The sequence below is a fragment of the Molothrus aeneus genome, chromosome 4, assembly GCF_037042795.1.
Source record: "Molothrus aeneus isolate 106 chromosome 4, BPBGC_Maene_1.0, whole genome shotgun sequence".
In the NCBI taxonomy this organism is placed as follows: domain Eukaryota; kingdom Metazoa; phylum Chordata; class Aves; order Passeriformes; family Icteridae; genus Molothrus; species Molothrus aeneus.
In genome coordinates, this window is record NC_089649.1 from 21,745,728 (window position 1) to 22,034,085 (window position 288,358).

General features: G+C 40.0%; 1 protein-coding gene across 5 annotated transcripts; it reads left to right on the plus strand.

The window, feature by feature from the left end:
* The first annotated feature begins 6,274 nt into the window (after window positions 1-6,274).
* On the plus strand, window positions 6,275-133,290 carry PDLIM5 (PDZ and LIM domain 5). 5 transcript variants are annotated; one of them, XM_066548059.1, is made up of 14 exons: window positions 6,275-6,365; window positions 9,220-9,355; window positions 49,079-49,230; window positions 76,988-77,030; window positions 78,288-78,655; window positions 83,260-83,277; window positions 83,565-83,737; window positions 85,177-85,213; window positions 104,750-104,913; window positions 116,598-116,772; window positions 123,708-123,888; window positions 124,897-125,017; window positions 129,125-129,240; window positions 129,872-133,290. In XM_066548059.1, exons 2-14 carry the CDS (start codon window positions 9,260-9,262, stop codon window positions 129,959-129,961), a joined length of 1,734 nt encoding a protein of 577 aa, XP_066404156.1. In that variant the 5' UTR covers window positions 6,275-6,365; window positions 9,220-9,259; the 3' UTR covers window positions 129,962-133,290. The 5 variants fall into 5 exon arrangements, with proteins under 5 accessions (XP_066404156.1, XP_066404158.1, XP_066404157.1 ...); XM_066548061.1 differs by having other exon boundaries at window positions 78,570-78,655; XM_066548060.1 differs by lacking the exon at window positions 83,260-83,277.
* Window positions 133,291-288,358: the final 155,068 nt, after the last annotated feature.

The window sequence follows — 288,358 nt, forward strand, 5'->3', positions numbered from 1 at the left end:
CTCACAGTAAACTGGGCACAAAGACTGCAAGTTTGCTAATGACATCTGTGGATGACAGAAGTTGGGAGGCCCTATCAGGAGGGAGGAAGATCTGAAAAATCTTATGGGAAGAACAACAATGTAATGGAATTGAATTCAGAAGCATGGATAAGAAAAGCTCACATATGGCTACAATTTAACAGTAAACTGAAAATAGGAGAAAAATAGGAAAAAAATAATCAACTGGGCAATTCTCCAGCACCTTTGGAGCACCATTACGGTTTTCTTTGGAGAAGGAAATGTCATTCTGGGACATGTCAATCAAAATGTTTCCAGTGGAAACACTAAATCCATGGCAGAAGATGACATCAGTAAGGTGTCCTTAGCACACTCATACGATTTTGATGTCTCATGCTCATGGAAAATACAAATCCGAACAGGTGTAAGGAAAGGCTACTGAGATCACCAGGAGTGCCACAGTCTTTCCTTACAAATGGAGGCCGAGGCGACCTCGGCTTGTTCAGCCCAGGAAAAATGAAGGTTGACAGGGGATATGGTTTCCCTCTAAAAATACCCAGGAGTCAAACAGCAGTGAGGGAGAACTATTTAAACCCATATGTGACTAAACTTAGTCTGGAAATAAGATGCAGGTTGCTGGCCATTAGAACAAACAGAGGAAAGAACAGCCTTCTGATGGGAACAGCTGGGACCAGAAAAGCACAAGCACTTCTGAGATGTAAATTCATTTGGGAAGAAATGCTGTAGCATTTCAGGAGGAAAAGGCTCAGGCTTGATGGCTCCTGGATCCACCCAGGGAGGGCACAATTGTTTCTGACAGTGAGAGGTGCTTCTGTGGTCCCTTCTGCCCCTCTTGCTCATCTTGATTTATTTTAACAAAAAATATCAGCACAATGCGGGTTTCAGTCTTCTGGGGCTGACACCCAGATCTATGTGGCAGCCAACCTTGCAAAGTCAACAAGGAACTGGTGTTTTCACAAATAAATCATCGCAAAACAATTCACACATAAATATGACACTGGTGGGTATAAATTTGGTTTAAATTCTTAAGATGTATAAATACAAGCTTCTCTGGTGGCTGTTTCTTTTTTTTTTTCCTGCTGTTCTCCTCTGTCAGTAAAGTTTACCTGTATTTTATTTACTGTGGGAATAGCTATTAGTTGATATAATATTTTATGTGGGCAGCAGTTAAAATAAGATCTCCTGAACATGTTCTCTGATCTTACTGCCCTCATGCCTGTTTTGTAGTTCTCTGGGGAAAAAAAACCCAAACAACTCTAGAGGTGGTTACAGAGGCCTAGAGAGGTTTCTCTGTATGCACAGATTTTTGTATGGCTTTACCTAAGCAGTTATAAAATCCAGGGCAAAGTTGATTTTTCCCCCCCTTAGTTTTCTTCCAAACACTTGTAAATGTATTGTTAGACCTGCTGATACAGTGGGGTGTCACTGCTTTGGCCTATGTTCATTTTTGTACCAGTTCAGTTGTGTGAGCTGGCTGAAGGGCTTGGACTTGAGGATGATGTGGGGGAGCCCCAAACCTGGGCATCTGCTGGGTGCTCAGGCTGAGCAGCAGAACAGACCCTATAAAAAGCCTGTGCTTTTGTGAGTGAGTGGTGCTGCTAGGAATAAAGCAGGGGAGCTGCCTGCTCCCCTGCTGTGCCCCCTATCCAAACCCCTGTGCCTGGCTGCTCCCGCCCTGCCAGGCTCTTCCTGCTGCAGCTTGCACCCGCTGCCTCCCTCACCAAGGCAATCCATCACACACAAGTCTAAGGGCAAAGCTGCAGCTCCTCTCTGGGGCCATTAATTAATATAAATAACTGCAAGGATCACTCTGAGAGTTTGGCTGTTTACCTGCCAAACCCTGCTTAATTGGTATTCGTGGTGGATCTCAAACATAGCTCAAAGCCATCACTCAACAAGCCCTTCCTGCACAGCTGATGGACTGTAATTAAACCACACCAAGTCACAGGTTTCTGCATTAACCATTCCTTGCCATTAAGGAAAAGGAAATCAGGGCAGGCAGCTTGCTTCAAGGTAAGAACAGGGATTATTGAAGGTATTACTCTCATAATTCTGTCAAAAATGGTGACGATGAAATCTGACTTTTTTCCCCTCCTTTTTTTCTTCCCATGTATTGCTCCATTTGAAGTAGAAAGGGCTGTGTCAGACTGGGGTAGAGTAATCCAGAAGTTAGTTGTTAGTAGCGGTGAAGGAATTTGGAAGAACTGGTTTCAATTCTTTGACAGTTGATTCCTTGCATGTATAAATGTTTATTGCCTCTGGTCACCATCTGTAAAATGAGGCAGGGCTGTGAGGATGAAGCTGTTCAGGCTGTGACGTTTTGAGAAGCTTCAGTTTGATTTCAGTCCCTAAAGTGGGCCATGTTTAATGTGATAAGAAGATAACCTTAAGCTTCTGAAAAGGTTAATTGTGTTTCCTGGAATGAAGAGGTTTAGTTGCTGTTTCATTGGTTTGGACACACAAAGTAGAAATGTTTAACCTGTGGCATGGGCTGTGGCATCCACATAGGTGGTCCTTCTTTTACCTGAGGAGGAGGGAACAAAACAGATATTCCTTGCTTAGAGCTAGGACTGACCAGGCTCCAATGTGTCTCCTCAGTCACTACAAAGGAGTCCAGTAATAACATACATTTCCTCTGTTTATCCAATTTACCAAGATTCTAGAGACACTGTAAATAAGAAAGTATTTTATTAGTAAATATTAATTTCTCTTTACAAAGAAAAGCATCAATAAATAAAAACTAAAGAAGGCTTGATTAGCTAAAATAAAAAAAAAATCAGGGTATAAAAAATACTAATAAATCCATTTACAACATTAAGAGCTTCAATGGCTAGAGTGGGAACACCAACACGGTTAACTTTTCAATCTGATGAAAACTGCAGGTTTAAAAGCTGTCCTGATCACCGAGATGGGGAACAAACTGCTGCCAGAGAGGACACAGCTCCAGCAGAAGTAACACAAGAAAACATGCTCTGTGAGAAAATGAGCTGATGATAAGTGGTGAAGATGGTCAGCACAGCTGTGGGGAGAACAGGGCTCTAAGAGGTGAAAAAAAAGGTGACAAGTAAGAGAAAACTTGACCATGGGGTTTATTTTGGCTGACAAAAATGTCCCAAGGTGAATTGGGTGGGTGTAGCTGCCCAGCTGGCTGGATGCTGAACCTCCTGCCAGCCACTCTGCCCAGCCACATGGCTCCTCCCATGCAAAGAAGTCTTTGAGCTAACTGGGCTTATTGTGGTAGACAGGATGTATGAGAGAGGATGCAATTCAGCACAGGCTATCTTTCCAAAACAGGACAGGAAAAACAGAACAAAACAAACAACAAAACCACAAAACACCAAACAAACAGAAAAACAAAAGTTCTTCTGTGATACCAGTTCTAGGTGGTTTGGGCTTCACTGTGACCAACGTGTAACAGCTTGCCCTGTCAAAAGTTGACTGCAGCCCCTGCTTCTCAGAAACACATAGAAATTATCTAATTTATTGTAGTTTTTGGCCGCAGAGCTATCTTGGAACTGGAAATAAGCTGTTATGTTCTAGATGATATTCACATTAACCTCATTAGAGAGAGGATTACTTTGTGCTGAACAGCAGTTATACACTGAATGTAAATATTTACACTAGCTTTACCTTTGGAAGGAAAGCAAAAGTGAAAGTAGCAGTGCAGTAAAAGCACAGCTTGTAGTTCAATATTTTAGCACACAGAAAGGTAATGTTACATTAAGTGGTGTTTAATTAAAAATAATTAGACTGTGCATTCTTAATCTGTTCAGAATTTATGGGCTACTTTTCCCATTTACAAGTACCTTTCTCTACTTCACCACCGCAGGTGATATTCTCTGTCAGTTTTGTAGTGCCCATTACCAGGCACCTAAGGCATTTCATTAGCATTTAAAGGAGACTTAAGTGCCTGAGTAATTCTGACATAGGCTGTATCTTCCTGGCTAGCTGACTACTGCATTTAATTAATTTCCAGACTCTTTCCTTCCTTGTTCTGAGGGGAAAATGCAAGCTCTGTCTAAAATCCCGTAGTGGTAGGAAGAACAGGCAGGCCACAGTTCTAGCTGCTGCTGAGGTTTCTTGCTCGGCTTACTATCTCTAATTTTGCTATTCATCTTAATGAAAAGCTTTCTCTCAAAGAGGAGAATATTTGAAAAGCGACCAAGAATGGAGCGATCTCGAGCTAATGAGTTGCCTCTATTTCTGTGCCCTGTGTCTGGAGGCAAAGGAAAACAGATTCATTTGTTACAAACCGATCACGCCACAGAAAAGTGATGACGGACCTAAAGATGAGACTGCCAGCTTTGCTCTGGGAGTGGCACTGGCCTTGCTGCGATGGGTGGGTGTGGAGCAGATTGCAGGCAGGCTTGCCGGGGCTGGAACCTGCCGCAACACCAAGCAGCAAAAGTCCCTCTGCACGTCCTTCTTCGGTAGTGAATAATTAACGTAATACTGTCTTGGGATGCTGTATGTGCAAGCTGCTTCTCCAACAGGAAAAGCTGAAGGCTTTGGGAGAACTGAAGTGGAAGAGGATGTTTTTCACTAACGTGGCAAAGTGCAAAATCAATCAGGACCACAGGCTGTGTGCCATGGTGAGCTGAGAGCAGATTGCTACCCAAGCAGGCAGCACAGGGATATGCTGACACTGGAGATACAATGTGAGTCACACCGGGGCATGGGATCCTGGAGCTTTTTCTACTCTAATAAATAAAACAGCTTGAGAGTGACCTAGAGCCCTTGTGACACAATGAAAAATCCCTCTGTTGGGTAACTTTTACCTCCATGAATTAAAATCATGTGAGAGTCTGTTTGCGTAACAGAGATTTTTAGTTTTGCCCGATTGGAGAGACTTAATAGGAAAAGAGCAGACTAAGGAAGGAAGATTTCTGAAAGAGTGGTTTGGCTACAGTAGTGGGAGATTTAGATGCTTTCCTTTTGAGATGCTGTTTGAGTAGCATTTAAAGACACACAGATCAGTGTTAAAACACTGTTAAAATCCCCTTGTTAAGGTTCACTGAGCCAGGGCTCAGAGGATGAGACAGGCCCTGGGTTCATGCACATCCAGGCACTTAGGGCACAGGTCTTCTAACCCAGCATCAGCATCAGCATCAGCTCCAGCCTGAGGGCTCCTGTACTCCTCTTGGGGTAGCCTGTGAGGGCAATGGGCACAGCAGGACCAAAATCAGGCTCAGGGCTGTGCAAGTGACAGTAAAAGCAAGGGACAATGCGCTGGGGTCAGAGGGGTGAGGCAGGGCTGTCCATTATGAGGACTGAGTGTTGTGTTGGACTGTGATAAATAAGAATTTAAAGCTTTCTTCCGCACTCCTTCTCCACAGTAAATGCATGTTTGAGGAGGGTACTGAAATCCTTTCAATCGAGCTGATAATGGTACTGTCAACTAGATGCACAATTCTTTCACAGCCATTTTTACTTGTAATGACTTCTTGTCGTGTGAAGTTTGGCAGGAACCTCAAGGCTCACCAAGGTGAGGTGTGTAGCTGAACGTGACTCTGAAGCGCCACTGCTGTTTCATCTTCGCCCCATTCCCAAGGCAGCGGCCGTGACTGGCGCTGGCAGGCCCAGCACTGCTGTCCCAGCCTGCCTGCCCCGCTCCACAGATTCCCAGCTGCATTCCCAGCTGGACAGTCCTCGTGTTAAAGAATTAGTCCTGTAACAACCCGATCAAGCATCACCTTAGAACCTGGTTCATTTAATGGACCCACTCCTACAGCGAGGCTGTGCTAGAGACCTTAATTTCTGGCGGATCCCGTCCAGTTTCGGAGCTGATCTTATGCATGGCTACTCTATACCTGTTTGTTCTTGTGCCAGCCTTCTGTCAGCTGCAACAGTTCTTCTGCCTCGCCGCCGTTCCCCCACTTTGATGTCCTCAGGGGGCGAGTACATCCCTGTCATTCCTCACATTAAATCAGCCAAACTCCCTCTTTCCGTAGGCTCTCCTGCTCCGCTTCAGGCTGAGCGGCTTCCCCCCATCCCTGTCCGGCTCCGCACCCCTTCCCTCAGGACGGGCACACGGGGCGCGGCCCCTTGCGCCTCGCAGGTGCGCCCGCTGCTGCGTGTGCGTAAATCACAGCGGGGCGAAAAGGAGCACTCCCCTGTTAAAAAACAACCCAAACAACGCGGCTAACCTGGGCACCACGCGGGCTTTCCGCCCCCTGCCCCGCTCCGCAGCCCCGTCCGCGGCGGCCAGGCAGGGCTGGGCCGGGCCGGGCCGGGCCAGGGGAGGAGCGGCGGCAGACGGAAGTGAAAACAAGAGCAGGGGGACGGAGCTGCCGCCTCGCAGACGCGCTGCGGTGTCCTCGTCTCTCCGCGCTGTGCCGCACCGCCGGGTGAGTGCCGGGGCGGCAGAAAGCGAATGGAAAATAACCAGGGGGGAAAATCAGGCAAAAAGTCAGCCGGCTGGGCGGGTTTGTAAAGCTCCTCTGTGCTTATTTTCGTTTCATTTAACTTCTGTAAGCAAGGCGCGCAGCTTGCCGTGGTGGCGGGGTGCCGGGGTGCGGCGGGGGCGCGGCCCGGCCCCGGGGCAGCGCCTCGGGCAGCCCGGGCTGCGGGACACCTGCGGGGCTCCTCGCCCTCAGCCGAGCGCTGCCGTGCCCGAAGGGCTGCTCGGGCACAGGGCTCCGGTGTGCCCCGCTCCCCGGTGTGCCCCGCGCTTTGGGGCACCCGCGGGGCTGCACGCCGGAGCGGCTGGGCTGTGCGAGCGCCTGGAGCCGAGACCGAGCGCTCCTGGGGGGAATTCTGGTCCCAGCCTGCGCTGCCGTGGGGCTCCTCGTCCCGGGGAGGTGGGCAGAGGGGTGTGTTGGGGTGTTCGGGAGCTTGTGCCGTCCCTCCGGCACGGCCGCCCCGGGGCAGGAGGGCCCCGCTGGTGCTGCGGGACCGGCGGCTCCGAGCCCGGGCCGGCGTTCGGCCGGGGATTTGAAATTCCCCCTTCCAGACGCACCGAGCGTCTGATCGTCCAAAGGAAAGTTGCACAGTTTCACCCTTAGCTGGTTTGTTTGCGCAGTGCTCCGCACGTAAAGCGAAGTTGGTGGTTCGCGGTGTTTCCCTCTGGCTGTTGCCCTGGGACATTTTAAGTAATTTGTTAAATAAAACTTGGAGCGGGTCTTCTTTGTTTGCCGTTCCTTCCTAGTGTATCTGTCGGGCTAGAGATGCAGATATACCAGAATTAAGGGGGTGAGAAAGGAAAGATGAGTGATGCTGAGTGTGATGCGTGGTATTTCAGAGCGCAGTTTCTTCCCTCCTATTTCCAGTTGCTACAAATGAAAAAGGATGGTATCAATTCCTAACAGAATTATTTTTTTTCCCTGGGTCTGTAGCTGTAACGAGTTGATGCTCAGTTAAAAAAAAAAAAAAAGCTACACAGGTGCTGTAGTTTCAATTGCCAGGTAAAGCCTGCTCACCTGGGTGAAACAACTGCACTGTATGCTGGTCAGTCGATGTGTCTTGGTTTTCTGCAGCCTCATAATTTAGAGGGACCTTCACTGCAGCGGTTTTCATTTAGCGGGAGTGAACAGAATGTGTATTTTTATGCTGAAAGAAATCTGTGACTAATTCAGATCCTCTTTTTAAAGGAATTCTGTGTGCGGGGCAATTAACTTAGTTCTCGCTTTAGTGGTGAGCAAGCCTCCTAAGAGTCCTAGCTCGAACTTGGCGGGTACTTTTTCTTCCTCTTTAGCCTCAGGAGAGCTCAATCTTGTGTGCTTCCCCTTCTGTTCACTGGTGCTTGTCGAGGTTTTTAAGGGTGGGTTGAGTAAGCGCCTGGGGTCGGAGCTGCCCCTTTGCTGGATGCCAGCAGGCAGTGGTGGATTGGGAATGGCCCGGTTACCCCGGCACCTCTGGTACAAGCTCCAAATTCTGCTTCCTAATATATATCTATATATCTCTCTATATATCCATATAATATATATATATATATATAATCTCTATGTATAGATATATATGTATCTTGTGCTGCCTAATGCCAGTAGCCCTGCTCTGGTTACCTGAGTAACCAGAGTAACTTTTGTCGGTGTGAATAAAAAAAGTCTGGGTGGATCTCTGCTGCTTTAGGAGGTCAACCCAAAAAAACGTGCGTTGTGGATGACTCTTGGGGAGTGACATCCTTGCATCGATGGGGGCTGTGCGATAGCCCTGCTCTCATGCTCCTTGTGGGTGGGCTGCATTTGGAAAAATCCACCGCCTCTGAGAAACTAACGTGGCCCCCGGCAATGTACGAACAGCTAAACCCGGGCTTTTCAGAGTTTGGTGGGGTTTGCAGCCGCCTGCTGCTGCTTGGCTGAAGGTCCACCTTAAATGTCCCTATATGAGTATGGAATCTGGCTGTGCCCCGGTGTAGTCTTACACCAGCCTGCCCTGGTGTGCTCCTGCCGGGCTTCAACTATACAAAAATAGACGGCATCCACTACCTAAGATGTCATTGTAACATTACTTATCTGAGGTGGAGCTGAAACCCTTATCTTTGACGCTGAACAGCGCTTAAATATCTCAGTTGCCTTTTAAAGGTAATTTGTTAGCCACGCTTGTGGAGAGGGAGATGCTTGGGTTTTGCTTCCTCAGCATTAAATCGTGACTGTGGATATTTTGCTGTAGTTCTCGGCTTTCATTTGTGGGTTGGTTTTAATACCTGTCTTGTCTGTGATGTTGTTTTGCCACTATGAAGCTATGCTATAAAAATAAAAAAGTTGCAGGGACTTTTTCCTCTGACGAACTGCAAAGTTGTGATGCTTTTGGCATTGTTGTGTTTAGAAATAAGCTTTGAGCTGATGACAGGGCAGCATATGATACTAATTTTGTTAGAAATGAATGTGCTAGTAGTGCTAATGTCTTCCATACTTCGATTTAAGGGATGCTGTCAATTCATGCTTGTCTCAATATTGACTTTTTTTTAAGCTGAGTTTTAATGCTGGATGGTTTTACCAGCCCTGCTCCACACAGTGTTTTGTTAGTGAAAAGTAGTTGTCAAACATTTTGGCAGCGGCAGTTCTCAAAGTTTTGTTTCCTCCTAAGCTATGGAGGGAAACAACATATGGGGAATAAAAGCACAGGTCATGACAGACCTGGTGTGGGGTTTTTGGCTGTTTTGCGGGGAGGGGAATACAGCCAAAGAAAGAAGTTTTTCAAAATCGCAGACAGTGCCTTTTGGTTTTATCATCTTTAATTTAAATCTCTAATCCTCTTCTGCAGGCATCAGTTCTTTGGATTTGGTCGGTGAATACCAAACATCATGAGCAACTACAGCGTGTCTTTGGTCGGGCCAGCTCCCTGGGGTTTCAGGCTTCAAGGGGGCAAGGATTTCAATGTGCCTCTGTCTATCTCTCGAGTAAGTGCATTTGCTTCTTTTCCTGCATGTGGGTATCTGTTATGCTGTGGCCAACCCACAACCTTCAGACAAAGCCATTAATTATAGACACTGGGGCTCAACTTGCCCTGTGGCACGGAGGGCTGTTGGGGGTCGGGGAGTGAGGGATAGAAAGGGGAAAATAAATCTTTATTGTTTAAAGGCTCCAAGAAAAAAAGCTTAGGAAGGACTTGTTCATTTGAAATGGTTGTTTTATCTGCATTTGTTTATTCAAATAACAAAAGAAATTACCCTCGAATTCCCTTCGCTGTTCCCATCCAGAAAATAGGGATGCAGGGGTTGAAGGCTGACAGGAAACAAGCAATTTACTTTGCTGGGCTGAGCCTGTGCATTTCAAATGGGAAGCAGTGGGGGGAAAATCACCCGTGTTACACTTGTTTATTCAGCAGCTCTTAGCTGCTCGAGGATCTTGTGGTGCCTGTTATTGCAAATACTACCATTTGTAATAAAAAAAGTGCTTAAATGACAGTAGTTGTAAATAGCAGTTCATCAATATGTGCCTGAGTGAACGTGCCAGTTTCTCATGAGTGTTTTATAGAGTATGTGCTCTGAACTGGTATTCAAAGGATTTGAGGAACTAAATCAAAACAAATATGATCTTTGTACCCAGCACTGTCTAACTAGTTTCCTACTTTAAAACTGTGTTTTCAGCAAGGCTTGTCTTTCATTGTGGGCTAAGTTTCAAAGCCTTTTACAGATGGCTGAAGCACTTTGCACATAAAATATAGGGACAAAGTTTGCAGTATTCAATTTCTAGGATCACTGGAAATCTCTGGGTGAAGGGACTTGCTTTTGATGGCTCTGTACCCTGACACCTTTAAATCTGATTAGCCAGGTGGAATCATTTATATACAAATGGCCCCTCCTCTGTCATCAGCTCTCCTCTCCCTTCTGCATTTTCGTGGAGTTTAGTGACAAAGATGAATTATTTTTTACACCTGTTGGGATGGCAGAATTGATACTGCCCTGGGAGATGGAGCGGGTTTCTATTTGGGTTTATGCATCATGGTGATATTTTTAGCTAATCTTAACTAGTGTTTCAAACCCTTCCAGTTCGTTTAGTCTTGGCTTATCTTATCCACTGGTGGATTATGCTGGTGAAATTAAAGTACAGTTTGGCTCTGAAAAATTCTTTTTATATGGCTTAAATAGACTGGAGAGCTATAGAAATGCCTGGGTACTGATTAGGACAGTTAATATCTGAGACAATAAGGGGTTGAAAGGCAGTTTATTCTTGGATTGCAGGGACTTTAAAGCTGAACTGTAATTCAGTTTCTTGTTCAGTAGCTGGTTACTTGTACACTAATGAGAAATTTGAAGTGGAGATGTGGATGGAACTCTGATTTGGTGGTACAAGGGCTTTCATGACAAGGGTTTACATAGGCACAGGAGCTTGCCTGCGCGTGGTCCCGTGTGTGATACTGACTAGCACTTAAGCACTATAGGCAGTCAGCCATGTGAAACTACCAGCTTTGGGAAAGGGTAATACTTTTTTTGTACAGGCCTTTGTTATCCTGGAGATCTAGAGTGCAGTCCTGCCTGCCTGTAAGCAGGCTTCCCATCTAAAAGAGGAAACATATGTTGGAATTAGCCTAGACTACAACTTTATTGCAGGAATCAAATTCGCTGTCGCACGGAGTAGCCTGGAGGAATTGGCCTCAAGAGCTACCTATAAAAGCCTCAGTTATGGGATTCCCTAATGACAAATGTCAGTGCCCACAAGAGCAGAACATAATGAAAGACAGGGTCTGGTGTGGTTTTGGAGCTTTAATTTGTTCATGGGCGGGGAAGCACAATCTCCACTTCACCTCAGCACCGCTCCTGCACTGTGTCTTCCTACTTGCAGTTAAAAGTATGCAAGTATTAGACTGCCTGGTGCGTTTTTTTTATTCCCCCCCCCTCCCCCCCCTCCTTTGGATCAAAAAAAAGGCTTAGTTCTGGTATGCCAATCCAGCTTTGGCCCAATGGTTTTTACTGGAAGAATTCAACACCCATGTTCCTGGTATGCTAGAACACTGTGTTCAATTCACGCCCCCCAAGCTGTTCTTTTTCTGAAGCAGCATAAATTCCTTCCTGTATCTGAAGGCTGCTAATTAAATTATTTCATCAAAACAGTAATGAGACAGCATAATTATGTTCCTTGGCAAGGAGGACTCTTTGGTTTGGTTTTGTTTTTCATTTGTCCTCTAGATGCTGAAGCTGAATGCTGGGCTGCTGAGGGCTAATTTCCTGCTTTAGTTTAAACTCCTTCAAATTAGGTTTAAATAAAGTGTAGTTCACGAAACACAGAGAATACACTGGTTTCTAAAGATGTTTATCTGAAAAGTTAATCTCTTCACTAATGATTTGAACAAATTAAGATCTCACAGTTCCTCAAAGAAAGTTTTTAGTAAGTCAGTTGAGTTTGAACCGGATACAGTTTAAATGGGCGTATTCCTTGTTGCCTCTGAAGGGTAAAATGAGCCTGTTTTGTGTCCTTCAGTTGAAATTCTTATGGTCAGCTAAGATTAACATTAGTTCAGGGGTAATGTTTGACTTTCCATAAATTAGTATATTGCAGACTAGTCAGAACTTCTTAACCAATAGCAACAGTTATTGCGGGGTAATGTCAGTCACTTTATATAGCTGAGTGCTGTAAAGTTGCTATGTTTAATTATACAGCTGTACACATTTCATGGGAAGCAATAAACATGATGCCGGGGTTGCTGTGATGTGATGGTTATTACATGTAGCAGTCTGTAATAAGTAAGTATACACTGTATATGCACACAGTTATGTGTGCATACATTACATGTATACATGGCCATATAACGCAAATGCATGTGCCCCTTTGTTTCATGAACTTGTATCTGGCTGGACTACACCAGGGTGGCTTTTCCCAGTCCTCCTCCCTGCCTGGTGAAGGCACTTGTCTGAGCCCTGCAGAGTGCCACTGCACAGGTCAGGAATTTAACACCGGGAAGCTGCTGCAGGGTGGTGGGAGTGTGATGGGCGGTGTGGTTCCCATGAAGCAAGGGCCCCTGGGAAGGAATTTGCTCTGAAAGTAAAAAGGGATAAAGGGAGGGTTGAGGTTTATTAACAGCCAAGTGTTAAAGTGGCTCAGGCTGCCACATGTCAGTGTACTGTGGGACTTCCAGGCAGTGAATTCTGAGGTGGCATTTGCGTAATGAGAGATTGCAAACTGTGAGTAGCTGGCCTGCAGTGATGAATACAGAAATTACTAGAGCCCAGGTGTGCAAACTTAGATTATTCTGGGTTGCTGTTCTTACTGTTTCCTCATGGTGGTTTATGTTAATTAAAGAAGCAACTGATGTCCTTATTCCTTCAAGACGTATACTATGATGTAAAAACAAAAAAAAAGAAGGGAAAGCTAGAGGAGATGAGAAGAAGATTTGTTTGCGCAGCAGTTTATTCTCATTCAATACAAGGAACAAATGTAGTTTTGGAAATAAAGTACTCCAATATATTACTAGGTAGGATTCATGAAGTGGCTCTCAGGCATGCTAAATTCTATATTAACAGAATTTGGGGTTAATCATATCTACAACATTTATTTTTTTGAAGTGCAACACAGTAGCTTTTAAAACTATCTATGCTTCTTTCAATTTTGAAGTAATATTATATTTGCTTTACTTTTTGGCGAGTTGATTAGTTCCCCATGCTTCTTTAACAAAGCCAGAATAATCTCAGTAAGCATGACTAACAGTCAAAATTGCTGTCCTCTGCAGGCTGAAATAAATGTTGTTTGGTATTGGTGATGTATTCATTATTTTGGGATGACCTGTGAGAGATTTGGATACTTGTTCCAAATGTGTGCTTGACATGTTAGTAGCTTATCAAAATTTTTGTGATGTAGTCTCTAAAAAGTAGTTCTCTCTGTTTTATGGCAATATTCATGACTAGAAACAAGGAAATACTCAAGCAAAGCTATAGTTGGAAGATTAGATAGTCTATAGGCAAAATATACCCTCCCACCTAATGCAAATACATCAGATGTTTTCCTATATTTAAGTTACTTTCTTGTTAAATCCTGGTGACAAGTTGAGCTATTGTCTTTCAGAAGATGTTTTGCTGTTTGTTTTTCTCTTGCTGTAGGAATTAAATGGAATACAGTTGTGTTGAAATGCTTGACCTGACTGATAGCTCTGTTTTTCTACTGCAGCTTCTTTCAGTGTGTTTCCCCACAGCTTCTTTCTGCTTCACTGATCACTTTTCTTCTTCAAAATACCCAAAACAAACAAACACCACTCCTACCTCAGAAATAACCACTTGGGTTTGCAGTTTTCTCAGTTTTCATTATTTCAGCTGTTTCAAGGATGTTTTTGTGTTGAAGTTGCAAGCTTATAGTTGACAAAATACTCATGACAAGAAGTCTGTTGGCAAAAAATACACTCAAGGAGTAGGTGGGAGAGCAGTTCACCTTGGGATGAAGTAGGGAATGTGCAAGTACAGCACGTCAGCTGCTCAATATTCATCCCACATGAGCATCCTGACGTTCTTTATGCTGATATTGGGAGGTCATTAATATGTATGAAAATAGTGAGAAGACAATAAAAGGAAAATAATGTTTTGAGTGGACCTGGAGCATGTTAACTTTGGCTGACTAGAGTCTGGCTGAGCCTCTTGCCCTTGTGTTTGTGTGAATTATTTTATTGAGCTGTGTGTGTCATTTCCAGTAAAATCAAGTTTAGTGTAAGTATGAAATAAGTTATTTTAATGGAGGGCTGGGGAAATAGTCTTTCAAGCAGGTATGTGAATAGGAGAGAAACATTAGAACTGCTGGCCTGGCCAGTGATAATTGTGTCAGTAACTTTACGCTTCATCCTGAAAGCTGCTGAGAGCTCCTAACTAAACCCTAGCTGGCAGCTGCTGGCATTGGTATGCTGGGTTGATTTGTTACTGAGTTGTGATGGTTTGCACAAAATGCAGCTGAAGATGCATTCCACTGCTGCAGCTGAGGTGGATTGGGAGCTGGCCGAATGGCAGAGCTCAGGGCTGTGATCAATGGCACAGAGTCTAATTAGAGGCCTGCAGCCAGTGGTGTTCCCCAAGAATCAATCCTGGGTCCAGTCCTGTTCAACTTATTCATCAGTGACCTGGATGAAGGGATGGAGTGTCCCCTCAGCAAGCTTGCTGATGGTAGAAAACTGGGAAGAGTGGCTGACACAGCAGTAGGCTGTGCTGCCATTCAGAGAGATCTGGTCAGGCTGGAGTGTTGGGCAGAGAGGAACATAATGAAGTTCAACAGAGCACTAATACAGGGTCCTGCACCTGGGGAAGAACAACCCTGTGCACCAGGGTTGCACCAGATCTGCTGGAGAGCAGCTCTGCCAAGAAGGACCTGGAGGACAGCAAACTCCATGAGCCAGCAGTGTGTCTTGGTGGCCAAGAAGACCAGCAGTGTCCTGGGGTGTGTTAGGAAGAGCAATGTGATTGTGCTCCTGTACTGATACCTGGGTGAGGCTGCATCTGGAGTGCTGTGCCCAGTTCTGGGCTCCTCAGTACAAGAAAGACAAGTGAATGTTGGGGGGGCCCAACCAAGGGCTGTGAAGATGAGTAGGGGACTGGAGCATCACTTTTTAAGGGAAGTTCAAGAGAGTTAAACCTGGAGAAGACGTAGCCTGTGCCCAGGACAAAGGACAACAGACACAAACTGAAGCACAGGAAGCTCCATCTCAATATGAGGAAAAACTTTTTTATTTCAAGTGTAACAGAGCACTGGAACAGGCTGATGAGACAGGCTGTGGAGTCTCCTTCTCTGGAAATACTCAATACCCACCTGGACAGAATCCTGTGCTAGCTGTCACAAGTTAGCCTGCTTTAGCAGCAGGGTTGAACCAGATGCTCTTCAGACATCCCTTCTAATCCCAACCTTTCTATAATTCTGTAACTTCCTGGCACAGGTCAGAGATGCTGTCAGACGTCACAGCCTGTACCCGCTGATGCTGCTCCTGGGACAGCAAATGCTGTATTTTACAGGAGCTATCAGTACTTACTATGAATTGAATGGGATTTGCCAAGATACCAAGCAAGAAGTGTTATTCTGTTCAGTTTAATGTTGTTTACAAGATGTGGTTTACTGAAAAATATACTGACAGTGACAAATGAGCTACCAGTGCCAAAGTCTACATCCTCTGTGCACCAAGTCCTGAAGGAGCAGAGGCTTTCCTGTGGATAATTACAAAGTTCCCAGCTGCACAAGTGGTTTAATATGAGCAAGTGTTGAGAAAGTCCTGAGAGTGCCGGCTAGTGCTTCAGAGTTAGTGTAGTTGCAAGCAACTGTCTTTAGAGAGCTCCTCAGTTTAACCTAAAGATGGAAAGAAAGATCCATTGGTATGGATGTAATTTCCTGACTGCCTCTTGTCTAACTGTGGTTTAACATCTTTGTGCTGAAAATTGGCAAAAGGGCTGTTTCCTCTGACAATTTGTTTTCCTTCCCTTGTCTATTCTGTTGTGTGGTTTAAAGAATGACAGACCAGCACTGGTGTGTGGGCTTGGGAAGAAGGGAGGGCATGGGGGAGAAGAGGCGTAAGAAAAGTGTCTGCATCTTGTTCTGTTCGTGACCTTATTGGTTAGACAGCCTCTTCAGACTGAGTAGGAAGAAAATTTTTAAAAAACCAGTTCCTCTGCTGATGTCATTCCACCAAAGGTGAAGCTGGCTGTACTGGGAGAAAAAGGAACTAAAGAGTTTGTAGCTGAGGGATGTCTGATGTTATGTGTGAGCACATTCTTTTTACATTAAAAAATGCTGGTTCTTCTTTTTTCCCTTATAAGTGATGGTTTAGTTACAGTATGAGGAATACAAGCTAAATATTTCATGATGGAAAAACTAAAGTATTTTTTGCAGTATCTACTTCTCAAAGACAGATGTAGTGAAAAAATAAACTCTGATTAGATGTTCAGAGCAGATGCAAAATTGGCAGTCCTTCCAGAGGCCAAAAGACAGGAGCATTTATTGAATAGTAACTGCAAAATATTAGGCATGTTTTCTTTGCAAGTTTCTCGCCCTCGAGGCCTGACAGCTTCTGTTGACTTCCCCACCATTTGGAGATGCTATTTTTAGTGTAACTGTTTTTCTCATTATTCATTGGCCGATGGCTATCAAAAGGCATTGTGAGAAGAGACATGGTGTTGAAGGGTTTGTTTGTTTGGCTTTGGTATGGAGCCAGGAGATAACATTGTTGGCTTTTTTTCTTTTTAATTATTATTTGTTTTGACTTTTTAAGAAAAGATTTCATATGTTACCAATATAAGGGAAAGTGTGAGAGAAAACTGTTTCTCATATGCCTAAGGCAGTGGAAATATGGGAAAGGTGATATTCTTCCTGCCAGTGGTCATAAAAAATGAACATTGAGGCTGAGGTTAGTTTGAACAAATATGAGGAATAGAATCATTGAATCATTAGGTTGGCAGTCCTATAAGATCGTCGAGTCCAACCACTAACTCAGCAGTGCCAAGTCCACCACTAAACCATGTCCTGAAGTGCCACATCTACACATCTTTTAAATGTCTCCAGGGATGGTGACTCAACCACTTTCTTGGGCAGCCTGCTCCAATGCTTAATAGTCCCTTTGGTGAAGAATTTTTTATATATCCTATGTAAACCTCCCTTGGGACAACTTGAGGCCGTTTCCTCTTGTCCTTCTTGTTTGTTGGGAGAAGCTGACTCTCACCTTACTACAGCGTCCTTTCAGGTAGCTGTAGAGAGCAATAAGGTCCCCCTGAGCTTCCTTTCCTCCAGGTTAAACACCCCTGGCTCCCCCCACTGCTCCCCATGAGACTTGTGCTCCAGACCCTTCATGAGCTCCCTTGCCCTTTTCCGGACACCCTTCGGCACCTCAGTGTCTTTCTTGTAATGAGGGGCCCAAAACTGGACATAGGATTCAAGGTGTGGCCCCACCAGTCATGAGTACAGGGGTACAATCCCTTCCTTGGTCCTGCTGGCCACGCTGTTTTTGACACAAGCCAGGATGCCATTGGCCTTCTTGGCACACACTGGCACACATTGGCTCTTGTTCAGCTGCTGTCACCCAGCACCTCCAGGTGCTTTTCCACCAGGCTATTTTCCAGCCGCTCTGCCTCAAGTCTGTCACACTTCATGGGGTTGTTGTGACCCAAGCAGAGGAACTTCTCCTTGTTGAACCTCATTCACACCTCAGCCCATTGTTCTGTTGAGTTAGTTTGCTTCTACATGTGGCTATTACAAGAGTAGAGACAGGAGGGATGGAAGCCACTGCTAAGGCCAATGTTCCGTGAGTTTGAATGACTCAAGTCTTCAGGGCAGTGACAGCAGTGAAAATATGACAGAAGTACCTCTTCAGGTTCCCTTGCTTTGTGAGGTCCTCAAGCTGAATTTGCAGAGGGAGGTACTATCTTTTCGTAGAAGAGCAGATAAGGGTTGCCTCCCTCTTCCCATTTATTTGCTTCTTTCATTGCTCACCTTTCAACGCTGCCAGTTACTCGGGTGATGTCCCACACACAGTGGCTTTACATCTTTTGTCACTTCAAGACACCAGTGCAGTTTTGTGTAGCTGCTTGGGTATGCTATCCTGAGTAGAGAGGTAGTATGGGGAAAAATGACATGCAGTAAGCTGATGATCTTATCATGATACACACCCTTAAAGCAGATTAATAAGCTGTGCACCAAAAACTGTACTTTACACCAAAACTACTAAATAAGTAGCCACAGAGCACAGAAACTTGCAGACCAGAAAATTTCAAGTGGAATAGTCCATAATATTTTACCACTATGGATTAGTATTGCAGTTTTTTTCTCATTTTGAGTTACTTTTTCATTTGAAACTTCAGCTTAAACAGTTAAGCTTAGTAGATGTAAGAGATAGTTGAAAGTATTTGAACGAATGAACTCTTGCAACTGCTGTCAGCTGTGCCTGTAGCAAAGCCCTAAAGTAAAATGTAATGCCGTGTGTGAAGTCCCATAGGCTAAAAAGTAGATCTTGCCAGGTCTCTAGTAGTCCTGTTGGAAAGGTCAAATGGTTTTCATGTTAACTGGATATGAAAGAAGTTTGACTTATCCTGGGCTATATTAAGGAATGATCTAACTCAGTATCTAGTTTTATCCCTGACAAGTAATAAAACAATGTGAAGTACTTGCCCTGGGAAGGCAACAGAAAATTTTATTTTGTGCTAATTGTTTCATAGTTCTTTTGAAGACCTGACTAGTGATTTAGATGCTAAGCCTGGATTAACGTAGAATGCATCAATTTCAGGAGGGTAAAATTCCCTGTTTATTTAGCTTTTGTATTTATGAATGTAACTGGACTATGTTTAGTTATTCTTGCACCGTAAATTTATTCAGACTGTGGAGAAAATGATCTCAAGTGTCTCTAAGTGTGATGCTGTATTGGTAGCAATGTCATTTGAGTTTTTTTAAAAGAAATTCTGTAGAGCCAAGGCAAAATGCTGTAAATATAAAAAATGCACACACAAAGGTGTATTTTTGTTATTAAAAAGATTGTATCACTTTGGTGGAAACTCTAGCTATAGAACATTTTGTTCAGAACCCTTGAAAAACAAAAGCAGCTTTGCTGTGCAAAAGCTCCCTCTGCCAAGCAGAGGAGCTCAATCTCAAAGTTTATAGTGCATCTGCTATTAAAGATTTTTCTATTTAATGTGCATCTTATACATGACAAGCCAGCTGTAGTTTTGAGTCCAGTGTTTTCTACTGGTTCTGGACTTTGCGTGACATTGTGGAAGACATGGGGTGACAGGTTCATGGGATTGTTTATCTACAATTTGCATGTGTATCTGAGCAATACCTTCTGTGCTGTTCTAATTTTCTTTACCTAATGCCTTTAAAAGGAAGGACAAAAACTAACAAAAAGTCAGGGGAGATTTACAAACCACAGAGCTTGTGGAAGTAGGGTTGGGCTTGCTTTTATTTGACCAATAGGGAAATGGAAGCCTTGTAAAGCTTTAAATATCAAAGACCTCTTGATAGATTCATAGAATCACAGAATGGGTCAGATTGGAAAGGACTACAGTGTGTCAGCTGTTCCAGCCTCCCTACTCAGGCAGTGTCATCCCAGAGCACATGGCACAGGATTGTGTCCAGATGGTTCTTGGATATCTCCAGTGAGGGACACGCTGCAACCTCTCTGGGCAACCTGTTCTGGTGCTTGGTCACCCGCACAGTAGAGAAGTTCTTCCTCACATTCATGTGGAACTTCTGTGCATCTGTTTCTGACATCGGTGAGGTCCCCTCTTGGTCATTTCTCCTTGAGGCTGAACAGGCCCAGCTCCCTCAGCCTTTCCTGGTTTGAGAGATGCTTCAGTCCCTTGATCATCTTTGTCACCCTCCACTGGACCTGCTCCATGTCTCTCTTGTCCTAAGGACACAGCACTCCAGATGTGCCTTATCAGGACTGAGTAGAGGGGCAGGATCACTCCCCTCGACCTGCTGTCCGTGCTCTTCCTAGCTCAGGATCCACTTGACCCAGGGCACCCTACTGGCTCATGGACAGCTTGGTGTCCACCACGACCCCCCCATCCTTCTCCACAGAACTGCTCTCCAGCAGATCAGCCTCCAGTCTGTGCTGGTGCATGAGGTTGTTCTTCCCCAGGTGCAGGACCCTTTGTTGAATTTCAGACAGTTCTTCTGTTGGCTTTCTGCAGCTGCTCCTCAAATCAGTGTTTTGAATCTAGACTGAATGAGAGTGTTCTTTGGGTAGTATGCTAGCAATTGTTTAGAAATGAAAAGGCAACTCCCAAAATATAGGTTCAGAATATATTTAGCCCTTGGGGGATGGTGCACTGGTTCTTTGTAGGGGACTGATTGTTGGAGTCATGACTTGATCAAGTGTAATGTAAATAATCATCAGGGGCCACAAACAGCCTTGCAGAGGAAGCAGTAATGGTTGGAGAGCCTTGCGTCCCACCTGGCTGCCTGAGCTCCTGTCTTCTTTAAATCTTCTTTTAATGCTGAGAGGTGTGAGGAAGGCCCCTCTCCCCAAATACTGGCGCTCTCAAAAGTGGGAATAAGCTTATGTAGTACCAAATATTCTTCTTGGATGTGAATTGGCCTGCACCCCTGTCAGTGCTACTCACTGCTGAAGAAGGTTGGCAGAAGAAAACCTGTGCTTGCATTTTTGTGATGGAGCTTAAAGACAAATCCATAGATGAAGTTCTTCCTCCATCAGTGCCCTAAGCAGTGGTAGTAGGTGGGACTGGTGCAGCAGAGGTTGTCTCAGCCCAACAGGCTTGGCCACAGGAGCTGGGTCTGCTGGCACAGTGGTGGCAGATACCTGGATACAGTACAGGCTAGAAGTGCTGAAGCCAGACTTGCTAGGACATGTCTGTCAGTGTACTAAGCTGTGAAAACTGCCACTGAATGCTTATTAAATAACCACTTCTGTCAGCTATGAATACATTCTCTTCTCCCCACTTTCCAGCTGTCATATTTTGGCAGCTGGCTAGAATCTAAAGTCACTGTAGCTGGGGCGTACATGAATCTCCTTTGAGAGCATAATTTGTAAATTAGTTTGGCATTGTGCAAATCGATTGTAATCCTGTAAATACTAATAACCCAGGCCTTGGCCCTGGAGAAACACTCAAGGAAAAGTGCAATTGTGGGCATATAAATTGTTACCGTAAGATGACTCTTGCATAAGGCTCAGCCTGTATCGATGTACATCACGGCTCAGCACCTTGCAGTTTTGGTTCTTCAAATTTGTTGCCAGGAAGAAAGAATCACAGACTTGCTTGGAGGAGACAGTTGACCTTTCCCAGACAACTTTATACTTTGTCTCGAAGATGCATGAGCCAGTGATTGTTAGCCTAAGAGAATTGACTAGCAGAGATGTTTGTGTGGCATCCAGAGAACTCAAATAGAAACAGCCCTTTACCAGACAGCCAAATTCCATCAGTACATCAATTGCTTTAGTAGTGCTAACTCTTGCCCTGAAAATGTAGAGATGCTCCATCCCCTTTTCTCTTTGCAGTATGCAATTATTGCCTAAGTTATAATTTTTAAACTAGAGATTACTACCCTCAGAGCATGTCCTTTTTTGGGTGGTTTTGTAAAACTTATGAACTGCTGGTTAAATAATTGAGCTTATGAACAAAATACAGATGAGTAGGTGTTTTTGACTGAAAGAACAAATTTTATGTAAATGTCTAGAAATGCAATTCACTTTCAATGTGAAAACCTAAAGAGAGTTTCCATGAGGTGTGCACTTAGAGCTTGGAGGCTTGAATTCTTGCACTCTCTCTCTGGATAAAAGTATCACCATCCCTCTTATGTCAGAGGGAATGTGAAACTCACTGGCCAGTGGAGTAGCTCTTCTGTGGGAGTATTTTCCTCCATTGACACATCTCCACTTCAGCTTTAAAATGTACAAACTGCTGTTCATTGAAACTTAAAATTACATTAATTAGTTTTGATGTCTGAGCTGATGAAAACTGCTGCTGTTGCAGTTGACAGCCCAGATCAGTTCATACGTCTGTTCTGGATGGTGTGGGATGAAATAACTGGAAATTACTCACAGGAAACTCTGGTTACAGCAGTCAAAGGAAGGATTTAGGGCAAACCAGTTGGTGTTGATGCTTCGTAACCTCCTACCACTGTGGAAGGCCAGACTGCTGGGGTGTTCTCCCACTGCTTCCTCCTTGCAAATGAATGTAAGGCATACTTTTGGCATTGGGATGGAGGCAGATGGGTGAAGTACAGGATTTTGGATGCCTTAGTCATTGACGTCAACTGGTTCCTGACCTCATCCACTGGATGGAGTGCCTCCAGTGCTTCTGCTAACTCTGAATGCCTGCTCTGTCACTCATTCACTCTGTACCTTTTTTTTTCCTTCTTAATTGCATGTCCTAATTTTCTCATTCCTGCTTTCTACATTCCATTTCAGAATTCCGTTTCTTTAGCAAGGAATGTATTCCCAGGGCACAAAATGAGGCTTTGTAGAGATTTTCCTGTCCTGCTTTGCCCTGATGATGATTACCTAATCAGCCTCTATCCTGCAGCAGGGACTCATTCCCTTGAGAGAAATTTCTGTATGACTTGGAAGGGGCCTGGATATGGGAGATAAGGCCTCACAAGAGGGAATTCCTCATGAAGAAAAATATTACCCAGAATGAGGGGATAGAGATGAGTGTAGTGGAATGTGTAACTGCTGTGCTTCTGGGAAAACATACACTTGAGAGGGGTGGCATGCAAATAGTTTAGACTTAAGCACAATGACATTTGAGTAATGTTAGTGTCAATTCTAGGAAACGATGGGTATTATGAATTAGGAAATAACCTCACTTCAGTATTTAAGATAGCTAACCACTCAAACTCAATCAGAGTTGGTTTTCTAGTGCCATTTTTTCAGTTTCTGATAAATAGGTTTGAGTTCTTTAGTTTGTTGTCTGTTTTATCAGAAAGAGGAAGGTAGTTTTGCAAGAACACAATTTGTACCGCCTTTAAGTTTTGTCTTTCCTTTTCTTAGCCTGAAGATTTGTGCCTTACTGCTGAAATAATTCTACCAGGAGTTTTTGCTCTTATGATTCAAGAGAAATGCTGATCAGAGTCCATTATTATCTGTGACGCTAACAGGGTTTAGGATTAAGAAAGCAAATGAAGGGATAGGAATAAAAGAAATAAGAATTAGGAACCAAAAAAATCACAAGCTAAAAAACGTACAAAACTAGTGAATATATAGTATGTTTGTCAGAGAGCTCCAAGTGACAAATGATAAAAGAGCCTTGGACTCTAAAGCAGGTGCTATAAGTAGCTATAGGAATAGTTTGTCTCTGTTTTGAATTGCATTAGTACTGCATTGCAAGTCTGTAACCATCCTTTTCCTTCCCATTTTTCCGAGCTGTGCCAGTCCTTGCAGAGTGTAGTTTGTCCTGTGCCCAGCGCTGGCTTTCTGTTATCAGAAAAGCAGGGCTGGATATAGGCAGCTTTTGCTTTATGGGTGTAATTACAGGAAATGCTTCAGCATCAAGAAACAAGCTGCTTTTTTATGAGCAACTGGGTGCCCCTGGATTCCTGAATAAATACTGTCAGCAGCGCGTGCATGCTTTGGGTTTCCAACCCAAAAAACACTGCAAGCTTCTAGGGAAAATTCTGTAGCTGGTGTTACATGTGAGGTGGAGAAGTGGGTCTACAGATTTATTGTGGCTTTTAGTTTCCTGACAGATTTTTGACCTTCCTGGGCATGACTCAACTGTGTATTCCAGTTTCTTACTGCCCAGCGTGTGGGGCTGTCTTTTGGAGCCTGCCACAAGATCGCTTCAGCGCTCCCAACATCATGGCAATGCTAGTGGCTTCATTCCCTCAGCTGCCTCAGGCCATTGTGATTCAGGAGAGCACAGGGGGTTTAGGTATCATTTGCCCACGAGACTGTTACAGTGTGATAGGGTTAAATGTCATAAAGAAGGTAGCAGCTTCATTGGCTTGATCTCTGTTAAAGAATGAACTCTACAAGCAAAGTGTTGGTTAAAAAGTATGCAGAAGATACCAGTTTGGCCATTCCCCCATCCCTTTTATTCATACTGGGAGGAAGAGTAAAAGTTGTTGTTGAAAGGCTTGAATAAAATGGAGCCAAAATCTGTGTGATCAGAGGGGCCTCACTGCAGCGCGCCAGATCTGAGTTAGTTTTGCCAGTTGTCCCATAAAGAGGAGGAAGCGCTTTGTGATATGCACCAGTAACCTCATCTGGATGTTAATCAGGACCACACATAGCTGTCTTCAACCTCTTGCTGTCTTCCTGCGTGTTGAAGAGATATTCCTAAAGCAGCCCTTCCAAAACTGCCGCAGTAAAGATTATATAGGAATACTTTTGCTGCTGCTGTTCTGGAGTGTCAAAGTGACTGAATTTTTGGGAGGGGAACATTGCAGGGGGTTGCTTTTAAGCTGCCAGTCCTTTGTATTGATGAGCTTGTATCAAAATCTGAATTCAGTTTAAATCATCAAAATAATCCTTTGGTCTTGCATTGCAGGTTTAAGAAAAGTAAGCTGGAAAACCCAGCAAAACCTCAGAGTGTATCTTGGCAATAAAACTGTGAGATTAAAAAGCACTACTTATTTCTAGGGCCTGACTCATGGTTTTTGAATGTGTGAGGGTGGCAGTGCTGGCTGGTCAAGTAGCATTATAAATATTTCAGGACTTTTGGGCACAGAGCTGTGCCAAATATTTTTCTCATGTTTGGTTTTCTTTCCTAATTCCCGAAACAAATTTTTGCAGATCTCTTATAATCTGGGTTGTGTGTGTAATTAAACAGACAACATGTTAAATCTCAAAACTTCTGGAAATGGTGCATCAAATTCAAGTATTTAAATCAATTACATAGTGACCAAAGTGTTGTTGACTGTCTACAAGCTGTTTTATTGGGACATGGTGTATGCAGTTTCATGTATATGTGGTACAGGAAAGTGAATTACAGAGCAGCTGGCTTGCTAGAGATCTTCAGAACTAAACAGTGCATGGCCTGTGTGGTAGAATTTTACCCTGTTAGGAAAGTAAATTGGGCAAATTGGCTGATTAATAATGGTGGCTCCAACTTCTGGTGTCAGCATATGCAAAGCAAAAGCCGTGGTAGTGTGTGGAATAATTGAATAAGTCTTCCTGCCTTCCAAGAAGCCCATGGTGCCCTGAAACTCGTTCAGCCAAGTCCTAAATGAATTATCCTCTGACAGATTGTGCTCTGGGGGAAGTATATTTCTATTAGTTTTTACAAGGCATTGCAAGTTGCAGCAGGCGCAGAATGTTAAAAGATAGAGAAGGCTTTCAGCGGATGTGTGTGGGAATTTCTTGCTCAGGACTTCATTAAACACTGGCATGTGGGATGCTGCAGGCAGAGAGGCAGCAGGTTCTCTACCATGCCACAGAGCCACTTCTGGCAGTGTGGGGAGGAGTGGGCAGAGCAAGCACTGGCCTCATGCATTTCTTGGTTGTGACTTGACAGAAACACTGAACAAGGGCCCTGCAAGCTTTAAAATGGTAACTGAGCTGGTAATTGCTTTTCTCCAAGTACTGAATGTGTAAATGTGAACAAGCTGTTTGATGCAGTACTGAAATAATGAGGTTTAGAGCCATGTGTGGGCAGCAGCCTGTGGAGGGTCTCTTCTGCTTGTGTTATTCTGGATGAAAAAGATGAATGAATGCATACACTTATTTCTGTTATTTGTCTGTCAGAAGCATATTGAGTCCAAACTTCCATGCTATGTGGATAGGCCCTTTAATGAAGAAAGTTTTGAGCTTCCTTTGCCTTTCAAGGATTCAGAGTCACAGAATGGGTCAGGTTGGAAGGGACCACAGTGGGTCATCTGGTCCAGCCTCCCTGCTCAAGCAGTTCTAGAGCACATGGCACAGGATTGCATCCTGTTCTTGACTATCTGCAGTGAGAGACTCCACACCCTCTCTGGGCAATCTCCAGTGTTCAATCCCCTGCACAATAAAAAAGCTCATACTCGTATTCAGGAGTTGGAACCTCCTGTGCATCAGTGTCTGCCTGTCGTTTCTTGTCCTATCAGTTGGCACCACTGGGAAAATTCCGGCTCCATCCTCTTAGCACTCTGCTTTTAGATGCTTAGATTGATGAGGTCCCCTCTCCTGGGCCAGATTCACTGGTTTCTTCTGGTTTAGAGGAGATGAGACTTTAGCTGGTGAAAATTCTGTATTACTCCACAAATCTTTGCTTCTTGTGTTTGCTGCTCTTCTAAGAAATATATGTTATGTGGAGGAAGTCCTTGTTAACAGGGGATGGAGCACGGCAGGCCAGATTGTGAGGAAGTGTTGGAATAAGTAAATAGTGGGTAATAGTAACTTGAATCTTTCTTGAATATATGTAGGAAATATACTGCTTTAATTATAAATTTTATAATTATAAATTATAAACTTTTCAAAAGCACTTCAACATTAAGATGCTGGAAGTAGGTATGGGAAAGGTCTAGATAATGTTGCATACATATCTGGGCTGGGCCCAGTCATTGTGAACTGTGGGGATTGTAATGTATGTAAACTCTCATGACTTCTCCTCTCACAGAGAAGAAAGAATGTTGCTTACAATATGTGCCTTATGTCTCCATATGCTATTGTTTAAAATGAGTAACTGAGAGCAGAACAATGAGAATGTAACAAATTTGTGAGTGAATTACTCTACACAGTTATTACAGGACATAATTTCAGTGCATTTACTTTGAAGCTGGATTTCAGTGCAAGACAGGGCTCTATATTGTAAGTTAGATTTTCCCTTAGATTTTTAACCAATACATTGTGGGAAAAAAATTAATTAATACAATCCCCTTAAGAGAAACTCCAGCCTTAATATCTTTTCCTTTCTTTATTTCCTTCACTCTTGGTATAGAGGAATATGACAGCTGGCATGATGCCTCCTTTTTGAATTTTGCCATTTAGCATTTCTGGCAGCTGGATATGTGTAGAAAGTTGTATAGGGACAAATCTGTTTTTCATACCTTTTGTAGTCTGTTTTTCATCAGATAGAAAAATGTTAATACCCCCTGAACTTTCCTCCTTTGGCTCACCCATACACTAATTTACTTGAGCATTTCCTGTATGCTGTCTCTGGGTATGGAGCTTGTGCTTTCCATCTCTGCTTCATTACAGATCTCCACCAGCAGACAATGGTGCCTCATTCCCAGGCTTCTTGGAGTACTTCCTAGGACAGTCCAGACTGCATACTGCAGCAAATTTGCAATGTGCAAACTTCTGGAAGGGAATTTATCCTAGTCTGAAGTGAAACTTGAAAAAAAGAGACTCACAGAATGGGCTGGGTTGGAAGGGACCTTAAAGATCATTTAGTTCCAATGGCTCTGCTGTGGGCAGTGGCACCTTTTGCTAGACCAGGCTGGTCAGAGCTGGAAGTATTCAACCTGGCCTTGAATATTTCCAAGGATGGGGCACCCCCAGCTTCTCTGGGCAACTTGTTTCAGTGTCTCACCATGGTGACAGTGAAGAATTTCTTCCTAGCATCTAATCTAAATATACCCTCTTCAATTTTAAATGCTTCACTTTGTGTGTATGTTGCAATACTGTTGATATTTCCTATATCCCTTAGCAGAGTTTCCTAAATTATCTGGTCAAAAGAAATCTCCCTACAAAGAATTACTGCTTAGAAAAGAAAAGCTTGGACAATCCTGTTTCTTCCACGTGGTGAAATGTATTTTGGTACAAGTAAATGAATATTTTCATAAGTGATGAATAAAACCTTAGTTTTCAAGAGATTTTTCCTTGCTTCTATTAGTGTGCTTTGGCAACTTAGAAACACATGAAGAATACAGCATAGAGCTGATTTGGCTGTTGTGTGAATATTTTACATTTCTTCAGGGTCCATGAGAAAGTTTGTGTTGTTTGTGGGCAAATTCCATTCAACTCTGCCCACTGTGCTTTAGTATATAAGCAGATGCTAAAATTTGGACATTTGAACATGTGGGTATTGGGATTGACATCATTGGTCTGGAGTGGTCACCTCCTGCCAGCACTCTGCTTAATGATCTTATCTTCTACAACTTTTCCTCTCCACTGTTTTTTTTCTTTTTTTTCCTTTATAGTGAAGCTGAAATAAGAAGGTGGTATTTTCCTTGCAAATATGCCTTGCTCTTCCACTTCACTGCTGGTCTTGAATGCTGATGAAACTGTAATTTGTTTCTCTTTTCCAGTTCTTTAAGACTTGTAGGTCTCCTGAGAACTCAAATATTTTTGCATTGGGGAAAAAAAAAAAATCTTAGATTATTTGAGCCAGGCTACAAAAAAAAAAAAAAACACCAAAATTTAAAAATGCAGGAATCAAACCACAAATAGTCACACCTTTTAGGGGAGGATAAGATGATATCTCTCAAAAAGCTCTTCCTCATCAGCAGTTATGGAGAAATTTACTTTGGTGCTCCCTAGAAAATATTTTGAGTTATTAATGAACTTTGAAACTTGATTTAATGTTATTTTCCATAGTCAAGAATGTCTCGAAGCTCTCGAAATGCCAACTTATCAATTCTTGCAAGGAATAAACAGACTCATGTTGACGTAAGTAGGCTTTCATGTTTATTAGTTTATACTGTAGACATAGAATGTGCATGTATATGTCTCTCTGCCTGGTTTGTTTTAGTGCTGCAGAATGGTGAGGAGGGATATGTTGCAACACTAAGTTTTTTGTTCAAAGTACAATCTGATCTGCTGCCAGCAGGCACTGGAGAGCTGTCATGCCAGGCCCAGCATTTTATTGATGCATACCAGCCCTGACACAGAGGTGGTAACAAATACCTGCCGGGGTCATGGCTTTAAACGTTTTTCAGCGCAGCCCTATTACCAAAATGTTCAGGATCAAGTATGGGTTTATGCATTATAGCTGAGTGTTGCAGTTCAGTTTGGGGTAGGTGCAGTGTCTGCAGGCACCCACCACAACTCTCGATCCAGGATTAGGAACTGGCTCCCATGAAAAGCAGGATCTGCCCTGGCGCCTCCTGGGGAAGGTGTGGCTTGGGCTGTGTCCTGTAGGGCAGCTTCATACCTGCAATAGTTTGCTATGGCCTGACCATTCTGCTACTTGGCAGCACTGCAAACAAAAAAAAAAAAAGTGATTGCTAAATTGTTCGTGAATTTGAAGTGAAAACCAACCTGATTTGTGTGTTTTCAAGCCCCTTCCCTCGTTGGGATCTCAAAGCAGAAGGGATGAATTTCGCTGTCAAGACAGACAAGTGGCAAAGGTCTCAAATTCTTTCCTCTTGTTTGTTGCATTTCACATACCTGCTGGAAGCGTTTGTCACCTGCCCTGGGAAGGAGCAGAGGTCTGAAATGTTTCAGTGCTTTGTTCTGTTTTTGCCTTGCCCTTTAGTGGGAAGTATGTGAGCAGGTAATGCCCCAGCTATGGCACAGGCTGTCCCCTGTCCCGCCTGACCTGTGTCCCAGGGCGTCACACCACGTGTGTGCTGCTGGGGCTGCTGCCCTGCCTGCCTCTGCTGACCTCTCTGCACTTTCTGCTATGGCTGCCTCAGCCCGGCCCTGGGAAACCACCCAGGCCCTTCCCTTTGTGCTCAGCAGACTTGAGGTGGATACTTCTGAATGCTTTTCTTATTTCTACATTAAAACGAGGCCTTTGTTCACACTTAAACAGTGAAGTTTGGAGCTGTAAATCAGATGAGGAGACCAGAGATCATAGCTAAGCTCAATTGCAAACTCAGCTTGTTTCTCTCTGTTCAGAGCAAGACCCTTTTCCAAGAACCTATGGCATTTTTTCACTACCTTTGGGATACTGCTGCACGTCTGGATTTGGCAGAAGCATTAACTGTCTCCTGTAATTCTTAAAACCCTAAAGCTGTGGCACTGCTGTGCTTCACCAGAGAACTGGACATGAAGCCAAAGGTTCATTATAAAGCATAGCAGTAACACAATCTATAGCAGAATATTAAAGTGACGTGCTGGCTGGATGTGCTGTGGTTTTAAATAACTTGCATTCATGTCCCCTGAGTGTCAGATGAAAGTTTAGACTCTTGCTGGGCAGCCCACACCATGCTTGGAGTACACTGTTCAACACGTAGGCTCTGGGGCACCAGTGTCTCTTTTGGAGACCTTTCTCTATCATTTGCTCTTCCATTTATTTTTTAATTGGACAGAGGCGGGTGGGTTTTAGTTTGGGCGGTTTTTGTTTTGTTTTGTTTTGTTTTTTTGGAGGGGGGGTTATATGTGTTTTGGATTGGGTTTTTTGTTGCCTTTTTATTTTTAAACCAAATTAAACTCACAGCTCTGAAGATGAAGCTCTCGCTTCCTAAGCCATATCTGTCTGGAGATAAATGGCTATGTGCCATTTAATTCCTGTTCCTTACCACCCTCCTGCCTTTAGTCACACTAAATTAGGATAAAGTGATTTTATTTTTACTTCCAGATGGTATATTTGGGGGAAACAGCATTTGACCAAGATTAGATTTTTGGGCAACTGTGCTCAAATGTGTTAATTAGACCCTATTTAAAATTTGCAACTACTATTTAGAAATATTTAATTATGCGGGACTAAACCATCTGTCATTCCATCAATGGATCCAAAAGATCATATTTTTTGGAAAAAGAAATTGAAATGTTTTTCATTAAGGGGCAGGGTTGGTGAGCCCTGAGACTAGTACTAGTTTCTTTATTTGGTGTATCCCAGAAACTTAGAGGAGCTCACCTGGAATTCCTTTGTAGTGATGTGTATTTATGTGGTTTACATCGTCACTAAAAATTCTTTTCCAGTCTTGGGGTGTTTCCTCTGGCATTACAAGTTGGTTTGAGAGCTCCTCAGCTCTGTTACTAGCAACCTTGAGTAGGAAGGTGCAGCCTGAAGCTCTGACGTAAATCTGTGTTGCTTCAATCCTGCTTTTCCCCTGACCCCATGTACCACCCCCAGCCTCTGTGCTACTGCCACTGCGCATCCATTCACAGAGTCTGCTAAGAGAGCACAGAAATAGACTTTGTTTTCATTTTAGGTGGGTAATACCATCAGCTTTTCAGTTAGAGATATGTGCTCTTTAAAATTTGTTTTTCAGGAAAACTACCTGTAACTGCAGGGCATTATGTTATTGAAGTGTCATGTTTAATGATATAAATTGGAAGTTAGAGCACATTCTTCCTTTGTTTTGGGGAGGTTTGTGTAATCCTGCCCCAGGGACATGAGAGTTTCCTTGCCTGTGCTGAGAAATTAACCATCACTTGTTGCTGACTTGGGTTAGCTTCAGTGATATAAATCTAAATCTATGCATGTCTGACTAGTAACGCGTCACAAATTATTTACTTCTGATGCTTTCATTTTCTGTATCTTTTGTGCACCTTTTTGTGCACAGGGCTCTGTGTTGCTGTCTCTCCTCCGGGCTGTAATGAGCACACTTTGATGTGTTTGAATGTGACAGATGATTTTGTTCTTAATCAGATTGTGCTTGATCACTGTTGTTCCAACCTTCCTCTTCTGCTGCTAAGTTGCTACTTCAGCTTTGTACTCCTTAGGATGATGAAAACCAGCCTGCTTGTGTCTTCTCTGCAAAAGGGGGAGGAATGACAGCTATTTTATGTTCAGTGAGCACTGTGGTTAGTGTTTAGGAAGTGCATGTGATGGTAATAGACAAGCAGGGAGGTCTGGTGTAACCTAAGGCAGGTTAATCACTCCACACATTGACATTTGAATACAAACTTTAAGCTGCACCAGGATTTTTTATGTCTGGTTGGTATTTCTTTTACTTTTTGTTTGTATTAATAGCTTGCACTAGCCTAGAAGAAGGAAGAAAGATAATGTTCTGCTTTAAGTTTTGCTTATGCTGAAAAGTTGTATTTTTTTTTCTCCTCCTCAGTTTAGTTGGAATGCAGAATAAATGTGCCTCTGGCCTGGTACACATCTTGTGCTGCTGTCATTTTTATTTGACTTTTGTATGCTTTCAATTCTCAAAGGTTTGAGTTTCCTCCTTCCAGTTAAGTGCAGTGGGTTGAAGGAATGAACTGATTTGCTTGGGCATCTGAAGGGCTTGGAATTTAATTTCTTCATCAGTTGATTTAGTCTCATCATGCTCTTCAGTACGAGTCTTGGCTACAAAATACAGTGCTGCCAGTGCTGGTCCTGCCATTGGCACATTTAGTTTGTTTAGTTAATGGGAGAAGCACTTCAGAAACCATGAAACAAACACTTGGTGAAATTCATGTTAGTAAGAAGCTCCCATAAATAGGAGACAGGTCTTCTGGGTGATAAAATATCCACAGACCATGGAAGTGGCTGGGCTCTTGGCTTCTGGGGATGAAGGGGGCCTGTCCTCTTGGGATGGATGCTGTCCTGGGGGTGCTGACCATATCTGGGAAGTAGCAGGATGAACACCTGGGACAGAGATCTTGGAGTCACCAGGTGACTGGTCCTAGTGGGAGATAGGAATTGTTTCTGTGGCTCTGACTCAAGGTGCAGTTGGCTGGTAACTCTCAGTCAGGCTAACAATTGTCCTTTAATAGCTGCACAAGTGATTCCTTGTGTTAGCAGTGATAGTGGAGCACACAGACAAGAGGGAGTGGGACTGACCCTGTTACTGCTGCTGCAGTCAATTAGCATCCCAGTAGGAGTGCCCAAGTGCCCATATCCATATCCATCATCCTGTGTTCAGGCATTCACTTGGAAACACTTGCGAGATTTTCCCCCTTCCCCTACCCACAAGTCCTGGTTTGGATGCTGCTGTTTCCCAGGCTTTGGGAACGTGTGTGACAATGTGCTGCACTCAGTGTGTGGCCCTGGAGGAGGTCATGGTGACTTCTCCTTTGTTGGTGGGAACCCTGAGCCTTTTGTATTGAGTGCACTTGTTAAAGCAGTCCCTGTCCCATGGTTATGGTGTGAGGTAGAAGGCTTTTGGGGAGGTCTTGCACTGAGGGAGGGTTAAAGTATGAGGTGAATTGGTTAGTATCAGATTTGTAAGGGGATGTTGTTACCCTTGCTGGTATCTGGCCCAAAGTTTGCATCAGCTGGAGTTCTCTGCAACAATCTGCAGTTTGGCACCACGATCTCATCAAGGGTGCCCAAGCTCACACCCTCTGTATTTCTGTAGTGACGTACTCCCTCAGATGGTTTCCTTGGAACAGATGGCAAGTTGCATGAATTTTTCTTGTGGTAAGGGAATGAATACTGTGTTTCAGCCATGAATGCTGTGTCAGTTTGTGCTCTTGAATAATACACATATTGTAAGGAGAAACTTCAGTGTCTCCATTTGACCTGTCAGGTCACAGATGTCCATATGTGGATGGAGAAGAAAACATACAAAGCCACACTAACCTGCTATTCCCCTATCCTCATTTATAAGTGGGCATATTTCTGAGAAGATGCTTTACTTCCAAGGTCTCCAACTTTATTCGTGTTTCTGCTTATGTTATGCTTATTGTTCCCTCTTGCTAGCATGGTTTGGCTTTTGGTTGTGCAAGATGCTCATCTCCTTCAATTCTCATGTTTGTGTGGCTGTTGAGTTGGTGACTTGTAGCAGAGTGTATGGAGATCAGAATATTATGGTGTGCAAAAAGCTATAACCTTCTCCAGTTAGTGCTCAAGAGGTTAAAGGACAATCTTACTGAAAGGCTGGAGGGAAGAGGAAAAAAGGCGTCTCCCACTATCTTGCAAGCCTTTCTTGTAGAGGATTTTTTTTCTCAATGTAACCAACTGCAAGACTCCTGCTGAAAGTAATACAAATTTAGCTTGCCTGTGATTGTTCCAGGTCAGCATGAATTGCTTCATGTGAGTGAAACAAAACTTTAAAGTGAGAATTTAATCATATTAAAATATTAAAATAATTTCAGTATCAAATTCAAGTAGGGATAGGTCTTACATTTTTGTAGCCATGTCGGTGCTAATTATTCAAAATTCTGATCACAGTGTACTCTTGTTTTTATTTAAGGTATGAAGATCCTTTATTCTCAGCATGCCTAAACATATTTTTGTGGCTATAATTGTGTTAAGTTGCTGCTTATGTCTAGCAGCTTAGAAGACAGGGAAAACACCCCTATGCTCCCTGGAAAATCAAACCTTTTTTTGGATTAGTGGTACAGGGTGTAACTGAACACTAGTGAGAAGCATGAAATGCTTCCAGACCATTCAGTGTCTGGAAGTCTGGAAGAGCCACTCAGGGACGTGTGCTGTAAATCCAGGACCTGCCTCTGGTAGGTTATGTAATTTTAGGATATCTGATGCCTTCTAATAGGTGGCCGGAGAGGAATGTCTGAAACTGTTAATTTCAAGGAAGACGTGATGGATGGCTGTTTGAAGAGCTCAGATCCTTCAGTGGCATTTTCATTGTTCCCTTGATAATTTCCTTTTAGGAAAGGGTTGAATCAAAAATGATGTGTTTATGAGGAGAAAGCTTTCCCTTAGATTGGTTTGTTAAATAGGCAGGAAATATGCACACAGTGCATTTTCGGATCAGGCTGATGTGAATCCTTGATGTCACCAGCTCATATGACATGAGAACATTGCTCACCAAAGGTCACTGGCTGCTCTCACTTTCTGCTTCCACGTGTGTTGTTATTACTGCCTTCCTCCTGCTGAAGCAGGACTGGAGGTGCTGTTGCTGTTTGGTGATTGATAAAGCCTGCCTTGAATCATGGTTGTGGGTGGAAAGCTGTTGGACCCTTCTGGTTCTGGTGGCCGGCCTGAGTCTGTGATGGCCTTACCATAACCCTTCTTATCCTGCCTGATGATGTCTGGGGAGGGAGAGAATGGGCAGGACTGTGCTATTTCTGCCTTTTTTTAAATAGTCCCATAAACTAAAGGTGGAGCCTCAGTGATTTTGGACACTGTCTGCATTCCCTGTCTCACCTCAGTATATGGCGGTGGTTTTGCTTGATTGGGTTCTTTTCCCCCCAGCCCAACTTTGCAGCTGAAAGTTGATTTATTTTGTCTTGAGGAGCTGTTTTGCAAACATTAATGCACTGCTGCTCAAGGTTTATGTCTCACTGAAATGAGTTATGTGCTGGTATGTGTTGAATTGTGTGTTTGAATGTTTGTCACAGCTGATGGATGCATCCTGCTGTGGGGAAAGGAGCAGGTTCTTGCTTTGCTTGGATATTCCCACATGCTGTTTTTAGTTGGTAGGTGAAGAGATATTCAATGCTTTAGAGAGGCATAACTTTTCTTGGATTTGGGCTGATGTGGAGAATCTCTTTTGAAGATAAACTTTCAGCAGTAAACATCCAATATTTATTCTGAATATCTTTTTGTTTTGAAATTGTCTTTCTTCTGCCAAAGAATAAGTTGTCACTCACACTACCAGCTTTCACCAGAGCCTTACTCATGAGTGGCCTACACAAACTTGAGGTACAGAAAGTTGAGTTACAATCAGGGTAGTAGGGGAAGACAAAAAAAACCAAATCATCATGGCTGCAACCAAAATATTGGTTAAAAAGAACATTATTTATAAGGGCCAGAAAGTTTTCTCTTATTTTGGTGTAGCTGATGTCGAATTCAAGAAAACAAGATGGAAAAAAAGGATATACTCATTGTTAATTTTTTATAAATCTCTTCCAAAGTCTTATTTCCAGCAATTCTTTAAGTAATGTTTACATTAAGAAATTGAAATCTAGTAGGAGTCTTCCTACAGTAAAAGTTATTGTTGCTGTTGAATAGTTGGTGAAAAAACCCCTGAAATTATGTGCCTGAGAAGTTTAATGGACTTGATATGTCCACTGTATGATCATATTTTTCAAAAGCCTTCTCCTTGTGAGTTGGTCAGCCTTTTGCTCTTTAGCTTTGAAGGCATTTAAGAGGCTGTATCTGGATCTCAGACGTTGAGAAGAGTTTAAATCACATGGAAACCTGTGGCTCCTGTGTGAAGGATCAATATTTTGTACAGTTGTCAGCAATAATAGTAACATAAAAATCCCCCCCAAACAAAGAAAAAAACCCACAAAAGAACCAACAAATCAAAAAATACACCCAAACCCACCAAACAAAAATAGCAGAAAAAAAAACTTGCAGGCTTTCCATACCATCTGTCTTGGATCAAGTTGGATGAATGAATGCATACTGTGTTTTTGTGTTTTGTTGTTTTACTTGGAATTGTTTCCAAGCTCTGCCTTTAACCACCAGTATATATAGTTTTCTTTTTTTTTTTCAGAATGCTAGAGCAGTCCTGATTTTAGTCCCAAAATTTAAGACTATAAATGATTTAAATGTTTGTTTCCTTAGATGTGACAATATTGATTGTAAACTCTGCTTTGGATAGGGAGGGTTTCTTTTTCTCTGTCTTAACTTTGAAATGTCCTCTGATTTTAGTTTGATAGTGTAGGGCTACATACATACAAATGGGGGGGGGGAGAGAAAAAAAGAAAGTGAAAATAAAAAGAAAGAAAGTACACCGGAGAGCTGTCATGGCTAACAGGCTTAAGCTTACAGGATTCCTGTGCAAGCCCAGACGTTGAATGGCCGGACACATTCCACTGCACCGTGTCAGGCTGAGAGCAAGGGGTAGATGTTGCAGGAAGTACATTTGAAGGGTTGAGTTTTCTTCATTGTATTTTCAGAGCTATTTGATAACCAGCTTTATTCATTGTTTAGCTGTATGTGTAATTTTCTGATCTCCAAATGTCCAAGGAAGAAAAAAACATGTTGTAGCCTAACTCAGGCTTTAGGTTACTATAATTAGAGTGCAACTCTCAGCAGCAAAACTCAGAAGATGGCTAAAATATAGCAGCAAGAAATTTTGTCAAAGTTCTCAGCTGCAACAAGTACAAAAGCTTTTTCCTCACTGGAGCTTTAGTAAAGAGGTTTTGCACAGGTTTGTTTAGTCTTGCATGTCTGTAATGCATTTGGCAATTGAATGGTAAGGAAAATTTACTTAACGTGAGGGTCTTAGTTTTGCAGTCAGAAAATTTGTCCTGAATAGCTCCTTGTTTGCTCTGGACAAGTGCTTTTTGTTGTACACTGCCTAAAAAAACACTGATAATTTTCAAGTGGTCTTCTCACACAGGTCTCTAGCATAGAGGACAAATGCATTTTTATTTATATAGAGGTGTGTGTAAGAATAAATATTTATACACAAGTATTTTCTTAAAGAATATATATGTATACCACGGTCTATAGTAACATATCCAGTGTTTTACACCCATAAAAATGTATACACAAACACCCACGTCTGGAACTGTATAAAAAAATCACATAAAAGTAATGTTTAAAGTCAAGCAAACTAAAACAGTGTATTGCATGTGTATATATGTATATACATGTAAAATGGAAAATTAAACTTAAAATTGTTATGTGTTCTCATGAGCCTTATTAGCTGATGATAAAGATTTGTGTGTCTTAGCTAAAAACAGCTGTATGAATTTATTAAATAATATGCAACTGCTTTAAAATGTGTTTCTTGTTTTCTGAGGGCTTTTTATTGGACTCTTTTTCTGCAATATTTCATACTTGGGGTTTTAGCCAGTATGTGACTGGCTTAAAACAAATGACTGCTATAATATTCCCTTGATGTATGAAAGGCAAGATACCCACAAGGATTTACTGATGTCTCCTATTTTTGTTTTATTTCGTTGTGCTAGAAGTTTGCATTTGACTAATCCTAAGGAGTTCTCTCTCTATTGCATGAATGCACATACATACACAACTGTGCTTTTGTGTGTTTATGCTGTCAGCATATTAGCCATGATTGGTTTATTTGTTACTCCACACACTTCAGAGCATGCTTATTTATCTAAACTGAGTTGTCATCTTTCACATGTTTAAGATTGCCTTTTTCTTCCTTGTTGCCAAAGGGAGGTGCCATAAGCCTTAGTGCCTTTATAATTAAAATGTGATGCCCCTGTTGATGTAGCATGGAGGAGTTTCTGAACTCTGATGCATTTTTTGTGTATTTCCTGCTTGGTGCTGAGCTCCATGCTCAACAGAGAGCTGGCACAAGTGCAGCTCAGTCTCCAGCCTCTTCAGCTAGTTCTGTGGGCGTGGTGGCTCTTTTTGCTGGGCTTGGGTTTCACCTTGAGATGGGCTTGTACAGTTTTTGCAGAGTGACACTTTGGGATGGCATTCAGGTGAGCTGTCCTCTCTGGACAGATGATTTGTGCCAATAACCAATTCTAGGAGTGTCTGAACTTGCCTCTGTTTTCTCCTTACTTTATATGGTGCAGCTTGACATTATCTCAGTTCTTTGAAGCAAGCAGATTGTTTTCTGCTTGTTTATGCATGCCTGGATTCTGGATAGGTGGAAAATGAAGCAATGGCTGGTGTATCATGAGGGACTCAATTTGTAGTAGCATTTTCTTGCCACTGGCTCCCTGCTTGATTCTCTGTGTTGCTTTCATGTGTAGAATTGCATCATTAGTTGTGTTTCCTTCTCATTGCTGCCATGTACAAGGCTCTTTGTCCTGGGAGAGGTACTGAAAAGAAAAAATAAATGTATCTTTAAATTACACAGTATAATATATTGTGCTATTTGTATTTCTAAATTGGATGTTCTGGCAAGCATGGGGTGATTGCATCACATTTAATGCAGAAAAGGTATATCCCATTAAGAGGAGCTAAATCATAGACCTTGAAAGCCTTATGAAAACAAGATGACACATATTTGGCTACTAAGATTAACAAGGAGATGGATGTTCAGTTAGTTCAACTAATTTTATCATCTGTAAAAGAATAAACATAACACTGTCTGGGAAGGGAGCACATAGACCATTTTATGCTCTGCAGACATTGTCATACGTAGGGCCTCTACAGGATGGGAATTAATTTCTTTGGAAGTAGCTGAGCTCAGTCCCTTTTGTTGCTTCACACTTAAGCTCCTTTAGAGAAGACTAACTCTGCTTTGCTTTGTGTTTGTTTGGGAGGCCCAGCAATAAAACTTAGTAAGCTTTCAAACAGTTTGCTCCAAATGAGAGAGGCTTGAAGCTTCTGTTCTGGTACAAATCAAGTGGCTGTTAAAAGTCCTAAGAAATCATGTGCTTTAGTTGTGGACTTAATTTGTGTTGGCTGTCCAAAAAAAACCCCAAACTCCCCAAAACTAACCACTACTAGAGGAGAGACATGCAAGTCCCAAAAGCTAAAGCAGCCACACAAAGTTTGTGTTGTATTTCTAGCTACATTTTCTTTCCATTTTCTCGTTCTGTCTCTGAAAAATTAAGTAGACAGTATTTTTTACCCACTGGCATATAGTTTCCCAGGGAGGAACCTGGATCAGTTCTGTAAACTCTCTGAGCAGAAGAATAATCATCAGAGAGAAGAGAGCCAGTTAAAATAAATAGGGCTCTTAAGGCATGCTGGCAGCATGAGAACACAACTGAGCTCCTTGAGAGAATGCTTAGTGAAAGCTAAGCATTCTCTCAAGGATGGTAGGGTCTTAAATATCTTCAGACATTCTGGCACATGACTGTAAATGGTTTTCCATCACTCAAGTGTTTCAAAAGTATTTTTTAAAAAGTTTTTTTGGAATTACCCATGTGCTTCCTGCAAATATGATTCTAGTCACAATGTCCGAATTATTTTTCCTTAGTCCTTTTAACAACTTGTTTTTTGTCATTGTGACATTATTTCTTTTCCAAATCAGAACATTAATTATGTCTTGTTAGTCAAGAAGTTATTGCCCATCCTATCTTGGTGGCAATCTTTTCATGTCTGATCTCTGAATGCTAGTGGCTTGGAAAAGCAAGACCAGATGCTTAGTCTTGTTACATACCAACATAGCTACACTTGAACAGAATAGTTTCTTTATCCCTCTTTGATGTGAGTGTGACTTTTCACTCATTTTAATAATCCTTTGAATTCCAGTTGGTGTTTCCCAGCACACAATTAATATACATTTTAACTTGTGTGTTAGTACCTGGATAAAATGTTTAAGCTGCGTGTCAAAGACAAGAATTGTCCCAGAATTGATTACTGTATGTAATTAGCTACTTCCTTTTCACACCAGCAAGGTCAAAAGCAGGGATTGTACTTTCTAATAATGGCTACTGGACTTGCAGTAATCACGAGATAGTGGCATTCTGTCAAAAATTAAATATCCTGTTCAATATACAAGGAACCTTTCCTGAAGTTTTTTCTGCTTCCTTACATCCTGCAGCAGTTGGATTGTTGTAAGGGAGGGAGGAGAGGTAGCAAAAGTTCTTGCTCACAGAAGAGCAGAGCTGCAAGGAATCCATGATCAGTCAAGCCATGACAAGTGAGAGGTGGCACCAGTTAATAATCCTGCTGGCACTGGCATGTAGAAACTGTTCCTGCTTATTGGCAACCTGTTCTGGGACAAGAGAGGGAAGCTGAGAGCTGCTACTGGCATTCAAGTTAATTTCTTTGGTGTTAAGTGATTGAAAAATAAAGGAGCACATATTCAAGAGCACATTTTCACCACTTTACACATGGTGTTAAGTGATTGAAAAACAAAAGAGTACATGGTGCAGTTACTCTGCTTCCTAAACCTAATGTATATTTTTAGATCCTTTTCTGCATCAACCCAATCGTGTGTAAGAGTGATCTAAGCTATGTGGTGCCTCTCCTGTTTTAAGTAGTCAGTGTCCTCTCATGCTCCACTGTAGATGCATAGCTCCACATTTAGTGCATGCATGGATAAATAGAATGAGTGGTTTGTGCATGCAACACATCATTTAAAGTGGCAAAACCAAATTATTTTGGTTTTATTTGGTGGTTTTTGGGTTTGTTTTTGTAGAAGACAGTAGATAAACATTAAAGGTTATAATACAGTAAGAGAAAAATTTTAAGGAAAAAAGAGAGGGTCGAAACCATTTATCTTTTTCCTAGAATATATGAACCCACAGGCAGGCTCAGCCATGTTTGCTTAGAGGGAAATCTCAAACTGTGTTAGTTTTTCTTTGACATAATTTCTGAATGTGGAACTATAGGTATACACAGCTCAATCATGTTAAAATATATGTTGTTGTCAGGGTTACTGCTGTCAGAACTGAGAATGAAATGAGAGAGATGGTTTTGTGGTTCTTTGCTGGCAAAATGAATGGATGCCTGTGGGCTCTCCCCATTTTCCCCTGGGCTGTAATGAGTGAAACGGCTGGTTTGGGTCTGCTTCAACCAAGTCGCTGCTGCATCACAGCAGTGGAGCTGTGTGTGGGGGGAAGGGGATGAAGCAGGCCTGAGGAATGTGGGAGGACAGGCCAGGAGGCAAGGGCAGCCCTCTCACCAGGACTGGGATGCAGCCTGCTGTTGGAGTCCACAGCCAGAACAAGAGCAATGGTTGATGCTTTGTCTTACACTTCTCTCCTTATGCGTTATCTTTAATGGTTATTTAATGGTTGTGCTGTGCATGCCTTGGGTTACAGCTTTATGAATCAGTCTGAAAACACCTTTAAAGTTACAGGGAGAAAAAGGAGGGAAATGAAAATATAGCAAGTGGGAGTACAGCCACATGGAGCGAGGTGAGGGCAGGGTTTCATGATGGTGATACATAGCAAAGTACTCTGGTAATCAGACAGGTTTTCTGACCTAAGCTAACTTTGATCCTTGCTTTGTTTGGGGAAAAGCTTTAGCTTATTTAGAGGACTGCCTCATAACCCCTTTTTATAGCTGCTTGTGTCACCGCTTTCCACAGCAAACCCTGCATTAGAGTTCTTATAACTCAGCTGTATAAATTTGATCTGGACTTTAAAACTGGCATGTGTGTTCTTGATTTGGAAGCGACTATCAAAGCTGGCTGGCTAATCTGTTGGCTATGTGAATAATATTGCTGTAGTAAAGGCTTGAGGAACACGATACAGCTCTCAGTTTCCATTGAGTGCAGAGGAAGCTTATTTGTCACAAAGAGCAGGTGCTCTCATGCTTTTTTTTTTTTCCCTCATGCAGAAGTTTTAAGCTGGACCTCAAGTGTCCCAGACATGCCAGGAGTGTGGAGTGTAGGTTTTTGCTCCCTTCCCATCAGGGAGGCAGGTGAGGAAGGGCTTTGGTGAGCCATCCCATTTAGGTATATCATGCTGGAGCACTGCGTTACCTTATTTGTGCTTGTGGTGGTCAGTGTTGGCCCTGAGTGTTCCATGCTCAGGCTCTGTGGATTGTGAGGTCCTGGGGGAGCAGGAGTCAGGTCAGATGTGCAATTTTTGTGATGGAGTTGGTGCTGCTGCAGAGCATTAATATGTGTCCCCCTTGTATTTTGGAGTGAGTGTCTGTCCCTCTCCTTCATTAATTCATCAAAGGGGCATTTCTAGCTTACTTTTAGCTCTACGTGTGTTTATGAGGTTGCTGTTAAAAATACTGGTTATCATTGCAAGGTGATACTTTGGTCAGGTGAAACAAAGCTAGGGATAAACAAAGTAGTGGCACATAATGAGTGTAAATATTAGCATGAAGTGTATTGTAGCAAGGAGATAAAGTCCTGTTGTTTGAAAAGGCAGGATGTTGCTTGATAAAAGAATTTGCCCCTTTGTTTATGATGTGATTCTGCAAAGTTATTCTGTAATGTTCTTTCTCTAAATGAGTATGTTGTGTTTTGGCTTTTTACTTATTTAAAATACTTTATTATAGGGAAAAATGTAGACTAAAAGAGAAGCTGGAGTGGTAATGACACAAAGATCATTGGTTGCTTTCTGCTTTGATTATTCATGACTTTAAACTGAATTGCTACAGCCAACTATGGATCAAATGCTCGAGAGGTAAAAATCAAGCTGGAGGGATATTAGCTAGCCCAGGGAGTTTTAAATCAGGATCAATGAGTTACATTCTCAGAGGAAGTTGCAGATGACATTGAAGGATGTTTGGGCAATGGGAGAACATTATTTACTGTCTGAGTACAAAACAGCTTCTTTGGAAAATCATTGTGATGTACCATCATACAACATGGTTGCAGCTAGCATAGATTCAAGGCAAGCAGTCTGTAAAACACAGGAGGCAGCCTCCATCTTTAGTCAGTGGACCTTTCTTTGTCTTATGAGTGACTGCAATTTAAGTAATTCATTTATTGCTGTGTAAAAGCAAAATAATGACAGCTCAAAGAAGAATTGCTTGTCAAGTTTTCTTCTTAGTCATGTGAGGGAGAAATAGGTGTTATGTGTTAAATAGAAATTAATTAGGTTGCAAATTACATTGTTTTAGAGATAGATGCACATATGTGTGCATACATTCAATTGGCCTGGAAAGACTCATTCAAAATATCTAATTGAAGCTTAAGAGTAAAGGTAAAAAATCTGTTGATTATTGCAAAACAAAATAGCATGCCGGCTAAAATTTAGCTCAATAAAACAGTTGTATTCCTGGGTATTTTGGGCTGTTTGCATTTCAAAACCTGAGTTGTAGTACTATGCTGAGATTACTTGTTGTATCCTTGATTTTGAAGTCCATCCTGGATCAAGAACTGTTTTACTTTTGTTCTGTCTCCATTTGGAATGTGATTTTGGACAATATTTCTGGTTTTGGAATTCTGCTGTTGAGAACCAAAAGAACAACAATATTTTCTTTTTTTTTTTTTCATATTTTTTTTTGCCAAACAAAAGAATCTACCATTAGATGGGTGCTTTCCCTTGTGTTTGTTAAAAAGCATCCTGTGCATCCCTGCATGGCACAGGCTGGTTTTTGGCTTTCATCCATGTAGCTGATGGCTGCGGCGGGGCAGAGGTTTCCTGCCGGGGGCTGCGGGAGTGAGTGGCCTCGGCAGGTGCCTGGTCATGAAATGTCTCTCCTGCTCGCCTCCCCTTCAGTCTCCAAATGAGTTTTCCAGAGTAGAGAGACGTGGAATTAAGTAGGAGGAAACATTCCTGGTTTGGCAATTTTGTAGCTTTCAAGTCTGTGGTGTAACATCAAGGAAAAAACGTTTGCTTTTTTGTAGCTCCAATTCATGATTGACTTTAAAACCTGCCTCATACTATAAATACAGAATTAAAACAGATCAAGGATTTGAAGAATATTTATGGTGCTTAGAGGTTAGTTGGATTATTGGATGGCCAGTTTTGTAATTTCATTACTATGCTCCTCTCCATATTTTACTGCTATACTCTTCTCCTGTTGCATTGTTTCCATATGGTGATACAGGCACATTTAATAAAGGTATGTTCCGGATCACCATTTTTTCCAGATAACTAACTCTGTACTTTATGGGTCACTGATGCAGGATAATGTTCCTAAGGTTAAATTTGCACTCCAAGAAAAAAATCACTTGTACAGGACCAAAAAAAAAAAACAAAAACAAAAAAAAACAAAAAAAAAAACCCCAAAAAAAGTTGTAAAAAAGAAGCAATGAGATAAATCTGTAGGTGATAATATAATATATGATCTTCAAATGTTATTTACATGTCTTCTATATTTGCTGAATACTTTTTAAATCTGGGTGGAAGAAAAGAAATTGAGTTTGTGACAGGAAATATGGGCCAAAAGGTAAAACATGGACCAGATTCTGGGTGGAGTTCAGAATGGAGTCAGCTAATCAGACTATCTATGCAGTTTTGGGTCAAATGTATACACAGTTTGGTATATGTCATCTTCATTATGTATTCCCATTTAGTGTTTGTGGTGGTAATGCATGGTTCAGCCTCTAAGAAATGTCATGGTTCAGCGTCTAAGAAATGTCAAAAGGGTGGCTCCCAGAGTCTGCAGTCTGAAAAAGATCCTTAATTATTTCAAATGTTCTAATTCCTCCTGCTGTGTTCATTGTAGAGGTTTTCTTTCTTTATATAGTTGTGATAATATTCCTCTTGCACTGGGGTTAAACTGCCCTTGTAGCTTCAGTCCCACTTCAGTGGGTGGTGCTTCAGAAGCCAGGGTTGCTGACTGATAGAATTCCTCTTGCTGTGCTCAGTGTAGATGCTTATTTTTATATATAGTTGTGTGCAGCAGTGGCTCTCAATTGTCAGCGTCCGGCTAGCTCCAGCACTGCCAGCAGCACGAGGGGGCACTTCTCCCGAGAGCTGGCTTCGGGATAGCGCCTAAGGCAGTGCCCAGCTTGCGGCTGTAGGCACACCTTGTGCAGGACGGAGTCTGGTAAAGGCTGCAACCAGCGGAAAGAAGACGGCGGACTCCAACTGTGGCTTAATCCAGGCTTTAATGAATCCAGAGGGACCGACAGGAGAAGACGGGGGGGGGGGGGGCGGGGGGGGCGGGGGGGGTGGTGACAACAGGTTTTAAGGGGTAGGGAGGTGCCAGGCATTGGGCCAATGGGGGTGCAGTGGGGAGTGGGGTCCAAGGGATTGACACGTGGGCAGCACCAACAGGAAACATTGTGGGGAGGGGCCCCGGTTCCTCAGCCAACCATCGAACTCCCCTGCTGGAACATTCTAGCAGTAAGGGTGGGGAGTGAGAGTGATTGGCGGGGCACTGGGGAGGGATCAGAAGAAAAAAATACAAGGGTTTCCAGGGAAACCAGGGCGGAGTTTAGGGGATACATTGTTGGCTGGGGTGGAGCCAGGAAGACAGACAGCTCCAAAGGCGGGAAGGGAGAACTGGGGCAGAACCATTTTCAGACAGAAGGGGATTGGAACAAACCAACCTAGTAACTTAACAAAACACACTGCAACAGTTGTGATAATATTCCTCTTGCACTGGCGTTAAAACTGCCCTTGTAGCTTCAGTCCCACTTCAAAATAGGTGCTTCAGAAGCCAGGATTGCTGACTGATATGTGATGGTCCTGCATGTGAGACAGCCCACTTGGCAGACTTTGGTCATCAGCAAAACAGTGTGGTGCTTTATTGTTTGGTGCTTACTTTTATAGGCAATTGAAACCTCCTGGGTCTAGACAGCCACTGTTCTAATCTTTAAGCCCCTTGGACTCTGAAACAGTGAAATGCCTGTACTTTAGGGGAGATGTTATTGGTTGAAACCTCTGTCAGTCAGCCCAGAGGCCGGTTTAGCGAACTGGGCTAGGTTCCTTATTTATTACTGGATTCATGCTCAGTAGAAATCAGCTTGTGCTGAAACAGCTGACCAGTACTTTCAGGGAATACTCACGCTCTGGCTGAGATTTCCTAGGAGTATCAACCTCACCTCTCCTGCTTAGTGACTCAGATCTCTTATTCAGAATCAGTAGGTGTTACTTAGAAGTCTTATCCACTCTGTCTTGATAAGGAGATTACTAGTCCAGCATCCCTCTGTGTGTGCAGTTCTTCACACTGTTGTCCACTAATTTCCTTCAATACATCTCTGAAAGCTCCACCTCTGAGGCATAACCAGTTCTCTCTCTGTGCAGCAGGACCCATGGACATCACACTTCTCAGGACCTATTTTTAAGAAATTTCATCCTGGGATTTTACTGAAATTATTTTATAGCAGTCTCCCACAGGCACTTGCAAAGAGTTTCATCCCCTTAGGCAACAGTTTAAGAATGACCTCTTGAAAGTCGGGTGATTGGTTGTGGGTTGTTGTGCGTTGGTCACTAGAATTAAACAGAAATGTTTGGCTTTTTTTTTTTTTAATTAAGAAATTTGTTTTCATTTACATGCTTGGGGATGGTAAGGCCACCCACTCTTCCATGAAAATAGTTATCCTGAAGCTGGCTTTTGAAGTCTTAGTCCTGAGCAGTGTGTAGGTTGCTTTTTAATTTTTCATCACAAATTACAACGTGTCAGCATTATGTGCATTTGCACACGTTCTGAGAAAGCTAAATTTTATTCACAAATCACAGCAATCCATTTGACCTTTAGCTTTTAGCACCCCTACGTTCCTTTCCCTTTTCCAGACCTTGCTGGCAAATGTCAGCGTGCTATAACATATCGGTTTATGGCAGGATCTGTTTATGGCAGGTCCCACCCCTCACCCAAAGGTTTGAGGAGCTTTCCTATAAATAGCTATATTGGTCATAGCTTTCTATATGCTTGTGAGCTTCCCTGATTGGCGTTTTATAGTAATCAGGCCTCTTAACTCACAGTTTGGGTATGAACGCCCAATTTTGGAGGACTTTTGGCTTTTTTGTTGAAGCCTTTTGTCAAAGGATTCACAATACAATTTGAAGTTCTTATGACTTTGGCAAGTCAAATAGTTTTTCTGAAATCAGGATGTCTCCTTTTTCCTTTGCCTCTTACTTTACTTCCTTGCTCTGCTATATTTTCCTTGTTAGGACCCTCTGGTTTCAACTCTGGCTAAAATAGCTATATTGATTCGTAATGCTGAGGGCCTGGGTGCTATTTTCTGAAGATATGACAAGTCTTACTGGATTGCAGGCCTTTTCTTTCACCAGGCTAACCAAATGGGAGAATTTTTCTCATTTTGTTGAAAATTTTCTCTGTTTGTTTTTTCTGCTCAAGATTGTACTGCAATCAGCAAGTATGGAATTGATGTTGAAATTCAGTGATTCACTGAATGAGAAATTTCTTGGGTTTAGTCTATATGTTGTCAAATGGTAATATTTTTGGAGTTTAGCATTTGCATATGTCTTACAATGTTACACAATATTTTTTCTCAGTTAAAGTATTTGTCTTCAGGTGCCATCCAATACATGTCACAGCTGTCATGTATTGCTAGTTCCTTGGATTTTAGGAAAGCCTTAACCATATCAGGTGTGCTGATGGGACACCTTCCACAGGTTTACCCTACACAAACACAGAGACTGAGTTCCTCATATTTCATGCATTATTATCTCTTTACCCACAGACAGTTTTCAAGACGTAACCTCACTTCTCCTGTTGAAGTGAATGATGTGTACACTGGTGGCTGCACTTTGTAAAGTAACAAGGAACCAAAACTTCTTGGTCCTACTGCATGAACTAAAACAGGGACAGTTAAAAAACAGAGGAGATGAAAACATTCCTTTGGGTCACTTTTGAAAAGTCATAGATTCATAGAATTGGCAAGGTTGGAAAAGACCTCTAAGGGTCACCAACTGTCCACCAAGGTAACAGCACCACCATGTTAACCACGAAACCATGTCCTCAGGTGCCTTATCCATGCATATTTTGAACACTTCTAGGGGTGGTGATTCTAATATTTTCCTGGGAAAGCCTCTTCCAGTCCTTGACAATGCTTTCCATGAAGAAATTTTCCCTAGTATCCAAATTAAACCTTCTATAGTATGACTTGAGTTTGCTCTCCTCCTGTAACTTGTTACCTGGGAGAAGAGATTGACCCTCACATCACTACACCCTCTTTTCAGGCAGTTGAGAGAGGGATGAGATCTCCCCTGAGCCTCCTTTTCTCCAGGCTGAGCACCACCAGCTCTCAAGTCATGTGCTAAAGTACCATTTTGGCTCAAGGTGAATTCTGCTTTTGGAAATGAAGATCAAGTAATTGTGCTTTTTGCAGCACTGCCCTAAAAACAGTGATTTCTACAGGGAACAGACTCATGCTTGCAGGCAGAGGACAGAGTTGGGAGGTTATGCATACACAGCACCAGCAGCTACAATATCTCTGCTGTAAGCACACTGCTTTTTCCAACTTCTCTGCTGTTGGAAACATAGAGGGAATTTACACCACCCAGGATGTTTTTTCAGCCTGCTATAAAATGATTAGAAGATTGAGGACCAGGGACATGAATCAGTGCATAGATCTTATTTCATGTTACTTTAATTTCTGTTTCTGTTCTTGGGAATGAAGGTAGTTGAAATTCAGTTGCATCAGACGAGAAGATTGATTTATTGTTCAACTGGGGCCAATAGTGTGAACTTTACAGAGGTTTCTGTTGCAATATTGTTTCCTTCAAGTGGACCAAAGCAGTTGAACTGAAATTTGGCAGTGACCTTGATCAAAGAGTTAGACTTGTCAAGAAACTTTTCTTATCATAATCTGAATATACTGCAGGTCACTGGGGCCTGTAAACCTACTGAGAGAAAGGCAAAACAATGTCCTGCAAGCAGTCTGTCTGTGATGAACTTTTGACTTGCTGGTAGTTGTAGCTGGGGAAAAGTCAGCTTCACTATTAACAGAGTCTTCCCTACTCATGACCGGTTTTTGATGAATAAATGAGTGTTGAAGAGATATTTAAGTGGAAAATTTAGATTGGAAAAAGCTGGTTTACAGCCTTTCTCTCTCCTCAAAATTTCATGTATGAAGAGAAAGGTGGCTGGAACTTGGAGTGCAGGAAACTGTGAATGCTTGTCCCTGCTTGTGTCTCTTTGTGAATGTCCATAGGTCCCAGCCAGTAAAGTAGAAGTGGAGTTTGATTTTGAAAAGCAGGCTATATGTGCAGTTATTTCCTGTCACTGAAGCCAAATAAGAATGAATACCTATAGGTATTACAGCAATTTTCACAGGACAAATGAGAAAAGATACCTTGTTTTTTCTCTTTGCATGAAACAGCACTGTGAATAAAATACTGTGATTTTGTGTTTAATATAAACATAAACCACCCAAATTTCTCATTTACCATTCTTGTGACATTTCAGCTTAATGACGGTGGCAAGGCAGCCCAAGCACATGTGGGGATCGGTGATGTGGTTCTCACCATTGATGGGATAAGCACGGATGGCATGACTCATCTAGAAGCACAAAACAAGATCAAGGCATGTACAGGCAATTTGAACATGACTCTGCAAAGGTAAGCTAGCTGCTTCTTTTTTTTAAAGAGAATTGATTATCATCCTAACAGCAGTTTGGAGGATAGAAATGTGTAAGTGGTTTGGCAAAGTCTATGGAGTTAAATGTCAGTGATTGAAAGATATGCTGCCATAGCCTGTAATCTGTCTTGATTTACAGCGTTTTAGAAAACATATTAGATGTTAATTATGTGGCTTGACAAAGATTTTTTCCAGCTTTATGTCACCTATTCTATTTCCTCTTCCTTTTGAGTTTCAGTTTTGTTTAATTAATCTATTTAAAAGCAGGTCTTATTAATGCTTTTTCCCCCTCCCCCAAGTGACTAGGAACATTTTTTTGCGTCAAGTGCTACATCACCATTCTTACTGGCTAACAGAAGGATGGATTTAAATAGTTTAACTTTGAGCTAAATGGATCAAAATACTTCTGCTCAGAGCCTGGGAGATGTTTCTACCATGTAATTTCCACCATGGTGATACCGCTGTGTCACTGAGTAGCAGCCTCCCTTTGCTAGTTTAAGTGCCTGCTGTAGAAGTTACAGCTTGGCCCAGTCTCATTACTAAATCATAGAGTTTATTGAATTCCTGCATATCTCTGGTATAGCCTGGGGCTCTGTTTTGTGAGTTGTTGCAGGAGGGGAGCAGGATGCTCACATATGGGTTATTGAACCTGAAGTAGAATGAGCAGCAGCACAGCAATAAATTCCTCCAGTTCTCAAAAGCCTCCCAGGGCTAAATGTTTTTTGGTAGAAGATTGCTATTTTGATTCAATGATGTGAGTGAACATATTGGAGGAGATTGGCCTGTGAATCCATCACATAGGGAAAAGCATCTCTTCTTGTTTTCAAAGAAAACAGCAGCGGTTGTAGGCCATGACTGCTGTTCAGGCCTGCCTTCAGCAGTGCAAAGTTCCTTGATGAGCGTTGGTTGAGGTCCATACCGTATCCCTTCACCAGTGACTGACTGCTTTTTGTGGCAAATTATCCTCCCCTTAATGAGAGGACTACGTCTTTCAGTGAGTTAATCAGTATTAACTGATTAAAAAGAGGTGACATGGTTGCAGATCTGACAAACATCCATCTCCAGGGTGACAGTGCTGGTTCCCAGCCCTAAGTGCCATGCATTTGAATGGTTGTGTGAGTACTTTCTTCTGTAAGAGGCTGCAGTTCAGCCCTGCTTGTTGTTTCTTGTTTTTCCCGTTGTCCTGTGCTTCAGTGCTTAGCTGCCCTGACTAAGGGATTCCCTTTGCTCAGTCTGAGGAAGGGAGTACCTTGTGGTGTGGTTCATGCCTGGGGCATCTCCCCGAGTGAAACTTGTAAAGGTGGCATTAAAAGTTTCTTGATGAAAGATGGGTATTATACCAGCTCATTAGAAGAACTACATGTTGTATCTAGTGTGTCATTTGCTTTTCTGACTCCCAGGGAGACGGGCAGGTCGCTCAGAAATGCACTTTCCAGGACCCACTGAGTCACAGGCAGGTGGGCTGGCCCACTTTCTCCTGTCACCATAACTGTATGGGCAGGGTTAATACTGGATATAGGAAAGGCATGGCAGGCGTGTCCCAGTCAGGTAATAACTTGTCTGAGGCTGCTTCTGGTTAGGTACGGAGATGAGTGGTTTTAAAATTAAATTAATCATGAGTTAGCCTGATCCCCTGCTGTTCTCAGCCTTCCCACTTAGTGTAGCATCTGACTCACCACTGTTGGCTACCTGACAGCTGAAGGCTAAGTCAGGATCAGACTAACAGTGATCAAAGGAATAGCCTTGGTCCTGGCATCTGGGGGTGTGACAGATGTGTCTTGTGGCTCTGCTGCTTTGCAGTCTCATGGTCTAAGCTGTTTTGAATTTTGCATGTATCCCAAGAAACCAAAAGTGTAGGCAGTGTTCTCCTGGTTCCTCTGCCTGTGAACATTTCCTTGCCCTGCTCTTTAACAGATCTGCTTTGGTTGTTTATTTGTTCTTTATAGCCTGGAAGAAGATGCTTCTTAGAGTCAGACTGACTCATGCTAACTGGAGATGATGGCTGCCCATGGGAAGGGAGCTTGAGAGTATAAGCAGGGTGGCAAGATAAGCCATTTTAATATTGAGTATAATTATATTCTTCTGTTCCTGCCTCTTCTCCCAAAATGAAACCGAAGGAAATAAAATATTTTAAGCTGTTACTTTTCACGTGCAAGATTAAGGAGATACTGTCAATGTGAAGCAAAGCTGGCCTTCAAAATATGGGCTGGTGACATAGACTAGGAAAATCTAAGAAATATTTTATTTTGCTATAACTGCTTTTTATTTATCTTTCATTTTTACTTCTGAGATTTTATCTACTTTCACACAGTCTGCTGATAGTTTGGACTACAATGCAAGGATGTTGAGGTTAGTTTTGAAAGAATCCATCAATTCTGAGATAATGCCTGGTTTGCTGCTGCTTTAAAAGAACACAATGGTTGGATGGTTAGTGGTGTTACTTTGAGCATGTACTCCAGCACCCCAGTTTGCACAGTGGTCAGGGCATGGTGACACTTCACCTTTTAAAAGCTACAAAGGAAACTTCTGTAGTCTATGGCAAAGGCAAGAGAGGAAATTCTTTATTATCAGATTCATTATTATAAATATTTTAACTTGATAGTTAACCTATTTAGGTTTTCGCTTGGCTTCCTCTCTTCTTCATGTGCAAAGTAGAAAAAATAAAATTAAGAGAAATTAAACAAGGGGCAAGAAGTAGCTTGTCTGGGAGTTTGGAAGGGATTGTTAAAGTACTGCCTTCAAAACCTTTACTTACAGATTTAAAGCAGTATATTTATGTAGGCAGATATACAAGTACTCCTTGTGGAAAACCAATTTAGATGTTTTGTAACTTGTAATTTAGTGTTGGCAAAATATTTGAAGGGCAAATAAAAGCTTCCCTTTGTTCCATGTAAGGCAGTATTGCAGCTAGGTTTTTTAAACATGGAATTGTTGTGTGCCCTGGAAAGGAACTGGAGGTGCAGCTGTTGATTAGAGGTTGCTCAAATACCAATGGACAAAATTGTGCTTTGCCAGCCCTGTGTGCAGTAGTAGGTGCTTAATATTTGCATGTGTTGGCAAGTACTTTCAGGTGTATGTCTTTAAAATCAATATGTTCTGTAAACAAGTCTCATTATTTAGTACAGAAGTTATATCTTTTTTTCACTTCTGAAAGGAAGTTTGAATGTAGGCATGTTATTTGCTCATTTTTCATATGATATTGTAGGCGCACAGTTTGTGGTGATTGGGGTGGGGCTGTGTCCAGCCTCATCCCCAGTGGGCTGCAGCTGTGAGCAGCAGGTGAGCAGCATTGACAGCAATGAGCCATGGAGTGCCCAGGGGCACTGACCCATCACCAAAGGGAGCAGAGGGCACACAGGTGCAATGCATGGACATGAGGGGTATAAAAGGCTGGGCTGAAGGACAAGAAGGGCAGATGCTTGCAGCCTTCTGAAGTGGCATGGTGTTACTGTGTACACGTTGTAGTGTTTTGATATTTTATGGTGATATTCTGTGTATCATGGCCATCTCAATTGAGGCATTATATGATTCAAAAATATGGAGTGTGGTTTTTTTTTATCTTCTTTTTATTTTGTAACTTGTGATTTTAGCTTCTTGATAGATCTCCCCGTTCAATTTTTGTTTCTATTCATCCCTTCTATTCTGAGATCTTGCTCTTTTGCACCCCAATATTTCATTTTCATGTAAAGCCATTCCAGTTTCCCATGAGGACAGATGGAAACCAGATGCTTGCTTTTGGGACATATTTTCAAGTTCAGTAACTTAGCATGGACTTTTATAAATAAATCTCTAAGTTGCTGAACAGCTAAAAGCCACCACCTATTTTTAAAATATTATTTTTGGGGACTGTTTCTCCAGAGATTTGCCTTAATGATTCTTTGGGAGTTAGCAGGATAAAGAGTTGTGGATTTCTACAGATGAATGAGATAATGATACCTGTGAAACTTCTGGGAAAAGTGTAAGCAGTGCAGGGATAAAAGTAAAAGAAAAAAGATGGAAAGTCTTGGGCTATAATGGTAGAGACCATATTTATCTCTATTTAGTAAAACAGATCTGCATGGGTATAGTTTGCTTTGTAAAGGAATTTCTTTCACTCTGTCTATGAATTTACTAATTAAGGACAAAAGGCATTGAGATTGCTTGGCTTGGAAATCGAAAGGAGGGTTCTCTGGCTTGTTTACTCCTCTGTTGCTATATTGCAGTCCTTCTTTGTTTGGGTGAGAAATTTTTTCTGGACAATGTTTAAACTCACTATCACTTAATTTCACTTACTGGATGCAGTAATTTGGCAGTGAGCAGATACTGTGGTTCTGATTCCAGCTCTTCAGTGGAGGAACACGGCTGCTACAAAGCAATAGATGAATTTCAGTGATGGCCATAGGCTTGGCGGGTTTTTTCTCCTAAACCTTTTTAAATCATGGGGTTGCCCAAGCATCAGAGGTGACACTGGGGCCTCCTGGGTATTCTTGATGTCCTATAGGCCTCATCTAAATTTAGATGAGCCATGGGGCTGAGTTCTGCAGTTGGTAAACTAAAAGCCATGACATTTGTTTTAGCTGCCTGCCTGAGTATGAATCTTTATAGTACTGTCCTCCCTTATTTTTTGGGTTTTTTTTCAGGAAGCATGAAGTCTAGGCTTTTAGCTTAAGGGCAGCTGAAATTCTCATCATTTAAGATGGGGTAAGCGAGAAAAAAATGTTATGGACCATTTGAATTCTAAGATCTTTTTTCAAGTTAACCAATTTGGAAAGGGTTTTCAGCAGTAAGACCAGCTTAGTATGCTTTTTTCTTACTGTTTTTTGCCTAATTTTTAGGCTTTACTTTAGATGATGCTTAAAACTCATGTTTCAGTTCTATGAGTCATAGGTTCCTTGGGTGGGTATTTTGTTTCCCTAAACCATATATGGATGAGCTTGAGGAAAACTATGATAAGAATGCATTCTGAACTCTTATATTTTTCTCCCAACTTTAGTCATCGTCATTTCCCTTACATAGGTATTTTGACTTTAGCTTGGTTCTGCAGTGATTTACTTTTTTAGAAAAATAGAAGCTTCATTGTCCTATGTCAGTTAAACAGAGACAATAATAGTTGGTTGAAAGACACCACAGCTTCCAGGTAATTTTTTCAAAATCTGAAAACTTGTTTTTTTTTGCTGTAATTCTTTTTGTAATATTAATTCTTTTGTAACTTGTTTCAGGAATGTCAGCACTAAATGCTGGATGATTAAGGAAATAATTTATTTTTAATTGAGAGAGTTGAGACACAGAAAACTTACAGAACTCAGTTGAGGCAGTATGGCTTGGCATATGTAAACAAACTATATTGGTAGTTCAAATGCTACTCAAAACTTTTGGCAACTTATTCCCCAAGGCTAGTTTGCTACTTTCAATCATGAATACTAGTTTTCAGTGATTATGCTTGAACATAACTAGATGAAAAACAGTGCCTCCCAAACAGACATTCCCTTCTCTTGTTTAGCCAGGTCACTAAGCTTTGAGGTGGCAGCTGTTCCAGGTAGCATGCTCAATGGAGCCTGGTGAGACTTCAAACAACCCTGGAGAACTTTTTGTGCTGTGCATTGGAATGCAGTCAGCTGAGTTGTCTTAAGTCCTCCTGTTTTTATCTTGCTCTGAAATTAAGTGATATTGGGTTAAAATGTTGTCCAAAGAATTCAAAGCTAATGAATGATGCTGGGGTTTTTTTTGATCCAAAAGTTGTTGTATAAATCTATGCACTTGTTGGAAGCAAGGTAGGAACCTTTTGCTCCTAACTTAGAAGCTGAGCAAGTTTAGCTAGCTAAGCCATGCCTTTGGAAAGCCTGCCCACACACTAAATAAATGGAAGGGTACAGCTCTTGCTTCCAGCTGAAATTCAGAGCTGTCTTGTATGTAGCACTTTGCTGCTGGTCAGGTAGCAATTAGATGAACCACAGAACATGCTGCAGCTAAGTGAATCCAACAAACTAAAGGCTTGCTTGCAAGTTCAAAGGAGAGTTGCTGGGATCAAAGTGGAAGGTTGCAGGATAAAAAACAAGAGTTCAGTGACTTGTACAGGGTGATACCTACCCATCTGCCAGGAAAATGGGTGGGACTGAGGATGAGTTAAGCAACAGTAATAGCAGCCTTTCTCACATTGTGCACTTTAGAGTTTTGCTGGCAATCTTTAGAGCTGCAGAAGATTTCTAAAGGCTGTGCAGTTTCTTGAGGTTGCTGCTGTAAGTAGCATAGGAACATAAATACAGTAGTAGATATAGATGGTGGACAATGGCAAGTGCTAAAGGCAGATTGCTATTTACTGAACATCAAAATATTTCCTTCAAATTTAAGTTTAAAGATGTTTTTTCACTTTTAATTTCAGGTATGTTCCCCTCTGGCCCCATATAGTTAATACCATCTCAGGAAATTGAAAATCAAGCAAAGGGAGGTTAAAGAAGAAACATTAACATGTTGGTGTTTTGGTTTTTTTGGTTTTCATTTTACTTTTAGTTTGTTTGCCCCCAGGGAAATGCAAAATATCACCTCTGAGCTGCAGCAATTGCAGCCATTTTACCATTATGTTTTTGAGGTTTTGCCTACATAATTATGTCATGGTGGGTTAAACCAAGGGCAGTCAGATTAGGGGGATATTTTAAAATGTCACCTTCTTTTGTGTGAAAACGAGGAGGCCATCATCAAGAAACTGTCTCTCACAACCGGAGAGCCTGTAAGTTCAATTTGGGATAAATTTTCAAATTCCTACCCTCACAGTACAAGTCCTTGATGGAATAAAGGTTGATAAGGTTGCCTGGGAGAGTAGCTCAGATGTTATAATCAGCAGAAGCTGATAAAAAGCTGGGGATGAGATAAATTGAGGCATCATTGTTTGAACAGTAGTAAGTGATTTTGGTGGAGGTTTGCCCCTGAGAGTCCTTTGTGAAAATAGAGGGAGGAAAGTTTTGGATCCTGGAAGTTCCCATCTGTTTGCAATGGATCAAGTGGTACCTCAAGTGCCTTAATTGGTCATCTTGCTTTTTTGCCTTATCCAGTGAGAAACATCTGTGCCATTGCTTTATACAAACTGTTGCGTAGCACAGATGTCTGACAAATTTCTTAAAAATACTACTTGTTTTCAGACAAGGAAGTAAAGTTGGGGTTGGTTTGTGGGTTTTTTGCTTGTTTTTGTGGGGTTTTTTGTGTTTGTTTGTTGTAGTAATTTTGCTGACCCTATAGATGTTTGTTTTAAAGCCTGAAACAATGCATATCTTTCAGATATGTTGGGATTAGCCTAAAAACAAATGCTGATCACATGTTGTTATTATATAGATTGCCTTCTTTCATTCCTATATTTAAGATGAATATGAAAATACTTGCCTTCCATTATAGTTCTGCTATAGGGATGAAACCACTCTGATGCATAATGGTGATTTTAGGAAACAAAGATTAAATTGTTAAAGCAAAAAAGTGCAGTGCAAAAAACATGGCTTTACACAAGCAGATCATTAGAAAGGTAATAGCTTTGGCTTGATGTTTAGATGTACAGTAGTTTAGAAGCCTATTTTCACTCTATTATAAATCTAAAATAAATCTGTATTCTGATTAGATCTGACACAATTGACTTTTGTCTGTGAAGACAGGAGCAGTGAAGTTTATTCACATATATTTTTCCTGAAGTGGCATAATTCAGTAGCAAGTATCTGGAAATGAAATAATCTTACTTGATTTTGGCATGTGTTAGATGGACAGTGTGCCTCAGCATGCAAGGTGAGGATGGGTTTGCAGTGCTTTGTCTACTGGATGAAAGATAGGACAATGATAAATGACTGCTTGTGATTTAGAGTAACTTGCTGAAATACCAATAGCTTTCTCCTGTCTTACAGAATTAAAAAAAAAAAAACCCAAGACTGAGTTGAGGAGTATTTCTATGGACAGCAGGGAATTGCTTAATGAACTCCACATTGTTCGGTTCCTATGCTCTTTGCTGCAAGCAAGAAGTAACATTTGCAAGCTGAAATTTAATACAGAAAACATCTCGGCTGAGTGAGGTTGTGACTAGTGTTACTATGAGTCTGACTGTTACTTAACAGCATTTTCCAGCTTGGAAACCCCTTTAACTTGGTGTTACTTTATATTCTGCATGTTGCAAAGCCTTCTCATTGCTGTTGAAGGGTGTAAGCAGAACATGAGATGTGTGCTCAAACATCCCCATATTAAAGAGACCTTTAGTAACATAGATGCTTCTAAGGAGTAGATTGAATGTATTTCCCAAACATTAAATATATGTATTTTAGGAAGGTAGGAACACAACTAAGGTAACTTTCAATGTGAAGATTGAAAAAAAACCTCTTGAAAACCACAGGAGTTAATTTTGCTGACTATCAATATCACTGTTATTTACAATAAAGATTCTGCTTAAGAGGTACAAGTGCCAACTTCCTACATGACAGGAAAGAAGTCTCCACTGACAGTGCAGTTTTAAGTCAACCTTTCTGTGGCAATTATATGCCAGGTGCTTTGGACTGTGCCACTGTTGTCAAGACTGTTGTGGCTGTGTAAGAACAATCCAGGCACTTTTTACTTGTCATTATCTCTTGATTTCTGGGGGTGGGGAGGAAGGGGCATTGGTTTGAGATTCAGTTTGGGTTTGTTTTAGAAAAGGGCAGACGTGGAGCTGTGGAATAGTTCAGATTTTGAAGACTGATAAGAAAGCAATGTTGTTTGCTCTTAGTGTGATTTCCTGGCTAAGTCCTGCTTTTTAGTTTTTCTGAGGAAAAGGTTCATAGCTGTGTTTCAGGAAGCTCTCTTGGTTACTGCTTTCCTCCCTTTTATAAATAATCCCCAGAGGGGAGTGTAGGTTTGTTTTTTTTCTTTAATGAGTTACAGAAAGCCATCAGAAAAGTGATATTCTTAGGTTTTTGTTACATTTTGTTTCATTTGAAGTGATTTTAATGAAGTAATATTCTCCAGGAGGCCTTTGATGCAATTCTGGTTTTCATTTCCTTATTTTCTAATCGACTTCCGTGGTATTCATGGTGACGGTCACCAAATCCCATAAACACTGCAGCGTAATGTAGAAAAACATATTCATATTTCTCTAGTAATGTTACCTGCTCTAGGTAGCAGCTGTTTACAGCTGTTTTAAAATGCTCTATTACTTGCAAAATGTCCTCCATTACTGATCTTACTATATCAGGTGGATTTTTATTTGTCAGAACTGATGGAGTGGTTAAGCATAGGTTTTAAATTTTTAGTTCCATTTCTGTTTTTGCAGCAGACTTGGCTGGCTTTTAATGTTTGATTTCCTAAAACTAAGACATTTCCTCTTAAGCAGATAACCTTTATTTGCCTTTCACATAGTCAGATCTGATCTTGATAGCCATCGAGGCTCTGAGAAGATACTAAGAAGATAAGGTATCATGATGATAAATCAGGGATGACTATTACCAGTCATTTTTGCTTAGTTCTTTGTGAAATAAAGTTTGTGTTCTTGTGGGAACACAAATTCCCCTCGAATATTCTCTTGTTGTTAAGAGCCCCATAGGCAAACGCTGCTTGCTGCAGTTCTTTTTAGGTTTTGTTAATGATGTGGATCTGCTACATTTGATGTAGATCCTTTCAACTGTTAAACAGTATTTTCGTTTTGGAGTGGACATAGGTTTCATTTCCCAAATTGAAGTTTCCTACAACAAAATAAAACTTGATGAAAGGTGTGCACCTGAGTGTTCCAATGAAACACTGTAGAGTTCCACAGCCCAGTAAAATAGACCCGAGTTTTTCATCTTCTAATGCTGCTGTTAGTTCAGTATTAGAAGTGAAATCTAGCTTTGCCTCCTGGTGATTGACTAACAAAGAGCTGTGTATAAATTGGTATGTGTTTTTTTTTTAATATCCCCACTGCTTCACATTTTCCGGCAGGGTGTGTTTGGCTTGACACTGAATAGGATGTGTTTCAGTGGATGTGTTCTGGACTGAACACTCAGCCTGAAAAATAACAAGAGAATTAAAACCAGTAGGGATTGCTTTGTCTGTGTATTGTATCAGTGAACCTGTTAGTCTGGTATCCAGACCCACTGTGGCTGCTTTCCGATGATTCAGCATGAGGGGGGAGTGAGAACTAAACCCTGCCTTGTAAACACCTGCATGGTGAGAACCTGGGTGCTTACACAAGACATGTGGCTTTGATTATCATAAACACTTGTAACTAATAATTAAACTGGGGTCTTATAGGCGTTGTTCCATGTATCTATCAACATAATTCTTGTCTCAGGCTAACAACATTGAGGTGTTTTTGCTGTATGTAGATGAAAAATATTCTCTCACACTGATTTTTTTTTTTGCCCCCCAAATGGAACTTTCCTCCAGCTTTGGTGCACAGTGTATCCCCACTTTTACGTAATTCACAGTGAGTTGTTCAGGCAGAAAGACAGACAGTTTTCTTTCCTTAATTCTGTGCACCCTCTCTACTTTTGGGAGCACGTGTGCCAGATCTGAACCTTTGTCATCTTTGTGGTTTGAGACAGGAAGTCTTTAGGATTCATCTGACACTTCAGTTTAGTCACAGCTGAATCCTTATTCCCACCAGGAAAAAAAAAAAAGCCCTTTGTCTTTTCAGTTGCTCATGTGCACATTCTTTCATTCATGGAGATGCAGCAATGTCTGGCCTTGAAAGGACTTGGGCTCCCTGCTGGGGCAGGGGCCCAGAGGACATGCTTTCCTCCTGACCTCATGGTGCTTCTGGTGGAGTCCTGTGCTGCAGCCTCTGCCCAAAAAGTGCTCAGAAAGTAGTTTCTCTTCCTTCTTGTGATGAGTAAGGACGTTTGAGAGACCCTATCTTAACTTCATAAAAATTACCAACTGCCCTTTCAACCTGATGCATTTGTTTGGTGTTTATGCTGCAATCCTCCTCTGTCTTGCACATGACCCAACACCACTGGCTGCTGCTGGAGATGTCAGGTCCTCCTCTCCCCAACCCCAAGGCAACTAATCAACACAAGGGAAGTGTTCCTGCCAGCTTCAAGGAGCTCTGAGAAGTGGGAGTTGGGATGTTAAGAGAAGCTGGGAAGCGATTGTCAGTAAGAATATTTTGTTTCAAAGAATTAGGAGTCTTTCAAGTAAGGACAGTGTTAGCAGAAGTGGCACATCTGCAGCACAGAGATGTTAGGGTTGAATCATAGTGCTGAATGAGATCTCTTCTCCAAGGATAAAAGATGACAAAAACTTGCCTTTGGTCCTAGTCCATGGGAATTTAACAACAAAAAAAGTAGCATTAAATGTATAGAGATGAAATAAAAAAAAAAAAGCTATTGAAATATCTGAAGAACATTTTAGGTAATAATTCCACATAAAAATCTGGGCAGTTTTCTTCACTTGTGTGAATTCTGAAAATGGAACTCGTAGATATAGCGAGGGACTTGTGACTGCTTGAACCAGAACTGAACCTGGATTGTTTGTTTTTACTTAGTGACATCTACTTATCTTATAAATGGAATAAATTATTCTTGTTCTTGCATATTTTCTCAGTTTAGGCTTAATTACACTTGATGCTAACAGTGTTTGATCCGTACTTTGTAAAAACACTGGTGCGTGTTAAGCTTTAGCTTTTTCCAGCATTCCTGTGGCTGTTTTAGCTGAGCAGAGTTTGTCTGTTAACATGAAATCTGCAAATCATTTCAATCTCTCTTATATTTAAATTTACAACAGATTTATATGCTTTCATATTTTGGAATCTTTGATATTCTTCTTAATGCCTTAAACTTCTGAGTTTATGATGCCTGAGTATTTTTTCCCACGGTTTTGGCAAGCCTCAATTTCCTCACATTTCAAACTCTTGCCAAGACACAATTTGAATATAACTTGGAAAACCCCAACAAAACAAACAACAAAAGCCCATGAAAATTTGATGCCATAATTATGTGGGTGTGGCTGAAGACAAAGTCTCTAAAATAAAATAAATGTGCAATGTGAGAGGTTATAAGTCATTCTCTGAGAGACACAAACTTTATAGAGAATCTATGTCAGCAGCTAAGACTGGTTTGAAGCTGATGTTTCATGTTGCTTTCTGTTTGGAATAAACTCTTCACCAAATAGTTAAATGGGTTTTCTGAGTGGCAATTGTTTTGGGTGATTGCTTCTTTGGCCCAGTCTGTTGTTTCTGGTCAACCTGTGAATGACTGCTGCTCTGTTAGAGAGACCATCTTGGCAAAAGGGATTGGATTATAAAAGTAATGTGAGTTTCATTATAGGGGGGAAGGACTTTTAACACTTAATGTCTTTTGTAGGTAAAATGGCTAAACCTGGTCAGTCAGTCTTATTGACTGGATACTATACTGTCAATAAGATAGACCAACTTTATCCTAAACTGCTACGCAAAAAATGGAATGTAGTATGCATTCTTAAAATGTATTACAGAGTGTAGGAAGCCAAAGTTTTAATGAGGACAGTGACTTCAGAGGTAACTAATGCTGCTTGATTCCTAACAGATTATTTTTCCTTTACATACAAAATTCCTCCACATGAGCAGACTATAAGTCTCAGTGACACAGGAGTCACTAAAATGCACGTACTGGGCTAAATATAATGTATAACAGGTTTTGCAAGTACTAAAATGTGTAATATTTTCCATTCAAGGCCTCTCAAGTACTGAAATTTTTAAGTGTGCCTGCTGTCAATACTGATCTTGGAGACGATTGACTGAAAGAGTTGCCAGTTATCTCCTTTCCAAGTCTTGGCAGGAAGGTGATGACTGGACAAGTCAGTCATTTTCCACAAAATCTTCTTAACTCATAAGTGACTGCTCCGTTTACTTGAGATTAAGTGAACACTGGACTAATATTTGTGTGTTGCATCTCTTGGAGCTGCCTATAAAGAGAGCAGTTTTGAATAACTTAATTACATAGAGAGTATGGTTATGGGATTTTTGTATCTTTTGCAGTTGGCTGAAGGTAGCTGGAGAAGAAAGCTCCTAGTGCAATTTCAGCAAGTTGGAGCAAGGGCAGATGGAAGTTTCCCTTGTGGTAGGGCTGCTAGACTCAGGTGGCACAGTACTGTGAAGAGGGGCTTACATGGAACTTGGGGCAAATTCAAGTTTCAGCACAACTCAGATAAACAACACTGTGGTTTAAAAACAACAACAATAAAGAAAAAAATCAATATGAAATCTCAGTTACCATATAGAGGGTATTTTGGCAGGAAATGAAACTAGGGAGAAAAGAATTAGATGTTTCATATAAGTGGCACTTTTAGCCACTTTCATGAAAAGATGTTAGGGTTCGGTTTTATTTAGGATCCAGATAATTTCAGTATATCTTATGTCAATTAATAAAATCTGTGAGTCACTTTCTTTCTTTTAGTCAGAAAGAAATGATCCTTACTTACATTAGCCACTAAGATTAGCCACTTTTGCAATACACTATGTAGTTGTTGCTTACAAAACCTATGGTATCCAACACATTGAGGTGAGTGGAAGTAGAATCAATTCCATGTTATTGTTGATAATTTAAAAGCTGGTGAGTGGTGTTGGGGGGAAGGTCAGGGAAGTCATGAACTGGTTGAATCTGGTAGATTTATCTTGGTAGGAAGGATGGATTCATAATTTAGATGTCTGTTTCTTTTTTATACTAGAAAGGACAAATGTATTTTGGGATAATGTATGGTTATAAAGTTTTGAATTCCTCTTGATGTGGAGGAAAAAAGGGTTCTTTATTTAATGGGAAAGACACAATCTGCTATAAAAGATAATGGAGCTTGAGGCATTTATCAGCCTTCCTGGAGAAACATAATACCTTGCAGGGCTGGACCTGAACTGCTTCTGCTATCAACAAGTAATTAGCAGACAGAGCACATTGTTGATCAAGAACTGACTAAAGGACACTCTGAAACTATTCCTTCTGGTTGCTTTTTCTTTCTTTGCAGAAGAGAGATGAAAAAGATTGTAAATCGTTTGCGGGTTTTTGTGAGGATGTTATTTTTATTTTTATTTAAATTTAATATTTATTTTTATTTTAAAATTGCACCTTTTATTTTGATCAGTATGGTTTTCTTGGCTGAGGAAGAAGGAGGAGTTTTTTTGCCTCCCATACATTAGCCTTAGAGAATGACCCTTTGTTAATAATAGCTGCACACTGTGGGTGAGGCCAAAAGGAAGTATGAGGGCAAGCAAACTTTAGATATTTACTCTTGACTATCCTTTTCATTGTATAATTCTCCCCAGTGATTTTATTCATGAAAATGTGAAGAATTCATCCGATTCTTCTCATGATGCACCATGTTCCTGCTGTTTGGTTTTGTATTTTTTTAAACTCCATGGAAAACTTGTCTCATGATTAGTCACTGAATTAAATTACCTCTTGACATTTTCAGCATTTGTTTTCCTGCCTGTCAGTCTGAGTGGGGTTTGCTTGTTTGTGGTGCTTTTGTTTGTTTCTTTTAAGTGCTCTTCCTAAAGAGGGGTCTGTCAGACTTAGCTGCTACATGTGTAGGTAAGTAAAAAAGGAAGTAGGAGATACAGAGCATGTCATTAATGGTGTAATGCTATTCCCTGCCTTAGATCACTGTAGATTGCTCATGGTCAGGCAGAGAGGCAAAAGGAAAAACTGGCAAAAATGGGCAGGACCCAGGTGATCAGATTTCTGTGATGGTAGATATGGAAGTCTTTCAGTGTGGGATTAGAGAGTTCTTGTAGTCAGTCATTTCAAACGCTGTGCTTCTTGGACTGGTTGAGCCTGTAGGAAAGTTTTGGGTAGGTGAGGACCAGCCCTGGTGAGAGCTCTCCAAAAATCAGGCTTTGTGCATATGGCTGCTGGAGTGAAGATGATTATGGAACATCACCTATGGAGACCAGAGGGTGGCTGGCACTATTTTCTTGGTTTCCAAACCATGGTAGCCCAAACCTTGTGTAAACACACAATATTTTTCAGGACTGTGTAGAAATGTTTCCTCATTTTTGCAAAAGACTGCAGAAATTTTAAGTCTTTCACGAGTCAGTGACTTATTTTCCTCCTTGTTTGTGGATGTTTCCTCTTGAAGATAGCAATTGGGCCAAGAAAAATTGTATTGGTCATTGGTCTGCTTAACGTAAATGTGTTATTAAGAGATGTCTGAACAGTTGAGCTTTTCATCTTTGTCCAAAGAGATCACTCAAGAAGTGCATGCCTAAAAATTTATGCCTTTCCATGCCTAAAGATTCTTGTAGGAAGCAGCTGAGACCCATGACTTTATTTGCCATGAAAAGATGCCTTCAGGTAGTAGAATGTGAAGTTGCACTTTTCCCCATGGCTTGCTAAGACAATATCTTTTAGTAAAGCAGCATCCATATAAAAATAATTTGGATGATCACAACAGCCTCCAACTGTTTGTAACCAATATTTTCTGCAGTCAGTGAGCCACTGCTTTCAAAGCTCTTATATTTCAGGTAAATAATTAAAATGTTCTCCCCATAACTGTTGGATTTTTTTGGTTTTTTTTTTTGTGATCATTGAAACAGTGTGTAAGTTCTTCCATGTGACTGGTGGGCATTTGCCATTCACGCTCTCAAGTAAAACCGCTCTACCCATTTCTGGTTTAACCTGTGTAACCCATACAAATACCTTTCTGAAAGTTCAGGGGCTCATTAGCTAGCATGTAAATTGGGATGCCATTGACCTTGCATATTTCTTTAAAGCTGTGTCTCTAGTTATTTAGTGAAAGACTCAAAGAAACAATCTGAAGTTGGCCACAGTTTATCTTCACTTCTTAAAATAGCACAGATACCTCAGTGGCATGATCTTTGGTGACATTTTAATTCTATTGGCACACTTTGAAATCGCCAGCTGGGACATCACAGGCAGACATCAGTTTTGAAGCCTTTCAGATACCATCTAAATGCCAAGCTTTTGAGTAGTAAAATAAAGCATTTATATATAGATTAAACACACAGTAATCAGAATTGCAACACATGTCAGTAATTGTGAACAGCTGCATCAGAGCAATGCAGCTGTTAAAACTCCTTCATGCCCCAGATTACATGTATTTGGTCCAAATTACTCATGGGTATAAATGCGTGCTTTTGGGGTGGGATACAGAGAGTCATTTGGGATGCTTTCATTTGCTGAAATCAGTCCCTGATTATATTTTATTAAGAGAGTGCATGATATAAGGAGGCTCACAGACATGTCTGAAAATAAGCTAACACAGATTTTGCAGAGCAAACAAATGCCACTGTAAGTGTTGCATGGTGCTTGTGTGTCTAATATGCTGCAGTTCTGCTGCCTCTCTTCAGGCCTTAGCTGGATCTGCAAAACACACAGTGCTGCTACACAAGTACCTTATCATGGAATGTCTGGGCTTGGAAAGGATCTTAAAGATCTGGCTCCAAGCTCTGTAATGAATTTTCCTCATATCCAGTCTAAAACTAGTCTCTTTCAGTTTAAGGCCTTTACCTTTGTAGACAGTTCCTCACCATTTTTCTAGTAGGCTTCCTTCAGCTATTGAAAGGCTGCAGTAAGGCCACTCTGGAACCTTCTCTTCTCCAGGCTGAATAACCCAACTCTCTCAGCCTTTCCTCATAGGAGAGATGCTCCATCCCTCTGATTGTCTTGGTGACCCTCCTCTGGACCCAATCCCTGTCCATGTCTTTCCTGTGCTGGGACCCCAGAGCTGATGCAGCTCTGCCCTTGGGGTCTGAGCAGAGCAGAGGGGCAGAATCCCCTCCCTCCCCTGCTGCCCACACTGCTCTGGATGCAGCCCAGGACGTGTTTGGCTCTCTGGGCTGCAGGCATGTGTTGCCACCTCATGTCCAGCATAACATGGTAGCAAACCATTTGCAAAATGGAAACGAGAATGCCAGGAGTGCTCTCGCCTCTGCTTTCATCCCAGTATGCAGCTATAAAAACAATTTGTAGTAACAGCAAATGTTATTCTGTGCCTGTTGCTGAGACATGTTTTGTGCCAGTGAATGTTTGAGGACTGGAACATGAAGTTGACAAAATTCTTTCACTGTGATGGAAACCAGTCTTGTCATTGTTGTTGTCATCATGCTGCCTTGTGTCTTGTTTTTCCCTTGGCGTTTTTATTAGAGGAAGTTTTCAGCAGCTTCTGATTCAGCTGCAGAAAGTTATGTCCTACAAAGGAGACCAAGAGCAAAGCTGTCAAGGTCTCAAGCTAGGAAATACAGGAGAAGCCTGTATTGGTGTGGGGAGCTTTGCTTTGGAAGTCTGATGTGCTTTGCGTGCACTGTAATTTCCTAAGGAACGCAACAACACAGATCTGGTTTTGACTGTGCTAGTAATTTACAAAGACCCTGATTAAAAGCTTCCTGAGAATTGCATAACTGTACTGTCTGTAGTGCTTTGGGACACTGATCTTTTATTTTTTGTTTCTTCTCTATACTAGTTACGTAAGGATAAGTGTTTTTAGAAAGATCTCAGAAACTCAGTGAAACAATGATCCTCTGCAAACATTAGGCTGAGCTTTCTTGCTGATGCTTTTAGGGTCTTGTGCTAGGGTTAAGTCAAATGTCCATCAAATTCAACAGTCTAGTGAGACTGCCAGAAAGATAGTGAGCTTGAAGAAATTTGACCCAAGTCCAAAAGTATTCTGATCAAAAAGTTTTTAAAGTCCTGTTGGTTTACTTGCCAGAACCTGAAGTAGCCTTGGGATCTGGCAGTTGCTCGGCAGTAATGCGTCAGCAGTGGTGCTTCCTGCGCTCCTGGCCAAGTCCAGATAAATGGAAAAGCTTGCATTTTGGAAAGTTTAAACGTTTCTTAAAATATTACTCTCCTTATCTTCGAATTTGAATAGCATGTGAATATATTTGAGAGAGACACTTTTGTCCCCTTTTTCAGAAAGTGGGGTGGGGTGGATTGTATTTGGTGTTATCTGGACTGTGGGACATGCTTGATAGTGTTTATTTAAAATCTCCTGAAAATTGACAGGAACAACCTTAAGAATAGGAAAATTATTTTCACTATTTTTTCTACTCTGGGTTCCTAGTGGGTCAAAATATGATAAAGTATGGGTAGCTTACCTGACCTAAGGATGCCCAAGTTCATTTTATCTCAGGCAGCTGTGTAATCTGTGTCCTTTTTTCCTTCATAAACACTCATCTCATTATTTGGGTGCCATGAATAATGTTACTTGTCTCTATTTACACTTTTGTTTTCCCACTGCAGACTACGCCCCACACCTGTTGCTTTCCTTTGAAAAACACATCTCTCCAACATGCATGGTTTATGATGCTAACTTGCAGGCATTCTTTAATTATAAAAGGATACGTGGTGATCTGTCAAGGGACAGTTGTCTCTAAATGGATTAAAAGAAGCTTACATGGTTTATATATGGGCTATGCCCTTCATATGCTGAAAATAGTTCAAGTTAGCCTGAGCTGGCCACATAGTGTATTTAGTACCTATGCAGGTAACTGGTTATTTTCCTAAGCTCAGATAGTTAGTTTTGCACCTCTGTGTATGTGGGATGTAAAGAACAGGGAAAAAACCCTTAGAGAATTAAGTGAACTGACAAGTGTTGTTAGATAAACTGTTCCCAAGCTTCAGCGCGCAGGAAAGAATGAGACACTGATTAAATAAAACCTGTCCTCTGCCATGCAAGTTCTCAGCTGTTGAGAATCAAAATTTTAGTGTCCTGACTCATCAGCTCTTGCCACCTTCCTCTAGTAAACAGTAAAATGAGAATAAATTAATGATTGGCTGTTTGGAAAATAAATGTCTTCCTGAAAGATAGCGATAGGGTCATGAAAGCATAGCAGTATAAGGAAGATGGGGTGTTCGGTAATGCTGGGAAAAACAGACAGGTTTTCAGGTATAAAGTATTTTCTAGAGGTCTGAAAAACTGCTAAATACAAATTGGGTAACACCACTGTGAGTTAAACTAGATATGTATCTGTTGCACCACCTCATGTCAAAGTGAGTGGTAGCTGCAGAGTTGAGTGTCCAAGTACGAGCTGAATTTCACAGCTGCACTGTTTTAAGGGCTTTTTTCCACACAATTTTTTGAATAATTACTGCCTTTAATAAATTCCAGGATATTGTCAGTAGAAAGTCATGTCTGTGGCACAAAACCCTATGAGGTAATAAAAACACATACTGTGCCTGTCAAATATTACTCACTTCGGCTATGAGGCAAGATGAAAGTAATGTTTGCAGCATTGTGGCAGATCTCAACAGGCTTTGTGATGATCAGATGTTTTCCATCAGTGATTAGCTGCCCACAAAAGCAACTCTAATTCTTATGCTGTAAGTGTGCTGTGACTGTTACCCACTAAGTATTTTGAGCTGAGAAAATGAAAGGTATTTTTTTTCAAAAACTAGATGGTGGGAAAGGAAAACTTCATAGTTAGTGAGATCAGTTGGAGTCAGGTGGGCTTATTAATTTTTTTCTTCTTGCATGATTGTTGCAAACAGCCGAAGAATAACAGCACTTTGCTTTATGCACCTTCACTTAATAATTGGGTCCTTGGACAATTTATTGACTGCTGGAATGAGCTGTTAAAGGTCTCTGCTGCTTTCTTGCTTAGCTTTTGCAGAAAACAAAATAATTTCCAGCTGCAGCACATAGTGTGACAGCTCATCTTTGACTTCTCTCTCCCTTGAAGGCATGATGAGACGTGTTGGACAGGTTAACTTGAGGTCTTGATACACAGTTGAAAGGAAAGGAAAATACAAGAAAACTGCCAAACTGAAGTGTTAGATATCTAGAACTATAGTAGACAGCTATGTTGAGACATAAATAGCTTTTCTCAGCATGTTAGACCTGTAATACATGCTGCTAAGCCAATGACCTTAAATCTATAACCATATAAACAATACATGGAAATGATAAAGTGCAAGAAAAGCAAGTCTGTAGTGGAAAAGTTAACAGCTTCTGGCAAGTGCATGCTCATTAAATGGATACAGTAATAATTCTGGCATGTGGTTTTTAGTGCTTCAGCTGTGCTACCCACAGCCAGTGCTACCTGTGGTGGTTTTCCCTTTGGGAATGGCCTGTGGGAGCCCCCCAAACATCTGCTGCAATGAGGGCTAGCTCAGGTGTGTGCTGGTATTACATTAGGTCGTTGGTTGGAGACAGCAATGACAGGATTCTGAGGATCTTGTGGCAAACAACTGGGTTTATTGTTAGGCACTCCCTTTTATAGAGGGGTTCAGAATTCCTGCGCATGGATAACTGATTGGTTGGGGTCTCTGCACCCCCAGCTTGCTGGCCAATGCTATGCCTGCATTTAGGATTGAATGGGATTGGCTGGTGGTCCTCTCTTTGGGTACAAATCTATCTTAGCATTGCTCACCTGGGGACTTTGACGCTGTTGAGTCAGGGATGGATGAAATGACTCCATGGTTCAGAAGGTGAAAAAGAGATCCTTTATTAAGAGGTGGTGTCCTTTTATAACCAGGATGGCTAAGGTGAAATCTGATTGATCTCAAAGTAAAAACCTTTCACAGTATTGAACTATGAATAGCACCCTCTGAAGGTACATATCTATAAACAACATGAACAGAAAGAGAGATAATAATTGTTTTCATTCTTCTTCTCTAAGTTTCCTAGGCCTGAAGCCTGGGAGAATTCTCTTCGACTGAACTGAGAATCTCCACAGGACTTGTTTATTTATTTTCTATAATGAACTGGGCTTAGCCGAATTGGATTTCTGTTTACGACCAGATTTATATGTCCAGCTACAGACCAGCTGGCTGCAGAGTCCCTGTGGTGGGAAGGCCCCTGACAGCCTTTGTCACACTTTGCCAGTCAGGTCTTGTGCTTGTGCACCTTCAGGATGAGTATTCGTCCCTTGCTCTGGGGTGTTATGGGAGGGAAGAGAGGTGTCTGAGAGGCTGAGAGAGAAAGAAAATTGACTGGTTTGCTGGTGGGTCCCACTGAGAAGTCAGACGAAAGCTTAATGGTATTCCTGACCTTAATGGGAAATAACTGAACCCATAGCGTGTCCTATTAAAACAAGCATGAGTTTATCCTTTCAAAAATAGATTATCATTATCTTTCTTTCTGGGTGACTACTGCCATGTCCCTGGCTTTTCTGGAGCAGTTGTTTCCAACAGCCATGCAGTTGTGGTAGGCTCTCCACATGTCTGCATATTGTAGTTAGGATGATGCACAGCTTGAAACACCACAGATGGAAATTCAAAAGCTGAATTATTAGGTTGCTCATATTGTTCCTTGTATCACCTGAAGTCAGGAAGAAGCAGGAGGTGGTAAGACAGCTGGGATTTTGCCAGACTTTTAGAATCTGAGTGGGTGACACTGCTTCCCATGCTGCTGACCTAGTGAAGGACAGGGCTCTTTGCTGTTGCTGCCTGACACCTCAGAAAGAGTTTTCATCCCATTTGGATAATTACACTTCCACTGTCCTTCTCAGACTTCCTGGAAGTGATAAATGGGTGAGCTGCTTTGTAGAGGAGAGGTGTTCTTAGTTCCCAGAAGAAGTAAAATATAAACTAACAGCTCTCTAAATTGCCAGATTCTTCATTTGAGGAAAAAATGCTCATTCCCACACACGTACTTAAGGGAAAAAAATAAAAACCAAATAAGGACATGCTGGGGATTGGGGAGCTGTTTGTGGTGAAATTCCAGTTAAAATAGATATGACTACACTTTCGAGTTTATTTAAACAAAGGAGGTAATTTAAAAGGAGGTAATTTAAACATTAGTCACCATATTGTGAAAAGCACTGGCAAAAATAATTCAGTGCTTAGTTTTGAATTTTTAAAATTATTACTTAGATTTGATGACAGACTGAAGTCAATGTGAAGCTGAGCCCTCTTTTTAAGGGTTTTGGAGGACCGACTAGATCTGAATTTATTAAGACCGATGCTTTTCTTTAAGATGTCTGTTTTTAAAAGGTAGCTTGCTGTGTTAAAATTACTATCTAATAAGCACTAATAAAGAAAATCAAACGTGTAAATTATAGTTTATTAGAAAACCAGATTTAATTGTTTTATATTGTCACTTGCACTGAGCTGTTATGTCAATACTATTACTTAGCAAGACAGCTTTAGGAAGGCTTAAAGAAAAGAAAAATGTAGGTATAGCAAGGCATAACTGATAAAAATCATTTTGATTATTTAGACATACTGAGCTGCCACGTGTATCTAGGCTGCTTTATGACTTTTCTAAGACAACTGGCAGCAATCTGCTGTACAGGATTCTCAGGCATTGGCCATACTTGGTACTGGGGGTGCTTTACCTGTCCAGGCTTTAACTGGGGGAGTCATGGACAGCTGTGTACAGATGTGCTCTCCTAGTCAGGGCTAGCCATAAATGGGAACTCCAGATTGCTAAACTTTCTGCCTTCCTGGAAGCAAAAAACATGTTTTTAAAAACCTCTGACAGAAGGTAAGTGAGATAAATTCCGTGGTATTTTTTCCTTAGCTTTTTGTTTGGTTTTGGTTTTGCTGTAATAGAATAAAATATTATCTGCCTGCACTTAAATTCTCTTTACAAATGTATTGGTAGGGTTGCCACAGACCACAGGAATGAGACTATGAGGAGTAGTTGTCTTTGGGAGGTCTTAAAAACAACTAAGCCTTTGTGGGTAGGAATACCAGAGCAGAGGGCAGCCTTTTTCTTTCCTAAAATATCAGCACTGTTTATTTTAACACATAATGATGAAATCACAAACCTTATTTAAATTTAAGAGGAGAGACCTAAATTTGATTTGGCCAACTATCAAGCAGCCAGAAAAGCAAGAACATAACTTTTCTTTATTTTACCTGACCTAGTGCTTCATTGTGCCCTGGTGTGCTGGGGGAGGCACACTATGAGGATGTGAAGTATGCTATAGTGTAAACCAAATTAACACACGTTCTTTTAATTTATCCCCTTTTAAACTTAGGGAAAGTGTAGCATCTGTTGAGAGTGACTCTCAAACTAGCTCTGTTCTAGTGCCCAACCACCTCTGGGTGCTGCAGCACTGACATTTCCGTTGTTTGATTGTAATTAACACTATTTGTCATAATTTGGTACGTTCAACTAAATGTAAGCTAGCACAATAAACTAGAAGAAAGGGAATGACTGATGAAATAAAATGTTGACAGCCATCTCTTAGCAACCACAATGACCAGAGTACAGATTTGAAACCATTGCTGTTTCTTAAGGCAAAAAGCAAAGAAATCTCTTTTTTTTTGCAGTGACTGCAATAGATTACAATTTTCATTGAGTTCTACTTAATGATAATCTTGCTGCCTCTGCTTTTCCATGTGTTGGGCTCTGAACAGGTTTGCTATCTCAAAGCCACAGATGCTTGCCCTGGCAAGATTGCTGAAGTGCTGATGTACCAAGTGATGTTGCCTGGGGCAGTGTGTGCTTCTATAAAACTGTGAGAAACACAGTTGTATGTTTTTGTACTAATGTATGCAAGGAAACCATTTCTGGAGGGTGTGTAAGTTGCAACAAGAAGCAAGCTCAACAATTTTCCTGTTCTTCTATTGTTGTGAGCCAGAGCAAAATTGCTAAGAAATATTATGTCTGTGAGGGAGAAAGGGCTTGTGTTTAAGGAATAAAATAAATATATTTGGATTGTTCCTTTTTCTGTGCTTTAAATTATGTCTATGTTTGTTTTTATTCAGATAACCCCTAGTGAAAGTCATGGCTTGTTATATATGTTAAATGCTTTCTGCTTCTCATCTTTGTTCTACGAGTTGGCTAATTTACAGAAAGAAAATTTATTTAGCTTTCTCCCCTGTCAGTTGAAGTAAAATTAAGATAACCAACAGAACTGCAGACTACAGTGGCAAGACCATGAAAAATTCAGGTTTTCAGAAGAAAGATCTGACCAGTGGCTTTTCAAGGATGTAGCATCTGCTGCCAAAATTTGTCTCCTGATGATTCACCAGCTAGGAAGAAGGAGTTAGTTTTGAAAATTGGAAGGGCAGGATGTGAGACAGGAAGGGAATCCTTCCTCTTTTCCATCCTTCTGTTAGAAAGGTTCAGTTCAGAACAACAAAGTTCAGAGGAAGTTTTCCATCATTGACTTCATTTGGTGGACTTGGCAGTGTTAGGTTTATGGCTTGGTTCCATCTTAAAGACCTTTTTCAACCTGGATGATTCTATTACTCACTGAAGGTGCTGCACCTTCTTGTTGTATTTTTCACAAGAGTTTGAACAATCCTTCTGGTTGCAGAAATACCAAAACAGCAAACACAGCAGCTATATTAGTACCAGAGTTGTGTGTTCCCCTTGTTTATAGAAGGGCTCATATAAGCACAGTTACCTTCTTGTGACTTCCCCTTCATCTGCTTTTCAAGTTATGGGTACGTTATAGTCCCCTGACTAAGGGGGTTTAAATGGGTGGGGGATGATGGGGCTTTAAATGGCGTTCAGTAGAGACAGCTCTGACGTGTTCTTTGGATTCCAGGTTCAATGAAGATTTAGCGGTTTAGTGGCTGAGGGTTTGCTTCCATAATGTTGATTATTGAGATAACAGTGTTGCCATTGATGAGCGGTCTTTGGAGGTGGTGTATCAAATTGTACTCACTGCAGTAGCATGAAGAACTGTAGTTTTAGCTTTAATAGTGTGTTTTTCCACTTACTGGTAACTATAGAAGGATTCTGTCAAAATGCTTGTGTCTTTTTTTTTTTTTTAACTGGGTGAAATACTTGGAAAATGAATGCATAATAGGAGAATTTAAAGAATGAATAGTTTTTGCTGGGCCTACTGCTTACAGTCAAGAGTGGACTAATTCATTTTCCTAATAAGGCTGCTCTGGAAGTTGGAATGTTTTGAATTACATTAAATGTCATGAAAGTATTCATCAGAGAGGATTGTCTTGTGGTATGTTTATACAGCAAATTTAATCATGTTTGGTCAAAATGAGCTGTTTACACAAGCTAAATATAGCTGTTTTTTTTTCCTCTAATAAAAAAGAAATTACTGATGTAGAAGCTGTGCAAAAAATCGTACACTTTGATTTTCAGTAATAGTTTGTCAGTAAGCAATGACTGCAGCGTCTGTTTTTGTTGTTTATAATAATTCTTATGAAGTTTGATACAGCAATCATTTGCCAAGGTCTTTTGTGTGAGTTGTTTATAATAAGCCTAGATACTGAGCTCTTATGTCTTTGGTTTGTTTGTATGTTATTGAAAGTATTGCATAAACTAATATGCTGAACTGCTAGTTTTAAATCATTCAGAAAATACCATGCTTCAAGCCATCCTGCTTTCTAGTAAGTAGTAACAGGGCAAGTGTGTCATCTCACTCTGAAAACCTTTATCATCAGTTATTCATGCATTCAATGGGACCAAACCTGCATGAAATCCTAATATGTTTAATTGCTAGGTGGCAAGTGAAGTGCTAACAGCTAAGGAATACGCATGATTCTGCAGTTTAATTACTTTTTGGCTGTGCAGTTCAGTGGTATCTATGGAAATGTTATGGGAAATAGCCCTGAAGGAAGAATTTTCTTAAATGTGTGTGTTGGATGTGTTTTCCTTTTCAATTTAAGTGTGCATTTCCTTTTGTACTGTCTTGTCTAACCACCACACATTTTTCACATTATGATCTTGGTGGCTCAGTTTGCTGGGTGAGCATTTTCCTTTTACAATATGGGATAAATCACAGATTTTTTAGTCTGATTATGGGCTGAAGTCAACAAGGCCAAGTTAAACTCTTTTAAGTATGTCTGGGGCACACAATTGATGTCCTTGGTTCAAGTATGTTTGTGGGGAAAATGTTGTCTGTCTGTTTGAAAGGAACATCATGAACATTTTCGTTATCAAGATTTTTTCCCCCCACCCTTTTTTTTCTTTTTGTATGATATTTTTGAAGATGAATTTTGAAAAGTATGTCTTCCAGTCGTCTGGTAATAGTGGCATAAAATAATTTTTGCTCAGCGCTGTGTTGATGAGTATAGAGGCAGTGTAATCCATTGCAAGCTCAAATTTTGTTATTGTGTAAAAAACAAAGAAAAATAAATATGTTCCTTTTATGTGACTTAAACAAAAGTCCAGCTTTAGCGAAGGGAAGATTTTTTTCTCAAGTGTGAAATATGGTAGTTGGCTTGAATAGTCAGTATCTTCCTAATTCTTCCTGTTGGTCCAGCTTAATAGATACATAACACATTTCCAGTTACTGTATTAAAAATGAACAAGTGTACCTAAGGTAGAGACGGTCTTAAAAAAGACAGAAATGTTTCCATATGTATTGGCATTATTTTCTCCCTTCTTGTCGCTTTTGTTGCTGCAAATTGACAACTCTGCAATTTGGAGTGATTAATGATGCACCCCAGTGCTGTGGAAGGCCAAAGGTCAGGCTTTCATAGGCTGCACACTCTGTGGGAAAGGGGAGAAGGGACCTGTTCCCCAGAGCAGACAAAACCCTCTCTCTGTTGAGAATTGCTGTTGATGTGGACATAATGTGTGTCGGCAGCCGTGCACGAGTGAGGAAGGCCAAGTGCAGAACATCATCTTCTCATGCTATGCATTTTTTCCTTTATTTTTTCTTTCTTTTTAATTTTTTTCCTCCCTCCTGTCAGCATGGCACCTGGATTATATATATTTCCCTATTTGGAAGGTAGATACTGATTCTGCATCAGGATTCCTGTTCATGGGATCTGATGAGGCCTGAGGGCCAAATGACTTTGAGGGAAGGAATAAACATTGTGAACAAAATAGTTAAGGGGAAGAAAAAAGAGGACAAAATGGAAAATAAAAAAAGAGTTGTTAAAGGTAACAAGTGTGCCTAATTCAATTGTAGCTATCCATGCTTTTCTGGTAAAAACTGAAAAGCTGGTTTATATAGTAGAAGTGGTTTTAAAATTGTAGCCTCTGTAAGCTGATTTCCAGTTAAATTAACATTTTTCCCTCCCTAGCAAATTGTCTTTTGGAAATAAGAACCCAGCTGCAGTTTTCCAAACCTGTATTCAGAAGATGTGTCAAAAATCCAATTTTCTATGAGAACAGCATGAAAACACTCAAGTGTACCAGCAGCAATGTTTGCAAACAAAATATTAGTGTATCAGATTTTTTGCTGGGTTTTTAATATTTTTTTATTTTAGTGCATGTGTGTGTATTTTTGCATATAAGTAAGTATATGCAAATCTGAAAAAAAACCACCCAATTGAATGAGATGTTTTACCTGTAACATGTTGCCATTTCAATTTAGATATAACAAAATCTCTCAATTCTTTATCTACTTAATCCTTTTCATTGCCATACTTCCTTTCCTTCCCACCCCCCCAAAGTAGTCTCAATGTGCCCATTGTTTGGGAGAAATTTTTTTTGACATCTACTATAGAATTGTGGTGACAATAATCTTATTTTTTGAAAACCAGAGACTGTGTAAAAAGCTTTATATTATTTAACTTGCCAAGTTCTTTGGGAGGATTTGTGTTATTCTAAAAGGAAGTGCTCTGTTTTAGGCCTGTGTATGGGCTATGCACTATTTAAAATATAAATACTGATAGACTGATTATTGACGAGAGCTGTGGAATTACTTGACAGTTTCTTGTGAAAGAATGAAGAACAGAAAGCAGATTGGAGTTGAAGTCTGAAGTGATGATATAAAATTATGAGTTTATAAATCTAATAGTACTTAATGCTAGATGCTAGACTTCTAACATTGTATCTGAAATTAATTCAGTTCAGTTTTGCCTTTTTGTTGCATTAACAACAGTGTTGTAGATTTAACTTGAATACTTCTTGTTTCCTTTAGAGGAAACAAAATTAAATATTTTATGTATGTATGGGTGGATGTGGTGAGTAGAAGAGTGAAATGCTTAAGCATTAAAGAATTAGTTTTTTACGTTTATGTTTGTTTCTCTTTTCCAGAGTGACTTCTATACAAAAACCTGATCATTTTCATGTGACAAAGGTATGTTCATCATCAGAACCAAGAAATGTAGCATGTGGCACTAACTGTTACCCATCTGTCAAACCCTGTTGAGGATAAGCACTGGCATTCAGACTTTCAGTATAACATGTTTGTTTTCCATGTGTTACATTGAGAGTACTGAATCATTTGGATCTTTGATTATTTTTTTCCCCCTCCTGAAAAAGAATAGAGAGACCTGGAAATGATTATCAAAAAGAAAAAAAAAAGGTGAATAAATATTATTTTCCAATTCTTGGAACCTTTTTTTTTAAAGATTTTGCTAGTGTTTTCCCTCTGTACCTAAGAGAGAAACAAGCAGGTAGAATTTTTTCAGCACTGATTTTTAAAATTCTTTGTGGAAATTTGTTTATTTCAATGGACACTGAAATCTTTTCTGGTATTTGAGAGAAACCTATCCAAATACTACAATTTCAGAGAACAAGTCCCCTCACGTTCCTTAAAGCCCTGGACAATTACTTGTTCTTGAGTTCTTCTAATTTTTTATTCTATGCAACAGTTTCAAAACCCTCTTTCTGATAAAAATGCTGTTTGCAAGCTTGGAAATACCTATAAATAGCCTGTACTTGAAAAGCCTCTCCAGTGGACATAATTAATGTGTAGTATATTACTGTTCTGCTGACCATGACCTTTAAAGGCCCCGGTTTGGGGACAACAATGTTAAAACATAGTTCCCAGCACAAAACCCCAAGCAAACAAAAAAATCAGATTTCTTGAGTGTATTATCTGGCATGGGTGTGTGGAGACATTGGGGAGTATCAGTGTGCTCTCATTCTGCTCTTAAAGGTCTTAGCAGCAGATCAGTGTGTGAACACTTGCACATTCCATATTTGTGTATGGGGAATGTGCATATCTCAAATTGGGTTTGAGACATGGAGTGTGGATTTTTCTACAAAGCTCTGGTTTTTCCCACATGACTTACCCTCTGGGTTTTGCAACAGAGCGGTTTTTCAGTTTCTTGTGAGTTTGATTTGTGGAGTGTCTGTTTTGGATATGCCAAGAGGAGCTAGCGTTGTGGAATTCCATATTGATTGTGCATGTTGGGATCATTCCCTCTCCTGAGATGCACGGCTCAGGTTGTTTTCCCATACATTTGGCTGCACTCTTGGTAAAGCTTGCTTCTGTGCTTCACGCCAGGTGGGTCATCTGCCCCAAGAGCAGCTAAAAATCCCTGCTGAGGAATGTGCATGCGTTTGGCGTGGTTTTGTGTGTCTCTGTTTTGTTTTTCATCCCACATAGGCAGAACCTACCGAAGTAGTTAAGCCTGTGCCCATTGCCTCTGCTGTTGCACCCAAAGCCACTGCCACAGCCAGCGTGGCTTTCAATAAGACACCGAGGCCGTTTGGAGCTGTAACCTCCTCCAAGGTCACCTCCATCCCATCACCGTCCTCCGCCTTCACGCCGGCGCAGGCGTCGGCCGCGTGTGCCCCGCCCGGAGTGCATGCTAACGCCAAGCCTAACGCTGAGCCCTGGCCGCCTGCGCCGGCCGCTCCTAAACCTGCAGTTCCTGTCCCACGGCAGCACGGTGCCGACGGCGCCCAGGACGCAGCCGAGGGGCCGCGACGAGGAGGCAGAGAGAACCAGGGGGAGAGTAAACAGCAAAATGGGTAGGTGGGATTTCTTTTTTTGCTGTGAGGGTCTTTCCTCACAGGAAAAAAGCCGGGCTTGTTTGAGGGCCAAGGAAAACGCAGCTCAGAGGAGTTGTTTACTCCTCAGAAATTATTTTAGAAGTGATGCTTCAGAGGGCCCCAGCTAGACTTTTGGTGATGGTTTTTCTCACGAGTGACATGTCAGTTTATAGAGTGTCACGGCTAAATTGAACAAGGACCGTGGAATGCTTTACATGATGTGTTCTATCACCACGTTCTGGACCTTACAACAAGCCTGGTGTTAATTTCAATGTCCAATCTCACTGTGTATTTTGACACCCAATACAGTGACTGAAAGCAGCAGGCACTCAAAAATGCAGAGCAGTCTGTCAAGAAGGATCAGTGGGTTCTGTGATGGCTGGGAATGAGACACTCTGGAAGAACAACCGTGACCCTGGCAGAACCAGTAGAAAAAGGTCCCAGAAAGGAGGCAAAGAGACAGATATCTCACTAATTCTCTGCACAACACAGGAGAAGCTTTAAGATGTTTTCTAGGAAGCTGATGGGGTTAAGCGGGTTTTTTGCAGTGCTATAATATAAATACCTCAACTTTAAATTTGACCTTCACCCCAAACAAGCTATGCAGATTTAAAACATGAGTAATTTCCTTATTCAGGTAATTGTTTATGTGGAAGTGGGCATCAGAGACTGAACATTTAAGGGACTGTTAGAGACATAAAAGGCTTTATCTAGTGTAGCATCTGACTAGTAAACAATAGATTAGTAAACAAAATTGAGCCCACCAGCAGTCCTGGGAACTCAGACCTGCAGCAAGATTTTGCCTGGGGTTGCTTTGGACTCTCCCAGAAATTCCTGGGCAGAGTTTGGGAGCTGTAGCACCTCAGGGACTGGTTCCCAGTGCCTGCTGTGCTTGGGTGAGAGGAGGAGGCTGGGCATGAGCAGTCCCATGCCAGTTGGCCTCTGTGACCAGCAGCTGAATTAAGTAATAAAAAGGGCAGGATTGGAACTGTAGGTTTCTCTTCAGTTTTAAGAATGTGAAACCTGGGCTTAAAAGCTAAAAGCTGTGGTTACTATTTCCCATCCCACAAAAGAAAGGGGCTGGAAGAATAGGCCTTGTGCCTCTCTTCTCTGATATTCTCTCAGTATAGAAAGTATATGAAGAACCCTACAGAGAGGTAAAAATCCATGCTAACTAAAATACTGACTAAATTGCAGTTTCAGTTGAGTTTCTTATGGGGTAAAAAAAACCTACTTCTTTAGGTACTTACTCCCTTTATGTTGTAGTATGAATATTTTCCATGTGTGGACTCATAATGCAGCCCGTATGCATTTTATATTGCACTGTAGCCATGGTGAACTTCCAGCCCTTTCTTAAACAGATGATGGCAGGAATCCACTCTGCAAAAAGTGAGTTCAAATTGAGAGATCCCAAGGACTTGCTCACTGCTGGTGCAGTTGTTGAATAAACTTGGCAAACCCTCTCTTATCTTTCCAGGAATACTGTTTTAGCAAATAACTGTGTAAGGAGTATTCAAAAGCAGCAATTAGTACTGAAAAAGAGGAACAATAGCAACAAAATTAAGTCTCCTGGAAGGAAGTGCTGCAGGCACAGAGTAAGCACTTTACAATCAAGATGGGATGACTGGGTGAGCACTGCTATGTGCCCTACCTCACTTAGAGGATGAATAATACATCAAGGAGGATGAATAATCACAGTTGAGAGGTGAAGAAATCCCTGTCTCACTGTCAGCCTTGCAGATCTAGTTTAGAAAAGTTTGAAAACATTTCAGAATTGTAAAAACCTAATTTATTTTGCAGTCCTTCTTACAATATTGTGTTTGGGCTGGCTAAGTGTCCTGCAGTCCTAAAACAAAAACAAGTGGACAAACCCACTAAGGTGGTTATATTGGTCTGCTGCAACACTACTTAATTTTACCTATAAAAGTTAAGTTTCTGCAATGATGTCTGAATATCTCCCAATTGAAAATGGTATCAATGACATCTATAAACTATTGCAAACATTGAAGTTTGGAATAATTGATCAGTCTGAAATGAATTCCATTTTGTTTCTGTGGCTTGTTTGATTCATTTTCTCAAAACATGCAAAAAACTAACTTGTACGTTGTTCATAGATGGCACTGCTTAGCAAATGCAGTTCTCTAGACATGCACCTTGTTATACTCACAATTTCCTCCCTTCCTCTTGGCTTCCGTCAAAAAACATTCAGGATATAAACTATTTGACTTCAGAATGGGAAAGGAAGTTTAATTTCCCTTGTTTAGTTCTGCCTTAGAAAGCAAGAAATTTGCCTTCACTAGCCTATGTGCATTTGCACTTTTATCAAGACCTTTTTGCCTGCTCTTGCATGAAGATGTGCCTGCTGCTTAGAACAGGTAAGATGTGCACAGTCTTCACTCAGTTAAAGTTCAGCTGGGCTAAAATTTTCTCTTACAGGTTCTCTTGATGTTTGTAAGTTTGATTTATGTGATATAGGGCTTTACCAGAGCTTGGATTTGGAAACTCCTGTACTATTTTAAGAAGCAAAGAATTAATTAACACATCAAATACTTTTTTTTTTCCCTTGCAGATAGCAGCAGTGACAAAGTTAGTATCAACAGCACTGGACTTGAATTATGGTTATTTTCCTATTGGAATAACCAGCATGTATTCTGGTTTTGCAAAATTTCAGCTCTTACAGAGCTGCATATTTAAATTTTGCAAACAGCTTCAGCTTTTCTCAGTGTAATACATTATTTTATCTGCATTGGACATGAAGTGACTTTGCTTTCCACTGTGCTACATTTTGCAGCTCATTTTTATTCTACAAAACATTCATGTGGTGTTTGTGTGTACTGATAAATTCTTGGTGCAACTGTGGTTCATTGGTGTGTGTTGGTAATACAACTAGTAAATGGTGAAAAACAGTATAAAGATAAAATTGCTTTGAGAACTGTGGAATGAAGGGCTGGATTCTGAATTGATACAGGAAGAAACACCTAACATCCATATACCCTGATTTGTGCATATTAGGATGATAAATCATTGAGGTTTTATTGGCTTCTCTCTTCTCCCCTTGCCTCAAGGCTGAGTTAAGAGAGATCCTGTCTCACTGAGGTTTCCTTTGTCTCTGGCACCACCTTGTTGCCTCAGTGAGTCATTACTAGTAGACTCTTAAGCCTTAGGGGAGACCAGTAGGACAAGAGAGTCACCGCGATTTTTTTCTTTATACCACTTGGGTATATAACAAATGTGAAAGACTGCTTATTTCACTGGGGTAATTGCTAGAATGCAGTAAATTGCACATAAATTGCACATTAAGTTTTCATGTATTTCCACACCTTTAATTACTGCTTTAACTTTCACATTTCATTTTTGCTATTAACTGTTTAAGATGCTTTACTCCATTTTTCTCTGTTCTCCATCCTGAAATTGCCACTGCCTTTGTTCCTATACCTCTTTCTTTATTATCAACTTTGATATGTGATACATGCTCTTCACTAATATTGTGTGTCAATAAATTAAATCTTTTGATTTAATTTTGTACTGTACCTTTCATATTCTGTCAAGTATTAAATATTTTTTAAAGCTTAAGTTTTTACTAATGCATTCCATTTAATGGGCCTGATTCTTACTTGTTAACAGTTAACATCATTCCTCACTCATTTTCCACCTTTCTTCCCCAGAAATACTTTGAACCGTTAAAGTGCAGTGAGGAGGTAGTGTCAAAAATAAAAGCGACTTCTAAAGTTTTGTTGGGTTTTGATTTTTAGTACTTATTCGAAGTTTTATGTCTTAGGAGCTAGTTTTTCACAGTTTTCCTCCTGTAAATTGTGTAAAAATAAAGGTACACTTAGCGGGTCTTAGAGATTAATGCTTTGGAATAACAAATGTAGAACTTAGGAGTAATTTCTATAGTTGGAGTCTTCTGTTCCCTTTTCCCAAATTTCCCAAATTGACACATTATTTACATCACTTACTGGAATCAAAGCTTTTAGATCCTGTACCCTTGAAAGTCATGCTAGTGCAAGGATTGATAATAGTCTTGATAATAATTGATAATAATGATAAGTCTGTAGATTGCTGTAGGGAAAGTTTCCAGGTGGAACAATCACCCCACTGCTTTTCTTTCAATGAGCGTATCTCCTCATTATGCCTCAGAACCTGCCTATCTAGGCTTTCAGGTGGCCTGGTTCTGATCTAGCTTTGCCAAGTGCAAACCACTTGGGGTGTACTGGGTAGTCCTTACATGTGCACACATCTGTGCTGTGCCCCTTGGGAGCCAAAGGGAGAATTTGTCAAGGGGCACTTGATCTGACCTAGGTAGACTACCCTGCTTTACCAAAACAAATTTCCCTCTCATCCTTACAGGGAAATCACCATGGGTTTAATTAAAGTATGAGTTCTGTGCAGTGGTTTTAGTGGTAGAAGGAGAGTATGGCTATTACTTGGATTTTAGTGCCCTTTCTCACAAAACTAATTAGAATAAATTAGCTACATTTCTGTTTCATTTCAGCTTTCTGACTTTTTCTTCTTTTCTTTTTTCCTTTTCCTGTTCATGCTGGGAAAACTTTCTCTTGCTGTCTTACTCTGTCGCCTCCAAGGAAAAACCCGCCCAAACGGTAAAAGTCTAAACGTGTAGATGTCCTGATAATACTGTCTTTTACTGTTTCGAGTGTTCCATCAGTGAAACAAGGAAAAATATTTCATTGGCGTTAGAGTAATTATAAAAGGCATGTTTGGTTCAGAAAACTGCATCTGTGTTTAGCTGGGCCTCAACTGCTGCCCCTCTGCATGGCAGCGCAGAAGCTGCCTTTAAATGCTGTGAGAAGTCACCTGTGCCTTCGTGGCCAGAGCAAGGTGCTGTGTGCAGCCTTGGCACTCACTGCTGTGTCTGTCCCTGGCACAGCCCCCCACGGAAGCACATCGTGGACACCTACACGGAGTTCTACCACACGCCCACGCACAGCGACGCCAGCAAGAAGCGGCTGATCGAGGACACCGAGGACTGGCACCCCCGCACCGGCACCACCCAGTCCCGCTCCTTCCGCATCCTCGCCCAGATCACCGGCACGGATCACAGTGAGTGCCTCGGGGCGCGTGGAGCAACGGGCAATTCCCATGCACAGACTGCGGTTTTAAAGCTGGGGCTCAGGGGAGAGAGAGAAAGGGAAATATTGCTCTAAAATATTTCCCTCTAAATATTATTCTAAAATACATAATAAAGTAAAACCCTTCCATTACTAAATAGTTCAGGATATATACATTGCTGGACATTATTCCCGATTGAGCTGAGCTAAAACGTTCTAGATAAATCCTAAAATTTCCATTTTTACTCCCAAAGATATTGAAAGATTCATATTTGTTGTCGTCCCCCCCCCCCCCCCCCCCGTCACCAAAACAGCAACATTTCTGAGCAAATTTAATGCTTCAGAAAAATTAGGTGTTTTCTGGCATGTGGAAACTCTTTGTCAGTCATACAAAAGTATGTGATCTGTGATGATATAACCAATCAGAAACATAAATCCGTAGCTCCTCAGTTTATTCCTGGGTTATGTTTCCACTCTCTACTTATGCTATAGTGTGCTTATATATATTGGTGGAGTGGAACAGGTGATGTGGTGGAGGTCATTCCCAGCCATATAATTTTATGCTAAAACTTCAATTTCATGTTATGCTGTCAGCCATAAGTCTGGCTGAGATTTGTGATTTTGTGTGAAGGCCACCAGAGGTGCTGTCAGGGGCTTTGAGCACTCATTCTTCAGCTTTTCTGAGCTAGAGCTGCAATAATGTAGGCATTGAGGAAATTGGACCTCCTCTCCAGGGGGAGATTTGATTAAATCAGCTATTTCTAGAAGCTAGTGATAACATTTCCCAAAATGAGGTTTATTGTCCGTGTGTGATAAATATTGTGACTTGATTGGACTTGATTATTTTGTGGTCCTGTGTTCAGTTCCCTTCATCAGTCCTTGTAAGGACAGAGTATGGGACCTGAACATCAAATAACATGTTGTCCAGTAAAGATGAATTTATCATGTTGACAAATGCTGTAAGAAAATTACTGCAACTAGATTTGCCAGCCTTAAAATCAGGACTGGAAATTTTGCATTATCCCTTGTGCAGACCTCTAGAACCCTGGTGGGAAATATCCTGGCTGCAAACAGACGCTTGGATTATCATCTGATATAAACCCACTGGATGTTCATCCAAAAGAAATACCTCTTAACTTCCTTTCATCTTCACCTTCTCAAATCACTTTTCTCAATGCCAGCATGGGAGAGGGGCCAGGGAGAAGGGCAGAGACTAGCAGAGCCACTTTTCAGCAGTCCTACTAGCAAAGGGGCTCTTGAAGTTCATGGACATAAGTCCTGTCCATTGGGGTGGATTTAGACTCAAAGAATCCTAACGAGCCTTGTTGTAATTTGCTGCTGTAGTGAATGCATTGGCACAACAGAGAATGTCAGTGTTGTGGTACAGTGTCTTTAGTGTCCTAGAAAATAAAAATTTCTGTTTCATTTCAGTGAAAGAACCAGAAAATGAAGCTGGGAAGAAGACTAAGTGAGTCTACATTTTTATTACTTTAATACAGTGCATGTTTTAATTCTTAACTTGTAATGTTTGGTGCACTTGTGTGACATCTGGGTGTTTTTAAAATGTTCCTCCCCTTTTTGCCTTTTACTTCAGCATGTCAAAATCAAGATCTTTTTCTCCATAGACAAACCTTTTTAAAAGCTGTTGGTGCAGTCCAGTAGTAATGTTTGTGCAGGAGTTTGTGTAGAGATGTTCTGTAAACTTGAACCGGTTTGGTTGCCTGTACGAGGTCAGCTTGTGTTTTCCTTTTGCAAGTCTCATCAGGCATTTTTGATTTGTGAGTGTGGATCTGAGTGCAAGACATAGCTGGGAGGTATTGCTGTTCTGGCTGCAAGTGAGGGGTCAGCTGTCTTCTTGCTTTGGGATAAGTAGTGTTCAAAAGGAGCACCAACCTTTGGCTAAATCTAATGGTTCTTGAAGTCAGTGAGACTTTCTTTACTGACTTTGACTAACACTGGATCCAGCTTTTTGACAGAGAGGAAGACAATGCGATAGAAATAGTGCATGGAGTTTGCATGCTCACTTGTGAAACTGCTTAAGACAAACTTTCTTTCTTTCTTATTTTTCTTCTATCACTTCTTTCCACAGGGAAAAGGTTCCCATCCACGTCCTTAGCCCCAAATATACAAAATTACGTGACTGGCACCACGAAGTCTCAGCACGTGTTCTTAATGTCCAGTGATTTTACCCAAGTTGCAAAAGCAAAATAAAAACACTTCCTTCCTTTCTTCTTTTCCATCTGCTTTGCAAAAAAAAAAAAAGAAAAAAAAATGAAAAAAGAAAATGTGTTTCAGTAGCCTTTCTGCGAGAGAAATTCTAGCCTTTTCTATACTTTTCTAACACTTTCCTACTGATGTGTAAAAAATGAGATGAAATATTTTTGTGCTAATCATTAGTTGACAAAAAATACATATTTAAATCTTAACAACTTGGGTGGCTGAATCTCCCAGTGTGGGGGAGGAGATGGCTGTTTCAGTTCTTTTTTCTGACTGAAAGAAGTCATTTGCATTGCTGAGTTTGAGTTACTGTAGGCTGTTAGAAAGCAGAAAATTTTGATCAAATGAATAAGAAATTGTGTTACCATGATTCTGGGGCCGGGGGAAGAAGATGAAGAGGGGATTGTATGCACTTATTTCAAATAATCGTACTTACCAGGAAAACTATCTTGGATTTCATTAGATTTTCAGAAGGTCAGTTTTAGAGTGGTTGTAAATGTTTTACAAAGTACAGCAAGAAGACAGACTGCTTTTAAGCAAAGAAAAGAAAAATTTAAAAAATTATTTTCCAATGCTTTGAATTGAAGTGAAAGCTCAATATAAAGATTCTGCTGCTTAGGCTAGTAGTATGTTAATGTTTTGGAAAACTTAAACTATAATTGACCAGAATGTTGCTGTGTAAGAGCTTCAACATGTCTCCTAGCAGGGACAAGATTAGACAGTAGTATTTATTTATTTACAGAGTGAAGCTTATGGGCTTTCTTGTGTTTATGAAAGCTTCACAGCCCTGTGGTTCTCATGTAAAATAATGTATTATAGTAGCTACACATCCATTAATTTATGCATTTTGAAGCTTGGAGAGTATTTTAATAAAAGTTGCTTTTATCTTAGCTCTGTCTGTTTTTCTTTTGAGTCTCTTGGACTCCTTGAATATTCTTCTCTTGCATGGGGCTGACATTTCATAGCACCTTCACAGCCTATAGGGAGAAAAACAATTAAATCCCAGCTGCATAGTAGAAACAGTCTGAATTGTTTAAAACTATCACAGTATTTTATTTCCTGATAATCTTAAAAATGAGGTGTGTGTTTGTGTTGTTGAAATTGACACGAGATTTGCAGGAATCACTAAAATGATTGAACCTTAGGGGAGTAAGAATTATATGAAGTAAAGCTGGCTGTCGGCTTTTGCAGCGCTTGTTGAACCAGATAACATTTGAGACCTCAAACAAAGGTGATTGTGAAGCACATGTGAAAGCTCAGTTTCTCACATCTGCTCAGTGAGAACCATTGCAATTGGTTTGGGTTTCTGCAGCTGACCTACACACTCCTCTGATGCAATTGCTCCTGTGAACAGATGCTTCTGCAGAAGACTTGGCAGGGTTTTTTTTCTTTCCTTGCACAACGTCAGAATTTGAGAGGACCTTTGGAACCATTTTAAGTTTGATTTTCCTTTTCAGATGGTTTATGCTGCTATACAGTACAGCAGTAGCTTATAGTATTTGTCATTTTATCTTTAGGAAAAGACAAACAGAAAATGGAGACTTCAGGTAATAGATAAGTTATCTAGCACTAACAGTCACCAGTGTGGATGCCTAACACTGCACAGATTTGCCCTGGTAATGATAGCCTAAGGGATGTCACCTCTTGCACACTCTTTGGGTGAACTCATTAGAGATAGTAGGGGAAAACATTCACTTCAATAATTTCACAGAAGAGTGTTTGGATGAGAAGTGCCAATCAGTTTAATTTCCATGCCCCTCCATCACGTAACTTGGCAGTGAGTACTGTGTTACTAAACCCAAGTGTGTTACTGAGTGCACATACACCACAATATAATAATTTGATTATTGAGTACTGTGTATTAAACTGGGAATGTGAAGCAGTGTATTAAAATTGTTCTGCTGGGTTTATATAATTTCTTTATGAACAGAATGAAATGTGAGCATTTCAGAGACCATCAATGCAATGAAAACTGTGAAATGTTAGAAAGGTTATCACTTAGATTCTCTGTAAAGGTTTCTTTTTAAGGGCAAAATGGTTTGACCTTCAAGTGTTGAAGGAGATGTCCCTAGGTAATGAGAATATTTTCATGTTGTTATTAAACTTAGCATTATGTTTATCTATCTTACCAGGTCTCATCCTTTTGAAGGGCAAGTTCCTATAGTGAGAAAAAGAAGAATAAACATACTCTAAATAATCAAAATAATAAAAGCCTCTGTTTTGAGTAAAATTAAACATAGTCATAGAGTCTATCTTTCAAGGATATGAAAGTAGTTTGAGAGAGACAGCCAAATTATTAGTTTTCTATAAATTCATTGTAAAAACACCACTAGTTCCACAAGCAGTTTATAAATGCATGAAATTAATTTCATTTATTGCTTCAAAGATGTCATCTCTTCACCCAATATCCCCATTGCACAGATCTTACTGGCATTCAATTTGGACTTCAGTTACTGTTCTCAAAAATGGACCACTTTTTCATTTGCGTCTGACAAATGCCCTATCTCATGTCTGCTTCCCAGCATACATCTGATCTTTGCATGTTTTTTTTTATATAAATGAATAAGCTTAAAGTTTAGAGATGTCCTAGAAATATCAATGTGACAATGAAATGAAAACTTCTCTTTCATCAGCAATCTTCAGTAAAATATCCCAATTTAATAATATTCAGCTTTTCAGGCAGGCATTGTCCAAGATAGATCTTCTGTGTGGTTTTTACTATTGTTTATTTGTAAACTGTAACCCACTAGGGATTTTTGTTTGGATAAAATACATATTTCTCTGCAGCAGCTGGAAAGACAGGATATAGAAATAGAAAGCCCTCACTGAAATATGTAGATTGCAGCTTATAAACCAGTTACTTAAAACTTAGAAAGGCAGTGTCTAGCCTTTGTATAAAGTTTATGTGATGTAGATTATTTCTATTTCTGCAGTACCCTATTTCCAAGGTGTTTGTTTTAAATGTTCACTTTCAACCATCTCCTTTTGAGCAATCAGCTCTGGATTTGGTTTTATCCTTAAATTGTAGAGTCAATTCATTGTCCTGAGTGAAGATTTTCTGGATTTGTAGTTTAGTTGATCCACAGTGACTGGAAAATATTTGTCCTATTCTCGGTCAGTCTTGAAACAATCTGTCATAAAATCATGTATTTACTTTTCTCTCCCCCATGTCATAAATATATGTAAAGCCTACCTGCAGATCTACCTGATGGAGCAGGAACCCAGGATACCTGTATTAATTTGAATAAAAAATCCATAGCTACCCCGACTTTGGAGATGCTACCTGCACCAGAATTTCCATCCACACCTTTATCACCTTTGAGGTCTGCTCCCTGGTCATTTTTAAATCTGTTCAATAATTTTCAGCACTTAAGGGTCCCTATTCTAATAAGATAGTTAATTCTGCATACTAACATAAGAAAAAAAAGGCAGAAATGCCTGCCCCCGTGGCTAATTTAGTCTGCTCAAAACGTGTTGTTGTGATTGCTCTCTACCTTGTAGTTTACTTTTTTTGCGTGTTTTACAGTCTGGCAGATGCTTTTCTTCAAGTACTTCTTTAAGAGAACATTTTTTAGATTATTTTTTTCCTATAACTGAATCACAGAAAGGATATGAAAAATACTGAGAAATACATAGTGTAATGTTCACAAAACTAACCCCACCAAAAAGTTGTAGCAAAAAGCATACAAAGCTTTGGCGTGAATCCCACTATAGCACTTGTGTCACTATCAGAATTTTCTAAAGTTGTTTTCTATCACATAATATAATCCCAAATTAATGTGTTCCATCTTTGTAAATGTCCAATACTACTTGGCCTTCTGAGTTTTAAAGCAGAAAGGACACTCTCAGCCTTCACTGGGAGTGTGATACTCCTTAAGTGCGTTTTGCATCATTTTTAACCTCTCAATTGTATTTTACTATCAGTTTCATGGAATTTTTGGAGGTTTTTTAGGGTTTGGGTTATTCTTTTCTTCTCAGTTTACTAACATTTTCACGCACAGTGTTTCCTCTTCTGCATACTATTTTAATGTGGATTAAAAATCTCTTTCTCTGTGTGTCTTCACTTGGGTTTTTTTTACTGTGTATGGAGTGAAAACAATGCTAGATCAGAACCTGCAGCTGCTCTTTTGCCGATAGCAGATTCCTGCCCTGGCAGTGTCCCCTCTCCCAGACTTTCTGAACATATTGCTGCACCAGCTCCTGCGAGGTAAATCATTCACAGGGGTTTTGATTCAGTTTACAATCTATCCTCTTCTAGCCTGGGTTTGTCTGCCTTGGAGGAGAGAGGGTTGTTTGTCATTCACTTAAAATAAACTTCATTAAGCCGCTGTGACTAGGGATTTTCCTGGAAATGGTAGGAGGGAGAAGGAGAAAAATTAGATAAAAGCGAGGAAATTCATGAACCGTCTTGTGGATGCTAATTAAAACAAGATACAATATTTAGTGTGTGTATGTATGCTGTCAGTGGGTGTCCACCATATAACTTGGAGTAACTTTTTAGTGGTCTCAACAATTCAAAGTGAGTATGGATTTAGAAATATAAAAGTAATTTTCTGAAATGTGGGTTATTTAATTTATAACACAGTGTTGTGCTGTGATGCAGTCACAGAAGACTAGGAGATTATCTGGCAAATTTCCTGTCACTGGCCCTGGATAGTTTTACTGGCACTTACCTTGGCAAATTGCTGGAGGGCATTTGTGAGTACTAGACAGGAACAGTAATTTTAGGTAGAAGAGAGCATAGGTACTTTGGAGGATGATTGATTGTTACTGTTACTGAAGGTCAATAACATTTTCTCATGGTTTATCTTACATTGTGCAAGAGTTTTTGAGTTCCAGGTAGCATGCTCAAGCACAAAGTCATAACATGGAACAAAGCTGTTCCTGTAAAAATGAGAATCAAATGAACAGCGCCTGGTCCTGCCAGGCCTTAGGCAGACATTCGTGGAATACTAATACTAAGACTTGGAATTGACCAGTTTTAAACCTTTAAAGCAGTGCTCTCAACTAGTTGAGAGAAGAGGAAATCTGACATCAAAATACAAGTCTATTATGGTGTCTTTTGAGGACATTTTTGTTGTCTGGGAGAAGCAGGTATGTTCATGAGCTAACATGAGCTTAGGCAGGATGGGATGGAGGTTGATGGGCTGGTGGGTTCTTTCATGGTGACATTTGGCTTCAGCCAATACAGTAAAGAAGATTTGGTTGTGATGTTTTCAGCAGCAAATTCTCTTAGATCAACAAAGATGAAAAATACACACAGAAGATATATGACAATACTCCTGGTGATTTTATTTTTTAAGCAGAAAGCCTGGGATGAAAAAGATACTGAAGCAGTAGTTTTTTAGTAATTGATTTTCATGTCTACCAGTGAAATTTCAGTATGATTACGCCTACTTGCGCCATCCATGGATGTGGGCAAGGCCAGGTTGGATGAAGCTCTGAGCAAACTCTAGTGAAAGCTGTCCCTGCCCACAGCAGGAGGGTTGGAAGTAGCTGATCTTTAAGGTCCCTTCCAATCCAGACTATTTTATGATTCTGCTGAGCTGTAGATGCCTTGCAGATACCACTGCAGATACTGTGTTCTGAGTACCAAGGAGTCTTCTCTAAATCCTAGCTCTGCATCTGAATCCAGGCAGAAGAAATTTAAAACTAATCTTACTCAAGACCTATATCTCTAAATATCTCAAGACCTAAATCTCTATTTGGCAAAATTAACCTAGCAAGAGAGCAGCTTTAAGATGTGAAATCTGAAAAGCAGCTATGTTTTGACCATTGGTTCAGGATGAGAATCAAAGTATTTTTACAAATATGAAAGTAGATGGTAAGAATTTTCTGTTGAAGAAGGGCAGAAATTGGAGCAGCTTCTGCAGAGCTGTCGAGGGAGGGTTTAGCATTAGGTGTGGGAAGGAGAATCAATTATTTGATGCAGCTGTGTCCTCTGGATTCCCCCCTGAACTGAGAGGTCATCAGTGTAGTAGTTACAGTTGATATTTTTATGTTGTTACAGAGTAGATGCTGCTGCTTTTATAACGCTCTTTTGAGTGGGAAATACAGCAAATCTGGTCTTCAAATCCATTTGTTAGTAAAATTGCAGCTATTGCAAAGCTGCATGGAGCAATTCATGAGTGCCATGTCAGGCTTTTAGTAAAGCAAAATTGGGCCTCCAAGGGTGAGTAGACTTGCTCTTGCTACTGAAGCCTTGAATTTGTTGTCAAGGGCTGGCCTAGGTCCTTATTTTCCCAATGGGCTCCATCTTTTCTTGGCTGAAGCTCTGTAAATTGTATCAGCCGCTACTTAACCACCAAGAAGGAGAAAGCTTGCCGTGAAATGTATGGAGGATCTGGATTTGATTTCTAGATTAAAGTTAAGTGAGCTGCTTATAAGGTAGACTCCATAATGCTTTTTTATTGTCGTTTTAATTCTTTATTGGTCTTAAATAGTTGTATGCCTATATAACCAACTACTGTAAGTTATAGTGTATTATTATTATATTTCATATATACAATGGTCTCCTGTAAGTTTAACAGTAAAATACTTAAGAGCAATGACAGCCTTTCCAGAAAGTTGCAAAAAGTCATCTCAAGAAGTAATCCTGGCAGCATTAGACCATGTAAACCACACAATCTGGCACTTCCAGAGAAAGTGTATAACTAATATAAAACAGATGTGATGCCAGCAGGTCTTTAGATTGTATTTTATAGACATGCCTTTTACAGTCATGCAGACCTACTTTCGTATTTTCTTTTAATGGAATTATTCCTGATATAAAGACAATGACTTAGTAATAATAGGTATTAGTCCTGATATTTGTTGTCTACTTTTTCATAAGTGGACAGCCAGGAACATTCTCTGCAGAAATTCTAGTTTGGGAGAAGAGGAGGTCTCAGGCTGACTGTACTAAAACTGTCAGAGTTTTTATGGTTGTTTCGGTGTGATGACAAGCAAGAGGAAGCAAAATACAGGGGAGAAATATTGCTCTCTTGTGGTGAATGCTACTTGTCCTTCTGCTTTCTATTACTATATAGAACTTTGTTTGAGAACCTTTTGGAAGTCTTAGGCAAGTGTACACCTCATCTTCCCTTCAATTGTTCAGGTTTTAAATGCCAGCAGCCAAGTAGCCTCAGTGTCTGAAGTGTCATCTCCTGACACTAGGTAGTTTCTTGTATACTCATTGTGCTCTTCTTCAAGTTTGTTATCTTTTCATTAACTACCCAAATAGTTTGGGTTTGTGGTTAAACAAGTGCTCAAACTTTAGCTGTAAAAATGCCTCCAAAAATTGTTTTCATCATGGTGTGATTCCCAGGGCATGAGTATTTGGTTCCTACAGAAGGAGGTAAAAAAGCCCTCGTCTGCTACTCACTTATTCTTTTTACCAAAGATAAAAGAATACCAGCTAGAAAGAGTTGGCCATTGCTCTTTTGTACTTTTAATCAAATGAGAAATGTATTCTCTGTATATTGTCTCATTATAATTACTCATGAAATTAACATCAACTAGGAAGATAACCATGCCTGCTCCAGATGCAGCAAGCTCTTTGCCGGCAGATGAAGCACCTGCTGTCCCCAAGATGTGTGCTGTGGCCACACAGACCACCGAGTTCCCCCTGCCTGCTGACCCAGCCGGGGGGCTGCCTTCTCCAGCCCTTCATGTGGGAACGGCCCTTGGGCTGCCTCCTGCCCCTGCCAGGTACATCTGAGCCAGCTGTGGTAGAAAGGTGCAGTCAGAAACTGTAATTTTACACACATTGAATCACAGAGTGGTTTAGTTTGCAAGGGACCTTAAGGATCATTTAATTGAATGCTCCTGCCATGGGCAGGGACACATCCCACTCGATCAGATTGCTTGGGGCCCCATCCAACCTGGAGGTGGGGTTGGGGATTTCTGGGGTTGGAGCATCCACAGCTTTTCTGAGCAACGTTTTCTAGTGCCTCACCATCCTCATGTAAAGAATTCCCTCCTAATACCTAATCTAAGTCTCTCCTCTTTTGGTTTAAAGCCATACAGTTTCACCTGATTCTTTTTTTTGATGATGATGCTGTCCTGATGGAGCAGCTTAAAGGTTTCCTGACCCTCATAGTGCTGTGGCAATTTATGTAGTAATTAGAAATTCAAGTAGCTTTTAGGCAAAAGTTCTACAAATAATTTAAAAATTGAAGCAGCCTTTTGATGGAGGAGGAAAAGCAGTCATGGGTAGGAGATTCAGTTGGATTTTGTTGGCAGAAGTTGGTGACATGAGGAGAATACAGTCACCCTTTCTACAAAATGTGTGTTTTTAAATTGCCCAGTAGCCCAAAGTTTTTGGAGGAGAATATAGGCTTTAACTTGTGTAGTGATGGGACATTCAGAATATAAGTCTTTACCAATAGGGAGAGAAAGTGCTTCCCTCAGTAATTAACACACAGGATACCTGAAAAACATACCCGTTTTGTTTGCTTATGGGTAAGGATAGCTTTAGGAAAAAAAATTTATATTTACTCCTGAGCTTTAGTTAGTATTGCCAAAGGTGTAATAAGTGCTTGATTAATGACTTCTCTTCTCTTGCTGCTTTTGGGCAGGCATGAAGCATCTCTGCCTACTTGTGAAACAAATTCTTTCAATAAAATCTCAAGCTTTCAGTCTAAATCATCTGTAAGTCATACAAGGTAAATATTTTAAGGTATATCTACAGCAGGCTGCTAAATGTAAGCAAGGTATTCAGGCACTGGTTTTGCATTTAAATCTGGGAAATGGTATTTAGTTCTGTAGGCATTTAGAGTGTTCTGTCCATATTTGTAGTTATTTAAAAAAATACACAGCAATTCGGTGGATAATCTTGAAATTTTAAAATAAGAACCCAAGTTAGAGGTTAGAAATTGTTGGAGTTATTTTGGACCCAGTCTGGGTTTTTCGCCTTTTTTTTTTTCTGTTCAAATCCATTTCCACCTGTAAAATAAGTAGACAAAATGAAAAGGGTGGTATTGATAAGAAATTGGTATTTGGTAAGGGTGGACCTGTAAAATAAGTAGACAAAATGAAAAGGGTGGTATTGGTAAGGAATTGGAATTTGGTAAGGGCGGACCTGCAGAAGTTATATCACTAATTATTCCAGTTTTCTATGTTTACTGTTTATTATGAAAAAGAGGACAAGGTAAATGATCTTCATGGCTAATTCTGTCCACACCATTGAGACTTACAGGGATCCATGTGGAGAATTCTGGGCCTTGGTTCAGTGGGAGTGACCCAGGCATGCGAGACAGAGTCTATGATGAGGAATTTAAAGCCTGACAGATGCTAAATGCTTACTTGATGAGGGAATAGTTTTATTTGTGGGTGAAATCAAAATTGCTGTCCTCTGTATTAGTATTCAAGTCGCTCACACATTGCCTGATATCTCTGTGAGCTGGAAACTTCCATAACTCTCCAGTGGTTAATGTGGTCTGGTGTTGTACTGTATCTCTGTCAATCTTTCCTACTTTCTCTGTTTTCTCCTGCATTGACTCAAAGCTTCTGTGCTGCAAAAGTAATGCTGGAAGATCCTTTGGGAAATCTGCCGATCCTTGGACCCTCTCCTCCTCCAGCTCTTTCTCCTTTCGAGCAGAGATCAAAAATTAAGAGCATGGCTGCTGCTGCAGTGTCTGCTGCTATTGCTGTCCGGGCCAGGTAGACATCAACTTCAAAAGGAATGTTTTATAGGTTTGGTTTAAGGAGGTTCCAGTTCACACAAGAATAATTGGTCCCTGGCAGAGTTGTGAAATCAATCGGCTCTGTCACAACACTGGGCAAGTCATTAGACTATGCCCAAAGCTCCCATGCCCTATATATAGCTTAGCTGCTCTGAACCTTGGTGAGTAAATCCACCATTCTGTTCCTCATGATACCTGTTTTACAGTTCAGTTAGTAAATTAACTGTAAATAACATTTGTGTTACGTGAGTGACAAAGAATAATCTGTAACTTTGAGAAACTTTTTGATGCTTGAAAACAATAGCTTGCCGAGTTCCATCTAAATCTTTACTGCATTGCTTGTTATAAAGGCTTGCTTAGAGCAAACATTTTGACAAGTTTTTCGATCATCCATTCATAATGGTAAAATACTTTTTAATGGCCAATAATACCCATATTTTTGTATTTCTAAATTGCATGGATGTTCTAGAGTGCTAATAAATTATGTACATTAGAAAGCATACACAAAATCAGAAAACTAAAAAAGATGAAAACATTTTCTCATTTTTTTAAATTTTACTTTATTAATGGTAAAAATATATGAAGAACATGCTTCTCACACCTTAGTGGGTTTTTTTTTATGCCTCCCCTAAATTGTGCAACTTCCACGTTGTGGTCTGCCTGTTTGGACATAATTCCTGCATCAGTTTTCCTGGGTTCAGTTTCTCCAGATAGGCTTTTCATAAAGGCTTTTGGGCTGTCTGTGGTCCCAGCCATCCTGGACTTCGTGTGGTCACCTCATTTGTTTGTGGGGTCTTTTCACACATTTGCTAGACTCCACGAGCCTAGTGCCTACCGCTCGCTGCTGGATGCGCTGCTCATCACGCCTGTCGCAAAGCCTCCCCTGCCGGCCAGCGCGCCCTCCAGGAAGTCCACAAGTGCTCTGGAGTTGCCAAAGAGCAAGAGGTATTGTCCAGGTGTGGTGTGTGGTTGGCACTTAGGACTCACAGGGAGCTGGCTACTCCTTCAGAGCACATTTCTGTTGTCTGCATGCTTGTGCCTGTCGTGGTCTTTGACCTGAGGTTACCAGCTCCAAACCCGGCTGGTTTCATCTCTTTGCACACCTGGATTAATGTGTGCACTCTGGACCTGCTGATGGTGTTTGTGCAAGTCCACCATACTAAAGCAGATGTTTCCTTCCCTCACTGGCTTCAGGTGCCCTCTAATATGCATGGTGGTACTTATGTTGTGTCAGGAGCCTCTGAGGGAGGCAGTGTCACCCTACAGAGGCAGCCAGAGAAGAAACAAGAGATCCTGGCTTGAAACTTCTGTGTGGGTGAATTATTTGCCACAGCTCCTTGAGCAACTGAGCGTCATGTAAGGTTATTTTTCTAAGGCTCACTTTGAATGTATAAAATCAAATAACTGGCATGCAGGCCAGCAAATGACTGTTTTAAAAATTATTTGCCATCTAGGCTCTTTGTTCCAGTGCTGATTCTGTTCAGTGCACAGGACTGTTTGTTCTCCTTTCCTGACCACAGCAATGTTAATGCTTGCTTCAGCAGAAAGCTGCTTTTATGACTTCATCTGCACAGGCAGGAGTCTGCTTGGTTATTTTACAGGGCAATGTGTATTAAGTTGTGCTAAGGAAGAAATAATCTGGGGGTTTTCTTGTACCTGTTTATATTTTCACAAGAGTTAGACCCTTCTAGAGATAAGATCCAACTATAAGTAGAGCTGAGATCCACTTGATGTAGAAACTTGTGTTGAGTAACAAGTATTAGTTCTTTTTCTTCTGTTTCATGGCTTCCAAGGTGACCTCAGTCTCTAGAGAAGGTTAAAGTAGCCCTAACCTCAGGGAGGGGAAATAGTAGTTTATAAGACACAAACCCACTTTATTTGTATCAATATTTCTAACTTGTAGTATATCCACTTAAAAAAGATAAAAAGGGAACATTGGCAGAATTGTGGTGATATAATACAACTTAAAATACCAATTTTATTTTTGCCACTGAATGATTACTAGAAAACCTTTTATGTACACATTGTAGAGAAAACCTCTTGAGGAGTTCTGATACCTGTCTGAGCACTACAGGTGAAGCCCAGGCCATGCCATCAGCAAGACTTTATTCTTTAGCTGTGGTGTTTGTTTGGTAATACTTTAGTACAGTGAAAACAAATTCTCTGGCTTCTCTTTTCTTTTTTCCTTCACTCACTAATGTGCATTGTTTATGGCAAGTGAAGATAGGTTATTACATTAATGGAAACTTTCTCCTTCCTGAATCTGTAACTGGCTTTCTGTTTGTCCATTGTTTGCTCACTGTATGGGGAAAGCTCTCCTGGTGTTGAAGATTTATTTTTGGAGGTGCATTCAGTGTTGGGATTCCCAGAGTGTCTCCATTCAGTTGCTGTCCCGTACAAGTACATGGAGCTGTGTGTTGGAAAAGGCAGGAAACACTGGAGAACTGGTTTCCTTCTTCCACAGCTGAAGTCCAGTTTTGGAGGGGCTTAATCTGTTTTTCTCTGCCAACTGACAGAGCTGGAGAGAGATGTCCCAGGGAGCCAGAAGGTACAGTGGGAGTACAGAGACCATGTAAGCCTGCCCAAAAGACCAAATCAGTGTTGGATATATATCAAGATTGAGGTTGAATGGCTTGAAATAAGCATCCATGGATTTTTAGGGCATTTTAAAGGTAACCTTTAAACTTGTGAATCTCTTAAGCCATTGTAATAGCCAGGTTATCCTAGTTACTCAGGTTGCTGCTACAAGGCGCTGGCATAAGATGATAAAGGAAGAAGATGATTTTCAGGCTGTTAGGGACATCTCAAACAGGATATGACCTAAAATCTGGGACACGTGATATAGCAGTACATTTAGTCTCAGAACACTCTGCATTAAACTGCATTTTAAAAAGGATTTTTATAGAAACAGCCAATGTTGTCCTGAAGACAGCATAGAACAAATGAAGTAATGATTTCTGGTTTCCTTATTAACATCCTTAGTCCTGAGGTGCTGCATTGGTAAGGAAGGAGAGGTTACCAGTAGATGGAGCTGAAGAAATGAGGCTTTGTGCTGTCTTGTCCTGTTGAATAAAGGACCACAGCCTTTGCTGTATGGCTTGAGAAACATGTAAGAAAAGAAGATAAATGTAGTGTCAGCAACTACATATTGTTACTGAATTTCAGCAAAGATCAAGCAAAACTAGTCAATTATGTCAGAAAAAAAAATAGATTTGAGAGAAATGTACCCATTGAGTATGAAACTAGGTATTAAAATGTCTTTGCATTAAATCCATCTAGTGACATACTGTGGTATGTAAATGAATGTAATGCTGAAAAGTTGTTTTAAATGGCAGCTCACTTCATTCCACAATAAAATAGTTGATAAGAAAGGAAAGCTGAAATCTTACATCCCATAACTAAAGAGAAAAGTGTACAACAGAATGCAGTAGACTAACTGGTTCAAATAGAACTAGGTCTGTTTGGCTCAACCAAGAAAGCCAAGTAATAAACTGCTTTGGAGTTTTCTGGCTCTTTTATATCTTTCGTAACTTTAATGAAAAGTTGAGAAAGATAAAAAAAATTTTACCAAGGTAGCTTAGGCTCCTTTGCATTATCTCTGGGGACAAACTCAGGAAGGTTATAGCTATAACAAAAGCAGGGTGTTGATTGTCTTCTGCAGTAAGGTTCCTCCAGATATATTTCCCTCCAGATATATTTCACTTTATCCCTCTCACTTCACTGTCTCTGCTCCAAAAAGCTGGCTGTCTTAAACTACTCTGTACTGCATGTGCTGCCAGAGTGCTTGACCTTTTTCTGACTTACTAACTGGCCTGAAGTGGTGGTGAGCATCCACACATTTTCTTCCCCACCAGACTCCTCTGTAATGGGCTTTTTTTGGGGGTGTGTAACAGCTGTGCAGTCTTGCACTAAGCTAACTGTTTCATCCTAATGGCAAAAGGGACGGCCTTGAGTTTATGGGGCTTGCGTGTTTTCTAACAAACGACACATATGCAGCACAGGAAATGATGTATTTAATGTCTTGCATGACCAAGAATTGGAGCTCTGCCTTAAAATTAAATCTCAAGGCAGAAACCCTGGGAAATTTTGGGAAACACTAGCAAGAACTGGTGTTGACAGCCCTTTTGTTTTTGGCATGGCTTTTTGTTTATCTTCCTGATACTATGCTACATTCAATTCCTTTAAAAAATGGTAATCTCACCTTGTGAGATGAGCACTGGTGTTAACTCTGACAGAATACATACTCTGAAAGGTGCTTTGAGTTATTTCTGTGTATAGAGCACTGCTTACAGAGGGGTTACATACTCCCTCCCTGTAATTTGATACAGAAATACCTCCACCCAGAGGGTTTTCTCTGCTCTTTCTTTATTTTGTTTTTCTTCTCTCTAGCAAGATACTGGAGCACTGTTAGGTTAAGATGAAATATAAACACTAGGCTTGTCGTAGGGATAAGGTCAGCACTCAGTGCTTCTTGGCTTTTGTTTCTCTGTTGTTACACCAGAAAACCCTTACAAAAAGCCATCTGTATTTCCCTTGTTCATGGAGTTTTGTTGTCATTCTCATACCTGCCTTTTTCTGGTTTCCTATATATATCTTTTCAGCTATTGTGTATTTTGATACTGGACAAAATGTAGCACATGATTTGTATGACAAACAACTGAGACCTGAGATCCAGGTCACGGAATTCCTGGCTATCTGGAGAAAGGATTTACAAGCTGTCCCTTAGATACTACCTGACCTGTCCTGTCAGCAGATTTCCTCACACCACAGAGGACTTGTGCCTTACTCCCACAGTTGTTCTAGACAACAGAGCAAGTTAGTTTAACAAGACACTTAAACCATCATTTATAGCCACAGAACTATTGGTAAAATACCTGTGTACCAGACTGAGCTCTGGGCTCAACTACTTATTTTTACAGATGAATAGCCAATATCTTGGGCTTGCATGAGGAGAAGGTCCAGCCAAATCCCTTGAACCTGGTTGAGAAAGTCCAAGTGACTTGGTCCTTATTATCACCTTAGTGCTCTTAGAAGTTACATGACAGCAAGCTCAATCCTTTTCAGTTACTTAGTAGGTCCTCCTTTGGCTGATAACATCATCTGCATTATTAGCTTCTTTAAAGTTTGTGTGAAGAAATTCTGGACAGCATTGTATAAGAGTTGCCATGGAAGGATGGAGGGAGGTTTAGGCATCTCTAGTTCCAGACTATGTGTTTTTCTTCTCTCTTTTTGTTTGTTTGTTTTCTTGGTGTTCGATTGGTTGGTTGGCTTTTTGGGGTGTTTTTGGTTTATTGGGGTTTTGCTTGGTTTTGGTTTTGTTAGGTTGGTTTTTTGTGGGTTTTTTTTGTGGGTTTGGGGTTTTTGAGGGAGGAAGAAGCATCAAAACCTCTAAATACATTCAGAAGGATTTTTCCAGTGCAAATTTCTTAAAATGCCTCTGAAATGCATTCAGCCTGGTCTCTGAAAAACTAGTGCTTATCTCAAGTGTGACTTGGACCCACTTCCTCCCTCACAGGAAGAGAAATTACTACTTGCTTTTTCTAGGTTTTTTCCCCCAGTTTCCATGGTGCTTTTGTTGACCAGGAGACAGGATAAGTCTGAGGAGCCTTTTGTGAGCTCTCAGTTATAAAGTTTGCGCTGGCACTGGAGCCTTGTGTGTCCCCCTCAAACCTCCTGACTGGCTCCCCAGAAATTTGTTTGTTTCCATACACACACTTACTTTGATAAAATAAGGCTGCACTGTGTGGTAGGAGCTGTTCTCCATGGAATTTCAGGCGTGTCTGTTAAGTATAAGCTAGCATATGTGAAAAATAGAGAGGTGTCTTTGGCTTGCTTCTTTGCCAGACATTTTTCTTGGGCTGTTTTTGCAATCTGTTTCTCTTGCAACACACTTCCAGAATTATTTTGATTAATCTTCCCATAGCTTATTAATCTAACTTCTCATGGGTTTTCAGGACACAAGACCAAGTCTGACAGACTCATGTTTCACTATTCCTTAGTTCTTGCAGTGTTAAAACCCCTTGCCCAAAGGTTGACAGCAGGGCATTCACAGCTTGCAGGAAATGTTAGTTTGCAGGGATGAGCCTCGTGTTTGCATTAATTTTTAGCTTGGAAAACTTTGATTTTTGCTGTAAGTATTCATCAGGTGGAGAAGGAGGAGTTTAAGAGTTATGGAACATAGTTGAAATGTTAATGCTAGATGCAGAAGGTAGGTGTGTCATTACAAGTGTTCTGACATTGAAATGTTCTTGACCTGAAGCTGACCTGTGAGTGTCAGCTGGGAAGTCTGAGAAAGTGCTCACACAGAGCTTGGTAAATACATTAGGTTTATCATTCCTCCCTCAGCTTCCCAGTGGCAACACTGAAAAGCAGGTGGGAGCTCTCTTCCATAATGTATTTATTTTCTTAAATTTCAGTATATATTTTTTTTTTCTCTTCAAATCCTGTATTTTCTAGAAAGTGAGACTTGGGTCATCATTGTCCAGCCTCGCGAGTTGCAAAATACTGGTGGAGCTAATTGTGGGCATTGTACAGCACTTGTAGAAAATGTGTGCTTCTGGAAAGATCCATCACGGTATTTGTAAAGCTGGATAACAATAACTAGAGTTTGAGTGTTTCTCAGTATAGAAAAACATGAAGTTAAGTGTTGAGGAGTTAATTTTGCAGCATGAATTTCAAGTTCAGTTTAAAAGGTTGAACCTCTTATGAGAGAGACACTGCTGAGGGTGCAGTGCATCTTTGAAAGCGAGACAAAGATGGATCTGTCTTTCTGCAGAGAACACTGCATGTGCACTCACAGCTGACTGATTGGAGGCTGTAATTCCAGAGAAATGGTACATTGTTTTATTTAGCCAGCCATGGGTGGGCACTATCGCACAGTGGAGACTTGCCAAGCTGCAGTAGCAGCCTACCTGTTAAATTAACAGACTGAGGTGGTGGCTTGAGTTTATTCAATTTTTGCTTTGAAGAATCAGACATGCAATACAAAGGGTGTCCAAGACCTTTCAGAAGTTTTGCCCTGAGGCCAGTAACATCCTCTCTGTCGGAGTGATGGCTTCAAGCTTTTCCCTTAGGAAGCTTCTTGCTTGAGGCTCCTGGCATGTAAACTTCCAGAGGTGATAAAAAACCATCAGAGGTAGCTTATACCTGAGTTTATAATTGTCTTTTAGTTTGGGATCATTAGGGTTTCACCTTATTTCTAAATGAAACCCTGAGTGTCTCCAACATTCTGTTGCTTCAGGAACTGCCATGCCACGTCATTCAGAAGCCATAGAATTTGACCACAAAAATAGCAACAGTAGAGTTTCCAATCAGCATTGCAGTGAGCCTTGTGGGCGTCCCTCAGAGTATGCTTCCTTGCCATCTTCTTACTGGAGGGAACCTTTTCTGCTTGTCTGAAATCCATTTTTCCTTGTTGAGTAGCCTCTGCTTGTAAAAGATGGCTGCCGAGTCAGCAGAATTTCTTTATTTCTGACTGCTGATTTGTATTATTTATGACTTATATATTCCAGACAAAGGCAGTGAAGAGGTGCTAGACTTGAAAAGTCATTTGACAAGCAGTAATGAGCCTCTTGGATGGAGAAGGAGGAAACTTTCTTTTTTTAGCATCAACAGTGCTAACAAGGAATTCTTAAAGTTGCAGTGGGGCTCTGGCCTGGATTGGGTTCGATGGGTTACATGTCAAATATATTCAACAGTACAGAAGGATGTTTCTGTAACAATGAAATTGCAGACATGCACTTTTTTCATTGTGGAAGCCAATCCTAAACTACCTTGTCGTTTTCAACCACTGCTGCTACTTCACATCAGAGGGTACTTACCTATCTTTTTTCTTTCAGTCTGCATTAACACTTTTATGCCCTGTATCTCCACTTCCTCAAAATCTGCTTGTAATAAAGACTTGGAACATGAGTCTCAAAGGAGTATAACGTGCACCTTCAATGCCTCCATTTGAGCTACACAAATGTCTTTAAATATCTTTTCAGCAATTGAAGAAAATGGAATGGAAGGTCTCAGTTTGCGCTTCTCTGGGCTTGTGCACACTGCGTACAGCAAATCCACCAGTGCTGGTTACCAGAGCCTGCAGTTGCCATGACTGTTACTCATTAAACTGAGCTTTCAGATTTATTCTCCAAACCGGGAATGACTTTTTTTATCCCTTACCTGGAAGAAGATTCTAAACACATGAATTATTACCCTGCAAATCTAGAGATGACAAAAAAAAAAAAATCAAGGTTATGAACCTGTGTTTTGGCCTCATGGTGTGTTCAAGTTGTTGCATGTCATACAGGCAAGGTAATACTGTGCATGTGCAACACTTGTAAAGTAAAAATAGCTCATGGATTTTTACTTTACAAACTTGGCACAATCTGTAATTCTGGCAATGACCCTGGTGAAAATACACATGGTGCACATGTGCTGAAAATTTGTTTTTCTTCAATAGAAGAAAGAATACAAGGCTTCTAGTGTGTTATCAAGGGTTTCTAAATTGTGCAAAATATGTTTTTGGAATGGTATTTCACGTATGTATTTGGCTGTATTTCACAATGTTGTTAATTTCCTGGTTTTGACGTACATTTCTTTTGCAAATGACCTTCATTAGTAATTACTCCTCTATTTTGACTGTTTTAAAAAAAGTATTTATTTTCAACTGCCCAAAGGCAAGTGAGAAATGAAAAATTTTCTTGCTATCAGTGTAATTAGTGGCTACTTGCACTCCATGCGGATTGTGATTGAGTTCAGTTTTCATCATATGTGGTTTTAAAGAGCTAAAAGAGTTCTGCCAACCCTTAAAGTATAAAAGCAGCTGTAAAGTGCTCTAAAGAGGCAATATAAAATATCACGCATGTTGTTTAATGACTAAAGAAACTTACAACTCTTTTAAAATGAAAATTGTGAAGGGCTTTAGTTGACTCTATTGACTTTTGGTAGACCTTTCTCAAATGTCCAGTTCTTAGAAAGCAGCTTCAGGGTGTAAGTACCACAGCATTGTTGGTGATGACAGACTAGTGGGTGCTGCGTTACTGCCCTGGGGTGAGGGAATGTCACTCCACATCTCCATTTCACAAGTTCTCCTGTTCTAGCAAGAGGCATTTATTTACTCTTCCCTGATTTCTGAACAGTGATTCTCTGGAAGCTGCCCAGCCTGCCCCGGTGAGGAGCGTCCCTGCCTGCCAGGACAACGTGGATGTGAGACCTGCTCCTGCCAACTCCTCACCTGCCACAGTCCTCAAGCCAGTGGCACCCCTGGGTTCTGCCAAGGGCTGGCAGCCTCCAAGCCAAGCAGGTAACTTCCAGAGAGGCTTTTTCTTGTTCACCTAAAGGCCTTTGGGTGGCTCAGCAAAACAAAAATTCACCTTGGGCGTAAAAACAACAGGCTTCAAATGGCTGTTTGTGGGTTTTGAGAACAGGCCAGTTTGCTGGGAAAAGAGGAGAAAAACCAATTTAGCCATTTTAGTAAACTGGTAGCCCTTTGTAAGTAGCCTCATAGATGCAATTAGTTTCACAAACAAAATCAGTTGCCTCACACCCTTATTAAAGGTATTTATACCATATATGTATATATACACCCCACAGTTTAATCTTGCTGCTTCCCATGTCACTGTAGATTCAAGCATATCCCATGCTATTTCAGGTAGGAATATTGACATATGTTGATATTACCCATATACATGTTTTCCAAGTGATCTTTTCATAAGCCCTAATTAATTTAAAAAAGAGATAAAAAAGGCTGAAGCACTAGCGTGTTTATGTATTTGACATCTGTAGGTTTTATTTGAGCAGGGTGCCAGATTATTATGTAGGTTTGGGTTGCAGAGATTTGTGTAAAAGCTCTTACAAGGACAATTCACATAGCTGCTACCTTTGAATGAACTTTGGTGATTTCTAAAGCTTAGAATGTGTTATATCTGGAAAGCATTCTGTTTCCTTTATGAGCACTCCTATGTTATTAGATGATACAGATACATTTGTATGTGTAACTGTGTATTAGGTTTTCATAGTATTACATGCTATGGAGTAATTTTTTTTCATAGTATTACACTGGAGTAATTTTTTAAGCTGAATCAGTCTTTGGTGCTGAATTAAACTTGTGTAGTAATTTCAAAGGATCTGGGAAATCTGTATTATTAGTTAAGCTTTAGCTTCAGATTTTTCTTGCTAATATGAGATGAGTAGACCTGATTCTCTTTCTGACAGGATCAATTATGCTAAATAGCTCTGTTTGCTTGGCTTTGTTCTATGTAAGGGTTTTCCCTCTTTTGAAGTATATTCAGTCCCAAAACGGAACTATAGAAGCCCTGGCATGAAAATAAAGAAAAAAAATACGATGTTAATGCTTCATGTTTTATAATGGCTTTGGCACTTCTGATTGAATGCTGAGGTTGGTAACAAGTTGGTGTATTTTGGTTGGGCTGTGCAGTTCTGTAGGAAGCCTCAAGATGGCAATGCACTGTCATTGCTGTACTTTGCCTGGCAAATAGCGAGTCTGCTAATGAGGGCAAGGTAAAGACATCTTAAACTTTACATCAGTTTCATTCCAGCATTGTTTTACTTCTCGGAGTTAGCTAGCATTAGAAGGGAAAAAAACCCCTCAAAATGAACAGGAACAACAGAAGCCCCAACACTTTTTAAAGTTACCTTTTTGGTAGCATGTGTGCTTAAGCTTTTGTGGGCATGTCATAATGCTGCATTTTTCTAAGTGACTGGTTGTGTTTCACAATTGATAAAACTTTCTGTCTCACCAAGTGATGAATTATTTAACTTGCATAGAAACCACCCATGATTTTGGACTTTCTGTAGTTCCACACTTATTTTTAGTATGTTGGTAGGTGTTTCACTGCCAAATCCTATTAGCATATTCTAGTATTAATAGGAGTCAAATGTTCAAAATAGCCTTTTTTTTTTAAGATATTCACGAAGGAGAGAGTTTTAAAGAGATTACTTAAACTACACTTGATTCTGTAGTGCTCTGAAAATCTATGCCTATGCTCTTGCATAATGTGAAATTTATTTTTTTTTCCATCAGAGATACCGAGTAGGCAGGTGAGAGGGAAAGCCAGGCAGAGAATTTTTGATTGTTATGTTCCAGAACAGCTTAAAGAAAGCTTAGAAACTTCATACTGGTAGAGAAGCTGGTGGAAAGAAACAATCATGAGGATGTCAGCTTTGTGCTGTCTTGATGAAGGGTTCTGAGATGCACTAAGTTCCAAAGAAGCAAAGCTATTATCTCTCCCCAAAAGTATTGGGGGAGCCAGAAATAAAAGCCATAGGATAAAGAGGCATTGAAGACTCAGAGTTCCCTAAAACTGGGAAGTACAGAGAAGATAATCCAGCAGTGTGAACGGCAACTGCCCAGGAGTTAAGGAGGTGGGAGAGTATGATGTCCCAGGTGCCAGAGGAGTTTCAGTTAACATTTGCACCTTAGGAACACAGAGAATCACCCACTGCCATGGGAAACCAGTCTGTGCTTGTCCCCTGTAGGTGGAACAGCAGTCAGACAGGTAAAACTGTTCCAATAATTGAATGTTTTGCTAAAATTAGTCAGATGTTGAAGAAAAAGAAAGACTATAAGTGTTTCAGAGAATGCTTGGACTTCAGTTCTGCTGTTTCTTTGCAGTCTGTGAGCATAAAGTTTTCCTTAAAGTAAAATTTCCAGTGCTCCACAGGCCAAACAAAATTTGGCTTCATAGGCCATAAGGCTGACAAAATTCTAGACAAAAAAAGTCCTTTGATTTCATAGTTTGAAGTCTACCTTAGGAAATAATTAGAAGGAAGACACAATCTTATGTAAATGTATAGTGGTATGCTATTAATAGCAGAAATGTATTGGGAGCACAGTTTTGTAGCTCTGATACCACTCACCCTTCTAATGAATATTGTTTCTAACACCAAGTTGTTTCCAAAGCAAAATAGGCATGTCACAGGATTTTGTTTGTGCCTGGGGAAGCTGTAAGGTGCTGATTGATGGTGTGGTGTGAAGATTACCAGTGATTTTATTGTTGTGTGACTTCAGAGGTCTGTCATTTGGGTAGACAACATCTTTTCAATTATTAGTTGAAAGTTCTCTTTCTTGTATAGACCAGAGAATACATTTTTATTTTTTTTTACCCTCACTGTAGGGGTTTGAGGTGATTTGTTAATTGTTGTTGATTTTTCTTTTTTGAGATTGTGCAGAGATACCTGAAGGGTGCTGAAGGTGTCAGGGATTTTGTTGTGAGGTATGAGCTATTTCATGACCTGGCTACTTGATGGTTCAAAGTTGGATGGCTGGGTTAGTGAACCTGGAGATGCTTCAGGGATTGGGTTTCTCTCTACATAGGTCTCATGATCCGAGTGGATCTCACAATGATAGCACCTTTGGGCCTGAATTATCCTCATTGGCTGTGGGGGCCATTCATGGAGTACCCATGAACGCTGCTATGCTAGTTGTCCACTATGCTGGTCACAGAGGTTTTATTCCTCTTTGGAAGAAAATCCTAATATTATGGGATTCCTCAGTGGTTTGCTAGAGGAAAAGAGAGATGGCTGCCTCATGCTTTCTTTTAAGGCATGGGTAAGAAGCTCAATAATCTCCAGGTTTTTTTCTATTGCTGAAACAAGTAAAAACAGACTGTTACTGTGCGTTATATGTGCAGATTGGAGTTTATAATAGTTCTCACTTCATTTTTGTTGAGCTTCATTATGAAGCTCTACTCACCTGACAGAGGAAGAAGATTTTTACAAGATTATTTTAAATTGCAAGAATGAAATAACCCAGAGCATCCTGGCTATATTGCAGTCAGCTATTCTATATTTGATAACTATGACTCTACACTTACATAGCATGGCTCACCCCCAAGGAACCCCAAAGCCCTTTCTAGTCCTGGGCAAGGACACAGTGCATGCACAGGAATGGCTTTCACTCACCACTGCCACGCAGCCACCTCGTGGGTGACAGATGACAGCTGCTTGTCAGCGTGCCGTGACAGTCCACGGCAACTTGAAAGGAAGTAAATAGCACCGTGGCAAATTGAGGACAATCTCAGAAGGTGTAATTGCCTGGTAAGCACAGCTACACCAGCTGGAGTCAGTCCAGCAGACAAACTGTTTTCAGGGAGAGTGCAGCAGGATCTGTGATGGTCAGAAGCAGTTAGGACTTCCAGTGTTAATTTTCTCATATGAAATTGCCTTCTCTTACCTGACATCTTTCAAACCTGTTGCTGGGGGGGTGAGCTGCTGAGGCATGGGGACTGTAGGGGCTGTGTGCCAGGCACTGCACTGCCAGTCCCACACCCTGCCTTCCAGTACAGGAGCTGGGCAGGCAGCATCCCGCTTGCCTGCTGGGGTCCCATGGGATGGCAGGGGGCCTGTGGGGAGCTGTTACAGCTGGTGGCCAGAAAGGCTGGTTTGCTTCTTGGAAAGGAGAGTTTCATTGCAGTTGATGCCCTTTGTTCCTCCTGGGCTTTGCAGCTGAGTTAGAAGAATGGGTTGGGGCAAGGTTTGTGGTAGAAGCATTCAAAGCTGTTGTTTTAAGTGACCCTTTCCCAGTTTCCTTATTCCCAGGATCTCTCTCAGGCTGGTATCACTGGGATATATAATCCCCTCCCAGCAGAGCTGCTAGGGAATGTCAGCATATTTTGCAATATGCACAACTGTCAGTTGCCTAATCCTGAGCAAGCACATGTGTTAAGCACATGATCCCTTCAGCAGAGGGAACACACTTAGAAACTGGCTGCAAGCGCATAAAAGGGACTCCCCAGACAACTGTGTTTTAAAAATTCTGCTATTTCCTTGAGGTTGTTTTTGTGTACTTGGTAACCTTGAATTTACCTTCTCTGGAGTTATCCATAGGATAACTTTCTTGCTGCATTTTCTTTTTTATATCCCATTCCTGAAATAATGTGAAAATTTTAAAAGCAAAAGAAAATGCAGGCCTGTTCCTAGGCGTGACTTGACCTTGCGCTCTATTGGCAGTTTGAGTCTTTGTTTCCTTCCTTGCTACTTATTCTGCTACTTATTTATGTAGAGAAAATGGGATAAAAATTGTATGTGAAACTGTGGAGTTTGGCCATCAGGGCAAACAGTATGGAGCTGTGTAGAGGGCGGAAGGCTCTGAGATACATTGGGCTGTCACAAAATGCTTGTACTGCCAGTAAGTCCTTAAGGGATTAAGTACCATAAAGGGATGGACTGCAGCACTTTTCGTCCTTGTTACTTTTGTTTTTCTGTGTTTCATTTGTAATTGCAACAGCCCCTACATCAATTCTGTTGATCTTACAGGCTATACAGGCAGGGTAAGTTAAGTTGATAGCTTTGGGACTACTTCTGCATGGAAAAGCAACCAAACTATTGTGTCAGCATCATGGTGATCATAAAGTTCTGCAATTTTGTTTTTAGGACCCTCTCATAATAACTTGTTTCCTTTGTAGAACAGGAATTTAAAAGCAGGACTAATTATAGGAGCTCAAGGAGCTACTTGCCCATTGAGGGCCAAGGTCTGAATATGGGGAAGAAACTGGGTTAACACTGCTAGTTGTTAGGACAAATTCTTACATTGTTGGTATGGCTCCTGTTAAAAATAGTTCCCAAAACAGTTCCACCATTTTTCACCAAAAAAGATTGTTAAAGGTTGCTGCTCCATGATGTAGTCACCATTCATGAAAGCAGAAAGCCTTCTCCATTAAAGTATTATGATTGACAGGTCAAAATACAAAACCTTTCTGATCCTGGTTTATGGACTGTAATTAATTTTTCATCTAATCTAGATTATTATATCATCATGTGACAGCAAACCACAAGAGTTTGTTCTTACAAGTTAATTAATGTGAAGTCTCTTAGCCAAGCAAAACCCATTGTGAAACAAGAGTAATTTATAAATGTTAACCTTAACTTGATGGCAGTATGAAATTTTAACTCCTGTAGAGTTAGTGAAAAAATTAGTGTGTTTCTAAAACTTGAATGTTTATCTTTAAGAAGGGGCAGATCATAGTAATGATGCAGAAATGTACCACCTGCTTTTCAGAGACAGAATGGCCTGGTGTACCTGGTGTACAAGATCTGCTGAATAGAAACTCAGCTTTTCTGTTACAAACGTGACTTTAGACAATTTTCCTATGTTTTGGTTTTGCCAAATTCACGTGCTATTGCACCAAATTGGGCACTTAAATTAATTATTTGCAGTACTTGGACAGATGCATGTTTCTTTGTGTTCCTTTAAACAGAGATGCAGAGACTTTTTGGCTCTATGCTTATTTCACACACATCAAGTGGGAACATTCAATGATTTCCCAAATTCGATGTTCATTGTCTTTGATTTGTTAAAAAGTAACTTCTTGTCACAGACTGACTCGCCAGATCAGTTCCTCTCCATTAGCTATCTCCAGCTCAGAGCAGTGGTGTCCTGTTCAGATGCACAGGTGTAGGGCATCCAAGAATTATGCCTAATATTTGTTCAGCAAATGAAAAGCCCGTATTCCTCTGGTAAATGCATTCTTATTGGAATTCAGTGTTAAATATCAGCTTAATGAAACTGACAGATAATTTACAAGAGACTGGACAGACATGCGCTCTGCAGGCATAGCCAAGCTGTTGAGTTCAGAAGAGGAACTAAAAGCAAGGGGGGTAAAATCTTATCTGCAGAAAGCTACCAAATGGGTTTCTATACTGCCCCTGAAGAGAAACGCAACACTGTAGTACGGGACTTGGTTTTGTCTTTCTTCTTGAGTCGCTTTTTCGATAAAAGCGATGCCAGTTGTGCCAAATTTGTGACGGTATGTGATGTAACAAATCAGAAGGAGACAGGCTGAGCGAGCCAAAACCACCATACTCATTTTAATTAAGATGCTTTACAGCTAATTTACCCGGAGCCTTTCCAGTTGAAAGGCTGGTTACTAACACAGGAACTAGTCCCTCTAGTTGCAGGGGCTGTTGAAATGGGGCCAAGGTGACACCTGTTTTGATTTTCCACGGGTGCATACAGCTTTCACCCAGCATTTAAAGACATGATAATGGTTTAATTCATCCTGTCCTGCCTTTAATCAGCAAAAGGAGTTTAGCTCTGACTGTGTTTCCAAGACTTCATGAGAAACAAAAGAAACAACTACGGAATACAGGAGTTGAACTTTGTGTTTGTTGGGGGGAGTCTTTTTGAGGTTTTAGCTTTTTTCTCACCTTGTACTTGCCCCGTCGCATTCTGCACTGAACTTGTGTGATTTCATGCGGGCCTGGGAGTGGATGGGGTGTTGCATGCAGCCAGAGCAGTGAGCTGACAGCAGAGCTTTTCAGACACGTTGCTTCATCCGGCCATCTGTTTGGTTTTGAGGGAAGAAACAGGAAGATTTCTTACACTACAGATATATTACGAAAAGTCAGAAAATTGGACATATGAAGCTTTATATTTTCCATTTATAATACAGTAGTTTGATTGCAGTGTATAAATCACTGAGTTGGAGCACTTTAAAATGAAGTTCTGGCACTCCCACTGCTTCAAGTAGCATTGTTATTTATAGATATTACATGAAGGCTGATGTTATGTTTAAGTGAGCGTTAAACAGTTCAGGCTGTTGTATTGTTGCTACGCACCAGAGAACCTCTGTCAAAGTGACTTTGGCACCGCTGCGTATCCGCCTTTCTCCCTTTGTCTTCCAAACCTTTCAGCAGTGTTTGCAGTTATCCATGTGCTCAGCGATGGAACAACCTATTGTTAGACTAACAAGGGCAAAGTCACACTGGGATTTTTAAAAAAGGAAAAAAAAGAGGCAGTTCTTTACCCTGCCTAAAAGATTGTTAAATATTAAACTGGCCATACCAAGGAGTTCAATGAAAGCAAACACTGTGGGTTTGCTAAACTTAAACCTAATAAAGTAGAAAGTTAATAGTCAGGGACAGAGTGGTTTTGGTTTTAAGGAAAAAAAAAAACAACGACAATACATCAGTGTAAATCAATAGTGCTTTACAATGTTTAATTTAAAAAGAGTGAAGGTGAAGTGAAGCCTACAAAACTCCAAAATTTGGCCATAGACATCTTCTCATGACTTGCACAGAACCCAAATCTCTCTGGTACTCAGGTCAGAATAGCTCCTGCTGGAGTGTATAATTCTTATAAATGATTTATTTTATTTATTAATTGAATTTATTGATTTTAGTTTTAAATCTTCAAACCACCCACAAAAGTTGCTGTCCTTTGTCCCATTTCAAGCAACAGAGGTGGCAACAGGAAAATATGTGTGATTTTCTTTTCCATTACTAATCAGTCTCCATTTGCAATTAAAAATGTGCATGCACCTTGACACATCTTGGATAATGGGGCATCTATCTCCCCAGTACTTCTTGAGAACAAAGCTGCTGATCATATGTGTAAAATATAAAAAGTATAAAACAAAAACTACAGGAGAGCTCAGACTGGTTGCTAAGAGTTGAGAGGTTTTCTCTTAGATTGGGTGTAAAGATTTGTACCTACTTTGGCATTCCTCATGTGCCCTGGTAAAATCTTCTCACTGCAAGAAAAAAACACCTGCATCAGGTTTTTTGGGCCTGATGTTTTTAAATCAAGTAGTTGAGTTTCAATATGAAAGATTTTCAAGGGAATAGAGAAGAGAAGGGAGGGGAAGATGTGAACTCAGAGTATCCCCATCCTGTCTGCAGTAAAAAACATCTTGTCCACTGGAGTGTTAGACTTGCTGTTGAAGTAGAAGGCGTATATGGGAAATATCAGTGTTCTATCTAAACAAGAAAACAGGCCTAATATTTGAAATTCTCTGGCTACAAGAGGAGAAATAGTGTTTGGAAGAGTACTGAGAATTCATACAGATTTAAGTGGAGCATTATTAGTGGGGTTTTTTTAAATCAAAATCAAACCAACTAAATGAAAATGTCACCACCAACAAAAAAATGGTCTGTGGGTTTCAGTGGAAGTAATGAACCTTTGGTGAAATTACTGAACTGTTAAAGGTATGTTTGTGACCTGTGGAAAGACAGAAGTGGCCAATAAAAGCTATCCTCCTGCTGGTGTTCAGAAGGAAATGAGGAAGATAAAAGGCTGAGGCAAATCAAGCACTGAGGAAAGGAGAACGATCTATGGTGAAAAAAAAAAGAAATAAATCTAGAGAACTATAGAAGGTTTACAAAGAATAAGGTTTACAGAATAAAGTACTATAATATCTATACCTATATTGAATAAGATATTTGATATTTGTATAGATATTACAGTACTTTACTGGTAGGTTGTTGACTGTGCAAGACCAACATGGTCTTAATGTGATCACCAGCAAAGAGAAGGAAAATCCTTGTGAGAATGCTGGGGGCAGAAATTGGGAGCATGGGCAGGGAGTGTCCTCAACACTAAATGCCCAGATTGATGTTGCTCAGGTCACAGCTCTTGCTTGACACAATATTAATTTGTGTGGTTTCTATTATGTTTTGCTTAAAAGAGAGTTTTTGTTATAATGTGATGGCCTATCTCCTTCTCTCACTTTTAGTGCTTTAAATAACTCAGAAATGGCTGATCTAACAGCTTTGTGTAGAAGGTTTACATAGACAAATTCTCGTCCTGGCCAGTAGTAACTTTGAAGTTAGGTAGTATTCAGAAAAGCATCATTCATAAAAACAACAGTAATGAAAGCTGTAATGAGAACAAAGAAAAGGGAGCAATTGTGATGTTTGTGCTTTTATTTCCCCCCTTAAGCAAGCAGAAACACTTTTTTTAACTACACAGTGCAAACGAGACAGCTGATGTGTCTGAATGGGCTTTGGGATTCAGTAGATAACCCAAACAGAAATTAGCAATGCACTAGAAGCTGTGTTGCAATTTGATTTATGGCAAAATCAGTCTTCAAACAGATTTGGGTTTAGTGTGTATTCCTGTCTTCTCATGAAATGGGATCTGAAAATTGAAAAACCATGTGTGATGACAGAGGAGGAAAGTGCTATTAATCAACACCACCTTTGTTCATGTCTTCAAAGCTGTTCTGCCACCTTTTTCATTTCTATCTCTTCGTAGGTTTTCAGCTTAGCAGGCATTTATAATCTAAAGTGAGCTACAGTAGCGGAGTGACTTGTTCGAGACCAAGTGCCTCTATTCCTGAATTTTTTCCGTTCAGGAATGTTGAATGTTTCAAAAATAAAGATGTTATTTTTTCAAGATATTGCAAATTCATTAATTATTAATGAAATATAGTCTTGTTTTAAAAAAGAAAAAAGAAAACTAAAACAAGCAAACCTTATGAGTTGTTATACTTTTTGCTCCTTCAGGTTCTGAAAAGGAACCAAAAATATATCAGTCTTGAAATGACCTGATATGAGAAATTTTTGTAAACCAACCACTAAAACAAAAAATAAAAAAGATATATGAGTATATTTCTTCTTCATCCACAGAAAGAGTAAGCAAAAGCAGGTATTGAGCCCAAATCAGCAGGGTAATACCACGTCTAATTACAGTATAAAAGCATTGGTTTTAAACAGGATTTCTCTTCCAGATGTGTTAGCCCAGATGTTAGTAGAGGAGGGGTTTGCTAAAGTTCATGGTAATATTTTGATTAAACAGTGCAGTGCTTGACTATATTCTGTAAATAGCACAATATTGGCATTCATGTTGGACTTTCTGTGGATTCAGTGTTACTTAAATCTGTCTTCTCTGTGAATTAGTATGGCACTTCTCTTTCAGCAGGGAATGCAGTGTTTGACCTGAAAAGTACTTGCAACTTTTCTGTAGGACAGAGGCTGCTCAGTATTGCATTAATGGAGATGAAGAGAAACAATTTTTCATTTTTTTCCTGGAAGATATGAAAAACAAGAGTGGACAAATAGCACAAGGATTAACAGCACTACAAACTAGATTTTTGGCAAAGCTTCATACCAATGCCTTGACCCTGGTGTTGGAGAGCTGCATCTTTGCAGCAGAAGCATCATCCTGCACTGTCCAGTGTCTCGGTCATTGCTTGGTTGTTTGCCTCTGAATTTCCACTCAAGTCTTAATTTCACTCTTTGATTTACAAGCTTTAGCAAAGCTGGACTCAAGACAGGGCACCAAGTAAACACTTCAAGTTTCTTTTGCCTGTGGTTACAAACAAAAGGCTATGGAAATGTGGGCTTTTTTATAATGTACTTGAAAAAGAAAGATACCTCCTCTTGACAGGAATAACTGCTCCCATAAAACCCATGTTGTTGTAGCTTATATGTTACCAAGGTACATATATCAATAGAGGGAAAAGAAAAGCAGAGGACTGCTTGTTTCTTCACTAACCTTACAACAGTATCATTTGTGCCTTTCATTTTGTAAATGCATTTCTCAAACTCCATAAAAGCTTATGTCTGTTCTCCAGCTCTAAAACCCTGAGTACACATGGAAGTGTGTAGCATATACATTTCTGAAAATGTCAAGGTTTTATTTGTGTCATACTTTTATAAGGAGGATGTGAATATGACCTTTGGACTGCTTCAGATTGGCAGAATCCACTGATCTAGACCACTGTTTAATTTCAATGTAGAAACAAATTTTGCTTATGCAGTACTCTAGTTTAAATTCCTACACATGTTGTATTGAATGCATGTTCTTGTTTAACATGTTAGTAATGATGTATGATCTATTGCACTCACTGTGAAATTTTTTGAGTAGGTATGTCATTTTCTCCTGCCTCTATTCATATAATGATGTTCTTGGCTTCAGCTTTTGTATCTAAAACAAAAAAATGCCTTCACAGATTGTATATTCTTTTACCTAACTTCTTCAACATGTTAAAATTTGTCCACTACCTCTCTAAGTTAGCCAAAACCATTCTGTGTTATTTCACAGACATTTCATAAAGTAGGTAGGACTTTCTTGGTAACTTATTGGGGGAGGAGGGGAAAATGAGTGCTTTTTAATATGTTCCTTTAAGGAGGCAAGTTTACACTGGACAATGATGTTAGGCAAATGTGTTGGTTGCTTGTATTTCAAGTTAATTTACTTGGTACTAAAAGATGGGCCTCTAAAAGCTTTTTGCATTCTTTCCCCAGCTCCTGTCAGTGGATGGACATCAAACAGTATTAAATCACCTGGAACAACTGCCCCGAGTGAAAAAGCTGCAACAGCACCTCAGCTGAATGAGCAGGACACGTTGGTTCAGCGGGCGGAGCATATTCCAGCAGGGAAGCGCACTCCCATGTGTGCACACTGCAACCAGGTCATCAGGTGGGTATTGCTTGCTGGGGAGTGCAGAATTGGCTCTATGGCCAGGCCCAGAGAATGGTCATGAATGAGTGAAATCCAGCTGGCCACTGGCCACCAGGGTTGCTCCCCAGGCTCTGTATTTGAGCATGGGCTGCTTAATATCTTAATCAATGGTCCAGACTGGGATCAAGGCCACACAGAGTCACACTTGCAGGTGACTAAGTTGGGCAGGAGTGTTGCTCTATTGGAGTGTGGGACGGCCCTGCAGAGGAATCTGGACAGGCTGGATCAATGAGCTGAGGTCAGTTTTATGAGGTTCAGTAAAGTCCTGTGTCTTTCATTTGGGTCACAACAACCCCAGACATCACTACAGGCTGGGACAGAGTGGCTGGAAAGCTGCCTGGCCGGAAAGGACCTGGGGATGCTGATCAACAGCAGCTGAACATGAGCCATCAGTATGCCTAGGTGGCCAAGAAGGCCAGTGGCATCCTGGCCTGTATCAGCAACAGTGTGGCCAGCAGGACCAGGGCAGTGATTGTCCCCCTGTACTCAACACTGGAGACCACACCTCAAATCCTGTGTCCAGTTCTGGGCCCCTCACTACAAGAAGGACACTGAGGTGCTGGAGCATGTCCAGAGAAGGGCAGCAGAGCTGGGAAGGGTTCTGCAGCACAGATCCTATGAGGAGCAGCTGAGGGAGCTGGGAGTGTTCAGCCTGGAGAAAGGGAGGCTCAGGGAGGACCTTACCCCTCTCTACAGCTGCCTGAAAGGAGCTTGCAGTGATGTGGAGGTTGGTTCAAAGGAGTCAGCAGGTTTATAGTCAGGGCAGCAGTACTTTTATCATTCTTTTATCATTATGGAAATAATGTTCCTCATGTGATAGGACATAGCCACAAGATGTGATGGGGAGGTTTAGATTGGATAGTAGGAAATTTTTTTTCACCAATAGGGTTGTCCAGCAGTCAAACAGGTTGCCCAGGGAGGTCTTGGAGTCACCATCCTGGAGGTATTTAAAAGATGTGTAGATATGGCACTTAGGAACATGGCTCAGTGGTGGACTTGGCAGTGCTGAGTGAACAGCTGGACTGTCTGATCTTACAGGTCTTCTCCAACCTAAATGACTCTAGGATTCTGTTCATCCTGCAGCCTCTCTCACAGCAGGGCTTTGTTTTGCTGTTGTGGGTTTTGATTCTTTAGTCACAAGTAGTTTAAGGCTTCGTTTTGGTAATGCAGAACACTGTTTTCATGTGTGGTTTATCTAACAAAACCGAGAATGAAACTACTTTGGAGGAAAATACTGTAAACTGCTAACACAGTCCTACAGTCCATTTTACAGAGAACCAGAAAGCTGGATGGACTGGAATAAATGTAAGACCAAAGAAAAGTAAGCAAGTTAGTTTTCATGTATACACCTATTGCAATAGAATATTAGCTGGTTGGAAACCCAACAGAGAGCGCAGCCATAGAAAGACTAATGTTGATTTCTAATGTGTAGCTTCTAACTGAGAAGAAGAAAAATAACATCCATAGAAAAAAAGCAAGTGATGTTTTAACAATTACTAGGACTGGATTGATAATAATTTCCTGTATTGCTGGATTTCAAGCTCTCTGATGGGCTCCCTGGTCTTTGGGCATAATGGTAGCTATTGTCCTTGACTTGTATGACATGGGTACAACACAAACACAAGTTTGCCAATAGAGATTAAGTTAAATAAGTTCTGCTGATCCCATAAAATATGCTACCATTAGCCAGAATTTTGTATGGAGGAAGAGTTATATCTGGGTTGCGTTGTTCAGTCAGTGGTTTCTGACAATTAGTCATGATTGTCTCATTCAGGGAATTGTAATTGCTTTTATTGCCAATGTGCAAATCATCCTCGTTTTCATCCACCTTGCATTTTATTTTCCCCAAAATAGAAATCTTGTAGGATTATTGAAAAAAGTGCATTCTTCCAAAGTGTTTTTTTGTTGCTTATTCAGTCATTTGTATTGTTAAACTACAAGGGGAAAGTAATGGTTTTTTAATAGTATTTTAAAATTTATTTATCTATATCCCATGTTTTCAGTGGACAAAATAAGAGAGCCTACATTATGTTTCACCAAGATTAAAGAAAGAGACTTTTATTGATTAGAAAGTTCTGAAAAATGAGGAACTCCATGAGCTGTATAAGTTTCATTTGTTATAATAGAAAATCAGCCTTTCCACCATGGGTTTTTGTAGCCTCTTGAGCCCTGGCTTGGATTCTACATCAAAACCAGCCAATGCAAATCACTTGGTCTTTAGGGGTGAACCGAGTCCAGCTTGTTTGCTTCTGTGAGATTTCTGTTGTGGTAGTTCATTACCAGTTCAATTAGCAGTGGGGTTAATTTTACAAGATTCTTTACTAACGGATCTGTCATGTTTTGGAAAATTACTCCTACTTCCACTGGATACATCAAGGAAATAAAATAAAAAGATATTAACCTAACCCCCTTGAAGCAATAGAAAATACTTACACATATTCCCAACACAGGTGCACCTATGCCTCTTAATCCAGTTTTTTTTCTTCACTGAAAAATCAAAGATTAATATCAGAAAAAGTGTACTTAGTTTTGGGGTGAGATTCATCTGATTCCTTGAACAGTTTGGCCTATATAATAATTCTATCTTTTTGTTCTCTGGTATTTGGATTTCTGTCCAGTAAATAACATGCAAGAAACTATTAATTTTCTTTTTTTACTGTTATTTTAGTTTTAAACCAAACACAAAGTGCACTTATACTGCATCTTTCATACAATAGGCTTCCTTGCCTTTTATTTAGAGCAGTCGTGGTTTATCAGGGTGTGCTGGTGCTCTGTGCTCTGGGGTCTTAGTCCTGAGCAGTTCCTCTCCTCTTGGTCCTTAAATCACTTTCTGCGGCTCCTCACTCCCCTGTTTTGATCACAAAAAAGGGATGAGCTGCTGCCCTCCAAGTAGGGCAGTCTGTTGGTCTGTGGAGCAACGTTTACTCCTTAGTGGATAGTGAGGGCAAACTGCAGAGGCCCCACTTGACTGTACTTCAGCCATTGTCACCTCTTGTAAGTGACACCTTTTCATGAATAGTAATTGGTACCCACATCTGACTTCTTTGTAATTTGCTGTTGGTGTTTAAATCCTTATATTTCTTCATATGTTAAATGCCTGCTCAATTATTAAAAGCAAGTGTTCCGAGATGAGTTGATGTGCATTAATCAATGCCAAATATGCCTCATGTTCACAGCATACAGTGGATGTGAAAGACTGCAATGGCATTTTGAGTTCAAGTTTTAGCATAATTACACTTCATGCCCTCAGTGGTAGCTTTACCTATGAAAAGGTAGGAGGAAGATCAAATGGCATTGCATTGTACATCTGTTTTGAAGCCAAAATGCATTCTGGAGTTGGTTACTTTACACTCAGGCATAGAATAACCATGGCTGGATGAGCCAAAACCTTTCTTAGAGATACCTTATAACTTTTTAATATATCTTCAATTATTCACACAGTGATTGTCTGAAGGTTTCAGTTTTTTCCAAAGCTTCATTAAGTAAGCTTTTCTTTCCGTGTCTAAAAGAATCAAAGCTGTAGGCAAACTAAATTTCTCTTGATCTACTTGCTGTGACGGTCTGGCAGACTTCTGGCATTTCCTGATGAAGACTTCTGGTTCCCAGACAGCCTTACCAAGTTCTGCACTGCAGAGTTGGCTCTTCCTTTGAAGTCCAAATGTGTTTTCTCTGGATCGCCATTGAGAACATACCCTTTGGCATGGCTGCTGTGAATGATGTCTTGCCTTTGTCACCTTTTCATAAAGCTTAATTGTTTTTAAAGGCAAAAAACCACAAAGGAAAAAGTACAAATGGTGCTTCCCTTCAGCATCTCCTGTACACAAATTGTATACTGTGGCATTTTCAGGGCAGGAGAAGAAGGAACTTCCAAGAATGTAGAACTGCTGTATGGTTAACTGTAAAGTGATTGGCCTTCCTGGCAGATGTGGAAAGCCTTTTTGATCTCTTTACCACCAAATTTCAGTTCTGGCTTACTATCATAATACAAGCCACATGAGAAACTGAATTGCTGGTGTAGTAATAAAATACATCACAATCATACTGATAAAGTTATATTCAGTTATGAGCATTAAGCCATTGAAATTTGCACTCATGTTTCCTTTATATTGCTCACTTCTCCTTTCAGTTTGCCCCAGTACCATTGTTACATGCAGAACCCAGATGTCTTAGGTGACTACTAAAATCATGTACCTTTAGAATATTTGACTAGTTTGTTTTCATCTCTGAGTTCCATTCACGTGGTCTAGGGGGTGATGCCAGAAATTTATTCAGAAATGCTCAGCATGTCAGAGTAGCCTGGGGTAGAGGCACATTCATAGCCAACTGTTGCCAGCTGGGTCATCCCATATCCCATTTGGACAGTAGGAACTTGGGTTTTTAGCACTCCTTTTACAAATATGTTCTAGGTGATGGAGGCATGTGAGATTTTTTATTGGTTTTGGTATTAAATGGAGAAGAAAATAAAGATGAAGAATCTACAGCCATCTTCCTACCATTGCATCTCCCTAGCTACTTCTGTCACATTGCGTGATCATGGGCATCCTGCCCCTTACTCAAATTGGGGCTTTAAAGTCCTTTTCAAGTTAATAGAGGAAATAAATACCTTTCATTACTGGAAGCTATCATTTTGATGGCAAAATTATGCTGAGACTGGGAACACCTCCAAGTTCTGAATATCATGTTTTAGTGTATTTTACATTGGAGGTATTTTTTTTTCTTCTTCTTTTTTTTTCTTCCATGTGCTTTGGACAGCTTTTAAGCTGCAGCAATCATTAAGCCACAGTATCAGCTTGACATGTTTAAACTGCGGCCTGATTGAAAGTAAAATTGTATTTAGAAAATGTTCCTCTGGACATGTGTGCACAGGGAGCCAGTGCACTAATGGAACACCTCACAGACATTGTGCAGGGCACAGCCCCAGCTGTCTGGGGCCTTTGGGAGAGGAACTCTGTAGGTGTGCTCTCAGGCTGTTCCTGGTCTGTCTGCGTTCCTGTGCACTGTCCTGAGTGGCTGACCTCAACATGTCACGGCTGTAAACTCTGGAGAGCTAAATGCAGCAGATGTAAAAATTCCTTCTCCTCCTGTTGCTGGCATGCCTGCTTCCCATTGCAGAGCTGAGCCTGTCATTTCAGTGCAGATGGCCAGAAACTCAATCCCACCTGGAGCCGGGAGAGTGTCTTTAGTGTCAGCCCCGTGTTAATGAATCTGTTAAATTAGCCTATGCTGACACAGCGCTCTGAGGGCACTTTGTTGTACATAAGGGCTTGTATTGTTTGATCAGTACATAACTGAGAGGGCATTGATGTAAAAAGGTGCTTGTAGAGCAGTGGGAGGGTATCGGGTTAGGTCAGTGTTTGCACTGCTCAGGCATCCGCTGGGAGAGGGGCTGGAGAGCTGCACTCAGCCCCAGCTCCCTCCTTAAAGCTTCTCTTCAGGAGCCCTTTTCCACTCTGTTCCCTCCAATAAACAGGGGTAAATAAAAGAAACTGGCCCAGACTAAGTATGTTCATCATCTTACAAGGTCTCTGAGTTATCCTAAATCTTTCAGTCTATCCTAAGTCTGTGTAAGTCCCTTGTCTTGGACTTCTCATCCTGCTGAAAATACATAGCATTGCCAGAGAAAATGTATAAGAGAAATTACAGTCTTTACACTCTATCCTTGATGAAATTGCCCTCTGTCCTCAGCCCACTTATATTTCAATTTTAGAGTCAACATAAGCAAATTTCAGAGTGGATTGAGGAGGGGGGTGTTTGTTTTTATCTTATTTGTTTGGTTTTTTTAATTTATTGCTGTTTTTTTGTTCGTATGAAAATCTTAGACAAAAATGTTCTTGTAGATTACTTGAATTCCAAAAAAATGTTTAGCAGCAGGTGGTCATATTAGTACCTTTCAGTTTTTTTCTTAAGTGCAGCATTAGATCAGAAAAAAAAAAGTAAGAATTACATCTTTTCACTTTTCACTACTTGAAAGAATTACATCTTTATTAAGTGTGTTCGAAAAACAGGAAATCTGGTGAGGGAGATGAACCACAAAGTTCATCTGAAACCTAAATTCTGGAAAGTTGAGTGTTGGTAGGACCTTGGAGGCACCTCTTTAAAGTAAATATGTTCACTAAAGAGATTAACATACTGAATATATTTTCAGATGAATATAGAGACAATGATACATACCTGGGATTCATGAGTTACAAACTGAGAATTTTTTGTTGACTGAAAAATGGATAAGTTTCTTTTCATATTAACTGCATTGCATTAAACAGACAAATGCTATTAAAAGTATAGTTTTTTTGCATTTGCAAATGATAGAGGAAGCTGCGTGTTTGGAAAAAAATGGACCTATTTTAGTACAAAAAAAATCCTCATATAATTAGGATGGATTATACTGTAAGAAACTTTTTGGATAGGAACGAAAATTTGAATTTTTGTCTCAGAAGAAACTGATGTTATCTGCTGCTAGTGGGGTCAAGTCTACTTATATTTGTAGTCTCAATATGAAGGCAGACTATAGGAGAGCTGATCATGTCACTGAGTCAAATATCTCTTTGCAATAGATGGAATTGGGAACATGGAAAACATTCTTCTTCTTCACTTCCCTGGCAGACGCTTCAGCACTGTATTTAATGTAGTTCTAAAATAAGATTTCTGAAATGCAGTGAAGTGAAAAGAATTTGTGTTTATTGTGGGCAGGCATTTCTAGGAGAGAGTTCAATGGAGATGGATACAGTCAACACTCGGAGCTTTCTTAGAGCCTGAAGGAGGAAAGAGGGATGTAGCAATGTATGTGTATGAACAGTGTCATAATGGCACAGAGCTTTTGCAGAAAAATCTATTAACAGCTTTTGCAGAAGCCAGTCCAAGTGCTTTTGCTGACAATATCTCTTCTTTCTAATCAGAGGACCCTTCTTGGTGGCTTTGGGAAAGTCATGGCATCCAGAGGAGTTTAATTGTGCCCACTGCAAAACCTCCATGGCCTACATAGGATTTGTGGAAGAGAAAGGGATGCTGTATTGTGAGGTCTGCTATGAGAAGTTCTTTGCCCCTGAGTGTTCGAAGTGCCAGAGGAAGATCCTTGGGGTAAGTGACCAGCAAGTGGCCTGTTCTTTGGTGAGAGCAATAATCAGAGTGTTCAGTGCCTCTCTGCTATGAAATTCCATTTTACCTGGCCCAGTCTTCATTCTTTCAAATATACTCTTGACACACCTTTTTTGCTCTCATCACATACAAAATACACCTTTGGATCTTCTAATGTTGAACCTTTTCAAGGTCTTTGAGAGAAGTTGCTGTAGGCTTCTTGGCTCTCCTAAGCTCAGCTCCTGTTTTTGTGAAGCTGTTCAGTACCAAATTTTCCTGAGCAACATGCTTTTAATTGGCAGCTTTTTACAGAATGGGAAGGGAGAAGTGGGGGAGGGAAGTAAAAAGAAAAAATCTCCTTAGGTCAACTGAGTATTAAGAACACACTGCTTGCTAGATGAGAAGCAGTGAAATATTCCCAGTGTTAATGATGATGGAAAGACGCGTTCTCCTACTGGGTACTGATATTGCTCATTTGAGCCTGCCAGCCGATCGGCTGCTGTTTCACTGCAGAGAGCAATGTGTCTGCGTTCTTGTGTAACTGGGGTCATGCAGGGCTCTGGCAGCACAATTCTCAAGTCATATTTGGTGCTATAGCATCTCCCAAAACAGCACAGAGCAGTCGTAATTTCTGTGTGATGTCTTCTGATTAACTATTCACGGACTTCAAGAGAAGGGAGAGATGCGCCATTCTTATTTCAGGAGCCCATTATGGGTGAGATCCTGATTAAAATTAAGAATGTGAACAAATGAGTTGTTAAAATATGTCCAACTCTATGTCAAACCTTCCAAAGACCCCAAAGGATTGCTCATGAAAAATAAGGAGATGTACCATAAATAAAGCACCTCATTAAGTTTAACATTGCAGAACTTGTGTGCACAGCCTATTTTCAAAGTAGCAGCAGGAAACGAAGTATTCTTGAAATGAATCAAGTGTGGAGGCATGGCTACCACAATTCTAGTCATCACATCGAAATAATGTGTTCCTAACACTTTTTCTAATCCCCACAGGAAGTAATAAATGCTTTGAAACAAACTTGGCACGTTTCCTGCTTTGTGTGTGTGGCCTGTCATAACCCCATCCGCAATAATGTTTTTCACTTAGAAGATGGTGATCCCTACTGTGAGACGGGTAAGAAGCAACACAACCAAAGTTTACTGCTGCTGTGCAGGAAAGCAAAGCTCAGTAAGGTTGGGGAAAAAAAATAATTCCCTTTTCTCAAGCTACACATTAGAAGCGCCCCAGCAATTTCACGTAACTTTGATATGTCAATTCAAAGCAATAACTGCTGCTGTAGACACTTTAGTTTGCAGCAGGAGGAGTTGGTGAGGATTCCTTCATCAGCTTCAGCAGCAGCAGGCTTCCTGTCACTGATTTTTACCTATTCCTGTCAAGTCCTCAGCTGGAGTATCAGTGATAGATCAAAGTATTAGTTTTAGGGTGACTTTCTGACGGGCTTTAAAGTAATCTGAAGTTTATGTGAATCTGCTTATTTACCAAACACAAGCAAATGCCAGTGGAGTAATGTGGTTTTCTCTGAATAGCCTTATTCACAGCCTGAGGGGCTTCCAAGAGTAAGCAGTCTGTCCAGATAGTTTTTTGCAGGATCAAGGATAAAAATCTGTCAGGGGAAAGATACAGTGATACAGTTAGAGCACTTGAAAGCCTGATGGATGAGCAATATTACATGCACAATGTGGCCTAGAAATTCATAGCATTTCTGGTTTGGTTTTTAGCACTTCCAGCTAATCATAACATTTTTTATAAAATCATAAAATAGTTTGGGTTGGAAGGGACCTTAAAGATCATCTGGTTCCAACCCCTCTGCCAATGCCTCCCACTAGACCGTGCTGCTCAAAGCCCCATCCAGCTGGCCTCGAACATCTCCAGAAATGGGGAATCCACTGCTGTTCTGGGAAACCTGTTCCAGCACCTCACCACCCTCACATATTCCTATTATCAAATATAAGTGTACTCTTTCAGCTTAAAGCTATTCCCCCTTGTCCTATAAAATGTCCCTCTACAGCTTTCCTCTAGGCCCCCTTCAGATACTGGAAGGTGCTGTAAGGTCTGCTTGGAGCCTTCTCCTGGGCTGAACAACCACAATTCTTTGAGCATTTCCTCAAAGGAGTAGTGCTCCATTCCTCTGAGCATCTGTGTCACCTTCTCTGGACTTGCTCCAGCAGGTCCACATCCATCCCATCTTGGGAGCCCTACAGCTGGATGCGGGACTTCCAGTGAAGTAGATGGCTCAGAATCCCTCCTTTGCCTGCTGGCCACTCCTCTTGTGGTGTAGCCCAGGATACAGGTGGCTTTCTGGGCTGTGAGTGGACATTGCCAGGCCATGCTGAGCCTCTTGTCAGCCTATTATTATTAGTTTGAACAGTGTTTATTTAAGTTGGTTTTCTAGTTCGCTTAAAACTTTCCATGTACCCTTCTGAGCTAGGAAAGAAATAAGCAATTTGTAAAAGAATTCCCACAAAATGGAAAAAGAGAGAAAATTGTATCAAAATTATCTGTTTTCACAGTTCATGCTGTGTTGGAGCTGTCAGTTGGACCCTTGTTATAGTTTTCCTTCTACTCTTAGAAACATTGCAATTTGTAGAAATGGATTGGCTAGAAAAGATTTAGCATGAAATTCTAATGACCTCTTAGATTTCCTTCTGAGCTGATCCCAGAGTTGTTCACAGCGCATGCCAGGGAGAGTGCTAGGTACTGTAAGCATGAGGGAAGTAGGCCAATTTATCCAAAATTTCTCTTGTAAGAGCTGCTTTAATGAGATGTTGGCTGATACAAAAGGACACAGTAGGTTATTGCTAACTTGGTGACAAATGTAGGGTAGGGTGTTGCTCCTATTGAATTTGTGGAGCAGCAGAGGAAACGGGTATATGAGTGGCATCCTCCAGAGTGACAGCACGGTGAAATTTCATCCTGAAGCCATGTGAAGCCCCTAATCCTGAAACCATTTGATGATTCAAAAATAGTACTGGAGGAATCAATAACTCCCCTTTGGGTGGAAAGCTCATGACAGGATTTGTTCTCTTAAGGTTCAATTCTTGTTCCTGCCACCAAATGACCCACATGTTGTGCAGTGCATTGATTTGTGCTACTGTTACAATTCCTGTGCAAAATGTGCCTTTCTATACTGTGAGTGGGAAAAACTGTGGTAAGATGTCAAGTATACTACACTTCTTGCAAAGTTTATTTCTGAGATAAAAAGTTGCTAGTGCAAGTTAATGCAGACACAATCTGTGAGGTGTTATTGGCAGTGATACTTTGTAATGGCTCTGGCTCACTAACTAGATGTTAATTTGAGTTATATTAATTTTTCAAAGACTTTCAGTCCAGCTGGAGTTTTGAGTCTATGACTAATTTTAAAGAAATAAGGAGTAAATGTCACTGCCAACTTTCCTTCTTCCTAGTGCAAAGGAGAGTTCTAATTTTAAATCTGTATTTGAAATTATAACAGCATCAGCTATTAGTATTAAAGGGGGATTAATCTGCAGAATGTTCTGGGTTTAGATGTTGAGGCTAAAATTAAAATAAAAGTCTGGATATCTACAACTTTGAACATTTTTTAAGTGCAGAGTCAGTAGCCTAGTTTTGAAAATGCTGTGTGCAGGAAGCACTGATATGTGACAATGTAAGAAGTCTGCCTTGGAAGGCTTCTGTGGTATCGCAATTCAAGCATGCAAAAGAAAGCTGATGCCCTTCATTCTGCCTTATCTACTGCTCTTTCTTCAGAAGAAAAGCCAATAAACTTATCAACACAACCACAGGCCAACTAACAAAAGGTTTTAACTGCTGGCACCAGGAAAATATCAGTAAGATTCTGTATGACCACAAATGTAAAGAGCTGAAAGAGTACAGTCATGAGGCTGTTCCCTTCAGGGGTTTTGCACAGGTCTCTCCTACCATTTGATGTTTTTGTCATTCTTTTTAAACACTTAAAAATTCATTCCAGTAGCATGGATTAATAGAGGTGATCAGTGAAGCAGTTTCTTGCCACCAGCAGCTATCAAGGGCTTTGGTATTCTAGAGCACTTGTGTTCCCCATCCTGTTGAGATGTCTCCTATAATGATTCATTTTCAGGGAGGTCATCACACAAAATACTATCTTAGGAAACAAAACCAGGACTTTTCTCTTGGGCTTGGCACAGCTGATGATCCTCTCTGGGCTCTGCTGCAGTAAGCATTAGAGCTTCAGCAGATGTGTACAGTCTAGGTGAGAAACAAAATCCAATTCTACCGAGCTTCCCACCCCTTATAATTCTCCTTTGAAAATGACCCCTGGCATCTAATTTCCCTGTCAGAGGCAGAGTGTAACTATGGTAGTAACACTCTGTTACTGGTAGATGGAGTCCAAAGCTTCATTATGGCTGTCACTTTGACTGTAGCTCATCTTATGAGGACATAATGTTGCATGACATGTTTGCCATGGTGGTGTGCTGGTCCCAAATTCTCTCATGTTATAGCACTAATGTCACTGCTATCTCTGCAGGAATAAAACATTTGCTTCCTAGAACGGGGTGTTTGAGAGTTGAAATACGTGAAAAAGACCAGACAACTTGGGCAGAGGAAAATTAATGGTTCAATGCCATTTGTTTTAGTCCCTGCTCCCTGAGATTGCTAGAGAAGCTTCTTCATAGTAATGAGGAGTAAGGGTTTGTTGGTTTGTTTTGTTGGGGTTTTTTTTGTTGGTTATTTTTTTAAAGTCATGTAACGTACTTTAGTGACTAGAAATTCTGACTTGATCCAAATTTCTGGACTCTAATTAAGACAGAAGGCTAATGATTACATGGTTTTGAGTGGTGCAGTCTGGGGCAAAAATTGTACCAGAATGTAGGTCAGAGTTCATTACTCCCTGAGAAGGTCTGTAGTGTGAACAGCTGGGGTGTGGTTTCAAAGCAGAGTTGGAGAGAACATAAGGAACATGTAGAGTTCACGTGGGTGCTCTCAAAGAGTGCATTTCCCCCACTCCAGCCCACTGTTGATCTCAAGGAAATGAAACACCAGGAAGATAGAAGCATTGCCCACTTGAAAGGATGAGGAAGATAACTGAATTAGCAAGAAGACAACATCCCAGCTCCCTTCGATCTAGGAGCTCTTTATTCAGTATACTCAGTCTAATAAACTTAAGCAAGTCCAAACGTACTGCCAGTGAAAGAATAAAGCTCTCAAAAGGGTCAGTCCTGCTTTTCTGCATATGCTTTAAGAGCTGTTTGTATCTCTTTGCAGATTACTATGCCCTCTTTGGTACAATGTGCCACGGCTGTGAATTCCCCATTGAAGCTGGAGACAGGTTTCTTGAAACCCTGGGCCACACTTGGCATGACACCTGCTTTGTATGCTCCGTAAGTAAAGCTGGTCTGCCTTTAAACAAACGCTGGCAGCAGTGCTAGCCTGACCCATATGGGAGCTAACAGCTCTAACCTCCCTCAATCCCCTTGAGCCCAAACAAAGAGTGCTTTCCCAGTTATTTGGAAGGTGTGTTGCTATTGTAAGCCTTTGGCACGGGTGCGAGCGAAGGTGTCCTGGATTGCAGCCCTGTGTCCCAGCATTTAACCCTTGACATTTACTTCCTCGGAGTAAGTGTGGAAGGTTGTAAGGGAATGGGCTGTGTTTCCAAAGTAGTAAGAGTGCTTTTGACATAAAAACACTGTAGCCAAGGTATTGCTTGCTAATATTATATGACCAAAAAAACCTTAAAGAGAAGCCCCAATATTAATGATTGGGTTTTTTTTTTTTTTCTTAAATTCTGAATCTAACTCTGCTCCTACTTAAACATCTCTTAAGAAAGGTTATGCTTACACAAACCACTAGTTTTACTTTAAAAAGTAATTCTTTTTTCTGAAAAGAAAGGGTAAGTCTTACTCTTTGAATATATTTGTGCATACAACCATACCATGATTTGGCATTCTGAATGGTTATGGTGTAATTAATCCATCTGAATTGGGTGTTCTTTTGTTTCTTACCCCATTTCAGGTATGTAGTGACAGTTTGGAGGGACAGACTTTCTTCTCCAAGAAGGACAAGCCACTGTGCAAGAAACACGCCCATTCTATCAACATCTGAAACTTGGAGTTTGTCTTGTGTAACAAATGTACTGAGCAGAAAAGTTAAAATGTCCATGTTCAATAATTGGTTAAAATTATTTAAACCAAATTTTTCTAAAATGTAAAAGTGATGTGGAAACTTGCAGAAAGGATTGCACACTAATTTTTCAGAGTGTTTATCATTTATGATTTTGCTTCATAAAAAGAAAGGTATCAGGAATTGCACCCAAGCCAAACAATTTGAGTGTCCTTATCTCTGCGCTTCACACATTACTGTATTTCATGATTTTATGACCACATTTATCTCTGTTTCATTATGAGAAGTGAAGCATCTATAAAAGTAAATACCTGATATTAGAGGTCTCAGTCTTGCTGCTATTCAAGAAATAAAAGGAGTTTGGATTCAGCAATCCCAATCACTTTATTTCAGTGATGTTTTTAAAGTGTGTCCAGAAGTATTGCAGCTAAACTCCATTAAAAAGAACTCAAAGTAAAGATGCGATTACACAAAATATATAGTTCCAAAACTTTTTTTTTTAAAATCTAATATTTGTATTCGGGAAGCTTCCTATATAATTACATGTACCTGTGCCTTTGCACTTGAATTTCTGATGGATTTGCAAGGGATGAGGGTTTTTACAAAGCTTTTAAGTGTCTATGCTGGTAAAAAAGAATATTTAGAAGATGTCACTTAAAACATAAATGGGATACTTTTCTGTAACTCATGTACTACCAGAACACAAGCCAAAATCCCCTGCTGCTGAGAGTGTGTTTGATGGAATGAAAATGTCAGATCAAATCTTAAGGGAGCAGGGATTTCAACTCTTCTGTTTGCAGTTCAGGTTTTAGGTAGCTTTAAGTGCCTTGTAAAGGGGAAATTGTGCTGAATCTGCAGGTAACAGCGTTTTGTATCCAGAATGTGAGATTCTGGTGTTGAATGAGGGAAGCTGCTGAAGTGCAGCTGAGGACATTGGTTTTTTCTCAGTACATTCTTTACCACGTAGCTCATGAATATGTATATTGGTGGTGTGCCAGGTATCGTACTGAAAACTGAACTTTCTTGCTCAGCTGTGAGGATTTTTATTAGTTAAGGATTTATTTTTCACTTTTCTTCCAGATGTAGGGAATGTATTGTTAAATGATATTCCATTGGTTTAAGCAGCTCAGTACCTCTCAGATCTTGCAAGGGAGCAGAGAGACAATGCTGTCATTATGCATTTGCCGCTGGCCAGATCAGCTGATTCTGTGGCTTGATAGGAATTTTGCATCCACACAGAGAGGCAGTGCAAGAGCAGTGCACCAGCTCAGTCCCCTTTAGCCTCAAATTAGGGCTTAACTGGTTTAATTGGAGCAATTGCAGGCAGCCAGGGAGGAGGTGTTCTCCTCGGCACAGGGTGAATTTGCTTCTGCAGAATTGCACAACAGTGAAGGGGGCTCTCTCAGGACCAGAGCAGATTCCTGAAGGAAACTGAATTTACATGCTGTTTGATTCAACTGGATTGTCAGAGCTGAGTTGTTAGTCTTTAGTGCTCTTTCTAGTAGTAGACATTAAAAATAACCATTAACTGGTTTTGCTGTTGTGGGGTGGGTTTTTTTACTGATTAAAGGGATCGTTTTATCCATAAAACCGTGGATAAAAAAGTAAAAAAAAATTGCTATGGTTGAGTAAAGCAATTGTAATGAGGAGCATCAGCAAAAGAGGAGGAAAGAAAACCAAAATTGCTGTACTGAAATATGAAAAAATATTTGGGTTTTTATTAATTCAGTGAGACAGGTTCACATTGTGGGACTGTTTCACTTTATTTCCTGAAGTTGTTTTTATTCAATATTACCACGTTTCTTTTTTAACTTCCAGTGGTACAGAAGAGATTTGGTAAATTTGGCGAATGTTGGTAAATAAGAAATTTGGTGGTACGGTATAAAGCTGTTTAAAATGTTTACACTCTTGTAGATCTACTACCCTTTTGTGAATTTGGCTGAAAAACAGAAGGGTGGAAAGAGACTGGACAAGATACAGTAACATATAATCCAGGTTGCTTTTAAAATTAGGTGGAATGTGGAGAAATGAGACCTACGGACTAGGTTTCAGTGGAGCTTTATTGCACATGTGTGAGGAAAGAGGGGGAAATGCACAGGAAAAGGTGTTCCGTGATTTCTGCGATTCAAACCTTGCCATTTTAACGTAGGATAAAAACTTCTCAGTTTGCCATTGTCCTTAAAATCCATTTAAATTTTGTTTAGCCTCATAATTTTAATTGGAATTTTATTTTTAATCCATATGCTCTAGGGTTTGAAATTTTGCAGTTGTTAAAGAATTTGAAGACAAAAGCCTGAAAGGCTCCAATAGAACTGCTTCATTTAGCTGCTTTGCCTTTTAATTTCTGCTTTTATCTATTTGTTTAAAATTTTAAAGGAAGCATAGAGTCACTGATAGATAATGAATATTTAATGGCTTTACCAAATTATATAAATCAATTAAAAGGAACATAATTTTTATCATTATTTTAATAAGTGAGATTTTAGTAGAGCACTTTATAATAATGCCATATATCTCACTGAATATTTATTACATTTTTGGTTGTTGTTGTTTAGAACTATTTCATCCTGGTATTATTTTGTTTTATTTTAAGCCTGCCTTTACCTCTATAATCTTTTGGGGTCTGAGTGTATGTGTTTAAATATACTTCTTTCTACATCCACATGTATGCACATGCATTGAGAGACATAATTATAAATGTGCATTTGAATGCAGACTTGACATAGCAAAAAATCATTTGGGGATTCAGTGAGATTCCCAACTTCTTTTCACACAACACACTTACAGCATTAATGTTATGAGGGAATGTTACAGAGTCAGGACAGATATATTAGTTACCTAACTACTGTAGATCTTTGCATGCATTTTCAGTCAGTCATTGTTTTTATTCCAAAACTGCCTGTGAGAGAATTTGGCTTAACTCTGTTTGGAGGTAGAATGTCTTTATAAGTGAATAATTCATCCATGATGACAGTTTCAGTATGTTATAATGAAATAATTCAGGATTACATGTAAATATAAATGCTTAATATAACAATGCCATTAACATAAAAGCAGGAGTTGAGTTGTGGTTCAGTGTGTGTTGGTCTGTTAATTGTGTTCCTATTTCTTCACAGAGCTACTTGCATCATCTAGCCATGCCAGCTGCTTTGCAAACATTGTTTTATGCTAAGCTACCAGCTGTTAAGTCCTGGTGATTTCTTTGCTTGTGTTTAATAATCTTTGGCATTAAATTTTGTCTGTTCACATTTGCAATTTTAATTACAATTGAAAAACATAACAAGCAAATAAACCCTACTCAAAACTTGAAATTCTCTGTCTTCACTTATTTTGTGGTCATTGGATACTTCCTTTTCCTGAATCATAGCCAGTAAAGGAAAGCCATGATTGTACACAGATAGCATTTGAGCTGCTCATTCTCCAGGTTTTATGGGTTTTTTAGCTTTTTTTTACAAGGAAGGACCAGGGAGTCCTGGTGACACCAAGGTGACCATGAGCCAGTGATAACTCCTCTGAGCCAAGGAAGACCACCAGCCTCCTGGGGTCCATTAGGCAGAGGCTTGCCAGCAGATGGGAGAAGTTATCCTTCTCTGCTCAGCCTTGGTGAGACCCATCTGGAGAGCTGAGTCCAGTGCTGGTCTCAGCAGTACCAGAGACATGGCTGTACTGGAGTAAAGAGTGAGGAAGGTGGTAAGGGGCATGGAGAATTTGTCATACAAGGAGAGGCTGAGAGACCTGGGACTGCTCAGCCTGGAGAAGAGGGGACTCAGGGGAGATCTCATCAATGTGTACAAATACCTGGATAGGGGAGTCAAGAAAGAGCCAGGCTTGGTATGTAGCGAGAGGACAACTGTGAGGGTGGTAAACATTGGCACAGGTTGCCCAGAGAGATTGTGGAGCCTTTCTACTTGAAGATACTCAAAACCTGAGTGGATACAGCCCTTGGACTAGGCAAGGTCCCTTCAGCCTTGGTGACTCTCTGATTCTTCATTTTTTTTCAAGATGGATGCAGAGGTATAAATACTGTGTTGAATGCTGTAGAATATGTAACAATGTAAAACTTACATTGGCCAATTGCTGTTTCTTTGCTATCCTTTCTCCATTCTGCTGCCCATCTAGAATACCTTGCACTGTTTCTCTGGAAGGGTTTAATGTTTTTCCTAAGTTGACACTGTCCAAGGAAATACTGCCTGCTCTGGCAAGCCTTGTCTGATACCATACTCAGCCTTGGCATGCAGCAGTCTCTGTTGTCACCGTGGGACACTTAACTTCTGTTCTGACAGGGCCAGTTCCTTCATGATAATACCAGCCTGGTAAGAATCCCCTTAGCTGAGCATCTCTTAAACAGGCAAAAGCACTGTTGTATTTTTACCTTTATTTACACAGGCAAAGGAAAACACTGCACAGCGCTCTATAAAATTTAGAGGCAACTTTACAGAAAACTTGCCTCCCCTTCAGTGTTTAGGCTGTGAGCGAGACAAACACAAGTCTATTTGCAAACAGTACATTAAGCTCCAGAAGCCAAATTTTTAAAGGCATGAAGTCTGCATTTGACATTTTAATGGCAAAGGTTTGGTTTCTATCAATCACAACGTCATGTAACATTAAAATGCACCAACCAACAAAAAAAAGAGATCTGTCATTCATTCATTAGATGCTGTAATCCAGTGTAAGATTTATAGGCTTAAAACGCAATGGTGTGTTTTCACAATAAATCCACTTTCACTGCTCAACACAGAACAAATCTCTCTGTCACTCAAAATATTTGCTGGTCAAAATGCCCTATATGAGATCTTCAAAGGGTTTCTCACAAAATTGCATATAAATCCTTTTACCAGCAAAGGCTTAATTTAGGTTCAAGTTTTACTTTCTTGGGACGTTGGTTAATATCTTGTGCTCAGACAAGATCTTGGTTATATCAGAAACACATAGGGCCTAATTTATTATTAGCAGTCTGGTGTTAATTAGGGGGAATTACCAGAAATAGTTTGCTTGATGGAAATTTATTATGGTATCACACTTTACTGATGGTGAAATAGGAGTCACTGAAAGAGTACAGCTCCTTCTCATAACCAGCTAATTAATAAGGTGCCAAAATTCCTCTGAGAAGGGTTTGGTCCTAACTATGGGAACCTCACAGAGCAAATGGTTCCTATGCAATATTTAAAATTTAAAAGAGGAAAAGGGAGACGAGAAAAAGCTGCCCAGCAGAAGTCTCAAAAGTGGTATGGCTTTTTCTTGAATTTATGAAAGAAAATATTTAGCTGTGTTTCCAAGCTCATTAAAGAATGGCTTTTCTCAGACAGAAAAACAACAGCTAATTTATAATCTCGTTTGGTATGCTTGAACTTGGTTTTCAGTTTTACTTGTGCATACTGCACACTACAGCTTGTAATTTTATGAATTGGGCTTATAATGAGCTTTTATATTGCTCTTTATTGCTTTACTTAATGGTCTTTTTCATTATCATTTGCCAGGAAAGTTGAGGTTGGCTTAGATAGGAAACTGAAAAATAGTGCAAATCTCTGATAAGCTCCAATCCATTTTGTGAATGGTAGTTTGGAGATAGAAAACCATGGGGATAGAAATGGGGATAGAAAACCACTGTGTCTTTAGAGGTCTCATTAAAGTTGTGTGAGAAAGGCATGTTATGATAATATGGAGCGAAAGCAAAAACATCTCTAAAGAAATTTAAAATCACCCCACTAAAATTTTTGCATGGCTGATTTTTGAAAAAAGATGATAGGGTATGTAATGGTAATAAAGCACTTTTGTATTTGCACTGAATATACCTTGACCTATTGAAAAATATCCAGCATTTTGGATATGCTTTTGTCCAAGCTTTCTCCTGTACTGTGAGACTAAGGATTGTGTCATTGTGCTGTGAGTAATATTCACACTTTCTGTGGATTGGAGTTCTTTCCTTTTCAGTTCTCCTGCCTTTGCTTTGCTTTTTCTTACTGCTGGGCAGTACCATTGCTTGTTTTAAAATACTACATTACAAGATAATCCTGTCAGGTGTGTCCCTTGTTTCTCTTTGTGATGCATCAATGAAATGTCAAATGTTCCTTTGGTAAATATAAACTTGCGCTAAATTTTGGCATGCTTTTCCAAGTGTCAAGTTTTCCCACCCAGAAGTTTCCTTTGGAAAAATAACTGGAGATACTCCACCAAAATGTAATTATATCCCACATAAAGTCTTTGTTTCCCTTGAAATCCATCAAGCAAAAGTGAAACACATGAATACAAGTCTAGGGCCAAAATAATGGATAACCTAAACAGGTACAACCTCACTGATTTCAACTTACTGGTATCAAAGCTATTTTAATTTCATGCTTACATTTGTCCAGTGAGCAAGCTCAGAATTAAGGATTTGGTCTTTGGTTTTATCAGGATTTCCTTTCACCCAGGATCCAGTCTTGGACTTACACTTCGCTTTGAACAACCACAGTGAGGTTAATCTGTTGTGTGACTTCTTTTTGTCCACACTTGCTGCCCACTGACAGTGGGGGATTCAGGGAAATTCAGACAAGTCTTATCTGGAGAAGAAAATAGGATGGACTTTTAAATAAATCATTGTGTGTAAGTGGAAGTTAAATGATGCTACAATAAGGCTGCAAATCTATCTTTAAATCTTGCATGTTATTTTTTGATACTTCTTTTTAATTTTTTCCAAGTGCGTGTCTGTGGTGGCAATCATTTTCAGAGTGTGCTCTGATGAAGCCTATGATATGCTATCCCCCAAAAAGTAAGTCCTTTAAAAGGTTGTAGAGCTTTGGCATAAGTTTCCTAATACCATATTCATCTTAAGGGCAGTTGCATGGCTGTAAGTAGGACAATCTTGTCTTTTTCTGCTCAGTGGTAATTAGCATTTGAGGATTGTGGTGTCCTGTGGGAGCACTGCATCAGTATTTACATGGCATGATGCGCTACCATGAAACTGGGAGCAATAATCTGGGATGTGGTGGGAGTAATGTGGTGATCTTTGCTCCACTACACAAAGGGTGCAAATAGTTGAATGAAAATCAGTATATGGGAGCTGTGGATTACCACCTGCATCCTCAGCTTCTTCCCTGGATAGGTCCTGCCACTGGCAGGAGCTACAAACCCGGCCAATCCATCCCAACAAATGCCCCTGCTTGCTGCCTGTCTGCCAGTCATCTCCCCTCCCTCTACTCAGCAGCACCCTGGTGACCCTGAGCCTTTGTTCTCCCACATCCAGAGATCAAAAATACATTTTTGAGGCTTTAGGTTAGGTTTTTAAACTAGTATACATTCAAGGATAATCACTGTTGAAGGCAAGTGTGAGCCTACTCTTATCAGTATGTGTCTATGGCAATGTAATGACTTATTTTTCAGGGGGCATGTTGACAGGAGACTCTAACATCTTCCTGCAAAATCAACCAGGATGGAAATTGGTATTCAAATCAGTTTTTTTGAACAGTAACAGTGTTTGATATTCTGTCCTTCATGTCTTGCCATGATGTATGTACAGTAAGCTCCCATCTTTCTCCTGGAGGGGAGAAAAGGTGTGCTGCACAGAAAATTTTAATTGTGCTTTCAGTCACTGTAGACATAGAAGGGAAAAGTGAGCTACAGCAGAGGGCAAGACTCAGAACACAGTGACAGGAGGAAAGAGGAGGTGACAGTAGGAAGAAGTTTAGAAACAAAACAAGGGCTTGTGCAAGTCAGGCTGTTATATCAGTTGTTTCTTGTCAAAGATTGATGAGCACATGGTCTGAAAAAGTGGGATAATTTTGGCATGGCAAGGTAAAACAGCTGGCAGGAGCTGAGGATGCTCCAAAGGAGAATCTAAGAGGCACACAGACCTTGCAGCTTCATGGGAAGGGACTTTTCCCTCTCTATTCTGCATTTATATTCATCACCAAATTGTGCACTGGAGCGGTGTGGCCGATGGAAAGATACGCCCAGGCTAGAAATGACCAGCCCGTCTCCAGCCAAGGGGGCACTTCCCCAACATGAAGTCGAGTAATGCGCCTAAGGCAATAACCTGCCTTACGGATGTTGGCCGCTATGATACTCCGAGCCGCAGGATTGAAGAGGCGTCTCTCAGTTTCTTCAGGGTAAATGGGTTTATTGGATCGGGGGAACGGGGAGCGAGGAACAAGAGAGCTGAGAGCCGCAAGGTGGGGAAAAAACCCCGGGTTTTAAAGGGGATGGGAGGGGTGAAGGATGACAAATCAGAAGAGGGAAGGAAAAGATACATCGGGGATGGACACAACAGCAGAACCAATCGCGTATCACTGAGGGAGGGGCCCCGGCCCCTGAGCCAATCACCCGACACCCTGGCCAGAAGCTTCTGGAAGAGGAGGCAGGGGTGCCGAGTGACAGGCAGGCAACCGGGGGTGGGGAACAAAAATGATACATTCGACAACCATGGTAACTGGGGAGGGGTTTAGGGATTGACAGATAACTGGAAATAGGGCAGGACCTTTAACGTGAACAATTTCGGAGACAGAACAAACACAAAACAAACCACAACAGTGCACATTTTTTTTCTGACAACTTTTTTCTTTGAGGTCAAATAGCTTTTTTTATCTTCATGATGTACACAAGCACAAGCAAATCTTTTTTTGTCATCAGCTGATCTGAGGCTGCCCAGAGGCTGAAGTGAGATTTGTTTAACTTTTCAGTGCCGCTGCTGCTTCAAATTGCGCCATCCTATTCTGTGCTGTCTGTAGGCAGCAGCCCTATCTCAAATTCCCCCAGGGCTTTGCATCTCTGAACTTCTTTCAGCTCTTGGCCTGGCCACCTCTGCTAAAGCCCACTTGGAGATTTTGCACAGAGCTCTGTGGGGATGTGAGAGCAGAATGCACCTTGAGCTGCTGTACCTTTGTGCAGTATTATAACTTAGGGGGCATGAAATGGATTGTAAAATCTCACCTAATCACTACCATGAAGTTTTCTGTTTATTGCTATGTGTAAAGTTGGAGCCTCTGTTCTTCAAATGCTGTTCAAAATGCTGTTCAGTGAGGCACTGAGTGCCAGAGCTAACCCATGTCCCTGTGCAAAGGGGCATCCAGCTGCTTTGGGAGCTGACACATTTCTGGAAGCTTTTTGGTGTAGCTCAAGGATAAACAAATCCATTGCTTCTTTGGGTCTGTGGGTTATATAGATTTGCATAGTCTGTGTCAGCTGGATACTATTAACTGCTTGAGGATCTGATCTCCCCTTTGTCATTTTATCAGTGCTGCCTTGTTTGGAGTTCTTGTCCATCTGGAAGGACACCCTGCCCCTTCCCTGGCCACCTGCCCCAGCTGTGGTTGGAAATGGCTCTGCACTGCTGTACCACAGCTGGTTGATGGGCATGCTGGAGGAGTGAAACGCTCACCCTGAGCAGTCTCAGGCAACTCTGCTTTGGCCAGCCTGGTGTCCTGGACCACAGACAGAGGAAGCATTCAGGAACTTCTGCTTTTCCCTCCTTGTCCAAGTTTCCTTCACCTGGAGCCTGTCCAGCCCCAGCTCATGTATCCCTCATGAGGCAGGATAGAGATGGGGCTCTGAAAAGCACATGGGAAGAACCTGGGGAACATTTTAATGCACCAAGCATTTTCAGTGTTTGGGAGTGAAAGACATAGCTTAGCTCAAAGGAGTGCATTTAATCATAGAGAAAATGGGACAAGAACCACACAAACATTTATCCATCAGTGTTCTCACTGTGTTCTCACATTACCAAAGAACTTGGTAATATGATTGTGCTAGATGAGACTAACATGCTGCATGATAAAGACTGTTTTCTCTAATTATACATAGTTTGGTGTTTATAAATAATAAAAAAGCGTAAATTTAGTTTTTATCTATCAGCTTTCTGGGAGCTTGTTCATCTTAGTTCCAGCATCCTTAAAAATTGGGATTTACATGTGAGCCAAAACATGCCATGCAGTCAGTGGGACTGCTATGGAAAACTGGAGCATGCAGTAACAAGAAGTTGTTTCCAAAGAGGACTGAATTGGCACCATCTGCCACCTAACAGGGTCTTACTTTTCAGCCCTATAGATGTTCTTCTAATGGAATAGAATTCATACAGCAAAGACAGATGCTATTGTGTTTATATCAATGCTTTTGGTCTGGTTCAAAGCTCAAACTGTTAGAGGTTTGGGGTGTAAATGTAAACCTGAGAGAATATTTGTTAGCAGCAAAGGCCAAGCACAGCAGTCAGTGATATGACCTGAGTAGTGTAAAATCTACAGGGCTTGTGTTTGTGGAGCTACAGAAATCTGTCATGGTTTAACCCCAGCCAGCAACTAAGTACCATGCAGGTCCATGGAAAAGAGCAAATAGAGATAGAGAAGGAGTTGATGATCCCCAAGAAGAAGTGGTGCTGGCAATTCAAGCAAAACAAGATCAAAGAGGAGATTGCTTTCAGGTGAGGTAAGCTAAATATTTTGCCTTTTTTTTTTTTCCTAATCTACACCACCACCCCCAAGCTTAGACAGAAGCATTTGCTCCACTTTTGTCATAAGATAAATTAGACAGAGATATTAAGCAAACTGTTTATTTTGTATTAATTCCAATAAGTCTGGTTTTAATTTTCTTTCTTTTGTTATGGTTGTCATATGGATAATACTCTGCATATGTATGCAAAGAATAGAAAGCCTTATGTTTTGCCTCATAAAGATGTAAAACAAAGCACAGCCTGCAGCCCTCAGTCACTCAGAGCAACTCTGTTACAGCCCGCTGGGATTTGTGGCCTGGGATTTGGGCAGGGAAATGCCTGCTGGAATAAGGCAGAGACTGCAGGTGATTGTTATTAGGACATTGTGCCTGGAACCCAGAAAAGCCCTGAAGCACATGCTTCCTCTTAAACATGTAAAGAAGTCCCCTTGAAGATAACTGCTGTATTAGGTTTTGACTTCAAGCAGTCTGTCACAGGTATCTTGAAAATAATATTTGTAAGGCAAGTTTATCAATGTTTATATTCCTAACCATTTTTTAAAAATTATTATGGTTTTGAAATTGAGCAGGCCTCTTTTCTTGCATGCAGACCAGGCAATCTGCTCATTTTCTAAGCTACTCACATTTGTCATTATGTGTACAAGGTGGGTTTTATCAAAAAGATTCATAACATTATTATTACACTGCATGGCTGAATTTGAGGATGGTAACAAATGTAAATGGTGTTGAATCAGTACAATTGCTCATGTGATTCTAGTTCCAGTGTGAATCTTCTCCTGAAAGTTATGGCTGCCTGAGAGCTAGCAAATGGCAAGTTTTGGTTCTGGACCACTGATATATTTAGTATTTGAAATTATATGTCTGCATAGCTCAGAAGAGCTGCACTCATTGGGACTGTGCTATCCTGTTGCTTCCCAGGTCTGCGTCCACAGGCCACATACCCTGTGGAGTAACAAATCTTCCTTCAAGTCAGCAGCAGTGACTTGTCAGTTCTTGTTGCATGGAGGTCTAAGATGTCAAATCTAAACCATGTCACTGATCCAGAGCTGGGCAGATTCAGGCTAAGGGAGTTTTATGCTGGAATTAGAGGAGGAAATGGATAGTTATAGATGATGTGAAGAGAAAAGAGGCCATCTGAAGCTGGTTAGGTTTGGTTCTGTTGCAGACACAGCAGCAGAGACAGGAACTGTGGAATTGCCACAGGGCTTGGCCTGGATGGCTGCAACTGCTGGTAACCATTGCATCGTTTTGTAAGAAAGAAGCTGCTGTTTTTCTAGGGGATATCTTAAAACCCCTTGTGTTTTGTCAGAGTTTCCCCACTTGAGTTGGAGAGGTTTTTCCATGTATGATGTCCTTGGCTTTGTTCACCAGCCTGCCCTGCTGGCGGGTGTGGTTTTCCTTCTGCAGTGCCATGGAAAGGAGTACAACAGGACCAGGCAGCCACTTACCTGTCAGGAATTAGACCACCTTCATGTGGGAGAGTGGCTTTAACTTTTAAAACTCCTTGTGAGAATTACACTGTGTGCTAGAAACCCGACACCTGCAGTTTTACAAGTGAGTCTCAGGTGCCCCCTCAATCCACTAGAGCATAGTAAGAAATGAAAGGTTTACAGAGAAGCTTAATTCAGTGGCAAATTATTCTAACAAAACTGATATCCCAGAGCTTGCTGGGATAATTTGCCAACTATGGCATAAAATCTTTGCAATAAGGCAAGGAAGGACATGGATATCTTCAACGAAACTAGGTTCTGTAGCTGTGGTTCCTAACTCATGACCACCCAAGGTAGGATCAGCCCCATCACATTTTTCGTGCTTGCATTTCAGGGGTGGTTCAGGCTGCCATTGCTGTTTTGTGGGGCTCCCAGCTTCCCTTCTCCCTGGGGAAAGCATGAGGAAGACAGATGCAGGTGCTTTGTAAAGGAGAATGGAGACAGCAAATGTTTGCATCTTTGCACAGCTCACTTAAAGACACTGTCTAAGAACACCTATTTAGAAATAAGAAAAAATATTACAGTGCCTTTGCACATGGAATACCTAGGAGTGACTGAAGGGAATTTATTTAATTTTAAAGGCCAGAGACTGTGGAATTGAAAAGGGTTTGGCATTTCTTTCTGAAGAGACTACATGTTAAATTGCTGTATAAATTATATATAAAATTATATTATCTTACATTTGCTCAGAATTTGGAGCCTCTCTAATAGGTACCATCTGTTTAACTTACAAATGTCAGAGCCCTTCCCAGCAAATTTCACCTGTACTATATTTAATATATGGCACTTTTGCATAGCCAAAATTACCCTTCCCAAATAAGTTTCAGCAGGGATTTACAGCCCTTGTCTTCTTTACAAGAATAGTTCACACTGGCATGTGGTGTGGGTTTACCCAAGTGGACCAAGATGAAGGGAAGCACTGCCTCAAATCTTGATATGATTATTTGCCCATCTGTGTAGTCCTCCTTTAAATATTGCCAAGATAGGAAATATAAAGTGCCTTTAAAATGTCAAAGTCTTTAATTAAAAAGTAAGCAAAACAGTGACATCTGAAGCTAATATTACAGGGGGCAAATAAAAATAGAAACAAAGCGTAGGTAAGGACTTTGATATGATTAGTCAAATGCCAGGTGAGCCAAAACTCAGGCTCAGAGGATATTTTGAGGAAAGCAGTTAAAGTGATGGTTGCACTGCCTGCTTGCTGGCTGGGTGCTAGGATTGTCAGCAGACTGTGGGGCTTTTTCTTCCAAAATGCTGTCACTGAGAAGCTGGAACAAGAGAGTTGGTTGGGATGTGTGCGGCATCTCTTGGGGCTCCCACTCTGCCTGTCCTTGGGCAGAGAATGACCCAAAAAGGAGCCCATCCCTTTGTGCCACAGAGCAGCTGTGGCTGAAGCCAAGACCTCAGGAGAGGCAATGCTGTAGGGTCCCCAGCCTTGGTCAGCTTTAGGAGCCACGGGAACAGGGTGGGTGGGAGCAGCCTGGCTACGATTGCTGTTCCAGTGAGGAACACTTCGGTCCTGTTCTCTCACCTGTGCCCTGGCCTCAAAGGCAGGACAGGAACCACCCACTGTCCCCTTCCCCACCTTGCACCAGGGTGGCTGTGCCTGCTCCAGGCCAAAGGAAATATGCCCCAAAAGGCAGGAAGGTTAGCTCATCTGTTGCTTATAGCCTGCAGTCTTTGTTCGCAACGGCAACTATATTGGGCGTTTTCTTGGAATACATGGTTATAAATGGTCACGGGAGTTCCTAGAAATATCAACTCCCTGTGCTCCTAACAGATGCCAGTGCATTCAGGCTCTGATCATGCTTTCCAACCTTGCCCTCATTTGGAGGCACTCCACTCCCTTCCTCCCCACAGACAAAAGATGCTGGGCTGTGAAGCGCAGGGGGCAGATGAATGGGCTTGTCATACACATTTCAGCACTTGTCACGTCTCCCAGGAGATGCTTGTTACCCAACGTGGAGTGATGCATTGCCCTTCAAGTACTCAGCCTGTGCTGGTCCAAGGGAAGAAAGGGTGACTTCTTTGTATGTTTGTTTCTATAGAGTAAAGTGGATTTGATGGGAGTCTTTCAGAAAGCAATCCAATTAGCTGTGGCTCTTTGAGAGTAGAAAAAGGGAAATTGAAAGGGATATCACACTTTTTTTTTTTTTTAACTAGCAGTTTGCAGTCACTTTTCTTTAGATATCTTCTTTCCTAGCTGATATTTCCTCTGATTTATTCTTCTGCAGAAGTGGACCATTTAAGTGAGTTTTATGTAAGTCCTCTTGGCCGTATTACAGTTCTCTGCATGTTTCAATATATTCCACTGTTAAAAATTTTAAAAGTAGGTGGGGAAAGAGGAAATTTCTGGTTAATATATAACAATTTCTCAAGTCAATGTGCCTGGACTCAATTTTTCAGGGCATTTTTCCAGACATCTAATGATGCCAGAAAATAAAAATAGCCAACTAGCAGGACCTTTCCTAAAAACTGCTCTGCAATGCAGCAGAAGTTTCATGGCTCTCATCAGGTCCTTTTCTACTATCACTGGGGAGAAACAAAACACTATCACAAGCTCACGGGAAAAAAAAAAAACTAAAAGTGCTATATAAAACTGCTATAGATGATGAAGTTCTTGTAGCAGAAAGAGTTGAAGTTAATACATGATCTTTTATGTAAAATCAGAAGAAGCAGGTTGACTAAATGGTCTATCTGAGCTTTGCTTTCAAGAATAGTGGAGATGTCAGCTGAGCAATTGTGCTCATTCACTGCAGGCCACAGGGAGAGCAGCAGGCTGGGATCACACACCAGGCTGGTGCTATTATTATTATTGCTAATATTATTATTATTACACGCTCTGTGGGCAAATAGAGGCACGTCTGGAACCAGGGTACGCAGTCCCAGGGGTCTCAGATAAGTTCAGATGCAACTGTTGAGAGAAATATCTTGGATCTGTAAAAACACCCTATTCATTTTCAAACATATATATTTTGGACCACAAGTACTAAAAGCCTCATACTGATAAGTTTCATGAAGTTGAATCAATGAAAAAATAAATGCGTGAAAAATGAAAATAGAATGAGATGGGGATGTTTTTCAGTTCTTTTTCATCCTCTTGCTTTTGAGGATATATAGTAAAAGGATGTATATCTCGAAAAGAATGTGACTTATGGATTTGCCCATGAAATTATTTGCACTGTATTATCTTATTGGAATATTGCATTGCTCAGAGAGATTGTGTAGTCTCCATTCCTTCAAGTTTTTGAGTCCCAACTGAATCTCTGAATCACTGAGCAACCTGGTGTGCCTCATTTCCAGCAGGAGGCTAGGCCAGACACTTCAGCAGGTGCCAAACAATTATCCTGTGATCCTATCAAGAAGACAAAGAATTGTAATTTTAATTTCACACTTTGAGGTGAAATTTTTTCCATTTGTGTGTAAGAAATGCTCTCCTTGATGGAAAGCAAGGACTTAACTGGATTAATATTTAATTTTACACACTTTCCAGGAAATGTTGCTGAAAATACCATATCAAACCACCTTTCATTTCATTAATAGCCTTCTATGATTTTAGGTGCGAATGAAAAATTAGAAAATGTGGAAATTAAATAAATGACGAAACACAAGAGTGGTTAATGACTGATTAGCTTGGCAAATGAATTAACAGGATAGTGTGAGCTGTATTAGTTTAGTAGGTTGAACTATGTGTGTTAATGATAACACTCTATGCAGGATTAGTGTTATGAGCTCTTCAGTTACTGCTGAAGCAGAAGAGCCAATCTGTAATAATTCCAGGTTCACCTAATTCATCCTACCCATGGTTTACACAAGATGCCAAATGTTATCTATGAAATTCTTACTCATGTCTACATTCTTATTCCTGGTTTGACTGATAAGAAACTATCTGTCCTGCTAATCCTTATCATACCCTTTTTCTCCCCTGTCAATTATGTTGTGTTGTTATTACTTACACAATTCCAACAACATGCCTGGAGAAAAATGGATGGATAAGAGACCAAATCTGAAATCTTATGCTTGTGCTGTTCCTAGTATTTCAAACGCTTCAGGAAAATATTGTTTCAATTGGCTCAAGCTATTAGAATGAGCATAGGGGAGATGCTTACTCTTGCCTCCATGTGTGTATATATCTTGTTTTAACCTGACTCCAGCCCTACAGAGCAATGTTCATGGAAAATTCCTTGAAGGTCACATGCCACATATTAGCTTAGCAGCTGAAAGATGCATAAATTCAACAGCAAGAGAAAAATTAAATTAGGTAAAGGGAAAAAATGACTATTTAGTGATTTAAAGTCACTTAGACCTCAGCTGTTTTGGGTTTGAACACAAGAAAATGAAACTACATGGGCTTTATGTGAAATCTCTTCCATCTGTCTCAAACAGGAAGCCAAACTTTTTGTCGTCTGGTTAGATATGAATTTTTCAAACATGTTTTTCATAGATCCTTTCTGAGTTTATTGTGACGCCTTCCAGAGGTCATGGTACAAGTCACATGGTAAATAGATTAAATTACCATTCCTGTACAAAGAGAGGAGTGTACACAGTTGCTGGAGTAATCCCAGTCTGACTTCCCAACCTTTTGTGGTTGTTTCAAATAGCAACGTGAAAATTTCATCTGTGTTTCCTTTGTCTTTGCATTTTTCCAAGCAAGTCATCAATTTCCTCTTCACCAGCACAGTTACCCAAATCCTTTCACTTCAGATAGTGATTTATTTTATAAAACTGTTACTAAAAGGATCCAAACTCCATTAGAGTGACTCTGGGAGATGCTTTATATATTTTGGATCCTTAAAAAGACAGCTGACTTGAGAATAACATGACAGAGGAGTCCCTTGTCATCTTTCAAGAGGTTACATCTAATGGCTTGCAATTTATATGGGCAGAGAGTTCAGCTCATTGTGGGTTGTTATTTTCATTTAGTAGACCATGTGAAATTCTGATAAAAGATAATCTTTACAAGGAAGATGTAAAGCAGAGCAATGATCTCAGAAGCTTGAAGGAAAGAATCATTTGGCTTCATATTGTTTTCCAATAATTGTTTAACACATAGGGCCTGTCCTGACTCTTTTAGCCACATAGAGATACCAGAGCAAATGCAATCACAGGGTTTGAGGTGCTCATTACTGCAACTAGGCATATATACATTATAAAAAATAAAAAAGTATATAAAATATAAAAAACATATGTACAGTATAAAAACATCACCATTTAGAAAGAGATCCACAGTTTTAGAGATACAACAGCTTCTGGAACTGTGGTTAGCTCTAGATAAAAAGTTCACTTTTGAGAAGAATTTACAATAGGTGTCATTTTAACATTTGGTTCTAGGACTAGGATTTTGCCTCATGAATTTACTGCACAAGGGATAGAAAAATACGCATTGATACAGACATTAATACATGTAATATTTTTTAGTCATAAATCAGTTCTGAAATAAAATAAGAAATACTTATTTCTAAGTTGGATCTGTCATTTGCAGAATTGAAAAAAATCGATGTGCCAGGACACTTCAGTGCTCAGCAGAAATTGGGCTTGGGACTGTGGAACACTTCTTTGCCTCTGGGCAGAAACTTGCTCAACTGCTTGAAGTAAAAATAATGGAGAAAAGGGAAAAGATTTTTTTAATCAGTGATTCAGGTTTCTTAATGTAATATTAGAATGTACCCTGGAGTTTTACATTTCAGAGAAAGCCAAAAGAATTACATTGCTGAATTGATAAGGGCAGAATGATAATTGATTGTATCATATTCCTGGCAAACCATCACGTGGGCTCTCATGCCCATATCAAGTGTGCTTGTGGGTATAAATATATACGTGTTTACATAATGTGTACATGTATATGTGTGTGCACTGAGGTTTCTGTAAGATGAAACGACCCATATGCTTTCTCCTGGGTTATGCCCAGCACATTCATTTAATTATTCAGTGAGAACATACACTACCAAGTTCTTAGACCTTTTTCTTTTATTTCTTTTTCTTTGTAAAGGCTTTGATACCTTTTGGCACTGGCTCATGTAGTCAGTAGAGTGCATTTAATGGGCCAAAGGCATTTTTATTACCCTTTAAAATGTTTAACAGAGTTTCTGTATAATTTCTCAACATGTTCTATTTGTTTATTTCTGTATATTTTTGGTATAAAGAGGTAACATTGTGGTGTAAGATTTTATTACCTTGGCAGTGTCATCATTAAAGAAGTATCAATCTTTCCATGATGTGCCCAATATATTTAGGAACTTACATTATGGACATGGAACTTGATTCCCAGTGGGTGTCCTGATAGAAATGTAAGATGCCAATCATTATATTCTTCAAGTTTAAAAGAAATTGGCACTTTTAAATAGCTCAAAATCAGTTTTTCATATTTTTTTCTCAAGTACAATAAAAAAAGTACCTCATTTTTCTCTGGACAGTGAAGGGATTGATCCATCACTTCTCTGGTGTTATCTTGATTGTTACAGGACATAGTCTGAGATGAGATTAAAGCTCAGGCTCAGGAAGTGACAGTCAGTTGCTGAATGGCTTAGCCTTGCTTTTACCATTATGAGTGAAATGCAAGTGGACTGTTTGATAGGAAACAGATGAAAATTGAAGTGCATATAATCTGGATTTTCTCATATGCTGCACACAGGGAAAATAGTACATATTTGGTCTTTTGAGATGAAAATCACGGCAACATATTTGTCACTAAATTCATACATTGTCTGTGTTTCTGTTTGCAATGCTGGTTATTTGAATTGATGTTTTTTAACTCTGCCAATAAGGTATTCTGATGTGCACTTGATTCAGAGCAGATTTTTGAGAAGGTCTGATCAGTAATTAGGATTTGGTTATAAAATCCATATGAAGGAGTTGCACTGAAATGTTGGTTTCTTGTATGCGGAATTCAGACGTCACTTTTTAGGTTTTCTAGGTATAGTGGCCTTATTAATTCAGCGAATGTGAGCATAGCAGACCACCTTCTAGACACCTGGTGGGTGGCAACACAAGCACTTTTTACTGCCCAAGTTCCAGTCTGTTGCACAGCTCCATAGAAAGAAATGGTTCATGGTTATAACAACTCAGAGTCAGATTTCGTTTCTGAGCTCAGCTGAGATTTGCCTTTCAATAGGCAAGGGGGCAGCTACAGCAACGAGCTCCTCAGTATTTGGAACCTCTTTCTCATCACTATGTATATTTTGTAGAGACTTTTTTTTTCTTTTTTGGCAAAGAAGATATAGCAAGAGGCCAACAGCACAGTTACCCTGTACGCTACAAGTTCCCCTCCCAAATGGGACTGAGAAGCTGGAGCTCTGCAGATGGAGAAAACCACCAGATCTGTGGTTTGACCCTGACTCTTTCACCCCCTCTCCCACCATATACAGAACACAGAGGTTCAAACAGATGCTAGATCAGAGCCCGAGTCCAAAGCTACATCAGAGTAATAAATACAGCAACTCTATTAGAGAGCTCAGTATTTTCAAGTTTAATGCTATTCCCCAACATGGAATAACTCTTTAAAAAGGACCAGTGCTTGGAAAAATACCAGCATCAAAGATGTATTCAGTACTGTCCTGATCTTACTGACTGTGGTTCCTCTCTTTTGGAACAAAATGGTCAAGGCATAGCCATTACATTTTAGATACCTTCTGTTGCACAAAAAATATAATTCCAGAACTGTCAGTGCATGTTGTGAACATGCAGAATATATCATATTCATATTATGCAGAATATATCATATTTATCATATTCATACCTATAGTATGCAGATAAATACATACATACATAACTGAGAATTTAGGAGTGAAGATAAAATGTGCAGGAGGCCACTTTCTTGTTCAGTTTGCAGAGTGAAGCATCACTTTGTGCATCTGTCCTGGAAGAAACTGATGGAAAATTAGGAGATTGCAGTCAGTTGTCCATATTATATGATATCCTAAACTGATGGGAGCAGCATCAACTCCTTCTATCATTGCTCAGGATTTCCTGTTTATATCTTTGGTCACACCACCTCTCTGGAGTGGCTTTCCCAAAGAACTAGCTTTCCCATAAATCTGTGGGGCAGTGCACAGCCAAGAAGCAGGTCAGAGGCTCCTCCTGCCCATCACTGCTTTCCCTGCCTTGGGAATAGCTCTAATCCTCATTGCCCATCCTTGCAGGCTTGGGATCCACAGTGAGGAATATAACAGTTCATAAATCACAGCCTGTCAACCTCTGCTGAGTGCTTGAGAGCCAGCCCCAAAATCCACTTGCTGCAGATGGAGCAAGGGAAAGAAGCAATCAGGTTCCTGCTGACACTTGGAATCTGCTGCTTCAGAAACCATCATGTTTTAATGCATGACTGAGAGCCTTATTTCAATCAGGGGTCTGTGCCATTGGCTATCAGCTGTGATGTTGTGGAGTTTGCTGTGACAGGGTACTCCCTTTTCCCAGACCAGAGTCTCCACTCAGTCTCTTGACAGTCTGCCAAGCTTTGCAACTGGAATGTGTGAAGTTCAGTTTTGAAACAGTTTCTTTCCATCATTCCTGCCTGTTTTGATCTAGTATGTGAAACAGGTTTCTACTTTTGTTATAGGATTCTTGTTCATTCTTGCCAGATTCAAATTCATTATATAATCTAGCAGCATCAGATGACTGCCTAGGAATGAGTAGCAGATGCATCTCCTGAAATACAGAATTCCTTGCTACAACCATGCATTGGGGATAGCCACCACTGCATGACTGGATTTGTGGCAACAAGGGGCATCAAGACTTTCATAAAACCAAAACCAGATGTAATGAGCTCTGAAGAGGGTGTGATGCAAAGCTGGCCTGCCTCACCACAAAAATTATGGGGAAAACATTTGTCCTGGCACAACCTGACTGTCATGGTAATCCTTTCCTGCCTAAGAGCAGCTCAGGACTACCCTCTCCAAGGAGAGTCATAGCTATTGTCAGCATTACTCTGGTTTCTCCATTTACACAGTGTTGTACTGCAGGCAGACACTGCAGCTCTTCTTTAATCTGCCAAGGATGACACTGATCCAAGCTAATGGATGAGGTCCCTTCATTTGATGAGAGGCTTTGAGGCTGTAGCCTGGGTTTTCAATCCCACTGTTGGCACAGTGAGAAAGAAGTTGCAGGTAGTAATGGCCATGAGGTTGCCAACTGCTGTACACTTCAGAAACTTGGAAAGAACTTCTGAGAAAATTGGCACGACTGGCATTTTCCATCCTTTTTTAAAAAAATAATCATCTACAAAAACCATCGGTCTGCTACTGCTACCAGCAGCCAGTGCAGTGGAAAAGGCCATAAACATCTTAGGAACCTCCATTCAAAACTGCTCTGAAAAAGCTGGCTAAGCTGCAACTTGACTCTGGAGGTACCTGATGCCTCCAGGACCTTTCCTGCTTGGTGTTATCTTCTCCAGGTGCCTCAGGTGGAACCTTTGCACATTTTTACCCTCATCTTCACATGACTAAGCAACCTGGCTGTTAGTGTGGAACTAAGTGAAACACATCAAGGTCTTCAAACAGTGCTATTTGCCCCTGAAGTCCCTAGCAACACAGGTGATCTTGGTGTCCCCAAAATGAAGTATAGCAGCTGTCTGTGCAAACCTTTTCAAAGGCATATTTAAGTCGGAATGGACCTGGGAGGGTCCATTTTGCTAACAGTGTGGTACCTACTCCCGTAAATAGTGATTCCCTCAGAAAAGGGAAAAAAGACCACAAACCCAAGACACCAAGCATTAAAAGGCCCAACTACTGCTTTTGTCCAGTTGTAGGCATTCTCAGAAAATGCCTGCTGCATACTGAAATGATTATGTTCTCACAAAATGAAGACACAGCTGCCTCTGCCTCTTAAAGAATAGCTGGCAGAAGAGAAAAAGCCCTTCTTTTTCATTAAACATCCTAGTCAGACTATTCACCAAGTGAGAGGATATTTCTTCTGATACTGAAGGGAATACAAGGTCTTTCCATCTGTGAAAGAGCTCATGCTATAGATCTTTCTTTTCTTTCAGTTTAATTTATCTCTGAGCAAAATAAAAATAATAGCAATAATTCTGTATTAATTGGCCCAGATGAGATGCTTGAAAATTCCTGGATTTTCCTCTTGTTCTCCCAGATCACTTGTGTAGTCACAGCGAGCAGGGGCATGGATGAGTCCTTCAATTCATAGATAGGCCTCAGATAAGGCTCAGTGCCCTGTGGGGCTTTACAGCTCAAGGCCCTTCACTGTACCTCCACTCATCTAGCTCATCTCAGAGAGGTCTGTCCTGGGACAGGTATCCTTATGCCCCATGGATGTAACCATGGTGAGAAGAAAAGGTCTTTTTCCTAAGTCCACCCCTGCATTTTGCAAAGCCAGGCATAAATTAAAAATGTTCATCAACAGTCCCTCAAGCGGATGCTAGTGTGTCACAGATTGACTATAGACAGACCACAGACCAATCCTCACTAAATTATTTGCAGGTTTCTCTTGTAGATCAACAGTTGGCAAGAGGTTTTCCAAGACTGACTAATGTATTGTATGCATTGTCTTGTGGATAATGAAGGGATGCACATCTGTGCTTAATATTTTTGTGCCTTTCAGAAATTCTCTGCATTCCACAGATGTGAAATGAGACCCTTCAGATGTGAACAGTGCTTTTGAATTTCATTCACAGCTAAAGAGGTTAATAACTTGATGACCATGAGGAAACCACTTATAAAACAAACCTTCTTTGCATTTTAGATTAATTAATGCAATTTATAATAGTGGTCATCGAATAAATATGTGTTGGTCATTATTTTTCTGATGGAAAACCAGTATTAAAGGATCCATATGCCATACTGGTACATATTGCATTACAGTGTTGGATATTTATACAGCAGCTATCAGGGTTTTGTAAGTCCTTGCTGGTGGTTCCCACTCTGCTTATTAGGGGAGCTCAGAGTTTTTGTTTCAGGTAACTCCAGTTATTATATTAGGACTGTCAAGAGCAAGTTGAATGAACCTGGGTTAGAGACAGGAGGGAAAACTTGGGCAATGAATATTGTAAATTATACAAACTGCAGCCTGCAATTTCTTCACAAATGCTCAAGCAGGAGGAGATACGTGGATGTTGAAACCTGTGCTAGGAGTGGTCACTTCTTGCCTTGAGACAGAGGGCATGCTGTAAAGGGTACTTAGAATTCTTTTCAAGGCCATATGCTAATATTTTTCATTAATAATTGAATTTAGCTCAATCTCATTTCCAGGTAAGAGCTGCTGAGTCATAGAGTGGAGCAGAAAAAGCAATATGACACAAGACTTCCATAGCCCATTGTGTTCTCTATCATACATGAGTATATACCCTACATGACTGCAAGCAGGTCATCACTTTTGGCCTACACTGAGGCTAATTTCTGGGGGAGAGTAAGTCTGCACACTCAAAGTGAAGACATTTTCCTGCTGCTGTCCAAATATTCTTAGAGGGATTTGTTTAAGTCAAAGTGTAATTGTGTACCTTTGATTCAGATAATGAATATGCAGTGTAGTTCTTTACAGCAGACTGTATTAACACCATCTCTCTCTCTCTTGTTTCCTTTAAAACAAAAAATTTTACTACAAAAGACTGGGCAGTATCACAAGACCTCAGCAGCAGGTACTGAGGTCTCCTGGTACAATTCCCACTGGATTTCCAGATCTGGCAAATTACTACTCTATCTATGTCAGAATTTTTCAATATTTTTAATATTGTTAGGTTTTTTTTCAGTCATAGTGAGGCTTGTTCCAGAAATTATGCATGTTTCAGATTAGTGCATATGAAATAGTTTATTCTGTTGTCCTTTCATGGTCCTCTAGAAGTAACTCTCCACCCTTCTTGGTTGAAAACTGCTTATCTGCATGTATATCTCTGCACTGGGTTGGGTGTGCTCTTTTTACCAGGAATAAACAATCTTAGGGAATGAATAAGCTGTCACAAGCAGCTTTGGAAATAAAGAGCAAAGTCATGGAAAGCTCAGAGCTAAAAAGGTTCTTTTTATCAATGCTCATATTCATGGTTCATAAAAATCTAATTCAGAATGTTAGTTTACACCCCTCAACTCCCCCCAGAAAAATCTATTCAGACACTGTGCATTTGTTATTTGGGAGCCAAATGCTGACAACCCTGGTAATATCCCATCTCACAGTCCAAGAAAAATCAACTTTTATCTTAGGAAAAATTATTTCACATATCTAAAATACTGATGATTTTTTTTTTTTGTGGAGTTATGTTTGTGGTGCTGTGCTATGTTACAGAGTTAGTACAGCAATCTGTCCCTTGATGGTTTTGTGTTCCCCTTAAACAGGCTCAAAGAAAAGAAAAGCAATGCCTGTCATGCCTCAATGCTGAAGTTATGGAAAGACCAACTTCCAAATGATAGTCAATTCAAAGGAAGATTCCTGCCATATATTTTTTATTTGTTAGCATATTTCTCTATGAAAGACAAGAGCTCTTTTTTGCCTGAGTGCTGTGGTCACACATGCAGAGGGTCCCTAACTCAAGGGGTTTATATGTGAGCAGGGAAGGCAGATGGGTGGGAGGGCAATGGAGGCACAGCAATGGAGGTGCTAGGGCCAAGCAGCCACAGCTGGAGCTGGCCACTGCATCCCAGTGGCCTCCCTGGAAAAGCAAAGCTGCTGGCCTTCCCTGAAGACATCACCTTTAACTCAAGCCAAATATTTATTTAGGTTTATTTCCTTATCTGGAAGATGTGGGAAAAAGCCAAGGGGCTCCAGGGGGACCAAACATTAAAACAGTTTCTTTTTTTTTTCCAGAAAAGGACAAAATAGTATACTTGCAGTGCTAGATTTTTAAAAAATCTATCCTGCATAGTTTTTATGGCAAAATATGAATTGCACGGTCTGGCCTTTTACATATTACTTGTCAATGGGGTTTTTTAGCCATTGGTCCCTAAGAAGAGCCCTGTAAGCCAAATAAAGCACTTTGGCATGCTGGAATTATTGGTGCTCACTACAAGCAGAGAATAAAATGGGAATATTCTACAATTAGTGATGGACTACAAAACAACAAGGAAGGAAAATGCAGGTAGCTGATCTGGGAAGGTGATCCACACTCTATTCTTGCTCCCAAATTTGTCAAAAAATCTGCCTTAAAAGCTCCTTCAGACAGGCATGTAGGAACAGCTTTTGGCTCTGCTATTAGTCCAGCTTGTGTCAGGCTTGATGTCCCTGGGAGAGGTGTGAGGATACACAAGTGGAGAGACATACATACATGTGTGGGGAAGAGTATTTCTTCCTCAGATGTGCAACCAAACCAAGCTCTGAAGCCTGAAAGCCACAAGAGTCCAGGTTGTAGAAAAAGGTGTGTCCTGTACCAAACAGTTTTCTCACCACAAAAGACAGCTCTTTAAGCAGGCTGGAGAGACCCCTGGCCAGTCAGCCCTGTACAGCTGCAAAAGCTGTCCAAAGCAGGTCCAGATGCTCCCTACTGAAGTTTCAGGCAATGTCCTACAATAGTCCCCAAAGCAGAGGAACTGAAAGGAAGGAGTTTCAGAGGCAGGGTGGTAGCCCAAGCTAAGCAAATAACTGTTTTGTTTGACATTCTGCCCAAGGCTCATAATTGAAACAAAAAGCTCTGACCTGTAAGAAACCCTGGGTGTGGTGGAAAGTGTTTCCTGGGCTGGGGGAAACGAGTGAGCCGCCCTGTCAGCTGCCTGGGGCATGGGTGAGCAAATACATGGCCCCTGGCTGAAAAGTGGTTATGATGGGAAATATTTTGCATGGATTCATACTTGATGATTTTCAGCATTACTCAGGTATTTTTGTTTTGAGGCTTTGGGAGAAATTTGTTCTTAAGGGAACAAGTTTTATTGTGTGAGAATAATCCTATGAAATCAGAGTTGCTGATGTTTTGGCACAAGCTAAGTTTCACTCAGAAGGCTTAAATTTTCCAAATTAAAATTTCCCAATAAGCTTAAATTTCCCATAAGTTTAATCCAGCATAGCAGAGTCCACTGATGAGGGGACAAGTCATTTTCTGGGGTGTGCAAGTCCTGTTGAATCAAGATGATGCAATGTGAAAGGCTCCAGAAACGAAGCTTCTCAATATGCTGTCAGTGTGCTGTGAATACAGCACAAGTCATTGCACATTTGAGAGCAAAAATAGATGCATGGCCCTGGCTCAGAAAGTACATTTAAGCAACATAATTTATTATCTGAGCTATGGCTGACAACAATCTGTTCCCCTGTTTCAGCCAGATTTTCAAACTTCACTGAGCTCCAGCTCATGTGCCCATCTCATGCTGATGTTGTCTCACTTTGGAGACTGTGGGAAATGCTTCAGGGTAGCTTACATAGGATGCAGAAGCAGCATCATTACAATTTGTAAAAGGGATTGTTTTAATCCAGGAAACAATAGAAACACCGTATAAATGGTGAGCATCTGGTTCAAAGAACAAATCTCAAACATTACATTATCACTACTGGGAACTGTGAAACAAGAGTCCACTTTAGTAGTACTCAGCAGTACTTTTTTTCTGCTAAATGTTGCAGTGTTGGTAAATGGAGTGCATATTTATGGATTAGCTTTGTTTTTGATGGGAACAGCTCTGATGAGGCTCATGTCTGCAAACTAAGAATTTCATTGGGGTATTTTAAGATTATGAGCCATAATATTTCATTATTAGGTGCCTTTATATATGTGCAAATTGGCAATACGACAGTCTTTTACTTAGGGAACTGATACTGAGGGTGATCTCATTGTTTTCTCATGATTTATCAAGGAATTAGAATCCTAAACAGTGGTAAAATGCATTCAAAAGTATTTGACCTTGACCAAATCATGGCTTTCAGTTTAATTTTATTTTTCATTCCATGCAGAGACTTGATAAACCAGATAAACTGGCCCTGAGTTTTGCACCTTCTGTAACTTACTGTTTGGTACTATTTGGAATTTCTGTTGTGCCTTAGTGAGATACCCAAGCATAACTATGCCAGTTTACCCAGCACAGCCTGTTCCCTTCCCTGCTCCAGTTATTATAAAGTGTATGCTGTTCCCAAATTCAGTGACTTTCAGAACTCTTCAAGAGAATACATTTTCTTGAAAAGAAAAAGAGAGGAAGTCAACAGTGACTTGTATTAAATTGTTTCTGCTCCAGTTATAGTTGGAGAAGCCTCCTGTAGAGTGTGTCCTCAGATTTTCTCAAACAGGGCAAGTTAAGGGAGATTTCTTATCCCTGGGTCTTCGAGGGATAAGAATGTTTGCATTTTGATGTTTGCATTTTTTCTGTGCAAAATAATAAACTGGAGAACAAGCTCCAGCCTTGAGCAATCTCACAAGCTCCCCACCTGTTACCAATATGATTATGTTAACGAGCCTTAATTGCCCAGAAAAGCCCCACGTGTGGCTTCCACCCACACATCCTACCCAGGGTCTCCACTGAAGGTCAGGCCTGCATATCTCTTTCTTCTTTCCGAGCACGACTTTCTCCAGCCCTGCCTCCTGCTGCTCCTGCTTGGAACCCCAGGGGTGGCTCAAACCTTGCCCCTTTGAGGGCCACCAGAGGAGCAGCTCTGCCCGGTGCCCAGGTACGGTGGGGGACAGGGCCCTGGTGATGAGGTGTGTGACTGGTGCTGGGGGCCCCTCCTGCTGCTCCCTGGCACTGCAGCCTGGCAGCTCCGTGCCCTTCACTCAGGCAGGGCAAGGGGGAGAGAGCATCATTGAGCAGCAGCAAAAAACCAATTGGTGCCATCTCTGGATGGCATCCTTTCCTTCTGTTGTGTGGGACACCCTGCTCAGCTTTGTGTCATCTGCAAACTTGCTGAGGGTGCACTTGATCTCGCTGTCTGTGTTGTTGATAAAGATATTAATGAGTGCCACTCCCAAGGAAGAGCCCTGAGGGACACTACTTGTCACCAGCCCCCACCTGGACACAGAGCCGTTGACCAAATACTTTCTCCACTGAGTAGTCCATCCACCAAACACCTGTGTCTCCAGTTTGGAGGTAAGGCTGTCATGTGGGACTGTGTCAGAGCCCCACAGAGATCTGGGTAGACAACACAGATTGGTCTTCCCTTGTTGATTGTTGATGTCGCTCCCTTGTAGGAGGCTGCCAGATTGTTCAGGTGTGATTTGCCCTTGGTCAAGCTGTGCTGGCTGTCTCTGGTCACCTCCTTGCCTCATGTGTGCCTTAGCATGGCTTCCATGAAGATCTGCTCCATGATCTTCCCAGACACAGAGGCCAGGCTCACCTGTCTGTATCTCCTCCAGTCTTCCTTTCTTCCCTTTTTAAAAATAGAAGAGTGGTTACCCTTTTTTCAGTCAGGACCTTGCCTGACTGCCAAGACTTCAAAGAGGATGGAGTATAGCCTGTCAACAGCATCAGCCAGTTCTCTGGACTGGGAAGTTGGTGGAAGAATCTGGAAGGGGATTTGACTGTCCCTGTATTTTTGGCCAAACAGAACTTTGAATCCTAATTGAAAATACCCCAAAGGCAGTGTTTTGCATTATAGACTCAGCCCTTGTGTGTTGCTCCCCTGAGTAAAAATGAAATTACTTCCCCAGAGTATCCCACTGGTACAATCTTCCATTCAAGTCTTGCATCTTTGCTTACCACCTAATGCACCTGGCAAACCATGGTGGCTGCTCTTTATGTTTTCAGACAAGTACAGCTTGTTAGATGTAGATGGTTGGCTTGGTTCTTCCTTGCACTTTTTTAAAATTTATTTTTTATTATTTCCTTGCCATAAAGCCTTTCATTTTATTTTTTTCTTCCCTACACACAGACCTTTTAATTTACATTTTCTTTCATCTGGAATCTCAAGGCCTTTGATTCATATTTGCTCTTTGTTTTGATGTACGGAAAAAGCTTAAGACATACTTGGCTCAAATAGCTGTACAAATTCAAACCCTGGAAAGGAAGAGAAATATTTGAAACCAAGTCAATCCTGATCTATTTAAAGATTTAATTTACCCATAGATAGCAAATAAAAAATAAAATCATCATCTATATTTTATTACTAGATCTTAAAATAATAAAATCAGCTGTAGATTACATGCTTGTTGGGTGACATTGGGCGTTAGGGAGGAGAGAAAGCTGAGGTTTGCTTCCAAAGGATTCTTGTGAAGTGACTTTGAAACATGGCTTAAAGGGTAATTGCTTTTCCATCATAAAACTTTTAAAGGAGAGTGATTTTCCAGGTGTTTGATAAACACTTTGTTAAATAATACGTCTAACATAAAAGTTCCATGAAAACCTTTATTTTTCAGAAACTAAGCATTGCAAAGAGAGAGGAAAAAACCCAGCTCCTCCTATGTTGTAGCGCCTCAACCAGAAAAATGTAAGGGGCTGTAACCAGAAAGTTACAGGGGTCCAGCATTTACCCATTATTGACTGCATTCAGGGGGAAGTCAGAGACCGTTTGAAATTTTAGGGCACAGATATTAATAGATTAATTAATTTTTTTTCTCTCTTTAGCACTGTTCACAAAAATAATCTCCAATTGTAAAAATGCATGTAGCTTTCCCCAGTCTGGAAAGTAAAAAGGAAAACCCAAATATGCATATTTTTAAATGCTTTCTCTGTAATGTGTTACTACCTTGAAACAGCTCCTCACACAAGTAGCAATTTTTCTAAGTCATGATGCTTATAAATAGATGCAGGAAAAATGTTGATGCTTTAATAATAGAAGTCTTCAACTTGTAGTTGTGGGATGGTGGCTTTTTTCCTTTCTGGGTATGGTTTAAATTTTCTGTCCCTTGTTCAAAACATAAAATGAATCCAAACTATGTATGTGCCATGTCTGGATTTACAACCACACATTTCTGCCATCTCTAAAACTTCAAAGGGTTAATGCTGAAGACATAGATAAACTTCTTCTGGGATAGATTTGTGGAAAAAGATGTGGGTGTTTTGTACAAAAGAAAACTGGATCCCCTGGTTGAAAGGTAGAATAAAAAAAACTCTTTTCCTCCAGTGTGGTGTATCTTCCTGAGACCTACTTTAATCCCACAGGAATATCTGTTTTCAGGAGTAAAAAGAAAGCCTGTGGGAAGCAATGAAGGACACAACTCAGCCAACAGGACAGACTTTCTTGTTTTCAGTGTTTGCATCCTCTGAGCTTTACCTCTGGTGGTCAGTGCTTTCTGTGCTCAGTATAAATATGTCTGCTGAAGAAAACTCATGGAATACCCTTTTGTGCTGTTTCCCTTCCATTTCAGTCCCCCAAATAAGGCTTTGGTGGGGCCCAGACACTGCCCATTACCTCCCATCCACTACTTAAACCTTACAAGGGCTGCTCCACCACGAGAGTTATGGGTTGAAAAGGGATGAGTAGGAAGTGATTTGTAGGCTGCATTTCCATGTTGTGAAACACTTTCCAGAACTAGCAGGAGCTCATGCTCTGTGGGATAACTTCTCTTTCACTTTGGGAGCTGGAAGTAAAATACAGAGATCTCATATATGTTCTCTTTGTAATGGATGGCAATGAAAGGGACTGTCCCTTGTGTGCTGTTGCTTCTTATTGTTATTACAAAAATAGCATTATGAAAAGGTTTAAAGGAGGTTTCTGTTACTCTGATGCAAGAAAGGTTGTATTTCACTAGAAGCAATTCTTTCTCTGCATTATGCCCCTGTGCATGCATGACACCGCCTGAATGCTTGCAGGTGCCTGGGTGTGTTTATCAGTTTTGATAACCAAGCCTTTAAAAACTTTTTATCTGCCTAAACAAAATGGAATAAACATCAGATTTAGCTGATGCCACCATACTGGTAGCAAGAGAAGAAAGAAGAAACATGTTTCCATTATATGTCTTGTTTTACCCGAAAGTTGCATGGAAGCTACTAAATCATTATTTTCTATGCAAGAGTATGTGCTGCCCAGGGCCTGGAAAAAGCTGCTTGAGGGAAAATAGTTTGGTAAGAATGAAGGAGAGCAGGGGATGGGGGCAAATAGACTATCATACAAGGAAGTTATTTGTTGCTGGAAAAATAGTTCCTAGAGTGGCAGCTACTTCCCTCTTGCTGTGTTCTGCTTCCAGCACAGCACCAGGACATGCAGTGATACAACTAACTGTGGTCTCCATGCTTGGGTTTGGAGATGTCTGTGTCCTGCTGATCTGCTGAGAAACATATTAGTTTAGCAAGCTTTCATTAGTAGTGATTGCCAACATTTATGCCTATTTGCAACTTTTATCTGCTAAGACATATTTAGGACTCTGAGGGACTTTTACTACTGGCACCTTGGCACTGTGAGGAGACTATTTTCAGTTTCATTATGTTCTTATTGTGAAATAAGAGCTCTCCATTATAGGTGGCTTTCTAGCTAAGTACTACACTGAGAATTAAAAAAAATCCCACTTTATTGTCCACCAGATATATATCCTGCTATTTTTTTGGCTTTGGTCTCAGAACACAGCAGAAAAATAACTGTAATCTACTTTCCATGTAGTGTCTTCTAGTTTCTTAGAGAGTTTGGGTAATTTCACTAATGGTTCTCCCATTCCTTATCTATGCCAAAAACTATAACTTTTGGCATCCAGTTACTCTAAGGTCCTGGATCTGAGGACATTTCTTTCCATGGCTTTTGGTAAAAGTGAGCTATTTGAGTTTACTCAGGTCAGCCTTTCAATAAAGCACCCTAAACCCAAGCAGTGCCCTGATATCCTGGTTGGATGCATGGTCCCATCTCCAACAGCCTTTATAAAGGACATAATGACATGGGGACCTGTGCACCTGAGCTGCAGCACAGTCCAGGAGAGTGGCTGGGGTAAAAGGTGCTGGTGGGAAACTCAGAATCTCTCTCATAAGAAGTCAGGGTAGGACAGAAAATGTTTCCCTGGTTCCTCTTGAAATTTATGGAATAACTGGATTGACTGGATCAGGAAAAGATAGTGTCTCCAGCCTCTAGCTGAGAGCTTCAGTCAGAGTGCAAAGGGTCCTTTCTCAAATGATGTTTGTATTTGTATCTCTTACATCCCCTACGATTTTCAGTATACAATTACACTAAGTGGTGATTTTTTTGTGTGTGTGTGTGCTCCTTTAATAGTATTTACCTATGGGTTGTTTGGTTACCATTTTTATGATGGAAAATTGGTTTTAAAGTTTTCTCTTTCCTCCTGATAGCATTACAAAAATTTAAGTGCTTTTATGATGATATTTTTCTTTATTTTAGAAGAGAAGCTGTAATAGGAACATTTGGCCAAATGACTGGCTTCTCAAAGTTTCAATATGTAGTCAGGCTGTGTAGAGGAGAATACACAATGATGAATATTTTAAACCTGAGTAGTGTGAAGGCATGGAAAAACCAAGGTTATGAAGGGGATGTGGTGGCTGATTCCTGGATGCATAAATTGTTTCAAACATTTTCTTGCTAGCAAATTTCATTTTTTTTTAATAATGAACTGAAGACAAACTTTCCTTTTTGATGGACATTGAACCCATTGGCTTTCACCTGATGTAGTGCTCTGTCATTAACTCATTAAAGGACTCACTCTTTGGAGCCTCATCAGGAGAAAGGCGGCATCCTAAACCTCTGGAAATCATCTCTGCAGGGCAGGAGAACAGCAGTCCAATGGATTGTGTGACATGGCAGGTCTTGAAAGCACAGCACATCAAAGAGGGAAGGAAGGAGTTCCATAACTTCAAGGGCATTTGGCTGTTATTTTTAGAGTTATTTGACTGACAGATCACCATGCAACAGTGATGTGTACAGGGAGAGCTAGTGAAATAGTGCTGGAGATGGTTTTAGTCTGATGTAACTCCAGTGTGATGACAATTCCCTGGCTCTTAGTGGCTTTTTATCCCTGACATGCAATGTTCTACTTGTCAGCTTTCTTTTGTTTTCCATGGCTTGTTTCTCCTTGCTTTCCACACCATACAACAGCGAGCAAATGAAAAGGATCCTTTTATGAGTTAATGAATGCCTTTTGTGGTTTTACATATTCCAGTTTGGGTATAGGAGAAATGCATTGTATAGCTGAGCCTGTGGCAGATGACATGGGTACCTGCAAATAAAAGGGTACCTAATTTAAAATAAGGTGAGACCCTGTCCCTTCCTACTGCAAGAATGAAACAGTCTCTCAGCATGGATCTTCCTTGCCTTGGGTGGGTTCCTGGTGTAGAAATCCACTGTTTTCTTGCTCCCATTTTTCCATCAAGCCTGACATTGAAAAGGCAAAACATGACCAAAAGAAGATCCCAATAAAGAAATGTACCTTTTACTATCCAGACTCTGCAGATTTCATCAGGCTGACACCAGGCCGCTGTATGGCCTGCTGGATAAAAGTAAAATAGCTTGAACCATTTTGTTCCAAGAACTTTTTATGGCTGCTTCAAGACTGAGCCCTGATCCTTGTTTTGATGTCTTAGGGAATACCAAGAACTTCTGCTGTCTTTGTGCGAAAGGTCAAATTTTATGCCCTGTGACAACACAGCTGCATTCAAGGAAAACTGCTGTTGTTATTGCATTAAATTGGTCATTTTGTGCTCTCCAGAAGGTCCATCTCTTTTCAGGGGTTTAAATCCAAGAGGAAATCCCACTAAGATCAAATAACATTACAGAATAGGAAGAATAAGTATATATGCACAGCCTATACAGACATGACAAACAGTAATTACAAAAAACATATCTATTGTTCAAGTCCTAAACTAAGGAATTTTAAGAAGAAGCAGAAAATATACTCTGTAATAATGAAATTATTATAAAAGAATAATGACAGACTTGCTTTTAATTAAAGTAACACCTGTTGGATTAAGTTTCAAAGACGTGATCAAAGAAAACAGTGAGCAAAAAACAAGCAACACAATAAGTGTTCAGTAGATCAAAACATTTAAAATGTTTCAGAGAAGCATGAGATGTAAAAGGGGAAAAAATTGGGGATTATGTTGGGATTATACTGAAATTTGACTAAAGGAGCAACACTCCTGAACAAATAACATTACATTAAACTAATTAGAGTTTAGAATATGAAATTGTTAAAGTTTGCTATCTCAGCTGTTTCTTTAAACTGAAAAAGGGATTAATCTATATTATAAAAATAGTTAGTAGTTCAGAGGGCAGAAGCTATAAAATATTGCTGAAGTTTGGAGAAACAATAACAAAATCCACAAGAAAGTGCAGTCTGTGGTCCAAGTCCTTGGAAACCATAGGCATGTGAAGAGCTCTTTGTGCAAGTCCCTTTACTGGGCTTGAGAGCGGTACTGCTATCAGCAAGGTGTACGTGGGTGCTTTGGGACATACCCAAAATCCAGGATGTTTTGTCTGCAGTTTAAGACTGCAGTTAAAACATGGTTTAACTGCAGTTAAAAACATCACAGGAAGCAGATTTATTTTCAGTTGGAGGGCATTCTTCCCCACTGCTGTTGTCCTAGAGACAGTCCTCTGTTTTTATTTTTTTTTCAAATTTCCTCTGAAGGTTTTTTGCACTGTAAACTTTGTTACTCAGTGAAGATGTCTAGTGTTCAGTTCTGATGGTTTTCAAGCCCCATTTAAATCAATAGGGATTGTGAGTGCCAGAAATTCATAAGAGGACTCCAGCACACTGAAAACTTGTGGAGGATGTTATGGCTGACTGCTGGCTCCTCTTGCTGGTGAAAGATGCTGAGGCAGGCAGCCAGCCAGCTGCTCTCCCCAGGAGGGAGTTAGTCCCTGGATCTCAGTTTGGGAATGGCTGTCTTAAATAATTTTGTTCAAATATAGTGCCTTTTATGTTCTTTCCAATTCTCTGTCCCTCTCACAATTACCATTTCACATGGGAAACATGTACTCTTTCTTCTTCTTCCTCTCCTTTTATTGAGATGGGCTGTCAGTGTTTTACTCTCAGTGTATTACATATTTAAACACATATATGTACGTGTGTATCCTATGGCAGAGTGAGGTAGCAAGAAGTGAATTTGATACTAAGCTTCTAGGGTTTGCACAGCAAATTTGAAACAAGACTGTGCTGCATATCTGCACACTCAATCTATGCTTATTTATAATGTTTGAATCAAGTTATGGCAATTAAAATGTGTTTTACATGTTTGGGGTTTTTTTATAAGTGTACTGTGTGAGATATTGTGTGGGTGATCAGTATGTTATATTAGCTGATGGGCAAAAGCATTTTTGACATCGTGGTAATTATCTCTTTCCTAAGTAATTCATTAGCTGGCTGATGAAGGATTTTGATATTCTGTTTATCACAGTTTAAGAGCTGATTTGAAAATCACAGCATGGCACTACAGACACTGTACTTCAGGAAACAGATGGTAGAGAGCCATCAGCTGTAATCTGTGAGTAAACTAAGACAAGTGAAGTTGGGTATAGAGTTTTGAAAAATTAGATGTAATTGTGTTATGGAAGTGTAAGAAGGCTGTGAAATAATCTTACCTTGCCTGTACAGCACAGAGCAAGCTCTATTTAATCTGGAATGATAATGGCTTTTTTATTTTTTTTTTCTGTATTACTGAAACTTCCAGCTTTGGTGCAGTAGGAAAATCGTAATGTCTGATCAACAGGGAAATGGGTTTCATGTGTGTGTTTTTTCCTTTGTGAAATACATAGGGCCACAGAATGACAAACAGACTCCATGAAGTTGTTTACCAAGAAGAAGAAACAAATAAAGCCCAGAGCCACCAGGCTCTTCACAGAGCGGGGAGAATACTGCTGTTTTGGAAAGCGCGGGAGAGAGCTTGCTTCTGAAATAGAAGGATTACGTTGTCTTTCCCAAACATAGACAAAGGTGAAGAGATCACACAATATTTGTTTTTCCACTGGATGGTTTATTTGAATGTGTTTAGGGTGGCTGGGGGGTGACGGGAGGATTCTCCTCCACTGGCAACACGCAGCATGAGAAGAAATTGCAGAGGAGTGCTCAACACTTAGAGGTCAGGAAGGTTAAAGCATGCCAAAAGCTCTGCTAGGAGGCTCAAACATTTCTGTGGTTTCAAGTGTTTACCTTAGCAATGATAGAAGATTTAGACAATTACCCAACAGTCTCAACAGCGTCTTGTCGGGCAACACTACATCTCCTTTTCAGTAATGTCACTGGGAGCCTGATGTTTTGAGCATTTTCATTCAAGTGTTGTTATAATCAGGTCTGATATAATTAGGAGTTAAAGAATGGTGGCTGAAATGATCCAGTTAGAAGAGATTAACTGGAGCTTGTAGGAAGATGAGAGAAATTGTGGTGCCTTCATTAGAGCTCAGTCCAGGTCTGCATATTTTCTGTTGCTGCTGATTCATCACAGCTAAGAAGGGCATTCATTTTTGAAGGTTTGCTGCATGTTTTCAAGGAAATTGGTAAAATATTTCGCCTTTTTGGAATGCTGTAGCACAAATCCTTACTTCTCACATACTCAGTAAAGAGTTAATTATTTTGGTGCCTCAAAGAAAACCACGCTTTTCAGTTTCTCAGTTTGTCAGTGTGAAGCAAAGGTGTCCATAAGGCATCTTTCCCACTGCCAACTGTTTCACTTTATGGCGCTCTTTATTCAGTTACACCTTCCTTTTGTTCCTTCCTATTTGTTTTTATGTCTTCTTTTCCTTTTCATCCCTCTCTTTATTACTTCCTGAGGGTGTGTTTTTCTTTTCTCTTTGAGTTCTCTGTTTTCTAGGTTTTTCTTGTTGGTGCAGCAGCAGTAGATTTTCAGTTGTTTTCTAGGAGAGCCAGTACTTCTGTTTGCCTTGGTCTTCTCTTTTTTGTCTGTAGGAGATAAATAGAAGAGGGAACACAATTGAAAAGTGAAGTATCTCTGCTGAGAGGGAAACCTTGGGTTCACAATTGACAATATACCTGTGTTATAGTGAGCTGTGGCTAGGATACAGGCCAAAAAAGCATGGAGCATGAAATGCACAAGGACAATTTGAATACACCAATTTCACAAAATAGCAGTGCAGAAATCTTGCTGGAACAAGCCTTCTGCTAGCTTTTCAGCATTTCCAAATTTGCCTTGGCTAGTAATAAGACTTCCACCATGTCAGTCTCTACAATTAACTGAGGTCGTTATAAAAGGGAAAAAAGGCCAATGCCTCCAGGAGCAGGGAGGTGATAGATTTGGGCCTAAGAACAGGGAGACATGCCATTGGAGATAGTTTGCCCTCTCTCTGTGTGTCTGGCCCAAAATATTGGAGCAATATTCTGCAAATTAAACGTTCTCAGTTAAAGGGGGATAGACTAGCTCCTGTGTATGTGAATGTAGCACTAATGCACCAATCCACTTGACAAATGAGGGAGTACGTCAGCTTGAGTGTGAGAAACTGAAATTAAATGAAGTTAGCTGATGTCTGCATGCCTGGTGAGTGTGGCCCAGTAGATTTGCCATGTGAAACTGCTGGTGCTCAGGCCAAGGTGTTTGCACTGCCTGGGACCTCACCTGGTGCATTAGGTGCACTCTCAGGGTGCATTTTTTGTCTTACTGCTTGCAGTGCACTAAAGTTGCTCCGCCTCTGTTTTAAAGTGCACTCCTGATGTACACTAAATTGCAAATGTAGTTATCCCTTGAACATTCCCATTTTAAATTTGCATTTTCCCCATCATAATGTGTTATAATGGACTAAATCGTGGTCGTAAGCTTCTAACATGATAACTTAAGCTGCTGATCTGTTATTTCCTTTCATCAAGGATAGAAAAGAGGGAAGCAGTAATAAGATAGTACAGAAGTTAAAAAGCCTGGTCTGTAAGGCAGCACGGGATGCTTCTTGCCTGCCTGTGGGATGTAGTACAACTTGCAGCAGGACTATCCACATCGGGGCTGGGGTGCTGCCTACACTTAGCAATAAATTATTGCTGACACTCTAAACTCCATGCAATGTATCGGCGATTCATCTTTCAATCGCCTGTTCCCACGCTGTCCGCTTTATCTCGATTGTTAATTTAATCCTGGCAGTAAATTGCTTCGCTTCTCTTAAATCTCCCCGTGCCGCCGGCCAAGTGCGGGGGCCCTTGGGGCTGGGTCCCGGGCTGGTGATGGATGCACAGGGCACCCTGCCCGTGCAGCCCCGGCCCCGGGGAGCCACCGGGCAGCGGCGGCCGCGGGGGGGCGGGAGGAGGAGGAGGCGGCGGCGGCGGCGAATCCTGGTCCGGCTGGCCGGGCGTGCGAGCACTAGTGGGAGCTGGAGAGGGCGAGAGAGGAGGGGAGAAAGCCCCAAACCACCCCGATCCCGAGCGGAGCGGCTGCGAGCCGGGCGGGAAGGGGGAGTGCGCGGGAGGCGGGAGGGGCGAGAGCGGCAGCAGCCCCGGCAGAGGAGGCAGCAGCCTGGGCAGAGCAGACCCGCGGAGCCTTCGCAGGCGGTGAGGACGGTGAGGAGCCGGAGCCGGGCGGGGAGCGGGAGATGCTGCGGCGGGGCGGGCGGGCACCTGCGCGGCCGGGGGGGTGCAGGAGGGTCCCGGGGGTCCCGAGTGCTGCGGGGGCAGCGCCCCGGCCGCGCCCGGAGCCTTCCAGCCCCGCCGGGAGCTCGGGGAGCTGCGGCCGGCCGGCTCTCTCCCCGTCCCGTCCCGTGCGGGGCTGGGAGCGCTCGGCTCGGCTGCCCGAGCTTGCCTCGGGCCAGCAGCTGCGGTGAAGCGGGTGAGTGGCCACAGCCGGCTGGGACAGGGCTGCCGGAGCTGCTCTCCCGGCACACGCTGTCCCTGGCTCGGTACGGTCTGGTTACGCGTGCATGGCAGAGGCTGGCGGTCTGCAGCGCTCCCGAAATGAACTTTTAGATCAAATTGTTAAGGTACATCTTGTTTGGTGACTGGGGGCGATGGAGATACTTTGTCCTCTCTCTGCGGATCTCTGGGAAGCGCGAATCTCTCGCGCAGCAGTGAGGTATTGTTAACTCACAGACTTTGTCGCTTGTGATGGACTGACGTGAACTCTGAATTACCGGCCGGATTATAGCAGTCCATGTCTTCCTTCGGTGATGTTGCTCAGAAACACAGCGTTCAATCACTCGATTTAAGGACCTGCTGAATGTGAATGACAGAAAGTGTCACCGTTTAGGAGTCTCTTGTAGATAAAGCCAGAAGTCTGTCTAAGCGTCCTGGGTCTGACGGTGCAAAAAACAGTGCTTGAGGGAGAGTAAAAATAAGATAGTCATGTAAGGATAATTTGCCAAAGGCTCTCTCAGCATGCGATGATTTTCAGCTTGGATGCTTTCTAAGGGAGAGCTGGTGTCTTTATGGCACTCACTGATTTTTCCTTTCCATGAGCTGCTCTGAGTGCCCCTTGACGCTGTGTAAACTTTTAACAATGTGCTGTGAGAAAGAAGTTCATAGCCTTAACTTTACTCTGTGTCAAACCCCACAGCATTTTATTTTGAGCCTTTGATAGTACCTATGTCTTGATATAGAGTTGGTGCAGAATTGGTCTCTGTTCCTCTCTGTCTCATTCATGTTTTTATATACTTCCCGTGTGTTCTCTGTTGTCACCTTTTCAGGCCAAAATGCTCTCTTCTACGTTGCTTAAATTGTAGCTGAAGAGGAGGGAAATGAGCAGAGGCATAGTTAATTTCTGAGAACAGACCATTTTGAATGACAGGCATGTTAAAGTTAGGATGTTAAAAGGTACAGTCTCTGTGAGTAGCTCATGGAAGCAGTGTGCATTAGTGGGACAGAATGGCTACTGTGTGATTGCCTACAGGGGACAAAATCTCCTCTGTCTGATGACCAGCATGGCTTTAGAGCACCAGGTATTCCTCCCCTCTTTTGCTGGCAGAGGCTGCATGCACAGTGAGCAGGTTTGTTTCAGAGGTTTTTGAAAGCAAGCAAAAACCCAACCAGCATTTTATTATTAGAGTGATATGATGGATTCATAATGTGTTTGTAAGAAGATTCTGTGGTTTTTGTGTTGTTAGGAAACAGTTTTGCAGTTATTTCAAAATAAGAAATTCATCACAGTAAATGCAACCTAAGGACCTTGACTCTCTTCCCGCAACCTACTGCTCTGCTTGGCTTCAGCTGAGCTGCCCTTGATTGACACTTGTGCAATCAGGGGAAAAAAAAACCCTCAGGCCTTTGGGATAGCTGTATCTGTACTTATCTGTGTGTGTAATCCTGACTTACAGCAGTCCTTCCTGTGGGTCAGCATGCTGAACACTGGCTGCAAGCTGGCTCTTAAATACATGCTTCATTTTAAGGATATGAGGGGGGTCCGTTTTAATTGGTGCACTTGTGTAAAGTGATGCATGTGCTGGGGCCTTTGCTGCAGCAAGACTGGAGCATTCATCTCTTGACAGAATCGAGCCCTCAAGTTTTGAAACTCCCTTTGAAAGAGCTTTGATTGGTGATGATGTAAACTGACAGATTCACAAAGGCTGTTCCCAGCGTCTCATCTTTCTTGCCTGTTTCTGTCATTCTTCCCTGTGCATTGTTTCCTACAAAATAAGACTTTCAATAAGTAAGACACAGTATCTGTTGCCAGGTGTAAGGAAACAATGAGAGGAAGTCTGATGCTCAGGTGGGAAATGATGTGTTAGTAGTCCCAAGAAATAAGATGAACTTTTTTTTTAGAAGAAGGTTTATGAGCTGCTCTGTGTCTTAGCAGCTGATTGCTTGATGCTGACTACAAAGCTCTTGTCCAGACTGTAACTCCTGTAGGGAAGGGGCTGCTTTGATTTGTCTTACAAATGTGATACTTGATGCAGTGTGCTGGGGAGAGTGGAGGGCTGCCTCTGGGTCCAAACTGTGCTGCTGCTAACAACAACAATTCCAAGTTTACACCCTTCAAACAGAATATAGGCCAAGCCAGAAAAATCTCCAAAAACTTGTAATAGGTATTTTCTACTAATCTTAGTGTAATTGCAAGGGTAGGATAGTATATAAACCAACATGATTATCTTGGATGTCATAACTCTAATTTATGAAGTTGGCGAGGACTTAGACATATATTAGAATGTGCTGTAAATACAGCAAATACAGAACAGAAAGGAATGATAAGACCTATTTGTGCTACCCCATAAAGCAAACTGTCAAATATATCTTAGACTTATTACCATTCAGATCTTTGCTCCTTTTCAGAAGATATGAGCTATTTTTAAATTGTCTCAAACAAACTGAGAAGCTTGCTGCTGATAGGCAAAATTTGGAGGAAACTGATTTGAAAACACTACAGTTTAGTCTAAGGTTCATATGTTAAGCTTTTTTTTTCCTAGTGCATGTTTCAGATTGGGCTTGATTCTGGTGAGCTCTTTCCTCTTGCTGTTTTGTATTTGGTTGAGGTAGCAAAAATGTAATGAGGGTTAATAAGTTTTGAAAAAGTCTTGAAATTGTAACATTCTGATGGTATCTATGAATTGCATTGGGCTATATATCAACAACCTCATTCTTTTGAGTGCCTTGAAGGAGTAAATATTTATCTATGACAGCATCTGGAAGTGCTGGACTCTTTTGTAATAAGGAAATGATTTTGAGGTAACTAAAATACTTTATAATGTAGTGTTTGATTACATTATACCAGTTTTTCATGCATCACATTACCAAGCTTACTTTTCGCTGCTTAAAACGTCAACACCTCATCAAGCTGTAAAAAAAGAAAAAAATTCGTATGTGATCAATTATTCTTTATGATCAGCCCATGCCAGAGTGTGCATGCAGACCCAGGTGTGAGTGCTTACACAGTGGGCACAGAGAGCAGTGTGTCTGTGTCTCTGGTAACACAGGCAGTATGTTCTAACTGCTGTCATACACAGACTGTGTTGCAGGATTGTGATAAGCAGCCAAACCCAAAGGAACCTCCTCCCTTTGGCATTGTGTCTCAAGGCTGGGATCCCCAGTTTGTCACTGCTCTGGCCTTTCTCTGAGAGGATCACTCATGGGCTGTATGCTCAGCCCACCTGCTTGCTTTGCTGCTCCTTGTCACAGTGAACCTCCTCCAAGCCTATGCCAGATTTGGCTATAATTGGCCAATAGACTCAAAACTTACTAGAGAGGGTCTGGCAGATGTGTTTATCCACAGATAAGCAAGTCTAAACACTGCCTTGGGAAAGGAGGCTGAAGGAGTTATTTTCTGTTGGAGTCGAGACACAAAGCAAGTCCTCCTCTGGTGGTACAATGGCCAGCAGGGAGGGATTTGCATGGAAGTCATGGTCATAATTCCGAGCCCATTATATAATAGGGATTTTGGAGTCATCAGTGGCAGCTTGCAGGACTGCAGATACAGGTCCACAGAGTTTGCAGACTCTGGATGTAATGAAGAGATTGGAGCAGCAATGTGAGCATGGGGAGGGCACCGGGGAGAGTAGGTTCACCCTTCATGTGTTCCAGAAAGCTTTTCCAATAGTGACTGAGTTTTAGTATGCAGGGACATGAATGACACAGGTCTCAGGAAGTTTCTTGTCCTGAAACCGACTGTGTTACGCATTAAAATTAATTCACTGCTGAAGTCAAAATGCATTGCTACAAACCTCTACTCTGTGCTGCCATCAAGAAAAAGATTGCAGTTTTACAGACCAGGATGAATAAAGGCACATAATTAAAAGTTTTTATTCTTTAAAGCTACCACTTATTTCCTTAACATGAAAATAACTGTTGCTATTTTGCTGACACAAAAAGAAATATTCTTTGGTGTTCAGAAAAATTTCACATCTCAAGCCTAAAATACAAAGTAGATTGTATATAAGACATATTTGTAAAGTAGCCACTTAAAATTTTTTACAAGGTTAAGTTATTCAAGACCTATTCCCTGAAGCTACAAACGTATTTGTTCATGCATAACTTCACTAAGGAATACTTATATGAATAAAATTATGCACTTACAGGTTTGTAAAATGAAGACTCTAATTAGCTCTAGGTTAATTCCCCTTCTTCCTAATTAAAAACACACAGGTCAATTAAGGATCAAAGGAGATGTTACCTTTGTAATTATCTTCCTTGGCAGAAGTAGCTGTTCCGATAAATATTTCAATTTCGCTATAATTTGACCTTTTGTCCAATTTGCTTTCCCTTATCCTTGCCAATTTTGGCCGAGAAAAAAAGTGTTGTATTTAAAACAGACCATGAAAAGGCAAAATACTGAATCTCATAGTTTGGGCACATATGTCTTTTAGGGGAAAAAATCTGATGGGTGAAAGAGTATATTTATTTGCTTTGGATTGATAATGTGTACATGAGCTGGATCTGGCTACTTTGTTTATTTGTCTCTGCTATGTACACAAATACAGCTTTATTTGTAACTAGATAGTTAAATACAGTTTCCTTCATGTGTGTGACAATTTGTCTCTTCCCCAATAAAGTGATGATGGAATGGCATGCAGAGGTGCGCGCCTAGAGTACGGGTCAGAGGGAATACCCATACATACATGCTAAATCTTTGCTGGTCAGATTTGCTCCAGAGCCCATTGAGTGTAGGCTCTGTAAGTATGTGAGAAGATTTGGACAAGGCAAAAAAATACTTGCATCCGTGCCAGATGTATTGCAAAATCAGGACAGCGTAATGGAGATAAGGTTAATTAGCTATTTGCATTTGCTACTGAAGTTGGATGAGTAGGGTTTTTTCCCCTAACAGGGAATTTCTCTTCAGGCATAACTATCTGGTAGTTTGTTAAAATGAGTAGAGCAAGACTTTTATAGCCTGCAGAAATACAATTAAGTGTGTGCAGGCATCATAGACTTCTTTTATTCATAGGCAAGTCTTGTAGGGTCTTGTCCTACCAGAAAATCGAAGTGGAGGAACCCTTCAAGCTGAGGTGGGCTGTGCTGCTTCAAGGACATGCCATAGGATGGGTGCTTGTCATCTCTGTGTCCCTGCTTCTGTCTGATGGGCTGCAGTCAAAGGTACCTGTTTTAAAGTGCTTTGAGACCCTGGGTCAAGAGTGAGGTCAAGTCCAAGCTGCTGCTGTTGATGGGCAGGATAAAACTAAAGTTACTCAGGAGATTGTTTCACCTTTCATCACTTAAAATATTAATGCAAATTGTCTTTTTCCTTTATTCACCAGCAGTCCTGGGTAGGCATTCAGGGCTACTGCATTCAGTGCCTTGCAGCTATTATGAAATTGAAACTTTGAATCTGTGTTGTGCTTAGGATTTAAAATACTGGTATGATTTCTGTCTGAATGATGGTAAGAAGGGCTTTGTCTTAAGATTGCCTCTATTATTTCTGCATGCAGACTACAGTCTGTCAAACTTGGTGGTTTTCACAGGACACCCATCACTCTCACATGAAGCGAAATTCTAATGGTACCCTGGTCATCCCTAGTCCCTGGCCTGCAGCTGGATTTAGCTGCCTTCACCACCATTTCACAGTGTTCTCCTGGAGACAGCTCATGGTATGGATGTGTGCCTTCCTCACTGGATAGAAAGCTGGCTGGACAACTGAGCCTTTCCCTTATCCCAGTAGGGTCACTTAGTCTTTCTTTCCACAGGTATTAATCTTCTTTTTTGAGTTTGTCTTGCTGCAGACAATCACTTGATTAGAGTGAAAAAGCAGCACCACCATTTCCCTCCAGATTTATGGTATTAATTGGTAAACCTTGTGGGTCTATATTGGGGTTAAATATTCTTGTAGGGCTTGTGAGCAGCAATGGCATCAGAGATATACATCTGTATCTCATGGAAGGGACAGGTTTGTGCTTTTCCTGACAGCCGTAACGGCAGCAGGTAGGTTCACATTTGTGCCTTTGAAGAGGAGGAGGAGCACATTTTAAACCTGAAGCTAATTAACTTTTCTCTGATAACCATGTATAAAAATTGTTTAGGCTTGTCTATATTCCTTGTCTTCCACAGCTAAGTCAGAGCCATGGAAAATACACCCCAAAATAATTGCTTACAATGGGGATTATGCAATGTTGTTGGGTTGTTCAGTGTAGTAGGTATGCTGCTGGTTGGGGACATGCAGAAATCAGTTGTTTATTCCAATTAAAAATTAAAAATATGAAGATAACCTTTATAACTTTTAAACTCAGAAATTCATAGCCAGGGTGTAATCAAACTTCTCTATAACTGAATTATGTAATTTCTTAAGACTACTTCATTTTGAAAAATAATTTTCTCTCCTGACAAGAACCAACGTGATCTCAATGGTACACATGCCTGTGTTTTGAATGTGTGGAATTTTCTTATGACTTGATGTTTTTAAGGTTTTACAGAAAAAACTTTAATTGAAAATTAGTTTAATTGAAGACTAACACAACCCCAAAACCAAAGCAACACAAAGAATAGCTTCTAATCCTCTGGATTGTAAACTTTATTCTTATTTTTTAATGCTTGAATCGTGAGCTGTTAGATTTTGTCTGTACAAAATGCCATCTTTTTACTGAACTTGGTGCTTAATTGTGCATAAATGTTTTTCTAGCTTTCTGCAAAAGAGTAGATTTCTGCACAGTTTGTGTAGGTGCACAGTTTGTGTAGGTACACACAGTTTGTGGTGATTGGGGTGGGGCTGTGTCCAGCCTCATCCCCAGTGGGCTGCAGCTGTGAGCAGCAGGTGAGCAGCATTGACAGCAATGAGCCATGGAGTGCCCAGGGGCACTGACCCATCACCAATGGAGCAGAGGGCACACAGGTGCAATGCATGGACATGAGGGGTATAAAAGGCTGGGCTGAAGGACAAGAGGGACAGATACTTGCAGCCTTCTGAAGTGATATGGTGTTACTGTGTATGAGGAGATGCCTGAAGCCTTCTGATGAGGTATGGTGTTATTCTGTATGGGCTGAAGCTTTCTGGAATTGTATGCTGCTACTCTGTGTGTTGTGGCCATCTCAACTGTGACATGTGCTGTGACAAGTTAGATGCATAAGCCAATTTTTCTGATTCGCCTTACCAGTTCAGCCAATGTGACTTGGAATGGTGTGAACAAATGAGATCCTGTCAAAAGGGTTTGATCTATTTTATGCTGTCCTTTTGCTCTCAAATGTTGCATGTATATTTGAAATTATTAATCTGAATGTAATTTATTTCCTTAGCAGTGTTTCAGCTGTTCAGATAAACCATTCTTGGCATTTCTTCTCTCTTACTGTTAAATTCTTAAAAACTAAAACACTGTGACTCTACTTGTGCAGATGGATATATTCTCACAGGTTTAATCATTGATGCTAAATCCTTTTAGAAGTTGGTGGGGGCTTTGCATGCAGGAAGGAGTTGTCTTACATGTATTTAAATGCTTTTTGAAAAGTGTGATTGGCATTTTTTAATCATACTTAAATGCTGGACTTGGCTTGAGGTGAAAAGTAAACTGTAAGTAGTCTGATGGACCAAAAGTAGTATGTGAAGGATAAACTAATGGCATGAAAGCTGAACTAAGCTTTTAGAAGTGTTTTGCCATAAAATTAAGGATCTAAATGGGCAGTTGTTTAGGGAATAGTTGGAGCATTTGAGGACCTGCTGTGCCTAGCTTCTCTTTTTATTTTTCTTGCTGAAAGATAGGGTCCTCAGCACTCTCAGCAAATGGGAATGTGCCTGCTCTGCATCAGTGCAAAGGCACCTGCCTTGTTTTGTCTCTTGCTCCAGCTGTGAGGTGACATAACCTCACTCCCTGTCCTCAAGCAAGGTGAGGTAATCCTCTGGTGAAGCGTGGCTTAGCCTAGCTGGCTAGCACAGCAATGAAAAATTTAAGATGCTGCCTGCCACAGAAATTAATTCCTTTTCTCTGTGACTCCAGAAAAAGCTACACGTGCAAATGGTGCCTAAGAGATGTCTGAGGTTTAGCTTTTATTTCTTTTTTTTTGTTGTTGTTGTTTTGGTTTTTTTGGTGGTTTTTTTTTGGTGGTTTTTTTTTTTTTTTTGGTTTTTTGTTGTTGTTGTTGTTGTTCATGTGTGCAACTAATAGCCTAAAGAGTACTTTTAAAAAAATAAATTTGAAAATAGCACAAGGTAGTACCTGGGAGGTAGATGATAACAGTGGTACAACAGGAGAGCTCAACAGGAGATGTGTTACTGGTGCTGGGTGCTGAGATCCCCAGTGCACTAAACACACGTGAATTTCAGTATCCTGAAACAAAACCTTAATGTTGTTTGAAGGTACAGCCAAAGGTGAGTGCTGTCAGGGTAACCCTGGGGAGAAAAAGCTCAGAAAAGGTCAGGACTCTTCCTGCTTCTGCTTCTCACTTTGCCAAGGACAGAAGGGACAGGCTACTTCAGGCTGCAGCTGTCTATGTTCTACTAATGGTTAGAGATAATAGTGAGCACTGGAAATGATTATAATAAAATCCTTGAAGGATGTGCACAGCAATTCCTGTGTTCATTCCTGGCGACATCAACTCTGGTGTTGATTTTTTGCATTCTAACAGATGTTGATCCAGTTACCTGTTGTCTGTAGGTGTAAGAATGGACTAAGCTGTGGCTTTTCTTTTTGTGGGGACTGGAAATTATCACAGAGGAGTTGCCAGCAACTTCAAACTACATCTTAAATGGCATGCAGTCTGTAAGCTGTGTCATCAGATAAGGAGAGGTGGTGGGCAATGAATAATAAATACATGTCAAGAGTGGAGAAAGATTTTGCACAGAACAACTTTTTCTGAATCTCATCATCCTTTCCATATTTTCCCTAAGGTGTCTAAGGTGAAGCATCAATCCAATACAGTAATTTCTTTGTGATATTTCTTTAGTAAAACTCTTAGAGAAAATATGTTTTCAAGTCAGATTTAAAAAAAATATATATATGTAGCTAGTTTGAATATTTTACTATGATTTGTTGCATTAATACTCCAAGAGAGAAATTGTACTATTTAAATTGAAAGAAATAATAAAAAACAAATATGTCTTGTAAAATACATTTTCAAGTTATTCCATTTAAGTATGAGATACTCTTGTTAAAGGTGTTGCAATGATAACTCTTTAATTGATTAGTTAGAAGTAAAATAAATGGGCTGCTTATTTAATTAGTGAAATAATTAATGGATGGAAGCTGTTATACTATTTCTGTAACAAATGGAAATTTTTTTCCATTTCAGTGACTCTATCTCCCCTTCTTCCTGTGCCATTTCAGTTCTCTTCCAGCTGCTAACCTCTTTAATACCTTTCCCCAGTTCCTTCTCTCTCTTGATGATATTCCTTCCTGAACAAAAGCAGCCAGTTTCTGTGCTTGCTGTCAAATAAGCCAGTCTCAAACTTTTCAACTGCACTCATTCTTTAGGACATACTCCTTTGTGTACTTTGAAGACTTTTGTTGAGTATTAGCTTAGCAGTATTCATGGCACCTAATGATAATAATTTCCCATCTGATGATAAATGCCTGTTTATAGCAGCTCTTTTCCAAATCCATTAATCAAGCAAGGTTATCAACAAAGTGATAAATGTGACTCTGATTTTTGCTTGAATGTACCATATACAAAGAAATCCTGTTCATCAGTGAATGCATGACAGAGTGCATGCTTTAGAGTGCATAAAAATACCAGGAGTGTATGTCAAACAATAGAATATTCTTCTTCTAGACAGTCTTGCTGAAATTGTCTTGCATACTCTTGTTTTTGCAGTGTTGTGGCTTGCTTCCTTCTGTCCTTCCTGGTCCTGACTGAATTAGGTTATCATTGTGGGGAATGCTTCCTTATTCCTGTTAATGTGGGGCTCACTCAAAACCAGTCCTTGCACAGGAGAAGTTAGCCAGAATTCATTTTCTGTCTTTTAGCATGGTAGAAGTCACAGTGGTGCCCATTGTTTGAGGCCAAAAAATAATATGTGAAAGTAATATGTTCTGCCTCTTTCTGAGAACTGCAGAGAAGCCTCATTTTGTTGAGACAGTCTTCTGGGAGTTGGAAATGGAGATAATCCCCTGTGGCAGAGATAACAGTCACGTGGGGTTTATCTCAGTCATTTCCCTTTTCTCATCAAGATTTTGAGGCAGCTGCACTTCCTTTGGATCTGCTTTTGAAAGTAGTGCTTGGGCTTGACCCTCAGTTGCATCTCTGAGTGCTTTTTACTGAGTTTTTCCAATTAGATGCAGGTTCTATGACTGCTGCATTTTGTTCATCAGCTGGCATTTGCAAAGCCTGTGAACTGCACCCATGTAGACTTCATTCTTCCAGCCATAACATTTCTTAAGTAGTGCCACCATAGGAGATATAAACCATTCTGGAAGTGGTTTCCATGGGTGTTATTCTCTGCCTCATCTTTAAAGCTGCATTGCTTTTTTTTCATAGAGGTCCATCTAATGCTATAATTGTTCAGGAAACAGGGCCTCACAATAGTGAGAATACAAATCATGTTGAGCTCTTAGCTTTGAGAGTTTCTCAAATTCCTGTCTGTATTGAGTATTGTGATTTTTTTTTTCCGAAGCCCTTAATTTTTCTTCATGTCTAAAAGGATTTAAAATTTCTTTTAAACATCTGGTCATTTACATTTTCTTGAGGAAGGTTTGCTCTCAAAATAGCATTTCTTGAAACCACTGTGTACTTTCTGTAGGTGGTCGTCAACATATGCTGGGGCCAGCTGACTGACTGACTAACAAAATTAATATGTTCATTATTTATTGAATGTATAATATGTTTTTTTAATTCAGATTTTCTTTTCAAATGAAGCTTGGTATTGCCTGGTGTTTGTGCAGGCTGGGTAATTTCAGACCTTACTTTTTACCTTACTTACCAGATGTGTGGTTAAATGTGGGAATCTCTCATCAGAAATTAATTTTAAATTTGGGAGTCCTGGCAGAAAACCTTTGGAGTGCTGTCTCTTACTATCCCCTAGAAAAGGTGGACCTGGAGGGGATGGACACTGGGAGAAACAGAGAAACTGAGGCTTTTCACAATGAATATTTAACAGAACTCCCTGTTTGATTTATCTTCAGCCAAACTTATTTATTCAGATTTAAAATCTAGCCCTTAAATCTGACCCTGCAATAAGCAGAAAGCTGCCCTTGTGCTCAGGAGCAGGCAGAAGGGGCACTTGATGAGATGGAGCTGCAGATGTTACACTCATGAGTTATAAGGAAAAAATTGCAATAGATGATAAGAAAGGTCTGAAAAGAAAGCAACAGCTGATTTAGTTCAGCTCAAAATGACCCTGCCAAAAGAGGCAAATGATATCACAAGCTGGAAGGTCATTGTTTCTTTATAGACTTTTAAAATATGTTTTTATCCAAAAAATACACTGGGAAACTTGAATGATGGTGAATAAACCACTTTAAACTCATGGGAAACAAGCATCCTTAGCTATTCAGAAATCTTCAAAACTGCTGACAGGAAGGAGATCTGGCTTTATCCTAATGGATATGATCAAATACCCCACTGCTACAGTCAGGTATATGCAATGGTGCATTTTTAAGTGTCCAATTCTGCTTGACCAAAAAGTCTGGAAACACAGAAATTATAAAAGCTGACTTGGTTATTTTACTTACCTTGAAAGTGTGCAGTGTCCTTTGCCTTGTTATTTTTTGTTAATCAGCTTCTCCCAGCTATAGTTCTTAGATCATCAGCTATGGAGATGAATTGCAATAGAATCATCAGTGTAAGAAAAACATAGTATTTTTTTTTGAATATGCAAATTATTGTAACTGTGGGTAGTTTCTCATTTTAAAACAGAACAAAATTTAGAGTCTGAATAATTCTAGTCACCCTTCCTATTTGTGACCCAGAAATTCTTGCAGTGCATCCTCTAGCCTTCTAATGTTTCCCCACGGGTGGATAGGAGATTTTGGATAAAAAAGTTACAATTTTATTATTCCACAGATGCACAATTTTGTTCTCAGAAAATTGGCTCCCTCTTCTGCTCTTTCCTTTTATATCCTGGGATATGTGAAGCTCCATCTTTTTCTACCCTTCTGAGGATACAAGGAGAAAATGTGGGGAACAAGCATTTGTTTTTCAAGAATATCCATTAACTTCAGACCCTTTTTCTGCTTCTTGGAGCAGTTACTGGTTTTGCAGGCACAAATCTTTTTTATGAAGTGTTTCGATTACTTCAGGACATTGTTTTGAAGCATTAATGTCATCTTTTATTTAATCTGTTATGTAGTCAACTGTTGATCTCCCATTATGGATCCAGTTCTTTAGCCCTTAAGATTCTTTTTGTTACTCTCCAAATTCTCCAATTTTTTGTTTTTGTAGTGTCATGTGCTAGTTTGGTGCTGCTCAGTGGTTGTCAGACTTTCTGACTCTGTTCCAGTATTTAGCGGTGTAGCCTGTGCACATAGGAAGATGTTTTTTGTCCTCTACACAGAATTCAGTTCGGTTGTATTAAAGTCTACTGATTTTTAGCTGTAAAACCCGGTAGTTTGTGGATTACAGTTAGTTAAGTACAATTTCCAGTTATAAAATATTTTTCATTTTCACTGGTTATGCTGTGGTTCTGTAATTTAGCTGTAAAAATGACATTCACTTTAGACCATAATGCTATTAATTTTTGTCCATGATTTTAAGTACAATATTGACAGAATTCCTGTCTTTCTTCCTCTATGAGATGGCTCAGGATGAGCGTTTAAAAACAGTCTGAAAGCAAGGAAATTAGTTAGATATGTAAAACAGAGGAATTCCATTAGTAATTCTTACTTCATTTTGATAATCTGCTTTCGCATTGCACGCACCAAACACTTACCTGGAATGCATCTAGTATTAGTTACTGGAATCTGAGAGCAAAATTGTGCACCTGTGGAATAATAAAATAGTAACTTTTTGGATAAAAAAGGTTTTTTTTATCCTAAATCTCCTATCTGTCTGTGGGAAACTGTTAGAAGGTCAGAGGATGCACTCCTTCTTGCAATTTCTGGGTCATAAACAGGAAGGGTGACTAGAATAGTAACCTATTCCAGTAGGTTTGTTTGTTTGTTTGTTTTGCTGTAGTGTGTTATATACCACTCCCTCTGTGATTCCATGCTGCAGTTGTGACTGGTCACTTTCAGTTAATGTCACCATATGCATGGAGGGCTCATCTGCTCTGCTGCCTCACCTCTGCAATTTTTTAATGGGCAAGGTGTTTTTGCAAGGAGCAGATTCAGGTGGTCCCCTTCATGTGAGTGTAGTTTAGCTCCTGCTAAATACAGCGAGTTTGACACAGATGGCACAATTTTACTCCATTTCATAGAAGAGAAGTTGCATTTAATTTAGCTGTATCCATGCCACTGATGGCTTCTGGAATGTGAGAAGTATTTTGGCCGGTTCCCTTGGCTCAGGGTGGGCACAGAGAGGGATGCTGGCTCAGCCTGGTGGTGGTGTGGGTGCCCAGGCTGCCCATGGGTACTGGCCAAGCCAGCAGCACTCCTTGTGCACTTAGGAATTCCCTGGGAGTTTCTGCAGCAGGAGACAAAGGATACAAGCTTTACTTACAGCTTGGCAAGAGGAGCCCATACAGGCATAGCAGTTTTGTTGCCGTGTAATTTCAGACATGCTGCCTTGCAAGGTTCCTTTCTACTTGGTAACACCCTTTTTGTGCAGTTCTCTTGCCTCCTAGATTCCAACCCTTCCAAAAAAGGTGGTTCCTCTAGTGGACTGGCTTTTGCAAGAGGGTTATTGTGGATGTGGAAGTGTATCTCAGACAGCTTGAGCATAGTCAGAGCTAATTTTATTCAAATGCTGGCTTTGCTCCCATGCAGTGGACTCCAGCTGTTCCAGTGGATGCTGTTTTTTATCATTGTGCTGGACTACAGAGTATTAGTGTTGAGACTACAGATGCTTTTATCTTGTATAAGTTTTCAAAGACTTTCTCTGCTGGCAGTTTACATTGCTCAACCTATTCTCTTTTATGCTTTCTACATGTAATATACATGGCAGCCACTAGCTAGAGAATCATATGTAGCAGCTGGTTACACTCTGTACTTCTTTCAAGATCTTGTGCAAAACTTCAAAGTTTACATCAACTTACAGGAAAAATAACGCCTGAATATCAAAGGGAGAAATGCGCAGAGTACTCAATAAATGTTGGTGCTGGTCTGAGTGCTTCCACGTTGCTTTGAACACAGCTCACTTATTTCTTTAGAACATGCCCTGATATTTACATTACCTTTCTCTAATTTAACTATTTTTCAGAGTTCATTTATGAACTGCCTTTCATCTACTGAAGGAAACTAAGATGTTTTTATGATATCATTGGGTTCTCATTAGTCAAACTTGCTTGTTTTTTAATAGGATCATAATTTCATTTGGCAAGCCAAAACTTTATCTTACCACCCCTTTACCTTTTTCTCTGTTTGCAAAGCCCAGGAAAGTCTTTGTCTGAACATTATGTTTCGAAGCAAAACAAGAAACCCGTAGACCAAATAATTCAAGTCCCACTTGCAAGGTTGATGGGAATGGCTGAGCAGTGTGTATGTAATGTTCCTGGAGAGTCCTTGGCTCACTCAGCATTGCAAGCCCCCCACAAGACCAGAGCAGCCAGGTGAAAGCAGCCACAGGCTCAGCATTATGGATGAGTCACAGCTCCACTCCTGGGTGGTTTGAGAACACTGGTGAAGAATATTTGGCTAAAATAAAAATGACATCTTCTGGTTTAAGGGCTAGAGAGGAGAACAACTTTGGAAATAATTACAATGATTTACGAGCTATTAGTTAATGTGCTCACCCATGAATTTGGGAATTAGCACTCTGAAGTCTAAAGAAATTAAGTGAGTTGTAATTCACTTGAAGACAGGTTACTAAGTATAAGAGTTTAGCTAGGAGCTAAGACTCTCACACCTTAACTTCCAGTAAAGTCCTTTTTTATTATCTTTCTTACTAGGTTTTCTAATAGCCCATTCTGACTGGGGTCTGTGCACTTGATTTTCTTCTTTCTGTGTCATGCACTGGTTATGAACCCCAGTGAACTTTATTTCTCTAGCTCTTCTCCCTTGGCACTGCTGGGAAATGGACCTTCCTAAAGAGTTCTGTTTGTTCTAGCCTAACATTAAGGTGTTTTAAGACAGAGCAATGAATACTTGGAAGCCCAGGGTCCTTTTTATTGAGTTATCAAAATAATACCAGGGCTTGTAGATGAACATACATAGGAGATAAATTACACCTTTTTAAAAGGGAAATATTTATTTCCATTTAAAGACTGCTACTTCTCTTTACTTTGTTATTATTGTTATTATTATGGAATGGTTTGAGATGCAGATAAAAATATGCCTTTTTTAACATTTATGGACCCCAACATCAAAATAAGCTTTTGAGATTAATTTCCTCCTCTCTTCCTACTCAGAAGTTAACTGCTCCAGCAGAAGCTACCTAGGGGAGGGAGCTCTCTGTGCTCTGGGCTGCTCTCCGAGCCTCTCCTGGCAGCAGATCAATGAGACCTCCTGAGACACTTTCCAGTTCTCGGCCTTTTCATCTCTTACACAATTCCTTATGTGAAGGTTGCGAGTTTCTTCTTCTGAAGGCTGAATGCCTGCTTTCTCTTTCCCCTGCATGGAGGGTGTTTCCTGATGGTTTTTGTGGAGTTGTGAGGACGTTTGTTTTCAATTCCAACCTGGACATCATCACGACTGCTTCATACACAGGACTTGAGGCTGCTCTTAGCAGATATGCTGCTTTTTTCTCTCTGCTATTTGTGCCATCCTGCTGTGGCTTGCTGGTAGACAACAATCAAATGCCCTTTTAGGCTTTCTTTGCTGAGGTATGTCAGCCAGGGCAGGCAAGGCCAGTGTCTTTGTTTCCTGGAAGATGCAGCTGCAGCAAGACACTAAGTGGGGAGATTTGTACTGACATTGAGTTGTGGACAAATCCCAGCTGGCAACTCAGCCTCACACAGCCACTCACTCACCAGAGTGGGAGAAACTGGAAGGGCAAAAGTGAGAAAACACCGGGTGAGGTAAAGGCAGTTTACCAGATAAAGGAAAATCTGCACTGCCAAGCAAGGAATTTGTGCATTATGTCCTGTGGGTTGGTGGTGGTTCTGCCATCTCCAGGAATTCAGGGCTTCATCACATATAACAGGAAGAACAAATGGCATTGCTCCAAACATCCCATTTTTCTTCTTCTTTCTCCCACCTTTTACTGCTGACCATGAAGCTGTATGATATGGAATATCCCTTGGGCTCATTGGGATCAACTATCTAGCTCTGTCCCTTCCCAGTCTTTTCTGTAGCACTATCCTGCTCCCTGGCAGGGTAGTGTGAGGAGCAGAAAAGGCCTTGACACCAGTAACCTCTGCTCAGCAATAGTGAAATCATCTCTGTTATCAACACTATTTTCACCACAAATGCAACTCACAGCATCACATGAGGAACTACTCTGTAACAGCCAAAACCAGCATGTGTTTTCTCATCAATAGGGTGGGAATATGAATTGGGCAGGTGGGGAGCTAGTGTAGATAAGAGCAAGGACTTGCAAAATGAAAATGTGATCTATTTTTCAAAGGCTGATATCCTCAGTACAGAGCCAAATCATTTTAATTCTGGTGTGATGTGCTTTCTCTTTTGCCTTTCCCCCCCGCCCCAGCAAGGTTAATTGCTCTGTCTGTATGTGTGTCCACATTATTGAAATTCCAGTGTTAGTAGTACAGGACTGGTGTTACGTGGTGTGGCAGTGACCCCTGACCATTGGGGTGGCTGTAGTGACGTTTTACAGCGCCAGCTTTTCCCCCCTGGTCAGTCAGTATTCTCCTCTAATTAGAATCAGGAGCATGGGTCAGGAGCACCTTTCTTGAGATAAGGGTGCTCAGTGCTACTGAGGACAAATAAATGGTGCAACCTCTAAATATTTTACAAGATTCTTCCTGTTAATTTGTTGTAAGTTGCTTGCATCTAGAAAATCCATTTGTCTCAGGAGTTTCAGAATTCTGGACACCTGATTTGTTGCACCATGCATTTGCTTCCCCTTGCAACCCTCAGCTGCAGGGTCCTGCTTGCAAACCTTTGAGCATCCCTAAAGAGGCTGTAGGTAAAAGATTGACTAACTTCAATGGAACTGCATGATCTTATGATATCAAATAGTTACTTCATGCAATCACACAAGGGGTCGTGCTGGAAGGCACCACAGTGGATCATCTGGTCCAACTTCCCTGCTTAGGGAGGATCATCCTAGAGCACATGACACAGGATTGCATCCAGGTGGTTCTTGAGTATCTCCAGTGAGGGAAACTCTAAAACCTTGCTGGGCAATCTCTCCAGTGCTTTGTCACTGATGTTTGAAAACTTCAAATCCTTCTTGGTACTCCTACCAAAAAAAAGGTTTTAACATGTTATGGACTACTGAGATAACATTGAATATTTTGGGCAAGATGGTGGTGGGGGAGGATTCTCTCCCATGTTTTGCTTTGCCAGCCTTCTCTCCTGTATTGCTGGAGCGAAGGGGACGCCCAGGTAGGCTTATTCTACTTGGAAAGTGAGTGGGGGAGAGGCACAGGCAGAGAGCCAGGCATGGGTTGGTGAAGAAAGGTTGATGGGAATAGTATTGTGGGGTTTGTAGTAGTGTGATACTCTCAACTCATTTCTGGTGTTGTGCACATTTGGTTATGAAGACTGAGATGCCTCCCACAGAGAAGTGACGGGTGGAAAGGACTTCAGTGGGAAGCTAAGATGTAGTTTTTCTTTTCCCACAATTTTAGTGGTTTTTCCACCCTCATATGGCCTTACATTGTTTTTTTCACCATAATTTTTTATTCCTTTCTAGTACGTAATTTTGAAGAATAAATAATAATAATCTGGTGAAGCATCTTCCATCATATTTTCCTGTAGTGAAGTGTAGCACAAATTATCCTGTAGTGAAGTAAAAGCTGAAATGAATGGCAGTAACTGTGTCTGAGCCCAGCCTTGATTCACCATACCTGCTGTTATCCGAGTGAATGCATAATTCATAATTTACATGATACTTTCCTGAAGGCAATATACTTGAAAGCAATGTCTGTAATATAATGTGTCATTATTCCAGAGCTCTGAAAATGTCCTTTTATAATTCTCCTTAGCAGTACCATTTATGTGATGTGGAAACTATTTTCTGACACGTGTGCCTAAGCAGTGAGCTCTTTGTTAGATCCAATTAGAATTTCTCCCTTGATAGAGTGTGAGGCTCTAAACCACTGTTATGCTTGGCCATGGACAAAATTAATCCAGTCAGCTGGGACTCCCAGCATCAACCTTCTGCAATCTCATGGCATGGAACCACTGATATGTGCTTTTCACATTCAGCAAATCCAAGATTCAGTGCAAGAGGCAGCAGCCACACCACTTTTCTGGCACAGCAAACGGCGTGTCAGCACATTTAAAAATTATTACATGAATATGAGCTACTGTACAATAACACTTTCCCCCACAGAGTGGTGGAACTCCTCTCCCACTGGTGAAGGGGGTTTCTCATTTATCTTTTCTTGATTTTTATTTTTATTTTTGCAGACATGATGAGCATGCTATAGATGCTTTGCTCATGAAGATAGTTAAATAGCATTTAAGAAAACCTGATCAGTTTTGTGATTCTTCTGTTGTAAGTTGTGAAAAAAGGCCCAAACCCCAAACATTTTGTTGATTGCCTATTTCTTTGTTTGTTTTAGCAAGTGTTTGGTTTAGCTAAATGCTACAAAGGATTGTTTAAGAAACTTAGCTTTAGGTTGTGTGCTAAGCACATAGATTTCAGATGGAGTAAAGTATTTTCAAATGTCACGGATTTTTTTTCCCATGTAGTTCCTATACTAAAATCTGTGAATGGAGCAAGAGTGATAAATGTGATTTAAATCTAATCCAAATCTACAGTTCTTCCTGAGAGCTTGTACAAAGGCCAGAAATGTTTTCACAGGTTTTGATCCACAGAAATCTCTGTGAGCATCGAGACAACTCATCAATTTATTGTGACATCTAAATGCTCTTAAACAGAACCTCTGTTTTTGGTAACTGTGCTCTTCAAGCAATGCAAATCCATGTTCCTCTGGGGCTGGAAGTGATATGCTGCTCTTGGTGTTCTACTCAGCCTGACTCTTGGTGTTCAGTGGCTTCTGCAGGTGCTTGCCCAGGCTGGAGACCCTTTTTTACTTCGTTGATGCTTCAGACAGCTGATGTGGACTGAGGTTAGATCCTGTCCCATGCTTGTCATGTCTTTGGGTTGAAAAGTGCTTAATCTCAAATTGCTTTTGTTCCAAAATCAGTGTATGTGTAGGAAAGTTGAACCAGTGCTCATTCCCTGGGAAATAACCCATCACAGAATTGTTCCTTTTTGCTTCTAGTAGCTCCCAGAAGGAGCCAAATGCTCTACATCATATATAGGAAACGTGACCCCTACCCTGAAGGTAACTCTAAAAAAGCCCCAAGTGCCACATGCTAATTGTGATACAACATTTTATGAAATGCAGATAGACAGGCACATATTTAAATCAACTGGACAGCTAAGACAGCATTGGATTCTTGACATATTTCTTCATGTATGAACAGTTGCAGTTACTCTTCAGGTTTCCATTTTTTTCAAGTTAAGTAAGGATGGTAATATCTTAGAAAAGGGCCTAACACATTTTAGTTATCTAGGTGTAGAGTACAATTTATTGCAATTATTAGCTCAGTTTTAAGTGAGAATTTGAAGGCTAGCAAATCTTAAGTTAGCTCTGCAGCCACAAAGTAATGCAACCAAACTGTATCCTGGATGTATTTTGCATTTATCTGGAAGAATGCAGCAGCAGAACAAGTTTTAGATTGTCCTGACAAAACCTGATCAGTAGATCACTAAGAGATTTATTTATACTAACAAATATTCCTGAGTGTAACTGCTATATGCAGGTTGGAAGTGTGCAACTGATCAAGCAGATGCTAATTTATGTATCACATGTTGTGCCTTTTTGTACATAAATGTTGATATCTTCTTTCTCAAGATGAATTGAATTTCACAGTATTGTGGAAAATGTCCCTTTAAAATTTTACAAAACCTTTATGGTAACTCATTTCTTTGAAATTATAAAAGATGATTTCTTTTGCTGTCAACTAAACAATATATTTTTATGTACCTTAAAGTATAAAAAAATCTTGAAAGCCATTAGAGTGTAAATAATTTAAACAAAACACTTTTTGTTAAACTTAAATATTAATTTTTATGAATCCAAATTTTAGTATCGTGCCACAGAAAGTAGAAATTCACCAAAGCTGAGAGCAACATCATTTTTAGCACTATGTCTGTTCCTAAATAAAAACTTCTATGAATCTTTGGAATGAAGGTAAACTGGCATGGGCCTCACTAAAGAATGTCATAATAATTCCTATTTTATAACCCTACCTGTTACAGCTTTGTAGCTTAAAAGATCTGTTCATAAATTACACTGTGTTATTGGGAGAAATATTTGTCAGCTTTTTATTTTTCTGTACTGGATTTACATTTCCTATTTGGGAAAAAAAATAGCCTCCTGTCATGGTTTTTGTCTGGTCACATTTCACTGCCTTGCTGCAAATTTTTAATCTATGTTTTTTTTTTCCTCAAGTCATGCTGTTTTCTTGACTCTCCCGCTTCATTCCTGCCTCCACCAAACCCCATCAGCTGCATATCCTGTAAAGCTTTGTGTGCTTACAGGTTTGCACGGGGATATGGACAGTTTGTTCACTTTCATCCCTTGTTCATGGCATCACCTTCTGTAGAATAACTCTGTCTGTAAACCCAATTCTGAAAAAACCTTTGGATCATTGTTAACAGCTTTGGAAAATCATCCACATTGGCCATGTTACTGCATAGGTGGGGTGACTCTTTGAATATAGTAAGTGAAATATTTTGGGAATTGTCCTAAAGGTGTACTTAGGAGAGGAAAAAGGGGAAGGCATAAACTTGTTGGGAAGGGAGCTATAAACCACAATTCTTTGGGCATCAACTGCATAGTGTTGCACTGAAAGAATCTTTGTGCAAGCTATAAACCACAATTCTTTGGGCATCAACTGCATAGGGTTGCACTGAAAGAATCTTGAGCATAAGCCCCTCCTTTTGGTAGATTTCTGGTAGCAGGGGAGATGATGTTTCACATGAGCTTTTCACCGCATTCACAGTGTGCTTGACTTTCACAGTGTTGGACCTCACTTCCATCAGTGGTAAGGTGGTGGAGGTACTGGCAACAGATCTCCTGGAAAAGGGGTCTGCATCCAAGAGGAGGAATATGGAGTCAGGAAATCAGAGTGTATAACCTGGTCTGTTTGGGACTTATGGGAATACCTAAGGTACAGGAATGGATGGAATTCCCCTCAGGTAGTATATAAATTTACTGGTCGGTTACCACCACCTACTTCGCTTTTTCCTTTTTCTTGGATAAAGCAAACACATACTGGGAAAGTTAATGAGAAACCATTTGAAGGCCTTATTCTTCCAAAGAGGAAGGGAAGAATGAATAAATTTTTTGCTTTCTTTCACATCGATTTCCTTCATGTTTCGTGTTCAGGAAAGAACACATTCCATAATATCTGCTTGAGCCCTGGCTGAGAATCAACCTTCAACTTTCCACTCCTGAACATGTATTTTTCCTTCAGTGTACAATATTTAGCTGCATGCCATAACCCAGCCCAGCTCTGTTCTGGCAAGATGTTGCGTTCGCGTTAGTGCTAAGCATCAGGCACCAATTTACTTGGACAGTAAATGTGTAAATTTTAGCTGTCCAGTAATGCTGCTCCACAGAATCACTGGCACTTGTCAGACATGTTGTGCTTCAAGTATGGTGCCTAAGGACTTTCCAGCTGAAGTCAGTTAAATGAGTGTAGTAGGGATCTTGCACACATCCATGGCAGGACAGAACTTGGCAATCTTTGAAGTTTTCTGTTTGGTTTATTCTCTTCACATTTTGGGATTTCTTGAACTCCTTTTTTTTTTTTTTTTTTTTTTTTTTTAATTAAGCCTTAGGGCTTTTTTCCCTTTCTTATTTGTTTTGACCCTCATGTTCTGTATTTTCTTTTGCTTTTATCTTGTTCATCCACTGACCACGTGTCCTTCCTAAAATAGATTATTCCTAATGCTTGTCTCATTTCACTCCTGATGTTTGTTAGATGGATATAAAGCTATTAGAAACTTCAAGTATGGAAACACTTTCTCCCAATTTGAATACTGATGTAGAAGTTTTTGTTTGGTGGTTTGTTTTTTTTTTTTTTTTACTGTAGAGATTGGAGTGGTTAAGCAAAGAAGTCCAGTAAGCCATATCAGAGATAGGATATTTCTGAGAATTATATCTTTACAGATGCCTTTAAAAAATAGTTGTATAAATTGCTTTCCTTTTGGGGCAACTGCAGAAGTACTTAATAAGCTGGTTTTGAACAGGAACTGGAAGGAAGTAAAAGAATTGCAAGTATTTTCTTACTTTCCATTTGCTATCAAGAGCAGTTTGTTGCTTTGCCTAGTCTGCTTTCAGTTCTGTTTAGTCCAAATAGGAGTCCAAGAAATTTTCTATTGAAAGGGAAATTTTCTATGTGAATATAAAAAATTATTTACATCTTGCCTATCTATGTGAAGCACTGCTGTGCATATCCTAGCTTTTTAAAACATCAGTGATATCAAAAGCATCCCTGGCACAGCTCAAGGCTGCAGTTAAAGCCATGCCAGTATTTTTGAAGACTGCAAATGGGGTGTGTTTAGGAGAAGAAACCAAGGACACATTGGGTTAGTATCAGCTGTTATGAACAGTAAGAAATATTTGAGTAACTTCCAAAAATGAACAGCAGAGGAAAAACAGGCAGAACTGTCTTGATTAAAACAGGTTGTGACATGTATCAAAAGGATATTGAGTATGTCGAGGCTGGAAAGAAGGTTTTTCACTCTCTGCTTATTCAAGGGATGTGCTTCTGGCCTCGTGGTCCAGGCAGATGTTATGGAGCCTGTTCATAGAGCCTAAATGCACCCTGGCCCTGACTTATGGACCACAGCTGTCCCAACCCAAGCAGCTGGGCCAGGTGGGGAGTGATGGTGGAGACAGATTAGCCCCATGCTGACATGAGTCAAAGCTGACTGCAGAGGGATTGCTCAGCACCTGTGGAGATCACATCTTTTGAAGTGCCCAAATTTCACTTCAGGGGCCCAGTTTGAACAATCCAACTTCGGTTTATAGGTTCTGTTATAGGTTTTGATTTTTCTTTTTTTTGTCGGGGGGAGGTGGGTGGAGGTAGTTTGGTTTGGTTTGATTTCCTTTTTAGTTAAAGGGTTTCTTGAGGGTAAATAGTCCAGTGCTATCTTCCTTGCTGGTAGCACAGCCACTCAGCTTGCACCACAGGCAGACAAATTTCAGTCCTCTTTTGTAGGGGTGGGAAGGCTTTTCTTCCTGTTTGTTTAGTTCAGCTTAGTTATTCATTGGGACCTAACAGAACTCAGTACTGGATTCCAGTCAAAAGACTCTAAGAATTGTATGTCTGAATTCCTTTGGAATTTTTAATATTTGGGTGTCTGGTATTTAGATTTTGGCCTTTGTACACTGCTAATTTCAGTGGAGTTCAAATTCCCTGTAAGGAGGAATGTAAGCTATTTGCAGATTTGCATGCAATCAGGGAGAAATGGTATCATTAAAATCCCAAATTCAGCAAACAGGAAACTTGTATCAACTGTCAGGTTTCTATTCTGAGCAACCAGTCATGGAAGTTCAAGTACAGCAAGCCAATTTTTTCTGGTGTCTTTTGCACTTTGACCCTTGTAGAGGGGTCATTCTCCCAACATTGGTTTTGCTGGGCTAGTTTTGGTCTGTAGTTTGTTGTTGTTGATTGGTTGGTTGTTTTGGGGAGGATTTTTGTCTTTGAGAGAGAGGTTCTCCACTTCTGTACCATCCTGAAAACCTCTTCTGCCACTGGTTTACAGTCAGTTTTCTGGAGTGGGGATGGCCAGACTTTCATGTGCTGTTCCTGAAGTGCAGTGGCATTTCTGCTTTCCTATCTCTGCTGGTCACATAACTCCTGATACTTTTTCAGATTGTATTTGCCTTTGGCATGTCTGCATTGTGTTGGCAGGTCACAGTTAATCTGTTAGCAATGAGTATGGTCAACAAGGCCTTTTCCCTTATTGAACTTTTCCAGTTGATAAATAGCTTCATTTCCTGGTGCTTCCATGCACCTAGCCTTCCATTTTGTGCTAGAGGGCTTCATGCTTTCATATCTCAAAGTTATCCATTAAATTCTGTGTGATATTCTAAATGGTCCTTCCGTGCGTTGATTGTATCTCCTGACTTTGCATTAGAAGCAGTTTTTAATAAGGTACTCTTGGGTTTGGTTTTTTATTCTTTTTCCTTGCTAAGTTCACTGGTAAAAGTACTAAATAAAATGACTTTCTGAACAAATGTTTCTGGAGGTACACTAATAATCTCCACATGGTGTTTTCCCTTTTTAGAGCTCTATGAGCTACTCAGTCCGTTCATACTGCTAATATGAACTTCAAGTTTCCCCTCTGAGTTCACTAAAGAATTCCTTATGTCATGCTAGCATAGGCTCTGTTGAAGGCTAGATAAATGATGTCTATTAGAGATGCTCACATTTTAGAAAAGAAAAAAGTTAGTCACACATTCTTCTCTCTCTTTTTTAAAGGCAGATACATTTATTCCTGTTTACTTCAATTTCTTCAACATTTTTTCCCCCTCTGAGTAATTGTGCTAAAGTCATGCATTCTTCAGGGATCAGAATAACTGGACTTTCTTTGCCCAGACTGCATTTTTTCTTTCTCATGTTATGGGTATTATATTTGCTATTTTCCAATCAGATGGCACCACCCTTAGCATCAGAGACTATTAAAATATTTCCTTTCACACCTCCTGCTTCATGGGCTGGTGTTTCCAGAGCTCTGGAATGTAAATTATCTAGTCCTAACTTCAGTACTTTAAATTATATTGAATTTTGCTGTCACATTGGCTGTGTTTATTTACATGTTCATTAACTAATCTCAGAGCAGAAAATGTAATTTTTTTGCTTTATAAGTTTCTAAATTAAAACCACATATTTGGTAATTCACATTCTCCAGAAATCTTGAAAGCAGCCTGGTAAGCATTCTTTAAAACTGCTTGTAGAATTCACTGGCCTGTTAATTTTATCCCAGAAGACATAAAAAGCACAAGCCAATTGACAGTCAAAGTAATGTATATTTCCCAGAAATTCAAAATTGTGGGGTGAAGAGTCATTTGGCAGAAGAATGGCCATTTTCCTTCATGGCTTTCAACTAACTTTTGACTTTTGTTTAATCTGTCGCTTTTTGACATTCCTTTAGTATAGGAGTGAGAAAATGAATGCCTTGAAATCTTAAATGTGGAATTTTTCCTTTCATGTGTCTGAGGTTCCAGTCCATCAAAAATGTCACTGTCCTTCCAGTTTCCTTTCTACCCCTCACATATTGCATCTCTGTGCTTCTATCTGTGTTTTGCTGTCATCTCCTTTATAGTCTTTCCAGCTTCCTGCATAGTCTTCCAGTCCTTGTCTGACTTCCCAAGCTGCATTTTTTGTGCTATTCCTCAGTATTTTATAAGCAGTTGCTTTACATAGTCAACCATCTGTGGTTTTAATTTTTTTCCTGAAAATCAGTCTTTTCCGCAGGTAACCTGAAACAAACCCTTCTACATTGTATACCTACTCATTCTATTAAGCAGTGTTTGTTCTTTATCACTCAGGAATTGTCTGCTTATACATGAATACATTTATTCTCATCTTTTCCTTTAGGACCTGTGAATTGGTGCAGTTTATTTTTTTCATGGCTTGGTGTTTTGGAGTCTGTTTCTAGTAGTGCATCACGTTGTGTAGTGGGTTCAAGAGTAGCAGAAAATGTGGAGTGTTATTGGCAAAGCAGCTGTTAGGCCATGGATGTGTTGGTATAGAGCATTCCACTGTTTTGTATGGAGAGAGCTTTTGGTGTAAAAGGAAGAAAGCAGGCATTAGACCTATCATTCCGGAGGTCCCTCCCAGTGCTGCTTTCCTACAAAAAGCCACGGTCAGCCATTGCCTTGTCCAGGAATGTCCTCTTCAGGGTTATTCCAATTACTGGCAGCATTGATTGGAGCACTTTCTAAGTGTCAGCTGCCAGTTTATGGCTGGCTCTCTTTTATGGGTGGACACAATGTGATTTAGCACATCCTTTTCATTGCAAGACCACCCAACTGCAGCACTTGGAGGGAGAGAACTGTGCTCCTTGAGCATGTTTTTATATGCTGTATTGATATGTATTGGCTGTGAGAGTATCTGGTTACACATTTGAGCACTCCCTAGCTGTTCTCTAATTGCTCCTGTTTTGCTCGTGGTTGTTAATGTGTAATCTTGCCTGCTGCACTGAACTCGTATTATTTAAGCTGCTGGGAGCCTGTGCTCGGCACTAAACGTGCAGCTGGTACAGCTGTGGCTACTTCACCCTGCCACTGTGCAAGCTGCAAGCCCTGCCAAGGAGTGGGCTTGCCAGAGTGCTGACCTGTAAAGTGAGTGCCTTTCATGGAGAGAGAGGCTGTGCTGGAAAGCACAGGGAAAGCACAGGGCTGCTCCAGCACAGCTCCCTGTGGTGGGAGTGCACTGCAGAGACCCTCTAATTCCCTCCTTGCCTGGCTGAGCACTGCTTCTAATAAGGTTCAGGGAAAAGGTTTAGCAGGTGTAGAACAGAGTTATAATGCTCTGCATTGACTTTAAGGCTGTCCTTTGTGTTAACAGCTGCTTTCTGGTCTTCTTGTCATGCCCCCTTTTTCCCCCCACCCCAAAGCAAGCATGCACTGGTTTAGAGAGCTCTAGTTGCTAACAGGGGGAAACTCTCACTCTAAGTTGCAAGAAAGACTGAGAGCTGGGTCTTTGCCTCCTGCAAATGGGCAGTTCGTCATCTGACCAGGTATTGCTGCAAAGAATTGGGCAGAAGTTACTGGGATGTGGAGAAACTCTTCTGGATGCACTCATGCAGTCTGCTTGCAGTGTGGCAAATAGCACAGTTAGAGAGTGTATGCTTTACATAAATGTGTACTGTAAGTGTACCCAGCATGCTGTGCATATGGGAGTGATAGTGTGCTGGACATTTATTTTAATAAGAAAGTGTTGGGGAAAAATAGGTAAGAAGGGAAACCAGCTCAAGATAATTCACTCCAGAGCAGGACAGCTCCTAAACTGGAAGAAATCTGGCTTGAGCCCTTGCAGAGCCAGCTGTGGAGGCTTTGTCCACATGACAAAAGCTCAGGAGCTGCCAAAACTGTGAGTTATGATTGGATTATAAATCTCTATATTTTCCCACCACCCCTCTCCCCTAGCAGGGTAGGTGGTTGTTGGGGAACTGTCAGAAGAAACTGGAATTGCACAGGGAAGCAAAATCTGTGCAGGATGGCAGGGTCTTTTGGGAAGTCATTATGATCAGGTATATTTCTCCTAATATTGAGAGCTGATAGTACCAACATGCAAACTGCCTTTTGAAGCTATGTAGGAGTAGTGGCCCAGACTTGCAGATCCCCAGCCTGCTGTGGATTGCCAGTATTGGTTTGCCATAGCAGGTTTTAGGTTTACTGCCTTAGGCAAGGTACTTGCTCAGAGGGACTTCAGTTACCAAGCAATTTTTAAAAGAAGAACCAGCAGCTTTCTTTTAGTAAAGCAAAAGAGTTATTCTTGGTATAAGGTTGGAAATGTGATCATAAAAAAGAAACAATAGGACAATAAAATCTGTCCACAGAGTATACGTGATGTCAGCTTTTTCTAGAGGTGTCTTTAGGTTTGTAAGTGTTTGTAAGCCAGAATAAACTCTAAAGCAAAGACCTGACCTACCAGAGTACTTCTGTGGAGTCCTCTGTTTCACAAGATCTTCCTGAGTTTTTGAGTTTGTGTTTGAGTAATGTGTTGCCGTTCACCGCTTAAATTGCATCTCAAGACCCTTCTTAGCTCCCTGCTCTGAATATGCAGCACTACCTGACTTCTTGTTGACTGTGAGATTGCTCTGCTCTACTTCAGAGTATATATCCATGATGAGCCCAAGTCTTGGATGTGACAATCTTTCCATTCCATTCAGTCTTTTTCTCAGAAAAACAATTTCATTGCAGTCATAAAAGTACACTGCTCCACTTTGAGGATACAAAGCACAGAAGCTTGCTTCTTTTATAGTGATTTTTAATTTCGGAAAGCCTGCTTACAACAGGAACCTTTTCATAGCAACATCATGGCTTATGTTTTCTCTATAAAAAAATAAATTTAAATTGTATGTGCGGTTTCTGTGGAAAGCTCTCTCCAGTACATTTAAAATACTGACGCCTTCGCTACATGACTCAGTTTCTTCCTCTTCTTAGTTTGAAGGAACGTGGTAACTTAACATAAAAATTCCTGTTGTTCATAAAGGAAAGAACTGCATTTTTACTAGATATGGAAAATTCCAAGTGGAACACGTACAGAGATAAAATACCATTTGGAGATTTAAGAAGTCTTTTTATGATTCTGACTTTTTTGACGCAGGGCACACGACAACCTCACAAATACTCCGTTTTCCAGTGCATTATGGTAGCTCATACTGAGAGAAGTCATGCAAGTAGAGAAGAACAAATTATTTAAATAACCCTCTCTTCAATGCTTTCCTGAGAAACCAGAAGACAGTACCATGTAGCATTGAAAACTTTTTAACCCTAACATACTTTGTAGCTGAAAGTAATGTCTGTTTCTGAGTTACTGTTTGTGCTCAAGGGAGAAGTCAGTTCTTTTCCTTTCTCGATCTTTTAATAGCTGGGGACTCTTGTTCCAGGTGACAAATGGCATTGGTTAGGGGCAGCAGCAGAATCATGCCAGCCTGTGCAGATATTCACTGCCTGATTATGGGTAAGACTGACTGTGTGCAGCTCCCCTTAGAAAAAGGTTACATCACAGAGAGTGCTGAGGTGAGGCAGGGCTGAAAGGATATAGCAGGCTTTTTTCTTTTCCTGCTCCAGTTTTAATTTGTTAGCACACCTGCAGGTCTGGCATTTATTTTCTTTGCTTCTCCTCCTTTCAATATGTATAAATGGCTCACTGGAGGCAGAACTAACTCTAGTTTTACTTCCAGCTGACTTAACCCCATGCTGCTGCTCCCCAGTGCCCAAATCCCTGCACCAAGAAGCACACTCCATCCTTTTCTTTCTTTCTGGTAGGTAGGTCATGAGAGGGAATTGGTGAATGCTGCTCATGGAAATCTCTACCGAAAATAAAAATTTAGCACACGTCTCATTTCAGAATTATTTATAATGTTTAGATATAAGGGTAGATATAAAGAGGTTGTAAGAGGAACATGGTTTATTGTTCCAGAGGGACAAAGGATGAAACATCTGGAAAGTTTGGTATTGTGAATAAAACCAGCTGGAAACAGATGGATAATGGGGAGCTCATCTCCTACTACAAATCTTCCTGTTTTAAGGAAATGCTAAATCTCTTTTTAGTACCTGGCAGTATTTTCAAGAGGACTTTCTGTATCTCAGAGGAAGTTGATAATAAGGAAATAAAATTATTCTGTTCTCTCTGGGACAAGGATTTATTTACCCAGGTGAGTGAAGCCAAATTTTTCAAATTCAGCTATTGAACCTCCAGTGTTTAGAGAAAACTAATTGTTATAAGGATGAAAAATACACAGAAAATATACCATTTATAAAACACAAAATAAGCTCTATCCTCTTGAGTTGTCAGGCCCAGTTGTAAAAATAATTACTCTTATAATCACTTTAAAATCATAGTTGCTTTGATAATTAGTATTAGTATTGTATTTAGTCATGGAATTATTAGATTAAAATCCTTGTTCTTCAGAATGAGAACTGAAAATTAATACTAATGGCACCAGTGTAAATGTCAAATTAATAATAACTTGTTGGGGATCCTTTTAAATCATATAATGTGGTATCTAGAAGTTATAACCAGAAGGTGAGCTAATAGTAACAGCTGAATTATCCTTTTGCCTACCACAGAAGATGCTTTCTTATCCAGAAATACTAACTGATGTCATTAAAAAAAAAAGCCTTTCATTTATTTGCTTAATACCTAGTGTGCTTAATGCCTTGATATTTTCTGGAGTGTATTATGAATGTTTTAGCTGAAGTACACAAATTTCACTTTGCAACATTCACAAATCAAGGCAGGGCAATATCAAGGTTTTAAAAAATTAAGTACATATTTGTGTTTATTTACATGCATGTGAGGCAATTTCTCTGTGCATTTACTCAATGGAAGGAAACAAAAATTAATTTGTGAAGTGTGGGAAATTATCAAAAATGGAATACAGTGATTTTGTGTTCGTGGGACTGAAATTTTCTGTATGTACATGTTGAGAGGTGGCCAAATGCAAACCAATTGTTCTCAAACATTGAACACTTCAGCTCAACAGTCATGTGTTTTTGCCTGTTGTAAACCACCTTCTTCAGTCCTAAGTTTACTGCTTAATATCTATTAATTGCTATTTAATGTCAGTGCCATCATAATTTCTTCAGTTCTGTTGCTTAAAAAAGCACTTTGTCAGCGTGGTGTGCCTGCTGTAGCTCTGCTCCCTATCCATGTAACTATTAGCCTGATTTTTTCATAGTGGAGTTTCACAAGTGTAATAAAAGATTGCAGGCTTAGATGGATGGGTTTTGTATATCTGTACAGTGAGGCAACAGTGTAACTGGAAAGTGCTCAGTAAATCAAACCATACATATTTAAGTATTTTACAAAGGACAAAATTATGGGAAATTCCCTTAAAGGCGAGCAGGTCTCTTCTGAAAAATGAAATCTAAGAAGACACCAGATGCTTGCTTTTATTGAATCCATAAAATCCTCTTATGAAATCTGGTTTTATAATAGCAGCTTGTACAGAAGAAATTTGGAAAACACACATATGTTTTCAGATTCTAAACATCTTCCTAGTGATCAGGGCATTTTAGATATGCATAGGTGAGCAGATCTAGCAAGTTTCTCTTTCCCTTCTCAACCTGATGTGTTTTGAAAAATATTTAACTAAGCTCTAGAGCCCAGAGACATTCACAGCTCTGCATCAGGAGTGGCTGCAGTAGCTTGGGGTGCTGCAGGGAAATGTGATGCTGTGCCTGCAGGAGTTGGGGACACAGCCCTGGCTTGTGTGCAGGCTGGCTGCAGAAGGCCCAGGGCTGTTTTGCAGCCACGCCTAGGTCAATTGGAATTGTGGTGACAAAAGGTGGAGATTTTCTTGTGTTTTGATGAAGACCATTGATGAGGGTTTGAGGTTTTGATCTTCTAGGAAAGAAAAAATAATTCCAAAGTGCTAATAATTAGTGCAAGTGTTTAATTTGCTCATCCCATGCTTTCTTTCCTGTCAGTAATGGGAATTGAAAGCTGTACAGCTAATTCCCAGGTGGTTATTTTCTGTATTTCGTCTTGCAGCTGTAGCAAGCCCATGGCCAATAGCTGCTCTAGTGGGCAGTACCTGAGCCATGACACATCTGTGACAAAAAAATCAAGGAACTTTATTCCTCAACTGAAAAGTAGAAAAGTATACATCACACTTCTTCACAGAGTATACAGTGTTGATGTGACTCTTTCCTAGGTTCTTGTTTTAGCCCCAAGTGTTGAAATGCTATTGCAGGCTGACAACTCATTTTGGGTGAGACACTCCTTTGAACTTTCAAGGTGGGTAACCTGTTCCAGCAAAAATAGGTGCTTGCTGAGTCAGGGCCTTGGTTTCTTTCTACTTAGCAGTGTGGAGACTTCATGAGTTGGTTTGCATTGGCACCTTTTCATTAGAAATGTTGTAAGATTGTAAACAACAGGTGTGTGCTGTCATACATTCTTTCAACAAAAAGAAAAAATTACATTTGACAATGAATGCATTCTCATACTGCCTTTGTTTTGACTAATGTTTCTTTCTAATTGACTATCATTTCCCCAGTTTTAAGTATCAGCATACTTCTGATATTCATATATATTAATTGAACACTTATGCAGATTTTGTAGATGTCTTATTCTTTAAGAAAAAGTAGCACTCAATTTATAAAATCTTTGCATGCTGAATAAGATCCATTGCCAGAGATTTCTGAATCCACTCTGATTCCATATAAACTTCTTCATTTTTTTGCCATGTGCCTTTCTCTTAAAAAATATATCTTATTGTTAGATGCATCAAGTGCCTGATGTTTGAGAAGAGACGTGTTTGGAATGCTGAATAACTCAAATCATCTGCACTGACTTCAGCTCTTGCCCTGCAAACTTTCAGTATGACTCAGGTGTTCCTCTTGTACTGACAGAGAGGAAAAGGCCAGCAGTGAACACTTGCAATGGACTCACCACTGTTCAGCAGCAGGAATGTGGTTCTCTGTAAATGTAGCAAATCACTGGTACTGGAATAGAAAGAGGAAGGGAAATCTTGAGCCTACCATGGGCAAATATAATGTTTTAAGCTAAGCTGCTTCTGGTGCTCCCACTGTAAACCAACGGAATTTGACTCTTGCCAGCAAGCAAAATGTTGAAGCCCAGCACTTTTGCCAATTTTACCATCAAAATGGTAAATATTTTTCCTGCAATATTATTAATCCAGAGTGTTGATTCCCAATTCCAATCTAGAGGGTCACTAGGACCACAGAATAATTTGGGTTGGAAGGAACATTAAAGACCACTGAGTTCCAACCACCCTGCCACAGACAGGGATACCTCACCTAGACCTGGTTGCTCAGAGCCCCATCCAGCCTGGCCCTGAACATTTCCATGGGTGGGGCATCCACACCTGCTTCTCTGGGCAGCCTGTTCCAGGGATTGATATTGAGCAAGGAAGAAGGAAGAGAAATGGACTGAGAAAACAGACCTATCTTTGGGACAGGATCCTGTGCTGTGCTGGGATTACATTGTACATGAATAGCTCTTTTGTCAAAAGAGAAGTAGGACAAGAAGACCTGAATGCCAAATGTTAACAAAAAGATCAGTACCTTGTACAGAGCAGGAGCTGCATGAGAACACTTAGTCCTTGTGTAAAGATTGCCACAGAGTGCTAGAAGGTCAGGGAGACCTTGGAGTTTTCTGCTGTTTCTTCACAGTGGAACTGGAGAAACAACATTTTGATATTTCCATTCCCTCTTCATCCCCTAGGTGTCATCAATAGAAACTGGATTACGTGAGGAACAACCATAAACTCAGGTTTAATGACAAAGAGGTGTCTTACTGCAAACACAGTTTGATGCTTTACTTTGTAGAAGATACTTGGGGAATACTTTCATGGTGCTCTCTGATCTTGCAGTATGTCTGGATGTTGGAAGGTTAAAACATTTAGGAAGTGTGTCCAAAACACAAAACATATACTGGGCTTTGTTCTGTTGCCTGTACTTTGGTGCTTGCCACCTTTGGCAGATACCTGTACTAATCCATTAGCTGTCTGTGTTGGTGAGTGAGATGTTAATACAAGTCTGAAGAAAAATTGCCAAGGAAAGGAAAACATTGGAAGAACTCTAAAAATATGTCAAAACCAGTTAGGGTGGTTTTGGGGTTTAATAGTAAAACTGTGGAATGTTTTTAAAAATAAATAATGGAAAAATATGTAAACCAAAATTCTTTCTCAGTATATAATATGGTCATTTTCCTTTGTATTTAAGTTCCAGCTTGACACTATAGTAGCTATGTATCATCTTTTCAAACTCCCCTTTTCATGTTTTTATAGAATCTTTTTATATGAAGTGCTACAGTGATTTTGTTGATTTTTTGCATCATCTGAAACAGGATGGTCACTGGAGCATTGCTATTTAACTTGGGGTATTTGGGTTTGTCTCTTTTTCCCCCCCTTGGTTGCATAGATGGCTTGCTTTTCAATATTGTGCAAACCCATTGCAATGAATATATGAGGCTTAAATTCACGCTTCATGAACTGCCTTAATTCTAGTATTCACTAATTGGAGAATTTAGAGCATTTTTAACACTGATATTCCTTTCATGAGCTTTTCAGGTTGAATTTTTTTTGCTTAATTTTAAACTAAAGACTCGGAACTTGCTTGCTAGGTTCCATTAATAGCACCTCTTGAAGTAAGTAGAGAAGCTGATGTTTTCCAGAACACAGACTTTGAATTAGTGCTTACAGACTTAATTATGAACACCTCACATTGATGCTTTCACATCCAAAAATTAAGAGACCATAGCTGAGCAGAATCAGAGCTGCCTTCATAATGGCAAATAGCCTTTTATGTACTTTAAAATAAATTTCCAATAGCAAATTAATACAATTTACTGTCTTTGTTTCAAATTAATATATACTATATATAGCACTTACTGTGGCTATTTAATAGAAAGGAGGAGATTAATGGTCTCTGTAGGTAAAAGTTCCAAGATTCTCTTGAGTATTTTATCTATTTCACTTGAATTCCTGCGTGTTTTGAATGCTCAACTCTTCTCAGCCTTTTCCCACTGCATGCCCAGTAATTTTACTTTAAATTTATAGAGTTGTTTGGTTTGTTCTGTTTTTTTGTTTTGTTGGGTATTTTTGGTGTGGTTTTTTTTTTTTTTTTGGTTGCTGCAGTTGTTTTGTTTGCTTGTTTGATTTCTTTTGTTTCCCTTCCCTAAGAGCAGTTTGATAAACAGGTACATCATGGCACACACAGTTTGTGGACTCCCTTTCCATCTTTGGAAATCAGTTCCTGTTCCAAAAGAAAGAAAGCAAATAGATGTTTTGTGGTCTTTGAAATCATATTTTACTATTAAACAAACTGAGCTGCCCTTGAAGCCTGTGCCATTGCAGTGATCCCCTACAGAACATGGAGCAATTGACAACTCTGACTTTGTTTTTTGTGATTCTTCCTTTGAGTGAACTGGAAGAGGGGACTCATGATTTGGTTTTAACCATTTATTATGGCTGAATACTAAGGCTTTATGACCCAAATTGTGCAGCTTGCAGACAGCTTTTCCTTTTGAGATACACTTTGTATAGAACCAAGTAGTAATAATGATAAAAAAATGTTATTGTTATAATTGGACTGAGCAGTTTATCTGGGAAAAATAAATGCTTTGTGTTGTAGGTTTCCCAGTTTTACCCACAGGCTAGGTCTTGTATATATAATTATGTTTTAGGAGACATTTTAAGTGCTAGTTGAACCTTTAACCTGCGTTTCCTCTGGAATAATTACAGGATGTGAAAATGGCCAAATGAAACGCTTACTCATAGAGATTAATAGAATTAGTTAAGCTACTGTTACCTTATGCTTGATTTATATTGCATGTGTAGGTCGAAACAGGCTGTAATGGCATGTGGGTGTTTTCCTATCTTTTTTTATACTTGCTAAAGTTTTGCCTTATGTTTATTACTTGCTATGTTATGTGAACTGCTTAAAAAGGCATTTTAGACCACTGGCAGGTAGTTGAATTTCAAAGGCTGGCTCTCTTTAAAACAAAACAGTAGTGTTTGAACTTCTATCAATTTTTTTTCTGAAAATAACAGTAATAGAATTGATTCCATCACCTTCCAAGGAAACAAGTTGAAAAAGAAACCTCTGTGGATTAGTAGTCCAGACATCAAATATATTTTGCAGACATTTGAAACCAAGCCTGAGTCAGCTACAATGGAAGCAGGGAAAACCAAGAAAAATTATTTGTCTGTCTGCATTGCCAAAATTGTTGGAAAAGGTGAAAAAAATAAGAGGTCTGCAAATATGAGGAGTGGTATAGCAAAAGTAGAACATTTAAATTTATGTGAACACTCAAGATTGGTGGTAATTCTAATATATTTTCAAGTAAAACATTCAATTAAAAGTGATTTACCTTTTAAAATTTGATCTGGTGAGTTTCTTTTTTAAAGAGAGTGATGCATTGGCTTTGAGGCAACTTGAATTTCAATCTTTGAGGAAATTGTTGAACAGTTACCATCTTAATTTTCAGCAGCTAAGTCTTTAACAGAAAACTTAAATTTAGAATTAGAGAAAAGCCTGAAATTAGCTTATCTTATCCTATTAGATAATACTGTGGGAGTTACCAGGTGGGTTTATACCAGCCTTCACTGGTGTTGAAGGACTTTTTGTTGGGCTACTTTCAGTTAATGCTTTGCAGCCCCCTATGCTGCATCCTCTACCAATTAAAGCATTTTGGGTTTTCACCTGGGAGAGGAGCAATTTGCAAAGATGCTACCAAGGAGTAGGAGCTCACCATGGCTCATTTAAAAATCCCAACAGGTGCCATCTCAGTATATTCGTTGTTGCTTTTTGAGTTGTCCAGCAGAATCCTACTTTAAGGCAGATGATGATACTCACCTTCTGTGAAGCTCCTGGGAAGGCTTAGGGGCAGTGAACTTGAAACTCTTAAAAATCTGAGCCACAAGTGGAGGAAACCTTTCTCGTGGAAATTTTTTAGTTGGCAACTTCATTTTGAATCAAAGAGCATTTGGCTTAAACCATTTTACCACTTACCTAAAGTATCTTTAGCGAGCTATTTCACTGCTTTGAAATCCTGCTTTGACTTGGTTTAGATTTAATGTTTGCTGCAGTGGTTACAGCAGGCAGTGAAAATGAGGCATATTTTTTTAAGGTCAGTGAAGTATAAATGCAGAGGAGATTAAAAAACAATTATTAAGTCAAGATTTCCTTTATTCACCTTCTATTTACACTTAACTCTCTTTGACTACTTCTCTTTAAAGTATTGTACTAATGTAGGAAATTAAAGATTTTCCTTATATACATTTCTGTATTATCTTGGGTTACACGATTTCTCATCTCTCCTGAAAAACATACTCAGTAAGTCCACTTAGCATGTATGAAAGATGAGCATCTGCTCTTCATACAGACAAGTCATTTCTTTATAAGAATGTTTCTGTTATTAATCAAACCAAATCTCTTTTAAGGAAGAAATCTGTATTTTGCTCCTTCTGTAGAATGGATATATAATGCAGGAATTACAGTATTTCACCAGAAATGCAAGCATAACTCCTGGAAAAAGGTTGCTAATCTGAATGCACATGTTCTGTGTTAAGTGTGGGTTATTTTGCTGAGGGGTGCATGTGCATGCATCGAAAAACTCTGTGATGGCATGAAGAGGGTTTATGGTCCCAGCTGTGTGTGGTGAGGCGTGGCCCTTCAGCTGGAAAATTATGTACTAGGATATCTTCACTTTTATCTTTGTGTCATAATGTCTTTTCTTACTGAAGTAATCTTTAAGGAACTTTGAGAAACACAGAGGCTGCGGTTGACGGGAAATCAACTTAGCAAATCATTAACTTCAACAAATGAAATAGTAAGAGAAGGGAGACACTGGAGTATTGAACTATTGACTGTTCTGTGGGTCTAACAAAGGACATTAGAATACCATGTTTAAAATTGTTGACTAAAACCTCAGAAGCATGACATTAGCATAGGCTTTACTGCAAATACACTATTTATATTGAAATTATTGGAGGGACTCACAAGTCCTTGAATATACAATGATCAAATGCTGGTCAGAGAGCTTCCAGCATTTATTGGAATGTCAGTGCCTTCTGAAATGTTTTTACACTTGTACCATATTTTCTAAGATGATGGAGAGACTAAATATTAGCTGGTTGTTGTGCTTTTGGGAATCGTGATTTTCTGGAAAATATCCCTCTGCTGTCAAAGAAATGAAGTTCTGTTCTGGGGAATTCATCTGGAAAAAACATTTCTTTGGGGGTGATGGGGACCATCTGTGGAATTCCAGCTACGTGAAAACCTGGAGCAGAGATGGGCAAAAATACACCAGGATGCAGGCAGCTCTGAGGAGGTCACTGTGGTTTAGAGGTTTAAACTTGTTTAGAGGAAAGGTCTGCATACATGGGCTGACCTTCTGACCCTTAATAATTCAAGAGTAATGTTATACATTCTTCATGCCTGTGCAGCATTTCTGTGGCATAAGGCCTCTAATCATTCCCAATCTTCATATAATTTTCAAATGAATCTTAACACATATGCAATATACACACACAGAAACCCTGTGATTGTTATTTAGTATCCTGCTTATGTAGTTTGAAATCATTCAACTCCTAAGTAAATACAAGCAAAAGGAAACATGCTCCAAGGTTCAAATTGCTTTTCTACAGCAGTGACTCAGTAACTTGCTTTGTGCTGTAGTGAGGTGCATTTTTTTGTTTGGACCATTTGGTTCACAAATGACTTTATACTCCAGTCTTTTACTGCTGTTGTGAGATTTCATTGAGCAAGCAGTGTTTGTTCTCACGTGTGTGTTTGGTTGGTTTTGGCCATGTAGTTTGAAATTCCTTTATATGACCAAGTTGCAATGGAAGCCCCCACCCTTTTTCTCTCCTTCCTTCAAGGTTATGAATTTTGTTAATAAGTGGAGACGATCTGGCTGTCATTTTTCCTGTAGCTTACCTAGCAATGTGGTTGTGCCCTTTCAGAAAGGGGGTGTCTGTTGTGTTCCCTCTCCCTCTACCCCCTCAATTCACTGTTTTATTTACAGTATGTGGTGGTCTTTTTAATGGAAAATGCAGAGATTTGTGTGAAGTCTAAAAATAGGAGAGAAAGGTTTGTGCTCCTTGTTTAAAAGTCATAGCACATCATGCTGTAAACAAGGATTTAGAATTTACTCTGATTTTTATGCTGTTATTTTGGCTTTCTTGTTTTTCACTGCCTCAGCCTGTAATGGACTGTAATTCTCACTTCTCTGGGTGTTTCTCACTATCTATTTATGTTGTTAGCCTTGTTTAAAAAAGGAGAAAAAGCACTGAAGTTTTGTAACTCCTTTTGGTAGCCTTGTCCCATCACAGTTATTTTTTTCTCAGTGGCATGATCACATGCATGGATGACTTTAACATATTTCACTATTTTCATAATCCTATTGCTTCAATGGAAGCTTTCACATTTACAGAGAACACACCCAGAATTGAATGCTGAATTGGATAAACATTTTTCTGTTTTAATTGGCATTCCATGGTTGTGCCCTACTGTATCAACACTGATTTAGAGATTAATCTGAGAAGATGGGTTGATTAGGACACACCATCTCTCTTTCTCATGGATGACACATTATGATGCAGTGTGTGTGTTCAGTGAGGAGAAGGACCACTTGGTTGACAGTTCGTCTTTGGACCACTGTCATGGGGATCCTGCTTGCACTGCTGTGACCCTCAGTGGCTCTGGGAGAGCCACCTGCAAGCTGCTTGTCCTTAGCCAGGTACTTGAATTAAGCAATCACTCTTGGATAAGCACTCACTGCAGAAGAGTGCAGCTGACTAATGGGCACCTGCTGCTCCTCTTGTCCTTCCTCAGACCTGATTTTGTGTGCTTCAGCTTTGTTAGACCCCTATGAGGACATTGAGTTGACATCAAGTATGTCAAAGGCCCTTCAAATATACATATGTGCATTTGTCATCAGCATCCCATAGTTTTGTGCTCTGTCTTCTCCAGCATGCTTCAGATAGGTATCTACAAATTTCAGGGAGCACATCCCACTCTCCTTTACAGCCTGTAGCCTAGGGCTCCTTTCATCTCTAATGATAGTCCCATCAGCTCCACAGGGAAAATGTAGCCACACAGGCTCAGCATTTTACCAATAGTGCCAGCCAGTTTGTGTGTAGAGAGCCAAATGGATCTTTGGACTCAGCCTAGGCCTGAGGCTGGAACTGAATTTTCAGATGCTAAGTGTAGGTGGAAGCCACAGTTATACTCTTAATCTTTGTCCTTTGAAATGCGTTTTCTGACTCTCCCTCTAAACTATGTGCCCCAAAATAATATTGGAAGTTACTTTAAAGCACATCCATAGATGACTCATAATGTCAACACACATGATTTTTGTACAGCCTTTTCTCCTCTACTTTGGAGTTAAAAACAGCACTAGAATGTTTCAAGTACTACTTTCATGGCTGGCTGGAATATAATATTCTAATATTGAAAAGTCTAATACGTCTCAACAGAGCCATGTAAACTTAAGGGATATTTATACTGTCACATTTTGTGTGTACTCAGACTTTGTTCAAAATTTGTAAACGTTGACTTTGATTTAAGCAATTACATATATTTAATTGCTAGATTTCTTTTCCATGGGGTAACTGGTAATAAGTACAATGAAACTGCATTTCTGCTGATATGGACACATTAAGATCCTCTGAAGTTGAGTGGATTATTAATTATACATTTGAGCTGCTTCTCAGATGTTCAAATATCAAAGAGTTTTGCATCTGAAAAGCAAAGAAAAGCAAAAACCCTGAACAAACTAACAACTCTCCCAAAATGTCAAAAACCCCAAACACAGACACTATTACAATAGCAAGCAGTGCTGGTCCTTGTCTTGGTTGATTATGATTGTTCTGTAGCTTATTAATGCTGGGATAACTCTGACCTAGTTAGCATGAATTATGAATTAAACTTTACTCCTTGAGCATCTGATTTGTGGTACTTGTGTGCCATAGAAACGGTGACAGCAAACACAGAAGCCAAATTCCCCATGTTCCTTATCTTTGCAGTGCCCTTGCAGTGGCTTTTCCAACTGGAGGAGCACAGCTTACTCCTTTCACACTAAGAAAATATTTGAACATATTATTTCAAAAGTCAGCCTGAAGTGTCTTTTTTTGTTGGATTTCAGTTGAAAACACGTGGATCGTGTTTCACACTCTCTGTTTAGATAGGTGCTTGTCATTCTAACAATGAGCAAAGAAGGCTCAGTGTGTGAATGCCTTAATGGCACGGGGCCATAGAGAGGGAAAGGATGTTATGGGACAATGTGGAAGAGCATGAGCAAGACAAGGGCTTCATTGCATAGATCACCTGTGGTGCTTTTAGTGCCTGCATCTTGGAGAATCTCTCAGATGGCACTAATTTGCAGCACAGTAAGTACAGAAAATCAGAAATAATAAGAAATGCATTGAAATAGGTGAGCATTCAGGGGTTAGCAAAACTGTATTCTGTAACAACGTTGTAAGAAAGGGCCTTGTGTTTTTCCTGACAACTTAAACACTGGCGGCCACAGGAAAGCTGTAAAACCTCTGGAGAAGAGTTTATCCATATGTGTGAATTATGGTTAAGGTGGCAGATTGTCAGCATCTGATTGCTATGTGCTGCAGTTGGCTTTAGCATTTGACTATGTGGGGGGTAGAATATAAGGCTTGACAATTGTCACTGATTATAGTGGTCACTGATGATACTTTCCTGCTAGAATCTTGTCCTTCCAGGCTTCAGTTCTTCACAGATAAAGATTCGTGTCAATTCAATGTTTGCTGAATCTTCTGTGGTTTTTTTTTTAATTTTTTATTATTTTAGTATTTAGAGCCTCTGCTTGTCTCACTGCTATGCCACTAGAAAACTGTAAACTTCAAATTGATCTGGTCTCAGTAAAAGCTGTATCTTATGTGATCCTGTTATATGAGATCATGTAGTCTGTTAGGAGAGGAGGAATTGATTTATATTCAGATTCAATTTTTTTTGTCTACTTGCAATTAGATTGATGTGCCTACTAACCATCTTGTCTGTACTGCAGTTCTAATTTTCCCATATAAAACTGGTAGGTAGAGACAGCTGCAAATGCATTGAATTGATTCCTTATTATTATAATGTTAGGTAATTTTAGAACTCAAGCTACTGTTGAAAACTAATGTCCAGAAGAATTATCTGGGTTTCTATAACCAAACCATATATTTCTATATTTTATATTCACACATGTTAAAAAAAGATACTCATGAAGTTTTCTGTGCATGGTTTGTTTTTTGGGATTTTTCTGGTGCCTTGTGGAGGCTGCCTCAAGTGAAATCATGTGTTTCTCATGCTGTAACACTTTTCTGTAATCTATCTCCCTTAGAACTTTCTAATGGCACCTATTAATTTTCTCCATAGATTTCAAATGCTATTGATGGTGAATAATGTATTTAATTAGCCCCAAACTTTCTGTGTAATCATTCCAATCTGTGCTTCTCTCTCAGCTTTTGCCTCTAAGGCTGACAAATGGCAGGAGGGGGAAAGGGCACTTTCCTGTCAGTGGCTATGGAGCCTTTGGTCCTTGTGTTGTCAGAGCAGCTGTTCCTTCTGAAAGAGCTGTGAGAGAACAATGAAAATACTACTTAGCTTCATTTAAGAAGTCAAAACAAATATTAGCTGTAGCAAAAAGCTTCCTTATCTTATGAAACAGGACATTTTTATGGTTCCTGTAGCGTTTTCCATCTTTTCATTGTAATAATATCAGCTTATTTGTGAAATCCTGGATTGTATCGGTCAGAGCTAAGTTCACCCTTCTGTGTCTATTCTTGCAGGGTCAAGAGGAAAGATAAATTAGCTCAAAATTATACAAGTGTTTTTTGTGCAGTTTAGAGTAAACGCTAACTGAATCCTCTACACATTTTTATGGGCTTTGTATTGGTTATACACCAGTTCTGAGGTTGGGCACATGGATGTCAAATTGCAGCTGTATTGGTCTGGGAAAGGACAGAGTAAACTGTACGGCTTAATTTTATTTTAATTTTTTTTTTTAATTCATCCTTGTCTTTTCTGTACTTCTGAGAATAAAATTAAGGAAAGTCTTTGTATTTTTAAGCCAACCCAGAGAGGTAACATATGGTCAAATGCCAGCTGAACCATTTGTTTGCTAGGCAGCTCCTCTAGATCACAGATAGAAAAAATCAAGTCAGTTAAGCAGAAGACTGAGAAGCATTCTCAATTAGGACAACATATTTTTTGGAAGCTGGGAACTTAGATGCACTACTATGGATAAAGCAGGAAAAGAGACCAGTCTTGTCAGTCAATAGTGAAATACATCACCAATTGTGTATTTAACATTAGTTTAGCATGGAAAATTTTTTGTTTTGAGGACTCCTTTAAAAAATAAGACAGAATTGTATGCTTGAAGGTTATAAATGGAAATTGTTTCAAGCAGGAGAGGCTGTGCTGTGATTACTGGGGACATTCACCTGTGGAGTTGACCTACTTGAAACCCATCCCTGGTGTCTGCAGGATGGAGTTGAGAAAAAGAGTAAAAAGGTCTAGGAAAATGGTTTCCAGAGATTTTAGAAAACAGGAAAGTCATGTGAAAATATCTATATGACGTTTTTGCCTGTTGCTGAGCGTGGCAAAATTGAGGAAGATATTATTGTCCCTTTGTGGGAGCTGAGGGGAAGAAGCTGTCATTCTTTACTGCCAACCACCCTGTTTCAACTCCTTCAGAATAAGATTGTGGAAATGTAACTGCTTGCGTAAATTGTCAGCTCCAAATAAGGTCCACACCCCTCTTTTAACTGTGCAGGAGGGCAGAGTCAAACAGATTTGAATGAGTTTGCACTGGACATAGGGGAAAGGCTCTTCACTGGGAGGGTTGTCAGTCCCTGGCTGGATGCAGGGAGTATGCTGTGGCAGTTCCAGAGCTGTGTGACTGCTCTGAAGAAGCCAGGAGAGCTTGCCCAGGGTGGTTTGCTTACTTGGGAAAGTTTTTGATGCTGCTGAAAGTTGCTCTGTTAAATGTGTGCTGTTAAAGTAATTTGATGATGAAATACTCATACACATTGGATTGAAAATAAATTGCTAAACCAAACCTTTTCTACCAGTAACTCTGTAAACACCAGACAAACCTCTAGGATGTGTAAACATAATTTAACAGAGTATTTCAGAACAGATGTGACCTTATGTGCACAAATTAATGTATGTGAAAAAGCAGAATCCCTAATATTTGTGCCTTTTTGAAAACACTCAGCAATGCAAAGGAAGCTTTCAAAATCTCTCCAGTGAATTATACTGAGTTTTAATATATGTTGTATATTAGAGATGCGTATAAGTTTCCAAGATATCAAAGTTAGAGGTATTTTTGGGGTCACAGACTCACCATTAGCAGCTGGTCTCTGTTAATTAGAAGCAAAAACAAATGATCACAACTACTTCAGTAGGATTTTTATACATGACTGTTCACTGAATAAAAAAAAATTAATGGAGATTTTCTTTTATCCCAGAAAAAGGGAAATGGTAATGTATACTGTGAAATAACGATGTCATTACGAGCTAGTTGCATATTTAAAATATAACATCTGATTAGTGACTCTTAATTACCTGGCTATTTTCTTTAATAACAAACAATATTAATTTTTCCTTTCAAACATCAGGTTATTAAAACTGTGTTGAATGACAAACCTGCTGTAGGAACAAGGACAGCTACTTGAATTGGCCATTATCAGCAAGTCAGTTGTATTTATGCTCTTGTAAAATTTCTAGGTGTTCTTGTAATGTGGAGGAAGTAAGTATTTGGCCACTGTTTGGGAGAGGAATGAGCTTGAACCATTATCTAACTCTTGAATTGGTGTTGATGTATGTAAAACTACTTCAGATAAGATAAGCAGTGACATTTATGGTTGGACTCAATGATCTTAAAGGTCTTTTACTGACCTAAATGATTCTATGATTGTAAATTTTTTGGGAAGCTGTCTAAATGAATAATTTCTGCTCCACATTCTAGTGTAGTAATTGAGTGGTTAATTGAAGAGCAAATACAATGAGGCTCTGGTCCTGCTTTTCTCCTTCCCTCTCTTGTGCCTTTTTTCAATATGTGAAATTTCTATATAAACTTTAATATGCTTGTTCTCCAGCAGCTTTCATCATCATCATCCTCCTGCAGCTCTTCTATCTTCTTCTTCTCTTTTGCTTCTAGCCTCTGTGATAAATTTTCCAGCCTTGTCTTCAGTCCCCTGCAGCTGACTGAAGCTGCAATTGCTGAGGACTTCAGTAAGGCTTTTATGGTTATACTGCAGAATAAATGAATCTCAGTTTCTCTACTGCTTATGAGACTCTTGGTCTTACCCTAAGACTTCTAGCTTCAGTTGCCATAAAAATCCCATCCTACTTTGATGGAAGGGCTTGAGTTTGTGCATTTGTTACAACAAGGAGGAGTGTTGATCCTTATTTTAGAAAATATGTAAATTATTAGGGGATCCAGAATTATTTTTAGTCATGTGTATCACGTAATCTCATTCTTCTGGGTCCTCTGTTAAGATGAAAAAGAAAACTGCAGTTGACGATTGTGTAGTGGATTGAAATATTGCCATTTTATTTTGGAAGTGGACCTAATATATAAAAGTGTAATTTTCCTTGTCAACCAGTATTGTTGAATATTTTGCCATCAGTGGGCTGCAGTTCATAAGAGCATTTGCATGTTACTTCTTAAAATAAAGTAGTAAATACATAACTGCTTATGTGCCATCAGTGGGTGTTTTTCCACAGAGCATCGTATTTTTGCCTGAGTATCACACAAGAATTGGAAGGTCTGTATTATTTTGTAATGATTTAAACCTTTTTTTCAGAATATCACTAATCAGTAAAAAAATGTTCTTTGCCCGCAGGGTGGAGTTCATTTCTTTTGTTCCTGAGAGCTGAATAGGAGAAAGGGACATTTCAGCTTTTCTTGATAAAGGTAAGACAGCGTCTGCTGATAAGGATAAGACACTGTTCATTATTATGAGCTCATAGAGAGTTTGTCGATGGAGGGTTTGTTTATTTTGGGCTATTTTTCTCAACTTTTGTGCTTTGTAGTAAGTGCAATGTGTGATAATGTAACTTGTATTGGGAATGGAATGTGGAACTCTACCAAAGGTATCAGTTAAAGCTCTGAAGATAAACAGGTACCTGTAGATCAGCATGACAAAGTGGAGAGCAATTTGTTCTGCCGCTGGTACTTGTGATATTTTCCATGTGCCACTGAACTGGCCTGCCTAATTTCCCTCCATCTTGCCTTCACAAAATCAGCAAGGGGTCTTAAAACCAGTAGAGTTTTCTCCATGCCACTTGTCAAAGGAATGTGTAGGCTTGCCTGCTGCTACCTTCACTGCTCTGTATTGTCATGTGGGAGTGCAGAGGTTGATGTGAGGAGAGAAGGACCTTGAGGTCTATTTTAATTGAGATAACACCTTCAAAATTAAGCAGCAAATAATTATCATGCTTGTCAGAAGTACAAGACAGAGAAAGGAATAAAACACTGGAAGTCTACTTTGGGACATGCCTAAGGGACAAACAAATCATCAATGGCTCTTCATGTTGTGCTAAAAGGTCTGACTTTTTATAGATTTGTGTGTTGAATTAAAGCCTGCAAGAAACATTTAGAAGTAGAGCGTGCAGCTTAGTGTTGAACTCTTAATTACAGTTTTTGATGCAGAAATCTCCGTGGGACTCTCTTTCCTTATTTTCATTTAGCAAGTTTTGGAAAGCAGGGATGGGTTTGATGTGACAGCTGCTAGTTGTGGGGTTGGTCTGGTTTAGCAGTGAGCAGGCATGCAGCAGATTGACCATCCATGTGACCTTCATGCAGTGCACGTAGAGAGCAGAAGTGTGGGTCAATTTCTGTTCCAAGGGGCTGGAATTCATTCATGGTCATTTCTAATTAGTCCTGTGACAAGGCTGCAGTCTATCATTGAACCTGCCCGCCTGGAATGGTTGATGGTGTCAGGGAGCAGAATGGTCCCCCCATTATCCAAGAAGAGGCAGTCAAAGAACTACTGAAATGCTTGGATGTTCATAAATCTATGGGACCAGACGGGATCCACCCCAGGGTAATGAGAGAGCTGGCAAATGAGCTTGCAAAGCCACTCTCCATCATTTACCATCAGTCCTGGCTCACTGGTGAGGTTCTGGATGACTGGAAGCTGGCCAATGTGATATGCATTCACAAAAAGGGTGCAAAGGAGGATCCTGGTAATTATAGACCAGTCAGCCTGACCTCAGTACCTGGCAAGAGAATGGAACAGTTTATATTAAGTGCCATTACACAGCACTTGCAGGATGGCCAGGGTATCAGACCCAGTCAGCATGGGTTTAGGAGGGGTAGGTCATGTTTGACCAACCTGGTCACCTTTTATGACCAGGTAACCCACCTAGTGGATGCAGGGGAGGCTGTACCTGTTGTTTATTTGGATTTCAGCAAGGCCTTTGACACTGTCTCCCACAGCACACTCCAGACAAGCTGACAGCCCGTGGCTTGGACAGGAGCACTCTTTGCTGGGTTCAGAACTGGCTGGATGGCCGGGCCCAGAGAGTGGTGGTGAATGGTGCTGCATCCAGCTGACAGCCAGTCACCAGTGGTGTCCCTCAGGGGTCTGTGCTGGGGCCAGTTCTGTTCAATATTTTTATTGATGACATGGATGAGGGTTTAGAGTCTTTCATTAGCAAATTTGCGGATGACACTAAGCTGGGAGCATGTGTCGATCTGTTAGAGGGACGGAGGGCTTTGCAGAGGGACTTGGAACGGTTGGATGGATGGGCAGAATCTAATGGGATGAAGTTCAATAAGTCCAAGTGCCGAGTCCTGCACTTTGGCCACAATAACCCCCTGCAACGTTATAGGCTGGGGACAGTGTGGCTGGACAGTGCTCAGGAGGAAAGGAACCTGGGTGTGCTGGTTGACAGTCGGCTGAACATGAGCCAGCAGTGTGCCCAGGTGGCCAAGAAGGCCAATGGCATCCTGGCTAGTATCAGGAATAGTGTGGCCAGCAGGAGCAGGGGGTAATTCTTCCCCTGTACTCAGCACTGGTGAGGCCACACCTTGAGTGCTGTGTCCAGTTCTGGGCCCCTCAGTTTAGGAGGGACGTTGAGATGCTTGAGCGTGTCCAAAGGAGAGCAACAAGGCTGGTGAGGGGCTTGGAACACAAGCCGTATGAAGAACGACTGAGGGAGCTGGGGTTGTTCAGCCTGGAGAAAAGGAGACTCAGAGGTGACCTTATCACTCTCTGCAACTTCCTGAAGGGTGACTGCAGTGAGCTGTGGGTCGGTCTCTTTCTCCGGGCAACAACAGACAGAACAAGAGGCCACAGTCTCAAGCTGTGCCAAGGGGAGATACAGGCTAGAATTAAGGAGGAAGTTTTTCACAGAAAGAGTGGTCAAATACTGGAATCATCTACCCAGGGAGGTGGTGGAGTCACCATCCCTCGATGTGTTTAAAAAAAGACTGGATGAGGCACTTGGTGCCATGATCTAGTTCAGGTGTTAGAACATGAGTTGGACACGATGATCTTAAAGGTCTCTTCCAACCTAGAAATTCTGTGATTCTGTGGTAATGTGCTTTAACCAAGTCAATCACTGCCTATTCAGCGACTGCATCTGCAGATGCACTTTTGACTTGTTCAGCAATGAATTTACCAGGATGGTAGAATGAAGGCTCCAGTTGTATGTTGATGTTTAGGCTATCAGAAACAGCACAGCATAAGTCTACTTCTTGAAACTTGAGTAGTTTGGAAAAGAGGAAAAGACAACTTATGTTCTGTGATTTTAAAATTTGCTCAGCATGTGTAATCTCACAGGTTAAACTGTTGTTGGAAGAATTCTCCATCAATCATGAAGGGAGAAAAAAAATTTCCTGCTGAAGTGATATTTTATTGAAGGACTTGTAGACTCCTAGTGAAGGAATGTGTTAAATTGCTAAAGATGCAGGGTGAAAAATTGCTATGCTAACATACATGAAAATGTATTAATAATAATTTACTGATAAATTAATGTGGCCTGAGTTTAATGTCATTCTGGAAAAATCCATGTTCAAGGAAATGAGAATTTACTGTGTTAGGGTCTAATTGAATATGATTTCTTTTTTCCGTTTTGTTTTTTCCCCTTCTTTCGTACACTGGGGAACTCCTGTAAAGTAACAAATATAAATCTAAAAAAGAGCATAAACTTAAATATTTATTAGTACCTACAGTGTTAACTTGCTAGTTACAGTCAAATACTTTTCTTCCCATCGTGGTGAGAATCAGTTGCCTGGATAAAGCACAGTTCTCTGGTGAAACAGTGTAATCTTGTATTTTCTGAACCTTGAGCAGAAGTTATGGCTTCTTAGAGATTGCTCCATGTACATCCATTAAGCCTTGCTCAGATACACAGATATATATGTATATATATATATAATGTGTGTATATTTATTTATATAGATATATATTTATATATATAGATATACATAGGCTGGATTGGACTTGCTATTTTCTTTCAGAAAATCAGTATATCTGGAGTCTCTGTGGTGTGTTCTTTCCATGGCTGCACAAACAGAGCAGCAGCACTTTGCTTGCTTTTTGTTCCTTTGTGGGAGTGAAAGAGCTTGGAGTTCACACTTTAATTTACCAGTATCCAGCAGGATTTAAGGATTGCATTTAATGACAGAAATTCCCAAACCTAATCAGTGGCAGATTCAGTTTCTGGCTGTGTGAACGGGTGATCATGTGTAGCTATGGGAGGAATTTGAGCTATACAGGCAGGATCAGCTAACAGTGCCATGGAAAGTTAGTTGTAGTTGTTAAGTTGTGATGCTTCCCCATATCATAATTACCACTTCAGCTTAAATACTTCTGCAGTGGCTGCAGGCTTCAAGAAAGAAAAGAATGCAAGCTGTTCCCTGCTCCTACCTGCAGTCTGGTCCAGAATGCCCTTGAGTATTAATTTAGCTTTATTTTCAACATGGTACACTTCTGTATTATACACAGATAGTCATGTCTGTAAATTGGGTGTGAGAGTAGGACAAATGCTTTAAAAGTCTGCTTAAAACATGCCAGAAGCATGCCAGCTCAGACTGGGAAAACTCAGCTCCTTGGGAATGGAAGGCCAGAAACTGCCCTTCAACTTTTCCTACATCTTCCCTCCCAGTTATGATGAGCAGTGTAATTTTTTCACCAGAACATAGTTCAAGTTCAAGCCAACAATCCTCCCCACTTCTTCCTAATTCTTTCCTCCCTGAGACTTAAATCAAAAACCCCTTGGGAGAGTGGCACTACATACTTGTCTGGTTCATAATTGAACACATGCATGTTCTGGTCAGTCTTCTCCCTGAAGAGAGAGCTGTGTCAGAAAGCAAATGCTGTCCTCAGAAATAATATTTGCCTCAAAGGAGCTTGACCTGCTTTGTGATTTTTTTGGAAACAAAGTGCAGGAATAACGATTATATTGTAAATGAAGCAGGGAAAATAGTGTTGCTGTTTTCCTAAAATAAGAACAGAGCTTTAATACTTCTGAAATGTTTGGTTTGCTGGGGGAGCTTAACTTTCCAGGAAGTTGGATGTTGTCTTGACTTGTTTATTTTGGATATTTCCACTAATTGATTGTAACCTAATTATCCACATCCTAAGCCAGGCCTCTGAAACAGCCAGTAACTACAGTTGCAAAGATTTATTGTTATTTTTCTATTGAAGGAGGAGAATTGAGATTTATTTATGTTTTCAGTGGTGTATAAAGCTGCAAGTGGAATCAGAGAGCCAGTGAAGTATGTGATGTTTTGTGTTGGGAACTATCTTTCAACAACTGTTCTCGTGATTCAGTTTATAGGTACATGTTATAATTTTGAACAAATATCAACAGGGCAAGGCTGATTTGTGTAGAAAATTATGCATGGGGATATTTTGTTACCTTTCCTGTTTCACATTCTAACAAAATAGTCTGTTCTAGGTTACTGGTAGGCCATTTTCAGCTCAGGAAGGTGACAAAAATCTTAATGCTGGGGAATGCACCTCTTTCTCACATAGTGGCTCATTTTATTTTGTTTCTAAAAGGTGATCAGTCCAAAAGTGGGAGGTTGGGGGAGGAGTGGATGTTGCTGAATGGAGTGGAACGAGTTACTCATTCTTCAGAATAGCCAGAAGGTAAACTCAAGTGCACTTGAAAACCATGCTGGTAAAATACCCCACGTGTAGTTCAGGCTGTTAAATACAATGTTTATTATTGACTTTTTTATTGGGTTAGAGAAAGAATTGACCCCTGAGAACAAACTGGCTAAAATGTGCCAAGGAGGATGTGAAAAAGTGGCAGTGTAGGGTGTAGTGTTTTGCACCCTGCCACAGCCACCTAAATGTGCATGAGAATATACACGTATGTGGATTTGTTTAATAGACACATATACATATATAAATATTCTGTAAATAAATATATATGTATTCATATATAGGCATATATTGTGGAAGGCAGGAAGATGTGCAGGAAGCTTTTTTTTTTTTTTTAAGTAGGGGAGGAAAAGGGAATGAAGGGGTTGATGGTATGATTCAGTACTATACCCAGCTGGACTGAAGTTTGGATCAGACTGGGAGTGAGATTTGCTGAGATATATATTTATAATGTAGAGGGAGAAGAGGTAGAAAAAAACTAATCAAAAGTCTCTAACATAGAGGAAGGAGAATTTACAGTGCTTGAGAAATGTGAAACAAGTCTGACACCACAAACTCTTCATGGATAACTTGCTGGTTAAAGTATTAGTTATGATGTAATTTAAAAAAGACTTATTCAGGTATTTATGAAACGATGTAAATAAGGTTAAACAGTAGTGGAAAGGCCTGGGTAATGTAACCTTGGAAGCCTCAAGGGATAAAAAGCAGGATGTAAACACAGAAACTAAACCCACCTTATCTTGGTACAGAAAGTACAATTTGCGTCTCCCTTGGCCTTGGATAAAAAGGCAAACTGTGGGATGCCAAACAGAAGTTCTATCCACTGATAGTGAAAAGAAACCTGTGGCATTAAATGAGATGAATAATTTTCATCACAAGTGCACATCTTGTGGATTCATGGAGCTGTAAATCCACTGTTGAAAATGTGTTGTGTGGCAAGACCAGAGTAAAAGAGGAGGAAGCTGAGTAAGATTTTAATTTTCTGGAGTTGCCAGCAGCTGACTGAGACTATTTTAACTGAATCCTAGCATATTGGTTAGAAAATACTGACTACATCAACCAGTGTTGTCTTGTAGAATAGCAGAAAGCACTTTGGAAATAAGTTGGTCATTGCAGTTCCCTGGAAGCTATTACCTGCTGCTGTGACTACCTAATGCACAAAAGTGTAATGTGTTGTGCCAGGACAGTACAGCAGAAGCATTGTGATAATGTGATATTTTCTCTTCCTGGGAAAAACATAATTTAGATCACTGAAATCAGTGGGACTGAGGGAAACAGCTAAAATAGATCAGGTGTTGCTCCCCTGAATAGTTTTGATTGGACCTAAATATGTTCCTAGGTAATGTGGTTGGAGCTGTAGCACATCTGTCCATTGTGTTTGGGACACTGAGATATTCAGCAACCAAAGCTCTTCTATGTGTCATGGATGAACAACATATTGCAAACTACTGAAACCACACGTGGAGATAGTACATTTTGAAAACCACAGCTCTGTGCCTGGAGTTGAATTACTTGTGTTATATACTGCACAACCTGTTGGCACACTGAATTAATATCTCTGGAGACCTACAAAAGGAATACTTATTTGGAGAATTAGAAGTCAAAACTAAAGGACTAAGCCTGCTGCAGAGATCAGACTGCTGCACTGAGAAAATCAAAGTCCATGTGTGTGATTTAAACTATGTTTGACATGCCAGGCTTTGGTTTCACCAGGAGACTCACTATGCTATTTGGCTATGTTTTTAAAACCCACAAGTGTAAATTAGAACGAGCTAATTTTATAATTATTCCCAACAGACACACAAGTAATTTAGTCTCAAACATGTTTATTTTATAAAGACACAATCATTCAAAAAAGAAGTGCTGAGAAACCACAAGTGGTTTGAGCAATAGAGGCTTAGAGCTTTGGCAAACATGCACATGTTTAAAATGTGGTAGCATTTGTTTAAAAGCTATGGAGTGTTCTGTCTCTTTCTTTGCAGCTTTATGACTGTCCTTAAAGAGTAATACCAAAGAACTGGGGGGTGGAAGAGTTGTTTTGTTTATGGTGGTATTAGTCATTAATTTAGTTTAAATTCCAGGAAAAACCTCAGTTGTTCAGCCTTGAGAAATGAAGAACAAAATCATGCTTTTTCATATGGTGCTAGAGGAGGGACTGATCCTGACACTGAATTGAGAACGGGATTTAAAATGATTTTTTTTTTAATCCTAAAACTCGATGGATTGTTCATTCTGAAGAGACAGGGATACCCCTTCAGTAGCTTGAAGAAGAAACTGCTCACCAGGGTATAAATATGCCATGGAGAAGGGACACCCTATACAAATATGTTAAAATTCAGATTGTAACATGAGCTTGTATAAAAGTCCTTAAAAAGGAGGCTAGAAATGATGATGTTCTGAGCAGTTAATCAGCAAGTTCACATATGTCATGACTCTCACCAGGTCTCTGGTATTTATTTTTGGTACAATCCAGAAGGAAAAAAATGTTTGACAATGAGAGAAGTGCCCCGCAGTCTTTGGGCCTTACACAATGCATGATATGATGCTATAATTTTTGTAAAATAGTGGGAATAATAACAATGCCATTTGGGGCTGGAAAACTGCTCTCAGAAACCCTGGACTTCCTGAGGGCAGAAAGCTTTATTGCACAAAGCTCACAAAGACTAGTTAGTCTTTTTGCTTCTTTGACTAGAAAGATTAAACAAACACCTTTAGAATGGCTGTAATGTGCTATCAAAGGTGAGCTGTAGCCTGCTTTGCTTCTTTAAGGTGTTGTTTAAATAAATCTATATTTGCTTCTTTCTAAGCAGTACTTTGTGCTCTGTTTTTGACAAAAGTATCAGCTTGGGGGGGGCAGTGGGGTGGGAAGGGGAGACATTTATTTTACATAGAGCAGATTTAAAGCTTTATCTAAACTTTTTCTAAGATTTTTGTATACAGCAAGGTAGCAATCAGACTTTTTACATTTCCAATTCTAAGTTGTTAGGATCGCAAAACTAATCCTTCATCAGGCAATGTATCATGTTTTAGGTTCAGGTTGTCTTGTTTCTTCAAGAAGTTGTTCAGCTGCATCTGAAGCATAACGCTGCTGGAGTTAATACATAAGTCTCTATTTCTGGATTTTCAAAAAGTCTTCAAAATTCAAGCACCAATTTTTCAATAGAGGCAGTAGCATTTAGGACTATAACTTCTCATTAGCTTTTAAAATTTCAAGCCCTGTGCAAAGTGGGATGGTATGGTTGGGAAGTCAAAGGGATCTGAATTACAAAAAAATTGTAGTAAATGGTTCTTTTAGATGCCAGATCTTTCCTGCAATTTCCATAAAATTTCTAATATAAATAAGATGTGAGTATTTTGTTAAGGAATAACCTAGAATATTTATTTTAGTCCTTCAGTCTAGAGAAGTCACAGAGATTTAAGGATTTTTTAGGCTTTATGGAATGTCTTAAAATCTAGTTAGAACTTTTCATTGAATTCTAGGTAACTTTTTAACATCATATGGTTATCAATTTTGTTAAATATACCAGACTCATAACTTCAGTGAAAAATCAGATTTTTAACTTGAGTGAAGAAATATTGCCCTGAGATGTTAGTGGCTTGAGGAAAGGAATTGTTATGAGTAGTTTTGTCAGATTTCTGCATGAACTCACTTTGTGCATGCCTTCTGCAGTGTTTTAGTACTGCTAATCAGTTTTCCAGCACAGTCTAAAACTGTAATTCCAAGCCCTTCTCTGTGGTCAATGTACAAGGCATTGCTCTCACTGCTTTCTGCTCTAATATGTATGCTTTCATATTGACATTTCCCATCAGAAAATGCATTTTTTCAATTACCGAGTGAAGGTTTCAGGATTTGCCTCCAAAGCTGGAAATCTTTGTGCAGCAAGGGGTTACCTGTGGTCTGTCCCCGATTACGTCCAGCCAAGGCCAGCAGAAAAGGCACCAACTGATGGCAGTGGGTGGTTGAGCACCTCTGGCTGCATTCTCCCCTAATATGTTACTGTGCAGTTTTTCTTTCAGTTTTCATAGCTGCATGCTACAAATGTGTTTTTGTAGTTTTAGTGATTAAAAAGTTTTGCCTTTCAGTTTTTACAGCAATACGTAAGACACGCTGCTCTTCTGTGAAGTTTTTAGTGTACTGTTTTGTAATTAATGTAATGTGTTAATGCACTGTTTTGACACTTCCATCTGACAAAGATATTTCTTGATACTCAGACATCAAAATCCTCAAATGGCTTTGATTGACCAATCTTCAAACTGGTATTTGATTTCAAGTAGTTACGAAAGTTGAGTAAATGTTTGCTTCATGTAATTTTTAATTACAGGAATTTTCAATAATCTAATATTTTATTTACATATTTAATTGCCCATTATTTGCAGTGTGTGTTTTCCTATTTAATTTCAATTTCCTTTTTTTATGCCTCTAAGACATGTTGCACATTTTGATGTTGGATGCTGGGCTTTTCTTTTGGGAATACTGGTTTAGAGAAACAGTAATGAATGTTCAATATGGTCTTTGTATCCCTTTATTATGAAAAGCAGATGGAATGGGTGATTCCTACTTTTTTTTACTTTAATGGCTTTCAGCTGCATTGAGCTAGTTATGTTTGTTATAAATATCATTCACCAGAAGAAAGAAGCTAAGCAATTAATATTGCAAAGCTGCAACAACAGAAAGTGTCACTTTGAGAAAATAAGTTGAAAGAAGCCGATTTCAGCCTCAAGGCTTCCACAGCAATGCTATTTTTGATTTTAAAGTATACATATCTAAAACACCAACAAACACATGAAACCTTTGAATACTGTTATTCCACATACATCTCTGGCATTTATACCCATGTGAAGAATTGCACTGAACCCTAGTGCTACAAAAGAAAAGAAAGGACCTTAGCAAATGTGGTACTGTGTGGAAAGAGCCTCAGGGCAGCAAGTAGACATTCCTTTTTTTTGTTTCATGTAGTTGTGAATTCCACTTGCCTTCTTTGCATGCCTTTTTTGCATCCTTCTGTGCTTTTAAAATGTTTTCACGGATGTAAATATTGTCATTGGGGCTTTTCATATAAAGATCACCTAGAGAACTCCTTTTATGAGGATCACAGTATTGACTTGAAAAAAAGAAATTTTTTGATGCCTGAAAGCAAAATAAGTAAATAAAAACATCAGGTAGACCTTTGACATTTTCTAGCTCTGGGCATATAAATATATATATATATATGCACACTCACTGTGGCAATTTTTGAAAGAATGCAAAAAATGCAAAAAAACCTATACAAAAAGCAGTGGGAGAGACGGAGATTTAGGAAATTTTTTGCATAACTCCACAAATTATGAAATTACATTTTGGTTTTAAATGAAGTTTAAAAAATCCTCTGACATCCAGAAAGTTTAATTTAGAGGCACTTTTTTTTCCTAGTTGCATTTAAATGTATTTATATAATATAAAGTTCAGCAGTGCATACCAAATCCACAGTAAAGGCCCTCCATCTGAATATGCACTCTAAGAACTTTATACCCAGTTTTCCTCCATTAGTGTACGTGTAGTTAAAAGCTGCAATTAAAATGTCATCTGAGATAGGTGAGCAATGAATTTGTTTGAGACTGATCTGAGTCCAAAAGATTAAAAAAAGAAAAAAGGATCCTTCAATACTTCAAACATGATGCCTACTTCTCTTTGGCTGCCAAAATTACCCTTGAAGACCTCATTTAAAATTATAGAGATTTACAGCACTTATGTGCATAGTCAATGAAGGGAAATGAAAATGTAATTGCAAGCAGTCATCACAAGCTCAGTCTTTCAGTTAGGTTCAATTAAAAAACCTCAGTTTATTATGAAGTGACACGGTAAAGTTGGCAGGATTTTGTCAGTCTAAGCTAGAGCTGAATCAGCTGCAGGTAAGAGATAAAAAGCCCAATCCATACCCCAGTGAAGTGAATTGAAAGCTTCCCAACAGATCTAAGACGTCAAAATTTGCCAAAAGATTTTGATTGTGTGTAGTAAAGATTTTTTTTTTCATTTCAGTAGTGATTAGAAACATTGTTCATTCACATATCTTTAAATAGAAAAAAATATGTTGTGGAAGTCACTGTGTTGATCCCAAATATTGGTGCCTGAGCCCTGGGTGTTCTGGAGAGTCCAAAAGTGCCTGTTACCTTGTGAGGCTGTGCTCATCAATACTTGTCACTGCATCTGTGCCCTGCAGCCCAGCCAAGCCCTGTGGATTTGAACCAGGTCAGATGTGAGAACTTGCTCATGTATTTGTCAGCCTGGCAGAACACACAATGATGTATTTATAGCTGCCTTGTACCAGCTGCAGGAAGAAGGATGATACCTGATCTGGCATAAAATCTACTGAGATAAAATTACTTTAAAAAAAATAATTAAAATTTATTTATGTCAGCAGAATGGTTTGATACCTGTTAATGGTTTCCCTTTTTTTTTTTTGTCATGAGCTTTCACTGCTTTCTTAGGTACTGAGCATCCACAAGCTGCAGTTACCATCTCATTGAACCACATATTGCAATTTTTAATTCTGCATATTAATAATTAATTGATATTAAATATTTGAACTGTACTGAAGTAAATTGGGCTATTTTCTGGAAGCTAGTGTTTGCCAGGGTATAATTTGCGGAGATTTTTTTTCCCCTTTTACTGAGGAAGAATTTTCCATGACAGGATGTTTTCTCCTCTCCCTTTGCCCAGTCTGCCCTCCCACACAAAATTGAGGTTTTCCGTGCCATGATGTAAACATTTTTCATAAACAGGATTCACACTATTAAGATAAAATTATGCAAGAGGAATTTATTCAGGCATGATACTTCTCCTCTTTATCAGCACAACTGGTGCCATGGTGAACCTGGCTCAGGAATATGAGCAAGGCAAATGACAGAAATGCCATAAAACTTGCTGTTGGACAGGGAGTCATGGCCTTATTGGAGTACATGCTTGTGGAACTGCACCATCAGAGCAGATGATAGTGCACTAGTGTTTCACATGGGGAAATCTTATCAACAAAGGGTCAAGACTTGTGCCCTTTGAGATATTTGCTAATATTTCCAAAGTTTGGTCAAAATGTGGGCTTTTGGTAGACACAAAATTGTTAAAAGTTTGTTAAAGAGGAATGCAGGGTAATAAAAAATGCACAGTTCAGTTCCAAGAAATGGGATGATCACCTGGGAAATGTGTTGGAAAAGGTAATTTAGGGGAGGAAAAAAATTGTAAGAGGAGGTTTTTTCAATTGCAAGTGCATGTGCACACATGCTGCTCTTCCATGTATAATCACGCTACAGTCCAGGATAAAGGGAATAGAAAAGCCTATGCAGGTTTCTGTAAGTGATCCCTGCAACACGAGATGTGGGATGTGAAGAGCTCTGGTGAATGCCAGTCAGGTTTTCCTAGGTTAAAGAAGAAATTACATTTTCACTTCTTGATTTTATAACACACTATCTATACTGTTTATGTCAACAAATACACTGAAAATAATCTGTCAGGAGCTGACATTCGCATGCAGCTGCAGAAGTGTCAGGAATTTCAGAGCACCATCTTGCTTTGGCTCTCAACTTTCAGCTCTGACTCAGGTAGTAATGCATTGCTTATATGTAACAATTTGGCAGCACCCAAAATCCACTGGTGACAGTTTTCATCGAAGAAATGCAGGGCAAGTGTGCAGATTTAAAAGGATTTATAGAGCACATTTGCATTGGTGGGACCATTTCAATCACGTAGTAATTGCCCAAGAAGGGTTTTGCACAACTGCTTCCTTACAGTTTTACTGACACCTGACCATGGGCAGGAGTCAGATTACTGGAGAGGTTCTTGCAGGGTCTTGTTGACTGTATGGCCACAAGTAGGCAATATCAGTGCTCAGGCAGCAGAATTTGATGAATAAGATAAACCCCATATAAACTAACAAGCATATCCTTGGCTGTATGAAAGAAGATGACGATGTTAAGGTCACGTTAAAGCCCTGAATTGTTTAGGAAAGCTTATGTCTCCCAGCTGGGAAACATCACACAGACAGTTCACAATACACCAAAGTTTTGGCTTAACAGAAACACAGAAAGTCAACTTAGGTAATTTTATCTGCTGTGTTCCCTTGGGCCAGGGCTTTGGAAAGGAGAGTAAGATCTGTCATTAGTCATCGTTGCCTCTTGTGAGCTATTAATTTATTATGCTCTTTTATGTCTGCATGCATTTTTGTAAATAGTGCTTAGATTTAAGTTAAGTGTATGTATTTGTAAAAACAGATGGATTGGACTTTCTTTTGCCTCTGAGTAGAGCTGGTACCATTTGTACTCATGTTAAACATCTACACTTCTCTGCCGTCTGTGAAAGGTCTGGTAAACTTAGAAGCAAGACTAATGGTTGGTGAGAGGAGCACGTTGCAGAAACTCTGATTCCAGTTTTTCTCACTTTTATTAACAAAGTAACAGCCAATGTGTGCTGGATAACTTTAGTGACTTGGTAAAACTTCATATACACACCTCTGTACTTGCAAAGGGCTTTTGGGGATGCCTAAGTGCTCCTCTGTCCCAGGGCTTTGTGTACACAGTCATGAAATGATCATGAGAGAGCTTTGTAAAGACTCCTGAAGGATCTTTCAAGGTAAAGTGTAAATTTAGCATAGTTTTTTATTAAATAATGTTTCAGCTATTCCAGCTTTTGATCCTGTTACAGCAGTGCCATGTGTTGAGGTAAACAGGAACCTTGGAAACACGGTGTGATGCTGCATGATCAGCTGCTCCAAAACCTGTGAATGAAACTGTGCCCTCGTTGGAGGGAGTGCAGCTGGGATGCAAACACAGGCACTTCTTGAGCAGGAGGTGGGCTCAGCTCTTATGAATGACATTAAGCACAAGCTACATAACTATAAAAATCTCAGGCAAGTTTGACTTGTCTTTGGATGAGTCAAACACACTCTGCGGCTGATGCAGTTTGATAATGAGTATTTTCTGACTTCATTATGCCATAGGCAGTTACTGTACTGGTTTTAGAGTACTGGATTCAGTAAAAGATGAATTAAGAAGAAAAAGAATTGTGAGGATATCTCACTGTGAATTCTGGTATTCAGCAGCTCCAGGCAAGCAAGGGAATGACATAAAATTAGGATGCGTGTTTAGTTTAGTGTTTTGGCAAGCTAAAGGGTAGGTTAACAAGGAAAAGATAGGATTAGATAAACTCCTGGTATAATTTCTCTTTTAATTTCTCATTAGTTTTTGCCATTGGGTGTAGTTAGCTGTGGCATGCCTTTATGCTTTGTGTTAAAAGGGGGTGTTGTAATTTGTATTCAGGCTTTGGAGTGAACAGATTTCTGGCAGAGGGAGAGTTCTCTGGAGAGAATAGATCCTGAAAGGAGGGACCTCAGGAGAAATCAGTCCTGCAGAAAACCTGACCTGTTACTACAACATGACCTTTTCCATGCTGTGTATTGGTTCCTGGCTGTAACCCTTGAGATGCAGCTTTTTTTTGAGTTTACTTGATGCCCTTTTAATGTCATTTTGTCCATCTTTTGCCCGTCAGAAGCGTACAATAGAGGTTTTGCAGCTTAGCAGTGTCCCACTTATTCCTGTGGCAGCTCCTGTGGCAGAAAGTACAAGAGTTGCTGAGAAAGAAATGAAGCTTTGAGAATGTGGGCCTGGAGATGAAAGGAGGGTGGCAACACAGGCAAGGGTGACTTGGCACTGCTGGAAGTTGTTGTATGGGTTACCCGAGTCTAACTATGTACTGGTGTAACAATTTGCATGCCCTTCTATGAAAGATCAGATAATTCTGAGTTAACAAAATTCTTCACCCTTTCTTAGATAAAAGAAAAGCCTATTTCAGGCTTAGTTATAACATTGCTACTAAGCATGATGGAGCCTCTTTATCCAGGGCTCTGCTTTCTTCTGAGTGGGTTTTTGGGGAAATGGGTTATCCCAGCGTTGCCAGCAAGGCTGTTGCGCAGCGCGGTGAAGAGAGGAATCCAGTCTGTGTGTGATGGAGATAACAATTTCCCCACTCATACTCCCTGTGGCATGGATGCTTCCACGGTGTCTCTCCCAACTCCCTCTCTGTCGTTGGAGCTGGTTGAATGTTGGAAACGGGAGGGGTTTTCGTTTGCATTGTTCATGAACAGATGGCCCAATTGCCAGTGGTTGCTCTTGCTCCTTTTCTGTTCTTCTCAGGTGCCTCTCAGAGAGTGTTCCCAGCTGAGAGCCAGCCTCATGTGCTGCTGTGCTGGGAGGGTAATGCTCCAAAGCTGGAGAAACCTGAGAAGGAGACACAGCCTTCCTGAAAGTAATAGATGGTTACTGTTTCAAATACAGGTGATGGGAAAAATAAAAAAGGATTCCTATCTACCATGCAGCCTGGGGAGGGGAAGGCAGGGTTTTCCTGAGGGGGGGATAGAAAAGTAATAGTTGGTTACTGTTTCAAATACAGGCAATGGGAAAAAAAAAGGATTCCTATCTACCATGCAGCCTGGGGAGGGGAAGGCACGGGGGGGGGGAAAGTTGTGTCTGTGTTGTCTGAAGGGAAAAGAGGTGAAAAGAGAGATGAAAAAGAGAAAAATGGATTGGAGCTTTTTCATATCCTACTTAATCACAGTCATATGTCAGGCCATTGGAGAGGAGGAGGGAGGGGATGGCTTGTTGAAAAGCGTAGCGTGCTGGAATTCTGTGAGTGAGTTGTGTGGTGAGTCCTGTGGCTTACTGCTGCCCTGATGAATAGAGCCTTTCCAGAGCTGCCAAGCCCGAAGCAAATGTGGTCAGGGATTTATTATGAAATGTACCAAACCTTGGCATGGGGCTAATTGCATATAACAAGAAGCGTGCTGGAAACTCAGACCTGAAAGGTGACAAATGCAGAAAGTATTCTATATCTGACGCTGCTGAAAGAGGTTTTGTGTAGGGGAATGTCTGTATGTCTGTGCTTTTTGCTAATGAGCTCCTAAACATAGCTGCATGTTTTCATGTTATTGGTTTGGTTAACATAGATGTAGCTTTCTTTTTTTGGTTATTTCTTTCACAGCCAACAAAGAAGGAATAATTGCTATATGGCTGTAATAGCTGGAGTTCTCAAAGGAAGCGTGTGGGTGCTGTCTACAAATTATCATTTGAAAGAATAGAGTGGAAAGGTATGAGCTTGGATACTAACAAAATACTGGAGCTGAGAGTTTGAAACTTGCATGTCAAAGTTACAAGAGACAGCAAAAATTCAACTGTAGGCTTTGAAGAGACATGCTCTGTTCAGTATTCTCAGTGGTCGAGTAAAAAATTTGTACAGCAAGACTGGAGTTTCTTTAAGTCTGAAAGTTTCTTGGAGCTGCTAAATCTGTCCTTGTATGTGTGATGCTCACTATCATATTATACAGCATAGACCTGCAGCACAGTGACATTTAATCCAGTGAAAAGCTTCTTGCCTCCCTTCAGTACTTCTTCCTGCTCTTCATGTATATCCATAGCTGCATTTTGAAATCTTGTGCTGGTCGTTAATGTCAGACATAGTTAACCTTTTTCTGTTTGAGACAGAAAAGCAGAGATTACTGCTTCTGTCTTTGAAAGCCATCAAACTGTCCAAATGAGTATCATTAAAAATCAGAAGTCCTTCAAGGAATGGCAGGAAAAGAAAAACTGGGGGAAAAATCCACAAGCAATCAAGAGAACCACAAACAAAAACCCCATGGGATGGATTCAGGACTTGATTGACTTGATGTTAAGTGATCTAGAAGCTAAGCAGTAGTGAAATGTTCAAGAATTAGAAACAAAGGCTACAATATTTTATGCTAATATTCTCTTTTGTGAAATTGTCAAGTTTGTTGACTTTTTTTTTTTTAAGGAGAACAGCTTTTGGGTTGATGTTTTGGCCAAAAAGCATAAATCCATTATGTTGCTTTTCTTCAAAGGACATCTGCTTCTCAACATTTTTAAGACTTCCTCATCTAATTATAGGGTCTGAAAAAAATGTACTAGCTCACTTGATTTTCTCCCTGGTGGTGCCAGATTTTGTGTACAGTGAGGTATTAGGAAGAGGCAGACATGCAAAGTTCAAGATGCCTTGGATAGCTTCTTGAAGGTTTGTACAGCCTTCATCTCACTTTCCTGTTATGCTGATGGTCAGGAAAGGAGGGATTTACAAATGAAGCAGAAGAAATCTCAAGCAAACAGAAAGTAACCACTCTGCACACATTTGCTCTTGTTCCAACCAAAAATTTATATGGAGTGGGCAGTCTAAGGCACTTGGTTCAGTGATTGTGTTAGCCCACAGTAACTTAATGTGTAAATACTAATACAGGCCACATAGGGCGTGCAGAATTAAATGTTATAAAACTGTCCTAGTGTAGAGCCTTTATTCCAGTATGGGAGGGTTATAAGACCTACCAAAGTTTTTAGTATTTAAAACATGCAGTAGGTATCTATCCTGTAACATTGTTAGATTTATTCCTTTCAAGAACTTTTCTTGCTGGCTTTAGCAGCATCCCAGAAATGCCATTTTCACTCAGCTCTTCTTGAACCATTTCCTTAATCTGTGAAGCCCAAATAAGACTTGTTCTCTTTGGCATAGAACATATGCATGTTGTATTTTACCTTTTTTTTCCATAATAAATATCCAAGATTTTTATAGAAATCTAGGAAAAGTTTTGATATCAAAATCCTGGTGTACGTTTGTGAAGATGTTACCAGTTAGATTTGAACACATAAAAAGTTGTATCTGAAAGATATTGAGTGAAACAAAAGGAAGGAAAAGGACCACAAAGTCAGAGAGTCTCTATTCATTTCTAGAGGGCTTCATCTTCCAGAGCAGAAGCTGTTGATGGCTACTCTCATACTTCATCTGTGCAAGTCACAGCAGTTTTTGTACCCATTGCACCTTCTGTCCATTAATAGCCTGATCATCCTCCTGTTGAAGCTTAGCAGGAAATTGTGCTGGATTCCAGCAGAGCTGAATTGTGTTGTAAGTGAGAGATGGTGATGAAGGAACAAAAACAAATGTGATGATGAGTCATCTTTATTTGCAGAGGCATAATGGTTGCACATCAGACCATAAGTTCTTCTGATCTCTAAAGTGTTCTTTCCATGCCGCCTTTCTAGCAGTTTTTCAGAAGAGACATGAGGGGATGCTAAGTCTATCAGTCCCTCACCTGCTTTCCCTAGAAGAACAGTGGAAATGGGATATCCAGTGGGGTATCAATTGATTCTTGGAATCAGCTTTTTAACTAAGTGGTAGCCAAGTTCACCCCTCTCTTTCCCTTGCCTTAGCACAAGACTTACACTTAAGAAGGACTCATAAAAGCTGAGGCTTTTACTCGGAAGACATTCTCTAATTCTGGAGGCTTCTGCTGGGGAAATTATTTTCCTCCTCAGTTCTTGAACCTAATAAGCAGTAAAAAAAGAAGTAGATAAAAGTCATGCTGTGATCCAAGCCAAAAATAATAGAGAGCAAGTGTGTTGTCAGAGATGAACTAGATCAGAAGAGTAGTTAATAAGTTTATAACTTAGAGGGAGCATAAAATGTGTGAGATTCTTTGTACATTTCATCCAACGACCTTCCAACAGTGTCATGTGACAAATTAGTGCCTATCAGGATAGCTGAATAAAAAGACTGTAGTAAAGGTATAATAGGTATGTGGAGTAGATGGCTCTTGTGTTTGTGCATGAGGCAAAATTAGGGCACGTTTTATGTCCTAGCATGAGCTCTGTTCCCTCAATTAGGCTGGAATGTTTACAGCCCTTTCTGGGATGATACTGTTGCTGCAAGTTCACAGACAATACCAAATATGTATGTGACAGTTTGCACCAAAACCAGATAAACTGCCTGTGGCCCAAAATTTTTACCAAGGACAGGTTAGAAGGAAAGTGTAGGTGACTTAGTAGGCAGTTTCCTATGCAAGAATTCTGGAATTTTGCAAATATAGCTATTATTGCTTCATAGCTTAATAATCTTAAATATTAATTTTAGATGAAAAGTTAATAGCTTTTAAATTAAGCAACACAAGATTGTTTCTTGGCACTGTGTTAATGGACTAGAAGCATAAAAATAAACCTACTGTGAAATTAAAAGCCCTGGAAAGGTCATTTTTGTTACCAATACCTCCTAAAGCCATGCTTTCATCTAAAAGCAAATTACCAATGTCTTCTGTGTGAATATTTAATATATTCAGTAATAGACTTATACATGGGGCCATGGTTAGAGTAGGTCCATAGGCTGGGCTTGTAGAGTGGTCAGGAATTGCTTATGTCTGTAGCACCTACCTGTAAAATGTGACGCTCATGAGAAATGTTCTGCCTGTGCAGCTGGATCCCAGGCTTTGACAGGAGCTGCTCAGGGACAAGAGGCAGCCAGCTTTCTAAGTGCTGCTGGAGAAAGTTTAATAAAAATAGCCTTGTGGATTTAATCTTATTCAAATCTGTGGGTGGGGAAAAAAAAGTCTTAAAAAATAAGTGAACAAACTAAAAATTGCAACGCTAAATCCCACATGATTGCTATTCTAGGACATGAAAGAAGTGCATTTGTTTTCTGAAGTCTGGGTTAGAAAATCAAGTGTTTATTTTCATGAGTTTAAACTACTTTCAAGTGCATTATGCTACTACTAATAATTAATAATCATTATCATTAAAAATGTACTTTAGTAATGCATAAAATAGACAAAACCAAGCTACAAAAGGCACATGGAACATGAAGTTTTCCTTTGCTTCACCAGTGGAGGTGCTGTGCAGTTGTCACCTGAGGGGTCAAGGGCCACATGCAGTGGCCTTAAGACACATGGTGAAATTCCCTTGGGCTTCAGTCAGGCACACAAACAGTGCTTAAACATCTGAATCATGTGGCTTATTATTCAGCATGTTGTCATGTGTACTTAGAAGTTTAAAGCACATTGTTTTAAGTGCTACTTGAAAAGGATTCCTCACTCTGTGTGGCACATGCTGAGCAATGAGCAGAAGCCACAGCAGACCTGGTCAGCTGGTTGAAGTCTTTTTCGTGTTGATTAAATCTGCACTTCTAGCTCTCCTGACTTAATAAGCAGAGTTGTGACAGGGTAGAGGAACACAGAGATTGCTTTGCTTTTTCTTGTTGCTGATGATTTTTGCTGATCATTTTTGCACTGTCTAGAGCAGCTGTCCAAGGACGTCCTTGCTGCGCTGTTTGGGATTCTTTACAACACAAAGTGAAACTGTGGGCCCTGCCCTGAAGAGGTCCTAGGAATCACACTTTGCTCTCTCTGCTGGGCTGTGAGGGATGTGCAAGTGACCTCAGACTGCCAGGTTGTACTTCCCTCTGCTTTGTGAGGAAAAGCTGGGTGAAGTTCAATGACCTATGTTAGAGACAGTCAGATAAGTACTGGCTAATTCACTACAAACATGACTCAAGCTAAGAATGGGGTTGTTGGCTGGTTTTGCCTAGGTGCCAAGTGATGATGCTGTAGCAAAAACTGCCATGGCAGTAGAGTTGAATTTAGCTGCAATCAACCATTTCTGCCTTCCTTCTCCAGCTAGGATAAATAGTCAGGGGGCTTGAAGCGTGTGGCCATGGCGATTTACAGCCAGATGTTTAACCACTGCTGCTGAGGAGAATGGCAGGTTGTTACCTTGGGGGAGGCTGCAGAGGGACACACGGGGGTGGGAAGGAGGCCAGGGGTTAGAAATAACCTGCTGGTGGGGATCATTAGAGCCTTTATGTAAACATGGCAGGAATGAAAACAAGGTGGGTTGTTTTTTTTTTTCCTTTGGAGACCTGTATGGCATCCAAGCACAACACTGCAGGCTGAGCTGCACGCTCCCTTTCAGAAAGGCACCACAGTGCAGGAGATTGGGTCCACAAGGCTGATTCAGTGCTGGCTTTGTGCTCAGCAGCCCCTCTCTACATCTGTTGTATTTTTGCAGTGGGGCTATAAAGTGTGGCCAAAAAAAAAGATAGTGATCATCAAGGGACAAAATACCTGGTATGACAGCAGTGAACTAGAGTGACAATATTTATTTTTAATGGAAATGATAGGGCCTTAGGTGTACTAGAAAGTAATAATAACTACACTTAAGGTCTTCTGTACTTTTTGATTTCTAGAAATATCCTCTTTAAATAGAACCATCCTCTCTTCTTAATCTGAAAAGAAATTTAAATCAATCAGTCTGCTTTTGTTTTAGCAAGAGTCATATTTACTCATCTCCATGTTGAGCAGAGTTTGCATGCTTATATGTCTTGTATAGGAAACTGCATAGCAGCATGTCATTTTAAGAAATTTGAAGTTCTGACACAGTTCTTGCATGAAGTAGTTATAGACTTCTTTTGTTTGAGGATGTTCATTTCACCTTCATGGGCCAGCACTTTCATAAATGTGTGCCACATGTAGGAGACTTGTTGCAGCAGTGCTGTCTGGTACCACCACACACTGGTTATCAGGAAACCCTGTCCAGAAAGGCAGAAACTCCTGCAATTCACTCTGTACATCACAACACTCCATTCATCTCTGTACAAGATGTCAAGTCCCAGCACAGGGTAGGGTCAGACTGTGCAGTCCTTTTACCACTTGTTGTGCCATGTTGTTAAAGGCCATGACAATCCTGGCCAGAGATTGTCTCTGCCTCTCACTTATTCTGTTCTGGCTTGGGTGAAGTTGCTGGTGGCTCTGGCACACAGCTTTGTAAGATGCTCGTGTCCATGCATCTTGCACTGATCCTACCATTGTTTCAGATGGAAGTGACTCCTCATACAAGTGCTCCACTGACCTGGGAAGACTCAGTGCAAGTTAGAGGTCTACACACAAGGACTGACTTACAGATCAGCCCTCATTTCATTGTCTTCATCTTTATGTGGGTTTTTTTTTTCCCTTTTTCCCTTTTTTTTTTTTTGGTGGGCAGGTAAAGAAGAAAGAGCAGATCTTTCAGCAGCCTGAGAATCAGAGTCCTTTCAAAGATAGTGGGGCAGGGGAGGGATGCTACTTTTTGCTTTGCCTCACAAAGAGGGAAGCACAAAGAGGGAAGCCCAAAGAGGTTTAAACACAGTGGGCTTTGGCCAGTTCCCTCACCAGCATTATAACCTGAGGGGCACATGGCATGGTACACCTGCTACTCACCCAGGAGACACTGGAGGGCTTCTCCCCAGTGCAGAGCTGGGAACTGAAGCAGCCTTCAAATCAGGGAAATGTGTTTTTAAAGGAAGAACAAAGCTCAAAAGGGTGAGGGGCCTTTGGTTTGAGCATTGTTTTTCCTAGGGTGGGGGGAGATAGGGAGTGAAGACCACAGTGGTGGCCCATGCAGGAAAAGCTAAAAGGGACACCTTAATAAAGAGCCTGAACTGTGGAACCAGAGGTATTGTAAGGGATCAAAGCCCCTTGTGGTTTTGCCTGTGTATGCAGCTGAATTCTCAGTGAAGCTTCCTGAAGCATCTGCTCTTAATACCTGTTCTAATGTTGCAACAAGCACAATAAGCTTTAGTAGGTTTTACAGAACGTTGAACAGGTTAGTGAAAAAAGAAGAAAATCTTCTGGTTTTCCCCACCAGTGAATCTAAACAAATTATAATGATCAATGTCAATTAGAAACAGATCTTATTCCATTTAGTGTTTAAATACTGAATGGAGAGTATCACACAGAATTGTGATGCACTAAGCATGTACAGAAATTACTTGGGAAATGAGATGTGATGTACAGCCTGTATTTCAAAATACATGGGTTCACAAAACGCCACTGGTGACACTGCTTTACACTTGAACAACTTTATTGAGGATTAAGAAAGACTGACCAGTTGAAAAAGTTAAAACCCCCCATTTTTGGTTACTGTCTTTTCTAAGCAGTTATTAATGTATTGGTTTTGCTCATGATTGAATTTAACAAAATTTCAGCTGCCATAACCACACTAGGTCAGTAGCCAGTTTCTCAGGACTGCTGCTATTGGCATGCGCTCTTGAAAGCTTACTAAGAGAGAAGAGAGCTTGATGCAATTATTACATTTAATGAACAAAATCTTTCTGGGATTTTGTGCAAACAGTAGATTGTTGAGAACTACATGAAATCTGTGAGAGATGTGAGAAACAGGTCGTATGGCCCAAAATCAGAGCCACTCTTACAGAATTAGTTTGCTTTTCCTCCAGAGATTAACACTTAGAAAATCTGGGCTAGATTTCAAGAAAAGTGAACTCTAACCTGTGCATTTTCCCTTTGCTTGTTTTTCTTAACCTGAAAACAGCTTTAAGAGTGTTTGCAATAAAATGCCAGGAAAAATAAAACTAAATTAAATAATCTATTTCCAAGCTTTGAGAACTACTCTCTTCAGTTTGTAATGAAAGCTAAAAATACCTCCTACTCTCAACAGGCATTTGAAGGCTTGCTCAAGCTGAGCTTGTTCCCTATCAATGTGCCCAGGTATTTTCTGTTTCAGGTGCATGCCCCTGAGAGCTGCCCTTGCCCTTCCCAATGAGTCTGTGCGTGTGTAGCACTTGTGAAACCTGCTCTTGGGTTAGCAAATATTTTTGTTTGCTGTATAGGACAGGAGAGGTCCAGGCTTCTGCTCTTTTCTCCTTCCATCTCCATCCAGGAAGAAGAACTTGGTCCCAGTGCAAGTGTGATTCATATTTACCACTCAAAGATGGTTATTTTTTTTTCTTAGGTATGGAACATAAAACTTACAGCACAAAGAATGTCACAGTAATAGCTACATGAGCAGAAAGTAAGGAAAGCCTCAGGAAGAGTTCCTCAAGATGGTGCATTGTCAAGATTTGGGTGTATTTGGACTGTCACTGAGCTGAAAGCTAATGCTGTGACACCTTGTAATGAGCTATGTGTGTGCATTTTAGTATGGTTATTGTTGGTTTATGCTTTAAAAGGTACACAAACCATTCCAAGGCTTGAGGTCATGTTAGGCTGGACCAGAAGTCAATCTCGGTCCAGAAACCTCCAAGCTTGGATGTCCAGGTGGTCAGGGGCTTTACATGTATTCCAGCACACTTTTACTGCAGCTTTGATGCAATTTTTGCTAGTTTTTTGGTAAAAGTAGCAGCACAGTAATTTAAAAGCTGTCAGCTGTCCATACTTTTTTAACAGGTGTTCTTGGCTCCCCATCCTTCTGTCTCTTGACTGTTGTTGAGGCAGTGTATACAATCTGTGTCTGTGTTTTGAGATGCTGAACGTGCTGAGAAAAGACATGTATCTTAGCAAACTGCTGCTGCCCAAGGGCTAGGAAATACAGTAAACACACACATGCAGGTTTTCAAATGGTTCATTTTAGTTGTTCCTTGTGAAGAAATTCCTGTGGCTCTAAAGATTTACAGCTTCCTGTTAATTTGTGTTGTCTTCTCTTGTCAATGCCAAGACTGATTTTTGTTTAAAGTGTGATTTTGTTCTTTAATCAGCCTCAAGTGTTTATTTTTCTATAATACACTGTCTTCTAGTGCATAAGAACTTGGAAATGAAATTGTGTAGATCATAATCTAAGCTACATTGAGGTTCATTTTTCTGCTTTTTATTACTCTCACTGAGAGGACTCTGATTCTGGCATCCTGGACATACTGGATGGAATTGTGTCAGCGAATTGTGAGCAACTGAAAAAAAGTTGAATTGTATTGGAAGCTAGCATGTCTTCAATTAGAAGAATCTGTTTCCTTTTCCTTTTTCTCTTAGAATACACAATTCTTTTTAACCATCATTCTTAGTATGAGTCATACTGCACCCCATAGAGAATCCTATTTTCTTCTTGATAACAACTTGCACCAGCAAGAGAAGTATCTTTAGAGCATTAGGAGAACAGGGTTCCATGTGCAGCAGCAGTGTAGATACTGAGGATACTGCTCCTGGGTACTGGTCCACAGCCACTTTTTTGGTGGCAAAGATTAGTTTCTACCTCATTTTCTCCAAATGTGGGTGCTCATTCTTACCACTGAGCTGCTCCAGTAGTGGAGGCAGCTCTGCTGGTGGCATGGAGCCGAGGGTTGGGTGATGGGCAGGAGCTGGAATGGGGAAGGATGCTCCTCAGTTCCATTTTCTCACTTCAAATCTGGGAAGCACCTGAAATGTTGTCCATATGGACTGCTCACATATGTATCTGAAAGTCTTTTACTGCACTTCCAGTTTAAAAGGTAGCAATTCTTCTAAATTGGAAAATGCAGCATTTTGCAAGTGTGGTGAGGTTCTGTCTGAAATTTGCCACCACCAGAGAGTGGCAACTCAATATGTCTAATTTTCCATGTTTTGAGTTAGTGACTTGTGTTGTAGCAGATACATCACCTCTAACACTTGTTTCAGGCACTTTTCTTTCTGCCTTGGCATGTTACCTGATCATATGGATACAAATCAGGCATGAGACTTCTCATCTGGAAAGGTCTGTGACAAAGGTGTGTAGGGACTGTATTTGCAAGTGGTGTAGTTAACACAGCTGGCACCGTGCCAGCTTTCCTTAACTGGGTTTTGGGTGGGAGAGTGCAGCTACACACAGTTTGTGGTAACTGGGAGTGGGGCTGTGGCCAGCCTCATCCCCAGTGGGCTGCAGCTGTGAGCAGCAGGTGAGCAGCATTGACAGCAATGAGCCATGGAGTGCCCAGGGGCACTGACCCATCACCAATGGAGCAGAGGGCACACAGGTGCAATGCATGGACATGAGGGGTATAAAAGGCTGGGCTGAAGGACAAGGGGGCAGATACTTGCAGCCTTCTGAAGTGGCATGGTGTTACTCTGTATGAGGAGATGCCTGAAGCCTTCTAATGAGGTATGGTGTTACTCTGTATGGGTGAATGCTCGAAGCCTTCTGAAACTGCATGGGGATACTCTGTGTATTGTGACCATCTCAACTGCCACATATGTTGTGACAGGAGAGAGCTGATTTTAACTTAGGACAATTAGGATACAGTTCTAGCATTTTTACCAACTGCATCCACTCTCCTCCACTCCCACATTTTGATTAAAGAAAGGAATTTATGTTAGAATTTAACCTCTAACTGACCTCTTGGTTATGTATGAGCAAAAAGCTTACTTGGAATCTTCTTTTTTAAACAATTATTCATTGGGAAGTGTGGTGCTTCTAGCTAGGAGTGCTTCATATGAGGTGACAGTTGCTAAATGCAGTGGTTCTGAGACCCCTCTTGTCCAAAGAGGAGCAAATTTTTATGTTGTAATGTTGTAATAAGTGCAAGAAGTCTTCAACATTGTGGGCTGTCTTGTTTGAGAAGGGTACTCGTTTAATGAAGGAATAATTTCATGGATAGCTGCATAAATAGGCAGATGTTACACAACTTGAAAAGATAATCTGAACATGCTTAGCGTGTCACAGTTAATGTTGCAGGACTTGAGACTATTATTGTCTCCCTAGAGGTGGTATTAATTAAGAGCCTAAACCCAAGAACAAGGTCAGACATTATTTCTACTTGGAGAACTTCTGAGAATAAATTGATTATTTGTTAGAATATGTCTTTTATTCATGTATCTTGGTAAGCATATTAAGTTAAAAGTGACTTGTGAACAGCAAAGCATCTGAATCTTTTTTGCTATTTTTTTTTTGTGAGCAGTTGTTTGTCTTTGGACAACATACTGAGCACTTGGACTGCAGTAAAATTATATGTAAAAGGGTAGCCAGTTGTATTCTGTGTATTATTAGCAAGGTCAATTAGTGCTGTTATTTCTCATATTACAAGTACTGTTTTGCCACTTTTCTGTTATGTCTTCCCCTTGCTTTCACTTCCCTGGACTTCACTGGTATTCATTCAGTGTTATTTGCTTAAGAGGAGAAAATTCTTGCAGCATGTCTTTCACCTACCTTTGTCTTAAAGCCCAGTTTTGACCTTTGGAACCTAAATAAAATGGTTGTGTTCCCTAAAATTGAGTAATTTCCGCTACCTTCTGAAGGATTCAATAGATAAATAAATTCAAAGGCATTAGTAGAGTGCAGTTCTGCCAAATGTTGAGCATATTTTGTGAGGAATTCTGTGTCTTCAAATTTCATCTAGAACAATTAAATTGGTTAAGGCTTTGCTGAACAGCACATGCCAGAAGAATATATTTGTAATATATGTAGAAAATGTATGGATATTTAACTACTTGCGTATAAGCAGAAAACCTGGCTTCTTTCTACTTCAGATCTAATTTTAAAAATAAGAAAAAAGAAATCTTCACTTTTTGTTTTTTTCTCAGAAATTAAGAATGAATAGCATTTTATTCAGGTATTTCTGGATGGCTTGGTCTTTACAGAATTAAAATGCAAAAAAATTAGTAACGACGGGAAGACTTGTCCACAGAAACAGACTTTGCAAACTTCTTGGTTCTGACTTGTGATTGCTGTAATTTTTTGGAGTTCCATAATATTTTGTTTTCCTATAGCAACATCTGTCCCCATATTTCATAAGTATGGCAGCTTTTGCACTGGGAACCATTTATCTTGATGCAAACATCATAACCTAAGCATTTAAAATGATGAATTTTGTTAAAACAGTATTTAGGACACAGTTGTTCATGGCAGGGAGGTCCTCTTTAATATGTGAATTATAAACTGGGAGGCCTCTTTTCTGCTAGAGTTTTTTTCCCAAACATATTTAATCCACAGGATTAGAAGGTGAAAATGAATTCTTTGTGCATTGCTGAAACTTGAGAGCACTGTTAAGGAGTGAAATTTTCCAGAGTTTTGTCAGTACTATGCATTCAATAACATGCTTTTTGTGAAGTATTTTTGCAGTATTCTCTTCATCTTTAGTGTTTCCTCACAAGAGATTTCAGATTTGGATGTGTATTTTTTCTTATGATTTATGCCAAAGCACAAGAACACTACTTCAAGTTTTGGACCAGGGAAATCCTTAGTGCAGCTAAGGTGAAAGTGAGTTCCCTTTGTGCTCATCCAATGGAGAAACGCTGACAGATTGGACAAGGTGGCTTTTGTAAGGCTCAGTTTGTGTGAGCTGCAGTGACAGTGAGTGAGCAAACCTCAGCTGGATACAGAGCACACTGAGACAACCAGTGAATGAGTTTCTAGGTTGGAGCCTTGCTTTATGAGATGATACAGGACAAGGACAGCTGCCTTTTAAGTATGTAATCCTTGGGCTATCCTGGAGCTAATTGAGATGTTATTTGAAGGATGTAACCATAAAACAGAACTTTTGCTTGAGATCTTCAGTGCCAATTTCATGTATGTTCTGAATTTATCATCAATGTGCACTGTGATTTTTTTTTTCCCCCTGCACTGGTTTTCTTTGGGTTGATTCTCTTCTAGTATCATGTTTGTCCTGCTGCCAGTCCTGTCCAGAGTACTGTTATTATATGATACTTTATGTAGACTGTTGACCAAGTTCATACAGTAAACTTTGAGTATGTTTATAAAGAAACATATTGTCTTGGTTTTGTGTGAACCTTTAAGACTCCAAAGTAGTCTGTGGAAAAGAAAAAAAAAAAGGCAGATTATTACTGAGTTCAGGAATTGAAAAGAAATATTTCATCTGCTAAAACATCTAGTATATGTATAAAGATGATATTTTCACAAAAGCAGTAATTCTCTTCAGTGAATCAGGTCACGTGCTGATCTACAAGCTCCTTATCTGTAGTGGACTGGCATATACAGAGGTAAAAATGGACCATGAAGAAATGCCTATATATTGCTTGCTCAGTAAAGCTCAGGCTATTATGACATACAGAATAGAAGTGATGAAGTCACAGACCACCCAAGTTATTCAAAATCAAAACCATTTTTTAAGATACCTGTACAGACATTTTCCTCCAGCACTGGGATACCAGCTCATCTGAGTTCATCAGGTTTTCATAAATAATTTTCTCCTTCATGTATTTATTCCTTATGGACTCTCTTCATTACTAGCTGTATCAGAGCTAGTGGTAGCTTATGTCAGCATCACACCAGCTGGAAGGGATTTGGCATTTTACTTTGTGCAGGGCAAAGGTCCCACATTTAAGTGTGGCTTCATTGACACTGCAGCCTTTCTGTATTTTTTGGCAGTAGGTATTTGTCTCAGTGGTTAGTGATGAGGCTGTTACTCTTGTCCTAGAAGATTAAATTTTGCTGGGATTTTGAGAGTATTTCCAGCACCTGATGCAGGCAGTGCTGTTGAACAAACAGAAGCACAGCAAGATTTGTTTTACTGAGACACTTGCCTGGCAAGCTGTTTGTCCTGTATGTGACCCAACAGGCATTGTACAAACTTTGACCAAAGCCCTGGGTGGTTTTGATAGAAGGGAAAGCAGTGAAGCACCTCAGCAATTCTGCTGTGACCTTCCTACTTAATCTGGTTGAACAATTTGTTCCTACAGCTAAATTTCTTGAGCCATGCAATATTTTATTTCTGATCTTTTTCTGTCCAGTACAGGCCTTTCTGCCAGTTTAGAGTGCCACCTGTCTTCCTGTCTGGTCTTGAGGTCTGGTTCCCTGCTGTGTTTTTTTCCTTATCGATCCTACTCCTTTCCAAGCTGTATTTCCAGTCTGTGACTATGTGAAGGAATTGAGTAAACTCTCATTTCAGTGCTTACTCATTTGCAAAGATAATCCACTTTGCCTGAGACTTGCATGCTTTTGCTGAGCATATGATTAAATTTGACTTGGATATCTTCCCTCAGAACAATTGTTCATTTTAGCTGTTGTTTTTTCCCTAAGTGTCTTGGGGATTTTTGTGGTTGCTGACTTTTTTTTTTTTCCCTCCTCTTCCCCTGGCTTCCTACCACTTATGTGCTACCAAAGCAAACTTGACATTCAAGTGGGATAATGTTATCAGTTTCATGTTGTACTGTACTGGGCACACTCTACTTCATTCTCCTCCTATCAGCACCAGCAAGTCAAGCAGTTGGGAAGTATTTGAGACATTGCTGTAGATGAAAGAGAAGAATTGTGTGTCTTTTTTCATTTATTAATATAAGTAAAACCTTTTCACTGTTGAGGCAATATTAGTGTTAGCTTTCTTTTGCAGAGATTAACAATACAGCAAAATACTTGCCTAAAGTTCTTACCTTTTAACTTGAAGCCCATTGGATTTGGGGTTTTTTTGTTGTTTTTTTTTTTTTTAATTTGTATAATAAAAGTAAGACTGAAGTGTTTGTTGAAAAGCTTGTCTGATCCTTCTGCATGTCACAGACTATCATACCTCTTGCACTTAACCTGTATTATGACAATAAATTATATGTGATTATTGCAAATTTGTCCTTTGCCATTATATATATTCTGGCACGATTTTTTGATCCTTTGGCTCTTGATATCATGAGTTGAAGAATTCAATGTTCCTGGCCTTGGTAATTCAGAACACTGAGTAATCATCCTTTCTGGAACATCTGTCCATAGCTGAGGGGGTTTTTTATGCCTTCATCAACTGAGATAAGACTGGATTTTCTTCCAGTGGAAGCACGTGGGAAACTGAAAAAAAGTCTGCCCCTAGAACTGCTCTAAGTTCAAATAGTTGAACTTTTAATTGCTTACTGTAAGTTCTTGTTGTTTTCTCTCTGACTTTAAGTTGTGAATTAAAGGTGGAACAGAAATCTCTAAGCTGATTTTGGTGTCAGTAATGCTGTGCAGCAGCTCACTTGGTACAGATGTTACTGGTAGAGCCTGGATCTATATTGGTGATGAATCTCAATTCAGCCAGTCTTTTGAATAGTTAGTTCTTATTAGTTATTTTTAGCATCAACCTTTTTGATCAGAATTTTGGATAGCAGAGAGTGAAATGGTACAGAAATAATGATGTTCTCAATTTGTAAACCCTTATTTAATCTGATAGATTTGCTATGCTCATCAGAGGATGAAACCAACTTTGTTTCCCTAGATCTATTTTACATTAATCCATGATGTCTGGCATTAATCTAATAACTGTTCATTGTTTCTGTATCAGTTAAATCCCCTGAAAATATTTCCTTTCCTTGCTTGAATCAATGTTATGCCATGTGCTGTCAGCACCTGGTTATTCCCAGCGAGACATGAACAGGTGGAACCTCATTTTCCCATGGTAGCAGTGTATTCTCTTGATTTTCTGCGACAGCACACAATTAAAGACTATCACTCTGTGTGATGGAAATGGCCACTTCCATCTTTATGTAAACTGTGAGTTACAAACATAATGCCTAAATGTTGTTGTCAGATCATACCCATCTTGTAATGTTGATAACCACTGTGCCCTACGCCCTTGAAAAAAACTGTAGCATTACTAAGCATGATCTTATCTTTAGCTTCACTATTTTTAGACTTACTGTAACTCATATAAGCCTGACACAGAAATCAAGAGAATCAAGGGTGTTTGGTGTCCCTGCCCTGGATGTCTAACACTTGTTCCTGTGTTTCCTGCACAGGAACGAAATCAGGCCCTACATCCCAGCCTGTGTGTCCTCCTGGTCATCTGCATCTGGATCACTTGGGGGAAGGAAGAAGTTGTAACTGTAACATGAAGCACCCTTCCTCCCTTCCACAGCCAATTAGTCTTCTCTCCAATTTACACATTCCTTTGCCCCCACTCTAATTTTCCACTCCTGCAGCAGTCCTACAGAAACTGGTGAAGTTAATTCTCCCATTTTATTCTGTTCACTTTTAAAATCCTCTTTCATTTGACCTTCTGAACAGTCCTAGCAGCTGACCCAAGCTGTCTGCCAGTACCCCATGTTGCCACAGGACCTTTTCTCTGTAAGGCTTCAGCTGTGTCTCTCTTTTGCCAGGTGCCAGAAGATCAAATTCCTGATTTGCAAGCAGCCAGTAACACAGTAATTTAGGAAGAGGTAGCGGTGGCTGTCAAGGAGTATCTTGGGAAACAGAAATCTTTACCAGGCCGTGTGGGAACAAAGTTCATGTGGGTACAAGTTTTGCAACTAAAGAAAATGGTAATAGTCTATTTCAAGAAAAATAAGGAGTTTGCATATTGGAACACTTCTCAGTGTGTTTTTCTTTTGACAGTGTGACAGTTTCAGTCTCCTTTTTGTCAGTGCTAAATTTCCAGGCATAGAAATTTTGCTTTCTGATGTAGCTTAAGGAAATCTTTGAAGTGAGGTACATTAGCATATAAACTTTGGAACTCTTTGGTTGTTCTTGGGTTGGGATAATAAATGTTTGTTCAGGTGTCTCAGAAGTCAGTGTTTTCTGCCTTGTCTCAATACATTAACTATTGTGCTGTATTTTCATTGAAACACCTGTAGTATTTTTCAAACCTGGGCTTATTTCTAATTTCTGTTCCTCCAAATTATAAATTTTGAATGTTCTTTTGATCTTGCCTGCTTTAAGTCCGAATGAAAATGTTTCTCGCATGTGTATGAATGTCTCCCTCCCTTGGGGGATTCCTCCTTTCCTGGCAGAGAACATGGAACTGGATCAAACATCTGTCATTTAACAGTGCTAAAGATTCCACAGGCTTTATCTCTTACCAGTTCTGATAAAATGCTTGTTCCAGTTTCATGTCAAGCATCCATGTTTGGTAGCTGCTGTCTAACGAGTCATATTTTTGTCGGGCTGACCATATGAGTAGTGAATCTGAAGCATTAAATATTGTGAATTTACTCGGTGTTGATGAACTGTGCACTTGTTTGGTATATATGAAATAGATTTGAAATACAGATTTTTTTATTATTTTTAATTGCACAGATGTAAGCCATCTGTGTCGTGACTGTGCATTAAGTGAAGGTGCAAGAGCTGTTCTCCAGGACAAATGGGTATTTTATGTTAAAAAAAAAAAGTGTTGGAAACTGAGAACACACAGTAGCTGGAACATACGATAACCTTGAATTTTGTAAGCAGAAAGGGTGTGAATGGAATGATACTGCATACCAGCAGAAATTTTAAATGTACGTTTTTTTAGAGACATTGCTAGGGAGAGGTGATATTTCCTACATATTCTATGTGTGGTTTTACATAAGACTTACTTTTGTGCTTTAGTAAGATTAAATAGCACTGTGAAAAATTAAGTGTAAAAATGGTCCACAATAGGAAGTCTATAGGATGTGTGCACAGACTCATCATTTGCTTTTTTTGGTTTTTTTGCATTTAAGTGCTCATTTGCAATATTGCATTAATGTAGGAGTTTGGAGTGAATTATAAAAGGAGTCGATAACAGCTTGTTTTGGCTGTAAAGCTGCACTCTCATTTTTTTGGCAGTAGGTAAAAGGGCTGATAAGAAGAATGTATTTCCTGTATTTTCCAAATATAAACCAGATAGTCATGAAAACTTGTCACTGTTTTCTGAAGACTTTTCTTCTTTTTCTAATGGGAAATTGTTGTTTGGGTGGAGAATGCATCAGTCCTTATGCACAAAAAAAAATCAAGAAAAAGTGATTGTATTTGTTTTTTCCTCTCCACACCCTCCTTCACTCCCTCCCTGGATTCTGACTGTTTCTGGCTTTGAACAGATGAGATCCCCTAATGACCACATTAGTGCTCTTAATTCTTCAAAGCAGGAGTGAAATTACAATTACTGTACACGAGTATCAAAAATACTTCACTTCAAGAAGTGTTTTCGATGGTCCAGATTTCATGTAGTTTTTAGAAACGAAGACGTAATGTACAGGCGTGGGTGGTCCATATTCTATTTGTTGATGCTTGCAATTGTTAAGATCACCCCTTTGAATACTTAAATTGTTGTTCCTATTTCGATGTGAAGACTCATGGGTTTTCCAGACGCAGCATGGTAAGGACTTATTTCTGGTGGTGTTCTTCTCTTGACCCACTTAGAGCCACTGCTGTGTTTTCCTCCTGTGGTTGTGGTGACTTTGAGTAGTTTGAAGGAGCTGGGAAGAACTTCAGTAAACAGGCAAAAAATATATTCTGGTGATAGTCACATGCTGCCAGTGACGCTGTGCTGATGTGTTTTGTAAGGGAGTTTTGGAGGATGGGGTTGATAAAGCGTCATAAGCAGAGGCCTACATACCCATGGAATCTGTTTTCTAATGAGACTCTTTGAAGCAGAAGTTCCTTGATGTTCCTTGAGGTCTTGTAGCCTCTTTTCCAGGCTGGTATCCTGATTATCCTGTGTAGCTGAGCAGCATATCTCTGCATGGCAGAGCAGCTGCATCCCACAGCACTGAGGCCCAGGAGCACAGGAGCAAAGTGAAGAGTCAGAGGCACTTGACAGCCACAGGCAGAGCTGCTGGATTCATTCCCATTCATACTTCTGAAATGCTCTTCAGAACAGGGATCCTGCCCTCCCCTCTCTTTGGGAATGGCAAACACTTGGCACTGCAGGTGACATTGGCAGAAATCTGCAAAGATTTTCCTTAAAGAGAAGAATTATTACATTTGTTTCTAACTGAAAAAAGAAGAAAGACTCAGTGTTACGTTCTTCCTTGGGATGGCTTTGGACTGCCTTCCACCTAGACTGAGTTGGAGTTGATAGTGCTTTATCAAAGAATAACTTACCACGTGCCGTAGCCCAGAGGAACCCAGGCTAGCGCTGGACACTTTGGTAGCCACAGTAGCCACAAAAGGAGTGGGGAACAGCTGGGGTCTGTGGTTTGCCCACAGCTGAACCTGAAGAGCTGCAAGCTCTACAGGGCACACTGTTACAGGCACACAGGGACCAAGCGAAGAAGAAAACACAAGATTTTTTTGTCTTGAGGTTCCATAGAGAAAGCTTACGCCACTTGAAGGAATAAAAAAAAAAAAATAACCCCAAACACTGCAGTGTGCAGGGTTAAGTAGAGTTACAAACCAGGGGGGTGGATACAGAAAATCAATCAATAGGGAAACTTCAAGGGTGGAGTAAGGGATTACATCAACACTGTGTGACCAATCAGGATAGGGGGAGGAGAGGGAAAGGTCATATGGGCCAATGGGGCATCGTGGGTTAGGGGATTTCCAAGTGGGTGTTTCAATCAGGGATTGGCCCAGAGGGTGAGTGGCAGGGAACATTCATGAAAAAGGGGCAGAGTTGCCTTGACAGGCAAGGAAGGGACTAGAACAAAGGGAGGGGAATAGATTGAGGGACAGCTTTAAGGGAGAGTACAACTTAAAGAAAAACCAACTTGGGGAAAACGTGGGGGGATAACAGAATGAACCATTTAACAATAACTTAATGAAATAAACACAAACCACAACGATCACAGGGGCATTAAATGGTACTGTCCCAGCACCAGGCGTGTGTCCCTGTAAGATTCATGCACACACAGCACAGGCAGCTTGCTCAGCAGTCCTCTCTTCCTGCTGGGCTTTTAGCTGGCTAACCATCTCACCTTGCCTCTCATGGGTTAATTCAGCAGAGCAGCAGGGAAAAAAGTGTTCTGTCATCATCATATCAATGTTTGCTCTATGATGATGATGCACACTTTTTTACAGAAAACAACATCCCAAAGGTTTTGTGAGGTCTAGGGCTATGGGAGCCTGTGTACTGGTGTCTTATGGGAGCAGAAATCTTTATGCTGGTGTACATATCTCCTTGAAACCTTTTCCAACACAAGCCTGCTGTTTCCATTAAAGGATTTTATGGGGCTCCCTGTACATCATATCTTGCACAGCTTACCATATTGGCTCTTAAAAGTGGCTTTGAATACAATGCCAAGGCCCCCCAGTAGCAGCTTTACAGGCTTCTGGGGAGCTGGGAAGCTGCAGTTGGCTGTCCCTGTGCTAGCCAAGATCCCTTGCTGGCTTTTCCAGCTAAAACGATGAAGCATCTGTTCTGTATAGTTTAATTAGATATGACTTCCTTCCTGGATGCAGCAGGGAGCTCTGCAAAGAGCTACAAGCTCTTGTTCCAGAAGTGCCTCCTTCGAAGGAAAAATGGGTTCTAATCTAATGCCAAGGTCTAATCCCCCTCTGTACCTACTCAGTGCCTGTGTAAAGGACTTTCATGTGGGCCCTAAAAATGGAAACAAAAGCTTCATCATCAAGGTAGTTTGTTTCCTTTCAGGAATCCTGGCATCATTTTTTTCTTGCTTTCAGTTTTGCAAAGTTGCTAAAAAGCCCTGAATCTCAATACTTTGTGGAGAAATTTGACACTCATTGTCTGTGCATCAGCTTTGTATATGAGCACTGCTGAAGAGACCTCCTAAACTCAGTAGTGCTCCTGAATCATTAGATCTGGGATAATGTGCTAATCGCCTTTTTGCCATTATATTAAAGACCCAGGTAGATGCTGCAGCCTGTAGCAGGTGATGGCAGCTCCGAGGCAGCAGCCTTAATTCCAGTGTTCTTGCCTGCACAGACAATTTATCTCCCAAGTTTTGTCCCAGGTGATTGCAGGATGCTGTTGAAGCGCAAAGTGACCTCTGGTCATCTCAGGACAAATCCAGCTCATTTTAATGTGGGTGCGAGGGCAAGGGTGTCCCACTCAAATGTTGCCACTTAAAAGAAACCTTTTAAGGGGCACATATTGACACGTAATGCATCTTGGCCTGTTTTTCTGTGCAAGTTATTTCAGTGCAAGGGGAAAACAAGAGTGTAAAACCTCAGCATGGTATTGCACAGTAATTTTAAAAGTGGTAGAATGTTGTACAACAGCAGGCACTTAAACCACAGCGTAACTTGGGGTTATTTAGCAGTGATGGGAACTGAATAATATGTATTTTTGTTCAGGAGGCTAAATGTTAAAATTGGGAAATAAAACTGAAGGATATATAAATGCAAATTATTTTTTCCCTTCAAAAAACACAGAGTTAAAATTAATCTCTCCAGTAAGCCAGACTTAAAGATTAGAGCACTGAAGAAACAAACACTAGATAAGCTTTTAATATAACATCATCCTCTGGCTTTTTTTAAAGGAAAAAAGACATCTTACAGATTGTATGCAAGTAAGAAATATCCGAGAGAAACTTCCTAAAGGAAGAGTTTGGTGCTCTGGTTAACTTAGGTCTGAAGATGAAAAGTCTCTGGGAGATGGGAGAAGTTGAGCAGAAACAATTGTAGATCTAAACAGGCTTCATCACTAAAGAATATTTGAAAATTAATAGTAGCATTTTGAAGACTCTGCCGAGGTAAATTCTTTTCAGTGTGATTAGAAGGAAGGAAGTGTTCACAGTTGTTTGATGCTCACAGCATTGTATTTCTATATCATAAGGATTTTCTACTTCACATTGTTGTGGTTAATACTTGGAAGGAGGAAAACACAGAAAATAAAAGTCAGCATTGAATGGGAAAGGTTGAAATTAAGAATAGGGCTGCAATGCACGTGGATCCTTTCAAATGGAAAAAAGTAGGAAAAGCCAGGCAGGACTCAGTGGTTTGATTGAGACATAATGCTGTGTTTTGAGGAGTTTGCCTGTCCCAAACTGGTCCATAATGGTCTCTGCTTTTGCTTACTGCTTGTTGCCTAGACCAGAAGAGCATGTCATAGTGCACTTCCAGATGTGACTTCCTAGGCTCAAAACACTTCAGTGAGTCATAAAGCAGGGTGTCAGCAGCCACATTTTTCAAGATTGTTATACTTAGGCAAGAGCCCAGAGAGTAGGATGTAAAAGGCTGCTCCATGGCTGGATTGCAAAACCATTGGCTCCAGGTTCTCATGAAGTCTGTGTATGAATATGGCTGGAGCCTGAAATCTTGCAGCTTTGTAACGTCTCCATGTTTTCCAACTTATTTTTACACAAAGACTACAGGGAACACCAGCCAACACGTGGCTTGTGTTATTTTTGAATTATTATTGTTAGGATTTTGCATGTTGACTAACGTGTTATTGGTGTGGTGTATCACAGAAATAAAATGTGGCCTTATTTTGACAGGAAAACGCATGTTACAATTTCCTTGTGATATATTGCACTGCCTTGTTAGTTTGATATTTTCCATTAATGTGAAAGAGCAGAGCAGAATAAGGGAGCAGAAGAAATGTTCCTCTGCCATGCATTTTCCCTCTCTTTGAAAGATTCTCATGTCCTCTACCAGTTAGTCACCTCCTTCCCTGTACTGCGTGATGTGCTGCCCACTCAGAGTTTAGCTGGCAGTTCACATGCAGCTTGCTCCCCTGAGATATCCCTGCAAGCAGAGCAGCTCCACCAGTCTTCCCAGGCTGCCCTGGGAGTCTCTTGGTCACCTGCCTTGAGAAACTGGAATGTGTTCTTCTGGAAGTAGCCAGGATATAACAATCCAGGCATTTTCAAGTAAGTGTAATCCTGCCTATTTTCAGATTCAGAAGTTTATTTGAAACAGTTTATATAGATTGCTTCAGATTGTTATGGGGTTTTTTGTCATGATTTTGGATGTGTAAACAGTCAAATTTTATGTTCGCTGCCAGGCTTGCTGAGGTTTAATGATGCAGATAATTTACAGGCTTTACTAGAGATGGAGATTTATGGAAGGAAAAATGTATGCAATTAGATACATTAGTGTATTTCTATTTAAGTTTTAGAGTAATTAACTTCAGAAGTTATTTGAACAGTTGGTAAAAGTTTTATGATGATATGGCTGTATTATGATTTTCCAGTCAGTTTCACTTTCACTGCATTATTTTTGCTTTGCTGTTCACTTATTTGTCTGATTTTATTCAGTAGGAGCAACAATTATTATAGACATTCATTTCCTATGAAGAGCTTATGTTACTCTGTTAAAAACAAAACCTAACTCCTCAAAAATAGTCTTGTAAAAATTCCTCTTTGAATAGGAAGTTTGAACAGCTGATCTTGATAGGTCATAGAGAGCAAATGTATTACTTAGGGGACGGGGTGCCAACATTTTACTTCTACGTCAGAGCAGTGTCTCATGCAGAATAATCCTCGAGATGTGACTGAGGCTGCTCATGTTGTAGCATTAGACCAGAAGCACACACCATTGCCACTCTGAGGCTGAGGTTTTAGATGGTATTTGGAGTTGTATTTCAGGGGACAGGTGGAAGTAATGATGACAATTAGAATGCCTTTGATGCCGCATTTAGCAAGTGCTCTTTTACTAAAGTGGGCAGATCAAACACCAGGAAGCAGTTTCCTCACTTGTAATACGAAGCTTGGTTTTGCAGCCAGTGCTCTGTCTGAAAATCTGCCTCTTTCCCAGGGAGCAACTGAGCTCTTGCTTTCCCTGCTGCTCTGTTTCCCCTGGTTTTCCTATTGGGTTTGCTCCTCTGTGCAAGTTTAATGCAGAAATACACATGGAACCAAGCCAGTTCTTTGTCACCTGGGGTACATGGACACAGCCACAAGAGCCTGAAAGCCTCCTGTCCCTCCTAGGAAGCCTCACCATGGCTGTGCTCAGAGCAAGCAAAGTGACTTCCCAAATTAGGGGATTCTGGCTATGAGTTGGAGGCTATTGCATTTTAGTCCCCGTGAGCGATTTGATCCAAAACCCTGATGGTTCCCACTATGAATGTAATCACATGGTACTGAGTGGCGCAGAACTGCAGAATTTTGCTGAGCACATTTGTCAGAGACAGCAGAAGTGTAACTTAAGTTAATGCTGGTCTTTGAGTGGTGGCATTCATTGTCTCAGCTGATGTTTAATAAAGACCATTCTGATAATCTTCCCTTCAATTTGGCTGTTAAACACATTAGCTTCACAAAAACTTTGTTTCCTTATAGCCAACCTTCTCTAAGACACTGAAAAGTAAGGACATACTGCTGATCCAACTGGTTGTGTGTTGTCTAGTCAAGAACTACACAGAGTAAATCTAAGCTATAGACCTGAGTCCCTTAGTTATGTGTCCTTTAAAACAGGGACCCACATGGGAGGTGTCTCTTGCTTCCACCAACTCATCATTTGCTGTCTTTTGCCACATTCTGTGCTGTAAATCTAACTTAAAAAAGAGAGATGAGAGAGAATACTGATTCTGTAAATTGAACAGTAAGATTGGCTCCAGATGCAATACTTTATTTCTTTTGTGTTTGTTGTGACTGAGGAAACAATGGCAGAGGACACAGGAAATGTACCTGAATTGTGTACATGCGGATGAGCTGATATTTGCAATGACTTGGAGTTGTGAATATAAGATGGAATGTGCCATTCAAGCATGAGTCCAGCAGTTCTGTCTTTTTTTCATGCTTTTTGTATTGCAGCTATGCTTAGCATATCATGTTTTGGTTGAGGTGCAGCTTTGGAGTTCTGTAATGTGACTTGTTATGCATTCAGAACAAGGGTCGGGTTTTGCGTTTTTATTTTTTTTCTGACGTAGAAAGGCATCTGCCAATTAGTCTGAAACTTTCAGGGATGCCCTGCTGTTATTTCTCAGCCATGAACACCTCGGTAAAGTTTATTCAAAGTCAGTGCTCCATGTTGAGTTGCTGGAACACTGAATTGTTCTTTCCACTGGGACTTGCTTGATTTGAGTGAAGAGAGCACAGCTCCCTGCCAGTGTGCCCAGCATACCAGTGACTTGTGATTACAAGCATGAGGGAGTAGTGCAGGGGCTACCAGCAAGCAGCAGCTTGGCACATCACACTCTTCATGCATTTTCTGCTGGCTTTTTTAAATCCTTTTTTAAAATCCTTCTGTCATCCGGGAGGATGTGCACAGGCATTTCACAAATATTTCACATGTATGAACCCACCAAAGTGATTATTAGGCAGTGCATATTCATGTGACTGCTATAAAGCTTTTAATGCAGGGAGGTTGGACTAAAGGACCTTTAAAAGGTCCATTACTCAAAATGTTCTGTGATTCTATAGTGTTAGGTGCACATATTTGTAATATTTGAATGGCAGAAAATATATTCTCTACATTTTAATACCTTATTAGCTATTAAAATTCTCTGGTATTTTATTTTTTATATACTATGGGTATGTTTTTTTTATTTCCCATAGACATGTGGGTTAACATACTGGAAAGAGCAAAGCTAAAGAAATTCCTCTTTCATTTATGTAGATAAATCACTGTTTTCAAACTAGTGGGTGGAAGGGAAATGTCTAAAAATATTTGTTGCCAGTAAATTATATTGCAGTTAGTACCACCACATTTGCATGTGATCCCTTAATTTATGTGTGTGGCAAACTCCAAGGTGAGCTGACCCAGATCTGATGGCAGTCTTGTATCAGTGTAAGGCAGATGGGCAGCGGCAGCTCCCCAGGCAGCCACAGTACAGTGCTCTTGTCGGTGGAAGTCAGCCTGAGATCAGAATCTGAAACATTTACATATTCTAGATAAGAAGGTGAAACTTAATATTTCATGCTGCTAGTTTTGAAGGAACTGTCTCAGCTGGGTTTCTGTTTGCTCTGTTTTTTACTCTCTCTTTTTCTTGTGCTGTGAAGTACAAGGAAAAACTAAGCCAAGACATTATTGCACAATAAAAGGCTATCTGGTACCTCAGAATGGGAAAGGAAACTTACTCTGCATGGTCCACCAATTGCTAGTGGGACCTACAGGTGGATCTGTGCAATAAATTACTTCAGGGTACCTCAGGTACTCCCTGAGCAAGAAAAATTTCTGAACTGAGCTTGCAACAGTGGTTTTCATTGTGCAGAGTTCTCCTCTGTGTTTGTGATACACAATAAGTAAACTAATGTGATGAAATGTTGTCCTTTTTGGCCTTTTCAGGTTCTTGGTTTATTGCAATGGAGCACTTACATGAACTTGTGCCACATAGGCATTTTTCAGCTGTTGCTGAATAAAAATAGCTTCAAATTGCCTGCTGGGTTATGAGCATGAATTTCATAAATCTTTTACCTAAATTAAAGCAAAATCAAGGGAAAAGCTGACAAGATCTTTGTTAAAACAAAAAAAAACACACAAAAAAGTGTGTTAGGCTGTTTAAAAAAAAAGTCTTTGCTTGGCTCTGGTGGGTATCCTCAACCTGTAGTTCATAAGTACTAGATTTTCTTTCCAAATAGAAGGTACCTTCTGAATGTGGACAAGGAATTGGACAAATCAATTAGCCAGAGTAAATAATAATATGTTGCTTGGAGGCATAAGGCAAGGCTTCAGTCCAACAGTACTTTAAAGTTACGCAGACTTTAAAAGGAAGATAAGCTGATACAAAAGTTCTACAGCAGATTGAGTTAGACACCAGATTACAATTCTTTTATGGTTGCAAGCAAATAACTGAAACTCTAGGCTTCTATTTGCCATACATGAGCACAATGAGATAGTGTTTCTTACTTTCAGGAGAGAAGTGAACATTGTTTCTTGAAAATGTCTTGTGTGTCATTTATTCCTATTGTATGGGGTTTTTTTGGGTGGTGGGTGGGGGGTTAAGATAGGTCATTTATAAGCATCTTTTTGGAATTGTTCTCATGGCACGAAAGAAAGAAAGGTCTTTGCTTGAGTCTCAAATTGGAATTCTTGCATTGCACATTTGAGCCACTTTAAACTATCATTTAGTTTAATGGGAAGTTTGCATGGAAAGTTTTAATTATTTTATAGAGAAACTGAAGATTTTTTTTTATCATATAGTTTATTTCTACATTTAACTGCTGGCACTCCATTACTGTGGATCTTATTAATGTCGTGTTATGAGAATTTTTCAAATTTCTATAAGCGATATATTTTTTATTGCAAATGGTTAGGATTTGGTTTTGTATTGATGGACTGTGTGAAATCTTCCAAATGTGGGAATATATTTTTGTAAAATATTACTGAACAAATGATTGTAATCTCTCTGTCTTCTTTCTAAATATATCCTCCACTTTTACCAGAGGTAACAAAAATATTATGCTAAAAGAATTCGAGCTAGTTGAGACCACCTCCCATTTCTAGGTTTGTGTTTATTTTGGTCATATTGAATTTGAAGCAGAGACTCTCTCAGGGAAGGAATGCAGTCCAAGAGCCTGGGTCCAGATGTTATGCTTTCCTTCCATACCAACCTAGCCCTCTGAGGCAGAGATCCCCCTCTCTGAAAACAAGACTTGGACAAAGTGCAAACGCCTCATTTCCTGAAATCTCATTGTTTAGGCCAACAAACAGGCAGGTCAACATGCAGGTTGCAGAACTGAAACTGAACACCACCACAGTTTCCCTGGATCAATGAAGTGTAATTTGAGGCTTGTGGTTGCCTGTCTAGCTTGGAGAACCAGCACAGAGAACAAAGGCTCAACACTGTGGCCTTCAGATATTTGAGCAGTGAAATAATGTTGCTGCTGTTCTCTTCTGCTGGCTTTTGGCTCAGGGCTGTGCTGTTTAGGTAGGCTAGGCATTAATTTTTTGTGATGGTTATGCCAGAAAATTCTAGAGTGGAGGCAGCTAATGCTGGCTATAGGTAGGTTAGTTGAAGAAGAACAACAAAACAATGACAAAACAAAACCCTAAACCAGGAAAGAAAAACTTATTTGAGTCCTGCAGATGTTCACATAGACTGTTTCTTATAACAAAACTTCTTGGTTTGACTCTGTCAGTCTCTCTGTAAATCAAGTCAGCAAAGAGCCCTTTGTGAACAATAAATGAGAAACTTGGCCCAAGTCTGGCACTAGATGCAGATTAAAGAAGAGTAGATCTAACTGGCTGTGATGCCTGTGGCATTTTCAGCAACTTGTTTGAAAAATTAGAGCCCATAGCTTCTGCCGTCCGTGGGAGATGGCACACACAAAAGTGGGCTGTCTTGGCTGCAATGTTTTTGCAGTGTGGCTGCTGCTTTTTGGACAGGGAGCCTTTTTTGGTTACTAGAAACTTGGGCTCACAGTATTTTGTTTAGCTGCAGTTCAGGGTGGTAATTTATAATTAGGCTTCACTGGGATGTAATCAGATCCCTACTTGTAGAGAGTATGGGGTTTTTTTGCATGTTTTTACTGAAGAGCTCATTAGAAGTTGATGGGAGTTGAGTGCATCTCAGCCCAGTCATGCACCTTTTCCTAAAGCACCTAATTCAATTGGTTGGGGTGTTTAGTGACAAGAAACACTTTGTCAGCAGGACCTTAATTATTTAATCCATCTAACCACAGCACGAGTGTTATGAGTAATGCATGGAGGTAGATAAAACTCTTACATCTTCATGTTTGAGCAGGAACACTGGGAAAGGAAAAAGTTTTTATTAGTAAGTACATGCAATATTGTACAATTGCTGCTTGATATTTGCCACATAAAATATATGCCGCACCATGAAAATAGAAATTTATCTGTCAGTTTGCTCAAGTGTGACTAAACTCTAATACACAATATCATATGTAATTGATATATTTTTCTGCTCTGTTGTAGATTATATCATCTTACTTAAACTGTGAGACAAGAATACTTCTTGAAAATTAAGAGCTCTACAGGTAAGAACTGAATTAACTAATTTTATAAAGACCATTGTTGTTAATAAGCACTGTGATAAAGTAAACACAGAAGTGTTCACTCTTCTTGAACTACACTTTGAAAAGCTGACAAAAAATCACTTGAGATGCTCACAGTGATTCAAACAGGATATTTGAGAAAGACATGTCAAATGTGAATGATGTTAGTATTTTGAATGCTTAGTACCTAGGATGTCTGTCAAGAAGGGATTTGTAAAGAGTGGTCTTCTGACAGAAAAATGGGAGCCAGTTGAGAAAGTGGCTGGAGGTAATGGGCACACAGACACCAGGTGTGGGCAGCACAACTCTGGTGTGGGCTGCCTGTCATTGCCTATCTCATATTTTCAGATACCCATTGGGAGACCTAAACTTCATGTGCAGGAAATGTCCCTAGTCCCCTTGGGGTTATTGCTAAATAATAGCATGCCTGGCAAGTTAAGTTGTCATTCTTTGACTGATGTCTCCCCTAGGGTAAACAAGAAGTAGATCTGCAGAGCAAAAAGTCATCAGCTCTTTGTTTAAACAATCTGCTAAAACTCCTGCCTGGTGCTTAAGAAAGAAGGATTTGAGTCTTTTCAGGAGGATTGTTGAAAGATTAAATAATTACTCAGTTCATAACAGGAAAACTCCCACTTTGCTGGAGATGGTGTTGTAAAGCCTTATAGTCAGAGCTGACGTAAAAAGAAAATGTGAGCAGTTTTACCTTATCACGTAATGGGGGGAATTCTATGCTTTTTACTTCTAATCAGACTGAGACAATGCAGGTGAGCAATTCACTTGACCCCAAATAAAGGATGGAGAAGGACAGAAATTTGGTAGATGCTTACAAAACCTATGATGTCCTTTAAGTTATGAACTGTCAATCCACTTTTCCAGGCCACTGAAAAGGTTGTGAGCTATTTAATCTACAGAGCCCTTGCCATCCTTTTAGTTTCTTTCTTTTTGTATGCATCTATTTCATTGTAGAGCTTATAAACACAATACAGGAAGTTGCTGAAATTGGAGAATTAAACATTTTTCCATACGCAGATAGCGCTTCCTGACTGCCCCATATTCTGCTACCTTGCCTGAGTATTATAAAGAGCTTGAAGTTGAGAAATTGTGTTGAAGTTCCTTTGGGTTTACATTCTTGGAACTTTTCCTAGAGCAATTTCACGACTTAATTTGCATTTGGTGTTAGAAAATTTATAAGACTCTGGTGCTTTGTTACTTATACCTAGATTTTGAAAGGAAAAAGAATGAATGCCTGTTAAGTTTAAAATAAAGTTGTAGCCTTTACTTATAAAAATGGATGTGCTAACCTTGAAATGTCAGTAGTAATGGAGGTATTAAAAAAATAAAAAGCTATATATTCAAAACATTATAGACAAAACAAATGAACTAAGTATACATACAAAACAAATGAACTAAGTATAATCTTTTATCTGTTAATCTTTATTTATATAGGAACATGATATGTAAGGATTCTTAAGACTGTTAAAATGCTATTAATTTTCTGTGTTCTGTCCCAAGTCTTTGCTCCCATTCTTGCAGAAAATGAATATTTTTATTATGAGCTGTTCAAGCATGTTTTAAGCTGAGTTTTGAAATATTTCCTTTAACAAATAAATTTTTTTAAATACTGTTTTTTGAGACATTTTAAGGTTAGTAATCTATTTCCCATATTTAACTATATGATAGCAAAAGCTATTCCTGCTTCTACAGTATCCTAATTAGCTGCTTATCTGCCTGAATCTGAAATAAGTACAAAGATAATAATAGAACCAATGTAATTGTGTGGGTGTATACATGGCTTTTTGTTGTACATCTGCATAAAAATATAAATGGCTTTATTGCTTCATGCTAAAGACCTTTTGCAGGGTTTTGGATTACTCTGTGCTTAAAATGTCTCCCTGGAGGAAGGCAATACCTTGGACAGATTATATGATGTTCCTGGTCAGTTCAATCATTTTTGGGGAAAAAAAAATGCCGTAGTAAATTAAACACAGAAAACACGATGAGTAGGTCCATGCTTTCTTCATGTAATTCCTATATAGTCCTTGTTTTTAGAATAATACTTGTGTAATATGAAATATTTGAGCTGGCATATGCTGCATTATAGGCATAAATATAGGCTGTAAAATGCTACTGAAGATTGCCCACTCTTTTAGCAGGAATTTTTAAATGCTTGACCAATTCAAAATGAGCTTTGACATTTTAGTGACTACATAAATTCTAGATATCCTTCCTTATGTCATGAATGAAGTAATTCCAGTGGGTTGTACTGGTTGTTTCTGACACTGCTTTACCAATATAAAAAATTGTTGTAATTCAAAGGCTGTATAGAAATATATAATTTGTATACCTGCACTACCGTTTATTACTGGGGAAAAAAATCAATAATAAATGATAGAAAAAAGCAATAATAATTCTGGTGCTTCATGCATTGCATACCTGAGAAACCCATTTGAGCTTGGTTTTGCTTTGAGAAGGACTTAAACTGTTACTGTTATTCCATGAATATTTCTTCCATGGAAAGAAGAAATAATAATAATAAGCCATAACATCAAACCTAATAACTTCATCTGAAATAATTTTTTGTTAATATTTCACATGGAACCAATGCACATGAGAAAAGGGCATGGCAATATACAGAAAATTGTTGGTCTATACCTTGGGCTTGAAACCAATCAGATTATTGAGCTGACTGTTACTTGGGCCCATAGTGGGTTGTCTTAGGGAGCACAACCACCTGAGAACTATTTCTTTTGGAGAGCAGGGACCAGGGAGAAAGAAGACAGAGGTAGCTCTCAAGTGGTTTAGTTGTGTAAGATGGTGTCACAGACAGGGTGATGAAAAAGGCAGTGACAGTCCAGAGCAAATAGAAGGAGGGCAAGGGTGGGATGGACAGAGGAGAGAAGAGCAGTCCTTTCACTGGCCACCTACTCTCCTGTGATCTCAGCTGTCTCATAAAACTTCTCTTTGCAATTTGGTGAGGAATTCTTCAGTCTGATGAGCATGGTAGAATAAAGAGATGAGTGTCTTACTAGTGAGAGGCCCCCAAGAAGCATTTCCATCTCACTAGTTCCTAAGGAAAATATGCCCCAAGCCTTCCTCCAGCTCAGATATCTTTTAAGACTTTTAAGATATCTTATTTACATCTGTTCTTCCTCCTTCTGAATCCTTTTGGCAGATTCAATTTACATCATGCTCTGTGGATTTGATTAATTTCCTATTATTGGCCGAGTCTTGCAAACCCCTGAACTCAAGGTTGGCAAGTGTGCGGTTAATTTTTGGTATGAATGAGTTCTGCTCCTGCACGTTCAACCTATGGCATCTTTACTGTCTGGGACCATCCACCTAAACTGTTTGTTTGATGAATAAGTGGCACCATAATGTGAAATCTATCCTATTAGCAGAGTGAATAAATTTACTCAGTATGGAACTTTTAAGTGTCTGTTACCATATGCCTTAGGATCATAATTTAAATTAAATTTGCTTAAAATGGAAATCTAGATTCAAGCTGACATCATAACATATGACCTCCACAAGCAATGAAAATTGAAAACATGAGACAAGGACATTAATCACTGAATAGTTTATAAGCTGCCCTGAATGTTCATCTGAAATGTTAATGCTATTTTATTATATGCAATAACAGCTTAAAGTGAAAATTTATGAACACTGTGAGGTGCCTAAGATAAGGCATTCAGACTCATTTTATTGTGCCCTGGCTCAAATCTTTTGAGTCTTTAGAGAAGTGCACAGAGACACTTGTGTGCCTAACCTATTGCTTTTAGTGCAAGCATAACCTCCTCCTTTTAGTGGGACTGGAAATGTGAGCAGGAATAGTGGGGATCAGGCTGGGGGCTTGTGTGAACTCCAATTTGTTCATACATACCCATGTGCAGGAGGAGGTGTTTAATGGCCACAGCATGGGAAGTGTCTGTGAAGTTTGGGTCATTGTTTTCTGGGGTTTGAATTCTGCTTCGCAGTTGAAATTTTGGAGTTCTGATAGTAAGTTTTGATTTTGATTTTTTTTTTTTTTGACTAGATAGCTGTAGTTGTAATGTTGAGTGTAGCTGAATATGGAGTGTAATGAGTGCAGAAGAGCTTACTTATGCAAAACTGACCAGGGCTGTCATCAAACAGATCTCTTCAGATCTGATGGAATTATTTGATTTTGGTTTTTTGTACGTGGGATTTCTTAATTAGCAGGTACAACATCTATTTGATGGTTTGAAAAGGAAGAGATTTAAGAATGTCTCTTTGGCTTGATCTCAGATTTATACTGCTTCATCTGTAATATATGCCCTTTACTTGTGAACTCATCAGTGTAACCCGGAATCTTCAGAATTTGATGTCATACATAGTTGACTTGATGGAGTCTGGAAAAACACAAGCTAAGTTGGATTATTGGTTTCCAACTATTCACTGCTGCTCTTTTGCTGGGAGAGCTTCTTTGTTCCTATGTAGCTTGAGCCAGTGATTTAAAAATAGATTTAAATGCTTTTATAGGTGAAAGTGAGCTTAATTGACAGTGAGCTGGTTGTAGCTTTTGTATTTTGCTTTACTGGGTAGTTCTAGTAGTAAACTGAATTTATTGAAGTAAATCTATGAAATTACCTTAATTGCCTGATCTCAATAATATTTTTAAGGAACTCCCCTATTTGTGTGTTTTTATTTTAATGTAAGGTACATAGTGCAGCTTGTATATGCATATTGTTTGGAGGCTTTGAATGGCTTGCCTGTCTGATCCATTTTAATGGATTCCAGCCTTTTTCCATGACATCATTATTATAACAGACTTCCTAGAAAATATGAACAGCTGCTGTGTATTTTTTTTCTGTGTTTGATATTAAAACTGTAGCAGCTATTCTGTTCTTTACAAATGACAGCAATAGGCTTGTCTGATGTAAAACAAAATGAAAAAAAGTCCAAGTAAGGAGCTGTGATACTGTTAACAGGCCAGTAATGTAACAGGTCTCCTTGTATGAATCATTTCATAATGTAATAAGGGATTACTTATGCTGCTGTCATACTGGTCAAAGGTTGGTCCCATTTCCTTCCCCCCTCCTCCTGAACTAAACTGTGCATCATTAAAGATGATGAAAACAGTATTGTGCTCAGCTTCCTGGCCCAGATGGCAATTTGCATGAAGAATTTTACTGTTTTTTTTTTTTTTTTCCTAATATTCTTATGTGGACTGTGCATAGAGGTTTTAAAGTTCTTTCCAGTTCAGGTCAAGCAGACTTCTTTCTTGTTTCTTTGCACATCTTGGCATTCAGGGATGGCTTAGAGGCCACTTAATATGGAGTCTGGAGTATTACATAGAACTAGGAGTTCATCAATCTCATTGTTATGTGTAATTTTCTATCTTGCTCCATCTCTAAATACTGTAAACAGATGAAAGATGTCAAAGAGGGATGTGGACCTTTAGATCATTGCATTCTATGCTGTCTGAAATACCTGGCTTGGAGTTAGTTTCTTTTAGACAACTTGTGCAAACCAGCCATGACATCTGGTATGTTTCATGCCTCAATATCTGCGTTTGACACAACAAAAGCAACAGGTATAAAGAAAACCTATCCTTTCCACGGCTCTGAATAGAAACACACAACACTGTGGCTGGCTTAGAGACCAGACAAGTCTTAGGGTGTAATATGGCCATGAGACAACTCATCATCCATTAATGCTGTTATCTCAGTCCTGTGTCTTTTGGAGTGCCTTCTCCCTCCATTTTCAAATAAGTCACCTGTGTGCTTCTGCTGTGTGTGGGGGGAATAAAGGTAGCAGCTAAGTAATGTTCTTCTTTATGAAGCAGGGGGATGGTCTCTGCACCAGGTGAGTGGCTGTGAGCTGATTGAAAAGTGCTCCAAGAAAATCAATACTAACCTTGCAATGAGAAGTTAGATGAGGAATGGCTGCATTGCTCCTGTCTGTGGTGTTCATCAAATGGTGCCTGCTCTGCAGAGCATGTAGAGAAATATTTTCATGAACAGAATAACTAATTCCTTTTGGCAATTATCAGTTACAAGCCCTTCTTCATCTTTTAAGGACTCCATGAGAGACTGCTTGACCTGTTCTCCATTAATGTCCTCAAGCAGCCTTGAAGAGCACATGATACATAAATAATATTAATGCAAGTTATTATTAGCCCAGATGTGAGAACACATGAAAATTGCCTTCTGTTTCACAACCACAGAAGGTTTAAACCAACACTGACTATATATAATGTGTGATGCCTACAGAAGGTAATTCCTTCAAATATTTATTGCAACATGGTACTGAGCAACTAATGGTTGATATCTGTGGCTTCTGGGCTGTACCACAGCCTGGATGGGAAGACAGCTTCAAACCACACAAGCCCTTTTGAAGGTCAGCTCACACCAGGGTGGCATGGTTAATGAAAATGCAGTTTTATTCCAATTTCTGAAGCTCATTTTTTTGTCTTCTCCTTTTTGTTTACATTTAAATGAGTGTAAAAGTGTGATTTTCAGTGGAACAAAATTTGCGTCTCATTTTCATGTAGTTTTTGCAGGTAGTTATAGAGCAAAGTGAAGAAACGGCATGTTCTGTATAAAGTATTTTGAGGCTGTAGCTCTTATCATACCACTTCTGCTTTGAGGAAAAAGTCTTACTCATAACTCTAAAATTCCCCAGTGTGGGGAAAGCTCTAGGGACTTAGTCCTACAGATTTTAGCTTACTGTTTTTTTTCTTTTTTGAAGCATGCAGAAATTAATTTCTTCCTTCCCCTTCTCTTAACTCCCATATCGTTTTCAAAATTATTGCTCTCTGCTATTACATTTCTGGTTAGTCTGGCCTATTTTGGGTGTGTAATCAGGCTGTGGATTGTTTTATTAGTCCATTTCTGTAAATAAGCTTCTTTAAAAAATCGTTTTTCCACTTCCTACCGCCAAAAGAAGGTTCAAGAAAGTAACTGATCTTTACATAAATATGTATTAATAGGTTTTAAATATATGTTAGAGATAAATATTTGCCAGATCAGCTTATAAAAAATATATTTATTTTTAGCTGTTATTTTTATTTAAAAAATGCAAAACATCAGCCATCCTGTAGAGATGAAACACTTTGTGGTAAAAAACAATTTTGCAGTCATTGACGCATATGAACTACAATATATAAAATGTCAAGTAATTTTATAATTACCACATCCATTCAAACTTGTGTGGCAAGGCAAAACTGTAGAGAAATTCCATTGAAATTAATGAGGTTGATCTGTAATTTCACCACTGAGTCAAACAGTAATATGGATCATTCATTTGTAATTTGAATGCAAACAAATCTGTAATAAAAATTTCTACCATTCTTCAGACATGTCATAGAAAATGTTTTGCATTTTGCTTCATATGTGTTTGAAATAAAACTCAGACTATGTCTTAGTAATAGCATATGTCCACAAAATGTAATCCACTGAAAAATTATTTAACTGTGGCTTTTTTTATTGACACCCTTCTTACAGTGAATCTGCTTACCTGAGAGAGCAGGGAAGAGTAGCTAAACATGACTCAACCCTTTTTATGATAAATAACAGTGTATTTTAAATTGAGGGCAAGAACTGATTTTTCTCATTTGCAGTACGAATGCTTTACAATTAGATTTGTGCTAAACTCAGTGGCAGACTATGGAACAAAAAGTATGTCTCAATAAGCTGAATGAGATCTTTCAGGTATCTGTGCATCTCCTAGCTGCAGTGCCTGCCCATGCAGCAGGTCAGACAGCTGCTTCATCCCTTCACCAGGACTCAACATCCAAGTATGTAAGGCTTAAAGACCTATCTTGAGGAAGTCCTTGACCACAGTACTTGAAAGGCTTTACTGGTTTCTGTGTTTTTCTCTCTGCTTTTTAAATGTGCATGCTCATGACAAACCCTTTAGAGTGTAGTTCACACGTGAAAGTGTCACTTCCCAAAACGATTGGTAATAACAGGACTTGGAATGGTTTTGGGTGTGGGGGTATTTTTTGCCTTCATCACCATCAGCTTTACACTGGGCCATGTTGGCAGTGAGTATAATCTATAATAAGCTATTGCCTTTAAAAATGGTAGCCTTTTCTCTGTGAAATGAGTAGGTGCCTGTTAGACCACATGCAGAAGTCTGTACTGCAGACCATCAGTACTAAAGTAATTGTAATAGTATTGCTGCCACAGCCACAGTATTCAAAGACTGGTGAGGGGGGCAGGGTTTGCACAGAGAGGTAATATCTTTTATTAGATGAACCAATATAGTTAGAAAAAACAGATGCTTCAGACAGACAAATATTCCTTGAGGAAAGGCTTTCTATGCCCAGAAGCTTGTCTGTTTTTTCCAACTGTATCAGTTGGTCTAATAAAAGATATTGCCTCTCCCTGTAAACTTTGCCTATATGAAACATGGGAATTTCTGTCAGCCCTTCAATGGACAAGCCTGCAGCAGCATGGGCATGGTGCTTTGCTGGATTTCATATGTCATATTTCTACTCCTGCTTTACCTGCCCTGCACTTCTCAGTCATGGGGCAGAAAGGGAGAATATGTTCAATTAATGAGATTAATAGACACTGACTGACAAAGCTTATCAGAGTAGTTGGTGTATTCCTTTCCTTAGCTTTAGCTTAAATGTTTGATGGAAAGGAAATTTTGCTCTCTATGGAGTCTGTTTCTTTCTCCCCACTTGAGAGATGTGGGTCCTGTAACTCCTGTTAATGCTGATCTTCCTGGTGAGGTCTGCCTGTGTATTGGAACACTTACAGAAGGGAAAATTGTTCCCTGGCCATTGCTCTGCTTTTCTGATGAGTGTGATTTTGTAATGTGCTTAAATCTGTAGTGACAATAGTCACCCAATAGCTGGTCATAAGACTCTTGCTTAAATTTCAAAAGGGCTCTAGGGCTCTCCTTGCAGAAAATAGAAGACAAAAATATTTGGTGGTTTGACGGGAAGTGTGTCTAAAAGGATCTGCTGTAATGTAAAAACAAAAAGAGCAGTGTTTCCAGCTAGAGCACCAAACATCTTGGAGTCCACTGTGGAAAATGTTTATAGTGTTGTATAGTTTTATTAGCACAGATTGAAGAAAAACAGCTTATTGAATGATTTTGGGGACTAGATTCAGTACCAGTGGACTATCAAATAGTGGTCAAAGAAAACCCCTCTCTGCTGTGGGTTGAGAGCAGGGAATCTGTAAGGAGTACTCAGCCTTCTTGTACAATACAGAAGGACAAATGCTGCCTTCAGACTCACTGAGGGTCCTACGTGTGCTGAGGGGAATTGGGTTGCAATGGCAGGAAGCCATGTGGGTGGCCTTGGGCATGGAGATTATCAGGCTCAAGGTACTCCCAAGTCCTTCCACAGGGACACTGTGAAAACAATGGAGCTGTTGCCTTTCCACTCCTCCACTCACAAGATGCGTCATATAAAACCTGTTTACTTGGGCTGGTTTTTAGCTGACATTCTCTTAGTTGTGTTTTGCTCAGCATCTCCTCAGTGTGGTGGGCAGTAACATGTGCAGAGCAGTCTCTTGTCTCTGCACCGAACCCTGCATGATAACTGTAGTGCCTTTACCCATCTTGGAAAAATTTGTCTCTTCTCAAGCAGTATTATTAAAGCACCAAAGTTCAGTAGCAAGACCATCAATTTGTTTAATTGTCTTAGGCCTCTTTGCTGTTTTTATCATGCTGTACCAATGCCAGCTGTTCCTGCAGGCTGTAGCTGCAGGGTGAGCCTCGGGCTGCCCTGGAGTCCCAAGACAGTTTGGCTTTTACGCCCCTGCAGCAAGAGAACAAATAGTTCTCTCTGCACATTGCAGAATGAGGTGTGAGTGAGCTGTCGTGTCGTCTCAAAGAACTGGACCAGAGAGTGAGGCTGAAGCCAGAGCTTGAAAAATGTAGCCTGTGCCTAAGTGCTAGAGTGAAAAATAGTTGGGCTGGCATTCTTCCTGTTGTGTTCAGAGGCAGTGACTGATGAGGGCTTGGATTTGAACATGAAAAAAATACATGCTTCTGTGTTATATCTACACATGGACCAAAAATGAGTGAGGAAATAAAGGTGTGAGGGAGAAGTGTGTTTTGTCAGATGCTGCCTTCATGCCATATGTTGTGTCCCTTACTCTTCTGCCTCCATAGGAAAGGCATGTGCCTTGTTTGGTCTCAGTTGTTGTGAGCTGGTCCACTTGCTCTTGCAGACCACTTAGTAACTTCAATGCCTTTAGCCTCAACACACATCACATGTGTCCCTCCAACAGACTGATTTTTCCGAGTCCTTCCCAAGTTTTGTGTGCTGAATTTCTCCCTTCCCACCAGGAAGTACTAAGATTTTTCTGGCTGTGCTGCTGCAGGACTGCAATGAGTGCCAGACTGGGATTATCCTTGATATCAGCATTCTGGTAGGATGTGACAAATTGGCCTGAAAAGAGCCTAAACCCTAGTGTTTCACAGCAAAGAGGAGGAAGACATCCTTCTGCTTTGAATTCAGCAGTGTTTTCATTGCTGCTTCATCCTTGCAGGCAGCTGTTTCTTGATGCCCTTGGTGCATCTTGCGTGATTCTTATGAGCAGCCATGAGCTGCTGCAGCTTGGCACACATCTGTGCAGCTGAAGAGGTATCCAAATAATTGTTTACTTGCTTGCAAACATGAGAAGCCAGCTATGATGCTTACTGCCCATTCGTGTTTAGAAGATCATTTTGCAGCCAAAAGAAAGCTAAGAAATCTGGAGACGCTTTGGCATTTGGCTAGCTGAGTGGGTGGAGAGATTGTTTTCAATCCTTGATTAAAGCACAATGTGTTGGTGCACAAGGGTGGAGAAGCAAAGCAATGTAATTATAGTATGAAGTATTGCTTAGGAGCTGAAATACTGATATATATGGTGACATGCCAAAGTATAAGGTGAAAGTCTGATATAAGCAAATTAACGACACCTTTGGCCAAGAAAAGTCAAGGAGAGAAGCAGAAAATGTGACCTGAATCAGCAGAGACACACTAACACAGGCAGTTATGTGTAATGTCTGTGTATGTGGGACAAATCAGTGTCATCCAAATCTCTCTTTACAAAGTAATGAAACACTCAGCTACCACCATGAAAGCTTAATGTGCAAGGTCTGCTGTAAATTGCACTGCAGTGTATTACGTACAGGGACTCTGAATGCTGGAACTGGTGTCTCTGACATAATTTGAGGCATGTGTGGTAGAAATTAAAATATGTAAATTCTAATATATGTAACTTGTAGTGTAGTCTTGTTGACTTTTGCCTAATCTAGGCTAATAATAATAAACAATACTTAATATTTTGGTGATTTAACTAGCTTGGAAGCCAATCTGTTGAATAGCTTTGTGATGATAAAAACAGCAGCATCAAAAATTAAGGGACCAGTGAGATTGACATGGAATCTGCTTGGTTTGTAAGTACACATGAGTTTTCATGGAACTATTTTGAGGGTTGTGAAGATTGAAATAAAATCCACTGGATTTGTTCTCTTTGATAAATGAAAGGTAAATATAGTTTATATTATTTTAACTTTTTCCAATAAGAGTCATGCCACATTTATCTCTTGCCCTTATCTGTATCCTCTTGACAAATGTTTCATTTCTAGGTTTTAGCAGTTAGCTTCATTTCTCTACTTTAGCAGAATTCCTTTCTTTTTTCTTTTCCGTGTAAATTAGTAGATACTTCTAGTTGCTGTAAAATGGGAATTCTGGCACATATATGATAATCCAATTTTTTTAATGTTTGCCTTTTGCAAACTCTTCAATGACTTTTTTTGCCTCCAGAAAGCTTTTAAAAATTTTTCTTCTCCTTGAATATTCTTCATCATGTATCCTCACTCAGTACTATAGGAACCTCACTCTTTCCCACAGCCATACACACCTTGTGGTTTGAAAAACTGACCCATTCTTTATGCATGCTTCTCTTTCTTGACTGGGAATTAAATCGTTCTTCTCCCATGTTAATTCTGGCTAAGTTGATTAGTGTTACTCTTTCTCTTAGTAAATTCATTCACTCCAAATTCTTCAGCTGCCTCTGAAGAATCTTTGAGCCTCTTCTCCTGGGCAGTTTGCTTCTCTTCCATCAGGGTGACTAAATCTTTCTCTTCTTTTTCTAGTGATAATCCTCTCTGTTCTTCTCTTGTCTCTGTTTTTATTTTAGAGGAGATAGAAGTGCTTTTGTCCAGTTAGGCATGTTATCTAATCAGTGACATTTTCTGGAGATTTGAAACCTTCTGGCTCCAGTTGTGTTAAGTATCTGACAGTTTTCCTTTGGGCTCAATATCTTTCCTTCATTGGAAGGGGACATAATAACCCCAAACACCTTTCTATCACAAGATATTATGACTAAAATTATTTTCCTCTGTCTCAGCTTCTGGTTGCAGAAAACTCTAAGTTTAAGAAATGCTATCTTATTTTAAAAACACATGACTCCTTGCATACTGCATTTATTCCTTAGGAAAAATAAAAACAAAACATTTCCAGACAAAATAGTTAACCTATAGATCATTACCAGTATGTTTTCATTCAGAATTTTGCTTACTTGTAGCTAATCTTTGAGCTGCTTTATTTTTAGTATAATGATGAAAGTTTATAGTCAGAAAATAAAGTAGCAATTTATCATGGTCAACCAGAAGTTAAAAAGCCAGCCAGATGCTGGATTTACATTCTCTGTTCTTGTGTTTTGCAGTAGGTAAAATACCAGCTGAGTGTCAGACTTGGCTAACTGATTTAATGCTTTTAAAACCCTCATGACTGCTAAGCAAAGTCTTCGTTCTTAGACTAAAGAGTAAAAAAGGAAAATATTTCCTACTCTTAAAAGATTTTTATTATTTTATTATTTTTATTCCTCCAGTGTTTTTCTGTTGAAAAATGCCGTATCTCTTCCTCCCAGCTGAATGTTTTTGTGCTGACACAGTCTTGTCCACTTGGACCAAAGCTGCAAACTGCACATCTGGCTGAGCCATGTGTGTTTGCTGCAGGAGAGATGAGACACCCAGGTTTTTGTCAGAGGTTCTGTGGAGCTGATATATGGCACAACAGATGATGCCATGAATTGTTTTTACGGGCCCTTACTTTTGAGTGCCTAATTTCTTCTGACTCCTACAGCTCGAACATTTCTCAAATGCTGTGTGAGATATTAATACAATGTTCCTTGGAGACTGCTTTCCCACCAGGATTTTGTGACCACTATGAACATCTGAAAGTCCATCCATTAGTAATGTTCAATTGCTATTGACCAGTTCCAGCCTAACTCCTGTGCTGCTTGGAAGCACAAAGACACTATGTTTGTGCAATACAGCTAGAAATTGTCTGAAAAATATACAGAGGGTCAAAATACTGAATTCTCTTTACATTTACTAGTTGTGGCTTTTTAAGCTGCAGGAAAACTGCACAAGCATACTTTCCTATGCTGCTGGCTTGCCAGATAGCTGGACAAAATTTGCTTGCTTGTGTTAATCAGCTTTTAATCAGTTACATAACTACAGGGAGAGGGAGATGTGTGATGGCTTCATTTCTTAACCCCATGGGCCATGACTGGCTTTCTTGCCACATGTTCACCCTTGCCATAAAATCAGTTTGCAGCTATGTGAAATGGGACTCAGAATAGCTTTTCCTCTTTTTTTGGCGTTGTTTTCAGTTAGCAACCAGCCAGTAAAGGTTTGGGAGTGATATAGGTATAATGCAGGGAAATTGTAAACAAAAATTTGTATTTTAAAGGAAATAGGCAATGACTTCTCAAACTTTGAAGTCTCAGTTTTAATAATTAACCAGAACACATGGATTTGTCTTGATTACATTTTATCCCTTAGCAAAAAACATGTTGGGAAGAATGATGGAGAATGAGCCAAGACTGTGAACAATTCTGGAAATATCCATACCTGACTGAATAAATTATGATTTGTGGTCAACCAAAAAATTGTGCTACACAGTGAAAATGTTTCCATTTATTTCCTAAGATGTTTCTTCTTTCTGCCTGTTTTTCAAATCCATCATTTAGATCAGATGCATTTTCAATGTCTCTATGTAGCATATTTTGGATGATTATTTTGTTGTCAGTCCACCTGCTCTTTTCCCTAGCTTTTTGCTTTTTTTAGAAAAAAACCCACCAAGCTTAAGATTAAAAGATTCCAGCCCTGCAGGATGGCTGCATTAAATTTTCTCCAAGGTGCCTTAAAACCTCAACTGTTGTGTAATTATATGAAATAATAACTAAATGATTCTGTTTGACTAATGAGAAGAATTTTCACTGGTATGAGGTAACTCACAAACCAGTAAAACTCATATAGTCACCACTGAAGAATAAGAAACATTGACAGAACAGTAACTCAGAGCATAGAAAAGGTTGAGGCAGCAACATAAACGTGAGCCATCAATGAGCCCTGGTGGCCCGGAGAGCCAAGAGCTTCCTGGGCTGCACTGGGCACTCTGCTGCCAGCAGGTTCAGGAGAGGATTCTGTACTTTGGCTCAAGACTGCTGAGCCAAGCCACATCTGGAGCTCTTGGGCCAGTGCTGGGTTCTCTCACACATGAAACATATGGCCATAGTGGAACCAGTCCAGGGAAGGCACCATGAAGATGTTTAGAGGACCAGAGCATCTGTCCTCTGGGAAGGATTGAAAACTGGGACTGTTCAGCTTGGCGAAGAGAAGGCTCAGGAGGACCTCACTGGTGTGTAGAATATCTTAAAGGAGGGTGCCAGCAGGATGTAGTCAGGCTCTTTTCAGTGGTGTGCAGTGATGGAGGAGAGACAATGGGCTCAAGCTGAAATACAGGAAATTCTGTTTAAACGTAAGGGAGAAGGGGAACTTTTTACTGTGAGGGTACTTGAACTCTGGCAAAAGTTGCCTAGAAGGGGGTGTGGAGTCTCCATCCCTCTAAATGCTCAATATCCAACCCAAGCCCTCAGAAACCTGTTCCAGGTGGCCCTGCAGGATGGCTTCATTAATTTTTTTCCAAGGTGCCTTAAAATCTCAACTGTTGTGTGGTTATTTGAAATAATAAATACAATTTGGAGTTTTGTCTTAAAGATTGCTATCTTATTTCTTATCAGAAGTGACCAAACAATTTATTGGGCTGATCTGAAAATACTATAAGTAATTATCCTTTTCCATGATAAAGAAATGTATTACTGTTTTCAGACTTGAACCACAATGATGACAGCATGGAAACTTAGTTTAAAAAAAGTAAGAGCAGCCTTTCATTAATTAACACACTGTGCATTCCTAGATAATGTGAATACTAAAGAGTAATTGAGATAGCACTAAAATTGTTTTTGTTGTTGCCAGTGTAGCTTTTGGAATGTTTCATCAGTTGCTTTCTCATGTTGTGTAGCACTTTGAATTACTTTGTGTTCATATAAATGACAGTCATCTTTTCGTTAGAAGTCATTTTTCTCATGGGAGGGTCTGAGAATGTAAAACAAAGGGCAGTAGTGCAATATAAAGCTGATTTGAAACCTATTTCAAAATGGTGGTGGTACTCAATCTACAATTTCCATGTGATCTCTTTAACTAACTGTATTAACTGTAATTAACTCCAATTTCCATGTGATGTCTCTTAGCTGTATTTAACTGTTAGTTATTGCATCAATAACTAACTGTAGAACAGATCAGTCTCAGGTAAGACTGCACATCTCGGAGCTCATTCAGATTTCCCGTCAAGGATGATCCCAATGTGCTCCATGTTCCTCCTGCATTTGGAATCTTGGCTCTTCAGAAGAAGGAAGCTTCACAGCATAGAATGATCAAAACTTGCCATGAAGTCTTGGTGCTGTTGACATGATTTATGACAAGGTTATAGAAAAGTTGCTGTTAGATTAGTGTAAACTCTGTGTGATTCTATTGCTGTCATCAGCAGCAGAGTCAGTGTGGGATTTTTTTTTTCTGAATAACATAACCAAGGATAACATCTGTCACAGTATTACTAAATCTTAAATCAGGGGACTCTGACACATTAGAATATATTGCAATGATGTTTACATTACTACATTCATTGTGTGAAGAGAAGGAAGGTGCATGAACTAAGTGTAGCTGGGGAAATGAGGACATAAGTCACAGTGATCAAATCAAAGCTTCCACAGTACTTGAGGCATGCCAGACTGCAGTTACCAGCTCTACTAGAAAATTAATTCTATTAGGACTGCAAGAAAGGAATCAATTGCATTTGTCTGAGAAACACTTAGGTAGTTAGTTTGCCTTTCTCATGCATTTGGAGTAATTCTTATTCTTTTATGTTATATTTCTCTTCCTGTCACACATATGCCTGCAATATATATTATAAGAAATTGGACTCTAATCCAAATATTTAGTCTGATTCAAACAAGCCAAATTCACTGCATATCATTACCTCTGTTTTCTGCTATGAGTAGTGTAGCTGTCCAGCAGCTTGCATCCAGCTGTGAGGGCAGGCATGCAGCTGTTCAGCGAAGTCCAACATCAGAAATAAAATGAGGCACCTATGAGAGATGCATTTCTAGATAAGAGGCATAATTTACTCTCAGAGTTGATGAAAACAAACCATCAGCACCTTTGAGTCAGTGAGCTGCCCAATGGTGAAGTTCAAAAATAGCTGCACGCATTAAGTAACGCAGGTTGAAATGGATATGGCTTGTTTGCTTTTTGTTGTAGTTTTTTGTTTTTTTAGCCAAAGTGATAAAGTGAAGTCATGATGGACTGCGGAGCCTAAGTAAACTCACTGTTGTTAATGTTCAGTTCATTTGTGCTCACTTGTGCTCCAGTGACACTGCCACACAATGCCATAAAGAAACAGGCACTATTAGAGATGTTTTCCCTTTGTTATTCCTATAGGTATTGTTTTACTGTGCTTGAGTACAAGCTCTGCACATGATTTTTTCAGAAGTGTTTTGGAAACATTTGGATATCCTATTGTTTCAGGACTTTTTAATACTGAAATAGAAGATTACATATTTGTGATATAGTTGCTTTTATTATGGATAGGTATGGATCACTTAAGTATTAGCTCTTATATATGTCAGGCTTGCAAATTAACTATAACTACTGAGTATAGTTGGTGCTTTTTTAAATTTAACTCTTCAGTCATATGTTTTGAATATTTCTGTCTCTTCCTTCCCAGTTAATCTCTTCCTCCTGTACAATATGTTTCTAATCCACTTCTTAATTGTGTAGAATCCTTTTAAGCAATTTAAATTGTGATTGTTTTCCTTCTTGTAGCCATTAAGAGACAGTTAACTTGCACATAGTTTATTAAGTGTGGTCTTAAAAGCAGTGATTAATTAACAACTATTGAGAGCGTAGCTGGAAATATTTATACAGACTGACTTAAGACAAAAGAACTTTCAGTGTGAATATTTTCCTGTTCTAAATGAGATTAGGCCCGTTATAAGAACAAAAAGGGGAGAAGGGGAAATGCTCAGTTGTATGCTTTTTGTGCTGACAACTTGCTGGAGCTTTGCAGCAAAGTGGAGTCTTCACCTTGTTTGTTGTCTTGAGCTTCAGGGCAACATTTATTATTATTGGCTAGGGAGAGCCAAGGCTGCTGTTTTTGCCCAAAGAAGACAGAAATTTTTTTAGGCTCTGTTGTTATAAAGCTACACAACTGTAGTTATAGTTCACCTCAATGCCTTGTTTCTTGAAAACTTCATTTTAAGGGGTATGCGTACCTGGCTCTACACAAAAATTTTATGGAAGCAGCAGAAATTTTGATGCAGCATTTGTTGATTGTGTTGCAATGAATAGAAAACTGAAACCATGTTCTGCAAATTACCTGCTGTGTGATGTCTTTATGTTCTTAATGGTCTTCTCTTCAAAAGTCCTCTTACAGTATTGCTTCAGTTGGAAGGAACAAATAGACTATTTATTAAGTGTGCAGTCAGCAGCATTTCAGCTAATAATGAATAAGTGCTTACAATAATCTATCAACAGTAAAGGATTTTTTGGAGTCATGTATGATCTTCCTGTCTGCTCCCTGGAGTCCAAAATATTTATTGCTTGGAAACAAAGACCCTTAGAGTCAAAGGTAAGCAATGGCATGCTGAAAGAGCAAGAGCATGCCTGTAAACAGGAATATGGTGGAGAGTTAATAATGCACCTCCAGAAGGGCCCACTGTGCATTCAGTCTTCTTTTCCCACCCCATCCCTTCTTCTAAGCTAGAAGGCAGTTCCCTCTGGCCACGTTCATAAGCAGTGAGTTCATGCATAATCAAATATTTTACACGCATTCATTAATGCACAAGGAGCGCAATACTCTTACATATTTGTTTTCCCCAAATAAATAGCATTTGGTTGTATAGTTCAAGTGTATTGTTAATTACTGTGGGTAGATTCAGCATTCTGTGAGGTTGGACCCTTAAATGGTGCTTGAGTGAAAACTGTTCTTAAACACATAAAGCCCTTATGCCAGCATAGCCCATCCATGTAGTAGAGCAGTGGTCATTGAGAGAGTGGCCTCTTTCATGTTGTAATTCTTCAGGTGTGAGAGCCATCGTGGATGGGAGTATCTAAGAAAATAACAGAAATTAAAAATTAAATTGGTCTGTTTTCCATCAACTTCATGAGCATGTCATGGTTTAGGAGTAGTGTTCTCCAATTTAGTAGGCCTGCTGAAACAGTGCTGTTGCTCCCTGAGCCTCCTCCTCCCACTGAAAGCACAAAAGGTAAAGATCATGGGTTGAGGTAAGAACAATTTACTGGAAACAGCAATGAGATGTGAAAACAAACATTATTGGCAACAATATTAATAACAAAGGTATGATACAAGGAAATGATTTACACATAAAATAAAACAAAAATAGACTATTTTCCCCATCACACTTTTTCCTCATGGAGGGAACACCCTTCTCCCTGGGAGTGAGAGTCCCTTACTCCTGCCCCTGACCATGACTGTGAGGTGTTATCAAATAACATCCCAGCCTTAGCCATGCTTCCCTCCTGGCCACTGCAAAAATTAACCCTGTCCTGGCCAAAACTAGGACAGAGCAAGAGCTAGCAATTGTTACAGTGCAGTGAAACTGCAGCCAACTCGAAAAATCCAAATTTTGTTTTACTTTGAGTTGCCTACAGATAAATTCTTTAAAGCTAAAAAGAATTCACCTTGATGAGTGAAGAGTATTAGAATGGCTCATAATGCAAGGATGAATGAAATTTGATAGAGTTTCATTGTGATTTTTGGCACTTGTGCAGAGTTTCAAATAGGCATTGTGAAGGAGGAGAAAGAAAATTGGGTGTTTTGTGGTTTTTTATAATGTATTCCTTCTCGTATTTGAAATACTAATTTCTTTCAGGTATGTTTGATTAAAACAATTTTACAGTCACCACTGACAACACTGTGAGATTATCTGCCTTGCACACCTAACTAAAAGTGAAATTAGTGCTGCTGTTGAAAATGTGCTTGTCAAACCTAACAAGAAGGAGATGTCATGTTAGCTAAAGAGATCAGAATGTATAATCAAGGACAGTCTAATCACTTAGCTTATGGGGGAGAAGAAACTAAAAACCCAGAACCACATCTGAAGTTCAGATTTCACAAAACTTAACTTAGGTTTTCATTTTCCAGAAACAGAACAATGGGTGCAGCTGCGTGCGATTTACTGTCTGCAGTCTATATTGCAGTCCCCAAAATATTTTGCTATTATTATAATAATAATTTTAATTATCATAAAAATTTATTACTTGAAGGACTGTGGAGAATTCTGTGGTCTTTATAAATGAAGTGACCCTTTGTGGTTTTAGTATTTCCTCTTTACTTTTGCAAGCCTGTTTTCTTCAGTGACAGTAATTCTGTTCATTCTGTGTTTAATCAGTATCTGAGGTGCTTGTTGAGGATGCTTTAAACTTTGAAAGTAGCTGGTCATATTTTAGTTACGACTAAATTCATATTTTTGAGCCTGGAAGGAAAATTTAAGGAAACATTTTTTTAAGGAAGATCACACCTTCATTACAGCTTATAATACAGGTGGAATTAAAACTTTTGAACACATGCTGCACCGAATTTCTATAAAGAAGTTCACCTTTATAGACTTCTATCTGTATTCTAACCAAATTTGTTACATAATTCCACACATGTATGTGTGTATCTAAACACTTACAAGGGCAATTGTCTGCTTTCTTTTGCTGGTTTAGAGGAAGATGTGCAAAAAAACAAAGGACCTGCTTCAGAGGAAGCAACTTCCATGCTGCAACTGTCTTCCATAGCAGCAACTCCTTTTCTTCTGTTAGCATACATTCTACAGGAATACATACAAAGGAATACATGTATTCCTAGAGGAATACATGGAGGAATGTGTCATCTAAATTTAGAATGTTGAAAATTATCTCTGCTAATTAATGACTTCGCACATTTGCTCTCCCACTGAAAGTCTGCAACAACTCATTCTGCCCTTCTGCCTTTTCTCTCCCACTTTCAGCATTTTTCCAGATGTTTGTTCATGTGGACAGCTTTTAAGCCTGCATGAAACATTAGGAAACAATGACATCTATGAAAAATGAAAGTGAAATCATTAACAGGAGCAGTTTGCCTTCACTGCTCAGTCATTTAATCCTATAAATACTGGCATTATGGACTAGATTAACTCAGTGAAAAAGAAATGCCACTTGATCTATTTTCAGTGTAAGAACTCACCATCCTCTGCATTATTGAGAAACTAGCCCTTTGTGATAACAGATGTCCTGTTTTACCAGCCAGTCAAAGATGATGTGATGCAGAGAAGTATCAATGGGGCAAGGTACTAGTAACAGTTTTTTTGACTTTACAATAAATGTCACACTGATGCTTAGACTATGTGGTTCAAGTTGTTTACTGACCTTTTATATGAAATAATTCAACAAGAAGGCACTCTGAACAAGTCATTTATAGGTGTGTCTCCTTTGTGTTAGCTGCCTTGTGCTATAGCTGTGCCTTCTGTTGCTTATGGCATTTCTGAATAGGGAAGCACAGTAATATAGCTGAAAGATTGCTCTTGATTCACTCTCTGATTAAACAACTAAATTACTTTTAAGTTTTAAAAATGATTACTGCATATTTTGACTAACTTTGTTTTCAAAGATTGGTGTCTCAAATGAGTGTCAGCTGAGTGAGGAAATGAGAAACATTATTATACTAAACAACCACTAGGGCATTGGCCTGCAGTTGATCATTTTTCAGAGATGAGGAAGGAATTTTTGTTAAGTGTAAAGAGTTATCATGCTGTAAAGTGTCCTATAAACTGTTCCTTATGCTTGACCTCAGGCCATAAAAGGTCAGGTATGCACTGACATCTTTTCTCACAGTTGACTAAAAAGGTTTTTGATGACCTACAGACATCCTATCTCCTTTACTGAGAATCCTCCTTCGACTTCAGCCTTCCAAGATTTTGCAAGTTATTATTAGTGACCCAAGTGTTGTCTTAACCCTGCTTTCCTTATTCATTAGTGAAGACAAGCATCCAATCCATCACAGCACTTGCATGCCTGTAAGAATAATTCAGTATCTTTCAATTGTAAGAATAATTCAGTCTCTTTAAATTCTTTGGATTTTCTAAAAGGACACTGAAGCCCGCTTCATCAGTGTCTGCACAACTGACAGACTTTCCTGCTGTGCAGAGCAGGCTGTGATGAAGACTGAGGACTCAAGCTCAGAATGACCACAATTTCACATATATTGCATTTGAAAATGTGCTGGCCTAGATGACAGATGTTGCTGTTCTTGTGTGGTTAATACAGGTTTGTCTAAGCTTTAGCTACATTATGAAAACCCTCAGAGGCACTTATTTTCTTATTTTTCTTGGCTGGAGGAAAGGTAACACTACAGAATGTTATAGAATTTGGTCTTACAGCTTCAGTGATCTGCTCAGTTCACTCAAAGTTTCATTTATTAAGAAGACAAGAAAAATTTCTGAAGGATTTCTGTCTCGCCTTAAAGGGGAGTATAAGCCATCTTTTATAGGGTGTGACACAATAGTTGATTCCAATATATACATCTTCAGTTAACTTCCTTCTTTAAACTAGGAAATGTAATTACTGCCTATATAGGTAAAACTTACTTCTGTGATATTTTTATAGGATGCCTTAAACTTCTAATTTTGGGTGAACTTAAAAGGTTAGGAGAAAAAACAATTCAGAGTCAGGAAGTAGAAATAGACTCAAAATAATTCAGATTATCTATCTTCTAATGATTAATTTACATACAATACTGGGATGTTGGATGGTGGCAGTATGTTTCTGTGATGCAATAGGAGCCTTCAGATGGGTATTGACCACTGAAAATTTGGAAGAAAAATATGGTCATGGTGTACCAATTAGTCTTGTACTTTACATTCCTTGCCAGAGACACTAAATTCTGAAACAAATCTTTCTGAAACAACATTGAAGTCAAATGATTTAAGCTCCTTGTGACTAATACTGGAGGTGTCCTATGTGAAAATGGTCAGGAGAGAGGTAGAAAATTCTACTGTTAGTAGAACTTTGGACAGCTTTAGTGTCTGCAAGCTCCACCGGTTTCTTGAACCTGTGAGATGAACTTATAAACTGCTTTTGGCTTTTAGCATCGACTTTTTTCACTACTTGGCAGGCAAAGCCAGGAGAGAAGTCTTCATTTAATCGAGGATAAAATTCACTTATTCATTATATGGAATAAAACCACAGTGTGCATGAAGACTCAGATGGAGATTTTCATAAAGTAATGTAATTTTATATAAGGTGTTTGAGTGTTTGTTAAGGCACAATATGTTAAGGTAGTTTTCACAAGATTTAAAAATAATCTTGCAGACCTTTAAAGCTATTTTGTGGTTTTAGAACTTTTGGCTTGATTCACTGTATCATAACTGATGTAATGAAAGAAAACAGAATAAGATGCTTTTAAAAATACACAGAATATTTGGAATATTTTTCAGTATTTAAACTGGTTTATAGTTGCAGAAATCCAGGCTTCTGGGCACAATTTGGATTTTAGTGTCTGCTACAATCTTTCAGTTGTATGGCATTACTGGAAATAATTTTTCCTTACTGCTGGATGCATTCCTTTCTTTCTTTCCAAATAACTTGAATCTTCACACTACCACTTTTCTTTTTTGAAGTTACTCATTCAGCAGGTTTTTACTTTCTCTAAGTCACACTAGGTGATTATGAAACTTTGCTATTATTCATCTTGCTAGGAGGTCATTTTAGAACTGTATTGGTCCATAATGTTCAATAACCATTCTGTGTCCCATGGGGGTTATCTTTTATAACTACAACAGCGTTGTAGAATTTATGATAATGTTGGCATATTTCAAGTAATACTGTTACTTCTGATTAATATTAGTGTTAGTTGTAGATTTAGGGCTAGCCAGACTGCATTGTAAGAGTTTGACCTTAAGTGAAGCAGTAACAACTGTCTCATTACCAAATTGCAGTTGCTGCCTAGGCAAAAAAGCAGCAGTAATAAATTCACATCTTTCTTGAGTTATTCTTTTATAAAATGGGTACTGTGACTGAGCTAAACCTTGCACATGTTTAATTTTGGATGTCATGGTTCGTGCCATTGACTTCAGTGATCAAAGTAGGAAAGGCCCTTCTAGTTTCCGAGTACGAAAGGACCTAAAAATGCACAGTTGGCATTTACTCCAAAGCTCTCCTGTTCCTGAAAATTTTGCTGGAGGATTTCAGAAACTTAGAAAACATTAGGGTGACCTAAATTAGTGTCTAATCCTTCTATATTATGCACACTTCAGCTGTGAGATTTTAATGTAAGTTACTGTTGCTAACACTGGGATGCTGCCTGTGAATTTTAACAGGTCCTGTAGACATTTTGTTAAAAAACTAGGCTCTCTTTCTCGAATTTCTGGCTAGCACTGCTTTTCCTCCTTTTCCCTCCTCCAGAGGTTATCATCTGAGTGCTGTCAGACTTTCCCAGGACACTAAGTTCATGTTTTTTGTAAACACACTATTCTTTTTATAATTTAATGTCATGATGCTGGTCTTCTGTGCTGTCACCTGTGCAGTAACCCCTCTGCATGTGCAATGCCAAATAAACACATGATTTTAAAACCCAGCCTTCACTAACAGCCTTAGTTATGGTATCCTCCTCTCATTCTTGTTTACATGTCTTCTTTTGCTTCTTTTTGTGTGGCATGTTAGTAATGGGGTATGGTAAAGTGATGCTGTATATTTATTTACAGAAGTACAGGAATGTGAATGTTTGATTAAAATTATGGGCTTCTCCTGAAAAATTTTAAAAATCTAAGTTAATTCCCCCTTTTAAAAATGGAGATGTCCAAGAATAAGTTTTTGACATTATACTACACATAAAGCTATGATAAATACTTCAATTTCTTGCTCAGTTTTATGAAACCACTCTGGTTTCTGTTTTTTGCAGGGATTTATTTGTGGCAGCTTATAGGTTTGATGGAATGATATTATGAAACTGTCATGTACATGATTGAGGATGAGAGCTATGTGTAGGAGCTCTATGACTGAGAAACTCGTAATGAGCAAATTAGTTACACTTTGCATCTGGCACTTCACCAAGGCTTAGCAATTACCCATGTCATCCAAATGTATTTTCATTTAAATACAAAAGCTTTCTGTGACATCAGTGACAGGCTTCTAAACCATGGTTTTATAAACAGTGTCCATTTAAACAAAGTCAGCTTCAGTAGTGTTACTGTGTTTCAGTGTTAATAAAGATCATCTTCGTTTTTCAAGCTGCGCAGCAAAGATAAATAAATCGGATGAAAGGAGAGCCTTAATGATGTGCACAAGGTACTAAAAGCACTTCCAAGAGCTGTTGTTGATGAAAGTAGTGGAAGTAAAGCAGCAGTAAGACAGCATATCTTTCAAGATACATGCAGGAGATGAAATGTCTGTTTTGTTCCAAGGTTACTATTAAGACTTGTTCAACTTGGCAGAGCTGCAAAAGGGTGAATAAGCACTGGCCAGAATCTCAGTGTTAACCTCCAAGGTGTGCAGGGATGCTGGCCATGGGATTATGCCAGGCTGTGCATTGTCTAATCACACAAGCTTGATGGTCCTGTAAGCCTTGGAACAGACTGGGATTTATGTATAGATATTGTCCTGACAAGGAGAATTTCATGGTCATAAACTGCCTTAAAAAGACACTGATTTTAAGATAAACCCCTGTAGCTCTTAGTGCAGTTATGCTGTGGTTTACATTTAACTTGGGCAAACCTCCCAGCTCTGCCATCCAATGTATTGATGAAAGGCAGGGCATTGATCTGCATTTGTGGTGCCTGCCCACAGTGTACACTGAGGGCATGCAGCAAACATGTAGTTATTTGTGCTGATCTTGCCATCTTTGTTTCCATTGCACTCAGTTTTCTGTTTCAGGGTGACCATCTCTTAACAGCCCAGTTTCTCAGTGGGTTTACAGAGATATAATTCTGTTTTATGCTTCTGTGATTTTTAAACTTTGAAACTTTTATTTATTGCAGGGCAGGATTGTGGGTTCCTGTCACCAGTGATGTTTCATGCTTACTGTCATACTGTGCATAATTATTAAATATTAATTGGGATAACTAATATCTGACCACTGACAAAAATCTTGAGAAATGGCATTAATATTTATTCTTCATCCCTCTGTGAGTACCTCTACAATCTTAATGCTCTTGTGTGAGTTCTGTGACAGACTCACACTTTATTCAGTTGGAAGAACTCGTTTTATACAAAACATTTTTGCAGAATTTTTTGACATCCACATTTCCTGGGAAAGAAATTCTATAATCACAGCTGGATGTGCACTGTAAAGGGAGGTGAAACAAAAATGCTTCTTCCTTCTTCTTTCCTCCCCCATTTTTCCACCTGTTTGTAAAAAGCTGTCTTTTCTTTTTCTTTTTTCTTTTTTTTTTCTTTTTTTTTTCTTTTTTTTTTCTTTTTTTTTTCTTTTTTTTTTTTTCTTTTTTTTTTCTTTTTTTTTTCTTTTTTTTTTCTTTTTTTTTTTCTATATGAGCCTCATAATTACCCTTCTGTGTCTGATCAGGGCCTGCAGGAAAGGCTGGCAGCAGGATGGTATTTCCAGGCAGGAGAGGTGGGGAGCCCATCCATGGCTTTGTCTGAGCAGCTGAGAACTTCATCTGAGCCATTGACACCAACCTGTGCCATGGGCAAGGAGAGCACTGAACAAGTGTTGGGGCCAGTATTTATAGACAGCTCTGTAGCAGTCCTGGAGAGGGACAGAGAGGCAGTGTGAGAAAAATCTTGGCTGAAATGAAGGCAATTTTATGTCGGGTTTCTGTTATTGAAGCAACATTAGATAAAACCCCCGTGCCTCCGTCTCCTCTCTGAATCCTAGCAGTCCTGCTTCACATTATGACCAGGTGGAAGCTGGAGATTTGAAACAGGACATTTGAGGGTAAGTAATTGATTTAAGTGTCACTTTTACCTCCAGCATCCCAGCCAGCTCACTGCCCTGCATCAAGAGCTTGGTGTTGGGACTGAAGTGTGACTGCAGCGTGGTGCTGCCTTTATGTAAGGATGTTCTGCATGTGGGGAGTTTGTATACGGTTACAGAGGAGTGTTGTGCAGTTTCTTCATTTAGCAACATGCTTGGAAAGGTCAGTCAGCATCAGAAAAGGAATACACTCACTCCCACTAGTGAGGATAGCATGGGTCATTTAAAATACTGTCTCATAGTATGTCTAGGTTGTGGCTTAAAGCATCTGTTTCCTGGTGGATAGCTGGTTGTACTTGCATGGCAAGACTGCTGCCCTGTGTGCACTGCTTTTAGCAGCACAAAACAAGAAAAAAATTTTGACTCAATCTTGTGTCTTTTGTTGTATTAGCAATCAGTCAATAGTCAGTCTTTCTCTGAGGAGCAGGACAGTAGTTAATGGATGTTCTTACATACTTCAGTTTAAAAAATGAATAATTTTTTAAAAGTGGGGAGTTGAGTGGGTTATTAGGAGAGAAAAATTCCCCTTCCTTTGTGAATTGGTCAAGGTGACATAGAACATGCACCCCTGCAGGATATTCCCTGATAACAGAGGGGAAAAGATTGTTTACAGCAAACTGTTATAACCAAAGTGAAAGAGAGATTCTTCCTCTCCTTCTACCTTCACACAGGCTTTTGAAAAATGAACCTTTTTCCATTACTCACAGTATCTTTTTCAACATACAGCCTCAAAACATACAGGCTGCTGAGTTCATTAGTCTTCTTTGTTTGCATATTCTAGGGTGTAATTTTAAAAGCCAGGTTACCTAAAAAGGGGATAATTCTTCTAAAACTCTCTCCTGGCAGCAACATGTGAAATCTGTACAGTTCAACATTGATGTTTACTATGGTTAGTTCAGAGAAGATTAATGTGTTGCTTAAAGAACACAGCGTTTCCCTGAATGAAATTTATCAGTTGACAGCCCTGGAATTACTTCTTTAAGTTAAGAAAATATAGACTTTGGCACTGGTTGAAGATTTTTGGGGGTGAGTGGGAGGGTGGCTTGCAACTTCAGAGGGTGTTAGACATGTAGTGAATACGTGTTGAAAACAAAAGTCAGTTGAAATAACTTTAAGCTTGAGGCTCAGACTAACAAATAAAAGGAAATGCAAGACAGAGCTCACGTTAGATCCTTAGCTGCACTTGTTAACACCAATGTTTTGCACGCATGGGATGCACAACATAAGCACCTATCTACTCATTTAAGATTTAGCAAGTAAATGACAAGAACAATGGTGTTTTCCAGTGCAGTCTATACAAGAATCTGTAGAAAACCATGTCTGTATTTAAAGGTCATGATGATGATTATTTCCTATGTGTATCCCTTAGTTCACATTTTGGGTAGACACTAGAAACATTGAAAAAAATGCACTGGGAAATGCAACAGGGGAGACAGCAATGTACATTAAATGGACAATTGACACTAATAAAACTAATCTGCTGGGAAATCCTATCATTACAGAGCTATTCCAGTACATGGACATTGAAAAAAATATAAAAAGATAAAGAATCAACTCCTTTATAACTAGTGAATTTCATAGAGGACTATGAATTTCATAGAGCACTGTCACCTCTCTTCCAGGTTTATATATAACTGATAAATGCAAGATGAAACCTCCTATTTTTTTCCTCTTCCTTACCTAAATTTATCTGTGCTTCTGTTTGAAGGTTGTATGGATGTTCTTTGTCTAGTACCTTGGCCAAAATGCAACTAATAAGGAATAAGAGCAAGTTATTGAAAAGTGACTTAGCATAGTGTATTTGGACAGAGCAGATTTTATAAGGCATCAGTCCCCATCCTCAGAGTTTCAGTATTGTGACTGTACATCCCTAGATGACCACAGCCTGGACAGGTTTTGCTATTATTGTATTTTACTACTACTGCTACTTTTGCTACTATAGGCATAGAATTGATGCCCCATTGCTGAATCTGCATGGTCCTTACAGAGCATAATCTGCCCTCCAGTAGCTGAGGTACTCTGTGTGCACATCATTAACCTGGGTAAATTTGTCTTACCTGTTGGCAACAGGTAAAAGAAGGTATCTCATTTAAAACCAGGGACCACAAACTGCAAGTGTGAGCAGTACAATTAGTAAATAAAATAATAATAGTACATCATTTAGTAAAATACTTTGTATTTTGCAAATCCAAGGGACGTTCAAGGAAAGATGTGGAGAAAGTGTCAGGACTATAGATATTGCTGCTCCAGGGAAGGGAATAGCCTCTGAGCTGAATTTGACCTTTTCATGAGGATCTTGATATAATCATGTGTGAGCTCTGTAGGTATTTTTTGTTCTTTGTGATGGAGTTTTCTTGACCCTTCCTAAGCCCCACAGAGAGATGCTTTAATGGCATGTTAACCTACTGATCAGTGAACTCTGTGCTAATGGGTCACGCTGGAGGCAGAGATTTTCTCTCTGATTGCTGGGATTATCCATGGAAAGTCCAATTACCTGCTGGGGATGGGGTGAGAAAAGTCACACGCTGCCTCTTTAGCATTGTGTCTGCAGGAGTTGGAACAGCATTGGGTGTTGCAGGGGTAATGCTGGGCCTTTTTGACTGTCGGGGACATGCCTGGGAGGGCTGTCAGTGCTTACCTGCTAGGATGGGAGGAACTCCCAGGGTCAGTGGCGCTGTCTTCCAGAGGTTTTAAAAGGCAGATGGCTAGGAAGGCTTCGTGGGAAAGGACAGTGGGGTGAACACTTTTTATTATGCCCCTTTCCCCCATTAGTAATTGGAGCAGGAACACAGACATAAAAATACATTTGTGGCCACGGCTGTGTTTCTTTGCAACCTTGTTGTGTTTGGGGTTGGATGTGGCTTATCTTTGGATTTTTGAATGTCAAAAGCCAGCCTGCCTCTTTTTAAGTCTTTCTGAATCTTGAAAGTCATTGTACAATTTCAGCTTTAGGAAATGCATTTCCAGGGATGGTATAAAGCAGGATGCTTGCTTTCATGCCGTGCTGCCTTGCCATTTATTTTGCTCTTGCATTCTATTGAGCACATATGTGGGTTGTGAAGGGTTCAGATCTAAGCTCATGAGTTTGTCTGACTCAGGTCAGGGATGTGGGGCTTCATTTCCCATGCTGTACCTGAGCGCCTCAAGCCTCTCCACCTGTGCCTATGTCTCTTTGTATGTATGCTGAGATGCTTATTGAACTGTGGATTCAGGGCTGCATCTCCCATATTGGAAGCGACACTTCTAATGTCTGGGCTATAGGCTCATTCTGTTATTTGTTATCTGTCTTAAGAAATACTAATTTCCGTGAGGAAATTCTACAATTGAGAGCAGGGTATTGGGTATTTTTTTTCCCTCCATGATTTTTGAGGAAATCTTTTGGAAATATTTTGGTTTCAAGAGACTGAAGAATAAAACCTATGTTTGGGGTTGGGGGAGGGGATGTTTGTTTGTTTTTTGTTTGTTTTTTAATATTCCCTTCCATTTAGACATCATCTGGAGCAAAGTCTTTCCTAGTAATAAACATAGAAGTATATGTTTCCATCTTGAAGCTGATATCCTCTGCACTGTTTAGTCCTTTTTTAAATATCTGTGTTCCCATGCAGAAATGGGAAAATCAGCAAAAATTTACTTTTTATGCCAGTGTTCCTTAGTTGCAATGATTTTCAGTGTCAGAAGAGTGGCACCTTCCATTTTTTCATTACCATAGCTTGCTGATGATGACTTTGGGAGCTTTTCATGTTTTGTAATAAACTTAAGAGCAAATTAAGAAAAGCAAAAATATGCTTATGCAACCAAGGAAACAATTTATGTTTTGGGATTCAGTGCTTTTTCCCTCTCTAAGAGAGCTCCTCTTTGGCTCCCATGTCTCACACAAGCGATTTTTTGTTCTCTATTATTTACCACCTTTAAATTTATGAATAGCCATGTTATTTTCCTGACCAGAAAAACCTTCCCAATCAGAACATTTGAACCCTGCCTGCAGGTGCCCTACACAGCAATGTTATTGGCACACTGCCGTGAACTTTTAGAACCTGAGCTGGCATCGGAATTTACTCCTTGGATGAGTAATGAATATTGGATTTTTCAGTTTGATTTGTGTTTGCAAATCACTACCAACTGCTGCTTAGTATTAGAATTTCACCTGTCACTGAGAAGAACTTGGTTTAAGTGGTTACATCGACAACATTCTGTATTGGTACCATGAGAGTATTT

Bases quoted from the DNA above. Each gene is read 5' to 3' on its own strand.
- PDLIM5 (XM_066548059.1), top strand. From the start codon at position 9,260: ATGAGCAACTACAGCGTGTCTTTGGTCGGGCCAGCTCCCTGGGGTTTC. The intron at 49,231-76,987 runs GTAAGCTAGCTG...TCTCTTTTCCAG, and splicing joins TTGAACATGACTCTGCAAAG to AGTGACTTCTATACAAAAAC. The intron at 83,738-85,176 runs GTGAGTGCCTCG...GTTTCATTTCAG, and splicing joins GATCACCGGCACGGATCACA to TGAAAGAACCAGAAAATGAA.